We start from the raw sequence: 288,358 nt of genomic DNA, 5'->3' as shown, positions 1-288,358 counted from the left end.
GTTTAAGTAAAGTCAATGCTACAAGGCATTGACTTTACCTGCCCACCCACCAATGAAGGGCCAATAAGCCTTGAAACGGTGCCAGCTGGATGTTGGTGCCCCTCACTGAGAATAAGTAACAATAGTCTTCTCTTTTAGTGAAGCGTTACTTATTTGAGGTAGTGCAATACATGGCAACTTGTGAAGGATGAGCACAATATGAGATATAGATAAAATGATGCCCTTTCACACTACAAACGTAGTTTTTTTGTTTAAGAGTTTTTTATGGTGTATTTACACCAATATTACGTAAATGAAGAATGAATACTACTGCTAAGATTGAAAAGATAACACTTCACTGTATGGGATGTAAGGAAGAATACATTTTATTAAAACAGCTAGTTTAACTGCTTTGAGAAGCTTACCACATTACATATGACAATTTTAAATTTTAGTATAAAAAAAAATAATAAAAAAAAAAACTGAAAAAATTTAACAAGTGACCATATGTGGCTGTGGCAGTCCATTTTTCTGAGCCTTCCTCTCATGGATTAAATGAAGGAAACAAAAATTAAAGTTCATACATAACCTGTTTTATCCTCTATGGGTGCACTATTTGGGTGTATTCCATTTGATGGCCTAAGAAAGACTAAAATACATCCTGCACAGTGAGTCTAATAATTTATATCTGTCTAATAATTTATACCTGTGTGTGTGTGTGTGTGTGTGTGTGTGTGTGTGTGTGTGTGTGTGTGTGTGTGTGTGTGTGTGTGTGTGTGTGTGTGTACTAGTTGGGGAAGGTACAGAATTTATTTTATTTACAAAATATGGCATTTGTTATTATTTAGATATTTAAAATTAATAAAGCATGGATGACACTGATGAATATATATACCTGTCAGGACAATCTTTCCTTTTTGGCTTCTCTTCTTCGTTTTTGTAATTATCTCTTGAATTATAAGAGCTGCTATAGATTTGCTGGAAGTCAAATTCATCATCACTAACATCAGAAGTTCTACAAAACAACAAAATTATTAATATAATAGACATCTGATATATTAAGTTAAAAATTATTAATTAAAGCAAATCAGAAGTGTTTATCCATATTATCAATGTTGTTGTTGTTTGGTTTTTAGGAGCATTAGCAACTAAGGCCATATTGCTCCGGGAATATGCGGTGGTCATTCCCTGACCTTTCCGCATCGTCCGTATTTGGTGGTGACGGGCTCGAACCCCGGTCTAATCAAGAAGCGTGTGCTACACACTGCTGCTCCTTCCCACCTGGCTACGGAGGTGCCTATATTATCAATGTGAACATCAAAATGAAAACATTGGATAAACTTGCTTAAGGGTTCACAGGTTTTTCAGATAATAATAAATGAGAGCATGAGTGCATGCACATTGCATATAGTAACAATAGAATGTTTATTTTCAAAATGTGATAAGTAAATTAACAAAATTAAAAATAAGTAAGGCAATTAATTTGAAGGAGATGGAGAGGGCTGTCTCCATCTCCAAATGTTTCAAAGGCCATTTTGATTTCTGGGCTGGATTACCTGATAACAGGCATACAGAACACAATCTGACTGACCTATATGAGGTTTAAAACCTAAAAATATTTCTCTCATAATAAAAATTTCTTTAAAATGTATATCATTCCATGTCTAGAATATGCACATGACCAGAATTCTCATCAAAAATCTCTCAATAAATTGACCAAAAATGTAAAAAAATCTTCATTAAGAACCCAGATTTTTCAGATAATTGAATTCAGATAATTATAAGTGAAAGCAGTGAATTCAAGCTCCAAGAAATATGTTTTTTAAAAACTTTTGCCATTTTATTTACTTAATTGTCATATTATATCATACTTTTTAAGTAGTTTTATAGTCCTAGTTATGCTTATTTTTAATTTGATTGAGATTTTGTAGGTTACTACTTAATATAAATAAAACCTTTGTTTTGTTTGAATCTTGAGAGAATTCAAATTTTTTAATTGTGGTAAATAGGTAGCTTTAATGCAAAATTAGATAGCATAATATGTAGCACTGTACTAGTCTGAATCTGTTAGCTTAGTATAGTACTGTTAATTAATCAATTAAATTTAAAAATCTTATTAATTTTTATCGCTAATTAAATTATATTTAAATGGAAATCATGCCCCAGACTAGAACATTAAAGTAATGTGGAAAAAGCAGGAGTGCTGTGGCTTGGGGGAGAACCAAAGGGGGCAGTTCTCCAATGCATTACAGTCTAAAAAAATGTGCAAAATGTGAAATGGAACAGGACATAGTTTAGCCATGGAGGTTGTCTTTGTGTGTGCTAGGTTCAAAGTGCCAAGAAATTAGGTGCCAACTGAGCATTCTGATGGGTGTCAGAGAGATGGGTAATATATAGTGTAAAAAAGTATAGGTGGAATAGGGCCAGGGGTAAAAGTTGATGATGTTGTAGAGCAGATATCATCTTTTAAGGGCACAAAGGGTGATAATTTTGTACATGTTGGCACTAATAACATTAAGAGTGGGAGAGCTGCAGATTTGCTTAACAAGAACAGGTCAATGTTGAAACACATCATGAGTTAGGGCTAAATTTGAAAGTGTCTGCAGTTCTGACCAGACACGATAGGAGGAAGTATATGATGAGAGCTTTGTCAATCAATTCGGTGATGGAGAGATTGTGCAAGGCTCATGGGATAGAATTTTTCATGGCGCGGTCTGTGCTTGTTTGTTTGTTTTGGAGAGATTGTTTCTACAGGGATGGAATACACTTAAATAGAAGAGGTGCAAGAGTGTTTGCTGGTGTGATGCTATCAAGGTAGTGTTAGGCGAGTCAGAAAACTGTTAGCTTGAGAGGATTCACAGACTAAAAAATTAACAGTAGCTACAGGCAGAGGTGAAATTGATTATTGCACTGAAACAGTGCATATTAGAATGAGCAGTGGCCTGGAGGGTGGGGGGCTGGAGATTTCAGGGACTGTTGGCAGTCATCATGGAACAAATAAATACATGGGCTGTGTTAGGTAACTAAGAGTAAGAACAAGTGCATGTGTATTTGCATGCATACCAATGCTAGGAGTATAGTAAATAAATTTGATGAATTTGAAGTGCTGGTCAAGACATCAAAGGTAGATATTGTTGGAATATCAGAGATGTGATGTCACACAGATATAAGCAGTGCAAATTGGAATTTGGGGAGTACAATGTGTACAGAAAAGATAGATAGGAAGCGAGGAAGGATTATGCTGTTGGTTAAGAAAAACAAAATCTAAGGAAGTGTATCCAGTTGACATAGATGGGCAGTGCAATGTTGAGTCAGTTTGGTGTGACATAAGCACTGGGAAAACAACAATGAGAGTAGGAATGTGTTATAGGCCTAATGAGACTATTGAGTTCAATGAACAATTGTACAGAGAAATAGAGTGGGCCAGTAAATCAGAGTGTCTAATAATGGGGGATTTTAACTTCCCCGATATTGACTGGACTTTTGTGGATTTATTGGACGACTGTTTTCTGCAGCAGCATGTTCAAGAGGCAACCAGAGAGAGTAAATACTCTTGATCTGGTTATAAGCAGAGATTATTCATGCATTAAGAATTTGCAGATAAAAGAACCACTGGGTAGCAGTGATCACAGCAGTCAGAGGTGTATTGCTAAAAAAATAGTACAGGAACGCTCGTTCTCCAGAAGACTATATGATAAAGCCACATCGACTGTACAATAACTGAATCAGACTTCAGACTCACGGTTCACAGAAAAACCAGTTCTAGCATTCGGTTCATGGCATATCAAAATGCAGCATTCGCACACATCACAGTATATCTCATTCGTTGGGTCCCTTAATCAAACACATTGTACTTTAGTAAGAAATGTTCAAGTTTCATTGCAAAATTTATATTTTTGTTTTTAAATAAATTTTTAAAGAAATCTATTAATTTTAAAGATTACTATTAATATATATTTTTAGTAGCAATAGGTAAAATAGATATTTCTCCCTCCCCTTTGATTATGTCATTGTTTCATAATATTAGGTGTATAAATCTAATGATTTTCTATTATGACATTTAGAAAAAATGTACCAGAACATTGTTCTGGTGCATTCCGGCAAGGATACACCACTGATCACAGTGTACTGATGTGGGATTTACTTAAAGATATTACTACCACCAAGGGTAAAGTGAAGGTAAAGTTTTTGCTTCTGTAAAGGTGACTACAGTGGTCCCAGACAATTTTTAAATTCTATTCAATGGGACCAACTGATGATGTTACCAACAGCAAATTCTAAATGTGAAGCATTCAAGGAATTAATCGTGGAAGCTAATAGGCTTTCCATACCAATTAAGAAATACTGTTCAATGTTTAGGCCTAAATGGATGTAGTAGTAGTAATGGAGGCGAGGCATGTGATGCAAGAAAGTAAGCACATGAGCTTATGTAGCAGCAACCAAAAATTAAAAATAAAAACCCAATTTCATACATCCATTCCCACTAAAGGTTTGCCCAGTTCCTCCGTGAATTTATTTAAGCATTCAACTTCCACAAAGACAGATCAAAATTTCTTCCAGCAATTAACCACCGCTGGCTAAAGGCAAATTTATGTAATCTATTCTGTTACTGTTTTTCCTCAATTTGAATTTATGCAATTATTATTTGCAAAATTTAAGCCTTCCTTGGTAACAGGACCCCTTTCTTCTTCTCACCAATCTTGTTGCCCTTCTCTGTACTCATTCTAACAAATCTACGTGCTTCCTAAAATGAGGCCTCCAGACCTGTATGTAGTACTCAAGGTGTGGCCTGACCATTGCCTTATGCAAGGGGATAATCACCTCCTTGTCTCTGCTAGCAAAATTAATATATATCCATTACCTGCTCAGAGAACTAAATTTCTGACTGCACAATTACCCCACTCTCTTTTTCACTCTCCAATTCCCCGAGTGTAGTACCATGTAGCTGGTACGTTTCTCTTGGGTTACTGCTACCCATATGCAGTACTTTGCATTTGTTAATGTTAAACTTCAGCTACCACTTCTCAGCTCATTTACCCAACTTATCTAGATCCAGTTGCAGTAGCATCTCTAAACTTGGACATTAAGCCTGATATACCCTCATCAATATCATTGATGAATACACAAAAAAACAATGCACCCAGCATCGAACCCAAGAGAACTCCACCAATAACATTAGTCCACAAAGAGCCGTGTCCATTGATTAACACTCTCTGTCGTCTCCCACTCAACCATCCCTTTATCCATTGTAGCAACTTGCTCTTAATGCCATACTGCTCCAATTTATACAGCAGTCTTCCATGAGCAACATTATCAACATCTTTTCTGAAATCCAAGTATATAATATCAAAATTATTTTTTTTGCATCCATTCCTTTGTGACCACATCATAGTATCCAATCAAATTGGTCAGATAAGACTTCCCCTTAACAAACCCTTGCTGTGTCTTAACTACTACTGCTGTCTTGTCTAGATGATCATGCAATGCTTCTTTAATTTTCCCAGAACACAAGTTAAACTAACGTGTTTACAGTTACTTGTGTCACTTTTTGAAACCCCCTTTTTGAATTTGGGATACATTTGAACACCTCCAGACCACGGGACCTCCCATGAGTCTAAAGTTCCCTTCTCTGTACATGCTCAAGCAACTCTAGATCCTTCCTAAAATGAGGCCTCCAAACCTGTACACAATACTCAAGACGTGACCTGACCATTGCCTTATACAAAGGAATAATCATCTTTTCCCTACTAGAAAAATTTCTGTATATCATTGACAATATCCCATGACCTGCTCTGGCAGCCTGTCTGCATTGCTTAGAAAACTTTATATCTGACTGCACAATTTCTCCGAGATCTTTTTCATTTTCTACCAGCCTAAGTGTAGTACCACACAGCTGGTACGTTTCTCTGGGGTTACTTCTACCCATATGCAGTACTTTGCATTTGTCAAGGTTAAACTTCAGTTGCCACTTCTTAGCCCATCTGCCCAAATTATCTAGATCCTGTTGCAGTAGCACACTGCCATTACTGTCATTAACAACCCTGCCAACCTTTGTATCATCTGCAAACTTCGACATTAAGCCTGATATACCTTCATCAATATCACTGATAAATATACAAAACAACAGTGGACCTAACACTGAACCCTGTGGGACTCCACTAATAATATTAGTCCACGAAGAGTAGCACTCATTGATTACCACCCTCTGTCTTCTCCCACTTAACCATCCTTTTATCCATTGTAGCAACTTACCCTTAATACCATTCTGCTCCAATTTGTACAATAGTCTTCCATGCGCAACAGTGTCAAAAGCTTTCCTGAAATCCAAATACTTTGATTTGTCAATGTTAAACTTCAGTTGCCACTTCTCAGCCCATCTGCCAAAATTTTCTACATCTTTTTATAGCAGTACACTGCCATTACTGTCATTAACAACCCTGCCAACGTTTGTATCGTCTGCAAACTTCAACATTAAGCCTGATATATCTTCATCAATATTATTGATAAATAGATAAAACAATAGTGGGCCCAACACCGAACCATGGGGGACTCCACTAATAACATTAGTCCACAAAGAGCAGTGTCCATTGATTACCACTCTCTATCTTCTCTCACTCAACAACCCTTTTATCCATTGTAGCAGCTTACCCTTACCCTTAATACCAACACTGCTCCAATTTGTACAGTAGCCTTCCATGCGCAACAATGTCAAAAGCTTTCCTGAAATCCAAGTATATGATATCAAAATTATTTTTTGCATTCAGTTCCTTTGTAACCACATCATAGTATCCAATCAAATTTGTCAGACAAGAGTTTCCCTTAACAAACCCATGCTGTGTCTGAATTATTACTGCAGTCTTGTCTAGGTGATCTTGCAATGCACCTTTAACAAGTGGCTCCATTATTTTCCCCAGAACAGAAGTTAAACTAACTGGTCTGTAATTACTCATGTCACCCATAGATCCCCCTTTGTGAACTGTGGATACATTTGCATATCTCCAGTTCATGGGGACTTCCTATGAGCCCAAGGATGCTCTCATAATTATGGTTAAGGGTTTGCTTACTTCCTTTACCACCTCCTTTAATATAACTGGATAGATCCCATCCACCCCAGATAACTTTCTTATGTTTAACTTCAACAATTTCTGCTCCACTTTGCTCTCAGTTATTACAAAATCATTAAACACCCTGTTACAGTCTGATAAACTTCTGGCATTTTCCTCCCTTAATAACTCCTCATGTGAATGTAGATGCAAAATACACAGTTGGATTATCACCTATCTCAGCAGAATCATCAACAGTCGAACCATCAATATCAAGTGGACCAATCTGATTCATACCCTTCCTTGTAGAGTTTATATAAGTAAAAATGTACTTTCTGTTTTTCTTAGCATCCTTTGCAAAAATTTCTCACAATCTGCCTTCACTTACCTAACCTCCTTTGTGACTTGATTTCAGACTAGCTTATATCTTCTGTAGGCTTCTGTGTCACCTGATAATTTATATGCATCCCATGCATTTTTCTTCTCTGCCACAAGTCTCATTAGTTCATCTGACATCCATTTAAGCCTAAACCTTGAACAATATTTCTTAATGGAAGCTACTAGGCTTTCTTAATGGAAAGCCTAGTAGCTTCCATGATTAAGTCCTTTGCAGATGTCAGATGAACTAATGAGCCTCGTGGCAGAGAAGAAAAATACACGGGATGCATATAAATTATCAGTTGACACAGAATCCTGTGGTGGATATAAGCTAGTCTGTAATCAAGTCACAAAGGAGGTTTGGCAAGTGAAGACAGATTATGAGAAATCTTTGGCAAAGGATGCAAAGAAAAACAGCAAGGACTTCTTTACTTATATAAACTCTAGAAGAAATTGATGAATAAGATTGGTCCACTTGATATCAATGGTTCAGCTGTAAATGATCTTGCTCATATAGCTGACAAACTGAATGAGTATTCTGCATCTACATTCACACATGAGGAATTCTGTAGGAAAGTGGAGGACAGAAGCTTATTACACTCTAACAGGGAGCTTAATGATTTTATAATAAATGAGAGCAAAGTGGAGGAGAAATTGTTGAAGTTAAACATAAGAAGGGGACCTGGGTTCGATGGAATCTACCCAGTTATATTAAAGGAGGCGGCAAAGGAAGTAAGAAAACCATTAGCCATAATTATGAGAGTATCCTTGGACTCAGGGGAAGTTTCCATGGACTGGAGATGTGCAAATGTATCACTAATTCACAAAGGAGGGATCAAAGGGTGACATGAGTAATTACAGACCTGTTAGTTTAACTTTTGTTCCACGGAAAATAATGGAGTTACTGGTTAAAGAAGTATTGCAGGATCATCTAGACAAGACTGTAGAAATAATTCAGACACAGCATGGGTTTGTTAAGGGAAAGTCATGCCCGGAAAAATTTGATTGGATACTATGACGTGGTTGCAAAGGAACTGGATGCAAAAAATAATTCTGATATCATATACAGTAAACCCCTGCTATTCGCGGTATCTGTATTCGCGGTCGTTGATTTAATATAAAATGAAACCTAAAAAAAATGTGAATTTTAAAGCGCCGTGAATTATCCGCCATAAAAAACACGGGCGTGACTAAAATTATCTTTCCCGGTCAAAACAGCGCTCAGTGGGTGGGGGAGAGGGGTGACAAAATCGCGAGCGTGGATGTTTTTTGCTAATCCTTGTTCAGTATGTGCTATGCACTTGTCATGGAAGGTTTCGTCATTTGCTTTTAATTTATATATATGCCTATAAATTGAATAAATTTATCAATTTATAAATTGATATGCTTACAAAAGTGTAAAATCTACCGTTCTGCAGTGTGTTAGTGTAAAACAGACTTTTTCGAGTGTGTTAATGGACAAAAGTGACTTTATTGTGGACAAGTTCTTTCTAACCCGTACAAAAATATGGCTACGAATAACAAGAGAAATGTGAAAATATCAAAGAAGGTAAGGACATGACATTAGTGAATAAAATTGAGTTATTAGACAAAATTTCTAATGGTGAAAGTGTCTCCTCAGTGGCAAAACATTATAAAATCAATGAGTCAACGGTACGATCAATCAAAAAATCGGAAGAAAAAATCCGCCGTAGTGTCCGTGAAAACGCGCTAATTGCTTCAAAAATTTGCTCTGTAACTCATGATGTTAAATAAGAAAAAATGGAAAACGCTTTAAATCTGTGGATAGAAGACTGAACTCAAAATAAAATTCCGTTAAGTTCACTCATCATTCGGGAACAGGCAAAACTCCTTTATCAACACTTTAGCGAAACTGGTGATAACACTGGCGGGATAAGTTTTTTTTGCTAGCAAAGGCGCTGGTTTGAAAGATTTGTTTGAAATTTCTAATAAATATTACATTTAATATTAAATTGTTTCTTATTTTCATTTCAATGCCATATGCTTGCATTTCACTATGTACTGTCTATGTATATAGTCATATTATGAAGGCACATATAATACATACATAGACTAGTTTTTCTTATATATTTCATACTTTGGAACGGAACCCCATTATTACTATGGGAGCCATAACTCAGTATTCGCATTTTCGGTATTCGCAACATTTCTCAGGAACGTAACCCCCGCGAATAGCGGGGGTTTACTGTACTTGGATTTCAGGAAAGCTTTTGATACTGTTGTGCATGGAAGACTACTGTACAAATTGGAGCAGTATGATATTAAGGGCAAGCTGCTACAATGGATAAAAGTGCAGTTGAGTGGGAGAAGACAGAGAGTGGTAATCAATAGACGCTACTCTTCGTGGACTAATGTTATTAGTGGAGTTCCCACAGTTCGGTGTTGGGCCCACTGTTGTTTTGTATATTTATCAATGATACTGATGAAGGTATATCAGGCTTAATATCCAAGTTTGCAGATGATACTAAGATTGGCAGGGTTGTTAATGACAGTAATGGCAGTGTGCTACTGCAACAGGATCTAGAAAATTTGGGCAGATGGGGCTGAGAAGTGGCAACTGAAGTTTAACATTGACAAATGCAAAGTACTGCATATGGGTAGAAATAACCCCAGAGAAACGTACCAACTGTGTGGTACTACACTTAGGGTGGTAGAAAATGAAAAATACCTGGGAGTAATTGTGCAGTCAGATATGAAATTTTCTGAGCAGTGCAGACAGGCGGCCAGAGGATATCATGGGGCATTGTCAATGATATACAGGAATTTTGCTAGTAGGGAAAAGGAGGTGATTATCCCTTTGCATAGGGAAATGGTCAGGCTACGCTTTGAGTACTGCCTACAGGTCTGGAGGCCTCATTTTAGGAAGGACGTAGAGTAGCTTGAATGAGTACAGAGAAGGGTAATAAGATTGGTGAGGGGAACAAAGGGGCACTCTTACTAAAGCTTAATATTTATTTATTTATTTATTTTATTATATTTTAACTTTTGTCATTATTTTAATATATATATATATATATATTTAAATTATTACTGATGATATTTATATTATTACTGATGATATTTATATTATTACTGATATATATATATCAGTAATAAAAAAAAAAAAAAAAAAAAAGAAAGAAAGTTAATAGTTATAAAGACTGTAACTAATATTTATGGGTCAATGCAGTTGCAGAGCAATCACGCATTACAACCATAATGTGTATAAAATATTAAAGATAATAGAAAATAATAGAAAAAGTAAATCAATCAAATAACACCATTCAGGGATTTAAGAAAACCAAATTTGGTTTATATTTTGGTTTAGATTTAAATTACTTAGCATATATTGATCATTACAGAAACAGAGAACTTCTTGTCATTTTTTACCTTCAGTCTGGGTGGTTGGCCCCAGTTGAAGTCATCTGGATTGTGGGTAAAAAGCAATAAATTTTTTTTTTTTTTTTGTGTTTTCTTAAATCCCTGAATGGTATTATTTAATTGATTTACTTTTTCTATTATCTTTAATATTTTATATATATATATAAAGTTTTAAATGTACAGAGTGTTTCAAAAGTGCACAAACGAAATGTAGGAGCATATTCTACAGCTAAAATTAAGAAAACAAAGTTCCTATAAATGGGTCTCAAGTGTTTATTTTCAAGATATTAAACAGTCATCATAAATTAAACACTGTAAATCAGCAAAAGATTTTTATGTTCAAATTTATGTTGCAAAAATGTGACAGTACAAAACATACATATTAATACCGATATGAATATTTTGTTTTACTGTAAGCATCATACCAATTATCCCGATATGAGTAACCAGTGTGGCAATGTACATATTTGCAGTGTCAATGTGTCTGTTACTTGAGTTTTAGGTTCCATAACAATTGCCTTGTTGTTTTGCACATTAACAAAACTGATATTAGGAGACACTACAAATCTATTTCCTTTTCCCAAATTAACTAATATAATTTTAATTTATGGTGAAGTTTAAGAATTATGTAGCTGCTGTTCACAGAAACACTAAAAAAATTTCCAACTTGAGTAAGCTCTAGTAGAGGGAGATTTCAACAAACTGAAAATGTTGAAGAGAAAATACTTTGTGCCGTATAGATATCTCCTACCACAAGTATCAGGAGGTTGCCAGGTCACAAATGTTTCTTCTGCAAGCAGATGGAGGACATTATACAAACAGCAACTGAATCTATTTTACAATATGTCTGTACAAGAATTATTAGCACAAGATATGAATAAATACAGATACTTTTGTCAGTGGCTCATTTTGCAATACACACATGATCCTCAGTTTCTTGACAATGTTCTGGTTACAGATGAACCATGTTTTACGGGAAATGGAATTCTCAACTCTCTAAATACTTGAATCAAAAAACCGATGTATGGTCGTAGGCACTCACATCATCAACATACCTTTTCTTTTTCTTTAATGTTTAGTGTAGTGCTGGGGAAAATCTTACTACTCATTTTTTTGCTAGCAAAGATTTCAATAATGGCACCTACATTTTCTGCAGAACAGTTTGGGGTAACTAGTGGAAGAAGCAGTCCCAGAAAATCAGCAGAGGATGTGGTTTATGCATGATAAAGCACAAGCACCAGGCCACAAACCCTGCTGATTTTCTGTTCCATAACAATGAAATATAACTGGTTAGAAGAATGGCTTCATACAACAGACACCAAGGTCACCCAAACCCACCCTTAGATTATTTTACCATGAAATCCATGGTTTATTCTTCACATACCATCATGCAAGAAGAATTGAGAAATCACATTTTGGAAGCTGATGAAATCATTAAGAATAGTCCTGAAATGGTAAGAGATGTGCCGTGGAATCATGAAGTCATTGTGTTAACTGCTACACTAAACAAAATAGAGATAACTTTGAACAGCTGCTTTAAATGTTTTCCTTTAACAGGTTGTATTGCAGTTTCTATTTATGTTTTGTAATTTAGAATTAATGTTTAATGTCTAAATTACATTTTGCTATGCAAGTAAACCTGAGCAGTCTGAAATTTCTGATATTGAAATAAAAATAGCTGTTTATTAAAATAAAGGCAAGTAAGGTTCCTGAAGTCAATGGCATACACCAGTAATTTTGAGGAGGCAAGTGAGAGCGGACTAAATCATTAAGGGTAATTATGAAGGTGACACTGGAACTTGGGAGATATTCCTTTGGATTTGAGAAGTGTCAACACATCCCAGCTACATATAGGCAATTCTAAGAGCAAAGTAGGTATTAATATTAGTAATGAAAAATTATAGAAAAAGAAAAGGTTATATATCGGCAAAGAAAAAAATAATAAAAAATTACATCAGGTCTATCCCCTCTACTAATTTTTTTTCTAGCCTATCTTTGAATTTATTTAAATGATTCACTTACTCTATGGCTGAAAGCACATTTTTGCACACCTATCCTGTAACCATTCCTTTTCAATTTAAATTTATATTTCCTTATGAGCATCACTTGAACAAGAGATGGGATACTGGACTTTTCTGTTAGTGCATCTAAGGTCCTGAGCTGGATATCATCATTCTTCTCTTTCTTGGTGATTTCCTTCTACTACTACTACTACTACTACTCTCTCTCTCTCTCTCTCTCTCTCTCTCTCTCTCTCTCTCTCTCTCTCTCTCTCTCTCTCTCTCTCTCTCTCTCTCTCTCTCTCTCTCTCTCTCTCTCAGGGTGGTTCAGAAATTTTTTTTTGGCTGGTGCAGCATAAGCCTCAGGTTTCCTTGCACCATATAGCTGCTAATAATAATAATAATAATAATAAACGGGTAGTAAACTCTATCTTATTGCATTTGCGATAATACTGATAAATGCAATTGTGTGGGTTTTTACGCTATTATGGTAAAATGTGTTCCCCTTCACTGAAATCTTCAATCATATAAAAAAACATAAATAAAATTTCAAAATCTTTTCTTCATTCCTATTTACTTATTACAATGGTGAAGGGAAAGGGACCAACGGAAAGTGCAAGTGCTGGCAGTGCTAGGAAACCAAACAAAATTGATTTAGAAATGAAGATGAAAATGAAGGACAAAGTCTGTCATCTATTGCAAGGGAATTAGGTCTCACTGCTTCAACAGTGAATACTATTTTAAAGGACAGTGTGCATATAAAAGCACATGTCAAAGGATCAATGTACTTAAGATCAACAGTAATCACAAAACAGCGTTCAGGTGCTATATCGAAGATGGAATAGCTGTTAATAATATGGATGGAAAATCAGATTCAGAAGCGAGTGTCCCTGAGTCTAATGACCATTCAAGCAAAAGCAAGAAGTATTTATAAAGATATTAATGATAAGTACAGCGAATCCCAACACAAGTTTGTGACAAGCAATGGGTGGTTTAATAGGTTCAAGCATTAGCATTTAGCATTAGTAGAGGCATTTGATGCAAGAAAGCAAGCTTATGCAGCATCAGCCAAAAAAAAAAAAAAAAAACACTTCCACTTCACCCCTCTGTTCGTTCAAAATACCTGTCCAGCTGAGCCTTAAACTTATTTAGGCTATCAACCTCCACTACAAGGGATGTAAGTCTGTTCCACCAACCAACCACTCGCTGGCTAAAGGCAAATTTCCGCACGTCTATCCTACATCTGTCTTTCCTCAATTTGAATTTATGCCCTCTCAGGTGATTATTCTGAGCTAGAGGAAGAATCCCATCAGCATTGAGCATGCTCAAACCATTCAAGGCTTTATACACCTCTATCAGATCACCTCGCTGGTGCCTAGTCTCCAGACACTGTAATTTGCAAAACTTAAGCCTTTCTTCGTAAGAGCACCCCTTTGTTCCATTCACTAATCTTGTTGCCCTTCTCTGTACTCGTTCCAGCAGCTCTACATCCTTCTTGAAATGACGCCTCCAGACCTGTATACAGTACTCTAGGTGTGGCCTGACCATTGCCTTATACAAGGGAATAATCACCTCCTTATCCCTGCTGGAAAAATTCCTGTATATCATTGACAATACTCCATGAGCTACTCTTGCAGCCCGTCTGCACTGCTCAGAGAACTTCATATCTGCCTGCACAACCACCCCCAAGTCCCTTTCATTCTCTACCACTGTCAGTGTAGTACCACAGAGTTGATACGTTGCTCTGGGGTTGCTGTTTCCCATGTGTAGTACTTTACATTTGTCAATGTTAAACTTCATTTGCCACCTCTCAGCCCATCTGCTCAACCTTTCCAGATCCTGTTGCAGCAGCATAGTGTCAGTAGTGTCCTTGACAACCCTGCCAACCTTTGTATCGTCTGCAAACTTGGACATTAAGCTTGATATACCATCATCAATATCATTTATAAATACAGAAAACAATAATGGACTCAACACTGAGCCCTGAGGGACTCCACTAATAACATTAGTCCACGATGAGCAGTGTCCATTGATTACCACTCTCTGTCTTCTCCCCCTCAACCACCCCTTTATCCATAGCAGCAATTTGCCTCCAATGTCACACTGCTCCAATTTGTGTAGCAGTCTTCCATGTGCGCACAGTATCAAAAGCCTTTCTAAGATCCAAGTATATAATATCAAAGCTATTCCCTGCATCCAGTTCTTTTGTGACTGCATCATAGTATCCAATCAAATTGGTCAGGCAAGATTTCCCCTTAACAAAACCATGCTGTGTCCGAGCTATAACTGAAGTCTTGTCTAAATGATCCTGCAGTGCTTCTTTAACCAGTGCCTCCATTAATTTTCCTGGAACAGAAGTTAAGCTCATAGGTCTATAATTACTTGTGTCAGCCTTTGATCCTCCTTTGTGAATTGGGGTCACATTTGCACATTTCCAGTCTATGTTAAATCTATATCTCCCCTGAGTCCAAGGAAGCTCTCATAATTATGGCTAAGGGTTTGCTTACTTCCTTTGCTGTCAACTTTAATATAACTGGATAGATCCCATCCACCCCGGGTGCCTTTCTTGTGTTTATCTTCAACAGTTTCTCCTCCACTTTACTCCCAGTTATTTCAAGATTCTGTAGCTTACTGCTAGAGTTGAATACACCTCTGGCATTCCCCTCGCTGAATAACTCCTCATGTGTGAATGTCGATGCAAAATATTCATTTAGTTTGTTAGCTACCTGAGCAGGGTCATCAACAGTTGACCCATCAATATCAAGTGGACCAATCTGATTCATCCCCTTCCTTCTAGAGTTTACATAAGTAAAGAACTCTTTGCTGTTTTTCTTTGCATCCCTTGCCAAGGATTTCTCGTAATCTGCCTTCGCCTGCCTAACCTCCTTTGTAACTTGGTTGCATATCAACTTGTATCTATCATAGGCTTCTGTATCATGTGTTAATTTGTAAGTATCCCATGCATTTTTCTTCTCTGCGATATGCCTCATTAGTTCATCTGACATCCATTTTGGCCTAAACCTTGAACAATATTTCTTAGTTGGTGTGTAAAGCCTAGTAGCTTCCAAGATTAATTCTTTGAATGCTTCCCATTTTGAATTTGCTGTTGGTAACATCATCAGTTGGTCCCACAGTATAGAATTTAAATACTGTCTCAGTCCATCGTAGTCGCCTTTACGGAAGCAATAACCCTTCCCTTTACTCCTAATGGTAGTTACGTCTTTGAGTAAATCCCACTTCAGCACACTGTGATCACTGCCACCTAGTGGTTCATTTATCTGCAGATTCTTAATGCATGAAGAATCACTGCTGATAATCAAATCAAGAGTATTACTCCCTCTAGTTGCCTCCCGAACTTGCTGATGTAGAAAACAATCATCCAATAAATCCACAAAAGCCCTGCTAGTGTGTGAGTGACCAGCCCCCAAATTCCAGTCAATATCTGGGAAATTAAAATCTCCCATTATAAGACTCTCTGATTTACTGGCGCACTCTATTTCACTGTACAGTTTCTTATTATACTCATTAGAGTCATTAGGCCTATAGCACACTCCTACTCTCAATTTTGATCTCCCAATGCTTATGTCACACCAAACTGACTCAACACTGCACTGTCCAGCGATGTCGACTGGCTTCACTTCCTTGGTTTTTATGTGTTTCTTAACTAATAGCATAACCCCTCCCCCCTTCCTATCCTGTCTATCCTTTCTGTAGACGTTGTACTGCCCAAATTCCAGTTCTGCATCCCTTATATCTGTGTGACACCACGTCTCTGATATCCCAACAATATCTGCCTTTGATGTTTTGAGCAATACCTCAAATTCATCAAATTTATTTACTAAACTCCTAGCATTGGTGTACACGCAAGTATACCTGCACTTGTTTCTATTCTTAGCTACCCTAACACAACCCATGTGTTTACTTGTACCGCAATGGCTCCCAGCAGTCTCTGAAATATCATGCATCTTGTTTTTCAGGCTAGAAAAACAAGATGTTTTTCTAGAAGATAGAAGCAGTGCAAGAATCTCTTTCACCTCTGCCAGTGGCTACTGTCAATCTATTGGTCTTTGTCTCCCCCCAAGCTAGCAGTTTTCCGACCCACCTAACACTGCCTCGATAGCATCAGCAAATATTCTTGCACCCTTTCTATTTAAGTGTATCCCATCCCTGTAGAAGCAATCTCTCCTGTTAACAAGTACAGTCCAGGCTGAAAAAAATTCTACCCCTTGAGCCTTGCACAATCTTTCCAGGGCCGAATTGATCGACAAGGCTCTCATCATATACTCCCTACTATCGTGTCTGGGCAGAATTGCAGACACTTTCAAATTCAACCCTAATTCTCGGCTTTTGTTCAACAGTGACCTGTACTTGTTAAGTAATTCTGCCGGTCTCCTACTCGCGATGGTTTCCACAACAATGTTAAAGTATGCGGTGAAGAAGCCAGTGCAGATTCTGCAGCTGCAGAGAAATTTTGTGATGTGTTAAAAAAAATTATTGATGAAGGCGGCTATTCAACGCAGCAAATTTTGGACGTTGAAGAGATTGCTCTGTATTGGAAAAAAATGCCAGATTGAACATACATTGCCAAAGAGGAAAATACAATGCCAGGTTTCAAGGTGTCAAAAGATAGGGCCACACTCTTGCTTGGGATTAATGCAGTGGGAGATTACATATTAAAACCACTGCTTGTGTACCATTCTGGAAATCCTTGAGCATTTAAGGGCATCAATAAAGTCACCCTACCTGTGCATTTCCGATCGAACCAGAGAGCTTGGATAACAATATCTCTCTTTGAGGATTGGTTTAAATGCCCCTTCATTCCCGAGGTTGAAAAATATTGTAAAGACAACGACATTCCTTTCAAGATTTCCATAGAAGTCTCTTAACGTAAAATGTTTCTCATCGTCTACTGCAGACAATGCCTGAGCAAACGTGCATAAATAGTATGCTTTTAAATTTGAAATAACACCCAACCTATGCATTAGGGTGTTATTTCAAATTTAAAAGCATACTATTTATGCACGTTTGCTCAGGCATTGTCTGCAGTAGACGATGAGAAAAATTTTACGTTAAGAGACTTTTGGAAATCTTATGATATTTACAATGCCATCTTAAACATTAATAAAGCCTAGGCTGAAATTACTAAAAGTTGCTTAAATGGCGCATGGAAGAAAATATGCACATGGCACATAAAAGGCTTCGAAGGATTTGAAAAAGACAAATCATATGAAGAGGTTACAGATAAGATTGTAAAGGACTTATTGACTTGCAGGTAGCGATATTGAAAGAAGAAAATGCTGATGAAACTCAAGATGAACCAAATGAGGAGCCAAGATGCTTCATCACCAGAGAGATGGCAATGACATTTCGTGAAATTGCATCGGCAATGGCGAAGTTTAAGAAGATAGATCCTGATAGCGAATGATTCTTAAAAGTTAACAGAGGGGTGAACAATATGCTTGCTTACTAGAAAGAAATCTATGATGAAAAGAAAAAAGCCACCGTCCAGTCATCCATTAACATGTTCTTTCGTAAGGTTGAGCAGCTGACCCCATCTAAATCTACACAGCCCTCATCCTCCACAGCGCTGTACCTATCAGCTGAAGACGTCGATTCTGGCAATGATGCTTGTGAGGTAAAACCGTTATGCCTGTCTCCTCTCTTTTTTTGTAATTTTATAATTTTTAAATTTTTTTTAAATTGCACGCTTTTGTAATTTTTCCTGTGCATGAGATAAAAAACTGAATAAATACAATAAATAATTCTATTTACATGTTCGTTGAACATTTATTTTTTGATCCAATCAATTCAGCAAGCGAGCACAGTTGCAAGTGCTGCACAAGCATGGGGGAAATTCCGACTTATGTAGCATTCCACGGAACGTAATCCTTACGTAAGTCAGGGAGTTCCTGTAATGATTTCTTCATTTTAGGGAACAGGAAGAAGTGCAAATGTGAGAAGTCTGGAGAACAAAATGAGTGCTGCAGATTTTCAAAGCTACATCTAATTGCAAAGTCCACTGTGAGAACAGTCTTGTATGCAGGAGCATTGTTCACTAGGAGGTGAACACCTTTGAATAGCTTCCTGCACCTGTTCAACTTGAGAGCATCTCTCTTAACTTTCCAAAGGTTTCTGTAGTACGCACCAGAGATGCCACTGCCTTTTAGGATGTAATCTGTAAAGATGGCACCTTTAGATTCCTAGAAGACTCCAACATGACCTCGCTGGCAGACAATTGAACCTTGGCATTTGGGGGAGGGTGAAGACTTTCCATCGATTGCTCATTTGTTTTGTTTCTGGATCACAGTGATGTATCCAGCATTTATCCATCATCACAATTCAGTAAAAAAAAAAAAAAAAAAAAAAAAAATCGACATTCTCTCTACAAAGCTCCAACAATTGCATGGCACACTCTTTCCTGTGAAGCTTTTGGAAAGATATCAACAACCTCTGGGTCCATCGGAGATGCCACTTTAGATGCATGCAAAACTTGTGAATTATGGTACAAACAAGCCCATGGCTAATGTTCACTTTGTTTGATATAAAATTTATAGTCACATGTCCACCTTTAAGTAATAGCTGTTCCACTTTAGACACAATAACAGGGTCCATGGCCAAGATGAGTCTTACTTCTATTGGGCCATCATGCACACTACTTTTCCCATACCTGAAACTGTTTTTTCCAATTTTTCACAGCCTCATGTGATGTGCAATCCTCCCCATATACAGCTTTTATCTCCTTGGGGATCTGTTTTGCTTCTTTGCCTTGCAAAATGAAGACATTTTATAAAGGATCACACCACCTCTTACTTATCCATGGCTCTAGTTTAGTAACTGATGGATTTAGAAAAACAAATAAATATACATTAACTTATAAAACTTCATAGTGTACAAACACACACAATATCAAATCCTTAACTCAAATATTTCTAGATTATGGTAAATACTTAGTGATCATCCCCTCATACAAATTATTAAAACATCCAAACTGAATTCTGCAAAGGCAAGGATAGGAACTTGCTTCTTATCTAAATGGTAGTTCAGTCTTCTGGTCTTTGACCAAAACTATTGACTGTAACTTCTGTTCACCCATAATTCTATCTGTGTAACATCCTGATGGTTGCATTTTATCCTCAATTAAAGATAAAACTCACTTATTAACATCTTACTTTTTCTCTGATCCTTGCAACAATGCTCTTGCAAAATCTCTTCCTACCATACCAGATGCATTTCATTTAACGTCCACTTTGGTCTTCCAACAGGTGATTAAAAGAATCATGACTAGCCTTGATGCCAAAATGGTATTTCTCATATTGTTCTTAAATGCTCCAGAGTTAACTCCTGCTTTATGTCACCTTTTCACACTCTTGTTCCACTATTTTAACTTTTGCACAGAAACTGCCAATCCAGCCAATTTCTTATAAAAAAAAAAGTGAGATATCTTTCCCTTTCCTTCCAATTATCATCCCACTGTACTTAACTCTTTGCAAAATAATGGAGAAATACATCAACTATTACCTCTTAAACTACCGTGAAATCTTCCACTTGATCAACAATTATCAATATGAATTCAATCAGTGTTTATCCACTAGTGATATCGGATTATATTAGTCATCTTTGGACAAACTCCATGAAAAGTTGAGAGAAACTCAGCATTTCCAAAGCATTTATTCAACTGTTTGGCATAAAGTCCTCAAAACTTATAGTCTGCCTCTGTGTTTTGCAATTGGGTAGCTGTTTGTTTGTTTGGTATTTGATTTTTAGGAGCATTAGCAACTAAGGCCATATTGCTCCGTCACCACCATCCTCCGTATTTGGTGGTGACGGGCTCGAACCCCGGTCTAATCAAGAAGCGTGTGCTACGTACTGCTGCTCCTTCCCACCTGGCTACGGAGGCACCCTATAAACTGGGTAGCAAGTTTTCTTTCTAGCTGCTCACTGCACCTGATGGTACAGGGCAGAGTTCCATCTAAGCTGTGAGCCAGCATGGCAATGCAGTGGTTTTGAAAGTGCCACACAATATATTCTGGAATGCAGCTGAACATGGCTGCACCTGGGTCTCAGCTTGCTAGGGACTCCTCGTGAAGGTTCTCATATTGCTATTATTGGAATATGAACTATGCTTTATATCTGTAAGGAACCATATGTGCAAGAAAAGTTGAAAGAACCACAGCACAAACAATTCAAAGAAATTATTTTTTGGGGAAATGTATCTCCTAAACCCTCAGTGATAAGGGATATAGGGCATATAAGGATTATTTTCTGAGTGTTTACTCTATAGTTTTATAAAATTTGCTAAACTGTCATGAATAGTTTCATTAAGCTAATTTTTATATTTGTAAAATATATTTAATCTAATAGTTACAGTTATTAGTTACTGTTTAATTACAGTTAATATTTACTAATATTAACTGATATTTACTATAACTGATATAACTAATATTTACTAATGTTAATACAGTAAACCCTTGATTTAACAGATTAATAGGGGAGAAGGGGTGTCCATTAATGCCGAAAGTCCATTAAATTGAATGTAACCTGGGGGGGGGGCATTTTTTATTGTTCTTAATGTAAAAAAAAGCTTTAATACAATATACAGTACTGTACAATATAAAATTATGTTGCAATTTGGCTTTTGATTTAAGGATATCAGAAACTGTTTTTTTATGCCGTAATCACAAACACGTGCTACTAAGACGCCTTGTACTAATTTCTGTGCCACATTTAAGTTCACACGCTTTCTTTTAACTTCTCTATCACTTGATGCCATTTTAAATTGTAAGGATTGGAAAATTATTTAATAAATAAAGTCACAATTCAGAAATCACAGAAACACTCTGTATACAACCCGACTGCGCGATAGCTTGAGGTAGACTGAGACCGAAACAAAGCAAGTCGGTAGACCTGCAGTTTAGTGTCCTGAGTCACGTTCAGCTCGCAAGTCACCGCCTGCTCTTATCTGTTATCTGAGAAAACAGCTATTTGAACACGTTTTCAGAAAAAATAAAAAACAATTTCCTGAATTTGATTATAAAAATAAAAGTAGGTAATTATCAAAACAATAATGGAAATAGGTAATTATTATTAATTTTTAATTAATAATAATTCAGTGTTATTATTAATTAAAAATTAATAATAACGCTGAAGTTTTGTATAACCTAAAAAAATATGGTTGAGACTAATATGTACATTATTGTATTATTATTTGTCCAGTCCGTTAAATCCGAAATCTGTTATATCGGGGTCCGTCAAATCGAGGATTTACTGTATTTACATAATTACAGTTAATAGTTACTGTTATCAAATTATTTATTTCCCAATTCACATGTAAAAATCATACATACTTATCATTATTATTAATGATACAAAACAATACTCATTCCACACAGTGAGGAAAACAAATAGCAGGGGAGGGGACTATGTTAGAGGGCTCTCTCTCTCTCTCTCTCTCTCTCTCTCTCTCTCTCTCTCTCTCTCTCTCTCTCTCTCTCTTCTAACTTCTCAACTAATACTAGAGTTTCCCCAGATTCTGTTCTATCTTCCACTCTTTTCCTCCTGTATTATCAATGATCTTCTTTCACCAACTGGAAATCCTGTCCATAGTTTTGCTGATGACAGTATACTATATTTTATTTTCCAGTTCAAAAATGTCTGCTTAGCAAATAGCTACAAATTCTCAAAATAATTTCCACTAGAGAATTATCCTTGGATTAGCAAAAAAACTTAGTTAACTTAGTTAGCTATCTTTCTAAAACCCAGGTCTGCCTTATTTCTCACAAATAAAAAAAAAAATAAAAAAAAGTTTGTTACTCCCACGTTCATCTCCAACCACACTCACATTTCTAGACAGAATCATATCTTTACTACTGATAACTGACTTCTTACCCTTCCTGGTATAAGCAGATCATAAATATTTCTTTACCTCTGTATTGAAAAAAAAAAACTAGGATCTCTTTCACTCTCAATCTAAATGCCTACCGACTCCATACAAACCACATATCCATGTTACCAGAGAATAACATTCCTACATATGAGGTGGTACACCAAAATTTCTTTTAAATTCCCAGACTCTATTTAAAAAAGGGCAATCGTGTTAATTAATGATCCATCTCTTATAAATCCACTCTTCTATCTATAATGTAGACATTCAGTTTTTGCTACACACAGACAGTCCCAGGATTCTTTTAGGATGGAGGGCCTAAAGCACTGTTTCAGGGAATCATTAAGCTTAATCATCATGCAGTAATAAAAAATTCACAATATTTTGATCATTAAAAAGGGGAGCTGGGCTGTGGCTTCTTTAGCCCTTACCTGGGACTCCCAGCCACACTATTACAGCCTGTTTTACAGATATTAGCACTGTTCTTTTGAATTACCACCTATAATTTAGACTAGTTTGAATGATCTCAACATCATCCACTCACTATTCAACTCCAGACTCACAGTACTACCTTTTCCTCTTCCTCAATTATTATTTATATTTCTCATCTCTGGAATAACTCTCCTTCATATTTCTTACCAAATTCAAGTCAACCAATAATTTCTGTCTTCTCAGATTTCAATCTATACAGGGTACTGGAGTATTATAGGTTCTAATACCTGTGGCTGCAGTCATCATAAAAAAAAAAAAAAAAAAACTTATTTATTTGGAGTTACTTAAAAAATATATTTCACAATTCTTTTCATACCTATGAAAGTGTAACAAAAAAATTATTTCTTATAAAATAATAAAAAGAATTATATTAAATTAAGAAGGATTATGCTTTTCTAGATATTCAACATATTTTAATCAAATATTTATGAATTAATATGAAGACAGTTATTCTTCAATGAAAAATTACTGATTTTATGCGAAGCAAAATTAATGATTTTGTGCAATATGTGAAGAGGAGATAAAAAAATTTTTATCCAAATAAGCATACCTTGAGGAGCTTTTCTTTTTATTTCTGTTTTCCCGTTTTTCTTTTCCATTATCCCTTTCTTTGTGAGACTTAAAATGGGAGTTAGCCTCATCATCGCTATTTCTGAAAAATAGTTTAAAAAAGCAGTATATTTTACTATTGTCCTGTTCATTACCAGTTCATGCAGTATAATACTAATGTAAATAACCCTTGAAAACAAGAAATGTAAATAAGTACCAAAATTACCTTTTATGTTTTTTTCTATTCTGTTTTTCTTGTCTATCTTGATAATCCCGTCTTTCCTTTTGAAACTTGTTTCGAACTTGATAGGAACTGTTTTCTTCATCACTGTCACTCATTTTCTAGAAAAAAGTTATAAGATAGTCTATGAGTTTCTTTTTACCATAATTATATAATGAATATTTTAATGTAATGCATAACTTGCATAGTTGAAAAGGCACTCCAGATTACTTTAAGATAAACTTTATCGTTATTTAAAAATTTAAACAACTATGCCACTGCACCCCAGTAAATCTGACTTTGGTGACTGGTTGGCATTGCATTCTGTTATAAACTGCTGTTGTTTTGACTAATCAGCATTCTAAAATAAAACTGTTTTAAGAGATATGAAGCCAACTGGGCTAGCCAGGTGGGTAAAGTGCCTGCCTGGCAACCAAAAGGTTGTGGGTTTGAATCCTGCCTTGGGCTTGGATCAGAGTAGAAAATGCAAAAACCTTGGGAGGTGCAATATAGCCACAGAAGCCGATGTGCCAACAACTAACAAAAAAAAAAAAAGGTGAAAATAACTTGAGTATAGGAAATTTAAAGCAACCATACTGATGTCGATATCAATCATCTGGTTGATTTAAAGTTTGCCCTCAGTGGTGAGTTTCACTCCCAACTGTTTGAATTAATAAGGAGCTGACTGAAATCTTCACAAATAAAACACTTGCATTTACTTACCCATTCCATCTGCATACAGAAGTTCTCATCACACTCTTCGGTCAGTCTTCTGATCTGCAGCACCCCCTCCTTCCTTCAACACAGAGAGAGGGGGAGAGAGAGAGAGATATGAAGTTTTCTGAGCAATGCAGACAGGCTGCCAGAGTAGGTGATGGGGTATTGTTAATGATATACAGGAATTTTGCTAGTAGGGAAAAGGAGGTGATTATCCCTTTGTATAAGGCAATGGTCAGGCCATGCCTTGAGTACTGCGTACACATGTGGAAGCCTCATTTTAGGAAGGATGTCGAGTTGCTTGAGCGTGTACAGAGAAGGGCAACAAGACTGGTGAGAGGAACAAAGGGGTCCTCTTACTAAGAAAGGCTTAAGTTCTGCAAGTGGTGGCAGCTGTAGACTAGGCACCTGCGAGGTGATCTGATTGAGGTGTATAAGGCCCCGAATGGGTTGAACACGCTGAATTCTGATGGGATTCTTCCGCTTGCTCAGTTTACAAACCTGAGGGGGCATAAATTCAAATTGAGGAAAGTTGTAGAATAGATGTGCAGAAATGATGTGCCTAATTGCTGGAACAAACTTCTATCTGTCATTGTGGAAGTTGATAGCTTAATTGAATTCAAGGGGGAACTGAACAAACTTTTAAAAGGGAATGGATGTATGAAATTGGGTTTTTTTTTTACTGATACACACACACACACACACACACACACACACACACACACACACACACACACACACACACACACACACACACACACAATTTGCATCCTGCTAACTCACATCAAATCAACACTGTTAGTGTATACTACTCAAAACCGTTTTTCTTATAATCCAAATGCTTTCCCTCTTAAAAACCAGCAGTGATCTCGTGGTAGGAGATCACTGGTGGTTTTTAAGAGGGAAAGCATCTGGATTATAAGAAAAACGTTTTTGGGTGGTATACACTTCTAAAGAAATAGAATGTATGTACTATATTACATGTTTGATTACAATATTTTAAAATTAATGATTGATTTTTAAGATAGCATATGCATTATTGTGTGATATTTGGAATTGGTCATTCATTAACTTACTAAAATTTTATTATATCTTTCAATGGAAATGTGATGGAGACATAACTTTATTGTTTTTAGAATTAACAGGTCAGTTTCCTTTAGAATCTTCAACATTTTAGTAGTATCCATGCAACCTTAGTACCACTTTTCCATCCTGAAAATGTCCTGATGGAAGCATTCCCCTTTGCTCATCACTTACATTTAAATTTTGAGCTAAAAAAACTGATAGGAATGAAAAAATTTTAATTTTCAAAGACATTCAGCAGCCCATATCTTTATAACATTTCAGTAAATGTTTACACCAGAGATTTATAATAAACAGTCATCTGTAATTTCGAAAACACTAATTTCATATGGCTCAGCCTCTTTTCAGCATGAAGGGCCTTTCATCAGGACTTACTCCAGGATAACTTTCCTAACAGTGAGGCAATTTTCCTTGGAGATTTAATGTTCACAACTCTAGCTAGCTTCAGTTTACTGGTCATAGGGACCGAGCTAGTCACAATGCTGAGACTTTTGCAATTACTGACAACCTCATACAGATTGTACATTTAGCTACCAGACAATCCTAACCACAAAGCCACACTCAGACTTTTTTCTCACTAACAACCTTTCCAACATAGCCAACAACACAATCAATTACACAATTGACACAATTCTCCAGTAGGGCAAAGATAACTTAGTTAATTTTAATCCTTCTAAAACTAAGTCCTGTCTTCCATCTTGTAGAAAGGATTCTTCTGCTCCTATACTTATCTTCACTGACACTGAAACTTCTAGACAAAATTACATATCTCTATTAGGATTACCCTTCTCTCTCTTGGCATAAGCACATTACAAATATTGCTCCTTCTGCATCTAACAAACTTAGTTTTCTCTTTTGCTATTGGTGTTACTTTTTTTCTGAACAACTACCCAATCTGTACAAATCGCAAATCAGCCCTACCATGGAATATTGTTCCTACATCTGGGGCAGTACACATCTATAACCTTTCTGAGGCTTCTAGACTCCATTCAAAAGATGGCACTTAGGTTAATTAATAACCCATCTCTTATAAATTCTCTCCACACTCTGTCTCATAAATGTTCTATTTCTAATGTATGCCTTTCCAGCTAATTCTATGGGCACTGTTTGTCTGAATTGGATTTTATAATTCCCCCCCCTCTCTCTCTCTTCCAAACCAGTTCACACATGTGCCACGACCAGTCAACATCCACTTATCATCTAACTTCAAACTCACAGAACCAACTTTTCTTCTTCCTCATTTATCCCTTTGACTTCCGTTTTCTAGAACAACCTCCCTTCACACACATTTCCTGAAAATTACAATCTACAGAATCTCAAGTCTAATGTTAACAAGTATCTTCTTTCATCTTTTCAACTCCCACATGGTTCTAAGTACAGTCAGTAACTTCAAACTCACAGAACCAACTTTTCTTCTTCCTCATTTATCCCTTTGACTTCCGTTTTCTAGAACAACCTCCCTTCACACACATTTCCTGAAAATTACAATCTACAGAATCTCAAGTCTAATGTTAACAAGTATCTTCTTTCATCTTTTCAACTCCCACATGGTTCTAAGTACAGTCAGTTCTGCTATAACGTGGTACATGTGTTCCTAAAAATCTCCTCGTTATGGCATTTCACACATTAAAAACAACAGGATTTATGAGAAAAATGGGGATAGGGGCAGAGCACTCAAAAAAAAAAAAAAAAAAATAGCAGAAAAAATTATGTACCAGGTACATAACGAGTTGTGCCGCTCTACTCTGAGACTGATAGTGTCACTGATAATGTCACAGTGGCATCCATTAAAAATGTCTTTACTGCAGGAACTCATTATGAAACTGGTACAGTAAAATAAAACATTATGAAACTGGTACAGAAAAATAAATAGAAAAAGTATTGCTACATTATTTTTATTGAAAAAATAATTTCAGTATAATGAATTGAATTTTTCACTGTACTTGTGTACAATGAAATAATTTGTATAAAATATATTATAATAACACTAAAATTATTGGTCTATGGTAACTGAAATAAGATATATAATTTTGACACTCAAATGATTTCAATTCCCAAGTGAATACTCCATCGATGGTCATCATTCCATTACGTGCAGTATTTACTAAAGTATTTGACTTAATATCTAAATTGAAGACATCTTTCATAAATTTACAAAACTTCTTTCCAGCCTCAGAATTTAATTCTAGCTCACAGTGAGAACTATAGGTATGTGATCCAGTGGCTCTTCCAATAATTTTGCACCTTCAATGGAACACGGCATCAAATTATTGTTTATGAATTTTTGAATTATATCTAATGACATCCCTGGAATGATATATATGGCAACGATGAAAATAGATTCACTATCCACAAATGTCTCCAATTTCATTTGATACCACTGTTGCATTGTTGCTATTATGTTGTGCAAAGATATGTGGTGTATTGATGATAGCTGAACCTTCACGTTGATATATTGCAACACCACCACTATGAACATCCAACCTTTTAAATTGAGCCACACATTGGAAGGGTTTAAGTAATATATGTTCATCATTATCCAACCACATTTCACTTAATATCAATATTTTTGATTGCTGTAAGATTGTGTCCATTTCGATATCTTGAACATGGGCCTGTAAACTTTGTACGTTCATTGACGATATAGCTACACCACTGTATGAAATCTCGCAGTTCATCCTGTAGAGACGGCAGCTTATTATTTTTAAAGTGATCTAGTTCAGCACAAAGTTCTATATTACTAGTAGTTTTGCCGTGATGAAATGTGAAATTGTCATGGGGATTTGTAATATATAAACCTTGCAATGAGGTCACTCGAGATAACACCACGTATACAGGTTGCTGTTGATGATCTTTCTCACAATTATACAAAACTTTGTTGAAGGTCTCTCCTTGAGATTTATGTATAGTCAAAGCACATACTAAAGGAAATTGTGTACGTCTACATGTTAATTTCCTATTGTTCTTGAATGGAATCGTAGTTGACCTTTTTATAATAGGTACGGATTGACTAGGTAAATGTTTATCTTTTGCATATTGTTTATAACGATATTGAAGGTTATGTCCTATTTTTTGACTCAGGAAATTTCATCCATAAGTTTCGTTGTCCTCAAATTCAAAATATACTAAAGTACCGATTGCACCATTTACCAATCCATCGACCACATCTATATTTGTAATAATCGTGTACGGTTTTCCTTTCAATAATGGTAGAATGTATGGAAGTCCTGCAGTTTCAGTCACTGACATTTTATAAATTTTATTTCACATACTTGCTAATTGTTCTTCAGAATGATATCTGTGGTATAAATCTTGTTCAACCACTTCATGGGTTTCATTTGCAACTAAAGTATTTTTAGATTTAAATGCAATTTGCAAATTTTCTGCAGTATACATTCACATTATTTTCATTGCCATGTATAGCAAATGCTGGGGAGTTACTCCACAATGATCAGATCTATGAATTTCACTCGATGCCATCATAAAGGGAGTAATGTTCAATCCATTTTTAAATTTTTGCACATGTCCCAAATATATAGCTGGAAAAGAAAGTTCTTCTGCATGTATATCAAATATGAAACTTGTTGGAGATGATTTCTGACCCAGTGCTATTCATAAATATATCTTCAGACTATAATAATGTTTGTTGTTGAATTAACAATAGTTCATCATCATTGTTGACAGGTTCCACAATTTCATCTGAATGTTCCTGTTCACTATCATCATTTGTCCCCAAAAAATCGTCACTCACTTTTATGCCATAGAATTTATACAAAGGTGAATTTATCAAATACCATAACCATATTTTCACTATTTTCTTCTGCACACATCCTTGTAGATATGATGATTTATGTACGAGTCTTCGTTTTATATGTACATTAATGGCATAATCATCATCTAATTCTCTAGGTCAGGGGTCGGCAACCTTTTTGAGTGAAGAGCCATTTTTGATCTAATAAAAAAAAAAAAAGAGAGAGAATCCGAAGAGCCGCACTTCAGCTCAAGCTGGGGGGTAGGGTGGGGGAGATTTTTAAGAAACGGAATAGAGTGGAAACGTGTTTTATTAAAAAATATATATTTTTTGAAATATTATTTATTAATAATATTTCTAATTAATGTGACTTTTGCTGCTGAACTTCTTGAGTGAGTCTCTCAACATCAGGGACGTATGTCACAATTTTCATCTTTAAGCATGATGAGAGACTCCCGTTGTTCGGACGGTTTCTTGATTTATTTTTAATAAAGTTCATGTTGAAAATATTTGCTCGCAGAAATTCGTCAAAACAAAAACTGAGAGAAGTCCAAATGCAAATATTTTCAAATTTATGTGTCTGGTGAGCTACACCATGCACTGAACACAATTTGGTCTTGCTTTTTCAACTCATCTATCGGCATCCATTTATGTAGAATTGCAAGGGCAGCCTTTTCCCTCTCCAAATTCTCAATTTCAGTTTTAAGGCATTTTAGCCTTGCACTCCACATGTCCTTGATTTTTAAGTCCTCAACTCCATTTCAAACTTTGCTTCATGTGGGCTAAAAGTTAAAGGGCCACAGTTACATGTTCAAAGAGCCGTATGCAGTTGAGGAGGCGCAGGTTACTGACCCCTGCTCTAGGTAATTGATGAACCATCGTATTTACGCTAACTGGTACATTTATTACTTGTCCAATGATCCCATACTGTCCATGTTCATAATGTAAATGACGAATTTGCATAAAGGGTAATCATGGTGATATCAAACGCTCAGTTACAACATCCAGTGGAGGCAAATGAGTAGGATATGTTGGATATATAAATCCATTTGACGTGGATATAATTGGTATCCATCCCTCTTTTAATGAAGTATGACAAGTCATGAAAGTACTCCCTTCTTGTAAATGAAATTCATTTTGAAGTAATTCATATGAAGTTGTTGGAAATGGTTTCAAATCTAATTGAAACCAAAAATGAATGATCACAAACATTACAACTAAATCCAAATGGGTTTTTGTACACTAGTTTTTTAAACTTACTGTCAGCTTGTGTAGACACTATAGGGATGTAATCGGGAATCTCATTATTAGCCATTTCTAATTTCATTTTTTTCCGTGCACAATATTCCTTCATTTGTTCTGCTGGAGTTTTAGATTCCTGATAAGGTTGAATTTCATTACGATTCGAAATAGTTTGAATTTCTAATTTCCTTTTCTTCCATTCACAATATTCCTTTATTATTTCAACTCTAGTTTTTTTGGGTGCAGTTTGAGAACTCCCAGGCATAACGAAACACTCTTGTTGAATTTCATCTGGATTCACATTTCTGTCCAACTTCCCTTTCTTTCTTTCACAATATTCCTTCGAACGCTGGGCTGTAGATTTTGGCACAGTCACTTGTGTATTAATCCAGGGGCTCACATCTGGTGAGTATGGGCTTGGCAAACCCAGGGTCCTGAGTTGGATATCATCATTCTTCTCTTTCTTGGTGATTCCTTTCTACTTCTGACACACACACACACACACTCTCTCTCTCTCTCTCTCTCTCTCTCTCTCTCTCTCTCTCTCTCTCTCTCAGGGTAAGTCGGGGAATTTTTTTTTTTTTGGTTGGTGCAGCATAAGCCTCAGGCTTCCTTGCACCATATGGCAAATAATAATAATCATTATGCTGATATAACGGTATAACGTAGTGTGTCACTGCTCAATTGTACTTGTTGCATACAATTGAGTTTTCTTGGGTGCATGCGTTGTACTTGTTGTGTGCAGTGACGCAACAAGTACAACGCATACATATCGGGTTTTGTGATGATTTCTATGGTAGTGACCTCCACGTTTTTCCAAATAATGCCGGTAAAAGCATTTTTAACGTATAAAAAAAAAAAAAGTTCAGTATTGTAAGTAAAACACTAAAAAAAGTTAGAAACCCAATAAAATTGCTAACACGGGTTTAAACATATTAAATTTCTAATATTACAGTAAATATAGCACTGTAACATATACATACTGATTGATTTCTGTTGTCACTGACTTTTTTTTTTTTTGATTGTAAAATTTAAAACAGTAAAAAAGATAAGCAATCAATAATGATGAACACAGCAAGCACACTGCACAAGTGAGATACGCAGTAACAATTTCAAGCATTAAAAATAGGAATGGAGAGAAGATTCTAAAAATTTATTTATTTTTTTTATATGATTAAGATTTCATGGAAGGGGAAACACATTTCACCATATAACATAAAAACCTACAGAATTCCAGCTATCGGTATTATCACAAATGCAGTAAGATTGAGTTTACTACCCATTTATAATTATATTGCACTAACAGAAAAGCCCAGTAAACCGGGAACTGCAAATTGTTTTTATTGTTTTATGGTAGTGACCTCCAGGAATGTATCCTCTGCTCATGCCTCACGAAATTTCTATTTGAATTGAAAAATGTGAGCTCCTAAAAACATGAGTCGACCTACAATATCTTGTGAATACAGTGAATGACAACAGTGTGTCTCCAACCAACAACAACTACAGTAAATGGGAAATATAGCTCACACACAGTTAACATTTTTTAAGCTTCGTAAACTTGTATGTATTGCTGTGCAGGTCGCTACTTTCCACTTGGTGCTGAGTTTTGCGTTCACCTGATGTTACTTGAAGGCGAAATCGCGCATGAGCCAACGTGAAAATTGCATTATATCCACATTTTTCCTTAATACAGTCGATTCCGGTTAATTGGGACACATCGGGACAGATCACTTTGGCCCAATTAAGCGGCTGCCCCAATTAAGCGAAATTTTAATGAGCTGAAAAGCACATTCTAACGGAGGCAAAAAAAAGTATGAATAAAATAAAGGGAATGTGGTATTTAAAGAAAGCACACTGTATTTAAGTTATATTGGTACAAACAGTTATTTAAAAATAACTAAAGCTAAAAGCAAACAAAATGTACGTATGTACATGTGTAAAATGAAGATACAGTACAGAATAATGTCCGTGTCAGGCAAAGGTTACACATTACTTAAGGGTTCTTACTTTGAAAAAATTATGAAGTGTACCCTGACGTGTCCTCTTTATGGACTGCAATTGAACAAAGTCGGCGCAGGTATCTAATGCTGATAAAGGACTGCCTTCATTGCCTTCCTGCATGAAATAACATCTCAATTTAGCGATACATTTCCTGGCATCCTGGTTAGTCACTCGCTTAGGTATATCATCGTCATCATTTTCTGTCTTTTGGTGTCTCTGAGTGTTTTGCCGCAATTTGTTCAATAATCGTTTCCTCATAATCTTCATTTTCATCGTGGCATTGAAGGTTATCGTCAATCGTTAAAAATTCTTCACAATTTTGGACTGTTGCAGTTCCAAAGCCAGTTCATTTTCTGTACAGCTTATCGCGTCTGAATCACAATTAGTTGCGAAACCACATTTAGCAAAACAATTCCGAATTGTTTTACTGGTTATTACTCGCCAACTATCGGCGATAAATTGTACAGCTTTTAACATCGAAACTTTTGCACTAACCTCTATTGATTTCGAAGATGATGTCAGCAGATTTTCCTCAATTGCTTCAAGGATGTGATTAACCAGCTTTCCGCGATAATAGGTCTTCAAATTTTTTATAATTCCCGCGTCCATAGGCTGTATCAGGGATGTGGTGTTAGGGGGTAAAAATTCCAGTTCAATATTTTTTAAACCAGCTACATTAGAGTGTGCGGTGCAGTTGTCCAATATCAACAGAATTTTTCTGGACTTCCATTGCAGTTCCGCGTCCCAGTTCATTAGCCATTGCGTAAAAATATATGTGGTCATCCACGCCTTCTTATTGGCATAATACGAAACTGGCAAACTGCTTATTGTAAGCCCCTTGAAACAACGAGGTTTGGCACTTTTACCAATAACCAAAAGTTTGAGTTTATCATTTCCTGACATGTTTGAGCAGCACAACACTGTTACACGATCCATTGCTTTCTTTGAACCAGACAGTGTTGTGTTGATAGCTGAGGGAACCATCCGGCGTAGCACGATAATACAGACCTGTTTCATCGGCATTGTAAATGTCATCCGCACTAAATTTTTTAAGCAACTCTGGCAGTTTTTCACATTTCCATTGCTCAGCACTCATAGCATCAGCACTGTCCTTCTCGCCATGTGCTTTTTTGTAACTAATGTCATGTCTACACTTCCATCGAGACAACCAACCATCCGTCGCTTTGAAATTTACGTAACCTAGCTTTTTGGCCAACTCTTCTGACTTGTGTTTTAGCATAGGGCCGCTTACACGCACTCCTCGTTTAGATACAGTGGAAAACCATTGATTCAAAGCATCTTCGACGTCTGGATCCTTGCCTTCCCTCTTTTGCTTATGAGATGTTTTCTTTAAATCCACGCGCAATGTCCACACCTCTCTAAGTTTTTCTTGTTGCTGTAGCAGTCGTGAAATCGTAGATTTTGGCACCTTTATTATCTCCGCTAGCTGACGATGACTGATGTTAGGAGGTTGACTTTTTATCTTGTCAAGAATAGCGATTTTTTCTGAAAGTGACAAATCTTTACGTGGCATCTTGACAGGGGTCTTAAATGTACTGAAAAAAAGGGGAGGGGGAAACCAAAATCAGTGCACTGTTTGGTACAGTTTTTAATCTATTCTTCAGCAAAATTTCTTCAGAATCCGATTACCACAACACAGAACAAACGCAAAACAACCACTGTACAGCAATACTTCGCAGTAACTGATTCCGCTGCTGCCCACATGATCTCTTTGTTATGAACCATCTAAATTAGTTTATTGTTCAATAAAAAAATTCTGTTTATACTCCGGCACGACAACCAAGTCAGTAGAGTTTACAATAAATCGCCAATTATCGTATTTAGTAGTCACGGGATTGAACCTCGGTCCACTCAAAGAACGCGTGCGATGCACTCTCGCTCCTGACCACTGGGCTACATCAGGCCTAATAAACTATATTTAGATGTTTGTGCGCGCCATCTAAATATAGTTTATTGTTCAATCAAGACCTTCATTGCCCCAATTAAGCGGTGAGTTGGCCCAACTAAGCGGAACAAATTCAGACTAAATATTTGTTTTGTTTCTGTTCTTCATAATTTGCCCCAAATAAGCGGCTGCCCCGATTAACCGGTGGCCCAATTAACCGGAATGCACTGTATATCAGTCGCGATGGAGCAAATTTGCGTTGCCAAAATGCACGTTACAGCAGAACTGATTGTACTACAGGTTCTAATACCTTTCATGTTTGTGGTTTCCATAAAAAAAAATCCATGCAAAACTTCTTTAAATGATCACCAAGCCAGTTCAGTATACTATAACTTTGTTTCAAATACATCATCTTTGAGTTTATTTGTTTGAGGCCCAATGAAAATTCCTTCTTTTAGTTTTGCATCTGTTAAACTGAGAAAGACTTTCCTTAAGTAGTAGAATCCACTTCCTTCTTTATTCAGTCTTAACAAAATTTTTCAAATCAAAGCTTTATATGCAAAGGTGGGAGGACCTTTTTTGGTTCAACCAGTTAAACACATATTACTAAAAAAAAAAGTGCAGCCATTATCAACCCACTGCAGGATGGAAGCCTCCTCAACAATTCATGCTGAGGGAAAATGGACCATAATCTGCCACGCTGGTCCAGTGCGGGTTGGCAGATCGACCGTATTCAGCAGTCAGGGTCTTGAACCCCAGTCTACTCAAAGAGCGTGTGCTACTGCACTCCCACTCCTGACCACTTGGCTACGGAGGCCCACATAATACTACTCCCCGGTAAAAATTCCTCCTTCTTTTTCCACTGCTGCACAACAATGTTTTTCTACTGCATGGCTATCCCTCAAACATTGAAATGCTTTTCAACCATAGAAACAGAAATAATTTTCCTGTTTCAGAAAATATGTGAGGTGACTGTAAGGTAATTGGATTGCTCACTGCTCTCCAATTACCTTAAGATCACCAGAGACATTCCAAGAAAAGGCCATAGTACTTTCATGGTACAAGAAAGAAACATTGAAAATAATTTCAACATTTCTTTCAAGCTAACAGCATGAAGTATAGGAACTGATGGGAATACATGTGCAGAAGTTTGCCTTCAGCCTTTGTTGTGGAAGTGGATGGTTTGAATAAATTCAAGTAAGAACTAGACAAATTCTTAGATCATAAAGATGGGAGAAGTGTATAGGGGCCCTTTTTTTTTTAGCTGATGCTATATAAGTTTGCTTTCTTGCATCATTTGTCACTACTACTACAACTACATTTCCACTGTACAGAATCTGCTTTTAAACTTAATTTTAGGTATCAATAAATATACACCATTCATTAGGATTGTGTTCAATGCCCAATCATTCAGAAGACCACTACTATCTTTGGAGAAACACATGCAGTCTTCATAAAATATTTTGTGATGTTTTCGATATACTGTAATTTTAGTTTCTGATTCAAGAGGCCTGAGCTGGATATCATCATTCTTCTTTTTGGTGATTCCCTTCTACTTCTCTCTCTCGGAAATTTTTTTTAGCTGGTGCAGCATAAGCCTCAGGCTTCCTTGCACTATATGGCTAGTAATAAGAATAATAAATTCTGCTTTTTAACCTAGAGCCAAGGAACCCGGAGTGTCCGATGACACATGTCGACGATGCCACCTGGCCTCAGAAACGATCCAACACATCACTGTGGAATGTAAGGTGATCATCCAGACTGAGTACACTCATAGACACGATCAGGTAGCCAGTATAATACATCAGAAGCTAGCAAGGAAATACCAACTGATCGAAGAAAGTGTACTGTACTACAAGTACAAACCCAGGCAGTACTAGAGACCCCAACTCACAAGCTGTACTGGGACCGTGCCTTAATAATGGATAGGACAACCCCGCACAACAGACCGGACATAGCGCTTGTGGACAAGAAGGAAAAGGCTACCTATCTGATTGACATAGTGGTACCAAACACTGGCAACCTGCAGAAAACCCATGGGGAAAAAAATCAGGAAGTACACGAACCTAAGACAGGAGATAAAAGAGATGTGGCATATGCAACAAGTAACGACCATCCTAATCATCGTGTTAACCAAAGGTATGGTGCCAAAGACCCTACATAACAGCCTAGCAGCAATAGGTCTTCCAGCAAACACGTACAAGGAACTCCAGAAAGTCACAATCCTGAACACCTGTAGGATAGTCAGAGTTCCTCGACCAACAGTAACACCACAACAACCATCCTGTGTACTTAGTAGCAATACCCGTCACGAGGTGGAATCCCCAGTCAGGGAGAAATAATATAAGAGCAAGTTCTGCTTTGTAACCTAGGGCCAAGGATTTCCGCTTACTCTTTAGATAAGTTAGATCGTAGATATAGCTTAGCTTAATAGACTCCTTAAAATATCATCAGTCTTTAGATAAGTTTAAATCAGAAACTAAGTCATTCAACTCTTCTTGCTTAGTTATGTGTGGTGCATCATAATTTTCTGGTTAGTAGTCCAAATCTGTTAAAGTGGATGGTCCACCAAAGTTTACAACATAAGAATTCTTGCGATATTCATTGCTGCTTTTTTTTTTTATCCCATGATTTCGGGGGATTTGATATCTGCAAGTCGTCATTATATCGAACAGGCCTTATTGCAGATGATACATTAAGATATTTGATGCTGTGCTTGCTTTTCCTTAGATAACCCTGATATTTTTGTAATTCGGAAACAGCAATTGTCAATGTGATTGCACAGTTCTTGCCACACCACAAAAACTGAAAAAGGCATACTTTTAATTTTCCCAGTTAGCCACATACTCAGATTTGTGATGCAGTTAATACAACACATATGTGAAACCAATAAAGTTTTTTCCTGATCACCAACCTTGCAACCAACTACAAAAAATATGTACGAGGGGGTATCAAAAAGTTTGTACCCTTACCTAGAAATAATAGCCCTAAAAAGGTGAAACTTCACAGGAACTTTAATCCTTTTCTATATATTCTCCATGTATAGTAACACATTTCTCCCATCTATGGATCAGTTGTTGCCTTGATCATAGAAGTCCGCACTTTTTGCCTAAAACCACGATTCCACTTTATTGATGACTTCCTGAGACGAATCAAAGCGCTTCCATGCAATGGTTTCTTCATTTCTCGAAACAAGAAATCTGACAGTGCTGGGTCAGGAGAATAAAGGGTGGGTGCTGCAGTAGTTTGAAGCCACACTGAGCAACAAAGTTGGTGGTGGCAACGGCCGTGTGAGCTGATGCATTGTCTGACAGAGGATAGACACCTTTGGTTAACATTCCACGCCTTTTCACCTTCAAATCATCACGTAACTTTTTCAAAAGATTTCTGTAGTCTTCTCCTGTAAGCGTGGAACCACGAGGTAGGTAATCTATTAGGATAACCCCCTTTTCTGTCCCAAAACATGGACAACATCACCTTCTTTGCAGATAGAGTGGTCTTTGACTTTTTTTTTGGGAGGTGGGGAGGAGGTGTGCTTCCACTGCTTTGACATGTCTTTAGTCTCCGAATCATACTGGTACATCCAGCAATTGTCAATTGTCACCAACCTATCAAAAAAGTTCTTAACATCAGCATTATACAAATCCAACAGTTGGCGAGAACATTGCATTTGACACTGCTCCTGCAAAGGCATTAGCAACCTTGGAACCCATCATGTGGAAACCTTAGACATGTGCAGATGGTCATGTAAAATGCTGTGGGCAGATCCATAACTATTTCCCACTGCACCTGTGATGAAATGAATTGTCACATGTCTGTCACTCAGCACCAGCTGCTCAATCTTTGCAACTGTCCCACTGTCTGTGGATGTTGATGGCCTTCCTTCTCTTGGCTCATCAGAGACACTGGTATGACCGCACTGGAACTTCCATTTTCACTTTTTTACAGTGTAATAGGATAGAAAATTCTGCCCATACACAGCTTTCATTTCTTTGTCAATTTCCTGAGCTTTCGTGACCTGCAAATGCAGGAACTTGATCTTTGCTCAATACTCCACTTTGTCAATCATAACATCCTTCTTCAGATTCCGGGCTCCGCTTCTGGAGTACGATCACTTACAGGAATGAAATTTCACATTAGTTATTGAATATGTAGATAACATATTAAAAACGGTATCTTCCTACTGATGTTTTATCTAGGTCATGGTAATTCCTCCTAGGTCTACTTTGTTCTTCACTACAGTGAAGAACAAAATAGACCTAGGAGGAACAAAATAGACTGATAGTGTTCTTCACTACACTGTAGTGAAGAACACTATCACTCACTTAACTAATAAGTTATTCTGGAATTACTGCTACTACTCATATTGAGTACCTTGCATTTATCATTGTTAAACTTTAATTGCAACATCTCAGACAATGTGCCTATTTTTCTAGGTCTTGTTGTATTAACATACCCTGATTCCTATCAGGCACACCTACTTTAGTCTTCTAATAGATTAACAGTAGCCACTGGCAGAGGTGAAAGTGATTCTTGCACTGCTTCTATTGGAAAGGGCAGAAGCCTGAAAAACAAGATGCAGTATATTTCAGAGATTGCTGTACAAGTAAACACATAGGTTGTGTTAGAGTAGCTAAGAATAGAAACAGGTGGATGTATACTTGCATGTACACCAATGCTAGGAGTTTGGTAAATAAATTTGATAAATTTGAGGTATGGCTCAAAGCATCAAAGGCAGATATTGATGGGATATCAGAGACGTGGTGTCACACAGATATAAGGAATGCAGAACTGGAATTTGCGGAGTACAACGTCAGAAAGGATAGACAGGATAGGAAGGGAGGAGGGGTTATGCTATTAGTTAAGAAACACATAAAAACCAAGGAAGTGAAGCCAGTCGACATCACTGGACAGTGCAGTGTTGAGTCAGTTTGGTGTGACATAAGCATTGGGAGATCAAAATTGAGAGTAGGAGTGTGCTATAGGCCTAATGACTCTGATGAGTATAATAAGAAACTGTACAGGGAAATAGAGTGGGCCAGTAAATCCGAGAGTCTTATAATAATAGGGAATTTTAATTTCCCAGATATTGACTGGAATTTGTGAGTTGGTCACTCACACACTAGCAAGGCTTTTGTGGATTTATTGGATGATTGTTTTCTACATCAGCGTGTTCGGGAGGCAACTAGAGGGAGTAATACTCTTGATTTGATTATCAGTAGTGATTCTTCATGCATTAAGAATCTGCAGATAAAGGAACCACTAGGTGACAGTGATCACAGTGTGCTGAAGTGGGATTTACTCAAAGAGGTAACTACCATCAGGGGTAAAGGGAAGGGTTACTGCTTTCGTAAAGGCGACTACGATGGTCTGAGACAGTATTTAAATTCTATACAGTGGGACCAACTGATGATGTTACTAACAGCAAATTCAAAATGGGAAGCATTCAAAGAACTTATCTTGGAAGATACTAGGCTTTACATACCAACTAAGAAATATTGTTCACGGTTTAAGCCTAAATGGATGTCAGATGAACTAATGAGACATATGGCAGAGACGAAAAATGCGTGGGATACATATAAATTAACACGTGACACAGAAGCCTATGATAGATACAAGTTGATCTGTAAGCAAGTTACAAAGGAGGTTAGGCAGGCAAAGGCAGATTATGAGAAATCTTTGGCAAGGGATGCAAAAAAACAGCAAAGAGTTCTTTACTTATGTAAACTCTAGAAGGAAGAGGATGAATCAGATTGGTCCACTTGATATGGATGGGTCAACTGTTGATGATCCTGCTCAGGTAGCTAACAAAAAAATGAATATTTTGCATTGACATTCACACATGAGGAGTTATTCAGCGAGGGGAATGCCAAAGGTGTATTCAACTCTGGCAGTAAGCTAGAGAATCTTGTAATAACTGAGAGTAAAGTGGAGGAGAAATTGTTGAAGATAAATACAAGAAAGGCACCTGGGGTGGATGGGATCTATCCAGTTATATTAAAGGAGGCAGCAAAGGAAGTAAGCAAACCCTTAGCAATAATTATGAGAGCTTCCTTAGACTCGGGGGAGGTACCCAGAGACTGGAGATGTGCAAATGCGACCCCAATTCACAAAGGAGGATCAAAGGCTGACACAAGTAATTATAGACCTGTGAGTTTAACTTCTGTTCCAGGAAAATTAATGGAGGCACTGGTTAAAGAAGCACTGCAAGATCATCTAGACAAGACTTCAGTTATAGCTCAGACACAGCATGGTTTTGTTAAGGGGAAGTCTTGCCTGACCAATTTGATTGGATACTATGATGCAGTCACAAAAGAACTGGATGCAGGGAATAACTTTGATATTATATATTTGGATCTTAAAAAGGCTTTTGATACTGTTGCACATTATGGAAGACTGCTGCACAAATTGGAGCAGTGTGGCACTGGAGGCAAATTGTTGCTATGGGTAAAGGGGTGGTTGAGGGGGAGAAGACAGAGTGGTAATCAATGGACACTGCTCATAGTGAACTAATGTTATTAGTGGAGTCCCTCAGGGTTCAGTGTTAGGTCCATTATTGTTTTCTGTATTTATAAATGATATTGATGATAGTATATCAAGCTTAATATCCAAGTTTGCAGATGATACAAAGGTTGGCAGGGTTGTCAAGGACCCTACTGACACTATTCTGCTGCAACAGGATCTGGAAAGGTTGAGCAGATGGGCTGAGAGGTGGCAAATGAAGTTTAACATTGACAAATGTAAAGTACTACATATGGGAAACAGCAACCCCCAGAGCAACGTATCAACTCTGTGGTACTACACTGACAGCGGTAGAGAATGAAAAGGACCTGGGGGTAATTGTGCAGGCAGATATGGAGTTCTCTGAGCAGTGCAGACGGGCTGCAAGAGTAGCTCATGGTGTCTTGTCAATGATATACAGGAATTTTTCTAGCAGGGATAAGGAGGTGATTATTCCCTTGTATAAGGCAATGGTCAGGCCACACCTAGAGTACTGTATACAGGTCTGGAGGTCTCATTTCAAGAATGATGTAGAGCTGCTGGAACAAGTACAGAGAAGGGCAACAAGATTAGTGAATGGAACAAAGGTGTGCTCTTACGAAGAAAGGCTTAAGTTTTGCAAATTACAGTGTCTGGAGACTAGGCACCAGCGAGGTGATCTGATAGAGGTGTATAAAGCCTTGAATGGTTTGAGCATGCTCAATGCTGATGGGATTCTTCCTCTTGCTCAGAATAATCTTCTGATAGGGCATAAACTCAAATTGAGGAAAGACAGATATAGGATAGATGTGCAGAAATTTGCCTTTAACCAGCGGGTAGTTGATTGTTGGAACAGACTTCCATCCCTTGTCGTGGAAGTTGATAGCCTAAATAAATTTAAGGCTCAGCTGGACAGGTATTTCGAACGAACGGAAGGGTGAAGTGGAAGTGTTTTTTTTTTTTTTTTGGCTGATGCTGCATAAGCTTGCTTTCTTGCATCATATGCCTCTACTAATGCTAATGTAGCTGACAATCCATGTGATTAGTTGTAATGGCAGCAAACCTTGGTCATGCAGAATTAAATTATTGTTTGTGGGCATCAAGTCATTGTTTATGGAAGAGATTAACTGTAGATTTAATCAAGTATACTATTGTTTCAGGACTAGATATTTTCTATGCTCTTTGCTGTTCTAAAGTGACATCAAACTGGTCACCAACTCAGGCAAGAACTGTATTGATGAGGTATGTGCGATCGTTATGACCAGCCATATAACCATAATTTGTAAAAGCAGTTTCTGCTATGTTGCAAAGTTTAATGAATAAACAGCACTAAAGGATAAAAATTAAGTTATAATATACCTAGAGTTATGTTTCTGAAAAATTACAAGAAGCCTGCTGGATTGTCTTGTCCTTTCATCTGTTTTGTGGCTAGTAGGCCTTATACTACATAGATAATGCAATGGGTTGTTCTGATATTGCACCACTTTCAAACAGATGGCATTTGTCTAAAAGTTCAGACTGCAAACTAGTCACTCATCGTAGACTTCGAATATGATGGTTGCAGAGCTTGGAAACTAGGTATCTTAGAGGGGACTTGATTGAGGTGTTTCAGGCTCTGAGAGGCATAAGCAAAATGAATAAGGACCAAATTTTTACGCTTATAAATGATTCTAGAACTAGGGGCCATAATTTCAAGTTACGGGGGGAGTTGTTTAGACTGGATTGCAGGAATTTTTATTTTAGCCAGCGAGTTATAAATTACTGGAATAAGTTACCTACATGGGTGGTAGAGGCTGACAGTCTGGGGAAATTCAAAGTTCAGCTGGATAATTACCTAAGAGAGGAGGGACATGCATAGGTTGTCCATATCTTTTCTCTTATTAATTTTTATTTTTTTATTTTATTCTTATTATTATTATTATTAATAATTTTTTTTATTCTTATTATTTTATTTTATGTATTTTTTGTTATTTTATTTTATTATTATTTATTTATTTATTTTTTTTTTTTTGGCTGGTGCAGCATAAGCCATAGGCTTCCTTGCACCATGTGGCCATTACTAATACTAATATTAAGTGATTTCTAGTTACAAAACAGATAGCTTAGCTATGTTACAACTTTAAAACTTACTGCTTTAAAACTAATTTTTTTTTTTTTTTTTTTTTGTATAACCTGATATGCCAGAATTTAAAGAATTTTGTGAATCAAAAGAACCACATTTTAAAGAACAAGTGCAAAACTGAGGATGAGAATTTAAAAAATGTACACAAAATCACTGAAAAGAGCAAAGACAACAATGCTGTATCTTGTGGAAGACCCACTTGAGGAGGCACTCGTCTCAAGAGATCCATTATGTAATAGAAAAAGAAACACTGATTACTAAAAAACAGATGTAGCAAATTAATACTACAACTAGAATTATACTTGACAGGGTGCTATTTTGCTATCTGAGTACCAAGATCCCCCAATATGCAAAAAAATAAAAATTGTAACAGTAAGAACAATTCACCCTCAGCAGTGCAAATGCATGAGTCCTGACCAAGGAGCTGACACTTAGAATACTTGGCACATTTGGAATACTGTGTCCAAGTATGGTGACTGCACCTAATAAAAGACACTGAGCACCTTGAGAGTGTCCACAGATAGGTTGGGGAGATTTATAAAATAGCATCCATATGAGGAAAGACTTTGAATATATGGGCTATAGAGTTTAGCAACTAGGGATCCTTACAGACCTTACTGAGGTCTACTAGATGCTGAGAATGGATAATAAAATAAATTAAAGTGAAAGTTTCACTCAAATTTTTAATAAATTATATTAATTTTTAATATTATAAATGATTCCAGAGCCAGAGGCCATTAATTTAAATTACAGGGAAGGAGATTTAGACCAGGCTGCAAAGTCGTCTTCTTTTAGCCAGCAAGTTGTTAATTATTGGAATAAGTTACCTCCATGGATAGTTGAGGCTGACAGCTTTGGAAAATTCAAAAGTCACATATGTGAGAAGGGAAACACATGGAGTGTGTGTGTTTTCTTTTTCTTTTTATGTTTTATTATTTATTTAATTATATATTTTATATATTTATTTATTTAATTTTGTTTAATCAGTGCAGCACTTAGAATACTTGGCCATTCCTATGCACTATATGGCTAACAGTAATACTCTAGCACCCACAAAAGTATAAGTGCTACTTATAAAATAAATGCAATTAAATAAAGACAGGGAACTTGCAAATTTCAAGTCTATTGAACTCCAAAGAAGACTGTATTTCAATTGTTGACTGCTAAGTAACCAAAAATTAATAGATGTCTCAATATGATCTGAACACAAAAGAAAATAATGAACTAAACTAATAATGAACTAAAAGTGAATGACACAACCACATTTGTCTTTATAGTAATATTATGGAATAACCAACAGATCAATAATTCCTGGCCCCTTGACAGTTCAAACAGCAATATTCAATTCACCAATGCCAGAAACACTGCTGCAATAATAAATGCTGACATAAAGGCAGCCTTTGATAGTCTGAATGTATATGCCCTTCTACATTGGTTATATTTAGAAGTATGCCTTCTAAATAAAAGGTAACATGCTTAATTTTTCTACAGTTACAACTGAATTGTAGCCCTACGCAATCAGATTTTCTGATGCACAGTCCATACAAGAGTCCCACGGGGTGGGGTGGGGTGGGGTGGGGGCAGCCTTGTCTGGACTCCTGTTTACCCCCATGCTGATTCCATTTTAGGCCTGACGTAGCCGAGTGGTCATGAGAAAGAGTGCATAGCACGCGTTCCTTAAGTGGACCGTATTTATCGTATTTAGTAGTCAAGCCCGTGACTACTAAATACAATAAAGATCAGTAGAGTTTACAGGATTTGTTGTAAACTCTACTGACTTGGTTGTCGTGCCGGAGTATAAACAGAATTTAATTTAAAATTTAAAGGATAGGGATGATGCATGCATTTACACACATATTAAGATACTAACACCCATCCAACCATTACTGTCCAAGAGTACACTGTGTGAGCAAATAAATAATAAGCTTATGAAATTGTATACCAAGAGCAATTTGGCTTTACCTTAAATCCACAGAAGACCATAATTACGATGTATATCTTGATAAACTCATATACAGTTCTACAACCAAAAGTAAATGGCATACCTAATTCCAATCATCAAAACACGTAGGAGAGACCTGGGAATAACATTTGTCAACACCAAACTCATTTTTACATCACACGCTGACATTAGCATTACTACTGGCAATATGAAACAAAGCTTATACAGCAACAGCAAAAAAAAAAAAAAGTTTTATTTTTCCATTCCTTCCAATAATTTGTCCAAATCATCCTTAAATTTATTAAACTATCCACCTCCACATCATTAAGTGGAATTTTGTTCCAACAAGTGATTACTCTTTGAATACAAATTTCCAGATATCTGTTCTGCAACCATCCTTCTCAATTTAAATTTAGCTCCCCCCCCCTCTTGTGTGTGCCATTTAAGAAAATGGTAAAAATGCCACCAGCATTTAGTCTGCTTAACCCTTTTAAAGTCTTATGTATACTTCAATTAGGTCACCATGCATATACAATTTTTCTAAGGGCCTCAGTTTACAGAACTCTGTCTTTCCTAGTAAGAATATTCCATTTGTTACCAAACTAATCTTTCTGCTCTTCTTTGCATCTTTTCCAACAGATCTATGTTTTACCTAAAATGAGGTTACCAAACCTGTATGCAGTATTCCAGATGTAGCCTAACCATTTCCTTAGACAATGTCCCAAGGGCTGTTCTTGTAGCTTGCTTGCACTGCTCAGAGAATTTCATATTGAACTGTACAATTACCCCTAGATCTTTCTATATTTCACTATCCTGAGTTTGTTACCATAAATGGTATGTTATTCTGGGATTACTGCGACCCAAATGCTGTACTTTGTGATTGTCACTTCATTGTTAAACCTCAACTGCCATTTTCTAGCCAGCCCATCTGATGAGTTTATCTAGATATCCTCATGACGTAGCATTCTCCGATTACTGTCATTAACCAATATGCACACCTTTGTAACCTGAGTAAGATATATTAAACCCAAAACATCAATATCGTTAAAGTATTAACAAGTAAGTTAATTTACAAAGTGTATTACATTTCAAGAACATTAACACATAATTAGTGAATGGGTTAGTGCCATTGCACATGTTTTGTTCATAGTGAATTGCCGAAGTAAATAATTGGCATCGTTTTAATTGTATTTCATATTGTGAATACCTTCACAAGTTGCCATGGTATTGCACTACCTCGAATAAGTAATGCTTCACCAATGGAGAAGACTAATGTTACTTATTCTTTGATGTTTATATTAACATCATACTTCAGATACCACCACTCAAACGGCACTGTTTCAAGGCTTGTTGGCCTTTCCTTGGTGGGCAGGTAGGTCCCCTTGTGTGTGATCGTGACAATCGGGTTATGAAGTTTAACTCCACAATATGAGAGATGCCTGATGGTGTGCAATAGTATAAACTAAGATGATTATTTTGCATAAAGCATGACTATGTGTAAGATTCACTGGTGAACAGATTAGTGCCATTGCACCATGTTTTGTTTCTAGTGAACTGCCAAAGTAGATAATTGGCATCATTTTAATTGCATCTCATATTGTGAATACCTTCATAACGAGTTGCCATTGTATTGCACTACCTCGAATAAGTAATGCTTCACCAATGGAGAAGACTAATGTTACTTATTCTTGGCAGATACCACCAAGAACAAGTAACAGATATAATTAAAACGATGCCAATTATCTCCTTTGGCAGTTCACTACGAACAAAACATAGTGCAATGGTACTAACCCATTCACTAGGGAATATTACACATAGTCTCATGCTCTATACAGAATAATCATTTTAGATTAACAAATAATGAGGTGCAAGCCAAAAGCTTCCAGACATGGGCAATAAAATTAAAGTAGACTTACATTAATTACACACTGGCATTGTCACACTCAAAGTAGTCCCCTCCAGAGTTTATACATTGATCCCTGCAGAAATTTCTCTTCTATTTTACTTTGTGTTATTATAAAGTCACTTTACTGCAATCAGTATTAGATAGACTGCTAATCCCATCTCTAAAAATTTCTTCTTGTGTGAATGTAGATGGAAAATATTTATAAATTCTTGTAAAAAGAATAATTACTTATGCTGGACAACCAAATGCATGAGCATATTTGCTTGTCCAATGTAAATGTGGTTTGTTTCATGTACAAGAACACGTGAAGCCACAACTAAAAGATATATAAGAACAGCAGGTATTCAGCTACTGCACAGAAGAACTGTGGCCATCAGGAATGCCTTAAAAAGCCTATATATTATGCAATTTTAGCTATTAAATGGGGAAATAATACTAATTTCCCACAAGTTAAGGACTATGCAGCTCACAGAACAATTTCATCTATAGCATTTACCAAATATAATTGCCTGGAAATGACTGATAACAGTAAAGATGAATGGTGCAATATTAACATCATACTTCAGGAAGCTGTGGTATATCCCACCAATGGTCTTAAAAGGCAGAAGGTTCTAAGAATGAAAACCAACAGAATGAGGATGGCAGACAGGTTTATACCAGCCAGGGAACTTAAGCCAATTCTAAGCTTACTGAATACTGGAATTGATTTTGAAAGGCTGACAGCTGACACACAATACAGGAAGTATAAACCACAGTGTGTTTTACTGAGCCTATAGTTGCCTAACTGATGCTCTAATATATATGCCAACATCTACACATTATGATGCTAAAATCTGTGAAACATCTCAAATCACAGAGTGCAGAGATATGTAATGTCAGTCATATGGATTCTACATATACAATTCTGTATAAACATTTGAACTCGTTGTAAATTCAAGTTTAACCAAGCAGTGGCAACTCCCCAATGTCACAAAAACAGTAGCAAGTCTCCTGACAGTACCCAACTTTCTTATTTTGGATTTTGAGACAGTTTTTCAGAAAAACTCAAATATATGTTGAGTTTTTTGAATTCTGCATAAGCAATACAGAATGGTGCAAGATTATTTTTTGATGCTATCGAGGCAGTGTTAGATGGATAAAGGGAGATACGCAGACTGACAAATTAACAGCAGCTGTAGGCAAAGGTGCAAGTGATTCTTTCACTGCTTCTATTAGAACATGCAGCAGCCTTGAAAATTAGGTGCTGGGGATTTCAATACCTGCTAGGAGTCCTCATGGAACAAAAAATACATAGGCTGTGTTAGGGTTATTAAGAATAAAAACAGGTGCATGTATATACTTGCATGTACACTAATGCTAGGAGCATGGTAAATAAATTTGTGAATCTGAAGTAATGGTCAAGTCATCAAATGAAAACTCTGTGGGGATAACAGAGACATATCACTCAGATAAAGGGAGGCAGAATTTGAATATGGGAAGTACAATGTGTACAGAAAGAAGTCGGGAAATTATGCTCTTAGTTAAGAGCACATAAAATGTAATGCAGTAGTGCATCCAGTTGAAATGGGTGGCCAGTGCACTTGAGTCAGTTTGGTGTAACCTAAGCAGTGGGAAAATAAATATGAAAGTAGAAGTGTGTTATGGGACTGATGAGTATAATGAAAAAATATACAGACTATTAGAGTGGACCAGTATATTAGAATGTCTTATATTGGATGACTGTTTTCCATAGCAGCTGTTAGAGAGGCAACAAGAGTAGGTCTGATCTGATTATTAGCAGTGGCTCTTCATGCATTAGGAATCTGCAGAAAAAATACTCTCAGTGGCAGTGATCACAGTGTATTGATGTGGGATTTACTTAAAGATGTAACTACTATTGAGGGCAAAAGGAAAGGGCTATTGCTATTGTAAAGGTGACTACAGTGATCTCAGACATTTCAAAAACTCTATGCAGTGGGATCAACTGGTGAAATTAACAACAGCAAATTCTAAGTGGGAAGCATTCAGGGATATAATTGTAGAAGCTATTAGGCTTTTATATCAACTAAGAGATATTGTTCAAGGCTTAGACCTAAATGAATGTCAGATGTACTGATGAAATGTATAGCAGAAAAGAAAAATGCAAGGGATGCACAAATTATATAGAAGCCTACAGCAGATATAAACCAGTCTTCAATCAAGTGATAAAGGAGGTTAGGCATGCTAAGGCAGCCTATGAGAAGTCTCTGACAAAGACGAGCAGTAAAGGCTTTTTTTGTAAACACTTGAAGGAAGAGGTTGAATCATATTGATCCATTAGATATGAATGGTTTAAGTGTTGATGACCCTACTTAGGTTGTTGACAAATTGAAAAGGTATCTTACATCTACATTCACAAAAGAGGAATTTTTTTGGGATGGATATGCCAGAAGCGTATCAAATTCTAACATGGAGCAGAAGGATTTTGTGATAATCGAGTAGAAAGTGGAAGAGAAATTGAAGCTAAATATGAAAAAAGGACTGCAATGGAGGGGATTTATCCAATTATATTAAGGGAGGCAGCAAAAGAGGTAAGAAAACTATCAGCCATGATTATGAGAGCATCAATGGATCTAGGAGAGGTACCTATGGACTGGAGATGTGAAAATGTATCCCTAATTTATAAAGGGGAATCAAATGTTGTTGTTGTTATTTGGTTTTTAGGAGCATTAGCAACTAAGGCCATATTGCTCCAGGATATGCGGTGGTCATTCCCTGACTTTTCCGCATCCTCCGTATTTGGTGGTGACGGGTTCGAACCCCGGTCTAATCAAGAAGGGTGTGCTAGGCACTGCTGCTCCTTCCCACCTGGCTACGGAGGCGCCAGGGGGATCAAAGATGTTGTTGTTGTTATTTGGTTTTTAGGAGCATTAGCAACTAAGGCCATATTGCTCTGGGGATATGCGGTGGTCATTCCCTGACCTTTCCGCATCCTCCGTATTTGGCGGCTCACGGGCTCGAACCCCGGTCTAATCAAGAAGTGTATGCTACGCACTGCTGCTCCTGCCCACCTGGCAGGAGCAGCAGTGTCAGCTACGGAAGCGCCTGGGAATCAAAGAGCGACATGAGTAATTACAGACTTCCAGGGAAAATGATGGAGTCAGTGGTTAAGGAAGTGTTGCAGAACCAAGAGAGGAATGCAGTTATACGGCAATCATAGCATAGATTTGTTAAGGAGCAATCTTGTTGACCAATCTGACTGAGACTATGATGCAGTAACAAAGGAACTGGATGCAAAAAATAATATTGACATCATAATACTTATATTTCAGAAAACCTTTTGATACCATTGGACATAAATGACTGCTATACAAATTGAAGCAGTGTGGCATTAAGGGAAAATTACTGCTATGGATGAGTGGGAGAAGACAGAGTGGCTATCAATGGGCACTGCTCTTATTGGACTAATGTTCTTAGTGGAGTCCCCAGGATTCAGTGCTGGGCCCATTGTTGCTTTTAATATTTATTAATGACACTGATTGTGGCATATCAGGCTTAATGTCTAAGTTTACAGATGACATGAAGGTTGACAGGATGGTTAATGACAGTAATCTGGGAATGCTACTGCGACAAGATCTAGAAAAATAAGGAGAAGGGCTGAGAAATGGCAAGTGAAGTTTGACACTGACCAATGTAAAGTGCTGTGCTTAATTCAATAGAATTAATCTCAGATTAATGTACCAAATGTATGGTACTACACTCATCTACATTCTCCTCAGATAGTGGAGAATGAAGACTTGGGGATAACTGTGCAGTCAGATATGAAGTTCTCTGAGCAGTGCAGGCAGGCTGCCAGGACAACTCATGGGTTTCTGTCACTGATATACAAGAATTTTGTCAATAAAGAGATGACCATCCCATTGTACAAGGCAATGGTTAAGCCATATCTTGAGTACTTCATACAGGTCTGGAAGCCTTATATAAAAAAGGATATGCATCTGTTGGAACAAGTGCAGAGAAGAGTGATAAGAAGTGCAGAATGAAAACGGCATTCTTACCAGGAAGGATTCAGTTCTGCAAATTGATGACCAGAAGACCAGTTGCCTGCAAGGAAATCTGACTGAGGTAGATTGAATGGGCTCAATGCTGATGGAATATTTCCTCTTGCTCAGCTACACACGAGGAATCATATCAAAGTGAGGATGGTTGTAGGAAAAGTTGTGTGAAGGCTTTGTAGACAGGACAGTGGAAGAGAATATGGGTGGGGTCTTCATATACTCCACAGAGATCCAAAGTTCAGTTGTAAAGAGGTTGAAGAAGTATAGCTTGGAGTTAAGTAATCTAAGACTAGTCAACATAAAACAAGTATGCAGAAAACGTGTCAGTATTTATGTTGCAGCAACCACCTCCAAGAGGAGTCTTAGTTTACCTCTCACTTTCATTCAACTACTTTTTTGGATAAGAATTAAGACCTCCCAGGATCAGCTTGATCTCCTTTTTCCATTAAGATCATCTATACCCTTCTAGGACCACGGCATCAAAATTAGGGGTAAGCCACTTAAAAGTAACCTTGCAGAATGAAGTAGTAGTTGAGAAGAATCAGAACGTTGTTCTGCCATTCAATGCCTTAACACCTCAGTTGGATTTCATTGCAGGTACCTGGTCTTCAGGAGCTACAATTTGCAGAATTTGCAGAAAAAAATTCTGAAACCTTCCTAGTAAGAATACCGTTTTTCTCCCCCTCACTAATCTTATTGCTCTTCTCTGCATTTGTAGAAGATTTCCATTGAGCTTGGTATCATTCAGTCAGATTTGCAGACATCGTTTTCTCCTGTTTTGGAGGGGTGTCTGGATCAATGGATATGCCATCAAATTCCGTGATGCAACCTTTTCTGACATTATAGTCCAGTCCTCTATATATTAAGAATAAGTCCAGAGATAAGACAGCCAGCAATAATTTGAAAGACAGGAGTGGAGACTGTGCGAGATGACCAGTAAGAAGGATCTCTGGATGGAGTACAGCTTGTCCTGGATAGTGCAAGGCCTGGCACAGTAAAACCAGGCCGCAGCCCCACAGGTGGCAATAGGTAATATAACAGTTTTATACATCAATCTGAGGGTTTTGGAACCAAGTCCCCACTCCTGAAGGAAATTTAAATAAACACGTTCGAAAATTTGTTGATTTTGTCTGCTAGACATGAGATGTGTGGGAGGAAGAAAGTTTATTATCCAGCATAAGTCCAAGATACTTTGCAGCGGCAACAACAGCAATTGAGCAGTTACACAGCTTTATAGTAGGATGCCTAGAGGAGCATAGGTGCCCCTTGAAGACCAAAGCAGTTTACATATGTAAGTTTTGGCTGGTGAGATTTTAAGTTATTTGTTATTATTAGTCATATGGTGCAAGGAAGTCTGAGGCTTATGCTGCACCAGCCAAACAAAAAAAAAAAAAAAAAAATTATGAATTACCCCCGAGAAAGAGAGATAAGTAGAAGGGAATCACCAAGAAAGAGAAGAATGATGACATCCAGCTCGGGACCCTGGGTGTGCCAAGCCCATACTCACCAGTTGTGAGCCCCTGGGGAAATTTGTTGGAGAGTGCTCAGTTTTGGAGTTTATTAAGAACAGTATTAGCATTATTGTCAAGTTGAGAATGGGAATTTCCATTGAAAAATAATGCCAGGTCATCTGAAAATGCAAGGGAGAGGCAATTATCGAAATTTATGATGAGCCACTGACTGATAATCATGTTCCATAGTAGAAGTCCTAAGGCAGATCCTTTGGGGACAGCCATGATAAACTTGCCAAGTAACAGAATTGGAATTCAAGGCCACAGTGACATACCTGTTGCAGAAGTTGTCTTTAATGGTGTTGAAATGTTTCCAGGGACATCTAAGGTGTCTGAGATGTTCTAGGATACCTGCCCATGCTTTATGGCATAAAAATAAAAGGTGCAACTTTTTCATTCTAGACCATATCATCAGCCTTGGAGGCATGCAACCTTCTGATATGGGCACAGAAGCTGCTAAGAATAAATTCATAAGAAATTCGACTACTACAATAAATTCATTGAAGAAATTTTCCAGCTTTCAGAACTTTTGTGGATGGGAAGTGCAAGAAACAGAATTTTCAAGAATTAAAAACAATATAGTTATTGCAGTTACTGGGTACTTCTATTTTTGTTTATAGTTTATTATAAACATAATGGGAACTTTTTTTTTCTTATTTTTAACTACAGTGCATGGTTCTACATTTGTTCCGTGCAATTTTGAAACACCCTGTATAACATTTATTCATTAGCAGACTGACAATAAAAAAGTGAAATTTTAATCAAATGAACAATAACAGTTCTGATCAAATTTGGCCAAATGAAGAATTCACAAAAGACCTAATCAAAATACTTGAATGTGTACAGAGAAGGGCAACAAGATTGGTGAGGGGAATGAAGGGATCCTCTTACCAAGAGAGGCTTAAGTTCTGCAAATTGCAGTGGCTGGAGACTAGGCACCTGCGCGATGATCTGATTGAGGTATATAAGGCCTTGAATGGGTTGAGCACGCTAAATTCTGATGGGATCCTTCCACTTATTCAGATTACGAACCTAAGGGGGCATAAATTCAAATTAAGAAAAGACAGAGGTAGAATAGATGTGCGGAATGCCTTTAGCCAGCGGGTGGTTAATTGCTGGAACAAACTTCCATTTGTCATTGTGAAAGTTGATAGATTAAATAAATTTAAGGAGGAACTGGACAGGCATTTGGAGGGAATGGTGTGATTTTTTTTTTTTTGGCTGATGCTGCATAAGCTCATACACTTGCTTTCTTGCATCACATGCCACTACTACTACTACAATTCTGAATAAATTTCCATGATAGCCGCGAATAACATAATGCTACTTCGTTAACTCTAAGATACCAACACATAACAATGTACAGCAAAATTAACGCCTGTAACAACAGCAGCCTGATTTTCACCCTGAAAACCAATTTGTTGGAATGGATTACAGTAGATAACATTACATACAAATATTATTATTAAATCAAAGACAATATAAAAGTTAACGTTCGTTTTGTTAATTTTAAATGATACAAAGATATTTCTATGAAGATATTTCTATTCACAAAGGAGGTTCGAAGGGTGACACGAATAATTACAGACCAGTTAGTTTAATTTCTGTTCCGGGTAAAATAATGGAGTCACTGGTTAAAGATGCATTGCAGGATCATCTAGACAAGACTGCAGCAATAATTCAGACACAGCATGGGTTTGTTAAGGGAAAGTCTTGTCTGACAAATTTGATTGGTTATTATGATGTGGTCACAAAGGAACTGGATGCAAAAAATAATTTTGATATCATATACTTGGATTTCAGGAAAGCTTTTGACACTGTTGCGCATGGAAGACTACTGTACAAATTGGAGCAGAATGGTATTAAGGGTAAGTTGCTACAATGGATAAAAGGATGGTTAAGTGGGAGAAGACAGAGGGTGGTAATCAATGGGTGCTGCTCTTCGTGGACTAATGTTATTAGTGGAGTCCCACAGGGTTCGGTGTTGGGTCCACTGTTGTTTTGTATATTTATCAATGATATTGATGAAGGTATATCAGGCTTAATGTCGAAGTTTGCAGATGACACGAAGGTTGGCAGGGTTGTTAATGACAGTAATGGCAGTGTGCTACTGCAACAGGATCTAGATAATTTGGGCAGATGGGCTGAGAAGTGGCAACTGAAGTTTAACCTTGACAAGTGCAAAGTACTGCATATGGGTAGAAGTAACCCCAGAGAAACGTACCAACTGTGTGGTGCTACACTTAAGGTGGTAGAAAATGAAAAAGACCTGGGAGTAATTGTGCAGTCAGATATGAAGTTTTCTGAGCAATGTAGACAGGCTGCTAGGGCAGGTCATGGGGTTTTGTCAATGATATATAGGAATTTTGCTAGCAGGGAAAAGGAGGTGATTGTCCCTCTGTATAAGGCAATGGTCAGGCCACGCCTTGAGTACTGCGTACAGGTCTGGAGGCCTCATTTTAGGAAGGATGTAGATTTGCTTGAGCGTGTACAGAGAAGAGCAACACAATTGGTGAGGGGAATGAAGGGATCCTCTTACCAAGAGAGGCTTAAGTTCTGCAAATTGCAGTGGCTGGAGACTAGGCACCTGCGCGGTGATCTGATTGAGGTCTATAAGGCCTTGAATGGGTTGAGCACGCTGAATTCTGATGGGATCCTCCCACTTGTTCAGAATACGAACCTACGGGGACATAAGTTCAAATTAAGAAAGGATAGATGTAGAATAGATGTGCGGAAATTTGCCTTTAGCCAGCGGGTGGTTAATTGCTGGAACAAACTTCCATCTGTCGTTGTGGAAGTTGATAGGTTAAATAAATTTAAGGAGGAACTGGACAGGCAATTGGAGGGTATGGTGTGATTTTTTTTTTTTTTTTTTTTTTGGCTGATGCTGCATAAGCTCCTACACTTGCTTTCTTGCATCAAGTGCCACTACTACTACTACTAAGATAGAAAATTGTGTAATTTGAATAAAACATAATAGCAAACGTGTACACCGATGCTGTATTTTGAATTACTATAAACAAAGTTTTTACTTCAAGGACGGTAAAATAAAAAATCTTTGAAGTTTATTATTCATCACATCGGCCATAAAATTTAAAGTTTTTTTTCCTAATTAGATTTTCAGTTTTAAGGAGGTGCAATACAACGGTAATTCTTCAAGAGCGTGGTATTCATTCCAACAACAACGGAACCACATCTCAACGCTGAAGAACAACAACAAAAAAAAAAAAAAAAAAAAAAAGGAGAATTGGTTTTTACAGCCTATCGCATTTACCGGTGTCCAGATGATCTTCCGTAAAACACGGACCTGCCATTTAAAATAACACTAAATGATCAAGAGTAACAATTTTGACAACAAATGACAACAACAGTCACACCACAAACACAAAAACAAAAAAAAAATGACTAAAGAAATTAACAATCGTTTGCATTATCCAATTATAATCAAAATAGCACTTGAAGGATAACAAGTCTATTGTGAAATTTAAATCTTTTCAGAAATCAATACTCCAATATCATCAGCATCAAAACAGTAAAATATACATAAACAGTTTATTAATTTACGGCACGCAAATTAATACTAAAATTATCCTAAAAAATGGACCTAAACCGAAAACTCTTAAATATATAGAATGAAAATTAGTAACATGACAAGCCAAAACAATCAAATCAAAAAGATAAACTTACAACCACGTTCGATAAACACTTCACACACTTATGCAATAATGAACGTGCCAATTACTGCTGGGTTTATAATTAATAACTCAGTTATTGTAATCACCAGGTGGATATCGCACAAATAAAATATAATTGCCCAAAATATTAACAACCGAAAAGTTATTTATTCACGTGTTGAAACATCAAAACGGCACCATTACTTCACAAAAACGTGGCTATTCGTTCAATAATACGTCACGTGACGTAACTGCTCGTTATTAATGTGGTTAAAAATTTAAATGAGCAAAAATTACAACGCCACACTTAAAAAAAAAAAAATACATATACACTGTATATACAGTCGTGTACGTTTACAACCAAAACTATTTACGAATTTACTAAATTCTAATTTATCATATTTAAAGTAACTGCATTGGTTTCGATAAACTCCTAACCGATAAAACGCCTAATCAAATTAGGGCTGTTGTAGTAATGCCTCATTTTAATTCCGAGCAATTAAAAAGGTTCTCTATATTCAGAAAGACACTGGCCACAATAATGGTGGAAGTACGGAAAGTGGAACCTCAGACCGCAGTGCCGCACTGTTATAATCCACATGACTGGCATAATCAGGCCAGTCCTTGGCGTTGGTGGATTCTTAGACATCCTCAGCTTCGAAGGACAGCTCGGATTTCAGTACTCTCTTTGGAATGTCCCCAGTCTTTAGAAAGTGTCGCCAGCAAAGTTTCTCATAAGAAATGGACATCATCACGCACGTAAGACTAAATTTTTTCAAATCAGTATTAAGCAAATCAAATAATTGATACTCAGCTATGTCTAAATAGTCACCAATGACATATGTCGCATAATACTACTATGGCCCTGATACTCATTTGCTGAGGCCGACCAAAAGTAAAATAAAGTTTGAAAAAGTCAATCAAGACACTGTCTCTGTCTATGTTGACTTAAGGGGTGACTCTAGTGCTGTACCTAGGTATGGGTGCATTGGGCGATCGCCCGCAGCCCGGATTGTAGGGGTCCGAATTCCGATGATATTTTAATTTTTTACATAGAGAAAAATCGTTATTTCTTAATATAATACAGTACTTTAATTATACAAAAAAAATCGATATTCGCTTATTAATATTACAGTAAATTTATTTGATAATCAGACGTTAAAAGAAATTAATTTTTATTATTTAAATCTAGTTTTAATGCAACAAAAAACCCACAATAATGCAGCCTCTCATGGGCCGTAGAATCGCCAACCTCCCCACACCTGGTGGAAAATACCCGAGTGCGAGTCCCGTCGATGACGTGAGGAATTCTTATGGGCTTTTTCACAACGGGGGTGAGTTAGTTGATCTCAAGCGAGGGTAGAATGGTTTTTTCTCCGGGAAACTTGGGTTTTTCGTTGAGCAAACAGAAAATCGACCTCAGAACACGGGAAATTTACAGACAGTGTACACGGAGCAGCATGATCTTAGTCGCTAATGCCCCTGAAATCCTACAACAACAAAAATGCAAATTCACATTTAAACTTTTTCGCTTTGCTCTGAATGTGATGTCATATCGCCTAAAATGAGATGGAAGATACATACTCGCTAATGCAGTACATTACAAGATGCAACCTGTACTGTGCTCTAGTTTGTCCGCCACTAAAAACTAAAAAAAAAACATTATTATAATTAGGCCACCCAAATAATTAAATTCATCAGCCGTGCTGTGTGTCTTATTTCTATTAATTGCGTGTGTTCTATGGTCGATTTGTCTGTTTTGCTGGACGAAAAACTCCAGTTTCTGGTGAAAAACCTTGCTATCTACGTCTGAGACCGACTACCTCAGTCACGTAGTGAAAAAAGCCCATTAAAGTACCTCGGGTCATCGACGGGATTCGAACCCGGGCCTTTTCCACCTGGTGTGAGTTTGTCCGTCACTGAAAAACCAAACTATTATATTTAGGCCACCAGAATAATTAAATTCATCTGCCGTGCTGTGTCTTATGTCTGTTAATTGCATGTTTTATATGGTCGATTTGTCTGTTTACTGAACAAAAAACTCCAGTTTCTGGGGGGAAAACCTTGCTATCTGCGCCTTAGACCGACTAACTCAGACGCGGAGTGAAAAAAAGCACATTAAAATTCTGGCGTCATCGATGGGATTCGAACCTGGGCCTTTTCCACCCGGTGCGAGTTTGTCCGCCACTTTAGAAATAAATCTACTTATGACCGTCATTTATTCCACGAAGTGGCTGCATATTTCAGTGCTCCGAATTAATGATCAAGAGCTGCAGACTATCGAGTTTCCAGATAGCACCAAGATGTGTATTTGATATAGAATTATTTGAAGTACATGTAAGTAAAATTTCAAGTGTTTATCTCATGGAGAAGGCTGGAAATTCCTAGATCGAATCTAACGTTGTTCCTGTGGTAGTGACAAATGGTCAGCCATAGGATTGACATTAGAGAGGGTGTATCGTCACTCTCGATCATCTGCCGCTTTCAATTTCCTGATTTATTTTCTGGGCTGTGGACTCTCCTTGACTAAAAAGAGTGTGAACTTTATCTTGAGACCATTTTCACAAATTATTTTGACAGAATTTCTTGAGACATACCCCTGACGATGTACCTGCCTTTGTTCTCCACAAAATTTTGGATAGTGTTGCGATATCGTAACTTCCAAGACCAATAACTTTGTTGTGACCCCATCAAGATAAATCATCATTGAACACCAGTGAAACCAACATCATCAGAAATCGCTTCTCTCAATCGGAATCATCAGTATTCCCAAAAAATTCTGTAAATGCTAAGTCTATGGAGGTTAGTAGTCAACTTCAAACTCCCATAACAAACTAACAACTTAACGGATATCAACAAGAAACACCTAAAAACACTCGTCAGGACTTCCCTTGAGATAAAAGCATCCTTATTTGTACCAATCTGCCTTACTATAAAAATTCTACCATGGATAACACCTGCCTAATCACAATCCTGGGAAAAGGGCTTTCCACGTATTAATTGAACTATAGCTTTCCACCAGGATCTGTTGGAAAAGAAATAACCATCCCAACAGGATCAGCAGCATATACGTATACCCTCCCAGTGCCTTATATGCACCCAAGAGACTTTTCATTGAATTTCCTGTCAAAAAGATTTGTCACACCAAACACGCACATCACTCTCATGTGGATGAGTGTCATCTACAACAGGGTGATTCTCTGTAACCGCACCACCCACAGACTTAGGACAAGTCTCAAAAGAATCAGCAAGCATCATTTGTTACCTCAGCTAGGAACCAATTTTCCTTTGAAACAAATTTATTTACAAAAATTGGAGACAAAATGTGTCAGTATTTATATTGCAGCAACCACCTCCAAGAGGAGTCTTAGTTTACCTCTCACTTTCATCCAACTACTTTTCTGGATAAGAATTAAGACCTCCCAGGATCAGCTTGATCTCCTTTTCCCATTAAGATCATCTATACCCTTCTAGGACCACGCCATCAATATTGATAATAAAAAAGACTTGTCCCTGACACCGCATCAGTTTTCATCCCATTTTGAGGACTCACAAATAACATAAAACAATAACCAAACACCCAGCCTTAAAAATAAGCCATGGGTCCAATCATTATCCAACTCTCTTCTGGAAACCACACCTAAAAAAAACAAAATGGAACACCCAAAGTTCAGGGCCCCTGGCAATAGGCCCACAGACAGTGCAACGTCAGATAAGGGAAGACTGGTGGTGCAGGTTGACAGGTTAGACCATTAGGAATTCCCAGAACTAGAAGAATTGAGGGAAATTATTAATCAAGAAAGAGAGGCAAACCATCCCCCACCAGCAAATGAAACACATGAATGCTCCCAACTGTCAGAACAGCATCTATGTGCTGTCGATGACTCCAGCCAGGTACACACCTGCAGTAGCAAAGCAGAAGATACAATAACGAAAAATAACAATTACATTAATAAAGAGAATATAACTGACTCTCTAACGTCTATAAATGAAGCCACATCACAGATTAAACGTGACATGGTGGCCTATATCACCCATGAGGCAAATAACATAACAATGTCTGCCATAAACATTATTACGGATAAATTGGACTGAAATGGAAGCCATAACAACTCTCATCATAGAAAATGAGAAATTAAAAGTAAGAGCAGAAGAACTCAGAAAACACGTTCTCTACCAAGAATGCCATTTTCAAGTCCTATCGGGCTCCTCTAAGAAGACATATGCCACCACATTGCAACAGGGATTGAACACTGTGAAGTGCAAAAGTTACTCTAACTCTGTTGCTTCACCACAACTTGCAGGAGACAACTATATTCTAAGACAACCTAGATCAAATGAACAGCATCAAACTTCCCAGACAACTCCAAAACAAAATGTATTGATCATACTTGGCATATATAATTGCAAAATGGAAACGAGTAATGAAATCAAAAACACAGTTGCAAAAACACTGAGAGAAGAGTACAGAAATGTTAAAATTAGATCTTTGCGCACAATTAAGAACAAAAGCATTGTTCTGGAAACCACTAGCTCTGATGATCTAGACAAGATTGCATCTTCTAAGACAATTATCAAACAAGGACTCTCTATAGCCAAGCCGAAGATGAATGATCCCACAATACTTTTGTATGATGTTCCCAAAGAATTATCAAAAGATGAAATCATATTTGACATATACCATAAGAACCTACACAGTTTTGGCTTCAAATTTCATGAAGTCAAATAATCCATCAATTTCAGGTTTAATACAGGATTTAAAGCTAACTCAACAAATTGGGTCATTGGCCTCCCTGAAAAATTTCTAAAATGTCTTTTTTAACAGGACAGACTTTATCTTGTTTATTAAGCCCATAAGTACCGTCGGTTTACAATAGCGAACAAATGCTTTAGACGTTTGGCTTTTGGTCATTCATCCTACAACTGTAATCAAAAAGTAGTCGTGTGTTCATTGCGCCAGGGGAGGACATGTATACACAGACTGTCCTCAAAAAGAGGATACACCAAAATGCATCAACTGCAAGAGGCGTCATAAGGATTATGATTACTCTGTAAAGGACACTTCATGTCCAGAATACATTAGAGCACTGGAACAGGCTAAAACAAGAACCATTAATGAGTAACATCAACCAGACCTCTACCCTTAATGCAACTTTCCCTAACCATCAGGATATTACCATACTGCAAATGAATGCTCATCGCTCCAGGAATGTCAGAGATGAAGTTCCGAGTTGCTATCACTGAGAATTCCTATGATTTGCTCTGCGTACAAGAACCCGATTTTTCCAGAAGACTCCATGGACACAACTCAAAATTAATGGGTTCCCAATCTCTGCCCGAATCATACATGCTGATGCAGAACATCCGAAATCTCCAATAGTGGCATTTAATACCTCACTTGATATAACAGCTATTTCTTCCCTGTGTAGACCAAATGCTACATGTGTACAAATATCGTCACTTTCTCATACTTTCTATTTGGTATCACTTTACTGTCCTCCATCTAAAGATATCCAAATCTCCCTGAACTATCTAGATTCTGTCGTTGAAAAACCATGCTCATCACCAATCATTATAGCTACAGACTCCAATGCCAAGTCTCCATTATGGTTTAGTACCTCCACTGACGACAGAGGAAGACAACTGGAGAACTTCATACTTGCACTTAGCCTGCACATCCTAAATAAATCCAATCAACCCAGTACCTTCTTCACAATAAATGGTGAGTCTAACATCGACCTGACTCTCACAACTGCAAACATTGGTAACAAAATATCAAATCAGGCTGTGATTGAGGATCTAACATGTAGTAACCACCGTGCAATTTCATTTACACTAACCACAAATTTACAAAATCGGAGATTACCTCCTCAAGACATGAGAAGATTTGCTTTAAAGCATATAAAATGGCCACTGTTTTCGGAATCAGTTAAACATGACTTCCATGATGAAATGTTAGATTCATTTAATCAGCTTAATGCCGAAGAACAAGCCATCTATATCCAAACTGCCTTACTACTAGCAACTGAATGCTCGACTAAAATAATAGCTCCGAAGAAGTCATCTGTTCCATGGTGGAATCCCCAGCTAACGGTTTTAAGAAGACGTGTTCACAGGGCAAGGAAACTGTATGAAACACGACGCTCGTGACTTCCCAATGAAGCACAAAGACTCAGAAATGAACACAGAACCATAAAACATCAGTATAATCTCGAAATCTCAAAGTAAAAAATCGCTACCTGGCAGTCTTTCGTCTCCACTGTGGGCAACTCGATCCCGTGGGGACTACTCTATAAACTTAGCAGAGATAAAGTGCCAACCAATGATATTTACAAATCCATAGTGACTAACGATTCTGAAACCACGATCTGGCATGTTACTGTCACAATGATTCTGGATAAACTTTTACCTCAGGATGATCAGTCAACAGACTCACCCAGTCAATCCATAACAAGAACCTTCAATCTTCAATACTCCTCCACTGTGGAATACTGACCTGTTTACTCAATAAGAGCTTCAAACAGCTTTAAATAAAATCAATCTCCAAAAATGTTCTGGATCTGACTTGTTGGACAAAACTGACATTAAGAAGTTCGGAGAAACTTATCCTACCATCCTGTTAAATCTCTTCAACTAATGTCTTCTCTGTGGTACTTGCCCCCGTCTCTGGAAGAATGCACTAGTCAAATTACTAAGAAAACCCAACGATCGTTGAGGTTGTCACAGACATTCTCTCAGATATGCCAGACATGCTGTACTTGCTACATGGGAGTCTAAAACACTGATGGAACTGATATTAGGGTGACATTCAAGCCAAGTAGACACAATTTCGGTGAAGTCCGGACGATCTGTGACAGCAAAATCCTCTGCTTGAACCTTCACGATGGTGGAACTGTTAGTAATCCTGGGTATAACCTCCATGCACAAGCACACTGGATGACCACCCAGGTATGAATATGAACCAAAGTAAGCAAGGGTTGGGGTATGGAGCCCACACCACATGGAGGAATGCCGCTCCTCTATGTAACCAGACAATATTAAGTGGTAGATGATTCTCATCAACCTGTGCAATACCATCACTGTGCAATTTGCTTATTGGAGGCTTGAAGTGGTGGAACCCATTTTTAGTCTACAGAGCTAAGTTCTGGTCAACCCTGCCCCATCTCTTCCATCATGCAGTATGACTGAGGACTTTTGAGGTTATGATGAACTTCATGGTGAGATCCAATCTTCCTTACATTTCGAGGGTACAGCTCTAAAACGGTGTTCGCAGGCCGGCCACTAGTTAGTACACCGGACCGAACCTATTGGTAACTCTTTAGGAGGCATCCGTATCAGCTGTATCAGTGTATAATCTTGCTACCTCTACTCTGCCTCTACTCTACTTTGACTGGAGGGAGTTCGACTAGAGTGTATGCCGGGGGGGGGCATTGTCGAATCCAAGTTATGTCAAGGATCTGGGTATATTCTTACCATGTGTACGCCATATCCAAAAATGTTATTACTTTATACAGCATGTCCTCCCACTTTTCCTTACAATTCAATACACCATGAATTTCAAACTAATAGAGTAAGCTTATCTGCGAAAAGATCTAAACTACCTGCTACAGAAATTGAAGCAGTGTGGCATTGGAGGCAAATTGCAGCTATGGCTAAAGCGATGGTTGAGGGGGAGAACACAGAGAGTAGTAATCAATGGACATTGCTCATTGTGGACTAATGTTATTCGTGGAATCCCTCAGGGGTCAGTGTTGGGTCCATTATTGTTTCTGTATTTAAAAATGATATTGATGATGATATATCAAGCTTATTGTCCAGGTTTGCAGACGATACAAAGGTTGGCAGGGTTGTAAGGACACTGCTGACGCTATGCTGCTGCAACAGGATCTAGAAAGATTGAGCAGATGGGCTCTGAGGTGACAAATGAAGTTTAACATTGACAAATGTAAAGTACTACATATGGGAAACAGGAACCCCAGAGCTACGTATCAACTCTGTAGTACTACACTGACAGTGATAGAGGATGAAAAGGACCTGGGAGTAATTGTGCAGGCAGATATGAAGTTCTCTGAGCAGTGCAGACGGGCTGCAAGAGAAGCTCATGGTGTCTTGTCAATGATATACAGGACTTTTTCTAGTAGGAATAAGGAGGTGATTATTCCTTTATATAAGGCAATGGTCAGGCCACACCTTGAGTACTGTATACAAGTCTGGATACCTCATTTCAAGAAGGATGTAGAGCTGTTTGAACATGTACAGAGAAGGGCAACTAGATTAGTGAATGGAAGAAAGTGTTGTTCTTACGATGAAAGGCTTAAGTTTTGCAAATTACAGTGTCTGGAGACTAGGCACCGGCGAGGTGATCTGATAGAAGTGTATAAAGCCTTGAATGGTTTGAGTATGCTTAAAGCCGATGGGATTCTTCCTCTTGCTCAGAATAATCACCTGAGAGGGCATAAATTCAAAATCAGGAAAGACAGATGTAGGATAGATGAGCAGAAATTTGCCTTTAGCCAGCGGGTAGTTGGTTTTTGGAACAGACTTCCATCACTTGTTGTGGAAGTTGATAGCCTAACAAATTTAAGGCTCAGCTGGACAGGTATTTCGAACGAACGGAGGGGGGGGGGGTGAAAAAGGAGTGTTTCTTTTTTTTTTTTGGCTGATGATACTTAAGCTTGCTTTCTTGCATCGTATGCCTCTACTAATGCTAATGCTAACACTTCTTAGCTCATTTCACAAATATACGTGGTCGCAATTCTATTCTCAACGATGTTCATTTTCACTTGCAGTCTGCCAAACCCCATGTACTTTTTCTGAGAGAATCTCAGTTACCAGTTGACTCAACTACTGCTCATCTCAATTTTCCCAATTATTTGCTTACTTTCGCTTCAAAGGTGGTACTTCTGCATATGTCCGTTCCGAAATTCCCTGTCAGAGACTTGGTAATTTGGAATCTCCTCTTTTCGATCTTCTCTGGTTTAAAATCTCTCTACCTCATTGTATGAAATTCATCTGTTGTCTCTATCGTTCTCCCAAATCCACTAATCACTTGGAGCTTTTTGACTTCCTGTCTTTGCAACTTGACTTTCTCCAGTCCAACTTTTCTAACAGTGAGGTAATTTTCCTTGGTGATTTTAATGTTCACAGCTCCAACTGGCTCCCGTTTTCTAGTCACACCGACTCAGCTGATTGAGATGCTGAGGCTTTTACAATTTCTAGTGACCTTGCACAGATTGTTCATTTAACAACAAGAATACCGGACAGTCCCAACAATACAGCAAACACGCTTGATCTTTTTATCACAAACAACCCTTCTAAATACACGGTCAAAGTGAGTGGTCCTTTAGGTAACTCAGATCACAACTTGGTGATTGTCTGTTCTCCAATGGAGTCTTCATCTCATGGCTATTCCCAGCTTTGCATTGTTTGGCATTACAAGAATGCGAAATGCAAAATGGGATGACCTGCGAGATTTCTTTTCTTCTTTTCCTTGGTCGGATTACTTTTCAAAACTTCTGAGGTCGACGTTTGCTCAGATCGTGTCAGTGAAATTATTCATGTAGGAATGGAATCCTTTATTCCAGGCTCCACTTTAAAATCTCGTCCTTTATCTGAACCTTGGTTTTCCAATAAATGTGCTAAGGCTGTTCAAGAGAAGAATGTTGAATATCGTAATTGGCTTGTTTCCAATTCTTCAGTTTCATTTTCTGCCTACACCAAAGCTCACAACAATTGTTAAGTGGTTATTGATCAGTCCAAACCAGATTTTGAACAGGCTAAGAGTAGAAAACTTGCTTCTTGCTCTAATGGTAGCCGAGCATTTTGGTCTCTTGCCAAAGCTATTGGCCGCAACTTTTGCCCATTTCTGCTCCCACCTCTGTCAAAACCAGTTGGTTCTGTTGTGACTTCAGCCAAAGATAAAGCGGACCTGCTAGCATCCATTGTTCTTCCAATTCATGTATTAATGACCTTGGTAAAACACCTCCCACCATTCCCAACACGCTTCTTTCAATGCTTCCTGTTGTCTTCCGTCAAAAGGATGTGAGTAAGATTTTGACGAATCTCGATGCTAAGAAAGCTCCAGGTCCTGATGGTATTTCTCTACTTGTTCTCAAAACTGGCGCTCCCGAACTTACTCCTGTCCTTTGTCACCTTTTTTCACTTTCTTATTCCAAAGGTGTTTTTCCTTCTGCTTGGAAATTTTCTCATAATCAGCCAGTTCCTAAAAAGGGTGACAAGTCGCTCCCATCGTCCTATTGCAATTACTTCTACTCTTTCTAAAGTAATGAAGAAATCAATTAACCACCAACTCTTAAACTACCTAGACACCTTCCGTCTGATTTACGATCGCCAGTATGGATTCCGTCAGTCTCGATCCACTGGTGATGTTCTAGCTTATGTTACCCATTTATGGAAAAAATTCAATGGAAAGGTTTGGTGAAACACAAGCAGTTGCTCTAGACATCTCAAAGGCTTTCGATCGTGTTTGGCATAAAGGTCTTCTAACCAAGGTTCCATCTTATGGTTTGCCAACTGTTTTGTGTAATTAGTTATCTAGTTTTCTCTCTGTTCGCTCACAGGGGATGATGGTATATGGCTCTCGGTCTTCTAACCAAGGTTCCATCTTATGGTTTGCTAACTGTTTTGTGTAATTAGTTATCTAGTTTTCTCTCTGTTCGCTCACTGGGGATGATGGTAAATGGCTTTCTGTCTTCTAACTTCTCCACTAATGCTGGTGTCCCCCAAGTTTCAGTTCTTTCGCCCCACTCTTTTCCTCTTGTATATTAATGACCTTCTTCCATTGACTGGAAATCCTATCCATTGTTTTGCTGATGATAGCATATTGCATTCCACTTTCCATTTTGAAAAACCTTGTCCTGCTCAATCAGCTTCAACTTCTCGAATATCCGCTACCAATTTCTTTAATGCCGATCTCCAGGTAATTCTCCAGTGGGGCAAAAACAATTTAGTTGATTTCAATCCTTCTAAAACTTAGTCTTGTTTTATATCTCGCAAATACGATTCTTCTTCTCCTTTGCTTATCTTTGGTGACACTCCAATTTCTAGGCAAAATGGTATACCTCTTTTGGGGATTACCCTGGCTCTTAATCTCTCATGGCACAAACACATTACAAATATTGCTTCCTCTGCATCTAAAAAATTTGGTTTTCTCCTTTGCTCTCGGCGTTACTTTTCTTCCAAACAGTTCCGCCAAAATCTGCCCTACCATGGAATATTGTTCCCACATCTGGGGCGGTGCCCTCAAAACCTCTCTCAGGCTTCTAGATTCCATTCAGAAGAGGACAGTATGGTTAATTAATAACTCCTCTCAACAAAGTCTCTCCACTCTCTGTCTCATAGACGTACTGTTTCTGCTGCCTGCTTTTTCTACATTTACTTCCATGGGCACTGTTCTTCTGAATTGGCTTCTATAATTCCCGCTCTCTCTTTCAAAACAGTTCGAACACGTGCTGCCTCCAGCCAACATCAATTTACTGTCCAACTTCAAACTCACAGAACCAACTTTTCATCTTCCTCGTTTATGCTTTCAAATGCCGTTTTCTGGAACAACCTTCCTTCACACGTATTTCCTGAAAATTACAGTCTATAGAAGTTCAAGTGTAATGTCAACAAGTATCTTCTTTTGTCTTCTCAACCTCCAAGCCAAGCACGTTGCTAAATACTATAGGTTCTAATACCTCTGGCGTTTGGGGTTTTCATAAAAAAAAAAAAAAAAAGCCATCAGACCACAGAGCTTTCTGTCCCATTTCTCTCCTACCGAATTTGGGAAAACTCTACGAACGACTGTTCGCCTCAATAATCTATGATCTTTTACAAGCTCAAGACATCTTTTCCCATCACAAGTATGGATTCGTTAAAGGCAAGTCTTGTGAAGATGCACTTCTTGTGTTAAAAAATTACATCCAGAATTCCACATCAAAATATGAAATGGCCATCTTCATTGACATGTCGTTTCTTATTTGATTTTTAGGAGCATTAGCAACTAAGACCATACTGCTCCGGGGATATGCGGAAGTCATTCCCTGACCTTTCCACATCCTCCGTATTTGGTGGTCACAGGCTAGAATCCGGTCTAATCAAGAAACGTGTGCTATGCACTACTGCTCCTGCCCACCTGGCTTCAGAGGCGCCTCATAGACTTTGAAGGTGTGTTTGACTCTCTCTGGCGGGAGAGTGCCCTCACAAGCCTTCGAAACATCTCATTGTTCTCTCAGTTGTACCAAGCTATCTGAGCTTACTTTGATCACAGATCTATACAGGTTACTTCAAAAACCTGCAGCATAACACGAGCTGTCAATAGAGGATGTCCACAGGGCTCTGTTCTGGAGCCGCTCTTCTGGAACATTCCACTAAATACGTGGCTAACCAGACATTTTGATTTTTCTACGCCATTTGCATATTCTGATGACCTTGTCATTGTCTTCTGAGGCACCTCCAGGCAACAAATTCGAGAAAGAGCTTCTCCGGTCTTAAATGATCTCATTAAATGGACAACTCTCAACAAATTTAAAATATCTCCATCCAAAACCCGGCTCATGATCTTTAAAAGTCAACTAAATATCCATCATCCTCCTATCTTGAAAATAGCTAACCAGCAAATACCGTATGTCAAGTACTTAAAACATCTTGGTCTGATCATTGATGATAGCCTCAATTTTACTCTCTCCATAAACCACCTAATAGATAAAATCAAGAAATTTTCTATGGCTATTGTTCGGATTACAAGAACCGACTCGGGGCTTGGATGCAGAGTTCTTCTCTTGTATTACAAGGCAGTATTCATACCTATTGCAACCTATGATGCTCCGGTTTGGTATGACAGCATTAAGAACGTCAAACTGAAATCAAAACTACTCTCCTTGCAAAGATCCGTGATTCTTACAATGCGTCGTGCCTGCAGAACTGTCTCAACTGATGCCCTGCAGGTCATAGCTGGAGACTATGACCTGCAGGGCATTACCTCTGGACTTGCACATTTTACATCATGCCAGATCGTTCGAATACAACCCCTAAAGGTAGAATTACATAAAAATTTATACCAGACGTCTCCTTTACAGCCAACAAGAAAAATTCCCTATGGGTCTCTCTAAACCACTACACATGAATTTGTGTAGTGGTTTTTGAATTTGAGGTATTGCTCAAAACATCGAAGGCAGATATTGTTGGGATATCAGAGACGTGGTGTCACACAGATATAAGGGATGCAGAACTGCAATTTGGGGAGTACAACGTCTACAGAAAGGATAGACAGGATAGGAAGGGAGGAGGGGTTATGCTATTAGTTAAGAAACACATAAAAACCAAGGAAGTGAAGCCAGTCGACATCGCTGGACAGTGCAGTGTGGAGTCAGTTTGGTGTGACATAAACATTGGAAGATCAAAATTGAGAGTAGGAGTGTGCTATAGGCCAAATGACTCTGATGAGTATAATAAGGAACTGTACAGGGAAATAGAGTGGGCCAGTAAATCAGAGTGTCTTATAATGGGAGATTTTAATTTCCCAGATATTGACTGGAATTTGGGGGCTGGTTACTCACACACTAGCAGGACTTTTGTGGATTTATTGGATGATTGTTTTCTACATCAGCATGTTCGGGAGGCAACTAGAGGGAGTAATACTCTTGATTTGATTATCAGCAGTGATTCTTCATGCATTAAGAATCTGCAGATAAATGAACCACTAGGTGGCAGTGATCACAGTGTGCTGCAGTGGGATTTACTCAAAGAGGTAACTACCATTAGGGGTAAAGGGAAGGGTTATTGCTTCCGTAAAGGCGACTACGATGGACTGAGACAGTATTTAAATTCTATACAGTGGGACCAACTGATGATGTTACCAACAGCAAATTCAAAATGGGAAGCATTCAAAGAACTAATCTTGGAAGCTACTAGGCTTTACATACCAACTAAGAAATATTGTTCAAGGTTTAGGCCAAAATGGATGTCAGATGAACTAATGAGGCATATGGCAGAGAAGAAAAATGCATGGGATACATACAAATTAACACATGACACAGAAGCCTATGATAGATACAAGTTGATATGCAACCAAGTTACAAAGGAGGTTAGGCAGGCGAAGGCAGATTACGAGAAATCCTTGGCAAGGGATGCAAAGAAAAACAACAAAGAGTTCTTTACTTATGTAAACTCTAGAATGAAGGGGATGAATCAGATTGGTCCACTTGATATTGATGGGTCAAGTGTTGATGATCCTGCTCAGGTAGCTAACAAACTAAATGAATATTTTGCATCGACATTCACACATGAGGAGTTATTCAGCGAGGGGAATGCCAGAGGTGTATTCAACTCTAGCAGTAAGCTACAGAATCTTGAAATAACTGGGAGTAAAGTGGAGGTGAAATTGTTGAAGATAAACACAAGAAAGGCACCCGGGGTGGATGGGATCTATCCAGTTATATTAAAGGAGGCAGCAAAGGAAGTAAGCAAACCCTTAGCAATAATTATGAGAGCTTCCTTGGACTCAGGGGAGGTACCCATAGACTGGAAATGTGCAAATGTGACCCCAATTCACAAAGGAGGATCAAAGGCTGACACAAGTAATTATAGACCTGTGAGCTTAACTTCTGTTCCAGGAAAATTAATGGAGGCACTGGTTAAAGAAGCACTGCAGGATCATTTAGACAAGACTTCAGTTATAGCTCAGACACAGCATGGTTTTGTTAAGGGGAGGTCTTGCCTGACCAACTTGATTGGATACTATGATGCAGTCACAAAAGAACTGGATGCAGGGAATAACTTTGATATTATATACTTGGATCTTAGAAAGGCTTTTGATACTGTTGCACATGGAAGACTGCTACACAAATTGGAGCAGTGTGACATTGGAGGCAAATTGCTGCTATGGATAAAGGGGTGGTTGAGGGGGAGAAGACAGAGAGTGGTAATCAATGGACACTGCTCATCGTGGACTGATGTTATTAGTGGAGTCCCTCAGGGCTCAGTGTTGGGTCCATTATTGTTTTCTGTATTTATAAATGAAATTGATGATGGTATATCGGGCTTAATGTCCAAGTTTGCAGACGATACAAAGGTTGGCAGGGTTGTCAAGGACACTACTGACACTATGCTGCTGCAACAGGATCTGGAAAGGTTGAGCAGATGGGCTGAGAGGTGGCAAATGAAGTTAAACATTGACAAATGTAAAGTACTACACATGGGAAACAGCAACCCCAGAGCAACGTATCAACTCTGTGGTACTACACTGACAGTGGTAGAGAATGAAAGGGACTTGGGGGTGGTTGTGCAGGCAGATATGAAGTTCTCTGAGCAGTGCAGACGGGCTGCAAGAGTAGCTCATGGAGTATTGTCAATGATATACAGGAATTTTTCCAGCAGGGATAAGGAGGTGATTATTCCATTGTATAAGGCGATGGTCAGGCCACACCTAGAGTACTGTATACAGGTCTGGAGGCCTCATTTCAAGAAGGATGTAGAGCTGCTGGAACGAGTACAGAGAAGGGCAACAAGATTAGTGAATGGAACAAAGGGGTGCTCTTATGAAGAAAGGCTTAAGTTTTGCAAATTACAGTGTCTGGAGACTAGGCACCAGCGAGGTGATCTGATAGAGGTGTATAAAGCCTTGAATGGTTTAAGCATGCTCAATGCTGATGGGATTCTTCCTCTAGCTCAGAAAATTCACCTTAGAGGGCATAAATTCAAATTGAGGAAAGACAGATGTAGGATAGACGTGCAGAAATTTGCCTTTAGCCAGCGGGTGGTTGGTTGGTGGAACAGACTTCCATCCCTTGTGGTGGAGGTTGATAGCCTAAATAAGTTTAAGGCTCAGCTGGACAGGTATTTTGAACAAACAGAGGGGTGAAGTGGAAGTGGGTTTTTTTTTTTTTTTTTTTTTTTGGCTGATGCTGCATAAGCTTGCTTTCTTGCATCAAATGCCTGTACTAATGCTAATGCTAACATCATTTATCATAACTGGACATGGCTCTTTCAACTCCAAACTATTTCAGTTCATAATAAGCAATACCGATTCTTGCCTTTGTTTCCAACTGGAACCACCTGTGCTATCACAGCCTTCTTTATGCTGACCTACAGAAATCCCTTCAAGACTGTATAAACACCTTCTCACCTGGCAACGAAAAACTTCTAGTAGAATCTGCCTCACGCCTTGGAATGCTACAAAAATTTGCTTCTGATTTATTTGCTAGAAGAAAACTTCTGTTGAGCAATTCTGCTTCAGCTCCACCGCCTACGGTGCCTCCAGCACCTTCAATAATGTCAGCCTCAACAGTGAGCGGTGTCTTGTAAAGATAAAATATTGTCACCCTGAATAGCTCTTAGAAGATCACATAGATCCAGTTTTTTTTTTTTTTTTTACTTTAATCCCCTCAGGCCTGGGCAACACGAGGATTGCTGGCACCCACTGGTATTGCACTGCCTCCAGTGGGTGGGGGATTTGTCCAATCTTAGACAATTCACTTTTATTTTTTTTATCTAATTTTTTTTTCTTTTAAATTTATTTATATATGTATTTTTTATCTTTTCTTTTTATTCTATTTTATTTTATTTATTTATTTTTTAATATATTTTATTTATTTATTTACTTTTGTGTCATTTTTTCCCTTCTATTTTGTTTAGCTGTAATGGCTAGAGAAAATAGGTTTGAGCAACTGGTTTTTTTTAATTTTTTTTTATTTATCTTATTTTATTTTATATAATTTTACTTCACCTTCATTTTTTTGTTTATTTTATTAGCAATTTCCTTTTTTTTTTACTTTGTATCTATATATATATTCTTATTTTATTTTACTTCTTTTTCCTTTTTTTTAATACTGTTTTATTTTATTTTTATTTTTTCTACTACTCATCTATAAATTTTTATTTTAGTTTATTTTATTTTACTTTTTTTTTCTTTTTTTTAACTAACTTTTATTTATTTATTTTTTTTGTTTTATTTATTTTTTTTTAAATTATGATTTTATTTATTAATTTTTTCTCTATGCTAGTACCCTAAGTTTGGGTAGCTGTGGGTATCGGATTTGCTGGCACCCACTGGTATAGCATTATCTCCAGTGGGTGCAGGACTTCGCCCTTTTCAGGGCAGACAAAAATTGTAATGGTCTATCTCCACTTGACTAAGGTCATATCTAGTTGTGGCCTACCTCCTCGTGGTGTAGACAGGCACCGGGCACGCTTTCCAGGAGATCACCTGCCTGGTGGCAAAGAGGCCAGAAACAACTAAACAACACATAATATACACAAACGTAACACTACACGTTTCTGGCCGCTCTACAAAGTTTTGTATCATCACAGAGTAACAGGGTGGAGATGAACTTATGTTCCTGGAGCCGCATTACAGAAGATACTATACATGTCTACATTTATTCCACGTGACTTACGTCCGAGGTACAATCTAAAATAATTGAATGTTCCCGTTGCCAACAGACACGTGGAATAAATGACAGACAAGTCGGTCATAAGTAGATTTATTTCTATAGCGGCAGACAAAAAACCTGCATCACCTTAAAAAAAAGCAACATTTATAGTGAAACGTATAAGATATTGTTTGATCACAGTCATTTTATTAGTCTCAAAGCAAAGGTATTGTGTCAGATAACACTTCTATAGCATCAGACAGTAATTGCAAGGTATTGCATCAGCCGTTTCTATAAATACGGCGTTGGAAGGGTACACACGCTCATTAGTATCCTGTTTTGCGGAAGTGTAGCATGGCTCCATATGTTCAACTGAACATATGGACCATGCTTACCAAGAAAAAAAAGTGTAGCTGTTGCTCTGTCCCAAGAAGGGCTTTCTATGCGTGCTAACACTGATAAAAATAGGCTGCCACCAGTCAACATTATTTTTGGTGTTGATATTAAAGCGTGAAACCGATGATGTGAAGAGGAAGACCTGGATCAGGCCGTAAGAGAGTGACTACACCTTCAAGATCTGCAATTATCTCGAAATACTGTGATGCGACGCATCGAAAAAAATGATTAACAATGTGAGCCAACATTGCGTGCTCACATTGCTAATTGTGTACCTTTTTTTTTTACAACTGGATGAATCTAAAGACGTCAGTGATAATACAGCCCAATTGCTCGTTTTTGGTCATATGGTTTTCCATGATTCTGCCACTAGAGAAGAACTTGTAGGTATAGTTTCGTTAAATGAAAGAAGTAGAGGTCCAGATGGAGCTAAAGCAATGATGGAGCATCTTACCGGATTCATCGCATTGTGCCAAAAGGATGATGAATTTTCAAGTTTTTTGAGTTACCACTGTATCATCCTCCCTCCGTAGCCGAGTGGTCAGGAGCGGGAGTGCAGTAGCACACGCTCTTTGAGTAGACTGGGGTTCAAGCCCCTGACTGCTGAATACGGTCAATCTGCCAACCCGCACTGGACCAGGTGGCAGATTATGGTCCATTTTCCTCAGCATGAATTGTTGAGGAGGCTTCCATCCTGCAGTGGGTTGATAATGGCTGCACTTTACATCCACCAACAAGTGTTAACCAGCAAAAGATTAAATCCTAAAGGTGTTATGGACATAGCTTTCAAAATCATGAATTCCATCAGAGGACAATCTTCAAAGGAGACTTTTCAAAATGCAACTCAATGAAAATGAACTAGGTCTGATTTTATTCACGGATGTGAGGTGGCTGAGCCGGAGAACTCTCTACAGATATTTCAAAATTTGCTGAATGAAATTAAAAAAAATTATTGATCAAACTTTTTTGGGGAGATGATTATCAGCAGCTACAAGATACAGAGTGGTTGTGTGATCTGGCTTTTTTGGCAGATTTTACCAGTAAATTAAGTAATCTGAATTTGGAATTACAAGGATAAAATAAAAATGTGAGTGACACAATTAGTAGTATTTCTGCATATATATTTTAGTATTAGTATTAGTAACGGCCGCATGGTGCAAGAAAGCCTATGGCTTATGCTGCGCCAGCCAAAAAAAAAAAAAAAAAAAAAATAATAAAAATAAAAAAAAATATAAATCCGAACAAAACAATGATAAAAACAAAAAAAAAAAAAAAAATAAATAAATAAATAACTAAATAATAATAATTAATAAAATAAAAAATAAATAAAAAGGAAATTAAACCTATCATCCTATGTGCTTCCCTTACCCGAAAGTACTATCCAGATGTCCTTTGAATTGCCCCAAACTGTCGGCCTCTACCACCCATGAAGGCAACTTATTCCAGTAATTTATAACTCGCTGGCTAAAATAGAACTTCCTGCAATCCAATCTAAACATTTCCCCCCGTAACTTGAATTTATGTCCCCTAGTTCTAGCATCATTTGTAATCTTGAAAATTTTGTCCTCATTCATTTTACTGATGCCTCTCAGAGCCTTAAACACCTCAATCAAATCTCCTCTAAGGTGTCTAGTTTCCAAACTCTGCAACCCACATATTCGAAGTCTTTCTTCATAAGGACGCCCTTTTGCTGATCTCACCAGGCGAGTTACCCTTCTTTGCACCCTTTCAAGAAGCTCGATGTGTTTCTTCAGGTGCGGTCTCCATACTTGAACACAGTATTCCAAGTGTGGTCTAACATAAGCCTTATATAATGGGATTATCACGTCCCTATCTCTACTTGCAAAAGTTCGATAGATCATTGATAGGACACCATGGGCCTTCCTTGCAACCTGTTTACAATGCTCAGAGAATTTCATGTCTGACCGTATCGTAACACCCAAGTCCCTTTCCTCCAGTACTGGCTTTAGTTGAACTCCACCAAGTGAATAAGTTTTTTTGGGATTACTGTTTCCCAGGTGTAATACCTTACACTTTGTTGGATTAAAGCACAGCTGCCATTTTTCTGACCATTCCTGAAGTCTATCTAGGTCTCTCTGAAGAAGCTCAGCTTGACAGTGATCATTAACTACTCTACCAATTTTAACATCATCTGCAAATTTAGACATCAAGCCCTCTATCCCTTCATCAATGTCGTTTATGAAAATTAAAAACAACAGTGGTCCTAATACTGATCCTTGGAGAACCCCACTTCTTACATCAACCCAATCTGAGGAATAGCCATTTATCACAACCCTCTGCCTCCTGCCCTGAAGCCATCCTTCTATCCATCTAAGGATTTTCCCAGTGATTCCAACCTGTTCCAGCTTATAAAGCAACCGCTCATGTGGGACTGAGTCAAAAGCTTTGCTGAAATCTAAATAAACAATGTCGAAATTATTCCCTAAATCCAGCTCGTGAGTGACCCTTTCGAAATAGCGAACCAGATTTGTTAAACATGATTTTCCCTTTACGAAACCATGCTGAGTATCCTTGAGAATTTCAATTCGATCCAAATGATCCTGAATTCCACCCTTGATCATTGCCTCCATGATTTTCCCTACTACTGAAGTCAGACTGACAGGTCGATAATTTCCAACTTCATTTTTAGAGCCACCCTTATGTATGGGAGATACATTTGCACTTTTCCAATCCAAGGGAATCTCCCCAGAGTCTAATGATGCTCGCATAATTAGCCTCAATGGTTCAATGCACTCGCTTGCCGCCTCTCTTAAGATTATAGGGTATATTCCATCAACTCCAGGAGCCTTACTGGTCTGTATTTAACCCCAGGGGCTCACATCTGGTGAGTATGGGCTTGGCACACCCAGGGTCCTGAGCTGGGTATCATCATTCTTCTATTTTTTGGTGATTCCCCTCCTTCTCTCTCTCTCTCTCTCTCTCTCTCTTTCTTTCTTTCTTTCTCTCTCTCTCTCTCTCTCTCTCTCTCTCTCTATCTCTCAGGGTACTCAAATTTTTTTTTGGCTGGTGCAACATAAGCCTCAGGCTTCCTTGCACCATATGGCTAATAATAATAATAATAATAATAACAATACAATACAATACAATTTTGTTTATCAAGAGAATTCGTTTACAATAAATGAACTTGTTAAGAAAAGTAAATTTCTTGACAACAAGTTGTAATTCTTCCTTTACAAGTTTTGTACAAATTTGTTATCTTACAGAAAAGACTATGTAGTCACTACACATAGTATATTCCACACTGTAAACAGAGGTAGTTTATCTGCATATCAATTCTAATCTACTGTGTCATTGAGTATCAAGAATTTTCTTATTAGGAATTTTAATTTGGAGATGGGATAACTTCTCCTGAGCCTGAAATCAATGCTAGCCAACAAGTTGTTTATTACATTCATTGTGTGCCTATCTCAAATCTATTTAGTATCCTAGGGTGAGGCAAAGTAATTGCTTTTGGGTTCCTTAAATTATGTGAGACATTTCTTTGCAGATTCGACTCTTCAAAAATAGTGTTAAGATTTTTTAAGAATAGATTTAACTTCAGTTTTTGAACTGGATACAATATTTAATGTTTCAACAAAAATTGCCTTCTCTTATTCAGGTCATTCCAAGAGTTTGTCCCCATTAAAAGTTTCAGAATCCTATTCATTAAGTTGTCTATTGCCCTTATTTCTGTTTTATTTGCTCGTGCCCATATATTTACTAAATAATTGAGTTGGGAATCCACTAATGCATAATATAAGGTTACTTTTGTTCTAAGATTTAACTTATTCTTAATGTAGTTGAAAAAGTACACATAAAATCTCATTTTTTTGTACAAGTTTGTTATATGCATTATCCAACTTAGACTGTAGTCGATCCATAACCCAAGGTAACAATGATTTGGGACTTCTTCCACAGTTAGACATTTGCAATTCTGGAAATTCTGTTCATGTAGGCAATCATGTTTGTGCAATTTGATAGAGGGTTGAATGTCCAAGGTTTGATGAGGAGGCCTTATTACCAAAAATTTAGTTTTTTCAAAGCTGAGTGCTAATTTATTATCGTGCAGCCAAGATTGTAAATGTATTGCATCCTGTTGTAAATCATTCGCCATTTTTGTTAGGTCCTTTCCTATTGTATATAAGATTATATCATCTGCATAAATTTTTATAAAGGAGTTCTTAATTACTTCGAATATGTCATTTATATAGATGTTGAACATGATTGGCCCAGCATGAGTGCCCTGAGGTACTCCTCTCTTTACATTATAAGATTTCCCCTTTGTATTTTCTACTTCTACTGTTATTTTTCTCTTGGTTAAATAATTTGCTAGTAGTTGATTGAGTCTTCCCCTTATACCATATTTCAGTAATTTCTGTTGCAATATTGGGATATCAATTAGGTCATATGCTTCGGTCAAATCTATAAATAAAATCAATATGAAGTTATTGTTGTTTAAATGTAAGTTTAGAGAGTCTATTAAGTTCTCTAATAATGTCTGTGTGCTCTTGCCCTTCTGATATGAGAATAGAGTTGTTTAACAGTCCATATTGATGTAAATATTTGCTTATATGGGAAAATATATAATTTTCTATTATCTTATTTAAAACTGACTGTATTGTTATTGGTCTGTAGTTGCAAAAGTCATCTGGTGGTCCCTTTTTATATATAGGAATTATCTTAAATGACAGTAAGTTTGTAGGATAGCTTCCCGACTCTAACATCCGTGCTATTAGCTCTACCAAGAGAACAGAGAACAGAGAACTGTTCTTTGTTTCTCTTTACCTCGGTTACTGTAATACAGTCCAGTCCGTAAGATTTCTTGTTCTTTAATTGTTCTATAATTTTAAGAATCTCAGTATAATGTGGAGCTAAGACTACACATGAGTTCATTATCCGAGGAAGCCTATCTTGTTGAGTAAAGGAATTTTGGCAATAATATATTAAATATCTGTTGAGATCTAATACAGCTTTGGCAAACCTATTTGCAGCCTCATATTGTTTGTTTGCACCAGAAATCTGTTCTACTAGTGTTTTAATTTGGTTTCCCCTTGACTTTTTCTTCCTTGTACTTAACATGTTATTTATAATGCTCCAATAATCCTTTTGTGTTATCTGCTTATCCATGAAAAGATGATTGTAATAAGTGTAATAAAAATAATAATAATAATAAATATAAATTTTTGGCAATGGCTAAAGATCTCGAAAAAAAATTCGATCATTTTGCAAATATGCAAGATCATCTGCAAAAATATCCTGTTTTTGAATTTAATAGTGAAAAAATATATATATTCCTGAAATTAAGAAATTTGTGGATGATTTTGAAACAAGATTCAGTAATTTTAAAACAGTTGAAGACATTGTTCAATATTATTATTATTGTTATTATTATTACTAGTCATATAATGCAAGGAAGCCTGAGGCTTATGATGCACCAGCTAAAAAAATTTCCGAGAGAGTGAGAGAGAGAGAGAGTGTGTCAGAAGCAGAAGGGAATCACCAAGAAGGAGAAGAATGATGATATCCAGCTCAGGACCCTGGTTGTGCCAAGCCCATACTCACCAGAGGTGAGCCCCTGGGATTATTTCTTGTCCATTTACGTCGACTTAAATACGAAACAAATTGCAGAAAAAATCGCTGAAATTTTTCACATTGACAAAAAAAATATATTATTTGAAATTGAAATTAATTACATTGCGAAACGTTATCTCCTTAAAAGCCAGATCATCAGAAAAAGACTTTTGGAAATATGTTTGCCGAAAAAAGTACTCAAATGTAAAAAAATGCAGTGAACTTTTAAATTCCTGTTTTGGTTCCACCTATCTATGTGAATAGACCTGTTCGTATTTGAAACAAACAAAGACGAAGAATCGCTCTACTTCTTATTGACTTGCATACAAAAGATTCTTTACAGTTAGCCTTATCAGAGAATATCCCCGATTTTGAAAGATTGGCAGATGACATGAACACACAAAATTCGCATAAATTAAAATTTCGAATACGTATGAATTTAAAATAAGAATTCTTTGAATTGTATTTAATTTTGAAATCTATAAACAACATTTTTCAATATGTGTTGATTAACTTTTTTAACTATGTGCAATGAAATTCTTGAGATGGTAGATCGGGGCACATTTTGAAGAAAAAAAGTAGATCGCATCACAAATTATGTTGGCTACCCCTGGCCTAAAAGATTAAGTCCCTGAAGGCTTCCCATTTAGAATTCACCAGTAGTAACATCATCAGTTTATCCCGCTGTATAGAATTTAAAAACTGTCTGAGACCACTGTAGTCACCTTTACGAAAGCAAAAGCCATTACCTTTACCCTTTATAGTAGTTACATATTTAAGTAAATCCCACAACAGTACAATATGATTGCTGTCACCTAGTGGTTCCTTTGTCTGAAAATTCTTAGTGCATGAATAATCACTGCCGATAATCAGATCAAGAGTATTACTCCCTCTGGTTGCCTCTCGAACGTGTTGCTGTAGAAAACAGTAATCCAATAAATCCAGAATAGTGTTGCTAGTGTGCGAGAGAGAAATCCACAAGTTGCAGTCAATATCTGTAAAGTTAAAATCCCCCAGAATAAGACATTCTGATTTACTGGCCCACACTTGCACAATTGCTGATTGTACTCATCAAGCCTAGAACACACACCTACTTTCATTTTCCCTTTCCCAGTGCTTATGCCATATAACACTGACTCAACATTTCATTGTCCACCAATCTCAATTGGATGCACTTCCTTAGATTTTATGCGTTTCTTAGCTAACAGTATAACCCTTCCCTCCCTTCCTGTCCTGTCTACGCTTTCTGTACACATCTAACTCCCCAATTTACAATTCTGCACTGCTTATATCTGTGACACCACGTCTCTGATATCCCAACAATATCCACCTATGATGTCTTGACCAGCACTTCAAACCCATGAATTAATTAACTATACTTCTAGCATTGGTGTACATGCACTTGTTCCTACGCTTAGTTACCCGAACACAGCCGAAGTATTTTATTGTTTCACTATGCCTCCCAGGAGCCCTGGAAATCCCCAGCAACTTGCTTTCAAGACTGCTGCTCATTCCAATTAAAGCAGTGCAAGAATCAGTTTCGCCTCTGCCTACAGCCACTTTTAATCTTTTATCTTTTAAATAGCTTTTATATTTAGCCTATTATCCACCCAAGCTAGCAGTTTTCCGACCTACTTAACACTGCCGTGATAGCATCAGAAAATATTTTTGCACTCTTTATATTTAAGTGTACCCCATTCCTCTACAAGCAGTCTTTCCATTTAACAACCGGAGAGACTGCTTCTTTGTCTTCGAATATTCTTTGTTTTGCTGAGAATACTCATATCAGGTGGCATAAATTCTGATTGAGGAAGGATGGTTGTAGAACAGATGTACGGAAGCCTGCTTTCAGCCAGCGGAACAAACTTGCATCAGTTGTGAAGGTCGGTAGAATTATATCTAATAAAATCTAATTCCTGGAAGAATTAGACAAATTCTTGGAGCGGATAAATGGGCGAGGCGGGTAGTTTTTTTTTTGTTTTCGCTGATCAAGCTGTAAAGGCTTGATTGCTTGCATCTTTGCCACTACTAATATTAATACGAATAGTAATGTTAATACTAATTATATTAAGAACCTGCCACCAGTGCCATATCATCTGAGAATCTTAATACTTTGTCTCATCTTTCCCACATTCAACTTTTTTGTCCATATTTCCTTATAAAATGCCTCATTAACCATTTTCTCTAGCAGAACCTCAGAAATCTTATAATTTTTTGAATATTTTTCAGGAAATAGCTAAATTTGAAAGATCATAGGCTGGCTGGGAGGACTAAAACAAAAGTACTGCAAGTACCACATTTATGAAACTTTCCTTAAATAATTTTCAAACAAATATTTTAAAGAATACGTCGGTGAAAAGACGTATCTGAAAAATGTAAAATCACTCATTTTGCAAGACATTCAATACAAGTTCAGAGAAATGGCACTTACTAGGAATGCTAGTATTTATTGTTTTTAACATTAGTATTAGCATTAGTAGAGGTTTACGATGCAAGAAAGCAAGCATATGCAACATCATACAAAAAAAGAAAAAAAAAACACCTTCCCACTTCACTCCTCCATTCGTTACAAATCCCTGTCCAGCTCACCCTTAAATTTATTTAGACAAAAGGCAAATTTCCACACATACATTCTACAACTGCTTTTCCTCAATGTGAATCTGTGCACCTTCAGATTCTTAATCTGAGCAAGAGGAAGAATCCCATCAGCATTAAGCTTACTCAACCCATTCAAGGGCTTATACACCTCAAATTATTATTATTATTATTATTAGCCATATGGTGCAAGGAAGCCTGAGGCTTATGCTGCACCGGCCAAAAAAAATTCCCTATTACCCTGAGAGAGAGAGAGAGAGAGAGAGAGAGAGAGAGAGAGAGAAAGAGAGAGAGAGAGAGAGAGAGAGAGAGAGAAGTAGAAAGGAATCACCAAGAAAGGGAAGAATGATGATATCCAGCTCAGGACCCTGGGTGTGCCAAGCCCATACTCACCAGATATGAGCCCCTGGGGATAATAGGATCACCTTGCAAGTACCTACTCTCCAGGCACTGCAAATGCATAACTTAATCCTTTCTTGGTAAAGGCTTAAGTTATGCAAACTTAAGCATTTATCCTGTAGTACCCTTTGTTCCCCTCACCAATCTTGTTGCCTTTCTTTGAACTCGTTCTACCAACTCTACATCCTTCTTAAAATGAGCCTTCCAGACCTGTACATGATACTCTAGGTGTGGCCTGACCACGCATTGTATAACGGGATAATCACCTCCCTGTCCCTGCTAGCAAAATTCCTATATATCATTGACAAGACTCCATCCATGACCTGCCTTGGCAGCCCGTCTATACTTCTCAGCAAACTTCATATTTGACCGTACAATTACCCACATGTCTTTTTCACTTTCCACTTCCCTGAGTATAGTACCACACAGTTGGTACGTTTTTCTTGGGTTATTGCTACCCATATGCAGAATTTTGCATTTGTCAATGTTAAACTTCAGGTGCCAGTTCTCAGCCCATTTGCCCAACTTATCTAGATCCAGTTGGAGTAGCATACTGTCTTTACTGTCGTTAACAACTATATATATATATATAACGACTTAGAGTACAAACGTAACAAATAATTAATACATACTTGATACGGAAGTTATATAAAGGGAACTCGTAGATAACACTAGATACTGAAAAATAAATATAGCGTTATAACTGTGTTAGGATACAAGTTTAAGGTTTTAATTTTGTTCTGAAATTGTAATTTTATTGATATTTAAATCGAAATCATGACTCTGACCAGAGCAGCAAAGCAAAAGGCTCAAGCTAATGGAGTGCTGTGACTCAGGGGAGAACTGAGGGGGGAAGTTGCCCTCTGAATCACAGCCTTTTAAGATGCACTGTTTGCTTGATGTTTGCGGATCAATCGGGTACGGGACATGATACTGCCATGGGGGATGTCTTTGTGTGTGCACGATGCAAGGAGTGCAAGGAAATTAGGCGACAACTCGGCGTTGTTATGGGCCTATATGAGACCTTGAAGGACAGGGTGGATGCCCTCGAAGTAAATAAATTGAGGGGCCCATCAAGCTCTCAGCTGCCCACATCAACGCCAGAGCTTGCATTTGGTCATCTTGCAACACAGAGGCAGCCCCCAAGGCAGAATGCGCTGGTCCCACAGGAACTAGTAGTTGTTGGTGACTCTATTGTCAGGGTTACGGGGAACATGCTTTGTAAAAAGGATAGGTGGAACAGGACCAGGGTATGTCTGCCAGGGGCAAAGGTTGATGACGTTGTAGAGCAGATATCATCTTTTAAGGGCACAAAAGGTGATATAGTTGTACACGTTGGCACTAATGATATTAAGAGTAGGAGACCAGCGGAATTACTTAACAAGTACAGGTCACTGTTGAAAAAAAGCCGTGAACTAGGGTTGAATTTGAAAGTGTCTGCAATTCTGCCCAGACACGATAGGAGGGAGTATATGATGACAGCCTTGTCGATCAATTCGGCCCTGGAAAGATTGTGCAAGGCTCAAGGGGTAGAATTTTTTTCAGCCTGGAATGTACTTGTTAACAGGAGAGATTGCTTCTACAGGGATGGGATACACTTAAATAGAAAGGGTGCAAGAATATTTGCTGATGCTATCGAGGCAGTCTTAGGTGGGTCGGTAAACTGCTAGCTTGGGGGAGACAAAGACTAATGGATTAACAGTAGCCACTGGCAGAGGTGAAAGAGATTCTTGCACTGCTTCTATTGGAATGAGCAGAAGCCTGAAAAATAAGATGCAGGATATTTCAGAGACTGCTGGAAGTCATTGCGGTACAAGTAAACACATGGGTTGTGTTAGGGTAGCTAAGAATAGAAACAGGTGCATGTATACTTGCGTGTACACCAATGCTAGGAGTTTAGTAAATAAATTTGATGAATTTGAGGTATTGCTCAAAACATCAAAGGCAGATATTGTTGGGATATCAGAGACGTGGTGTCACACAGATATAAGGAATGCAGAACTGGAATTTGGGGAGTACAATGTGTATAGAAAGGATAGACAGGACAGGAGGGGAGGAGGGGTTATGCTATTAGTTAAAAAACACATAAAATCCAAGGAAGTGAAGCCAGTCGACATTGATGGACAGGGCAGTGTCGAGTCAGTTTGGTGTGACATAAGCATAGGTAAATCAAAATTGAGAGTAGGAGTGTGCTATAGGCCTAATGACTCTGATGAGTATAATAAGATACTGTACAGGGAAATTGAATGGGCCAGTAAATCAAAGAGTCTTATAATGGGGGATTTTAATTTCCCAGATATTGACTGGAATTTGTGGATTGGTCATTCACACACTAGCTTTATTTATTGGATGATTGTTTTCTACACCAGCATGTTTGGGAGGCAACTAGAGGGAGTAATACTCTTGATCTGATTATCAGTAGTGATTCTTCATGCATTAGGAATCTGCAGATAAAGGAACCACTGGGTAGCAGTGATCACAGTGTGCTGAAGTGGGATTTACTCAAGGAGGTAACTACCATCAGAGGTAAAGGGAAGGGTGATTGCTTTCGTAAAGGCGACTATGATGGTCTGAGAGAGTATTTGAATTCTATACAGTGGGACCAACTGATGATGTTACCAACAGCAAATTCAAAATGGGAAGCATTCAAGGAACTAATCTTGAAAGCTACCAGGCTTTACATACCAACCAAGAAATATTGTTCAAGGTTCAGGCCTAAATGGTTGTCAGATTAACTAATGAGACATATGGCAGAGAAGAACAATGCATGGGATACATACAAATTAATGGGTGACATGGAAGCCTATGATAGATATAAGTTGGTCTGTAACCAAGTCACAAAGGAGATTAGGCAGGCAAAGGCAGATTATGAGAAATCCTTGGCAAAGGATGCAAAGAAAAACAGAAAAGAGTTCTTTACCTATTTAAACTCAAGAAGGAAAGGGATGAATCAGATTGGTCCACTGGATGTTGATGGTTCAACAGTTGAGGATCCAGCTCAGGTGGCTAACAATCTAAACGAGTATTTTGCATCTACATTCACACATGAGGAGTTATTCAGGAAGGGGAATGTTGTAGGTGAAGTAAACATTGGCAGTGAGCAAGATGATTTTCTAATAACTGAGAGGAAAGTGGAGGAGAAATTGTTGAGGATAAACATAAAAAAGGCACCCGGGGTTGATGGGTTCTATCCAGTTATATTAAAGGAGGCAGCAAAGGAAGTAAGCAAACGCATAGCCATAATTATGAGAGCTTCTTTGGACTCAGGGGAGGTACCCATGGACTGGAGATGTGCAAATGTAACCCCAATTCACAAAGGAGGATCAAAGGCTGACACAAGTAATTATAGACCTGTTAGTTTAACTTCGGTTCCAGGAAAATTAATGGAGGCACTGGTTAAAGAAGTACTGCAGGATCATCTGGACAAGAATTCAGTAATAGCTCAGACACAGCATGGTTTTGTTAAGGGCAGGTCTTGTCTTACTAATTTGATTGGATACGATGATGTAGTCACAAAAGAACTGGATGCAGGGAATAATTTTGATATTATATATTTGGATCTTAGAAAGGCTTTTGATACTGTTGCGCATGGAAGACTGCTGCACAAATTGAAGAAGTGTGGCATTGGAAGCAAATTGCTGCTATGGATAAAGGGATGGTTGAGTGGCAGAAGACAGAGAGTGGTAATCAATGGACACTGCTCAACGTGGACTAATGTTATTAGTGGAGTTCCTCAGGGTTCAGTGTTGGGTCCATTGTTGTTTTCTGTATTTATAAATGATATTGATGATGGTTTATCAGGTTTAATGTCCAAGTTTGCAGACGATACCAAGGTTGGCAGGGTTGTTAAGGACACTACTGACGCTTTGCTGCTGCAACAGGATCTGGAAAGGTTGAACAGATGGGCTGAGAGGTGGCAAATGAAGTTTAACATTGATAAATGTAAAGTACTACACATGGGAAACAGCAACCCCAGAGCAACGTATCAACTCTGCGGTACTACACTGACAGTGGTGGAGAATGAAAAGGACCTGGGGGTAATTGTTCAGGCAGATAAGAAGTTCTCTGAGCAGTGCAGACGAGCTGCAAGAGTAGCTCATGGAGTATTGTCAATGATATACAGGAATTTTTCCAGCAGGGATAAGGAGGTGATTATTCCATTGTATAAGGCAATGGTCAGGCCACACCTTGAGTACTGTATACAGGTCTGGAGGCCTCATTTCAAGAAGGATGTAGAGCTGCTGGAACGAGTACAGAGAAGGGCAACAAGATTAGTGAATGGAACAAAGGGTTGCTCTTACGAAGAAAGGCTTAAGTTTTGCAAATTACAGAGCCTGGAGACTAGGCATCGGCGAGGTGATCTGATAGAGGTGTATAAGGTTTTGAATGGCTTGAGCATGCTCAATGCCGATGGGATTCTTCCTCTTGCTCAGAATAATCACCTGAGAGGGCATAAATTCAAATTGAGGAAGGACGGATGTCGGATAGATGTGCGGAAATTTGCCTTTAGCCAGCGGGCAGTTGGTTTGTGGAATAGACTCCCATCGCTTGTTGTTGAAGTTGATAGCCTAAACAAATTTAAGGCTCAGCTGGACAGGCATTTCGAACGAACGGAGGGGTGAAATGGGAGTAGTGGTTGTTTTTTTTTGGCTGATGCTGAATAAGCTTGCTCTCTTGCATCATATGCTACTAATGCTAATGCTAACAACCCTTGTATTGTCTGCAAACTTGAACCTCAATCCTGATATACCTTCAGCAATATTACTGATAAATATATAAAACAAGAATGGGCCCAACACCGAACCCTGGGGAACTCTAATAATGTTTGCCCACGAAGAGCAGTGTCCATTGTTTCGCACTCTCTGTCGTCTCCCACTCAACCATCCCTTTATCCATTGTAGCAACTTACCCTTAATACCATACCTCTACAATTCGTACAGCAGTTTTGCATGTGCAACAGTATCAAGTTTTCTTGAAATCCCAGTATATATCAAAATTATTTTTGACATTCAGTTCCTTTCTGACCACATCATAGTATCCAATCAAATTGTTCTGACAAGACCTCCCTTTAACAAACCCATGCTGTCTTAACTATTACTGCAGTCTTATACAGATGATCCTGCAATGCTTCTTTAACCAGTGATTCCATTATTTTCCCTGGAACACAAGTTAAACAGGTATATAGTTACATGTCACCTTTTGAATCCCCTTTCTGAATTGGTGATACATTTGCACACCTCGAGTTCATGGGGACCTCCCCTGAGTTCAAGGAAGCCCTCATAATTATGGCTAACGGTTTGCTTCCTTCCTTTGCTACCTCCTTTAATATAACTGGATAGATCCCATCTACCCCAGGTGCCTTTTTTTATGTTTAACTTCAACGATTTCTCCTCCATTCTGCTGTTATTAAAAAATCACTTAGCTCCCAGTTAGTTTGATAAAATTCTGGCACTCCCCTCATTTAATAATTCCTCATGTGTGAATGTAGATGCAAAATACTCATTCCGTCTATCAGCTACCTGTGCGTGATTATCAATAGTCAACCCATCTGTGTTAAGTGTTTCAATCTGATTCATCCCTTTCCTTCTAGAGTTTACATAATTTATTGAGTCTTTGCTGTTTTTCTTTGCATCCTTTGCGGATTTCTCATAATATGCCTTCGCCTGCCTAACTGACTTATTACAGACTAGTTTATATCTGCCATAGGCTTCTGTGTCACCTTATACTTTATATGCATCCCATACATTTTTCTTCTCTGCCACGAGCCTCTTTATCTCAACTGATATGGATGTCAGATGAGCTAAAGATCTAAACCTTGAACTGTATTTTCTTCTTGGAATGAAAAGCCTAGTAGCCTCCAATATTAAATCCCTGGAGGCTTCCCATTTAGAGTTCAATGTTGGTAGCATCATCATTTGAGGCCCCCCCCCCCCAGTCATCTTTACGAAAGCAAAAGCCCTTCCCTTTAGCTTTGATGGTAGTAACATCTTTAAATACTTCCCACATCAGTACATTATGATCACTGTCACCCAGTGGTTCCTTTATCTTCAAATTCTTAATGCATGAAAAATCACTGCTGATAATCGGATCAAGAGTATTACTCCCTGTTTGCCTCTCGAACATGTTGCTGTATTAAACAATCATCGAATATATCCACAAATGTCTTGCTACCGTGCGAGTTACCAATTCAAAAGTTCTGTAAATATCTAGTAAAGTTAAAATTCCCCATTATAAGACATTCTGATTTACTGGCCCACTCTATTTCTCTGCACAATTGCTCATTATACTCATCAGATTCATTAGGCCTATAACACACACCTACTCTCATTTTTCCTTGGCGCATTATAGCCTTAGTAGCTAATGCGCCAATAAAACCAAAACCAAATCATTTTTCCTTTCCCAGTGCTTATGTCACACCAAACAAACTCAACATTGCATTGTCCACCAACATCAGTTGGACACACTTCTTCAGATTTTTTGTTTAACTAACAGCATAACCCCTCCTCCCTTCCTGTCCTATCCTTTCTGTACATATTGTACTTCCCAAATTCCAATTGTGCACTGCTTGTCTGTGTGACACCACGCCTCTGATATCCTAACAATATCTACCGTTGATATCTTGACTAGCACTTCAAGCTCATCAAATGTAACTATACTCCTAGCATTGGTGAACATGCAAGTATACATGCACCTGTTTATACTCTTAATTACCCTAACACAGCCGATGTATTTATTTTTTCCACTATGACTCCCACAGTCCTGAAAATCTAGCAGCAGTGCAAGAACCACTTTTGCCTCTGCTGCGGCCACTGTTAACCTTTTAATCTGTGCATCCCCCCCCCAAGCTAGTAGTTTTCCGACCCACCTTACACTGCCTCAATAGTATCAGCAAATATTCTTGAACCCGTTCTATTTAAGTGTACCCCATCCCTCTAGAAGCAGTCTCTCCTGTCCACAAGCACATACCAGGCTGAAAAAAATTCTCACGTACTGCTTTGTCTCTAGTTAAAAATATTCATGGGTTTTAAAAGGTGAGCAACAATGTATATTTCTGTAAAAACAATGCATTGTATATTGGTATTAATTTGTTTCTCTAGTCCTAATTGCATACCTTCAAGCTTACGATTCCATACTTGGCATATGCTAGTTTTAAAATTTTAGATTTTATTTTTGTGCTTCAGAGGTTGACATATGAAGAATACATCAAGCTCCAGGATTTAGAGTATGTGCTGCCCATTTTGTCTGTTTATGGTGTTCACTGCATGTAAGCTGAATAAGCCTATGATGTGATGTCATTCAGGTTACTCTACTACATCCAGCTAAGTAGTTTTTCACGTAGTGACACACTGATTTTTGTCAATATGCATTTTTTCCCCTATCCAAAATCTTCTCAAAGTTCACCATTTACCTATTGTTTATGGGTAATTATCCCATAAAATAAATCAGCTAACCCCAGTGAATTTTCATGCAGTGAATGTCACAAAAACCTTGGAGAGGGAATATTTAATGTTACTATTTCTTACTATTTTCTATTTATAATATTCATCATATCCACAAGTAAAAATTAATACAAATTTATACATTTTTATTGAAATATTAATTTCAGTGTTTTTCATAAATATTATTTTATTAGCGGTGTTAAAGTATGCTGAAGTTTCATACAATGCCCTCCACAAACTTAAATTTGGTAGATTTTTTTCATGTTTATATTTTATTACCAAAAGTTTTCTGAAAATTGAAGTAAACTTTTTTTCCCAATTAAAACTAATGAGTATTTTACTGGTTAAAAATCTTTCAAAATTTTTGATTATTAAAAAAAAATAAAATTAATAAACATTGCAACTTGGTGGAATAGGTCACACATAAGTACACTGCAAGAATAATTTTCAAACATTAAACTCTGGGGCCTGGTTATACTAACCAATTCACTTTGTTTATCCATTTGATCATCCTGTCCAATTACAGCCTCTCCCTTAATTTTTCCTCCACATCCTTCATTGTTGTTCTTATTCTTTCCATGTTTCATCTTTCTTTGTGAAGATTTCTTTTTCTTTTTCCACTAATTCTTTTTAATTTAATTCCACATCCATTATTACAATATTATGATCAGAATCAGTCTGGTCATGGCCATGCACAAACTATTTGCTATTTCTGTATCTATTATGAAGATTTAATCCAGTTGAAATCTACTTCCATTCCTTGGCATTTTCCATATCTCCTTTTATGCTGTTTAAACCACATATCTGTTATCATTAGATCATTCTGTTCACAAAACTCCACCAATCTTTCACCCTTTCTGATTTGCCTAACCAGCCTATAACCCAACATATGTTTCTTATCCATTCACTACGTCCCACTCACCCATAATCACCAAAAATATGTCTGTTTGATGTTTCAAATTTAATGTCAATGGATAGTTGACAAACTAGTTTTGCATTAAACAAGAAGTTCATGTGATTTTTTATTACACTGTCAGCTTTTTCAAATATACTATGAAGTGCAATACAAAATTATTTTTCTTTTCAACTGCATGATACAAAAATTAATACTGCCAATATATATAACTGTGCAGATCAACAGTGAAAATGGAAGACCTACAACAAGCTACATTGTATGATTTTTTCTTACTTTAGTTTTTACATGTTGTAATCAATGTGTACCTTAGATTTGCAACTAACAATACAAAATGTTTGAAACTCACTTAAATAATCTCAAAAGAAGCCATTTAACCATTTTACAATAGTAACGAATTTTTTTTCAATAAGCTAAAGTGACTGCTTAATGTATACAATATACTAATCTCAAACAGGCCACATGGTTTTCTTACATATATATTGATAAACAAAATGCTTAATACATCAGTTTCACATTATAAATATTCAAAAGCAAGAATGATGTAGACTAGTCATAAAAAGAAATTCTGCACATAAAAAAGTTGAATAAAAATTATACAGTAAATCAGTGATATCACATGACAAAATATATGGAAAAAGGAAAAAAACATTCGATCAGAATGCAGATACATAAAAGGCACTATACATTTTGATAATACAGAGAAAGGCACTGGAAATGTGTAATGGTCCATTACATTTCTGGAATAAGCAATGGCACTATGATGCTAGCAGTAGACTCATATGGGCCTTTTAGTGACCTAAAAGTGACCATCCTGATTACAATAAAATAATTTTTCATGCTGAATAAATTCATTTTCACACAGAATGATAAATGTGGGTACACTGGAACAATTTATCCATAATTAGATATGATTATCATAATTCCAATTAATATCTTTAAAAGATATTTGAAATTAGATGTATAATTTTTAACCAATAAAATTTAGTCTGAAATTGTTTGGATTAAAATAAACTGAAAATACAAAATATTAGGTTAAAAAAATAATTTGCAATTTAAAAAATCATTAAACACTGCATTCCCAAGTCATACCTTGCCTTACACAACCCTATTTTATAAGGATATGTTAGAATGTAAGTACAGCTGATTCATAAGGATATGTTAGAATGCAAATACAGTTAAATGCTGTCTGTAATCAGCTGAATCAAGCTAAGCAACCAGAACTTGTCACAGACCATTGTTTTCAGTCACTGAACACATTACACTATCTTGTGTTTCTGTTTACAAGCCATTACTAGCTGTTCTATCTTGGTAAATTTCTATTCAACTATTTTTAGTTGATATTTAGTATCTGTTATTTGCTTAATTTTTTTTTTTCATGTTAACAATGCTTTATGTTAATATTTCACTTTACTTTGCTCATTATCTATCTTCAATTACAATCTATGATCTGTACAAAACTATCAAGGACCTATCTATCATGTAAAGTGAGGTATGACTATATGTGCAAAAATACTTTTGGAAAATTGAACCAGAGTATTATTTAATCAAATGTTCAAAAAGTATAGTCAGTTTCTATAAAATAGTTGACACAAATTGAGACAGTCTATATATGATTAGTAACTGTGAATCTATCTTCTAAAATACTTTTTTGTATTTTGAACTCTTTCTCAATAGCATTTAAAGCAGTGATTCTGACACTGTGAGGATGCTTTGCCCTGGGAGTAATATAAGGAATTCTAAGGAGAGATTCCTAAAGGTGAGGAGCCATGAGAAAAAAACATTTCAGAACTACTGATTTAAAGGAACATGCTACCCTCAGAGCTGTCCTTCACAAAAAAGTATGCTTTACCACTTTACAATGGAAAAATATAATGGGGGGTTTACTAGAAATGAAGGGAAAGTCACCCTTACATTGCATAAAATACATGCAATAGTTCAATAAATATACTATGATTTCCTACAGTACAATATTATCCAATAGAGTGAGTGTTTCTGGTTCCATACTAAAATTTGTTGCCAGCTAATAATCTGCTGCATTAACTAACACAAGAAATTCAATAAACAATTTAATTATATCAGAGTTCCATGGGAGATTTCAGAGCTGCAAAAGAGTTCTGTGGTCAAAAAAAGAAATGTTTTAAAAACTTTGGTTTACAAAATAGGTACCAAAGTAGCTAAAGTCCTGTGGTGTTGGCACATCATATGTAAACTACATGTATTCTATGTTTTACAGGATTAAAAAAATTGAGTTTCTAAAATAAAAACCATGCAGCTCTTGTCCAAGACTGACTAATTCTGCCTGTGTTTGGAGGGGGGGTAATCAAAATCTCTCCATCCAGAGACATCAAAAACCCAGACCACAACAGCTTCAAAGAGCAATGGTCATAATTGCTGTGCTGGATGCAAGGATCTGGAAAAATTAAGAAAAAATGATTATGTACCTTTAGATTTCAAACAGATTTAACAGTTCATGAAATTATGCTCAGCAAAACTTTTGGAATTTTACCAGCTGCATATCTGAAAGTCAGGAACCACTGGAGTAAACTGCAGCACTGTATTAATTACTACTAATTAATGGAAGTATGTGCAACTTTTTTCTGTTTAGTAGCAACCTGAATGAATTTTATATAACACTTAAGCAGCAGTAACTTTTGTTTTGTATAATCTAATTAATGGTTCATGACTAGTGAGCTGCTATCCCCTAGGGAGGGCTGAAGAATATGGTTAGAAGTCACAGCATACTATCATGAATTAAAAATACCAAGGCCTAAACTGCTAAGAGGACCACCAGAAGCAGAATGTTGATAAATACTAATCTACGAGGTGATAATTTTAAATGAGAACTCATAAAAATGCATATAACTATGAGTAAAAGAGTGCCAGAGACATGAACTTTAGAAATTAATACTTTATTCTGTCATAGCATCATCTGTCAAGCATAGAGGATCAAGTGTTCATGGAAACATCACCTCAAAAACCAGTTGTTTAAAAGATAAATGAGATTTTTGTAGGCCATTTCGATGTTGTAAGGCACCATAAAAATTTGGAATACGGAAGCTCGACAATGTTTAAGGAGCATTTTAACTTTTTTTTTGCAACAAATTAAGTAATGCCAGAGAATGAAGAATTTAATACTCTTAAAAATAACTGAAGACAAATTATAAAAATTCCAAAGTTGTATGCACTAATTACAAATAATATAGTGAAAATTCCCGTAGATATGCTAAATGTTCCAACTGCTCCAAATGTTTTGATTAATTTCACAACACTGCCAATTAATATTCAGTTCTTTGCTGGATTATCTGATAATGCTTATATGTAGTATACATTATAAATGATGTGTTAAAACAAGCTCTGCAGATACAAAGAAGAGAGTTTGCATTTTTATGAAAAACAGGTATTTGTTTTTGCATTAAAATCTGCATTTTAAATATTATTTGGTAAGTGGATATGTGAAGTAATCATAAGAATGATAGATAAGAAAAAAAAAATGCTAAAGGTAGTTATTAACTCATATCATGAAGCACAAAGCATGTGAATACTTTCTATGGGCCATTAAAAAAATTTAACAAGCAAGAAAATTATTCATATTAAGCATATAAAAAAATACAATGCTTCCACCTTAAGGAAATGGAATACTAAAATTTTTGCATCATACAAGCTGATTATTTAATTACTGAAATGACAGTGCCACTGTACAACCACTAAAGTTTTTGGAAACTGCTGTTGTATGGCAGGAGAGTTATATCCAAAAATACATTAACACAGTTGCAAATTCTGACAGATTTTCTGGTAGTTGCAAAGTAGTCTTAAGTTATGTGTTGTGTGAACCGATTTGTGTTTCATAATGTAAGATTTGAAGAATGAGCAACATTTTGTTATTCACTATTGTGTTTAACGTGATATTAGGACTAAAAAGGCTGTGAGAGAAATATCAGTGGGTTACAGAAACAAATGTTTGAAGAAAACTGAAATTTTCAAGTGGCACAGGTACATTAAAGAAAGAAGAGAATTTGTGGCCATGGCAACCAATCTCAACGGCTTATTAAGAAATGGTTTCTGGGAGTGAATCTGCATGTCGGTTCATCAGTGGCTTAAAAGTGTATATACTTTGAAGGAGACTATTTCAAAAAAGGAGTGGGTCCTAACAGACCTCAGTAAAGAAGATTAAAATGATAGGTCCATTCTGTGAATTAAAATGATCAACCTGTGTATATCAATTTCAACAGAAACAGGAAAAATTAAAATAAGTGAAGCATCTAACCCTATGTAGGTACAGAACCTGTTTATAATAAATAGATTCTACATTTGCACAGGCTCAAATACTTATTTTTGTCCTACTTAAATTATCCCACATGTACCGTTGTTCAAGATTTATATTCGCAATGGATAAATATTTAGCTAAAATAGGATTAAAAATAAAATTGCAACTCATTCACTAAGAGGAATATGATGCCACTGAAAAATGGTAAGAACTTTTTGCTTCATGCTATCCCCAAAAGCTTTGTACTTTTAAGAAGCACTGCATTTTGCTGAAATTCTTTTCATACTGAAATCCATTACTGCCTGAAAAATGCTTTTATGGTTCTCACATTTGTGACCAAATACTTTTTTTTTTATGAACAGTTTCCTTCCATATATTGATAGACTTTTACTATCCTGTCATACCATTGCTTTCCTAACAGACAAAAATTAAAATGGAATGTTCTGATCTTCAAGCAAATACATTAGCTATAAGAAAAAGAAGGCTAATTAATTTCAATAATGACTTTAAATGAGGGAAAATTTCTTTGTATAATGGACATTACAGTATTCAATAGAAATATTATCAAAATGGTATTTAAAGAAAATGACATTTTACTAGCAAACAGGCCTTGGGCAACAGAAACCACACCACTATAATCAAATTCTGTTTGGGTAGTTGTAACAAGATTTGATTATAGACATATATCTTTAATCTACTGTGTAAAATAATATCAAACTACAATGATATATCTATCAAAGCATCATCAAATCAAAATTCTAATAAACATGTAGCATGATGACATCAGTTGCATTACCTAACTAATAACTAAGTGCTACAACTATTGATAAACATCTTAAATGCCAAAGGATAAAGGGATAATATGCTTCCTGAGATAAAGAGGCCTGATGTGGCTCATATACAGAGTGCTCTAAATGGCAAAAATCTTGGTTGAGGTCATATAACAATCAACAATCGCAAGTAAATATATGGATATAAATAACTCAGGCAACAGAAATCACAACTGTGATAATGGACAGAAGTGAAAGAAGATAAATACTGAATGACAAAATTTAAAATGCACAACCCTTTTTTATTAGTGTTGCTAAAGAATGTATTTACAAAATCTTTAAAGTAATATTAAATAGGAAGAGGCATTTCACTAATAAAAAAAAAATAATTATAATATGAACTGGAATGATTTAATGATTACAGATGCATGCATGCATTTATTAAATAACATTACTGTTATGAGATCCTTTTAGAAGTTAATGAAAACAGCTAAATTTATTTTCAGATATAATTATCACAATCATCTAATCTTGTATGTTAACTCTCAAAATGCTTTTTATTACTTTTTTTTTTTTTTTTTGCTTCTAACCTGCTCATTTAACATATAATAAATAAAATTATAGAAAACTACTTTCTTTTAGTACATTAGTTATTTAACTTTAAAGTACTATATCTATTGCCATATCAAGCTTTGTTACACAATTTATAAAAGTGACTTTTAATAGAATAAGAACTTTTAAAGATGAAAAATTGTATGCTGAGCTGTGCAGAAGGCTTTAAGCCAATAAAGTTTATCAAATATTTATGATTGCTTAATTTATTTGGCAGTGGTAATATCTGATAATATCTATTGGGGACACACACACAGTTGAACCACCAGAATATAGAAATCTGCTATCTGGTACTACACATTTTCTGGCTGGCTTTATGGACGAATCCAGCAAACCACCTGGCAAATTTATTTCTTCGGACAGTTTAACGTGCTCTAACCATATACGGAAAGGACCACTATTGGACTGTCTGCTGTTATTTGTGATTCCAAATAATTGGTAGTGATTACTCAGTTTCTAGATCTCGAGATTCATATATGATGTATTATGCTGCCATTAGCATTCATCAACCAACTTTTAAATTGTAAACACTACTGACACAGCAACTTTAACCATTTGTATTTGCCAATATTTCACTTTGCAGTGGTCCAAAACATAAACGGGACATTATCTATTGTGGAAAAGGTTGCACTGTTAAAGAAACAACAGTGGGACTTCAGCAAAGAAACCATGTGAAATTTCATGCTTTGTTACATCAACTGTATGTATATGGTATATTTTGAATTTTATATATAGGAATGGGAAAGGATTTTATATAAGTGAAAGCACTTGCACTATCTTGTCCACTTGCAGAGCCATGCCGAGGGTGAGGAAAATGATGCTCTTGCCTCAAATTAAAAGCTGAAAGGGGCACCAAAAGAAAGTAAATAATTGCCAAAATTGCCATGATTAACAGTAGGTAGCAATTTTTCATTCTTGCCTCAGGTACTAAAATGGCTCAACATGGCCCTGTCCACTTGTACTTTTTTTTTGCCAATTGTTTTAAATTTCAGTACACTGGCATATTGCAAAGACCCTGGTACTCAAAATGGAGCAAACTCCTATACCACAAGCTGCATAGGTATTGCACTATTTGGAAACAATGACATTACCAAAAGGCTAGGCTATCATTTATCTGAAAGACAAGGCAGTGTTACGATAGCCTGTTTCAGGACTTAATGGTCCTTCAAATAAATGGTAGACTAGCCTTTTGCTCATGTCTTTTGTTTGAAACCAGTGCAATACTTAGACAACTTGTGGTACAGGAGTTTCACTTTGTTTAAAACATGCTTATCAAAAAAAAAAGCACATAACTGGACTATTCTATACAATATAATTTTCATTTTATGATGCTTTTCTCTTAATGTTGGACACACTTATATAATAGTATGTACAATAATTTTCAGTACAAAAATGCAGTATTTATTTATTTTATATTTTTTTTGAACCATCTGAAATCCAGAGAAATCCAAAATCAGGTCAGAAGGTTGCCTGCCAGATTTAGAAGGTTCAACTGTATATATGTCATGCTATGATATGGCAAATTTCAATCATGAAATAAAATATTTATGTTGACATCACATATATTATTGCTGAATTAAAAACATCAAAATCTCTGACAAATAATTACACAATGCCAGTTTGTATATCAAATAAAACTGAAAACTACTTTTACTGCAAAATATGTTAAGTATTTTTCACATTGTAACAAATATTTAGAAAAGTAATGAACTTTCTACTATTCCTGTGTTCTATAAAATAAGCAGTAAATTAAGAAAATTTAAGAGGTAAAAAAGGAAGACAAGACACACTAAGTATAAAAATGTCAAATGAACAATTACTATTACAGAGGAATAATGAAAAAAAAAAATACTGTTAAAATTAAAATGGGCATAAATGCAAATAGCATAATTCTAGTATAACAAAAAGAGAACCGACTTGAAATAAATGATGCAAGAAACCTCTGCCATCAATGTAAAAGAAAGAATATAAAATAAGTGATTTACAGCATAACAAACTTTTAAGTCAAGGAATCTCTTGAACCCAATGATATGCTTGCTGAATTGTCAGCGTGGTTTGGAAATGTCATTTTTATTTACAACAAAATTTACTGAGATGTTTATCCCCATTAGGATCACTAACTTTTAAAAGTAATAAAAAATGAAATTTTACAATTTATTTACAAACAAAACACACTTGTCTGTTGTTGAGATTATTTCTAAATGTGACCATATATGTTGGCATTTGCTTCTTATAAAAATAAGTCTTAAAATACATTTCATTTTAAGACTATATAACAAAAATATGGACAAAAAAACATTACAGTGAAGACAAATTTCACACTTTCACAATCACATATGTATATACAGAATACCTTGTGACTAGGAGATAACTTGGAACTATATTAAAAACACTACCATTGTTCTATTTAAAATTACAAGCACGGTAAATAGTATTTAAATAAATACTATTTTTACTTGTCTAGAAACAATCCACATAAAAAAAACATTGAAAATGGGATTCTGTATATGCATTTATCATATGTTTCTCCCTTCATATTTAGTGCAGGATGACTAACAAATGCACTAATGTCAACTTTGATTTAAACAAATAAAAAAAAAAAAAAAAAATTTAAATACAAAATATATACATACATAAAATGCAAAAAAAAAATTATGGCATGATATTACAGCAATACAAAATATTATATAACAGTATCAGAATCATTCATATAAATTGGACTTGGTCTTCCATTTAAAAATAATATGGACCCGGGTCGCGAACCAACTTGAGAACTGGTTCTAGAAGTGTACATTGGGTTAGTCTGTCCTGCACACATTTCAGCAGAATGACAACTTTCTACACTTGACGCATTTATTAATTTTGTTACAGGGTTTTGATAATATCTTCTTCTCGAACCCCGTTTTGAACGAGTCGATCTTTGCTTTACTTTCCTTGGAGTCATAGGCCTTTGATACATGGTGTTTGTTTCTGGAGGTGGTTGAGTGCGATACTCAATACTATAGGGAAGGGTCTTGGGGGATGGCCTTGGTATAGCTATTTAAAAGACAAGTTTTCCATCATATATAGTTTCTATATGTTTAAAGAGAATTCAGTTAAATCAATATTTTTATTACTGGTATAAAATTAATTTCAAAATATATTATATATTCATAATTAAAAATGAATATTTTTTCATTTAAGATTCTTTAACCCTTTACAAAGTATGTATGCAAATTTAAGTTTTCCAAGGTAATTTCATATACAATTCCAATATGTGCTGTCATTTGTGTCTCTGATAATAGACAGTATTAATAGGTGGCAGCATGAAAATAGCTTTGAAAATCAATGGTGGAGGAGATTGTAATTATTGGCCACTGTTGTCCAAATGGCTCAAAAAAAAAAAGTCAGAATTCTCTAAAATTCATATCTAGAAATTGAATTGAAATAAATAAAATAGGAAGGATATTACTGCATTAAAAAAACAAAAATTATTTTTTTGGATTTCTTTTAAGATTTCTGATTTGATTTTTAGCAATAATTTCACTAACATTTTACAATTTTTAAAAAAATTCCACAAGAAAATTCACTCCATAGAATTAGCTAGTACTGTAGTAGAAATCTCATTCCCATTCACATATTTGGTGAACTCACTAAGAAAAGGATTAAAGAATATTACTTCAATTATTATTATTATTATTCCAACATACTTTAATGAATAAAATTTTTCAAAATAAATCTGTCATAATTGGCCTAAGTCACTGAGTGTAACTTATCTTAATTCAGTGTTCAGACTTTGTAGCACCTAGTCTTTATACATTACTAGGTGCTACATCAACTGTTTAGACCAGAGGTTCCTAAATATTTCTAATTATGTCTCCGTAATTTTTTCACGGTGCCCCTAGGCAAAAAAAAAAAAAAAAAAAACAACCTAACAGTTCATTAAGGAGATAGGTCCAAACAACTTAATAAGTATTTAAGTCTAACTTAGTAGCCGTTTGAAAAAAATTCCCTGAAAAATTTTAAATTAAATATCTGCGGCACCCCTGTGAATTCACTGCGGTGCAGTTTTGGAACCACTGGTTTAGACTGTTAGTTTTATGTGCTGTAATTTTATATGGTAGAGTTACCTGAATTTTGACTAGCTCAACACTGAGAAGTATCCTCCCCTCCCATGTAATGGTTAAAATATTAGGAAGGCCATGATTAACTGATGGTGCAGATGGACCGCATTCACAGTTTCTCAATTTTTGACCAGAGTAATGTGGAAAAGAATTAAAATTCATATATCTTTTTGGTTTTTTACAATGTCCACATCATGCAGGCAGCAACAACTATAAGCAGAGGAAGTTGCAAGGGTGCTCTTGTGATGAATTGAAAGTAGTTGGCTAACTGGGCTCTGATGAAACTGTGACAGGCCTAGCAAACTGACAGTGGATAACAAGGTGCTTTTAAAACCAAGGAAAGCAGGAAAACCAGATGGAATTCTATGGTTAATGACATTGACAAAACAGAAAAAGTGCACGAGACTGGGAACCCTAACTTTAAACAGGAAGGAGGAAGAGTTAGTAGATGTAATGGTGATGAGAAGACAGGATGTGTTAGGATTGAATGAAATGAAGTGGAGGGACAAAAGACCCAGGAAAATGTTAAGTTTTGGTGGTTAGGAAATAAAGAGAGGGAAAAATGGATGAGTATAGTATTAAGCCCAAAACGGAGGGAGAAAACTGTGGAGGTTAATCAAATAAATGACAGGATGGTAGAGATCAAGATGATGGTAAGGCAGAAAGGGATCAACATTCTGCAGGTGTATACACTACAAACAGGATGTGAAAGTAAGGAAAAGGTTATGTGTGAGAAAGGGATGGAAGAGTATTTAAAGGAAGAAGATCAAATTATTATGGGGATTTTAATAAGCATAGACAGAGGAAGATATGAAAAAGTTTTAGGCAACTTAGGAAAAGAAGAAATGAGAAGGACGAAAGATGTTGGATCAATGTGTGAGGAATGGACTAAGAATTGGGAATAGGCAGTTCCAGAAGCAATAGTCGCAGTCATATGAGGTATAGTTGGGACGGGAAGCTGTAGTCAATAAATGACTACATGTTGATTAGCAGCAACTTATGGCTGAGAGAGAAGGATATTGATACACTATCAGGAGTAGTGATTGACAGTCATAATAGACTACTTATAGGGGTGCTAGCATCAATGAAAGAGAGAAATAAAAGAAGACAAAAGAAGAGGATTAAGATACAGAGGCTGAAAAATGAGGATACAGGAAAAATGTATAGAGAAAAGACAGAAACTGAGGCCTGAGAATGACAAACAAGGAGCAGAGGAGGACAGTGGTAGCAAAGAGGCTAATCTAAGGAAGAATAGGGCCTATAGAAAGATGTAAAAACCCAATGGGCAAGCCAGAGGAAGAATATAAAGAAGCAAAAAGGGATGCAAAGAGAATAAAGAAGAGAAGAAATGGTTGGAGAGTTGGTTGCAAGATCTGTGGGATGTTAATAATGGGAAAAAGATATGAATTAATGAAGAATTGGAGGAGAGATAGGGAGCAATGATATTACCTATAATAAGATGGGAAGAATAATTAGAGATGAAGAAGAAATAAGTAGGAGGTGGAAAGACTATTTTAGGAGGTTACTGAACATCAGAGAAAAAAGGAGATACAATGGAAGAGGCAGGGGAAAGAGAGGAGGGGTGGGTGGGAGAAAGATATCAAGTGGAGACAGCAATAAAAAAGATGAAAGGAGATAAATCATCAGGTTGTGATGAAGTGACTATAGAAATGGTAAGATCTGCTGGATTTGTGTTACTCTTTCACAGAATAATGAAAATAGTATGGAAGGAGAAAAGGATACTAAGAAATGGGAAAAGAGGATTTATTGTGCCTATATATAAAAAAGGGGATAGGAAAAAGTGTGAAAATTATAGAGGGATCACTCTGACTAGTCACATAGGAAAACTGTGGAGAGGAAAGGAAAGTATGAGAAAAAGGTTGAATGTAGGATGAGGAAAGAGCAGAGTGGCTTTAGAAAAGGTAGACTAACTGTGGATCTAATTTTTGTTGTGAGACAAGTGATGGAAAAGATCTGAGCATGGCTTTTTTTTTTTTTTGTATTGAAAAGGCATAGAAAGAAGAAAGGGTTAAGGAAACTTAAAAACCACAGCAAACTATCTTCATCAATATTCATGGTTGCTTAAGCATAGACAATATTTTTCATAAGCCCCCATACTAAAAAAAAAAAACCTGTTGAAGTATGTCAATCTAGATATGGTATTAGACATACTTCAACTTCCTTGGTGGGGAGCATATTCTTTACAGCATTTCATTTCATATTAGAGGTTGATTTTTGGACTTGCCCTCTCAGTTTTTGGGTAATCAGGTTTTTGCCATTCCACTAACATGAAATGTTGTCTCAACTGTGAATAAACAGCTGTTCAGAAAGTTCAAACTTCAAACTCTATTCACTCACACATGATGCATGCAAATGTGATCAATGATTTCAAGTAAAAAAAAGTAAAGTGCAGCCATTATCAACCCACTGCAGGATGGAAGCCTCCTCAACAATTCATGCTGAGGGAAATGGACCATAATCTGCCACGCTGGTCCAGTGCGGGTTGGCAGATCGACCGTATTCAGCAGTCAGGAGCTTGAACCCCGGTCTACTCAAAGAGCGTGTGTTACTGCACTCCCGCTCCTGTCCACTCGGCTACGGAGGCCGTGGTTCAAGTACCATCATATAATGGGCTGGCATGTCACATGTCTAGGAATTTACATGATCCATTGTTACTAACACAATAGTAAATGATGCAGACCTGAATGATTATTCCAATTATTTAAGGCAGATAGAGGTATATTACAAATCTAACCTTGTAACATTCAAAATGAAAGTTAGTCTTTATGCTGTTAATGCCTATAATAACAACAGCAGTTTGGTCTCAAGTCAATACATGTCAACTAGTATGTGATGTTATCAATTACTTGAAACATGTGATGCCACTTAAAGTTGTACTTGTAACATTTTGGACATAGCCAACATGCTGAAGTTCATGCTGCACTGCTGTTGCTCCCTCAAACTTCCCAAATCACAAAGCAAACCTAAACTACATTCTTTAGTGTTATGCATTTGTCACTGTCTTTGAATCATATGCTGCATACGTAAAATGACTACTGCATAATAAACTTGGGTTTCATGAACATGCAGGGCTGTCTTTTCCATTAGATACTTTACACACTGTGCCTAGGGCTTATGAAAAAAACAGGGGCCTAAAAAAAAAAAATTTAAACAGAATTCAACAATTTTATTCCAATAATAAAATTCTACAAACTAATTTTTAAATACAGATTTCTAAGACAAATTCTTCCTTTGGCTTTTCTGTTAGCAAAATCATTAACATTATCAATGTGCACGTTGTGAATAAGTCAGTGCTTTATAATGTGTCGTACAGTATATATGACTTCAATACCAAATTTGTAGAAATGCCACTGAATTTCTTTTAAAAACAAAAAATATTTAATGAAGGGGTATTTTAATACATTGGATATAATGTAGGAAGGCCTTGGGATGAGGAATACCTAGGATCTACGAACACCACTAGGACCCTGTAGACATGAATGACCTAAGTATGGTAACATTTATTGCATTTTCACGCTGTCTTATTTTTATCCACACCCAAATGGATTATACTATACTTTTCTCAGAAACAAAGCATATGGTTGGTACTATACAAAAATCTCATATTTCTTATGCCATCTGGGCAGGAAATTTGTATGCCATGCAGTTGAAGGAAGCAATGATCACAGATTGTTTAGCAAACATTTTTTATACTACCCACAAATTTCAACCATCTGAGTAAAAAGCTTCATTTGACTTAAAAAAAAAAAAAAAAAAAAAAAACACCATCAGAACAAAAAATCTCAGATTTTTATGCATGAAGAAAAAAGTCTTGGATCTACACTACAAAAGTAGAATAAACTTTATGGGGGTAAGAACTGTCACTGCATTGCCCTTCCCCTACAAAGGGCAATACTTTCCCCTTTGTAGGGGAATTTCTTCTTCCCTACCACACAGTTCACTTAATTTGTTACAGAGAACTGCCACTATTACAGCAATATGCTGCAACAGCCAAATTTAAGGTTAAAAATTATATAAATATTGAAAATAGACAACAATATGAGACAACTTTGTTTCAATTAATTGAAACAAAGAACTTCAAGTATTTCATTGATTTTGTTATATTTTATTATTATTATTATTTTTTTTTAAATTTATGTTGTATTAATATGAAACACAGGATCTCTCTCTCGAACGTTCCTGATTTTAAAACTTGGTTAAAATTCATGTATTGTACATATAGCAATGCAGTGGGCACCAGTATAGGAGGATATTCAGGTCAAGTGTATTCAACAAAGGTGCACCTGAACCAAAGTCTATATGGAGATGGTACAGGACATTTTTATGCAGAAGCAACATGGAAGAGGTTGTCAAAGCATCTCAGAAAAACTAGTTGAAGAGGTATGTGCTGCCTTTGTGACCAGCAGAAATCAATCAGGCATTCATCAAGGGAATTGAACACGCCCTTGTGCAACTATGCACAGGATCGAACACAAACAGATGCATTTTTACACCTATAACTTTCAAATGGTTCAAGAAATCAGGCTGAGTGACAAATCCAAGCAACAAAACTTTGCTATCGATACTCTAGAAATCTGAGAAAAATATTCTGAGAAATTACACACTGGTCCACTGGATATTAATGGTAAAAACTTTTGATGATCCTGCACAGATAGCTGATAAACTGAATAAATATTTTGCATTTATATTCGCAAATGAATGTTTATAGAAATGGGGTTAGCACAAGTCTATATAATCTGACTGAGAGTTAAATAATCTTTTAATAATGGAAAACAAAATGGAAGAGAAATTGCTGTGGCTAAGAAAAAGCCTGAGCTGATGGAATCAATCCAATATAAACGAAGCTGAAAAAGATGCATTTGTCCATCAGAGATGGACAAATGCATCTCTTAATCAAAAGGGTGAAGTAGATAGTTACAGACTAATAAGTTTAACCTCTGTGACAGGAAAAGTAATGGAATAAATAAAGAAATAATGCAAGATCATCTTGATAGGAGTAGAGCCATAAAGCAATCGCAGCATGGATTTGTTAGAGGGGGGGTTCATATTTCACCAATCTGATTAGCTACTATAAGGTTTACAGAGGAACTAGACGCAAAGAATAATTTTGACATTATATACTTAAATTTCCTGTACCACATATGATTATTACAGTGGAATCTTGTTAATACAAAATTCAAGGGACCTAAATTTTCATTTTGTAATAATGAGGTTTGTAGTAACGAGGTCCTCCAAAAGTGTCAAATTTTTTTTTTTTTCTTTTTATGGTACATGCTGTATATCTAATAATAATAATAATAAATAAAATAAAATAATAAAAATAAAATGAAATAAAAAGAAACCTTGTCTAACAATACAGTAATAGGAATAACATATTTTTGAAAGATTTTATTTTATTTGTAAGATAAACTAAGAGAAAAGCAATATTAACGGAAATGAAAATATTGTACAATATATATTTTGATATATACAATATTTTAGTATCACAGTAAAAAGAAGAACAATCTTAATATAAAAGGAGACATACAAACCATAAACTTTTTAATAAATAATCTAATTTAAAGAATCCAATGTTGTTTGCACAGTTTTTGTCCTATATGCATTTTTAACTACAGCACAGACATTATCAAATGCAATAGTTGTTTCGTTATCAACATTACTGCAGGCCAAGACATTCTCTATTATGTTCAATGCATTTTGGGCATCTTTTTTATATGGCAGTGTGTGCACTTCTTCACTTTCGCTGTTGCTGGTAACAACTTCAAATTCCTCACTGTTGCTATCACATTCGGCTGCTGGACCATGTTTTTCGATGATGTTCTCTCCAAAGCCACTCTTTCTGAAGCAGTTGATTATTACACTTGATGTAATACTTTCCCAAGCAATAACAAGATTACGAATAGCATCCAAGACATTCCACAATTTGGCTGCAAATTGTTCCCCCCTTCTATGTTGTGGATCAAGTACTTTATCAGACAGGCTCTATGCTCTCTTGAGGTTATAAATAATGCCTTGATCCAGTGGTTGCATTAAACTGGTGGTATTGGGGGATAGCTGGCCGTAGCCGAGTGGGCAGGAGCGGGAGTACAGTAGCACATGCTCTTTGAGTAGACCGGGGTTCAAGCCCCTGACTGCTGAATAAGGTCGATCTGCCAACCCGCACTGGACCAGCGTGGTAGATTATGGTCCATTTCCCTCAACATGAATTGTTGAGGAGGCTTCCATCCTGCAGTGGGTTGATAATGGCTGCACTTTATTTATTTATTTTTTTTATTGGGGGATAAAAACAACAGCTGTATATTTGTCAACTTAAGTGTCTCGGCAGAATGTGATGTACAATGGTCTAGAATCATAAAATGTTCCTTTTTTCTGAAGCCATTCTTCTATCCAATTTTGATAACTAAGACTGGAAAAATTTTGACTGTAAGCCAAGCACTTCTATTGGCCTCAATCACAGGGAAGTTGGTTAACTGCTTTAAATCATCTTGGCTTGGAAAACTTACCAATCACAAGTGGGCATAGTTTTGTACTGCCACCTGAATTGCAGCATAACAGAACAGTGAGTCTTTGTTTACTTAATTTTCCACCATGACAAAACTCTCCTTGAACAGCAAATGTTTTGTTTGGCAGCAAATTATAAACTAAATCTGTCTCGTCAAGATTAAAAATATCCTTTTCCTCATATTTTTCAAGGATGGGCCGTACAGAACACAACCAGTCTGCAGCCTTTTCTTTGTCGACTAATCCAGCAGACTCAACGCAAACGTTTCACAAAACCAAGTTATTCCTCTCTTTAAATCTTTGGAGCCAGCCACTGCTGCATTTGAAGTCGCTAATCCCATGTTGCTGAGCTAGATAATTTGCCTCTTCTTGCAAAATCAGACCTGATATTGGCAAATTAGATGCACACATTTGTTGCTACCACTCGAAAAGTTTTGTTTCAAGCTCCTCATGTTTTGCACCATGAATTTGTTTCCTGTTTTTCATCGCTGCTCCAGTGTCATGCACTTCAAGTCTTTTTCGGTTTTTCAGTATTGTAGATAAAGTAGGTAAAGGGATGTTGTGTTCCTTTATAATGTCCATTTTGCTTCTTTCCATCCTGTCAGCTTCTTGTATAATTTTTAGTTTAATTTCCAGGCTTAATTCTGTCCATCTACGTTTTGTTGCCATAACACTGCTAGATAAGATTTAATATAAACAAATTTTAAATTAATTTAAAGACAAGTTCCAAAAAAGACATCAGCTCAGATAAAATGGCACAAAAAATAGATTGCTGTATACAATAGCAAAAGACTGAACTGGTGTAACAATTGCAATTGACCTTATTCCTGTGGAAAGTGAGGGAGTGCATGTAAACAACTTAGAAAAACTTTTTCTTTTGTTAATTTAACAACTCATCCTTCAGAAAGATGTTTTTCAGAGTGCACTTGACATTGTAGCTACCATAAACTGCTTTTGTTTACACAAAACTAATTTCTAACAAGTCAGTGTCATTCTTCGGTTAGTAGGGAGCCAGGGGGTCGGGGGCAATAATCGGATCGCTCTGCCAAGATTTTTATTAAACATACAAAATGACAATATTTATTTCTCCTGGGGTGAAAAAAACTTTGTAATACATATTAACCGAATTTTGTAAAAAACGAATATATTTACATAGAAAAGCCTATCCTTTCGCAGGGGAATGGTATGTATGTGCTTCATATAAATGAGTACTTTGTATAAACTGAGTTTGTATTAAAAAGATTTTATTGTATATGGACTGCAGCAATGTAGCATTAAGGGAACATTATTACAACGGATGGTTAGGAAACTCTTTAAAGTTTAGGAGTGTTAAGAGTGTTAGGAGACTTAAAAAGTGGTTATAAATGACCATTGCAATTCCTGCATTAATGTGATAAGTAGTATTCCACAGGAGTGAGTGTTTATAATATTTATTTATGATACTGATGTACGTATTTCAGTTTGATGATACAAACATGGGCACATTGTTTAATGATGGTAATTGGATATGCTACTTCAAGAGGACCTGGATAAATTCAGCAGACTGGTTGGAAAATGGCAGTTGAGATGTAATAGCGATAAATGCTACATTTGGGTAGCAGTAATCCCAGAATAATATACTATGTCAAGCTCAAGATAGTGAAGTATGAAAAAGATCTAGGATAATCGTAGTCCATAGGAAATTCTCTGAGCAGTGCAAACAAGGCAGAACCCCAGGAACTGCTAGAGCAGCCCATGGGATTCTGTCAGTGATACAGAGAAACTGCCACCAGGGACAAAGAGCTGTTTATTCCATTGTATAAGGTATTAGTTAGGACATGTCTGTAATGCTGCATACAAGTTTGGAAACTTCATTTTAGGAAGGATTTAGTTCCGGTGGAAAGAGCGTAGAGAAGAGCACAAGATTCGTTTGAGGTACAAAAGGATATTCTTACCAAGAAAAACTGGGGATCTGTAAATTGCAATTTCTAGAAAGTAGGCAGCTGTAAGATGGCCTAATTGAAGTTACAGTTAAAGTTAACTTTAAAAGGGTTAAGTAAACTAAATACTGACACCAATATATATATGTGCAGAAATTCATATTTAGACAAACAGTAATCAATTGTTACAATAAATTTCCATTTAATGTTGCAGAGGTAGATAGTTTGAATATGTTTAAAATAATAATTCTCCATTCCTTCCAAATTACTGGAAGGAATGGAGAATTATTATTTTTTTTTTTTTTGGGCTGGTGCTGTATAAGCTTTATTTCCTAGCATCTTGTTGCCAAATACTAATATTGCTTGACTTGGCAATGAATTTTATGGTTCTTTTCACCCCCTCCTCCACTACTGGAGTTTCCCTCATTTCTAACCAAGTTCTCTTGCAACAAAGTGTGCTGCTGAAAACTGTATTTTGAGATATTAAACTGTAGGAAAAAATCATTGTGCTTGCTTACTCTCTCTCTCTCTCTCTCTCTCTCACACACACACACACACACACACACACACACACACACACACACACACACACACACACACACACACACACACACACACAGTGTCCGTAAATGATGTTTCTGATTTTGATATTTTTTTTTTTATTCGGAATTACTTCAAATGTTTTAAGATCGGGAACCAATGGTCGCCGGTGCCATGATTTGGAGTAATAGGAGTTTATTTGTTTAATAGTATACCCTTAAGGTATAAACTTTGTCTTATACCAGCGTCATTACTACCACCCCTCTTTCCACTTCCCTACTTTCATGTTGCTTCATTGTGTCACACACCGCCCTGCTTGTTACTTCAAGAATTAGTATGAGGGAACGTTTCATGTATGTAGAGCTGGCTGATATGCACCCTGTTTATGGCAGAGCTGACTGCAATGGGAAATCTGCTAGATGACACTATGAAGTGAAATATCCATTGTGATGGCATCCTCATCACAGCACATTTTTGTAAGTAGACAGATGACTACGAGAGGCTGGATTGTTCCGTGTTCCTATGTACGATACTGGTCATGCTTGGCATGTTCGAACACCTCATTTGGAAGGAATGATTCTGCATACATTTACCGACATCCCCTCTACAAGTACTCACCATGTTGGACGTGCCTTAGACGTAAGTCAATCAACTGTTTTGAGGGTTGTACATGAGCAACAGTTGCACCCTTACCATCCTCAGAATGTGCAAGCACTCCTATCCGGAAGATTTTCCACACAGAATGGAGTTTGCAAACTGGTTTCTTCAGTGCTGTGCAGTAGACCCACAGTTTCCAGCTTATGTATTGCAAACAGACGAAGCAGTCTTCACAAGAGAGAGAATGTTCAATAGCCAAAGCAGCCACATCTGGGATGAGGGAAACCCACATGCAGTCCTGTGTCAGTCCTACCAGCATACATTTGCTGTTAACATCTGGGCAGGTATCGTACATGCTATGTGATAGGACCTTACATGCTTCCCTGCAGATCGACTAGTATTGTGTGCAGTTTTTCTGGAAGAAGTCCTTCCTGAGCTGCTCAAGTGTGTGCCTCAGGTGATCCGAAGGCATATGTGGTTTCAGCATGACAGAGCACCACCACACTTTGTCGTCGATGTGAGGAATCACCTCAACGGAAGGTTTGGGCACCAATGAATCAGTCGTGGTGGTTCTGTTGCATGGCCAGCAAGATCACCTGACCTAACACTGCTGGGTTTTTTTTTTTTATGGGGGCATATCAAAAGTTTGGTGTACGAGATTCCTGTTCAAACTGAGATGGACCTTGTTGCTCATATTATTGGAGCCTGTGAGGAGGTGTGCACAACCCCTGGGATGCTAGAGCAGCACTGCACACTTTGCCACGATCTTCATGGTTGATATTTTGAACAACCACTGTAAAGGATGTTTACTGTAATAATTAAATGCACCATAATGCAATTATCATGTCTTATTGACTTGTATATGATCCAGCATGTTTTGTCCGATTATGTAGTAAGGAGGTTTCACTGCCCATGGGATCCCTATCTCAAAACATTCAGATACTTCCTCCTTAAAGTTTGACAGTAGAGTTCGGAATCACCCTGTGTATATGCGTGCGTGTGTTATGAGATTCTTCATATAAATGCGAGTATTCTTATAAATAAAAGTATATCTACTGGCCCATCTTGTGACTTACTGCAAGGACAAAACTTGGCAGTATTATTTGTATATACTCATTTTGTGTACATGTTGTGATCGCAGACAATGGTACAGCAGTTTAGTTAACAGTAAGTGAGATTAGGTAAGGAATTAGGAAAGAAATAGACACTCCTGCCCTCTTATAAACTAATAGCCCAGAGCATTGAAAAAATTAGCTGGAGGAAAGTGAACAGTATACACGAATGAAGAATATAAAGTTAGTGCTCGGGTTATCCAGGAATGCAATTTCCTATCCATGCTAGTGATGGTCCATTGTAGACATGTGAATAAGTAAATGGTTGCATGTATGCCAATATATTTTTGTTGCTGGATTAATAAACCTAATAACTTAGATTATACTTAATGGATTATCTTGTAATTATCTTACAATTATGGGGAAATGGTTATATACAGGGTGTCTCAAAAATATTGGTACAAACGTTTAGGGGAGGTAGGTAACATCTAAAGGAATGTGAATCGCATAGGAACCCATAACTGGAAACGTCACCGTAAGTCAGTAAACGGCGCTGTTCATCAGTTCGCGAGAGGGAAAATTTCTGGTTAGTTATTCAAGCAGTATCACAGCCTGGAAATGGTCCATACTGTTTTAGAATACACAGCCAGATTTACCATTTGGTCTTACCGCTATATCCAAATGAGTCAAAGAAGCCAGGATATGGACAATTTTATATTTTCAATTCTGCTGAAGCAACAACAAAACAGCTTGAAAAACAATCAAACCAAGGATGTATGGCCGAAGTAATGCAAAAATTGAAAGAGATGCTGCGACAAGTTAAACCATTTGCTGAGTCATATAAACAAATGCATCAAATAACCCAGGCCAATCCAACAACGAATGTGTGCATGGTAGAAGACCCAGACTTGAATAAGAGACAATATAATGCATCTACATCTAAAATAGAGGTTGCTGTAATATTTGTTGGAGAAGATACGGAACCACCTGCAAATAGAGACATATGCATATATCCCACTGGTGACTGCTGTAGAATTATATCACTGCTAAACAAGAATGGAGACCCTATGGTGTATCCATTGCTATTCCTGTGCAGAGAGGGTGGTTGGCACGAAGAACTACAACATGCAGAAGAGAGAAGAACCGCAAAACATATTAGAGTAACACAGTTAAAATTCTTTGCTTATAGACTTGTGTTGAGACCTGGTTTAAGCTTAATTCATAGCAGTGGGAAATTATTTCAGCAATACATTGTAGATGCCTATGTGAAGACTGAAGGATCTAGATTAAACTATTTATTCCATAATCAGAAAGATCTACGAGTGAAAATGTACCGTGGACTATTGTATGCAGTAGAAGCAAGAGCTCAGAACCAAAACTTGAGAGCAGGGAAGATGATAATTCTGCCTTCGACTTTCCAAGGCAGCCCAAGGTACATGCAACAAAACTATCAAGATGCTATGGCAATTGTACGAAAGTTTGGGAGACCTGATCTATTCGTCACATTTACTTGCAATCCTGCCTGGCCTGTGATTGTGAATGCAATGGAAGGGAAGCAATGACATGAACACAGACCAGACAGATATAACTGTGCAAGTGTTCAAAATAAAACTTGCAGAACTGCTTGGCAACATTCTCAAGCGGAATCTTTTTGGTACTCTGATAGCCTTCATCTATGTGACAGAGTTCCAGAAACGTGGACTACCACATGCGCACATACTTCTCACTATGTCTACAGATTCTAAAATACGCACAAAGGATGACATTGACAGTCTTAAGTGCAGAGCTACCATACTTAAAAACAAATTCAAGGTTGTTTGAAACTGTCACAAAGTGCATGCTACATGGTCCCCTGCGATGCACTCAATGCCCAATCCCCGTGCATGAAAGGTGTATGCAGTAAGGGATTTCCGAAAGAGTTCATAGATACAACAGAAGAGAATGTTAATGGCTATCCGATATATAAGAGAAGAGAAGGACCTGCAGTTAAAGTAGGAAAGTATGATGTGGACAATAGGTGGATTGTACCTTATAATCCATGGTTGTCGAAGAAATTCAATGCCCACATTAACGTGGAAGTGTGTGCATCCGTGAAGAGTATAAAGTACCTCTTTAAATACGTTTATAAAGGTCATGATGTGGCATCTGTATGATTACAGAGGGAAGTGTGTGTGCAGAGGGAAGTGTTTAGCATTATGCCCATATCATCAAATAAACGTGGATCTATATTACCCTTCTCTCTTCTAACTAGTAGATTCCCCTCCGAAACCTTAAGGTATCCTCAATGATACTGGAAAAAAATCTTTGCACCACTTTTGTTCAAATGAATACCATCTCAAGAGAATAGATTCCCTCTACCTACAAGTGTAGGCCATGCTGATAAAAACTCCCCACATTCCCCAGAGTCTTGAGTTAATCCACACGGCTTTAGCATATAATCCTGCCTATCATGTCTGGGCAGAATTGCAGACATGTATACATTCTGACCTAACTCGTGGCATTTTTTTGGCATGGGCCTATATTTACCCAACAAATGGTCAGGTTGTGTTCGTTTATTATTGTTAGTTCCCACATGAATAATAATGCTCTCTTAACCCCCCCCCTTTAAAATCTGAGTCTGTTGGTAATATCATCAATTGTTTCTTCCAGCAAACACACCCTGGTTCTGATCCACCTATCTTTATTACAAAAAATATTACCCATTTCTCTGACAGTAGAGTCTCCCAATAAAATTAGATCGCCTTCAACCAGAGTGTTATGCACTTGTCTAGAGATTGGGAGTTCATCAATTGTTATGCACTTGTCCAGGATTGGGAGTTCATCAATTGACAGGTCATGAGATACTTGAGTCCCTGACAAGCTTACAGTTACATTTGTTTGTAGGACAAATGCTGATTACTTCAGTGACTTAAGTTCTTCTCATAATGGACCAAGTTCTAATTTTAGATTGGTACATTCCTTACATTGTGTGCAAAGACAAGAATCATCAGTTGAGCTAGGTTTGTCCTCTAGACCAATCTTAGAATATATGTCACAGGATATACAAATGAAGAACTCATGACACACCAGAAATGCTTGCAGGCATGTCCGTCTGGGTCACAATAATTCTGCACCATAACTAAAATCAACAAAATTATAACAGTAATATCACATACAAACAAATTATACTAAAAAAAAAAAAAAAATCTGGAGAGAATAGAAAAATTCTTTTATTTGTTAATAACTGCCCTGCTCATCCAAAAAACAATGAACACTTAATGTCCATCTGGAATTCTTCCCTGGGGATTCCAATCAATTATGCAACCAATGGATCAGGGGGTGATCAAAGTTTTAAAGATGCATTTTTCGTAAGTATCTTATATATAAATTGCTTACCCTTGTAAAACTGAAATTCAAAATTTCTGTTAGACGCAGTGCATTATTTAGAATGCATCATGGGATACACTGAGCAGCCCTACTGTTATAATTAATTCCTTTAAAAAGGCTGAGTTCTATAAAGATATAGAAGAAAATGTTGATGGTGTTGAAAGTGATGAACAGAAATGGATTCCTTTTGACAATGGGATTTCCTACAGAGTAGTTTGGGATTTACAGTAAATTTTTATGATTATGTTGATGTAGACAATGATGTTATCGCATGCGAATTACAAAGTATTGAAGATATTTGCAATGAAGATCAAAACATGACTGATAGTGAGTCTGAACTAGAAGATGAGTCTGCTGTACCATCATTCTGAGATGCAATAATTGGCTTCTCTTCACTGCAGCAATTCATTCAGAGTGTGCCCGATGTTCCTGAGTCAAGTGTTGAAATGTGTTAGGGAAATTTATTTATTCTGTATGAAGCAGTCTTCTCTGGATAGCTACTTGAAAAAAAATAACTAAAAAAAACATTTTTTAGTTATTTTTTTTTGTACTACTTGTAATTATTATAATTGATTTTTATCATTCACATTATCTTTCTTTTCATTGCATCCTTGTTATAATTTTGAAATCTTATTAAATCATGACTGATAAATATTGTTTTGCATTAAATGACAATTTTTATTTTTGATAGTTTTCCTACAGTACACATGATCATTCACGTGTATGTGTATCTTTCATTTTTATTTGTGTAGTTAATATTTCATATCCTTAAGTTATTTTCCCTTCTAAGAAGTTCTCCCTCGTAAGAAGTTCTAATTGATTTGATTTGGTAGTTGTTGGCGCATCGGCTTCTGTGGCCATATTGCACCTCCCAAGGTTTTTGCAGTACTTTGATCCAAGCCCGAGGCGGGAATCGAACCCGTAAGAAGTTCTAAACCTCTGGTCCCTTGGAAAACTTCTTATTCGGATTCTATTGTATATTAAATCCATCTAAAACATAATTTCTGATAGAAGTTAATGTAAGATTAGTTAATCATTCCTGTAGCATACTGGAACAAAGGCAATTTTTAATAATTTTAATTTTAATGAATTCCACTGGTGTTATTTCTGTATTAGATGTGTGAATCTTTAATGACTTTAATTCTTCACATAATTTTGTATCTTTATAACTGATTTTGATTCGTTTTGTTCTTCATCTGATAACTTTATTATTATCAGCCACATGGCACAAGTAAGCCTGAGGCTTATGCTGCACCAGCCAAAAAAAAACATACAATGGTTAATCAAATATCTTTCTTCAACATCTGAATGATTATATAAAAACCATATAAATTACAATGTGCTCTTTTAACAATGAGAAAGGTTCTTCAATTGACTGAAAATAATGACATAATAAAAGTTTATTTTTAAAATCTTGTTCAGGATCCTGTACTGGTTCATGCTTATTCAAGTAAATTGTTCCTTGCATAAGTTTACTGGAATTAATTTTGAATAAAATACCATGCCAAATTATTAGGGAACAAGCAAATTGAAATGTTTTAATTGTTAATCCTAGACTAATATATGTTTTGTGTTCGTATCTGTTACTGTGTCATTTACTAAATTTATCCATTTATTTCATTTACTAATTCCTGCAACTAGCCTTCAATTTAAATTTATGTCCCTGAGTGAGTGAGAGTGTGTGTGGGTATCATCTGATAAAGAGTAAAGATGCCATCAGCACTTATTTTACTTAACTGTTTTAAAGCCCCATAAACTTCAATCAAGTCACCACGTAGACGCCTAATTTCCAGATGCTACAATTTACAGAACCATTGTCTTTGTTGATGTTCTCTGTTCCCTTTCCAACAGATCTATGTACTTCCTAAAATAAGGTTTTCAAACCTGAATGCAGTATTTCAGATGTGGATTAACCATTGCTTTATAAAAGGGGATAATCATCTTTGTTCCTGCTGGCAAAGACCCTGTACATTATTGACAAAACCCCACAAGCTGTTCTAGCAGCCTGTTTGCAACTGCTCAGAAAACTTTATTTGACCAAAATTATCCCTATTTCTGTTTCCTTATCAAAACCTTGAGTTTGTTGCTGCCCAAATGCACTAGCTTGAATTTATCAATTTTAAATCTCAACTGCCATTTTTCAACCTAGTTTATCTAGATATCCTTGAAGTGACATTCTGGTTCATGCCATTAACCACCCTGTACACCTCTGTATCAATAGCAAACTTAAGACGTCAAACCTCAAATACCTACATCAATACTAACAATATTAAAAACAGTAAGAGGCCACACTGAACTTTGTAATACTCCATTAATCACATTAATCCACAAAAAGTAGTGACCATTTATAATTAGTCTTATCTCTTTATCCACATAGTATTGTTATTTTTTAATATTCTTAGAGAAAATACAAGGTTCGTGGTATTTTTTAATAGGTTTTTATGACTAAATAAATTCAAGGATTACCACATACTCATAACACACACCATGAGTATATATTCATATGGAATATTGTCATATACACATTTTACACCCTCTCTCATGTATTTAAATTCAACTCTGTAACAGGTATGTAAGTTATTCTATTTGCTTACTTTCATTATTCACGTAACTAGTATCAAAATTTTCCCTTCTAAATAGAAAACTGATAAGAGAACACAAATACGAATTAATATGCTAATATTAATGTTATAATATAATTATATTAATAACAATAGTTTAAAATATTTTATTTTGATATTACAGTGCAGGATAAATATTAATTCAAGTATCCTAAACAAGTAAAATTTTCTAAACTTAGGTAAAACGTAATGCAGTTTTCAATGTTAATTTATAAAGTACTTCACCTATGTTGCAAGTGTGATTATGATAACACTGTTCCAATTTCAGGTGATTACAAGATATTAATTACTTTGCCTAATGTCACTGTCTTCATTTATGATTAGATTAACTGAATTCTAATATTTCCAGTCTGCTCAAAAAAGAATAATAAATAAATAAATAATGATTAAATAAATAAATAAATGGGCAATAAAAAATTTATGATACCGGAGAAAAGTTAATTTATAATGTGGTACTTTAATTTTTAATATCATTTTCTAGGTTTCTATATGTAATTTTGCACAAAATGAAAGGTTTTATTTTGTGCAAAATTCTGAATCTGTTTAATTAATAATTAATTAATGTATTCCACTAATTATACTTAATATTAAAAACAGACTAATCAGCTGCTTTCATGAACTACACCCTAAGTTTACCAACTGGGACATTATTTTAAATTATTCTGCACACAATTTAAATGCTTACTTTAAATGCATATATATTTTTATAATGTTGATTAAATTATCAACATTAAAACTTAGTAAAATTTCTGAAATAAAACTTAATAAAAAGGTTACAATTTAAAGGCTGATTTTAGTATAAATGCATTCATTAGTATATAACTTAATTTATGATTAAATTTATAAAGCATATGGCAGAGAAATTAGTAAAATTTCATCTGAATGTTACTGTAAAAGGCAAGGAGAAAGCAGACAGATATTAACCAAAGGACTATGTCCCTACATTCCAATGTTATTTAGCAAGAAAATGAATACATACATCGGCTGCAGGTGCATGTGTGAAGCCTTTGCTGGAGTGTTATAGGTGGAGAAAGAATCAAAGCCACCAATGAAATCAACTGAAACAGAGAAAGGGTGCTGTTAGATAGGCTTTGCCAAATGCCAAAATTGTGCACAGATTAATGTTCATCAGATATAATCATATTGAAGTCTAAAATATTATGCTATGTAGTACAAAAGCAATGGTTGCAATAATGACTTGGTATCATTTTCTATTTAAAATCTCATTCTAAAATAATATCATATATAGGAGTTAGCAAAGAATAACAGAAAGTAATAATGGTTACTAAAATATCTGTTAGATATTATATTCAGTCATATCGGTCCATCAATGAATACAATTTTATAATTTATTAGATGAGAAATTCTTGGATAGCTCCTTCAATATACTTTCTATTAAAAATTAATTAAACATTACTCCAAAAATCACATTACAATTGAAAAGAATATTAGCATTTATATTCTTTCTTTGTATTGATAAAATAATGTCCTTTTATTTCAGCAATTAAAACAGTGGTTTTCAACCAGGGTGTCGCAACAACATTCTTGGGGTGCTGCGTAATTTCGGTTTAAGTTACTTAAAGTAATTATTTTTTTTTGAAATTTATACATTTATTTCATTATAAAAAGGTGTACGGTATCCATTGTACCGTATCTTTTTAATTTTGTGGTGATCTATAATTGATCTTTATTTAGTACCTCTATATAAAGAATAAAATTATTATATAGGTATATATTAAAAGGTCGAAAACCACTGTGGTAGGTATTTCTTTTGAACTAGGGGTGCCGTCAAAAAATTACTGGGACACTAAGTGCGCTGTGAACCAAGAAAGTTTGGGAACCTCTGAATTAAAAGAAAGCAAACGTACTCTCTCCCTCTTTTCTCCTTAATCAGCAAGCTTTACAAAATCCATTTTTGCCACTCATCAACTCCAACTTAAATGGTGTCTAGAGGGTTCTGATTAGCCTATTAACAGGTGCATTAATTTTTGTAACATAAGTCACTTGGGAATAGCAGTTCTCTCTCGCTCTACAAATCTATAAGTGCTTATAGTGAGCCATTTTTGAATATTTCTCGTTAACTCCACATGTACACAAAATGCTTACCAGTATTTTTTCAAAACTTTCCCACAAAAAGAAAGAAAGAAAGAAAAGTCAGCCAGCTGAAATCTTGTCTACTTTCAAATTAAATTATAATTTTTGTTTTGGTAATGATAAAATACATTTATTTGTCTCTCAAGGGAGGGGGAAAAAAAAAAGAAAAAAGTTCAAAATGTCTTAATCCTGGAAGTTATGAAAGATGCATTATTTCATAACTCCCAGTTTTTCAGAAGCCAATAACACAAGGAACAATGAAAAGCCTTGTATGAAAACTAGGTGTTTTTTTTTTTTTTTGATGACCCAAACTACTTTTGTAATAGTGACCGGTGTTGACATCATGTGGCACTAGGCGATTGTTTTCGGAAACTTGATATTTTTCATATTTTCTGGAACAGTAAAGAGTGCCAAATAAACTGTCTTTACATTTGTTTATTTTAGAATCTTGCTATTGGAAGGAATTTCATGAAAGAGCAAAGGATGAATTTTCTAAAAAATAGGAATATAATGGAGTTAATTTTTTTAAAAATTATAATAAATGAAGTTATGAACAGGATACTTATGACTGTGGTTGATAATAATCATTTACTGATCACTCAAACAACAACTATAATGGTCCTTTTTTAGAGGTCGGGAATAAATAAAATACAATAAATATTCTTATCAACACCAACCAGAGAGAAAATATAGCAGTAAAGTAGTAAAATAAAGTACACCATATAGAAGTAAAATAAAGCACACCATATAGAAGTAAAATAAAGCACACCATATAGAAGTAAAATAAAGCACACCATAAAGAAAGAAAATGCCAAAAACCAATGAAATGGTATGTTTCTTTACAGCTTTAGGTTTTCCAGAAATGAAAAACTAGAGTGAATGGATGAAAATTTTTCAGAAGTGCCAGAATGCAAATGAAATGATATGTCTCCTTGGTTGGCAATAGCTAAAATACAGTCCAACTGTAATAAAATTTAAAGTAAACTGAATAAAATAAAGGTCCCCTAATGAAGAATACAGGAAAATACCTGAAAAAGAATAAAAGAGGAATTCGGCTGCCAATGGCCCCATCTTTTCAAGGAGGGCAATTCAGCAGGTGAAGAATGAAGAATAAGATATTTGACATTTCAAAATTAAAATAGCAAAGGCTATCCCATAATTTAATAAAAGGTTCTTCATGGGGCTGAGATGCAGGCTCTGCACTGGCTAGTCCAACTTTTTGATGCTAAAGTCAGTCACAACATGTGCAGCATGACAAGTACACTGATCAAAAAAATTACAAAACAAAATATTCTTCACAAATATTTTAATGCAAACAGTGTCGTCAAAGGCAAATATTTGATATAACAGGCATCCTGGCATGCAAATTCCGAGTAACCAATAGAAATCTATCATCTTACAGAGCTGCACATTAATAATAGTTTATTTATCCTCATTTTATGTTACACTTGTTGAGAGATAACAGCAAAAAGGGAGGGAGAACACATAAGCCAAAGGCTTTTAGCATTAGTAGAGGCATATGATGCAAGAAAGCAAGCTTATGCAGCATCAGCCAAAAAAAAAAAAAAAAACCCACTCCCATTTCACCCCTCCGTTCGTTCGAAATACCTGTCCAGCTGAGCCTTAAATTTGTTTAGGCTATCAACTTCAACAACAAGCGATGGGAGTCTATTCCACAAACCAACTGCCCGCTGGCTAAAGGCAAATTTCCGCACATCTATCCGACATCCATCCTTCCTCAATTTGAATTTATGCCCTCTCAGGTGATTATTCTCAGCAAGAGGAAGAATCCCATCGGCATTGAGCATGCTCAAGCCATTCAAAGCCTTATACACCTCTATCAGATCACCTCGCCGATGCCTAGTCTCCAGGCTCTGTAATTTGCAAAACTTAAGCCTTTCTTCGTAAGAGCAACCCTTTGTTCCATTCACTAATCTTGTTGCCCTTCTCTGTACTCGTTCCAGCAGCTCTACATCCTTCTTGAAATGAGGCCTCCAGACCTGTATACAGTACTCAAGGTGTGGCCTGACCATTGCCTTACACAAGGGAATAATCACCTCCTTATCCCTGCTAGAAAAAAATTCCTGTATATCATTGACAAGACACCATGAGCTACTCTTGCAACCTGTCTGCACTGCTCAGAAAACTTCATATCTGCCTGCACAATTACCCCCAGGTCCCTTTCATCCTCTATCACTGTCAGTGTAGTACCACAGAGTTGATACGTTGCTCTGGGGTTGCTGTTTCCCATATGTAGTACTTTACATTTGTCAATGTTAAACTTCATTTGCCACCTCTCAGCCCATCTGCTCAACCTTTCCAGATCCTGTTGCAGCAGAATAGTGTCAGTAGGGTCCTTGACAACCCTGCCAACCTTTGTATCGTCTGCAAACTTGGACATTAAGCTTGATATACTATCATCAATATTATTTATAAATACAGAAAACAATAATGGACCTAACACTGAACCCTGAGGGACTCCACTAATAACATTAGTCCACGATGAGCAGTGTCCATTGATTACCACTCTCTGTCTTCTCCCTCTCAACCATCCCTTTATCCATAGCAATTTGCCTCCAATGCCACACTGCTCCAATTTGTGCAGCAGTCTTCCATGTGCAACAGTATCAAAAGCCTTTCTAAGATCCAAATATATAATATCAAAGTTATTCTTTGCATCCATTTCTTTTGTGACTACATCATAGTATCCAATCAAATTAGTAAGACAAGACTTCCCCTTAACAAACCCATGCTGTGTCCGAGCTATAACTGAAGTATTGTCTAGATGATCCTGCAATGCTTCTTTAACCAGTGCCTCCATTCATTTCCCTGGAACAGAAGTTAAAACTCACAGGTCTATAATTACTTGTGTCAGCCTCTGTTGTTGTTTGTTATTTCGAGCATTAGCAACTAAGGCTATATCGCTTCGGGGATATGCAGTGGTCATTCCCTGACCTTTCCGCATCCTCCGTATTTGGTGGTCATAGGCTTGAACCATGGTCTAATCAAGAAGCGTGTGCTATGCACTGCTGCTTCTGCCCACCCGGCTATGGAGGCGCCGTCAGCCTTTGATCCTCCTTTGTCAATTGGGGTCACATTTGCACATCTCCAGTCTATGGGTACCTCCCCTGAGTCCAAAGAAGCTCTCATAATTATGGCTAGGGGTTTGCTTACTTCCTTTAATATAACTGGATAGATCCCATCCACCCCGGGTGCCTTTTTTATGTTTATGCTCAACAATTTCTCCTCCACTTTCCTCTCAGTTATTACAAAATCATCTAGCTCACTGCCAGAGTTTACTTCACCTCTGGCATTCCCCTTCCTGAATAACTCCTCATGTGTGAATGTAGATGCAAAATACTCATTTAGTTTGTTAGCCACCTGAGCAGGATCCTCAACTGTTGAACCATCAATATTCAATGGACCAATTTGATTCATCCTTTTTAGGAGGTGTTTCCTTAGAAAAAAAATGTACATAACAAATAAAACATACAGTTCTGTAGTTGAACAGGTACTATTCAACAGATAAATCATACACTGCGAACATTTTTACAGTTAGAATTATGAAAGGAAAAAAAAAAAAAAACAAAAAAAAAAAATGATGAAATGTTTGCATAAATATTACAAACATTTTTGAAGACTGTTCCCCTAAACATATTTACATTATATATGGGTAATGCATTTCCTCTATGTTTTTGAAGTCCAGGGGTTGAGTGAAAGGTAAGTTGAATCAGACATCACTAGTGATGTGTTTTATCAGTAGTTTCTTGAATTTTTGATATTTGCAGGAAGATTACTCCAGGTTTTAGCTCCTCTGTATTTTATATTTTTCTGTCTTATGGCTTTTCTAAAAAGCAGAAACCTCAGGTTTGCTTCATTTCTTAAATTGTTGTTGTTATAAAAAAGATCTGAAGAGAGGAGGAAAGTCTGGCATCTTCAAAGCATTGTAAACAAAGACCACCTCCACTTTCAAGTAGCAGAGGATAGATGCCTAGGAGTCTCACTTCTTTGTATCTTCAACTGACCGATGCATTCCAGAGAAGGCCTAAAATTGAACATATGCTCGACTGAGAATGGAGTTGATTCTTACAAGATTTTCTTCGTAGCCAAGGTGAGATGATTCCATAGATGAGGTGGGATCGGATTAAAGAAAGGAATACTAGTCTAAGAATGGAAGGTGACACCCAGGGCAGAGATTCATATGAGTATTCCCACTAGTGACGAAGTCTTCTTTCGTAAGGTGATCATTTGTTTATCCCAACTTGGCTTATCACCAAGCCAGATTCACAAAAACTTGGTTTCATTCATCCTTTCGAGTTGTTTTTCTTTGCACGTTATTTCAAAATCAATATTTAGTGGTTTGTTTTTTGTTCTAAACACCATATATTTGGATTGAAATTTGGATTTAGTATAAGGTTCTGGTTCTGTTAAGGTATTGTTCTGGATTTAGTATAAGTTGATTCTTTTGAAGTCAACTATGCATTACAGAGAGCAAGACAGATTTTGAGTTGAAGCTGGTTAGGGTCCTTATCTGTGTTCAGAATGGAAATATCATCCGCATACGTAACTAGCTGAAAGAAGAGAGAGAAATTCATTGATATAAAGAACAAAGAGGATAGGTCCAGGAAGTGGGCCTTGAGATACTCCCCTAGAAAAATAACAAATGTCTGAATAAGACATTTGTTTTTATGACAAATGGCTGATCAGTAAGGTAATCTTTAAGGAGATGGTTAATTCTCCCTCTCAAGCCAAAACTGAGTTTAAGCAAAATCTTATGATTTATACAATCAAAAGCTTTGGATAGGTCTAGGAACAGTGCTATTGCATAATGACCCTTTTCCAGACTATCCGTGATCCCAGACCAAAAGTCAACAATTGCCAGGTCAGTAGATCTTTTTGAATGTTAAGCATACTGTTGTTGATGGATGAGCTGATTAACTTCAAGAAGCACACGAGTCTGCTGTGAAGAATTTTTTTGAATAAGTTTGCAAAACTGAGAGTAGAGCTATTGAACAAAAGTTGCTGATAGTATTGCAATGTTCTCCCTTTGGAACAGGGACAATGACTGCTTTCTTAACTTGAGGAGGGAATTTACCAGGTTTAAAGGAGATTGAATATATACTTAAATGGTATAAGAATTGAGATAAGAAAATTTTTCAGTAGAGAGGGAGATATTTCATCAAAGCCAATGTCTCCCTTTTCTTTCAATTGATGTCCTGCTTCTACTTGATCTGAGACCGGAGTGATAATAATAAAAAAAAAAAAAAGTTTCTGATTGAGTACTTGGCAGATTCTCTTGTTTGATTGTCTCTGGAGTCAAGTTCATCTTGAAAAATGTTATTCACACTTGAGATAAAATGGTTACAAAAGGTTGAGGATTTTTTCTGGTCATCTGAAACGAGTACAGGCTTACCTCAATCAACGCGATTAATTGTCCCGCGAGCGCACTGTGCAAAATGGAAACACGTTAACCGAATATAATAATCAATAGGAAAAATTATAATTGGTCCTTGACCTTCAGAAATGTCAATAAAAAAAAATTTAAAAATACCTTTTAAATAACTTTTTAACTGTATACCATGTAAAAGATAATGAAAATAATTATGGAATTAAATGTTTATTGCATAAAACAGCGGTTCCCAAACTGTGCGCCACGGAATATTTTAAATTTTCGAGGGAAACACAGCGATACTCAACATTTGTCGGACACCATGCAAACTACTAGCTCGAGATAGTTAACAGTTTCAACATTTCTTATTAAGTTGTTTGGACCTAACTACTTAATAAACGGAACTGTTAGGTATTTCTTTTGGTCTAGGTGCGCTGTGAAAAAATTACTGAGACACTAAGGGTGCCACGAACTGAGAAAGTTTGGGAACCTATGACATAAAATACACAATGAAGAAACAATTTGTTATGGAAATATTTGAACAGAGTCGTCTGAACAGTGTTGACTTTCTCTTTTCATCAATCAACATTTAAATGTAGACTTGCATTTAAAAATTAGAATTTTTAAATGCAAGTCTACATTGACTTTATTAGTGGGAGACAAAAAACAACATGGGTTCTTCCGATGGTTGATGGAACACACCAAGGCGGGCAGCAGGCAAACGTTTGTTTATTGCCCATCCGACGCAATTCAAATCTTTTTCAATATCACATAAAAAATAAAATAAAAAAAAAAAGATCGCGTTAACTGGAAATTTGCATTGTGTAAAGTGAAAAGTGGTATAATTTTTTTCAAATAGTGGTAATTGAAAAACGCATTAATTTAACTCACGTTATGCACGGCCTGGCTGTACCTCATTTCAACTACATTTCCAATGTGGCTCTGTGATTTCAGTTTTAATTTTCATAAAACGATATCGATGAAGGGATAGAGGGCATGATGTCTAAATTTGCAGATGTTAAAACTGGTAGAGTAGTAAACGATCACTGTCAAGCTAAGCTTCTTCAGAGAGACCTAGGTAGACTTCGGGAATGGTCTGAAAAATGGCAGCTATGCTTTAATCCAACAAAGTGTAAGGTATTACACCTGGTAAACAGTAATCCCAAAATAACTTATTCTTATTCACTTGGTGGAGTTCAACTAAACCCAGTACTAGAGGAAAGGGACTTGGGTGTTACGATACGGTCAGACATGAAATTCTCTTAGCATTGTAAACAGGTCGCAAGGAAAGGAAGGTCCATGGTGTCCTATCGATGATCTATCGAACTTTTGCAAGTAGAGATAGGGATGTGATAATCCCATTATATAAGGCTTTTGTTAGACCACACTTGGAATACTGTGTTCAAGTATGGAGACCACACCTAAAGAAAGACAGAGCTCCTTAAAAGGGTGCAAAGACGGGTAACTCGCCTGGTGAGATCGGCAAAAGGGCGTCCTTAAGAAGAGAGACTTCGAATATTTGGGTTACAGAGTTTGGAAACTAGACACCTTAGAGGAGATTTGATTGAGGTGTTTAAGGCTCAGAGAGGCATCAGTAAAATGAATGAGGATGAAATTTTCAAGATTATAAATGATGCTAGAACTAGGGGACATAAATTCAAATTACGGGGGGAAATGTTTAGATTGGACTGCAGGAAGTTTTATTTTAGCCAGCGAGTTATAAATTACTGGAATAAGCTGCCTACATGGGTGGTAGAAGCTGACAGTTTGGGGAAATTCAAAGGTCATCTGGATAGTACCGTCGGGTGAGGGAGATGATAGGTTTAATTTCCTTTTCTTTTATTAATTATTATTATTATTTTTTATATCATTGTTTTATTCGGTTTTCGGGTTTTTTTTTTTTTGGCTGGTGCAGCATAAGCCATAGGCTTTCTTGCGCCATGCGGCCATTACTAATAGCTTGTCCAAAATTGTCCATTTTTCCTTACTTCTTATGATGCTTGCAAGTTTGGGAACTACAGTATTTTCTTTTCTCTGACTGATGCAGTCAGTGACTTATGTTGTGAATTTATTTTGATCTGCCTCGATTCGTGTTGCTCTAGCAATTCTTGCAAGTTTGTTCCTCTTCTTTAACGTATTACGAATTTTGTTTGAGATGAACAGGCATATTTTCCCTGTTGGCCTGGTGGTCTTTTTATTCTTTTGGCTCCTGATATACGACAGGCACTTTAAGAAGGAGTTAGTTGCAATTTCAAGATCATCAGTAGCAAGCACCCCGTCCCATGAAGACCACGGTAAGTCATGCCAAAGCTTATTGAGAGAATCTGGAGTGACAGATCTGAAATAGTTGCATCAAGTATTGTGCAGGTGAGAGGGCAGTCCCAAATTGCAAAGTCAAGAAGGGAATTGTGGGACTCTCCCATTCTAGTGAGTTAGGTCTGTGCTGGTGGAAGAATGGGATTTGTTGCCACAGAATCTAATAGATACCCTTATATTGAGCATTCACTACTGTAGGCCTGTTTAGCCGTTGGAAGGGATAATATGTTGTACCAATGTCATGTGACCATATTTTTGAGCATTTTGTATTGACTTCTGCAATGTGACCTTTTTGGTAATTCTTATACAACACCTATAAATGTCCCTTATATCTGTGAAGTTTCTTACTGTCTCCTCATTTCGTTGTTATTCTATGGTACACCATCATAAATTTTGTCCTGCTTTATCACAAGCTGCACAAGTTACATGTTTTCTGTGTGTTCTGTTAATTTTGTCGAGCAGTGTAGAATTGTCCTTATGATACGGATATGGGCCTTCTTCATCATGCTGCCAGAATGTAAGTAATGCAATGTATGCATTATTGTCCTGAACATCTAGATAGGCCTCAGCATTCGTGATTTTTCTAAAACAATCAATGGTTCGAGGCCAAACCATGAAGAACAGCCTTAGACCCTCACACTGCTTTTGCCAAACTTCAGTGTTGGTAATGTACAATATGGCAGTTAGCCATACTGTATATACTCCGAGCATCTGCCACACTTGCACAACCATCAGACTGGTAGACCATGTACTGTGATCTTCACTCCAAAGCAGTTTTCTACTGGTCTATTGTTCAAGTACAATGGACCTTACACCAAGCTAGACGGAGTCTCACATTAGCCAGGGTGATTAGTGGCATGTGGACAGCTGCATGATTGTAGTAAGCCATATTATGCAAAGTCCTGTGTGTACTGCAACAATCTTTACCTGCATTCAATTTTTGCAGACAATTTTTTGCAGGATTCTCCTCTCATGTTCTTTCAGCTTCAGACATTTTCCCAGGTTTATTTGTGATGGTTTCAGCCAGTTTACTTCGATTTACAGATTACATCAGCAATCATTGACTTAGGAATTATCAGTGCCATTGAAATATCATGTAGAGACCAACCGATAAGATTCTTCCTCTTGCTGGGAGGGCATAAATTCAAATTGAGGAAAGATAGTTGTAGGATAGATATGTGGAAGTTTGCCTTTAGCCAGCAGGTGGTTGATTGCTGGGACAAACTTCCATCTGTTGTTGCAGAAGTTGATAGCTTAAACAGATACAAGGCAGAACTAGACAAACATTTGGAGCAAGTGGATGGGTGAAATGAGAAGGGTGTGTGTGTGTTTTTTTTTTTTTTTTTTTTGGCTGATGCTATAATGCTATATAAGCTTGCTTTCTTGCATCATGTGCCCTTGCCAATGCTAACTGCTTATGTGGCACCCTATTATCATTCTACAATGGAAGTCTGTGCCGATCATGGTATCTTGCATTCACAAGGAGAGAAAAAAAAAAAAAAAAAAGAGAAGAAACCAAAGATATTCATAAATGGCTTCATTATAAGCATTCAAATTTTGGGGATTTAACTATCCTTATGCACCACACTTATGATACAAAAAACCATGCAAGCTGACAGGCTAATTTTTTCCCTAAGAAAATATGTTATGCTAAATCCAAGAATAAAATCTCATATTCATAACCAACTGAGATTCATCATTAGCCATTTTCAATCCACTGCAGGATATGAAAACCTCTCCAGCAACTTTCCAGTTCCTTCTGCTTTGTGCAATGGCCATCCACTTACTACCCACGGACTCTTGAATTTTATCTGTCCATCTCTGTTGTTGTCTTCCAGGTTTTCTTTTAGCTCCTCTTGGGTACCATTCTGTTATTTTCTTACTCCATCTGTCATGTCTTTGAGCAATGTGTCCTGCCTAAGTCCATTTCAGTTCTTTAGTTTTGATAAGAATGTCCTTTTACTTGTTTGCTGCCTGATCCATGTGTTTCTCTTTTTATCCAACAACCTGATTCCTAATACAATTCATTCCAATTCTTCACTGTGTAGTTTTCAGCACTTCTCCTTTCTTTTGGTGAGTGCCCAAGTTTTACTTCCATAAGTCATGGTGAGGAGTATACATTGGTTCATTATTTTACGTTTCAGACATGGGATAAAAAAAAATAAATAAAGTGCAGCCATTATCAACCCACTGCAGGATGGAAGCCTCCTCAACAATTCATGCTGAGGGAAATGGATCATAATCTGCCACGCTGGTCCAGTGTGGGTTGGCAGAGCGACCGTATTCAGCAGTCAGGGGCTTGAACCCCAGTCTACTCAAAGAGCGTGTGCTACTGCACTCCCGCTCCTGCCCACTAGGCTACGGAGGCATATTGCTCCTCAATACATATCAAGAGTTTGATACACTTCTGGCCTCCACTTCACTACAGAATTCCTCATTTGTGAATGTAGATGCAAAATACTCATTCAGTTTGTCAGCCACCTGAGCAGAATCATCAACAATCAAACCATTGATAGCAAGTGTACCAATCTGATTCATCCCCATTCTTCCAGTGTTTACATAAGTAAAGAAGTCTTTACTGTTTTTCTTTGCATCGTTTGCCAAAGATTTCTCGTAATCTGGCTTTGCTTGCCTAACCTCTTTTGTGATTTGATTACAGACTATTTTATATCTACCATAAGCACCTATGTTTCCTGTTAATTTATATGTATCCCATGCATTTTCTTCTCTGCCACAAATCTCATTAGTTCAGCTGACATCCATTTAGGCCTAAACCTTGAACAGTATTTCTTGATTGGTATGAAAAGCCTAGTAGCTTCCAAGATTAATTCCTTACTTAAATGCTTCCCATTTAAAATTTGCTGTTGATAACATCATCAGTTGGTCCCACTGTACAGCATTTAAAAACTGTCTGAGACCATTGTAGTCACCTTTACAAAAGCAAAAACCCTTCCCTTTACCCTTGATGGTATTTACATCTTTAAGTAAATCCCACATCAGTAAACTGTGATCACTGCCACCTAGTGGTTCCTTTATCTGCAGATTCTTCATGCATGAATAATCAATGCTAATAATCAGATCAAGAGTGTTACTCCCTCTGGATGTCTCTCGAACATGCTGCTGTAGAAAACAATCATCCAATTAATTCACAAAAGTCTTGCTAGTGTGTGAGTGACCAATCCACAAGTTCCAGTCTGTATCTGGGAAGTTAAAATCTCCCATTATAAGACAATCTGATTTACTGGCCCACTTTCTCTGTACAATTGTTCATTGTACTCATCAGAGTCATTAGGCCTACAACATACTCCTACTCTCAATTTTGCTTTCCCAGTACATATGTCATACCAAACTGGCTCAACACTGCACTGTCCACCCATGTCAACTAGATGCACTTCCTTAGATTTTATGTGTTTCTTAACTAACAGCATGACCCTTCCTCCCTTTCTATTCTGTCTATTATTTCTGCACACATTGTACTCCCCAAATTCCACTTCTGCATTCCTTATATCTGTGCGACACCACGTCTCTATATCCCAAGAATATCTACCTTTGATGTCTTGACCAGCACCATTTACTCCTAGTATTGGTGTACATGCACCTATTCTTACTCTCAGTTACCTTAACACAGCCCATGTATTTACTTGTTTCATGATAACTCCAAGCAGTCCTTGAAATCTCGAGTACCTTGCTTTCCAGGCTGCTGTGCATTCCAGTAGAAGCAGTGCAAGAATTACTTTCACCTCTGCCTGCAGCTACTATTATTCTATTAGTCTGTGAATTCCCCCTAGCTAGTAGTTTTCCGACCCACCCAGCACTGTCTCTCGATAGCATCAGCAAATAATTTTGCACCCTTTCTATTTAAGTGTATTCCATCCTTGTAGAAACAATCTCTCCTGTTAACAAGCACAGACTAGGCTGAGAAAAACATCAGCATTGTACCATGACCTCTACCCGATGAGCCTTGCAAAATCTCTCCAGGGCTGAATTGATTGATAAGGCTCTCATAGTATACTCCCTCCTATCGTGTATGGACAGAATTGCAGACACTTTCAAATTTAACCTCAACGTGCAACTGTTTTCAACATTGACCTGTTGAAATTCTCCTACTCTGTCATTACTGCCAACATGTACAACAATATCTCCCTTTGTGCCCTTAAAAAAATATCTGCTCTACAAAGTCATCAACTTCTTTTGTCACTGGCAGACACACCCTGGTCCTATTCTAGCTATTCTTTTTGCATATATATTTCCCTTCTCCCTGACAATAGAATTATCAAGAATAACTAGTTTCTGTGGGACCAGCATATTCTGCCCTGCACTGAAGATTGTCGCTGTGTTGGCTGATGCACAAGTGAGCTCTGGCATTGAATAGGGCAGCTGAAAGCTTGATGGGTCCCCATCTTAATACCTTCGAGGGCATCTACCTGACTTTTCAAACTCTCATAAATGCCCATCAGAATGCTGAGTTGGCACCTAATTTCTTGACATTGCACCTAGAGTTCACAAAGAAGACATCCTCCCTGGTCAGATCATGTCCTGTTCCAGAAAGTCTGCAAACATTTTACAAGTTGCACAATTTTTTAGGCTGTGAAGTGTTGGAAAATCACTCCCTTCAGTTCTCCTCGAGTCAAAGCACTCCCGTTACTTTGTGCACGTTGCTTTGCTGCTCTAGTCTGGGGCATGATTTCCGTTTAAATACAATTTAATTATTTAACAATGAAAATTAATAAGTTTTATAAATTTAACTGATTAATTGACTATACTATTCTATACTTGACTATATAATACTATACTAAGCTAATAGAGTGATACGTATTACGCTATCTAGTTTTACGTTATACCTTACGCTATCTAGTTCGAGATATGCACTATCAAGCTACTCTATACCGTAATGATCAGTTTAGTTATATCCTTAGCTAAACACAAAAGATAAACACCCAAAAAGTGATTAAAAACCTTCAAACTACTTATTTATTACAATTAAAACCCTACTATATGATAAATATATGTATTTATCATATATGTATGATAAATAAATATTATCAAATATATGATAAATTTTCTAACAAAACTTTGTTTGCAGGATCTCAAGAAGTCAACATCTTCAGGTCAAACCAACACATATGACATATCGAGTATGTTGTAGGGGCTGCAGATTTGTGATCCATCTTCCCCACTGCTAGTATCATTCCCTTGCTCCTTATAGCTATTTGAATTATGCCTACTCTGCTATCACCATCACTATTCTTCATATTCATCTGTGTTTCTGTATTACTGCTTATTTAAGGCAGTCTGTGTCTTCCCTTAATGCTTATTCTACTTTCCTTGTGTTAAATCTTTGTCCTCTCTGAGTCTCTTTCTAATGGCTCTGCATAACTCAGTACACAGGTAGTTCCCACCTTATGAGTTTTCACTTTACGAGTTGTTTTTTTTTTTTTTTTTTTTTTTCCAAGTCAGGTATCAACAAAATTGAAAATATGAACATTAATTGCAAAAAAATTATTGTTAAACATTCATAAATACTGCATTTCAAACCGTGCACATAGCTATGCAATACAGTGTACCTCGCTTTACAATATTAATCTGTTACAGAGACACCATCGTATCATGAAAATATCGTAATATGAACCCAATAACACATTGTTTTTTGGTAATTCATTCCACAACCTCAGAAGTTGAAATTTCCACTATATAAACTCTCTAAAAGGTCGTTTTTATAGTTTAAATTGTATTAGTTACTAATTCAAATCATTAAAATGCACTACACTTTCATCATTATCATATGTTCTGTTATACGAACCAATTTTGAACACATTTGTGATATTTTTCTAAAACACATTTCTGGAGGTTGCTACCATAAAACAATAAAAACAATTTGCACTTTCTGGTTCATTGGCCTTTTCTTTTCTGTTAGTGCATCTAATTGTAAACAGGTAGTGTGTGTTATGGAGGTTTAATGGCACATAAGCTTCTGCAGATATAGTGCACCTATAAATAAAGGGTAGTAAACTCGATCTTATTGCATTTGCGATAATACCAATAACTGGAATTGTGTGGGCTTTTACGTTATTATGGTGAAATGTGTTTCCCCTTCACTGAAATCTTCAATCGTATAAAAAACAAATTTTCAAAATCTTCAATTCATTCTTTTTTTAAAGCTTTGTAAACTTGTTAATCCGCGCAAATTGTGTTAGTTGCAATTTGTGCGTTCTGTTAAAAAATGCTTATGCATGTTATTGAAATTTATAAAGAAAAGAGAAGATTATCTTGGAAACAAGTGCCTCTTGAAGCATTTCTGAAAACTGAGTTCTTGTGCAACAAACCAACGAGTGCAGAGCCAATAATGAGTGATCAACCAGTGTGCATTTAGTCGATGATGATGATGAAGAATAAAAATTCTTTGTAACATTTGTAAGTCATAAATAATTTCTTTATTATTATAATTTGCTTGATTTTACAGGCTACGTTTTCATTTCTTTGGACAAATCAATCATTGTTTAAACAAACTAATTAGCTAACTAATTTCATTGTTGAGAACGTAACCCCTATATAACGTCTTTTTTTTTTTTTTTTTTGTAGTTGTTGGCGCATAGGCTTCTGTGGCCATAATGCACCTCCCAAGGTTTTTGTAGCAGGAATCGAACCCGCGACCTTTGGGTTGTCAGGCAGGCACTTTACCCACCTGGCTAGCCTAGTCAGCCCCTATATAATGTAATTCCCGCTTTACGAGCGCACGCTAGGAACAAATTAACTCTTAAAGTCGGAACTACCTGTACTCGATTTTGTTCCTTGTCAGTGTTTATCTTGCTCTTCATTTGTCGTCTTTGGTTCATCACGACAAGTGTTTCTTGACAACTGAGATTACAATTACTTAAATAAAAAATAAAACACTATTAGTCTCAGTGGTCATGGTGGCTAATAATATTATATCCCAATAATTTAGAAGCCTACAGCATGACTGTAAAAGATATTTCACAGTAAAATTTGTTTTGAAATTTTCCAATATTATTATTGAGGAGTCAAACTAATGTTCCAGAGCCACCTATCTAAAACACAAGCACTATTGACATGTGTTTTCTTTTAACTGGTGAAATAAAAGGACATGATTTTCAGCAATACCAACAAAGATTGCAAAAAGAAAGTGCATTCATAAATCGCAATCACAATAATTATTTTCTTAAAAAAAAATCTGCTTTCGAAACTCAAGGGTTGCATGGTATATATTAAACACCGAACATTTAAAAAATTATAATACAGCAAAACACAATTCTAATTAACTTTTTTTCTCATAATCAAATATTACCACCAGTCACAAATATAAAATATAAACCTAATTGCAAAACTTTTTTTAAACCCTTTTGAGAGTACATATATAGATCTGTTTTTCTTGTGGGTTCTGAGGGAGTATGTACGTAAGTCAATGTTTTGAAGATTACTTCAAACAGTGTGCATATTAATGTACAAAATTCATTAAATTTTTTTATTTTTTGGTTCATTATTTTACATTTCAAACAAATTGTAATATTGCTCCTCAGTATGCGACTACATTTCCTGAATGCTATCCATTCGAAATTTATTCTTCTCTTGACTTCCAGCCATTTATCATTGTTACAGCTAATGACTTATCCAAGATAAGTATATGAATCAACCTTTTCAATTTTTATTCCTTCAACGATTATATTCCTTTCTGTGGCATACTTTTTCATCATTACTCTTGTTTTAGCCATATTCACGTTTAGTTCAAAATTCTTACTAACTCTGCATAACTGATTAAGGTTTTCCTCTAATTCCTCAGGATCATGGCTTATGATCACAATGTCATCTGCAAATCATAAATGGTTTAGGTACTCTTCATTCACATTGACTCCTTTCTGCAACCTGTCCAAGCTTCCTCAAAGGCAGCAGTAAACAACTTCAGAGATATTGTATCTCCTTGTTGAACTCCTTTCTCAATTTTAAATTTGCTACTGTTTTTTAGTCTAATAAAATAGATAGCATTCTCATAATATATTTTCTTCAAAATCATAATGAATGAGATGTCTATGCCTTGTCTTTCCAGTGCTTGAAACATTGCCTTATGCTGAATGGAGTCAAATGCCTTTTCATAATCTACAAATGCCAAGCATAATGACATTTTATATTCATTTACTTTCCCCATTAGCTGTGATATTACGTGAAGGTGATCCATAGTTGAGAATCTTGTCCTAAAGCAAGCTTGCTCTTTCAGTTGATTCTCAACACGTATTCTTTCTAATCTGTTAGTGATGACCCTTGTGAACAACTTGGAGATGTGGGACAACAAGCTAATTGGTCTAAAATTTCCAATTTCTGATTTGTCTCCTTTATTATGAAGCAAAGTTATGATGGCATTATTCCACTCCTTAGCGGTCACACCTTTCCTAATGTATTTTGTGAAGAGTCTTGCCAGTTTCTGTGTCATGTCTCTTCCTTCCAATTTTAACAACTCTTCAGTAACTTCATCTGACCTTGGGCTTTTTGATTCTTCACTTTCTTCAATGCATGTTCTATCTCATCAGGAAGGATATGTATACGACATACTCAGTATGTCGTATACATTGCTAATTTGTGATCCATCTTCCCCACTGCTTGCATCATTCCCCTGCTTCTTATATAACTCTTTATAGCAGTCTTCTGCTATATGAATTATGCTTTCTCTGCTATTTATAAGTACACCATCACTATTCTTCAGATTCAGTGTCATTTGTCTTTCTGCATTACTGCTGATTTAACTACTTTGTTTTCCCTTAATGCTTGTTCTACTTTTGTGTTAAATCTTATGTCCTCTCTGAGTCTCTTTCTAAAGGCCTTGCATAACTCGGTATACTGAATTTTGTCATTGTTGATGTTTATCTTGCTCTTCATTTGTCGTCTTCGGTTCATCATGAGAAGTGTTTCTTAACTAAATTTTTCTTCTTTGGATTTCTTTTTACCTATCGGTTTCTCAGGCTTCATCACTTTCAGAAAGTTGTTGTTTTCCTCATCGATATCTTGGTCCTGAAAGGTCTGCAGAAGCTGAAACTTGTTCTTAAGTTCCAGTACATACTGCTTTTTCTCCTTTTCTGTTATCTTTTAGATAACAGAAGAGGAAAAAGACCTTTGTATTATTTACTAGAGTCAGTTTTTTCCCTTACTTTTCTTACATCTATATCAAGTGTGCATCTTGCCATTCTATGATCACTTCCAACATTTACCTTGCTCAGGACAGTAACATCATTCACAACATATCTTCTGTTAGTGAGGATGAAGTCAATTTCATTAGTCGTTAATCCATTTGGGCTTTTCAATGTCCACTTTCTGTTCATCCTTTTCTTGAAAAAGTGTTCATTACTGACAATCCTCGAGTTTCTGCAAATTCCACAGGTCTTTCACCTCTTTCATTTCTTTCACCAATTCCAAAATTTTCTATAGTTTCCCTTCCTGTGCTGTTTTGTCTCTTTCCAAACCTTAGCATTGAAGTCCCCATATAATAAGCGAGTTGGCCTGCCTCCCTAAAATCCACTCATGCACACCTTGTTATGTCACTTTGGTGGCAACATACGTGTAGAGTGGTTCTCTTCAAGACACCCTTGGCAGTGGTGGGATTCAGCCGGTTCGGCGAACTGGTTGTTAAAATGGCACTTATGATCAGGGTTCTCTCTAAGGTGGGTGCCTGGGCAGCCACCCAATGTGGAAATCATAAATTTACATTCCTTACTCTTTTTTAATGTTCATCTACGCAAATCATCTAGCGTATTCCAAGTGCCCGTAGTAATGTTCATTCCGTCCATAGGTGAAAAAAATTAGACGGAACTATGCTTGTAATATTTATTTATTCATTTCATAAAACTCATTATACCTTTGATGAAATACTACATTTTTATTCCCTAGCGTTTTTTACTTAAGTAAACAAACATAACGTAAAGAGAAAAAGTGCCAAACAACCAGGGGGGTGACACACTGTCATTTGTTTCAGCTTTGTGTTATGCCCTAAATTCACACGAGATATGAGTGCGTTGCTGTTCCCCGATCAATAAAAACAATAGGAAGCTAGGACACAACGAACAAATACAGATTTCAAGGGTTATCTTATCACCCATTTCGGAAGCTGTGGAAGAATGTTCTTTCTTGTTGGAATCCTTATGCCAGTGGGCATAAGGATTCCAACATTTTTATCACAACTTTCCCGTGACAAACAGGTTTGTCGTACACATTATTCTATCGTATTTAATCTGCATAGCCTATGCCATTTATTAATTCAGCAAGAAATTTTCATTTAGTATCAATAATATGAAGAAAATGTATGTTCTGACTGATGTTTATCAATGGTATAAGCACAGTGCTTTGTTTATAAAAGTTTATATGACCACACGTGGACAGAACCAGTAAAAATATTCAAATATATAGGCACATATTCGCTCCTGCTCTATAATATATTAAAATAAAACATTTTTTTTAATTTTTTGCAGTAGCCATTAAAAGGATGAAAAGGCAACAGAGCTTGACAGATTTTTTTCAATAAGAAACCAAAATCAGAATTGGCCTTGGATGGTACAAAATAGACACAAGCACAACCACTCCAACTTAAAGAAAGCAGCACGTCAATTATTAAAATAAAAAACGATAACTCCAAAATTGAAAATAATCTTCCTGAATGCTGGACAGCGCAATAATATAACAATTTTAAAGAAAAATATGACGGACTGGTAATTTTTAACAAAAAGTTAGGTTGTGAGTATTGCCAAAATATGACTTTATAAAAGAGAAAAGTGTTCATGTGTCAAAAGAATGGAAATGTTTTCAGATTGAGGCATCAGGGAAAAATAAAGAGGTACAACAAGCTTCTCTAAGGGAAAAAATGAAAGAACATTTTTCATCAAAAGCTCATAACATTTGTAAAGAGAACTTAAAACAATGTGAGCAGGATTCAATAACAAAAGTAATAGATACAATGAATGAAAAATATTTAAGTGCTACTTATAGAGTATTTAATACAGTTTACAGCCTGGCAAAAAGATGTAAACCATTTTCAGACATAGAAGATGAGATAGAAGTGCAAATTAAAAATGGATTAGATATGAGAATAGGATTACATTCTCGTAAAACTGTTGTGAAAGTAGTTGATTTCAATGAAAGGAAATTAAAAAAGAAATATTTAATAAAATTATTGAAAATAATCTGAAAATATGTTTGATTATTGACGAAGCTTCAATGATATCCTGCAAACCAGTTATTATACTTTTCTTAAAAGTTGAGGATTCAGTTACATCACCAACAATTTTCGTTGAACTAGTTGAATTGGAAAAACAAGATGTACAGACAATATGTTCTTCAGTTATGGAAAGTTTAAATAATGTTGGGCTTACTAAGAACTACCTAGAAAAAAATTTAATAGGATTTTGCTCCGATGGTGCCAGCGTTATTCTTGGGAGAAAATCTGGAGTAAGCACTCAGATTACAAAAGAGTTTCCAAACATAATAATATGGCACTGTTTAAATCATCACCTCCATCTTGTTTTAGATGATTCGATAAAGGAAATAAAGCAAGTAAATCATTTTAAAATATTTATTGATAAGATATATACTATTTTTCATCAATCCAATAAGAACCAAATTGAACTTTCCAAAATATCCGAACAACTTGGAATTGAAATTATAAAGATTGGTAGAGTTTTGGGCCCGCGATGGGCTACCTGTAGTTTAAGTTCAGCCCTAGCTGTGTGACGTGCTTATCCAGCACTACATCACTATTTTTATTCAAATAAAATAGTACTTAGGTATGGCTGCCAGTCTTGAAAATATATATTTTATAACTGATTTGGCATTGATGATTGATATTTTAAAAGAAATTTCTCTTCTTTCAAATGCACTGCAAGCAAGAAATATAGACATAATAAAGGCTGAAAAACTCGTGATAAGATCTATTAAAGCATTTCAAATGCTTGGAAAGGAAAAGGGTCCATACGAAAAAAAAGTTGATGAATTAATTACTTCAGAAACCTTCAAAAATATAAAATTTGTAGAAAATCATCGATTTGTCGGGCTTCCTCGGGAAAGACTTTTAGAAAACATCATAATGCATTTGAAAAAAAGACTAATGGATTGTGAACATTTAAAAGCAAGTTGTAGCCAATTTCAAGATAGGAATAAATTAATTTCTCAATTTTTTGGAGCCAGGTTACTGGAATATTGAAGAAGTGCTAGTTCCATGGAAAGCAGCTGAAGAACAATTGCTCGTATTTAATGACATTTTTAATTACCAAATTGATATTAATGATTATCAAGATTTCGTGGAAAACGTTTTAAAAAATTCCCAGAATTATGCAATTCCTGAAAGTGTTCAAAGACCTAAAAATATTGTCAGAACAATTGCTGTAAGTTCAGCAGAAGTGGAAAGGGGTTTTTCAAAGATCAACATAATATGTTCAGAGAAGAAAAGTCGCCTAACTGTTTCTAATATATCAAACACAATGACTATTAGTCTAATCAGCCTACCTCTAAAGGAATGGGATCCTGCTCCTACAGTGAAAAGATCGTTAAGGATAAATCACTCAGCCGATGATGCTCGGATAAAAGCAAAGAAAATTGCAAGTGAGGATGCCAATCAAGAAGCAATATGGAAATATCTTAAATAACAGTTTTATTGTGTTTTGTCAGGTATTTAATATTTTTTCATTAATATTTAAAAAAATTAATTCTTATAACGTAATCTAGTTTTGTGGACCTCTTTTATTGTTCTTATTTAAGTATTAACTGCATGAAATAATAAACTACCTTTCGGTATATAGTTTTTTTATACCTAGAACGGTCATTAGGGCAGCGAACCGGCTGTTGAATTATTTGAATCCCACCACTGACCCTTGGTCAGTGTGAAAAGACCAAACCCTCCAACTCCACTACAATTAAAAATTCACTGCATGGAAGTCAACCACAAGGGAGTTAATATCTGAGGTGGTTGAGCAGAATTAACATACTTCCCACATTTATAAATTTTTAACATGGTGAATAACAGAGAATCCTGAAACAGAGAATTTTTTTAAAAAGGCATCAATTTCTTATTTAGTATAGTGGTTTGGGCTGTAAGCTTAAACTATATTATTAATTTCATGTCGTATAAGAGTGGTTATTAAATATAGTAATTAATCTTCATGAAAAACACGACATAACATCCTTCTCCAACTAAATTAAATATAGTACAGGAACTCCCCGACTTAAGTAATACTTGACTTACAGAAATTCGACACTACGTAAGTTTTTGCCGGCTGGTGCAAACTTAAAAAAAAATCGTGGAAACTTATTTTGCATCCCGTAGGAATAAACGGAGGTATCACGAAAATATCGTAATGTGAACCCAATAACACTGATTTTTTTTTTTTTTTTTGTAATTCGTTCCAAGTCCTTGGAAGTTGAAAACATCGCTATATTACTAAGCTATTTATCTCTCTAAAAGGTCATATTTATAATGGAAATTGTACTACCCTTTCATCGTTATCATATGTTCCCATTATAAGAATCAATTTTGAACGCCTTTGTGATATTCTTCTAAAGCACGTTTCTGGAAGTCACAACCAAAAAACAACAAAAACAATTTGCACTTTCTGGTTTATTGGGCTTTTCTGTTAGTGCATCTAATTATAAGCGCGTAGTAAACTCGATCTTATTGCATATGCAATAATACCGATAACTGCAATTGTGTGGGTTTTTACGCTATTATGGTGAAATGTGTTCCGCTTCACTGAAATCTTCAATCATATAAAAAAAAGTATCCAAATTTTCAGAAACTTCTCTTCATTCCTATTTACGTATTACAATGATGAAGGGAAAGCGACCAACGAAAAGTGCAAGTGGTGGTAGTGCCAGGAAACAATACAAAATTGATTTAGTATGAAGCAGGACAAGGTTTGTCAGCTATTGCAAGGGAATTAGGTCTCGCTGCTTCAACAGTGAATACTATTTTAAAGGACAGTGCGCATATAAAGGAACATGTCAAAGAATCAATACACTTAAGATCAACAGTGGTCACAAAACAGAGTTCAGGTGCAATATCGAAGATGGAACAGCTGTTAATAATATGGATGAAAAATTAGATTCAGAAGTGAGTACCCCTGAGTCTAATGACCATTCAAGCAAAAGCAAGAAGTATTTATGAAGATATTAAGGGTAAGTACGGCGAGACCCAACTCAAGTTCGTGGCAAGTAACAGGTGATTTAATATGTTCAAGTATCTAAAACATTAAAGTATGCGGCGAAGTTGCCAGTGCTGATTCTGCAGCTGCAGAGAAATTTTGTGATGTGTTGGAAAAAATTATTGATGAAGGCAGCTATTCAACACAGCAAATTTTTAATGTTGATGGGACTGCTCTGTATTGGAAAAAAATGCCGGATCGAACATACATTGCCAAAGAGGAAAAGACAATGTCAGGTTTCAAGACTTCAAAACATAGGGCCACACTCTTGCTTGGAGCTAATTCAGTGGGAGATTACAGATTAATACCACTGCTTGTGTACAATTCTGAATATCCTTGTGCATTTAAGGGCATCAATAAAGCCACCCTGCCCGTGCATTTCCAGTAGAACCAGATAGCATGGATAACAATATCTCTCTGAGGATTGGTTTAAATGCTGCTTCATTCCAGAGGTTGAAAAATATTGTAAAGAAAACAACGTTCCTTTCAAGATTTTGCTTCTATTAGATAATGCTCCTGGACATCCTATGCATTTAGATGATTTCAAGTTGAACGTGAGAGCCATATTTCTACCGCCAAACACGACTTCATCATCCAACTATGGATCAGGGTGTTAATTCGAATTTAAAAGCATACTATTTACGCAGAATATTTACTCAGGCATTGTCTGCAGTAGACGATGATAAAAATTTTATGTTGAGACTTTTGGAAATCTTACAATATTTACCATGCCATCAGAAACATTAATAAGGCCGGGGCAGAAATTACTAAGTTGTTTAAATGGCACATGGAAGAAAATATGGCCGTGGCACATAAAAGGGTTCGAAGGGTTTAAAAAAGACAAATCATATAAAGAGGTTACAGATAAGATTGTAAAGGTTGCAGAACTACTTCAGTTGGAGGTTGATGCAAAAGATGTGGAGGAGTTAATAGAGGAAGAAGAGAAGGAATTAGCTAATGAAGAACTTATTGACTTGCAGGTAGCAATAGTGAAAGAAGAAAATGCTGAAGAAGCTCAAGATGAACCAGGAGCTGTGACACTTCATCACCAGAGAGATGGCAATGGCGAGGTTTGAGAAGATGGATCCTGACAGCGAACGATTCTTAAAAGTTAACAGAGGTGTGAATGATATGCTTGCTTGCTACAAAGAAATCTACGATACAAAGAAAAGAGCCACCGTCCAGTCATCCATTAATATGTTCTTTTGTAAGGTTGAGCGGCCAACCCCTTCTAAATCTCCACAGCGGCGTACTTATCAGCTGAAGACGTTGATTCTGGCAATGATGCTCGGGAGGTAAAACTTATTGATGTTATGCCTTTCTCCTCCCTTTTTTTGTAATTTTTTTAAATTGCAAGCTTTTGTAATTTTTCCTGCACAGGGGATAACAAAAATGGAATAGATACAATAAATAATTCTATTTGCATGTTCGTCAAACATTTCTTTTTTGAGTCAATCAATTCATTGAGCACAGTTGCGAGCTTTGCACAAGCATAGGGGAAATTCTGACTTACGTAGAATCAGACTTACATAGTGTTCCGCAGAAAGCAAACCTTACGCAAGTCGGGGAGTTCCTGTAATTAATTCCTTATTTCTTTCAAGTTTTAAAAAATTTTCTGTTAAATGTACTAAAAGAAACAACATTAATTCACCACTTAATTATAAGCCTAAAAAAAAGTTTCACTATACACTTTATAATGCATCCACGTACGACTATTTCTTTTTTCTCAGGACTATCATTATTGCCAAATGTCCAGTCAATCAAAAGTTTTTTTTTTTTCAAACCATTTTTACCCCACATAATTGACAACTCAGTCACTCTGTATGTACACTTAGTGTTCACTGAATTGTGACTACCTTCCTAATTTGGTGTTGGGGCACCATTCACATGGATAACCGCCACTAATTGGCTAGGCAGAGACTCCACTGAATGTCTGAAGACGTCCATAGGAATCAGCAGGCATGCTGCCTGCAAGGCTTTCCACAGTGTCTGAACAGATGACAGTTGTTCAACTGGATTGAGGTCAATCAAGATGGGTGATATCTTCACTGTGTTCCTCAAACCACTCATGCACAGTGTGGGTTTGATGACATGGTGCATTATCATCTTGGAAGATTCCATTTCTGTCCAGGATAAAATGTAACATGGCATAGTGTATGTGGTCTCCTGCTGAGAGACTTCACCAGTGAAATGTTGATCCATACACACCAGTAGGTTTAGTTCTTGCCAGCAAAATATGCCCCATATTAAGTACCCACAGCCACCTGCTTGCAATCTGTGCAGCATAGTCCACTAAGAATGGTGTGGTCACAATTCAGTGATTACTCTGTGTACATGTGTGTGTGGGTGGATGTTAGAAACACTGAAATAAAAGTTAAATAATAAAAAACTAGCTTTTATTTACCTTGAATTTACTGACTGATATATACAGTCTAAGCTCTTTATAGAAACCTCCCCATGGGAATGAGCAAAAAAAAAAAAAAATAAAAAAAATGGGTGTTATACAAAAGGATGTTATTTTCATAGTTCATACAATCAGCAAAACAATAAAGAGCTTGAACATTTAACGTAATTTCACCAATACAATCTAGTATAATCAAATTCAAAATATGTACTACAGCAGGGGTCCTCAAACGTTTTGAAGGGAATGCTACATTCCCTTCAAAAGGCTAGGATTATTCAGAGTAGGCAAGTCAGATCCAAAAATGTCTCATTTTATAATATCTATTTTATTAAGAATTCAACTATATAAACATATATTACACATAAACAACGTGAATAAATTTCAATAATAATTACTACTGCTGCTATTATTACAACACAATCATTCAAGCTTTTCTTAACAGCAGAAATAGATATCCATGATTTTCTTACAACTTACAAGTATTAATGAGTACACGTTCTTGTTACATATTCTTCATTTACTTGTTTGATATTTGCTGTTAAACTTTAAATGCTAATTTTTTAAAAATCTTCCAAATGTGTGTCTGTAGTCTTCCACAATTTTTTGATTTTATGTTTTTTATCATTTAAAATGAGTGTTCACAAATGTCATGTACATTCAAAATAGAAATAATTTTTCTAGCAAAATTCTTTGTTACTATAATTGGTTTAGGTAAGAGAGTAAAAATTTAATCCTCCCCCTTTTTACAAGATCTCAAAGAGAAGAGTTTATAGTGAATGTCATGCTTTTAACGAATAGTGAACAATTATTTTTTAATATAATATAAAAACAAATGAAGGAAAAAATAATTGACTGCCCACTATTCATTACATACATAGCATTCACTGTCCATTCTTCTCTTCTTTGACATCTTTAAAAAAAAAAAAAATGATATTTTATTTACTATAAAACATTACTGGAACATAGAACAACAGATCAATATCCTCTGATGCATGGAACTAAACTGAATTGGTTTGAATCTAATAACAACTGATTACATCAGCTCTTTTGCAGTGGCGGCAAAATATGCACAATAAGACAAGTTGAGGGGATTCAACATATCGCTGACCAATATAAACATTCAGGAAGTTACCTTTATGCATACTAGGTCATTCCTATCCAAATAAAATTGAACACACAAATATTACAAAGAGGTCAATGATTTCTGGTGGCCTGCAAAAACCATATTTATCAGTTCAAGTAGTTTAATTTCAAAATATTTTCCTAAGTATTTGATGAGCTCTATTAATTTCATCGTCGCCTGGACATTTTTGGTTTTTACTATTTTTAAGTAGTTTTCAGTTCTTCATTAGTGAATGCTTCTATTATATTACTGTTAGATGTTGTTTTAGCCAGGGGAGGATCAACTGTGGACCATAGGTTTTTAGAATAGTTGAGTCAATCATCTAATAGCATTGTGTTAGTTTTGACCGTTTTCTTGAGGTTATTGTTCATTTGTCTTATCACTTTGTATACTCTAGTATGTGGCTTATTAATTTCTTTTTCTGGTGACAAAATTGTTCCATTGATCTGTGTCTTTTTTGTGTTTCTCTTTTGGTTATGGCTCTTTTATGTTTATATTCCACTTCATCTTCTAGTTATTTTGTGGTGGTCTATTTTTTTTTTATTTTTTTATATGCATTTCTTTTTTCCTGAATGATAGTGCTGATTTCTGCATCCTGCTGTCGCAACCCTTTTTCCTCTGCCATTGCTTTTTGCAAAAATACCTAAAAGGAGGAGGGGTGGAGTTTTACATAATTAGCATTAGCAGAGGCATATGATGCAAGAAAGCAAGCTTATGCAGCATCAGCCAAAAAAAAAAAAAAAAAGCTTCCATTCCACCCCTCCATTCGTCCCAAATACCTGTCCAGCTCAGCCTTAAATTTATTTAGGCTATCAACTTCCACAACAAAGGATGGAAGTCTGTTCCACCAACCAACTACTTGCTGGCTAAAGGCAAACTTTCGCACATCTATCCTACATCCGTCTTTCCTCAATTTGAATTTATGCCCTCTCAGGTGATTATTCTGAGCAAGAGGAAGCATCCCATCAGCACTGAGCACGCTCAAACCATTCAAGGCTTTATACACCTCAATCAGATCACCTTGCAGGTGCCTAGTCTCCAGACACTGTAATTTGCAGTGTCTGGATTACCAAATCCTCTGTGGGGTGTCAAATTATTTTTGGCACATGTGTAGCATCTCAACATTACAAAATGTTTGGAAAGTATTGCCAGTTTAAATTCCACTTTCATTACCAGAAATCATGATCCAGGTTTCTGCACGAGGGAACCTGATTTGCTGGCTCTATTTACTGCTTTTCAGTTTTAATTTTGTGTAGATGAATGGGGCAATGGTGAGCTTCTCACGACATCATTCTAGTGAAGACACATTTATTCATTAATCTATATTAAATTTATTTTCTACATGCATTTTTTGTATTATCATTACAAGCACTTAGTCTAAAATTCCTTTACATGGTTAATAAAATCATTTGATGGAGCCAGACACTGAGCCAGAAGGGGGGCTGATTTTGGCAGCTTCTGGATCCATCCCTGGGTGGCCCACAACACATTTTCAACATAATGTGGCATGCTGCAGGAATAGGCTAGCCATCCCCTGCACACAGTTTTTCTAGCTCTCAAATTTTCAGAAGCATGCAAAAAGAAAAAAAAAAAAAAACTTAGCATCAAATTCAAGACTATAATACCACATACCAATATAGCTATTAAGTTTGTACTTGGCAAGGCAAATATTGTTGCTTCTGTATAAAGTTACCTTAACAGTTAAAATAATAATCTACTTCTTTGTCTTCACCTTTTCCCACATTATATGGGGTCGGCATTCAGTTCCCAATTCACACTTTACATCCTTATGTAAAGTGTGAATTGGGAATTCACATTCGGATTAACTTCTTAACCGAAACACATCTATTGGTTTTGGCATAGTTTTTACGACTGGATGCCCTTCCTGACGTCAACTCTCACCATTTATCCGGGCTTGGGATTTAAGCTGCCGATCTACTAAACCTGCCGCAGCCATATAAATGGAGTAGCTCTTATTCAGTGATGAAGCTTCCTCGTGATGTCACAATTTAATAATTTTATGCAATTTATGCCGAATTTCTAGTCACCACTGAACAATCAGGTGGCACTGCTGTAGTTCTTTTATCTCCTGGAAACATCCAAATGGCTGACTCGGTAGAATTACTGTGACCTTGAAAATACCAATAATGTATAACTCAGGAACACGTGAGTATTTTTAAATACAATTTGGTATCCTGAAAACTTCTACATCAAAGCTATCAGGTAGCACAACTATTCTACTCAGAATTCCCAGTGACTGATTATAGTTCCCTAAAAATTTAATGACCTTGAAATTTCCTATGTTTTCCTATGTCCGAACATAATAATGATAGCCATTTTAAAAATGTTCACAGTCTGAAAAGTAAAACCACCTTTAGGTCCCAAATCTTAACCTATCACTCACCCACAGTTAAAATAATAATAATAATAATAATAATAATAATAAAAGAATAAAAAAATCAGAAGTAAATTAAAGAAACAAACTAACTGTGAATATTTACACCCACCTCTAGCAGTGCAAATGTATGATTCCTGGTCCAAAGAGATACACACCCTCACTCTTACCAAAATGAGGAATACCAATACCCATAATAAATGAAATTAATATATTACAAGGACAGACAACAAATGAAATAAAGTTAGGAACCCAAAAATTCATTTCCTCAGGGGAATCAGTCCTTGTGAGTTCCAAAGGTTTATTTCGGTTGTCGATAGCTATCCCAGTAAACTGTAAATTGATATCCTTATACAATCCAGGTCTAAGACAGAAAGTAACAAAAAACTTAACTGAAAAGTATAAAATGTGTCATGGGCATCACCCACTACAGTTGAAATGAACAAACAAAAATAAAACGCAAATTTCTATATTATATCCAACCAAATTAAAGTCTCAATTAAATGCAAATATGCAAAATAGCTGAAAAACACATCTGCATTTACTTTAGACCTGTAAACTGGTTGGATTTCAAGCTTACTGCCCAAGTCTGTAGTTGATACAAAGGTTGGCAGAATAGTTAATAGTAGGAATCAAAGCATAATACTGCAATGAGACCCAGAAAAACTGAACAGATGGGATGGGAAGCAGCAACTGAGGTTTAATATTGATAAATGCAAGGTACTGATGGTCATTGAGGCTCGTTATAGGCATTCGTTCAGGTATGATAGGCTAGGGCTTGCTATTTGAGTCTAAAATGCTGCTGTAACTGATATTCAGGTTAATAAATATTGGTGACATCTGGTCATTCTGTGACAACCAAATCCTCTGCTTGCACTCTCACTATGATGGGACTGCTAGTAAAAGGTGTGAAGCACTGCACCTGTATACTGGAGGTGACCACCCAGATGTGAACCAAAATGTTAGTATTAGTAACGGCCGCATGGTGCAAGAAAGCCTATGGCATATGCTGCACCAGCCAAAAAAAAAAAAAAAAAATCCGAACAAAACAATGATAAAAACAAAAAAAAAATTAAATAAAATAAATAACTAAATAATAATAATTAATAATAAAAAAAAAAAAAAAAAAATTAAACCTATCATCCTATGCGCTTCCCTTACCTGAAAGTACTATCCAGATGACCTTTGAATTTCCCCAAACTGTCGGCCTCTACCACCCACAAAGGCAACTTATTCCAGTAATTTATAACTCGCTGGCTAAAATAAAACTTCCTGCAGTCCAATCTAAACATTTCCCCCCCGTAACTTGAATTTATGTCCCCTAGTTCTAGCATCATTTATAATCTTGAAAATTTTGTCCTCATTCATTTTACTGATGCCTTTCAGAGCCTTAAACACCTCAATCAAATCTCCTCTAAGGTGTCTAGTTTCCAAACTCTGCATGCAACCCACATATTCAAAGTCTTTCTTCATAAGGATGCCCTTTTGCCGATCTCGCCAGGCGAGTTACCCTTCTTTGCACCCTTTCAAGAAGCTCGATGTCTTTCTTTAGGTGCGGTCTCCATACTTGAACACAGTATTCCAAGTGTGGTCTAACATAAGCCTTATATAAAATGTTCTTGTTTATACACCAGCACGACCACCAGGTCAGTGGAGTTTACAATAAATCATCGATACAAATGTTAATTGTATTTAGCAGTCACAGGTTTGAACCTCTGTTAACTCAAAGAGCACGTGCTACTGCCCTCACACTCCTGACCACTCAGCTATGTTGCAGGGGATTAAGGTGTGGTGTCCACATCACATAGAGGAATGCCACCCCTTTGTATCGCCGGAGGCGGTAGACTCTTCATCAAGTACAACAACACACTTTGCTTACTGGACACAGCCTGAAGGGTGGAAACCCACGTTCAGTATCCAGAACAAAGCTCCAGCAACCTCTCTCTCTTCCAATCATGCAGTATGGGTGAAGTTTTGTAAGGTTATCATGGGAATTATGGCAAAACACAATATATTCGTTAAAATTGGGAGTACATCTCTAAATGGTGTTCACAGGCCAGCAGCTAGATAGCCCACAAGACAAATCTGTTGATAATTCTGTAGGAGGCATCCACCTGTTTTTACAACAATACATACAATGTTGTGAATAATTGTAATATTGTTATTTTTTATGGTAATCCAAACATAAAAAGTTATTACATCACACATGGGCTAAGAGTACAACATACTTTGCTTACCGGACACAGCCTGAAGTGTGGAAACCGATGTTTAGTATCCAGAACAAAGCTACAGCAACCTCCATTTCTTCCAATCATGCAGTATGGATGAAGTATGGGAGGCAAGCAGACATGCCTATTAGAGCTCTTCATAGATACAGTAAAGTATAGATAAGAGGGGATTACAGAAGTAGAAGGATTTCAAAAGTTATTTAGTGTATTGTAAAGTTTATTTTAATATATTATAATAGTTTGATTTTTTAATAATTAGTAAATTTCATAATGGTTATTAGAAGATCCGCCTTGAACACTTCGTCAGAGGGTAACATGACTCATATGGAAATAGCCGATGGCGATTCCTGGGTGAGTCATGATTTTATCCCTTGCAGAACCTGTGGCATGTATTCCAAGGTCGACCTAGTAGATAATCCTAGCTCACTTGGAGATTCTTTTCTTTGTCACTGTTGTAAGGAGTGCACAGATCTTAAATTACAATTTGGTGCATTGCTAGAAACGGGTGCTGCCCCTTGAGAATAATGTAACTGGGAGCTCGTCAGGGACTCAAGACTCTAGCAACATACCAAGTGAGGCACTCCCAATTCGGGCCCAAGAACAGAATAACCAGGTGCAAACTACTCTGGTTCAAAAGGACTTAGTTCTATTAGGAGACTCCATTGTCGGGGAAACAGGAAATATTTTTTGTAATAAGGATAGGTAGACTAAAACCAGGGTATGTCTGCTGCCGGGAACAACTATTAATAATGTCACCAACAGATTGTCGGATTTTAAGGGTGGGGGGGGTAAAGAGAATATTATTATTCATGTGGGGACTAATGACATTAAGCATACATGATCTGATGATTTGTTAGGCAAATATAGGACCATGCTAAAGAAATTTAACCCCAGGGGCTGACATCTGGTGAGTATGGGTTTGGCACACCCAGGATCCTGAGCTGGATATCATCGTTTGTTCGTTCGTTCTCTCTCTCTCTCTCTCTCTCTCTCTCTCTCTCTCAGGGTAACTCAGGAATTTTTTTTGGCTGGTGCAGCATAAGCCTCAGGCTTCCTTGCACCATATAGCTAATAATAATAAATAATAAATGCCACGAGTTAGGTCACAATGTATATGTGTCTGCAATTCTACCCAGGCACGATAGGAGGGATTATATGGTAAAAGCCTTGTGGATTAACTCAAGACTTGGACTCTGTAAGGCTTTTGGGGGGGAAATTTCTATCAGCTTAGTCCGCACTTGTAGGGAGAAGGAATCTGTTTTGTAGAGACGGGATACATTTAAACAAAGGTGGTGCAAGAGTTTTTGCCAGTATTACTGAAAATACATTAAAGGTTCAGGGAAACTGCTAGTTTGGGGGTAAAAGGGTAATATAGATATGCGTTTATCTCATAATATTGGTCAAATTAATGCTTGCACATGCCTCAAGAGTTCTTGTTTGTTACCCCAACAGAACATATTAGCAAGATGTTCTGAGGGTAGAAACGTTTCAAATGAGCGGGCAGCTAATACCAGGGAAGTGAGCTTAAATAACTTTAAGGGGTGTGTCAGGGTAGTTAACTATACAAGAACACTAAGTCTTAATTGTTTATACAGTAATGTCAGAAGTGTCGTCAATAAAATGAATAAATTCGAACTGCTCGTTATGACAAGTAATGCTGACATGACAGGGCTTATGGAAACATGGTACCACCTGGAGATAGGGGATGATGAGTTTCAGTATGGTATGTACAATGTATTTGAGAAGGATAGGGAAGATAGACGGGGTGATGGGGTCATGCTTATCAAAAGCAGCCTGAGTGCGATGAAAGCTTTCCGGATTCAGATGTTTCGCATGCTAGTATAGAATCTGTATGGCGTGAAATAGTTGGAAGCAAAGGTATAATGAGAGTGGGAGTAATCTACAGACCAGGTGATTGTGAAGATTATGATGAGAGCCTCTACATGCAAATGGAATGAGCAAGTAAGCACGAATGTCTTTATTATGGATGATTTTAATTTGCCTCTGATTGGAGCAAATGGGAGGGAAACTCCACATGGGCAACAAAATTTTTAAATCAACTAGATGACTGCTATTTGTATCAACATGTCAGGGAAAGTACTAGGGAAAAGAATACTCTAGACCTCATCATCACCCATAAATTAGATGATATAATAGGGCTGACAGTACAGGAACCAGTAGCAGGAAGTGATCACGGAGTTCTGTGGTGACGATGAAGAGAGAGGTAGCAGTAGTTAAAGGAATGGGTTATAATTTCAGGAAAGGAAATTACGATGCCTTAAGGTGCTACATGGCTTCTACTCTACAGCCTCTTGAAGTACTTAAATTTTCACTTTTCTCAAAGGTGAGTTCTTCGTATAAAAAGGACAGTAAAGAAATGATTAGGTGTTTAATAAAACTTTTGAGGTCATCTAAATTTTTTTTTCATATAATTTTTAACCCCTTTCAGCAAAAATAAAGCCATATACAAGGCAAATTTCTTCATTTGTTTTGGCCAACCTTTAGGCCATCATACACGAATGCCAAAAGAATTAAGGAATTACTAATAAATAGAGGTACTGATTTCATTACTATATTATATTTATATTACTAGAAGAATTTGTTTTTTTTTTTTTTTTATGTTGAATGAAAAAAATTGAAATACAGTTTTATGTTCATGCATGTTTGTGAAAACAATGATAGTACAGTAAACCCTCGATTTAATGGACTAACAGAGGAGAAGGGGTGCCCGTTTATGCCGAAAGTCCATTAAATTGAATGTAATCTGGGGGGGGGGGGGGCATTTTTTATTGTTCTTAATGTAAAAAAAAAAAGCTTTAATACAGTATACAGTACAATATAAAATTACATTGCAATTTGGCCTTTGATTTACGGATATCAGAAACTATTTTTTATGCCGCAAATTTCACAAACACTTGCTACTGAGACGCCTTGTTCTAATTTCTGTGGTACATTTATGTTCACATGCTTTCTTTTAACTTCTCTATTACTTGATGCCATTTTAAATTGTAAGGATTGCAAAATTATTTAATAAATAAAGTCACAATTCATAAATCACAGAAACACTGTATACAACCTGACCGCATGATAGCTTGAGGCAGACTGAGACCGAAACAAAGCGAGTCGGTAGACCTGCAGTTTAGTGTCCCGAATCACATTCAACTCGCAAGTCACCGCCTGCTCTTATCTGTTATCTGGGAAAACAGTTATTTGAACACATTTTCAGAAAGAATAAAAAACAAATTCCTGACTACAATTTCCTGAATTTGATTATAAAAATAAAAGTAAGTAATTATCAAAATAATGGAATAGATAATTATTAATTTTTAATTAATAATAACACTGAAGTTTTGTATAACCTAAAAAAAAATATGGTCGAGATTAATATGTACATTACTGTATTATTATTTGTCCAGTCCGTTAAATCCGAAATCCGTTGTATCGGGGTCCATTAAATCGAGGGTTTACTGTAATTTGCAATTATTTGTGGCCGTCTAACCAGCAGGTTAAATATATAACTGGGTAAAAAAAATTCCCCCAAAATCCCTTCATCAGAAACATAAGTATAACCAATTGCCTTAATTCCCAAATAAATTTCAAATGAACTGTGTTTGAATGCTTCAAAAAAGATGCTGACAAAAACCAAACCTTGCCCTATTTAGAAAAGTTGAATTAAAAAGTTTTGTTCATAACAATGGCTTGTTGCCTAGATAGTTAGTTGTCAGGAGCATTTCGAAATGCTTCACCAAAAAGAGAAGATCTGAACCCAGATTGTTTTTCTAAATTGGCTGAATATTCTCTCATGCTCCACATTGCTATATGAATTGTTAATGCCAAGCATGATGTGGGATAATTTTATATTTTAAGCTTCCTTGTGCACCTATTAGTACCCCATTCAGGGATGACTGCACATCAATTCTTTCATGATAGCATCTGACAGGTTCTCACACTGTGGGGGGGGGGAGTGACTTCTGCCACACGCCATCCCTTTATCCATAGCAGTACGTTGCTATGGATAAATGGATGGCGTGTGGCACCACATTGCTCCAATTTATTCAGCATCTTCCATGTGGAAGATTAGCATCAAAAGCTACTGAAATCTAACAAGTACATGATGTCAAAATTATTTTTTTGCATCTAGCTCCTTTGTTATTATATCACAGACAGTACAGACTAAAGAGGTTTTTAGGACTATAAGCCTCAAACTACACAAAATTCACTAATCAAACAAGTTAGAGCATAGCACCAGCCTTGAAACAGCTGTATGGGTGGTCATTAGTCTTTTTCACTATTTCGGTGATTTACAGGTAAATTCCCAACTTTATGAGTTAATTTTTTCCTAGCGCGCGCTCGTAAAGAGAAAACTTGTAAAGTGGGAATTTATTTCCCATACACGTAATGTTAAAAACAGGGGTTACGTTCTCAACAATGAAATTAGTTAGCTAATTAGTTTACACTTAAACAATGATTGATTTATCAAAAGAAATAAAGACAGCTTGTAAAATCAAGCAAATTATAATAATAAAGAAATTATTTATGCCTTACAAATGGTAAAAAATGTTTACTCTTCATCATCATCGACTAAATGCACACTTGCCGATCACTCATCGTTGGCTCGGCACTCGCTGTTGGTTTGTTGGAAGCCATCTTCTTCAGAAATGTGTCAAGAGGCATTTGTTTCCAAGATAGTACTTTTTTTTTTATAAATTACACGATAGCATGCATAAGCATTTTAAGTATACAGATGCTTAAGCATAAGCATCTGTAGCAACTTTCCTAGTACGCTCCAAATTTGAATCTTGTGACTCGAAAATCTCAATTGCTTATTCTATGTGTTGAAAAGTTTCATCTAGCCCCTTGAGAGTGAAGGAAAGAACAGGAGTTTCAGCTGTTAAATCTTCTTCCTCAGCTTCACATTTTGCTATTTCAAAGAGGTCTTCATTTGTGAGCTCTCCATTGTGTGCTTGAAGCAGATCAGTGACATCAGTTGAAGAAACATCAAGCTGCAATTGTTTAGCAATAGTAGAGAGAGCTTCTATTTCATTTTGTTCAATCTCTGCTGGTTCTTGAAATCCATCAAAATTATCAATAAACTGAGGACACAGTTTATTCCAAGCAGTGCTAGCTCTAGGGGTCCTGGCACTCAGATGCAATTTTAAGTTGAGTGCCCATTTTTTTTTTTTTAAATGTAGTTAAAATTTAAAGGTTAAAAATTCATAACACTTTTTTTGTAAAATTGTTTTAATTTTGAAAGTTTACTTTTCTTGATTTTATGGAAGCAAATTCATCAAAAATTTCACTTGTTTCTAGTTTCTTGCAGATATCACCTCCTATTGCAATCATTGACAGTCCAATCAGTCTTTCCTGTGAAATACTAGATCTTAGATATGTTTTAATTAGTTTCAGTCTTGAAAATGATCGTTTGCCACTTGCTACTGAAAGTGTCAAAAATATTCGAAGAGAAATTGTTAAATTAATAAAGACGCTTTCTAAATCATTTGCGTATATATATATATATATATATATATATATATATATATATATATATATATTGCAATATTTTTAGTGGGTCTAAGCTGTCACTATCCTGTATGATGTCCTTTAGAATTTGTATTTCATTATATAATTCGGTGGCACAAATATCCTTTTCTTCACCATCAGTCAGCGCAACTTGTAAATCATCAGTGTTTTCTTAAAGTGTCCTCACCCATATTAAAAATTTCCTTGAAACTGGATAACAACTGAAATATGTTAAAGTGACTTGTCAAGAGATCAAACCTTTCAGCCAAAGAATTAATAAGTGTCCATAATTGGAATAAAAAATATGAAACTTTAAAGTTATATTGCGGGTCAACTGGCGCTTTGTCCGAACATTCATAAAAGAACAATCTTTTCTTATGTCTGCGTAATGTACTGCTTTGGAACTCAGGAGGAATTTCTAAATCTAATGCTAACTGTTTTGCCAATTCAACTATAACATTAAAATTTTCATCCGATCTAAATTCTTTAGTAAAGTCGATTACATTATTTAATGTGTTTATAGATTCACTTAAATTTGTGTCTGGATTTTGAAGCATTTTACTCGCTACATTGATCTTGCACAAAATTTCATATCAGATTATAGGTGAACACAAAAATCCATAATCTTTAATTTTCAAAGCTAATGTTTTTGCTTCATATTTTGTATTATTGTCAATTTGAATATTATCATAAATTTCCACAAAATAATCTGAAACTTCTCCAATAAAACTCTCCAAATGTCTCCCAAAGATAATGCTTGAAATAATGCTCTGTTCCATTGGCTGCAAAAGTGGTGTCGTATTTGGGGCAAAAAAATTATTTTAACATTAGGGTGGTGATGTTGCAGAAATGGTAGGTGGCCAGGTGCATTATCTAAAATCAGAATCACCCAAAAAGGAATATTTTTATCTTCACAATATTGTTTTACTTCAGGCACAAAGTGATGCAAAAACCAATCTTGGAATAAGGAATGAAGAGAAAATTCTGAAATTTTATTTATGTTTTTTATATGATTAAAGATTTCAATTAAGGGAAAACACATTTAACCATAATAACCACCCAATTCCAGCTATCGGTATTTTACCAAATGCCATAACATTGAGTTTACTACCTGTTTATAAATGATTGGACTAACAGAGAAGCCCAATAAACCGGAAAGTGCAAATTGTTTTTATTGTTTTATGGTAGTGAACTCCAGAAATGTGCTTTAGAAAAATATCACAAAGATGTTCAAAATTAATTCTTATAACATAACATATGATAACAATGAAAAGTGTAGTGCATTTTAATGATTTGAATTGGTAACTAATACAATTTTCATTATAAAAATTACCTTTTAGAGAGATAAACAGCTTAGTTATACAGCAGGCCCTCGTTATAACGCGGTTCGCTATAATGCTGTTTTTGTATTATAACCCGTATCTGACTATAATGCTGTCACAAATCACTATAATGCTCTTTTACAGATTGCATTTTTGGCATATTTAACGAAATTGTTTCATTTGATGGAGTCAATAGCTTGAAATGAATAGCAAAACAGCATTAAAATGTTTCCCACACAGACTTGAGAAATTTTTCCACACTCAGTGAAATTTTCTTTCACACTAATTTAATTGTAGTACTGTGACTTGTAACGCATTCCGAGATCAACATTTTAAAAAAATGATCAAGTATATTGCTGGTAATATTTGCGTTATATGCATTTATCCGAAGTCTAGTCATCACTCAGTACAGTATTAGACATCGTGCGTAATGGACAGTTTACTCAAACATTGTATCATAATTAATGCAACCAACGCAATTACATTTTTGAGGAGTTAATAACGGCGGATAAGAATGAAAAGCAACAACGTCTGGGCGCAGTACGAAGACCACAAATGTAAGAAAAAGACTGAATTTGAAAATTAAATGAGACGTTTTGAAGCGAATCAATTCCGATCAACGACAAGCGGATGTGTGCCATAATTTAGGACTGGCAAGTTTTAACTGCAAGAACAATTATAAAAAATAAAGAATTAATTTTAGCAGCAGGAAAGACAGCTGTTCCACTGCAAGCAACTAGGGCTAGGCTGGCTATTAGGATTGAAATGGAGAGACTTTAACTAATTTTATTGAAGATAATATCCAATGCAGAATTCAGTTAAGTTAAATATTATAAAAAAAAAAAAAACAACAGAGACAGAGAGAGAGAGAGAGAGAGAGAGAGAGAGATTAGCCTATATGATGATCTGAAGAAAACTCACCTAAAAAAAGAAAGAAAAAAGTGGAACATTTAAAACTAGTAAGGGCTGGTTGAATAGATTTAAAATCCACGGAAAAGCCGCAAGTGCAGATCAAGGAGCCTAAACTTTAAAAAAAACTTGTTAAAATTATTGAAGGGGGTATTATGTGTTATACTTCTCAATAAGTTTTTAACATAGATGAAGGACTTTTTTGGAAATGAATGCCTAAAAGAAATTTCATATTAAAAAGAATGAAAAAAAAAAAAAAAAAAAAAAATATGCAAGGTTTCAAAGCGGCCAAGGATCGATTGACTTTATTGTTGGGTGGTAGCGCTGCGGGGGATTTAAAATTAAAACCCCTTTTAGTTTAGCAGGAAGAGGGCTAAAGTACAACCCAAAATCGACACATTTTTCATGATTAAATTAAATAAATCAAAATCAATTTAGATCAATTAAATTCATGATTTTAATTGGAATTAAGTTTAATTTTGATACGTAAGTAATTACCACATAATTATATACACATGTAATGTAGAATATTTTATATGTACAAATATTTGAATGTTAAATATTTTTACTCACATTTGTGCATCTTTTCACTACTGTTTATTATTGATTAGGAAATATCCTATGGCACCGACCGCAACTTACAAATACATATGTTACCTTATGGGAATGCAGCGCTCGCTTAGCGTGGATTCACATAGCGCTGTTTTTCCGGAACAAATTATCAGCGTTAAGCGGGGGTCACCTGTATAGCGAAAATTTCAACTTCTGAGGTCTTGGAACGAATAACCAAAAAACAATGTGTTATTAGGTTCACATTATGATATTTTCATGATACGATGGTGCCTCTGAAACGGATTAATATTGTAAAGGGGGGGGGGTACACTGTACTGTATAGCTACGAGTGTGATTTGAAATGCGGTATTTATGAATGTTTAACATTCATTTTTTGCAATTAACGTTCATATTTTCGATTTTGTTGATACTTGATAAAAAAAAAAATTTGTAAACCCAGAACTCAAAGCGGGAACTGTCTGTACTAAGAACTAACACGATGCTATGCACTAACTTGTTTGATATATCACAGTAGATAACTGACTCGTCAGACAAGATTTCCCCTTAATAAATCTGTACCGTGACTGCTGTATAACTGCATTCCTTTCAAGATGATCCTGCATCACTCTTTAACCACTGACTCCATTATTTTCCCTGGAACAAGAAGTCAAGCTAAAAGGTGTACAATTATTCACCATCACCCTTTAATCTCTCTTGTGAAATGGGAATACATCTGCACATCTGCTGTCCATATGGACCCTGAATCCAAGGATGCTCTCATAATTATGATTAAACTTACCTCTTTTGCTGCTTCTCTGAATATAATTGAATAGATTCCATCAGCCCTAGGTGCCTTATTTATGTTAAGCCTCGACAATTCCTCTTCCACTTCCCTCTCAGTTATTACAAAATCATGTAGCTCTCAGTTATAAGTTAGTATACTCATCTTTAAACACTTCTTCACCCGTGAAAATGTAGATGAAAAATATTAATTTTTTGGAAACTTGAGCAGGATCATCAATAGTTATGCCATTCATATCTAGTAGACCAAAAGTAGTTCATGTATTTTCCTTCTAATGTAAGCAAAGATCCTAACAAAAAACTTTTAATCTGCCTTAGCCATCCTAACCCCCTTATAGACTTGAATGCAGACTACTTTCTATTTACTGTAGTTTTTTGTGTCCCCTGATAATTTATAATCATCCCATGCATATTTCAATTCCTTCAAGGGCATTAATGTTGTTCTTCAATGCCTCATAAATAGCCATCAGAATTCTGTGTATGCACTTAATCGCCTCATGCACTTTGCACACAAGGGCATCCCCCTTTGGTTGTACATGTCCCACTCCAGATTGGCCAAATGTGAAACAAGTAGCACACTTTATAAAGTTGCAATTTGTAGAACTACCTTCAGCAGTTAGTAATAGTATTTGCCATACAGCTAAAGGAATCCATCAACTTTTGCTGCACAGACAAAAAAAGAAAAGAAAAGTAGATAAGAAAATGCAAACTACGGGAATTCCCCGACTTACGGAAATTATACTTTACGTAAGTTTTTGCCTGCCGGTGCAAACTTAAAAAAAATCGTGGAAACGTATTTTGCATCCCATAGGAATAAATGGAGGTATCGTGAAAATATAATGTGAATCCAATAACGCATTTTTTTTTTGTAATTCGTTCCAAGTCCTTGGAAGTTGAAAATTTCGCTATACAGTAATACCCCGACTTACGCGAACTCGGAGTTACGCGGTTCTTGATTTTTTCGTTTGGCAACGCTGCCGCCCACTATCTTCAAGGTCGTTTTTCATATGTTATCGATATACGGTGCAACGGCGTAGAATGAGAGCGAAAGTTGAACAAAATTCAACTTTGCTGCTTTTGTTTTTTATATCAGTGAAGGGAAAAACACATTTCACCATAATAACGTAAAAACCAACACAATTCCAGCTATCGGTATAATCGCAAATGCAATTAGATCGAGTTTACTACCAGTTTATAACAGATTTCACTAGCAGAAACGCAACTGGATTTTTATTGTTTTATGGGAGTAACCCCTAGAAATGTGTGGTGTTAATAGTGTATCTCTGCCTTTATGGTGTTGTTTATTCAGTTGCTACATGCGGGCAGCTTTGTTTATGTGTATCAAGCATGCCTCCTCGTTTTGTAATTGCGCTTTATTCCCTAAAAATGAATAAAATACTTAATTAAAAGGTGTGAAAAGGAAGCGTCCTGGTGAAGACACTACAGATTCAGAGAGAAAAAGAAAAGCAATTATCGATAAACAGAGGCGGACTGGGTCAAAAATTCTTACCCGGGAAAATTTATAGTGGCCTCATACTATGGTTTATGGCCAAAATCACACTGGCCCACCGGGGTTACACTGGCCCCGGTAAGGCTTATGGCCAGTCCGCCTCTGTCGATAGAGAAAAAATATGAAATTGTGAAACGCTTTGAGCGAAATGAAAGACCATGTGATATTGCACGTGCTACAGACCTAAATGAAGCAACGGCGAAAAGCACATGACAATTGCAAACTTGACAGGTTGAAAATTGAAAAGGGCTCAATTGAAAAGGGCTTAAAAATTTTAGAAAACATAGACTCCAACGAAGAACGCGTTATAGCTACAAAGCAAGGAATAAAAAAATTATTAGCTTGCTGCGAAGAAATTCTGCGTGAAAAAAAGAAGGCGCGTCAGACGAATTTGTTAGATTTTATGAAGCCATCGACATCGAAATAACTTTTTAACGTAAGTCATTTGTTTTTTTAATACATATTTTGTATTAAACTGTATAAAGAACTGCAATTTTATTAATATTTTTCTTCTAAACTAGTGTTTTTGTTAGTCCCTGGTCCCAATTAAGCAAAATTTATACGTATTTATATGCAAAGTTGTACCCCGACTTACGCGAATTCGACTTACACGATTTTCGTCGGACCCACCTATCGCGTAACTTCGGGGTATTACTGTATTACGAAGCTATTTATCTCTCTAAAAGGTCATATTTATAATGGAAATTGCACTACCCTTTCATCGTTATCATACATTCCCATTATAAGAATCAATCTTGAATGATTTTGTGATATTTTTCTAAAGCACGTTTCTGGAGGCCACGACCAAAAAACAATAAAAACAATTTGCACTTTCTGGTTTATTGGGCTTTTCTGTTAGTGCATCTAATTATAAATGGGTAGTAAACTCGATCTTATTGCATATGAGATAATACCAATAACTGCAATTGTGTGGGATTTTACGCTATTAGGGTAAAATGCATTTCCCCATATAAAAAAATTTTCAGAAACTTCTCTTCTCTTCATTCCTTCTTCATTGTAATATTTATATATATTACAATGATGAAGGGAAAGCGACCAATGAAAAGTGCAAGTGGTGGTAGTAACAGGAAACTAAACAAAATTGATTTTGAAATGAAGATGATTAATTAAGAAGCAGGACAAAGTTTGTCATCTATTTCAAGATGAATTGGGTATCACTGCTTCAACAGTGAATAATATTTTAAAGGACAGTGTGCTATACACGCCCTGTGAAAGGATCAACAGTGATCACAAAACAGTGTTCAGGTACTATATCGAAGCTGGAACAGCTGTTAATATGGATGGAAAATCAGAAGCGAGTGCCCCTGAGTTTAATGACCATTCAAACAAAAGCAACAAGTATTGATAAAGATATTAAGGATAAGTACGGAAAACAATGGGTGGTTCAATAGGTTCAAGCATCGCACTGGTGGTTTCCACAATGTTAAAGTATGCAGTGAAGTTGCCAGTGTCGATTCTGCAACTGCAGGGAAATTTTGTGATCTCTTGGAAAAAAAATTATTCATGATGGCAGCTATTCAACACAGCAAACTTTTAACATTGACAAGGTTGCTCAGTATTGGAAAAAAATGCTGGATCAAACATACACTGCCAAAGAGGAAAATACAATGCCACGGTTCAAGGCATTAAAAGATAGGGCCGTGCTCTTGCTTGGGGCTAATGCAACGGGAGATTACAGATTAAAACCACTGCTTGTGTACAATTCTGGAAATCCTTGTGCATTTAAGGGCATCAATAAAGCCACCCTGCCCTTGCATTTCCAATCGAAACAGAAAGCATGGATAACAATATCTCTCTTTGAGGATTGGTTTAAATGCTGCTTCATTCCAGAGGTTGAAAAATATTGTAAAGACAACGACGTTCCTTTCAAGATTTTGCTTCTATTAGATAATGCTCCTGGACATCCTACGTATCCAGATGATCTCAATTCGAACGTGAGAGCCATATTTCTATTGCCAAACACGACTTCACTCATCCAACCTATGGATCAGGGTGTTATTTCAAATTTAAAAGCATACTATTTATGCACAACATTTGCTCAGGCATTGTCTGCAATAGATGATGATAAAAATTTTATGTTGAGACTTTTGGAAATCTTACAATATTTACCACACCATCAGAAACATTAATAAGGCCTGGGTGGAAATTACTAAAAGTTGTTTAAATGGCACATGGAAGAAAATATGCCCAAGGCACGTAAAAGGCTTCAAAGGATTTGAAAAAGACAAATCATATGAGGAGATTAAAAGATAAGATTGTAACGGTTGCAGAGCTACTTCAGTTGAGGTTTTGCCAAAGATGTGGAACAGTTAATAGAGGAAGAAGAGAAGGAATTATCTAAAGAAGAAAATGCTGACGAAGCTCAAGATGAAATAAATGAGGAGCCTAGACGCTTCATCACCAGAGAGATGGCAATGGCATTTCGTGAAATTGCATCGGTAATGGAGAGGTTTGGGAAGATGAATCCTGACAGTGAACGATTCTTAAAAGTTAACAGAGGGGGCGAATGATATGCTTGCTTACTAGAAAGAAATCTACGATGAAAAGAAAAAAGCTACCGTCCAGTCATCCAATAATATGTTCTTTCGTAAGATTAAGTAGCCGACCCCTTCTAAATCTCCACAGCCCTCAACCTCTGCAGCAGGGTACTTATCAGCTGAAGATGTCGATTCTGGCAATGATGCTCGAGAGGTAAAACTTACTGATGTTATGCCTGTCTCCTCTTTTTTTGTAATTTTATAATTTTGAAATTTTTTAAATTGCACGCTTTTTAATTTTCCCTGTACATGAGATAAAAAATTGAATGAATACAATAAATAATTCAATTTACATGTTCATCAAACATTTCTTTTTTGATTCAATCAATTCAGCGAGCACAGTTGCAAGTGCTGCACAAGCATGGGGGAAATTCCAACTTACGTAAAATCCAACTTGCGTAGCGTTCCACAAAGCACAACCCTCACGTAAGTCGGGAAGTTCCTGTATGTGCTTCCCTTTTCACATAGGTAACTATCCAGTTGACCTTTGAGTTTATTCAAACTGTCAGCCTCAACTACCCATGAAGGCAATTTCTTCCAGCATTCAATGACTCACTGGCTAAAAGAAAACCACCTACAATCTAGTCTAAACCTCTTCCCCTGTAACTTGATTTATGACCACAAGTTCTAGAATTCTTTATAACACTGAAAATTCCACTTTTGTTCATTTTACTAATCTTTCTCAGAACCTTATAAACCTCGATCAGGTCACCTCTGAGATGCCTGGTTGCCAAGCTCTGTAGACCACATAATTGGAGCCTTTCCGTGTACGATCACTCTTTTGCTGATCTCGAAATGTGAGTTGCCTATCTTTGGACCCTTTCAAGAAGCTCAATGTCTTTTTTTTTTCAAATGAGGTTTCTATACCACAATATTCCAAATGTGGTCTTACAATTGGCTTAAAAACAGGGCAATTGCCTTACAATTGCCATGAGTGGGAACTGAATTGTCCCCAGAGTCAAAGTAGCATTCCTGCTACTTTAAGCTCCTTTGCTTCTGTTGTAGTCTGAGGCATGATTTTAGCTGAAATTTAAATTAAAAATACCATGCTAAACTAGGAGATAAGCAAGTACAGCAACAATGATGCACTATTCAAGTGTTATGCAACAACACTACATATTATACTATAAATGTTACATTATGTATTACATGTAGGTTAGTGCAAATGCATCAACATATGTATTCCATGTAGGTTAGTGCAAATGCATCAACATATGTATTCCATGTAGGTTAGTGCAAATGCATCAACATATGTATTCCACGTAGGTTAGTGCAAATGCATCAACATATGTATTCCACGTAGGTTAGTGCAAATGCATCAACATATGTATTCCACGTAGGTTAGTGCAAATGCATCATTTTAACATAGCTATCTACCAAAGTAGTTGAATTAATTAATTAAATTGGCATCGTTTTGGTTATATCTCATATTGTAACTGCCTTCACATAACGAGTTGCCATGGTATTGTACTACCTCGAATAAATAACACTTCACCAGTAGAGAAGACTATTGTTATTTATTCTCGGCAGATACCACCACCCAGACAGCACCGTTTCAAGGCTTGTTGGCTTCTCTTTGGTGGGTGAGCAGGTACCCTGCCTGAGTTGTCACTATTGCATATTTTGCAATATTGCATATTTTTGGCAGGGCAGGGCAGGTACCCTGCCAACCCACCCACCAAATATGCAATAGTGACAACTCAGTTATGAAGTATAACTTCACAATATGAGAGATGCCTGATGGTGTGTAGTGATATAGACTATAAAGTATTTAGGAGCAAAGGCCTCGTGCTACGAGGTAGAATGACTAACATGTAGGTTAGTGCAAATGCATCATTTTAACATAGCTATCTACCAAAGTAGTTGAATTAATTAATTAAATTGGCATCTTTTTGGTTATATCTCATATTGTGACTGCCTTCACAACGAGTTGCCATGGTATTGTACAGTGCTTTTTTTTGTAAAAAAAATAGGTGCCGGCACTCATTCTTTGCTATCAGGAAAAATTGAAAATTAAAAGGATATGAAAAGTACTCTAATCCCCCCCCCCACAACGATATTGTTACTTTAGTAGTAATTTTTTTTTTAGAATGAGAAGAAGAAATTAAGTATATTAACACAGTTTATTAAGCATAAATTTATTATTCAAGTATATAAAAAAATAAGTAAAATAAGTAAGAACAATTTCATAATAAAGTTTTTGTAGAATATTCCAAATTTTTATTGAGTTCTCATCCGACACCCTGTGCTGACTTCTTTTCCTGTTCTTTGTATCGGTTGCTGAATGATGTTTCCGAAGCAGCCATGAATCAACATATTTTGCTGGATCGCAGCAGGTCAGCGGACGGCCCACAATTTTAAGAAACAGCAGTGAAGAAACTGTTTTTGTCATTAACGAAGTGCTGGTTGGCGATCAGATGTATTTCTGAAAATCCTCGTTCATATTCACTCAATGAAATTGGTATCGTACTTAGAGCGTTCATCAAATGCTTCAGTTCTTCGGAAACCTTCTTATCAATTAGGTATCCACAAATTGCATTTAACTCTAATTGACAATTTTCTAACTTAATTTTCACCAAATGCCAACAATTAATGTTTAGAATGTTTAATACCTTCGTTGTCCTTGTTTTCCTTCTCTCGTCATCGGTATAGTCACTAGTTCTTAAATTTAAATTTTTTTATTTTCTTTTTTTCTTATTTTTTTTTTTTTTGAAACTATCCGAAATATCAGTATCATTCGGATATTCAGGTAAAGTAAAGCATAAACAAAGATAGGGAAAATTTTCGGAAAAATGTAGATAACGCACTTCCACAAAATAACAGATGATTATTTATGGGGTAAAAGAAAATCACTTTTCTAATTCTTGAACGGGGCGCTTTCAGTTGATTCACAGAGGAGTCCAACCTACGACCCGCAAGGAAAGTGAATTAAATAGCATTTTAAATTTTATTATCAAAAAAATTTTCTCATTAAATGTTTGTTCAGTAAATGTATTTGTGTATTGTACTTAATTAAATTTTTGAATGTTTTCAATTTTACTTTTACATGCAAAAAGATATTGAAAATGTAATGCACTAAAGAAACTCTGAATTTTTTTGAATATGGCCCGGTACTGGAAAAGGTTGGACACCACTGCAGTAGAAGGTGGGCCAGAGCCCATTGGGAATACCCCCTTGATCTGCTCACTCTTGACCAGCGCGACTTCTCCATATGTGGGACAGATGGTCGGATAGGTTTTACCAGGTACCGCTAAGTTATACAATACTAATCACTTTAGCTCTCTTAATTCGCGCAGCAGCACTAATTGCCTGAAGGTCAGAAATGCAAACAAGCCATACCAAGTTAATTCTCTCCTAATGAGTTCGCTATATGAAAATTTTCTTCTCTCAACCAAAACTATTTTAAATGCAACTTCCAAGGGAAATTCAAAATAATTAAACAGAGGGCCGACTGAGTAATTTAGAATTATAAAAATGGTTATACAGTTTTACATAGAAAATATCTTAACAATAGACAGTAAAAAATGCAAATTTAGTTAAATCATTTTAAGCTTATTTGAATAGTAGGTAAACATGTGAAAAAATTTACGGAATATTATAAATTTCGAAGTGCACTGCATCCAAATGGCACACGTCACTGTTAATAAGGGTGCTGGTATGCCGTACTGTTGCGTACCGTCACAAAAAAGCACTGGTATTGTATTACCTCGATTGGATTGTCACTATTACGATACCAGGGTACCTGCCCACCCACTGAAGAGAAGCCAACAAGCTTTGAAACGGTGCAGTTTGGGTGGTGGTATCTGCGGAGAATAAATAACAGTAGTCTTCTCCATTGGTGAAGTGTTATTTATTCGAGGTAGTACAATACCATGGCAACTCGTTGTGAAGGCAGGCACAATATGAGATATAACCAAAATGATGCCAATTTAATTAATTAATTAAAATTAATTTGGTAGATAGCTATGTTAAAATGATGCATTTGCACTAACCTACATGTTAGTCATTCTACCTCGTAGCATGAGGCCTTTGCCCCTAAATACTTTATATTATGTATTACATTATACGATTATGTTACAAAATTACAACTGTATTGCTATAAGTTTAGTTAGGCTTACTCAAAACTTCTAATATTGTTGTTGTTGTTATTTGGTTTTTAGGAGCATTAGCAACTAAGGCCATATTGCTCCGGAGATATGCGGTGGTCATTCCCTGACCTTTCCGTATCCTCCGTATTTGGTGGTTCACAGGCTCGAACCCCGGTCTAATCAAGAAGCATATGCTACGCTCTGCTGCTCCTGCCCACCTGGCTACGGAGGCACCACTTCTAATATTAATTACATTTATATCATTCTTATACTGATTCAATTAACAATGAACAACGGTTGAAGAATTCTGTCTGACTCTCATTTTTGAGCAATTTCCAGCATCACCTATTTTATCAGATAAACACAAATAGTGACTGTACTATTAATTTTAAACAAAAAAAAAAAAAAAAAAAAAATCAGGAAATGCTTGATTCTTTGGAATTGAGTGGGAAAAAGTTGAAAAGTATAACATGGTGGGGGGAAAAAAGTGATTCTAAGACTGGTGCAGTAGGACAAATTTGACTCTAAAACTCCACTGGTATTTCACTGCATAATTAGGTGCCTCTGTAGCCAGGTGGGCAGGAGCAGCAGTGCACAGCACATGCTTCTTGATTAGATTGGGGTTCAAGCCCGTGACCATCAAATACGGAGGATGTGGAAAGGTCAGGGAATAACCACCGCATATCCCTGGAGCAATATGGCCTTAGTTGCTAATGCTCCTAAAAACCAAACAAACAACTGCGTAATTAATCAAGAGGCACTATGCTTGCACCTCTTTCCTTCTTTCAGCTAATCTAGAATTATCAACTGGCTTGACAGTTATATACATGCCAGGGGTTTTATAAGTATACAGGGGAATGTCCACAGTCATTCCTGACCAAACCATGATATCATGTGACAAAGCATTTGATACCAACTTTGTAGTAGTAGTAGCAAATATTAAAGTACATATTAAACTTAAATATTATTACAGCAAATAATTAACAAAATATCAGAAAATTTGGATAATTATGCAGATTACAGAACTATGTAAAGGGACTCTGTCAGTACCAACGTGAAAGTGCTTCATTTCATACAAGACTGGTTTATGGAGGACACTGATATTCAGCCGGCCAGTAGGCACGGGGTCTGGCCTTCAACCCCAATGATCCTTGTGGGAAATTTTTTCCTTCTTCAAAACCATCTCTGGCAGCTGCATTGCAGGAAGAACTGCAGAGGAGGTGAATTCCAGCTGACAATTTAAAAATTTCTGAAAATTTTTCAAGCCATGTAGTGCAAGGAAGCCATAAGCTTTCGCTGCACCAGACAAAAAAAAAATAATAAAATAAATAACTTGCCTATGTGCTTACCTCCTTGTAGGTATCTATCCAGCTAAACTTCAAATTTTCCCAAGCTGTCACCAACCTCAACTTATTCCAGTAATTAGCTGTTGGCTAATTAATGTGATAAGTTACAAGTAATTAACAACTTTCTGACCAAAAGGAAAACTTTCTACAGCCATCTAAACTCCCTCATAATTTGAATTTACTTGTCCCTAGATTTGCAATCATTTACATGAGTGAAATTTCACTTTCATTCATTTTACTATTCCCTCTCAGAGCCTTATGGACCTCAAACAGATCCCCTCTAAGGTGCCTAGTAACCAAGCTCTGTAGCTCATATAGGTATGAAGTCTTTCCTCATACGGCATCCTTTTTGTAGATCTTGATATGAAGGTTGCTATCATCGATGTTTTTTTTTTTTTTTTTTTTTTTAGGTGCAATGTCCATACTTGGACATGGTATTCAAAACAAGTCTCACAATTACCTTATACATTGACATTATGAACTCTCTATCTCAACAAGCAAACAGTCAATAGGCCACTATGGAGCCTCCTTGCCACCTGTCTTCACTGCAAAAAAGAACTTCATGTCCACCAATATTGTAAACCCCGGATCCTTTTCATCTAGAGCTTTTAACTCAGTTCCATCAAGCTGGCAGAAAGCATTCTCGGGAGAGTTGAGATTGTCATATAGGCCAAAGGTGCTTACTATGTATTAAGTTTTTTTAATTAAAAACAATTTTTATAACTACCTGTGCATTTGTATATTTTAGTCACAGTGCCCGTTACATTTTTTATGTCATATTGAGGTCACAGAAAAATGATAATTTGAAGAGTCATAAATAAGGCTACTTGTACAAAATATAGATATAAGTAAAGAAATTTAACAACTCTAGAATGACTATGAGTGGCAATATTTCAAAAAATGTATTAATAAATTTAAATAAAAAACAAACTACACGAAAACAACACACTTACATGAGTCATCATCCTTTCTCAACATGAAGAAAAGGTATAAGGCAGCTCCAAGACCAATAACCTATGTAGTTAAATAAATATGATTACTTCTTCAGTGTTAATGTAAATACAGTGCAATCTGAATATGACTTGGTTATCAGGGGACAACTTTAACACCCATTTTACAAACAGTTTAAATTACTCATGTACTTCAATGGAACATAATATTTATCCAATTTTTTTTTTTTATATATGAATATAAAATTACTAAAAAGACAAACTGCTAGCATTTTTATATAATGCAAATTTCATTACATTTTTTTTAAAGCTTTACTATTTTGATGCCAGTTTAAGTAATAGGTAAATGTTTTAAATAGCAAATGAAAAATTACTGTAGTTATAAATGGGAACAATGGACCAGCGTAACTACATAATCAAAGTCTCACAAATGTATATATATATAACATCAATCAGAATGATGTCACATATCCTGGTTCTACAGATGTCTACTAGTTTCTGTTATTAGTATTAGTAATGGCCGCATGGTGCAAGAAACCTATGGCTTATGCTGCACCAGCCATAAAAAAAAAAAAAAAAAACCCGAACAAAACAATGATAAAAACAAAAAAATAATAATAAATAATAATAATTAATAAAAAAAAAAAGGAAATTAAACCTATCATCCTATGTGCTTCCCTTATCCGAAAATACTATCCAGATGACCTTTGAATTTCCCCAAACTGTCGGCCTCTACCACCCATGAAGGTAACTTATTCCAGTAATTTATAACTCACTGGCTAAAATAAAACTTCCTGCAGTCCAATCTAAACATTTCCCCCCGTAACTTGAATTTATGTCCCCTGGTTCTAGCATCATTTATAATCTTGAAAATTTCATCCTCATTCATTTTACTGATGCCTCTCAAAGCCTTAAACATCTCCTCTAAGGTGTCTAGTTTCCAAACTCTGCAACCCACATATTCAAAGTCTTTCTTCATAAGGACGCCCTTTTGCCGATTTCACCAGATGAATTACCCGTCTTTGCACCCTTTCAAGAAGCTCGATGTCTTTCTTTAGGTGCAGTCTCCATACTTGAACACAGTATTCCAAGTGTGGTCTAACATAAGCCTTATATAAAATGTTCTTGTTTATACTCCAGCACGACCACCAGGTCAGTGGAGTTTACAATAAATTATCGATACAAATGTTAATCATATTTAGCAGTCACAGGCTTGAACCTCTGTCAACTCAAAGAGCACGTGCTACTGCCCTCACACTCCTGACCACTCTGCTATGTTGTAACTGCATTACATTTACCACTTTTTTTTTTTTTTTTTTTTTAACAGTTTAGTATTCAGTGTTCTTTAGAGCAGTGGTTCTCAACAGTTTTTTGCTTGTGGCACACTTCTGAGTTTCATTCACCTCTGTGGCCCCACCCCCCCCTCACATTATTTAATTATAATAAATGTATTATTTATAATAAAAATGTACTTTATGAACTACACTTTTTATTTATAACATGTGTTATTTGTTTATAATATAAGGAATATTAATAATAAAAAAGGGGTTTATTAAATACAATCTTTATTTATAATAGAATTTTTACTCATATAATATTTTGTTTATTCACAATATACAATTATGCTCCTAACAAAAAATATTACAATAATATTATTGTCACTTAGTTTAGTGAGATCCTTGCAGATGTCAATTTCTTTTTTAGTGTTCTTCCCAACTGTGGAATGACTAGAGTGGCAAGATTTCAAAAAATGTATTAATAAATTTAAATAAAAAACAAACTACACAAAAATATAACTCTTGATTTTTTAAGGAGTCCTTATGTGCTGTAATGTAATAACTAGATCGTATGTATAGCTTAGGTGAGTATGTATAGCTTAGAGAGGTGAGTGCTGAAAATTAAGCTAAGCTATACATACGACAAAAATATAATTTAAAATGAAATCAAATGGGTGCACCACCCGGTGAATTTAACTGACTGCCCGACTAAAATTTAAGCAATTCTCGCGGTACCGCTCACTGATGGTGATCAATATTAATTCGAATATACTATGCGAAGTATTACACTTCCCAACCTGGCTACTTCATAATGCCACCCAGCTGGAAAAATTTTCTGAGGAGAACAATGTTTTATATTAGTAATAATTTTATTTTATAAGTGAACTTTTTGTGGCCCACTTAAGTTTCCATGGCCACCAATTTTACGACTTTTGCCTGTTTTTGGCATCCAACAACATGACAATTGCAGGTGGTGCTGAACACTATGATGAATGACTTTCAGGATGCATTCAAATCATGGGAGAAGCGCTGGGATCAGTGTTTGTGCTCTCAAGTTTATGCTTTGAAGTAATCAAAGGAATACTCCAAAGGTGATGGTGACGAACAAGACCCAGGGTGAGTATAATTTATTTTATAAATACATTTCGGGAACTTTTGGGTAGCACCTCGTAGAAGCCAATTCAGAAGAACAGTGACCATGTAAGTATCTATAGAAAAGGCATGCAGCAGAAACAGAATGTCTATGAGAGAGAGAGATTCTGTTAGAGATAGATCACTAATTAACCTAACTGTCCTGTCCTCATTTGAATGGAATCTAGAAGCCTGAGAGAGGTTTTGGTGGTACCACCCCAGATGCAGGAACAATATTCCATGGTAAGGCAAATTTGTGATTTGTACAGAGCGAACAGCTGTTGGAAGAAAAGTAACACCAACAGTGAAAAAGAAAACTCAGTTTTTTGGATGCAGAGGAAGCAATATTTGTAATGTGCTTGTGTGAAGAGAGATTAGAGGTCAGACTAATAACCAATAGACATATATGATCTTGCCTAGAAATCAGCTTTGTCTGCAAAGATAAGCATAGGAGCTGTTGTTTTTGTTATTATTTGGTTTTTAGGAGCATTAGCAACTAAGGCCATATTGCTCCAGGGATATGCAGTGGTCATTCCCTGACCTTTCCGCATCCTCCATATTTGGTGGCTCACGGGCTTAGCATGTGCTATGCACTGCTGCTCCTGCCCACCTGGCTACGGAGGTGCCAAGCATAGGAGCAGAAGAATCCTTCTTGGAAGAGATGTAAGGCAGGACCGAGTTTTAGAAGGATTGGAATCAACTAAGCTATCTTTGCCTCACTGGAGAATTATCTGGAGATCAGCATTTAAGGAATTGATAGTGGATATTTGAGAAGTTGAGGCTGTTTGTGCAGAGCAAGGTTTCTCAAACTGGAAGGTGAAATGCAATGTGCTATCATCAGCAAAACCATGGTTAGAATTTCCGGTCAATTGAAGGCCATTAATATACAAGAAGAAAAGAGTGGCTTATTTAGAAGACCTTTATGCCAAGCACGATCAAAAGCATTTGAAATGTTAAGAGCAACTGCTTGAGTTGCACCAAACTTTTCCACTGAATTTGTCTATTGATGGGTAACATAAGCCAAAATACCACCAGTGGATTGACACAGAGTGCATCCATACTGGTGATTGTTGATCAGATGGAAGGTTTCTAGATAGTTTAAGAGTTGGCTGTTAATTGATTTCTCCATTACTTTAGAAAGAGTAGAAGTAATTGCAATGGGATGATAATTTGATGGAAGGGATTTGTCACCCTTTTCAGGAACTCGCTGGATATGAGCAAATTTCCAAACAAAAGGAAAAACACCTTTGGAATAAGAAAGTGAAAAAAGTGACACAGAATAGGAGTAAGTTTAGGGGCACAGGTTTTGAAAACAAATTAAGAAATACTATCAGGCCTGGAGCTTTCTTAGCATTAAAACTATTCAAAATCCTTCTGACATCCTTTTAAAGGAAGACCACAGGCGGTATTGAATGGAGCATACTGGGAATGGTGGGAGGTGGTTTACCAAGTTCATCAACACAGGAGTTAGAAAAAAAAATCGATGTTGGCTCCATGGAGCTGAAGGTGGATCCGTGAATAACGTCATGTGAAATGAAAAAATACAATTTAAGCTTAATAAAATCAGTTTTATTTTATTCGGTATTTTCATTTACAATCAACAATAAAGGTTTGTGGTAACCTTTATTGTTGCATGTTTGCACTGTTCTATTTGATGTTGATGGCCGGACATCTGCCTCTGATTGATCTTACTCACGTTTATGCTTACGACTCTCTCTCTCTCTCTCTCTCTCATTCCACCGCTGACTTTGGTGCTTGCTTTTCAACGTTAGATTTGTGATTTTGCTGAAATCTTTGAACATGTTTAGTTGATGTAACTTTCGGCATCTTCATAACTAATTAAATGAAACAACTGCACTGCTCGACAAATGCGAAGTAACTGAACAAAGTAGTTACTTTAACGAGTTGTTCAACTCTCAAAGTAAAAATCCGACTTGAAATCTAGTTATATCCTTGTAGAGCTCTCAAAGGGCAACAATTTTGTTGCTCAATTGTATGCAACTTGTTGCATCACTGCATGCAACAAGTACAACACAGGCCAAAATCTACAGCCCAGCATTTGAAGTTATATTGTGAAAGAAAGGGAAACTGGACAGAAATGTGAATCTAGATGACTCTCTCTCTTGCGTTCTGCCACTGACTGGCACTTTCTTTTCAACGTTAGATTTGTGATTTTGTCGAAATCTTTGAACACGTTTAGTTGATGTAACTTTCGGCATCATCACCAACTTAACTAAATGAAACACAACCGCACTGCTCGACAAATGTGAAATAACTGAACAAAGTAGTTACTTTAACGAGTTGTTCAACTCTCGAAAATTAAAAATCCGATTTGAAATCTAGTTACAGTAAACCCCTGCTATTCGCGGGGGTTACATTCCTGAGAAATGTTGCGAATACCGAAAACACGAATACTGAGTTATGGCTCCCATAGTAATAAAGGGGTTCCGTTCCAAAGTATGAAATATATAAGAAAAACTAGTCTAAAATTTTGTCTATGTATGTATTATATGTACCTTCATAATATGACCATGTACCCAGACAGTACATAGTGAAAAATCAAAATGAAAATAAGAAATAATTTAATATTAAATGTAATATTTATTAGAAATTTCAAACAAATCTTTCAAACCAGCGCCTTTGCTAGCTAAAAAACTTATCCCGCCAGTGCTATCACCAAGTTTCGCTAAAGTGTTGATAAAGGAGTTTTGCCTTTTCACGAATGATGAGTGAACTTAACGGAATTTTATTTTGAGTTCGGTCTTCTATCCACAGATTTAAAGCCTTTTCCGTTTTTTCTAATTTAACATCACGAGTTACAGAGCAAATTTTTGAAGCAATTAGCGCGTTTTCACGGACAGTATGGCGGATTTTTTCTCCGATTTTTTGATTGATCCGTTGACTCATTGATTTTATGTTTTGCCACTTTCACCATTAGAAATTTTGTCTAATAACTCAATTTTATTCGCTAATGTCATCACCTTCTTTGATCTTCTCACATTTCCCTTGTTATTCATAGCCATATTTTTGTACGGGTTAGAAAGAACTTGTCCAAAATAAATGGGGGCTTAGAGGGGAACAGGTATCCTGTGTGTTATCAGACACTCAGCCTAAAACACTGATGGATCCAATATCTCTCTATTACAGAAGATTTAGAAGTCCGGTTGGCCTGCCTCCCTAAAATCCACTCATGCACACCTTCTCGATGGTAAGCCCTGTTACGTCACTTAGGTGGCAACGAACGTGTAGAGTGGTTCTCTTCAAGACGCCTGGTCAGCGTGAAGAGGAAAAGACCAAACCCTCCAGCAATGAGAGCACAACAATACAAATGGCCCTCAGTCCCCAGCAGCTTTCACTCTCCCTCTTACGGCAGCGAGAGGATCAGAGTGGAAGCAGAGGGTGCTAAGAATCTCTGGGTACGACCAGGCTGCCATGCACGGAAATTGAACTTGGCCTGTTATAACGTACGATCACTCATCGGTGAAGACAGGATATTAGAGCTGGAAAAGGAATTAGAAAATGTGAATTGGAATATCATCGGTTTGGCTGAAACAAGAAGAAGAAATGAATCACTTATAAGTTTATCAAGTGGAAATCTGCTGTACACCAATGGAAACAGTGAAAGGAGTGAAGGTGGAGTTGGGTTTCTGGTCCATAAAGATTTTAAAAACAACATTTTGGAATTCAAAAGTACATCACCAAGGGTGTCAAGGCTAATACTCAAGATTTCTAAAAGGTACAAGCTAAAGATTATAATGATTTATGCACCAACATCGAGCCATGATGATGAAGAGGTTGAAGAAATGTACACCGAAATTGAGAGTCTTCTAGATGAGCAGAAAACCCACTACACTATTATTATGGGGGACTTCAATGTTAAGGTTGGAAAAAGGCAAAACAGCGCAGAAAGAGGAACTATAGGAAATTTTGGAATTGGTGAAAGAAATAAAAGAGGTGAAAGACTTGTGGAATTTGCAGAATCTCAAGGACTGTCAGTAATGAACACTTTTTTCAAGAAAAGGGTGAACAGAAAGTGGACATGGAAGAGTCCAAATGGATTAACAACTAATGAAATCGACTTCATCCTCACTAACAGAAGATATATTGTGAATGATGTTACCGTCCTGAATAAGGTAAATGTTGGAAGTGATCACAGAATGGTAAGATGTACACTTGATATAGATGTAGGAAAGGAAAGGAAAAAACTGACTCGAGTAAATAATACAAAGGTCTTTGAAATAACAGAGGAGGAGAAAAAGCAGCTGGAACTTAAGAACATGTTTGAGCTTCTGCAGACTGCTCAGGACCAAGATATCGACGAGGAATATTACAACTTTCTGAAAGTGATAAAGCCCAAGAAACCTATAAGGAAACAGAAATCCAAAGAAGAAAAAATTAGTCAAGAAACACTTGTCATGATGAACCAAAGACGACAAATGAAGAGCAAGAAAAACACTGACAGGGAGAAAATTGAGTATACTGAGTTATGCAAAGCCATTAGAAAGAGACTCAGAGAGGACATAAGAAGATTTAACACAAGAAAAGTAGAACAAGCATTAAGGGAAAACAAAGGATTTAAATCAGCAGCCATGAGCAGTAATACAGAAAGACAAATGATACTGAAACTGAAGAATAGCGATGGTGTACTTATAAACAGCAGAGAAGGCATAATTCAAATAGCAGAAGACTACTATAGAGAATTATACAAGGAGCGAGGGAATGACACCAGCAGTGGGGAAGATGGATTGCAAAGTAGCAACACATACGACATACCCGATATTCTTCCTGATGAGGTAGAACATGCATTGAAGAAAATGAAGAATCGGAAAGCCCCAGGGGAAGATGAAGTTACTGTAGAGTTGTTAAAATTGGGAGGAAGAGACATAACACAAAAACTGGCAAGGCTCTTCACAAAGTGCATTAGAAAAGGTGTGATGCCTAAGCAGTGGAATAATGCAATCATAGTTTTGCTGCATAAGAAAGGAGATAAATCAGAAATTGGAAATTATAGACCAATTAGCTTGTTATCCCACATCTACAAGTTGTTCACAAGGGTCATTACTAACAGATTAGAAAGAATACTTGATGAGAATCAACCGAAAGAGCAAGCTGGCTTTAGGACAGGATTCTCAACTATGGATCACCTTCACGTAATATCACAGCTAATGGAGAAAGCAAATGAATATAAAACACCATTATGCCTGGCGTTTGTGGACTATGAAAAGGCATTTGACTCCATACAGCATAAGGCAATGTTCCGGGCACTGGAAAGACAAGGCATAGATACTCCATATATTATGATTTTGAAGAAAATATATGAGAGTGCTACATCCTTTATTAGACTAGACAAAGACAGTAGCAAATTTAAAATCGAGAAAGGAGTTCGACAAGGAGACACAATATCTCCGAAGCTGTTTACTGCTGCCCTTGAGGAAGCTTTCAGAAGATTAGACTGGTCGCAGAAAGGAGTCAATGTGAACGGAGAGTACCTAAACCATTTACGATTTGCAGATGGCATTGTGGTCATAAGCCACGATCCCAAAGAATTAGAGGAAAATCTTAATCAGTTATGCACAGTTAGTAAGGATTTTGGACTAAAGATGAATATGACTAAAACAAAAGTAATGATGAACAAGTATGCCACGGAAAGGGAAATAATGATTGAAGGAGCAGTAATTGAAAAGGTGGAGTCATATACTTATCTGGGACAAGTTATTAGCTGTAATAATGATAAATGGCTGGAAGTCAAGAGAAGAATAAATTTTGGATGGATGGCATTCAGGAAATATAGTCACATACTGAAGAGCAATATCCCAGTTTGTCTGAAACGTAAAATAATGAATCAATGTATACTCCCCACCATGACTTATGGAAGTGAAACTTGGGCACTCACCAAAAGAATGGAAGAGAAGCTAAGAACTACACAGCGAAGAATGGAACAAATTATATTGGGAATCAGACTGTTAGATAAGAAGAGAAACACATGGATTAGGCAGCAAACTCAAGTAAAGGACATTCTTATCAAAACTAAAGAACTAAAATGGTCTTGGGCAGGACACATAGCTCGAAGACATGATGACAGATGGACTAAGAAAATAACAGAATGGTACCCAAGAGGAGCTAGGAGAAAACCTGAAAGACAAAGGCGGAGATGGATAGATGAAATTCATGAGTTTTTGAGTAGTAAATGGATGGCCAGTGCTCAAAACAGAAGGAACTGGAAAGTTGCTGGAGAGGCCTTCATCCTGCAGTGGATTGAAAATGGCTGATGATGATGATGATGTCCAAAATAAAGTCACTTTCTTCCGTTAACACACTCGAAGAAGTCTGTTTTACACTGCAAAACGGTAGATTTATCACTTTTGTAAGCATATCAATTTATAAATTGATAAATTTATTCAATTTATAAGCATATAAATTAAAAGCAAACGACGAAACCTTCCATGACAAGCGCATAACACATACTGAACAAGGATTAGTGAGAAACATCCATGCTCGCGATTTTGTCACCCCTCTCCCCCCACCCACTGAGCGCTGTTTGACCGGGAAAGATAATTTTAGCCATGCCCATGTTTTTTTATGGCAGAAAATATTCACGGTGCTTTAAAATTCACATTTTTTTAGGTTTCATTTTATATTAAATCAGTGATCGCGAATACATGAAACCACGAATACAGATACCGTGAATAGCGGGGGTTTACTGTATATATCCTTGTAGAGCTCTCAAAGGGCAACAATTTTGTTGCTTACTGTTTTTGTCTAACATTTATAGTTTTCAAGGTATTGCGAAAACAAACTTGAAAATGTTCGAATTTTTCAACTCTCTCAACTTTGCATCGCTATTACTTGGGAACCATAAGGGCTAAAACCAAAACTATTTATAGAAGTAAAAACTACGTTTCCTACTGAAAAATTGTCCCTTACTGTTTATGTCTATCTATCACAGTTTAGAAGTTATTGAGAGTGAAAGTAACCAAGGCGCAATGGCAAATAACCAAAATGTGAATTTTTAGTTTTTTCGAAAAAAATTATATTAAATACGAAACTTTCTAATTTTTTTTTTTTTTTTTTGCATATTTGTCGATAGCATTATATACCCACCAAAATAAGTATAAATTGTTTATACTATTGTCTATTAGTTTCGGAGATATAACAGCGGTTAGACGTTTCACTTTTCGTGACAGCCTGAGCACCGTAGGGTACCCCTAGTATAGATGTTATTCACATCAAAATAGGATGCTAGCAGGTCAGCTTCATCTTTGGCTGAAGTAGCGATAGAACCATTTGGTCAAAACCAAATGGTTCTATTCTTCTAAATACAGGGAACAGAGATGGAGAAAAGTTGCAGCCAACAGCTTTGGCAAGAGACCAGAATATCGGGCTACCATTTGGACTCATTAATAACTGCTTTACAATTGTTGTGAGCTTTGCTGTAGGCAGAAAATGAAGCTGGAGATTTGGAAAGAAGCCAATTACAAAATTCTTCTCTTGAACAGCCTTATCACATTTATTGGTTTAGATAAAGGACGATATTTTAAGGTGGAGTATGGAATAAAGGATTCCATCCTTACAAGAATAATTTCATTGACATGATCTGAACAAACATTGACATAAGATTTGAAACAGTAATCAGATCAAGGAAAAGAAATTAAGCAGATCATCTAATTTTTCATTTTTAAAATTCAAAACACAACAAGGTTAAGAATGGCCACGAAAGAAAGGCTCCATTGGAGAAGAGACCATCACCAAGTTGTGATCTGAGGTGCCTAGAAGACCACTCACCTTAAACATGTACTTAGAAGGGTTGTTTGTGAGAAAAAAAATCAGCCGTGTTAGCTGGGTGGTTAGGATTATCTGGTATTCAGGTAGGTAAATGAACAATCTGTGCAAGGTCATTAGTAATTGCAAAAGACTAAGCATCTCGACCAGCTGGGTTCGTGACTAGAAAACGGAAACCAGCTGGAGTTGTGAACATTAAAATCACCAAGGAAAATTACCTCACGGTTAAGAATGTTGGACTGGAGAAAGTCAAAAATTTCCATGTGATTAGTGGAGTTGGGAGAACAATAGAGGCAACAGATGAATTTGACAGAATGTGGTAGAGAGGAAGATTTTAAGATTGTGGGGGAGAGAGAGAGAGAGAGAGATTTTAAGCCAGAGAAGATCGAAAAGAGGATTCCAAATTACTGTCTCTGACAGGAATATCAGAACAGACATATGCTGTTCTGAACCGTCTTTGAAGCAAAAGGAATCATACAGCGAATAATTTGGACAACTGAGATGAGCAGTGGTTGAATCAACCGATAACTGAGATTCTGTCAGAAAAAGTACAAGGGCTTTGTCAGACTGTAAGTGGTAATGGACATCAGTGAGATTAGAATCGAGACCACAGGGATGAATAAGAAAGTGTTTGGGGGATTGGATCTTTTCGCAGATAAGTTTGTTCTATTATTTTGACAATTCATGGTATATTCAGAAGTAAGAAAAGGTGACAAGGACATGCTGTATGAACTAATTAAATTTTTGGATATAGTGTACACATGGTAAGAATATACCCAGCTCCTTGACATAATATGGCCTCGACAATAACCCCCTCCCCCCAAATACCCACTACTTGGACTCCCCAGAGTAGAGGCAGTGAGATTATACACTGGCTGATCAGGAAGCCTCCTAGAGTTACTAATAGGTTCAGTCCGGCAGGTTATTTAGTGGCCAGCCTGTGAACATCGTTTTAGAACTGTATCCTCAAAATGTAAGGAAGATTGGATCTCACCATGATGTCCATCATAACCTCAAAATACATCCATCATACTGCATGATGGAAGAGATGGGGGTTGCCGGAGCTTTGCTGTGGAGTTTAAACATGGGTTCAACATTGCAAGCCTCCAATAAGTAAACTGGTGGTATTGCACTGGTTGATGAGAGTCATCTACCAACTAGTATTGCCTGGCAACACACACGGGGGAGAAATTCCTCTATATGGTGTAGGCACCACACCATACCCCTGCTTATGTTAGTTCACCTCCAGCATGTTGGGTGCTTTATTTTAGGACTTGTACATGGGGGGGTTATACCTAGGGTTACTAATAGTCCCACCATTGTGAAGGTGCAAGCAGAGGATTTGGCTGTCACAGACTAACTTGACCAGACTTTGCCTAAATTAGGCCACTTGACTTGAGTGTCACCCAAATATCAGTTCCATCAGCATTTTAGATTCCAGGTAGCAAGTGCAGCTTGGCATACCTAAGAGAATGTCTATAACAGCTTCAGGACCAAAGACCATTCTAAAGAAAATTCCATTAAAAGGTTTTAGAATATTCAGAAAATTTTGCTAACTTTGTCATTGTACTATTTTGAAAACTTACTATTGGCCTAAGAGTGTCGATCAGTGTAATTTAATTATTCCAAAAATATATAGGGATCTAGTTAAATGGCTCAACAACTCAGTGTCATTGCCAATATTTCCTTTGTGTTTTAAATCTTTTTAATTCATTCTCAATCCATGCTATAATTTTTGGTACTGGATTCTTATCTAATGGAATATGAGTGTTTGTGTATCAAACTGGCTAGCTTAAGATCATATTTATACATTATTACAACTGAACCGCCTTTATCAGCTTTTGGATGACCAAAGTCTATTTCGTGCTAAAAGTTTTATACATTTAACTTCATCTCTAGAATATGTTTAAATTTTTTTTTTTTTTTTTTTTTTTGCTTTGATGGCTATATAATTTAAAGTCAGAAGAAAACCAGCAGTGGTAAAGGTTATTCACTAGCTGCTCCACATCACATGCATGCAATAATATTGTTGTCATCAACAAACTGTTGGGTTAAGTACAAAAAACACATTTTCAGCAGCTAGTAGCACAAATTATGTGGAGGGCTATTCATGGAATGATAGAGAAGACATTTAACCACCTGTACATTTTCTCCTGACTATAGTCTGTGTTGGAATGATGAATTCATTATATGGAAGTTTTTCTGTTGCTGCACTAAATCTTTATTAGTAAATTAATAAGAGGAGTTTACCTCAATATAGTACGTGGAACACTTCCGTATGATACCCTCCAGAAATTAAAACGGAAAAAACGAAAAAATCGACAACTTACCGGTACATTAAAGTAAAATATAAATAATTAAATAATCAATTTAACATAATTCAAAATCAATTCAAAACAATTAAAATTCAAATTAACACAATTAAAAGAATCTAACAAAAATATTCAAAACGATTTTCCTTCCTGAAGCTGACAATGCTTTTCGACCGACTGTCGTGATCACAGGAATGAAAATTACCGAATCAGGCTAAACCTGCAACTTAAATAGTGATTATGTGTCTTCGCGCATGCGCGTAAAGGTCCACGCATCGGAGATCAAATATGGCCGCCGAACATTAACAGAATTCTCGTGTAATTTAATTTCAACGGTTTCTGCAATTAATAGTCGCGTATAATTACGTTGAACGTTAAGTATTTTGGCCTCGTTAAATAAAAAAGTATGTTTTTCGTTAATGGCATGAAAGGCTAATTCTGACGCTGCTGAACGAGAAGCACGAACTGAGGCTTCGTGTTGATTTACACGGATATTAAGAGAAAACCGCGTCGAACCCTGATAAGACGAGTCGCAATCACCGCAAGAAATGTTGTATACTAGATCATTAATTTGTGTTGCGAACGCCGAAAGAACCGAGCGATTGTTCAGTATAGTGTGTAACTTCCGTATAGGCCTAGCTATAATTTTAAATTCGGTATCTTTAAAGAATCTGTTAAGCTGTTTGTGCCACTGGTCAACATATGGGACAGAAATAAAGTATTTTTTGATATTACTATTGTTGATTGGTGCAGTATTTTGTATCCTATCCTTAGCTTGTACCCTAATTCGATTTATTGTGTTAATGGGATAACCCCTGTTCAAGAATCTGCTAGTTAATATTTGTGAGTCTAAAGCAGAATCCGTCGTTGAATATTTATAGGCATTTAGAAATTGATTAAAGATAATCGATCTTTTGTAGGTGAACGGGTGGTAGCTATTATAATGTAGAAGCATACCGGTGTTTGTGGGTTTTCGATAGATGCTAAATTGTATTTTGTTCGAGTCCCGGGTAAGGTTGAAATTTAGAAAGTTTAATGACTTAGTATCCGTATCTTCCCTTTCCAATGTAAATTTGAGTCTAGAATGAATATTATTAAACGAATGTAAAATGTCTTGGATAGTACTACTATCGGTAATAACTAGAACATCGTCTAAATACCTCCCATAGTATGTGATACGGGGACGAAAAGGTGTCAAATGTATCTGCTCAATCGTTGAGAGATAGATCTCTGACATTAAGCCACTCAGGCTCAAACCCATTGGTAATCCAAAAATTTGTTTGTACACCTTGTCTCGAAAGGTGATGTAGTTAGCCTCGACTAATAGTTTAATTAAGTGAAAAATCTCCTTTATAAGCAGCTTCGTATAATTAATCGGTGTCGAGTTTTTATTTAACATATCCCAAATAATATCTAATGTGTATTCAACGTTTACATTCGTATATAATGAGGTAACATCTAATGAGAATAAATTGTCATTGTCGCCGAGTCTACAGTCTTTAAGATTATTAAATAATGTATCGTAATTCTTAATCCCAAATTGTATAACCTGTCTAAAAGGTTTTATAATGTTATATACATGTGTGGCTAAGGCTGAAAATGCCGAGTTCCTGTAGGAAACAATAGGTCGAATCGGAAATCCAGGCTTGTGTAATTTTACCTGACCAAAAAGTGCAGGAATATTGTATGTTCTGGACTTCAATTCCTTCAACTGAACCATAGTAATGTAGTCGTTTTTACGATATGTGGTTAACGTTTTATTGTATTGATTTACCAAATTGGTAAACAGTGTCGGGTCCACTTCACAATAAGTGGAGGTATCAGATACAACTGAATCTAACTTATTAATATAATCATGTTTATCTAGTATTACCACTGTATCTCCTTTATCTGCCCTCTGTATAATAATGTCCTTATTTTCTCGAAGTTCTCGTAAAGCTGAACTGTCATGTGTATTCAATTTAGGAAGTCGCGTTTCTTTTATGTTATTCACTACTTGGTTAACTTGTTGAATAAATACATCTTTTTGTGGAACACTACGAAGTCCAAATTCAATATCAATTACGCATTGTTTTTTTGGCAGCTTTCGAGGTGGTAAATTATAATTTAATCCTTTGGATAAAAGTGAAATCTGGTCCTGCGATAGTGTACACGAGGAAAGATTTGTAACCTGTTGATATGTCGGTTCGTTGGATACTGGGTGAGGGGGTGTTCGTGAACTAGCCGACATATTCTGTGGTAGTGCGTTATGTGTCTGTGGGGGGGATGTCACCCAACTCGTGTGAACTTGGTCGCAAGCTCGCGACAATGTGTTAGAATTCGCATGAACGTGTCTTGAACTATTCGATAATGTTTGCAACTTATTAACGTGTCTGTTTTTTATTTCTGAGGCTTGTGCTTCCCGTCGCAAATCTATGGAGGTCTTCAATACAGACCAATCGTTCGGATGTAGATAATTTTTTAATTTATCGCGAAGCTTCCTAACCTGGGAAAGGTATTTTTGTTTATCCGAATATCGAGATTTTAAGGCAAGCTTAACAATATTACGTGATGTCGCCAGTGATAGTTGTTTTATGCCTGAAATTTTTCGATTTAAATTCACCCTGGCAAACTTCGGAACGATGTTGTTTTGAAGGCAATATTTTAGGAAAGAAATATGGTAACTTTGGGCCGAGTACCTTAGTGTAGATTTAATGTAATTTTGTACCAAGCCATTCAAAAAATCTCCCATAATTGTGTGTATCGATTGTATACTACTGGAGAGACAGGAAGTGAATGAAATAGTCAATAAGAGTTTGAAAATTAATTAGATAGTATGAATCAGAGCTGTAATACTCAATTGAATATTTTTGTTAGATTCTTTTAATTGCGTTAATTTGAATTTTAATTGTTTTGAATTGATTTTGAATTATGTTAAATTGATTATTTAATTATTTATATTTTACTTTAATGTACCGGTAAGTTGTCGATTATTTCGTTTTTTCCGTTTTAATTTCTGGAGGGTATCATACGGAAGTGTTCCACGTACTATATTGAGGTAAACTCCTCTTATTAATTTACTAATATTATTATCAACGTAGAACATATTGAGTATTACAGCTCTGATTCATACTATCTAACTAAATCTTTATAAAGGAATTCACAATCTTAAGTCATATCGTAATTGGGAAAAGTTCACAATAATTTCACTATTAAATGAGTTTTGCTAAATTTCATGGACTGAATTACTAATCCTTTAAAAAAAGCCATTTCTTACCTTCTAAATACAGTAAACCCCTGCTATTCACAGGGGGTTATGTTCCTGAGAAATGCCTCAAATACGGAAAATGCGAATACTGAGTTATGAAGCCCATAGTAATAAAAAGGGTTCCTTTCCAAAGTATGAAATATATAAGAAAAACTAGTCTAAAATTTTGTCTATGTATGTATTATATGTACATACATAATGACTATGTACATAGACAGCACATAGTGAAATACAAGCATAAGGCATCAAAATGAAAATAAGAAACAATTTAATATTAAATGTAATATTTATTAGAAATTTCAAACAAATCTTTCGAAAACATATCAAGAATATGGGTTGCTGGGCGAAAAATAACTCTTAATCGAAGTTTGTTTCTTTCTTCATTGAGCTCCTTTTGAATTTCCCTTTAAGGCAAGAGTAATTGTTCTAGGCCTCGTTTAAACTTAATGCTTCTTTCCAACTTGGGATCCATTTCTACCACCTTTTCTGAAAGTTGCATGGAGAGGCTAAAGATGTCCTTTAATGATTCGCTATTTAATTCTGGTCTAATGTCTTCCTCCTCGGGATCATTTTGGTTCTCATTTCACCTTGTTACTAATTCATCCAACTCTTCTATTGTAAGTTCATCATGTAAGACATTCAGGAACTTATTGAGACTCATGCAGTGAGTCTCAGTAAGTTCCTGAATGTCTGTTGCATCGATGATTTCAAAGCCCCTGCCTTCTATTCCCTGTGTGATTGCTACAATATCAGCAACCAGTTCGTTGACATTAGGGATTGTTTTAGCAATAACCACTTCTGGACACAATTTTCACCAACATGCATTAATTATAGTGCTCTTATCTCATCGACTGATGCCTTGATGTTGATCAGGAAATCTGCGATGTTATAATTTTCCAACTTTGACTTGCAGTTAAGTCTGACTCCCTTTCCGTTTTTTCAATTAAGCCAGTAAAAGTTCTCCTAACATAGGACTTAAACACAGCAATCACACCTTGGTCTATTGGTTGTAAAAGCGATGTGGTGTTGGGTGGCAAAAACACAGTTCAATGTTTAGGTAGTCAAATTCTAGACTGCTTGGATGTCCTGACGTGTTATCAATAAGAAGCAGAACTTTGAAAGGCAAAGATTTTGAAACTAAGTAACTGTCCACCTGTCACACAACACTATCATTAAACCACTCTCTAAAAAGTGTAGTTGTTACCTAGACTCTTTTATAGGATTTCCAATAAACTGGAAGATGATCTTTGTTCTTTTCCTTCAAAGCATGTGGATTCTGCAATTTATACACAAGCATCGATTTGATCATGTGTCCACTAGCATTTGCACAAAACAAAAGAGTAAGCCTATCTTTGGAAGCCTTGAATCCAGGAGCAGATTTTTCATTTTGTGTTAAGTATCTTCTGGCTGGCATTCTCTTCCAAAACAATCCAGTTTCGTCTGCATTGAACACCTGTTCGGGAATATATCCTTTGTCTGTAATTAATTTTTTTTTAATTCAGTCGAGAAACTTTCTGCAGCCACAAAATCCACTGATGCAGACTTGCCTACAAGTTTCATATTATAAAGGCCATATCGATTTTTAAATCTTTCAAACTAGCCTTTGCTAGCTAAAAAACTTATCCGGCCAGTGCTATCACCAGTTTTGCTAAAGTGTTGATAAAGGTGTTTTGCCTTTTCATGAATGATGAGTGAACTTAACAGAATCTTATTTTGAGTTCAGTCTTCTATCCGCAGATTTAAAGCCTTTTCCATTTTTTCTAATTTAACATCACGAGTTACAGAGCAAATTTTTGAGGCAATTAGAGCGTTTTCACAGAAACTATGGTGGATTTTTTCTTCCTATTTCTTGATTGATCGTACCGTTGACTCGTTGATTTTATAATGTTTTGCCACTGATGAGACATTTTCGCCATTAGAAATTCTGTCTAATAATCTAATTTTACTCACTAATGTCATTACCTTCTTTGATCTTCTCACAATTTCCTTGTTATTCATAGCCATATTTTTTGTAGGGGTTAGAAAAGAATGTGTCCACAATAAAGTCACTTTCTTTTAATCGATAACACACTCAAAAAGTCTGTTTACACTAGCACACTGCAAAACGATAGATTTTTCACTTTTGTAAGCATATCAATTAAAAGCAAATGACGAAACCTTCCATGACAAGTGCATAACACATACTAAACAAGGATTAGCGGGGAAACATCCACGCTCGCGATTTTGTCACCCCTCTCCCTCCCACTGAACACTGATTTGACCGGGCAGGATGATTTTAGCCACACCCATGTTTTTTATGGCAGAAAATGTTCATGCTGCTTTAAAATTCACATTTTCTTAGGTTTCATTTTATATTAAATCAGCAACTGCGAATAGAGGGGATTTACTGTATATTAGTACAGAAACATGCTTTCTTGCAGGTGTTGGTAAGAACTTCAATAAGTTTTCATAAATGATTTTTTTTTAAATCATTTATGAAATTTGTTGTTTAATGATACATTTCATAATATAGCAGCATTCTTAAACTTTCTTTTAAAACTCCTTAAATTACTTGGTATTTCTACTGTGCAAACAGGAATGTTTTGTGCTAAAACATATTTTCAAAGAAATGTTAATGTATTTTTGAAAATGCAGTAAACTCTGTAAAATCTAGCACTTTACAACCTAGAACTCTTCAAAATTCAGCATATATTGCATTTAAAAAAAAAAAATGCAAAAAAAAAACGGCATTTTACAATCAAGAAGTTTTAAGCGATTTGGACACACACATCAATGATCACATTTGTCTTTAAGAAACCGTGCAAAAAAATGGATATTTTTTCCTTTCTTTATAAGATGCTTGCAGGCTTATTTTTGTGGAAAGAAAGATTTAAACTGCATAGATAGTAGTAATGGGCATAATCGAACGATTAGCAATAGAGATTTTAATAATTGAATGATTAGCAGTTAATGATTACTAATCATTCACATGATATCACTTGAATGAAATAATTTAATGATATATCGAAATAATCAAATTATTTGCTATAATTGAAATAACTGATTACAACCTTTCGATATGTCCATCATCAATAGATAGTGCAATGGTCTTAATTATCACAGCAGAACAAACTTACCTTTGAAATGAGTTTCTCCAGTATTGCACTACTTTCAAACAATGGCCTCTCCTAAAAGTTAATTAGCCAATGCAAATTGAAAATAATTATAATATAAAAAATTGTAATAAAACAAACTGCCATCATATTCAATTCTCATTCTTCCTTATCTTCCTCCAATCTTACTGGGTGGAAGATAGACAGGAATGACAATAGCTGAAATGTCAACTTTTATGGCAAAGTTGAATGAAGCTTCTTAAAGTTGTGGTGTAGAAACTGTTCTATGCAAAAATTTTTTTTAAATTAAAAAGATACTGAATACCAATTGTCATATGGTATGTATTTAAAATAAGGTGTGATATTTATTTCTTGTGTTGTCATAGCTTAACATAATCACTTAACTTTTGGAAAATGTATGTTTACCAGAGAGTTACAAGATTTTCTGACAGAGAAATGGTTTTAACCTAAATTGTATGCCACTAGCAATTTGTGTTCACCTGTAAGTTCAAGGATATAGCAGAAAATATTAATTAATTTTAAAAACTGAATTATCAAATGCATTGAAAAAAAAAACTTACAGCCAAAAAACACTGCATCCCAGCCTGAATACATTCAACATAATAGTATTCAACAAGACAACCTTCTACTGATGATGGTGTAGGAAAATAAAGAGAATTTTGTCCTGTGAAGTTATATACTGGGTGGCAACCACTTCCATTTACTTCCCACCAACTTCTACTACCTGTTCCCATATTAAGAATACTCGAATTCTGAAAGAATGAAAATAAGCAGTATTAAGAGATTCTTTTTTTATTGTTGTTAACAGAATAATCATTAGTTTTATGAAATAAGCAAAACAAAGCTGAAAATTACAATTACTGTACCTAAAAAATCATGATAATCAACTTTAATAACACAATAACAAATGCCCCCCCATGACAGCAGTTTTCACATTTTGTGATACTGCAAAATGCCCCTAAATAGAACAAAACTAATGATTTCATTTGGATTAGAGCTGGGCAAGAAATAAATAGCACTTACTTTTAAAAATTACATTTTAATCTATACAGGGTGTTTCAGTTAACCGTTTCAGAACTTCTAAGAGGGGTAGGGTACATCCTGATAACTCGAAATCATATAGCAATATGGGGTCGGAAATGCTTTCCTGAAGCGGTGTTGTACACAGAAGCACCATAAAGAAAAGAGACCGTATGTGAGAAATCGTTTTAATAATACATGAAAAGAAGCAAAAGGTACATGGATTAAAGTAAGTGTTCGAAGTTTCTTCCACGGGCTACAATGCACGCCTCACATCTCCGACGCATGGACATCCGAACATTCTGGAATACTCCAGGCGAATTTCGAATTTCTTGAACAAGAACGCCAAGTTAGTAGGATGGATGATTACACGAACGCAGAGTTAGCCGATATGCATTTGGCGTACGGGGCTGCAAATTGTAGTGGGCCAGCCGCACAGCGTTTGTACGCGGAACGATATCCGACGAGGCGTATTCCCAGTCATAATTTCTTTGCAAGACTGCACCAGAGGTTAGCTGAGAGAGGTTCATTTGAAAGAGCTGACAGGGACAGGGTAAGAACAGCACGGACTCCAGCCGTCGAACAGAATGTGCTGCAGCATGTACAGGGGAATCCAAGAACGAGTACACGAAGTCTAGCAAACGCAGTCGGGGATTCCCATTGCAGCGTCTGGAGGATTCTCCGAGAACAAGACATGCATCCGTTTCACGTGCAGCATGTCCAGACACAGCAACCGGAGGATTATGCACCTCGTATTGCTTTCGCACAGTGGTACCTTGGAAAATGTGCTACAAATCCCCTTTTTCCTGCTGAAGTGTTGTTTTCCGATGAGGCATCCTTTACAAGGGAAGGAATTTTCAATACGCATAACGACCATATCTGGGCGGTCGAGAACCCGCATGCAATGTGACGTCGTGCAGCACAGATTCGATTTTCGGTCAATGTATGGGCCGGTATTATGGGAGATCACCTCATCGGACCTTACCTGTTACCGTGTCGTCTAACCGGACCTATCTACTTGATCTTTCTGCAGCAAGTATTGCCACAACTTTTGAGAGATGAACAGATTTCTGCATCGACGCAACAGACAATGTGGTTCCAACACGATGGAGCCCCTGCCCATTATAGCGGAGATGTTCGTAACTACCTGGATGTCACATTTGGTCAACAGTGGATCGGACGTGGTGGTCCCGTGCGTTGGCCTGCTCGGTCACCCGACCTATCATGTCTTGATTTTTATTTCTGGGGTCATATGAAATCTAGTTTATGGCACCCCTGTTGACAATGCTGAGGAGCTGGTTGCAAGAATCGCAGTAGCTGCCGAAGAAATTCGAAATTCGCCTGGAGTATTCCAGAATGTTCGGATGTCCATGTGTCGGAGATGTGAGGCGCGCATTGTAGCCCGTGGAAGAAACTTTGAACACTTACTTTAATCCATGTATTATTAAAACGATTTCTCACTTACGGTCTCTTTTCTTTATGGTGCTTCTGTGTACAACACCGCTTCAGGAAAGCATTTCCGACCCCACATTGCTATATGATTTCGAGTTGTCAGGATGTACCCTACCCCTCTTAGAAGTTCTGAAACGTTTAACTGAAACACCCTGTATATCAAAAAAGAATTACAAAATCTAAAACTATTTCCAGCGAAATAAAAAAAATCATCTAATGCAAAATTTAAAAAAAAATTTTTTGTGACTACCTTTAGTTGATTCCCCTTCCAAGGGGCAAGGAGGTCCAACTCACAATCTGTGAATCCCTGCCCTACACAACATTTTCTTTTTACTAAAATGTAGGAGTAATTACCTTATGCTATATATTAATCCTGATAAAGTAGTAATTTAAGGCAAATCACAATTAAGAAAGTTTGATCTACCTAGAGAAGGCTATTGTGACACTTTTTTTTTTTTTATTCATGGCAGTTGAAATCCTACTGGCAAAAAAATATAGAGAACATATCAGCCTTCACTTCACTGACAAAACCTCTTGCTCATTAACAATTCATTTACCAGTATCTTCGATATAAACATTGTATAGCACTTCTGTTGTATGTACTTCCACTGACTTGTTAAAACAGGCTTCACACAAGTTCATATCTGCCAACTTCTGACTTTCAAAAAAGCTGGAGCTAAGCCATTTTTTAAGGAAAAAAAAAAAAAACAGGATTTTTGGGCCAAAACAAGTGAAAAACAGGAAGGGTTTTTTTTTTGCAAAAAAAAGCAGGAGTCATTGCAAAAAAACCAAGGAGACTTTGGAAAAAGCAAGTTTCTGAAAAGTGCACTTTGCACTAGAAATTAAATTTCACTGACTACATACACATAGGACTGATTACTGATTACCAGTAAAATATATTTTTAAACAGTGGCTTACCTACAATTTTTCTGTCTATGGATTTCTATATGGATATTTTATTAGACATTAGACTGCCAAGGCCAGTGCAGACAAAGAATTTTGAGCTCTTGGAAACATAAGTTTTAAGGAAATTTTTGCCATTATTTTTGACTTTACATATTAAATTGTGTTCAAAAAATAATCTAATTCCTATTCATGTTTCATTAGCTTATTTTTAAATTTAGCTAGGGACTTTGTAAGTTACAACTTAATATTTGTAGAGCTTTTGCATTGGTGATTTGGCACGAATATCATATCAAATAACTAGAGCAGTGTAGAGCAGTGTTTCACAGCACATTAGTGTGCCGCGAACTTTGCCAAAGCTGTATACCTATAAATAATACTATACGTATTATGATTAGAAATTGACAATTGAGAACATTTAACTATTGTAAGAAATTAACTGTATCTTATTTACTCCCAATTATAGTTTTTATATATGTTTGTAATGCTACTCAGTGTTATATTTCACAATACACCATCCATTTTTACCGAAACACAACATTGTACGTGTGGAACAGTAAATTATTTTTCACGTGAATATCCAACACTTGCTTTCTAAAGTTATTTGCGTGTTTGCCCTTCCAATATTTCTCATTTTGTCACTGAGCTAACTGAAATAAGATGCCACTTGTTAAAGTTAGATACATACGTGCTGTTCCTTAAAATTGTAAAGTTTAACGAAACATCCCTCATCTTTTATAATTCCTATTGGTTTGTTTTGATATTTATCCCTGTTTGTCCGTGCTATTTGAACTGTATTACTTTGTTCCTGTGCCGATCCATCCACCTTTTCTTATAAGACTATATTTTAAAGTGATAGATGTGCCCGCTCCTCTGTTCGAAGGGTATTTGGTCCTGCGTCTATTACTTTCAGTCATAGACGGCTGTGAGAGCTGTGCTCTGAAATAGTCAGAAATCTGTGATCACGAGACATAACATTGTTGATTTTACCATTTTTTTTTTAACAATGGACAAGTTCCTCTTAAGGAGTATCCTATCCAAGAGTGCAAGTACTGAAAGTGACAAGCCCGAAAAAAGTGATAATCATTTGTCTTTTTCTGGTGTGGTAATAAAACATGCCCAATCCCCGAGTGTCTCATGTGCAGAGGAAAACTCAGCAATGCTGCTATGGTTCCCAGTAAACTGAAATGGCATTTCTCAACAAAATATTATTCTCTGGCATGCAAAGATATCAATTGTTTTGAATGGTTGTTGCAACAAAACAAAAAACAGGCAACGTTCATGATTTTGTCGGTTTTTCAGAAAAAGTACAGGAAGCTGGCTATAAAGTAGCTGAACTTATCATAAAGGTCAAAAAGCCACACACAACAGCTGTTAATGCCAGCTTATAAAGAGATAGTGAAAACAGTCCTGGGCCCAGAAGCTGCTAATGAAATTTCAGTCATCGAGTCAGTGATGCGTCCAGTGACATTGAAGACATTATGAAGGAGAAAATCAACAGCAGTCAGAAGTTCTCACTTCAGATTGACGAGTCCACAGATGTTAGTAGTCACGCTCAACTTGTTGCCAACATTCGGTTTATCGATGGAGATGTAACTGCAACAAATTTCTTTTTTGCAAAGTACTACCTGAGCAAGACACCAGTGAAGAAATATTTTGTGTTACCAATGAATATACGCTCCAAAATGAATTAAATTGGAAGTATTGTGTTAGTGTTTGCACAGATGGAGCAGCTTCCATGACAGGTCGAGTTAAAGGCTTTGTATCTAAAGTGTGTGAAATGAATCCTGACATACGATGTGACCATTGTCTTATTCACCGTGAAGCTATTGTTGCCAATCTGCTCTGAAAGTTGTGCTGGACGAAGTAGTAAAAGTCATTATCTTCATCAAATCGCTGCTCCTCAATTCACGGCTTTTTCCATTTTGTGTCAGGAAATGGGATCTGAACACACCACACTCCTGGTACATATAGAAGTATGGTGATTGTCATGTGGTAAAGTGTTAACATGCCTTTTTGAACTTAAGGAGGAGGTCCAGACATTTTTAAAGTTAAGGGGCAAGAGTATGCAGACGATGAATCGGTGACTAAATTGACATATCTTTCCGATATTTTCGTTCACTCGAAGGACCAAACCGAGAAATGCAAGGCAAGAATGAAAATCTTTTTACGAGTATGGATAAGATTCAAGGCTTTCAGAATAAGGTGGATTTGTGGGTACAACGCATTGCAAATGGATTGTTTGAGGTGTTCCCAACTGTATGGTCGCTTGTTGGTGGTAATAAAGTGGTGATGGACTTCATTAAAGAACATTTAGATAACTTGCAGCAGAAGTTCAAGGATTATTTTGGAGAGAGTGTTGAAGATTGACTGGGTTCATGATCCATTTGTTGCAGATGCAAAATCTCTTCTGATGAATGTACAAGGGGAACTAACAGATGTAAAGGCGGACAGAACATTGCAATTAAAACACCGTGAAGTGCAGTTGGACATATTTTGTTTGTCAATAAGGAAATAATACCTGGCTAGCTCCAAAATGGCAATTAATGTGTTATTACCATTTCTGACTACATATTTGTGTGAAATGGACTTTTTGGCCTTGACTGAAATTAAAACATCAAATAGGGAGAGACTCAGATCCGGTGATTAAGAAATGAGGCTTGCATTGTCAACGATTCCGCCACGCATCAGTCATCTGTGTTCAGCAAAGCAGGCACAAGTATCACATTGAAGGTATGTGTAGTTATTTGATTTAATACTAATATATATATATATATTTTTTTTTTTTTTGGCTTGGCTTGGCTTTGCTTTGCTTTTGTACAGTGATTTAGGGTTCATAATATGTTAATATATGCATGAGCCAATTTCCATTGGACTGCTGGAACAATAATAACTGATTCTATTGTAACTTTTACCATATTTATATTAACATTGACAAACTGTTTTTTAGAGGATTAACCTTTTGATGTGCCGTGTTGTGTCATAGATAACTTATGGTGTACCGCGAAGAGAAAATGGTTGCAGAACACTGGTGTAGAGCACAGTAGTGGAATTGTTGGGTTTTAATTCTGGTAAATAAGTAGCTCAAAAGGTTCTAATCATATAGGCTGGCATATATTTTATTGTTTTAGCTAAGAAATTTTATTTCTAGTAAGACTACAACTAATTAAAACTAATGGTATAGCATAATACATATAATGCAAATTTGACGGTACAATGTGTATTACTGCATTTAGGTATCAATAAGTTTAATGTAGTATTCTCAAGTTAAACTGAAATTAAAATTATCCCCAGACTAGAGCAGCAAAGCAACAGGCTCAAAGTAGCAGAAGTGAACTGAAGAGGTAGTTCTCCTATGAATCATAGCCTTACAAGTGTGCCACTTGTGCGATGTTTGGGGATCAATCTGGAAGAGGACATGCACCGCCAAGGGGATGTTGCTGTGCGTGTTCAGTGCAAAGAGTACGAGAAAATTATGTGCAAGCTCAGCATTCTGATGGGCATTTATGAGAGCTCGAAGAACAGGGTGGATGCCCTTGAAGGAATTAAAATGAGGGACATTAAATGTTCTCCACTGCCCAACTCGGTGCCAGAGCCCCTCACTTGTGCATCAGGCAATGCAGCGGCAATCCCTGAGGCAGAACATGCTGATCCCACAGGAGGTAGTTATTGTTGGTGACTCTGTCAGGGAAATGGAAAATATATTGTGTAAAAAAGATAGGTGGAATATTCAAAAGTAGATGATGTTGCAGAAAGATATCTTTCAAGGGCACAAAAGACGATATTGTTGTACATGTTGGCACTAATGTATTAAGAGTGGAGATTAAGGTCTTAACAAGAACAAAGCAATATTGGAGAAAGTTGTGAGTTAGAATTAAATTTGAAAGTGTCTGCAATCCTTCCCCGACACAATAGGAAGGAGTACATGTTGAGAGCATTGTTGATACCAATTCAGCCGTGGAGAGACTGTGCAATGCTCATAGGGTAGAATTTTGTTTAGCACGGTCTGTGATTGTTAAGAGGGGGAAACTTTTTAAAGGGATGCAAGTATATTTGCTGATGCTACTGAGACAGTATTAGATTTGTCAGAAAATTGATAGATTGGTGGGATACACAGACTAATACATTAACTAGAACTGCAGGCAGAGGTGAAAGTGATTCTTGCACTGCTTCTACTGGAACATGCAGCAGCCTGGAAAGCAAGGTGTCAGGGATTTCAAGCCCTGCTGTGAGTCATTATGGAACAAGTAAATATATGGGCTGCGTTAGTGTAACTAAGAGTAAGAAGAATTTCATGCATACTTGCATGTATGCTAATACTAGGAGCACAGTAAATAAATCTGATGAATTTGGAAGTATCGATTAAGTCATCAAATGCAGACAATGTGGCGATATCAAAGACATGGTGTCACTCAGACATATAAGGGATGCAGAAATTGAATATGGGGAATAAGAGTAAAGAAAGGACAGACAGGAGGGGATAGGGGTTATGCTCTTAGTTAAAAAGCATATTAAATTTAAGGCTGTGCATATATCAACACAAGTGGCCAGTGCAATATGTTGATTCAGTCTGGTGTGCATAAGCACAAGGAAAATAGAAATGACAGAAGTGTGTTATAGGCCTAATTGACTGTGATCAGAATAACAAACAACTATACAGAGAAATAGAGGAGACCAGTAAATCAGAATGCCTTATATAACAGGGAATTTAACTTTCCAGATATTGACTGGAACTTGTGGGTTGATCACTAACACACTAGCAAGATTTTTGTGTATTTATTGGATGACTGTTTTCTATAGCAGCAGGTTAGAGGGGCAAAAAGAAAGAGCAACGCTCTTGATCTGAATTTCAGCAGTGATTCTTCATGCATTAAGAATCTGCAGATAAAAACTACTAGGCAGCAATGACCATAGTATTGACATGGGATTTTCTTAAAGATGTAGCTTTAACCACCAAGACTAAAGGGAAGGGTTTTTGCTTTAGTAAAGCAGACGACAGTGGTCTCAGACAGTTTTTAAATTTTATACACTGGGAACAACTAATAATGTTGCTACAAAAAATAGGAAGCATTCAGAGAAGTGATCGTAGAAGCTACAAGGCTTTTCATTCCAACTAAGAAATACCATTCCAGGCTTAGACCTAAATGGATGTCAGATGACCTGATGACGCATTAGCATTAGTAGAGGCATTTGATGCAAGAAAGCAAGCTTATGCAGCATCAGCCAAAAAAAAAAAAAAAAGTAAAATAAATAAATAAAAAATAACCACTTCCACTTCACCCCTCTGTTCGTTCGAAATACCTGTCCAGCTGAGCCTTAAACTTATTTAGGCTATCAACTTCCATGACAAGGGATGGAAGTCTGTTCCACCTACCAACCAACCGCTGGCTAAAGACAAATTTCCGCACATCTATCCTACATCTGTCTTTCCTCAATTTGAACTTATGCCCTCTCAGGTGATTATTCTGAGCAAGAGGAAGAATCCCATCAGCATTGAGCATGCTCAAACCATTCAAGGCTTTGTACACCTCTATCAGATCACCTCGCTGGTGCCTAGTCTCCAGATTGTAATTCACAAAACTTAAGCCTTTCTTCGTAAGAGCACTCCTTTGTTCCATTCACTAATCTTGTTGCCCTTCTCTGTACTCGTTCCAGCAGCTCTACATCCTTCTTGAAATGAGGCCTCCAGGCCTGTATACAGTACTCTAGGTGTGGCCTGACCATTGCCTTATACAAGGGAATAATCACCTCCTTATCCCTGCTAGAAAAATTCCTATATATCATTGACAATACACCATGAGCTACTCTTGCAGCCCATCTGCACTGCTCAGAGAACTTCATATCTGCCTGCACAACCACCCCCAGGTCCCTTTCATTCTCTACCACTGTCAGTGTAGTACCACAGAGTTGATACGTTTCTCTGGGGTTGCTGTTTCCCATATGTAGTACTTTACATTTGTCAATGTTAAACTTCATTTGCCACCTCTCAGCCCATCTGCTCAACCTTTCCAGATCCTGTTGCAGCAGCATAGTGTCAGTAGTGTCCTTGACAACCCTGCCAAACTTCGCATCGTCTGCAAACTTGGACATTAAGCTTGATATACCATCATCAATATCATTTAGAAATACAGAGAACAATAAAGGACCCAATACTGAACCCTGAGGGACTCCACTAATAACATTAGTCCACGATGAGCAGTGTCCATTAATTACCACTCTCTGTCTTCTCCCCCTCAACCACCCCTTTATCCATAGCAGCAATTTGCCTCCAATGCCACACTGCTCCAATTTGTGCAGCAGTCTTCCATGTGCAATAGTATCAAAAGCCTTTCTAAGATCCAAGTATATAATATCAAAGTTATTCCCTGCATCCAGTTCTTTTGTGACTGCATCATAGTATCCAATCAAATTGGTCAGGCAAGACTTCCCCTTAACAAAACCATGCTGTGTCCGAGCTATAACTGAAGTCTTGTCTAGATGATCCTGCAGTGCTTCTTTAACCAGTACCTCCATTAATTTTCCGGGAACAGAAGTTAAACTCACAGATCTATAATTACTTGTGTCAGCCTTTGATCCTCCCTTCTGAATTGGGGTCACATTTGGACATCACCAGTCCATGGGTACCTCCCATGAGTCCAAGGAAGCTCTCATAATTATGGCTAAGGGTTTGCTTACTTCCTTTGCTGCCTCCTTTAATATAACTGGATAGATCCCATCCACCCCAGGTGCCTTTCTTGTGTTTATCTTCAACAATTTCTCCTCCACTTTACTCTCAGTTATTACAAGATTCTCTAGCTTACTGCTAGAGTTGAATACACCTCTGGCATTCCCCTCGCTGAATACCTCCTCATGTGTGAATGTCGATGCAAAATATTCATTTAGTTTGTTAGCTACCTGAGCAGGGTCATCAACAGTTGACCCATTGATATCAAGTGGACCAATCTGATTCATCCCATTCCTTCTAGAGTTTACATAAGTAAAGAACTCTTTGCTGTTTTTCTTCGCATCCCTTGCCAAGGATCTCTCGTAATCTGCCTTCGCCTGCCTAACCTCCTTTGTAACTTGGTTACAGATCAACTTATATCTATCATAGGCTTCTGTGTCACGTGTTAATTTGTATGTATCCCATGCATTTTTCTTCTCTGCCATATGCCTCATTAGTTCATCTGACATCAATTTAGGCCTAAACCTTGAACAATATTTCTTAGTTGGTATGTAAAGCCTCGTAGCTTGCAAGATAAGTTCTTTGAATGCTTCCCATTTTGAATTTGCTGTTGGTAACATCATCAGTTGATTCCACTGTATAGAATTTAAATACTGTCTCAGTCCATCATAGTCGCCTTTACGAAAGCAATACCCCTTCCCTTTACCGCTAATGGTAGTTACTTCTTTGAGTAACTCCCACTTCAGAACACTGTGATCACTGCCACCTAGTGGTTCATTTATCTGCAGATTCTTAATGCATGAAGAATCACTACTGATAATCAAATCAAGAGTATTACTCCCTCTAGTTGCCTCCCAAACACGCTGATGTAGAAAACAATCATCCAATAAATCCACAAAAGCCTTGCTAGTGTGTGAGTGACGAGCCCCCCAAATTCCAGTCAATATCTGGGAAATTAAAATCCCCCATCATAAGACTCTCTGATTTACTGGCCCACTCTATTTCTCTGTACAGTTTCTTATTATACTCATCAGAGTCATTAGGCCTATAGCACACTCCTACTCTCAATTTTGATCTCCCAATGCTTATGTCACACCAAACTGACTCGACACTGCACTGTCCAGCGATGTCGACTGGCTTCACTTCCTTGGATTTTATGTGTTTCTTAACTAATAGCATAACCCTTCCTCCCTTCCTATCCTGTCTATCCTTTCTGTAGACATTGTACTCCCCAAATTCCAGTTCTGCATTCTTTATATCTGTGTGACACCACGTCTCTGAAATCCCAACAATATCTGCCTTTGATGTTTTGAGCAAATAACTCAAATTCATCAAATTTATTTACTAAACTTCTAGCATTGGTGTACACGCAAGTATACATGCACCTGCTCTTCCTCTTAGCCACCCTAACACAACCCATGTGTTTACTTGTACCCCCATGATTCCCAGCAGTCTCTGAAATATCCTGCATCTTATTTTCCAGGCTGCTGCTCATTCCAATAGAAGCAGTGCAAGAATCACTTTCTCCTCTGCCAGTGGCTACTGTTAATCTATAAGTCCTTGTATCCCCCCAATCTAGCAGTTTTCCGACCCACCTAACACTGCCTCGATAGCATCAGCAAACATTCTTGCACCCTTTCTATTTAAGTGTATCCCATCCCTGTAGAAGCAGTCTCTCCTGTTAACAAGTACAGACCAGGCTGAAAAAAATTCTACCCCTTGAATTTTATCAGGTGGTATTATCAGGTGGTACAGAAGCCTATGGTAGATATAAATTAGTCTGTAATCAAATCACAAAGGAGGTTAGACAAGCTATGGCAGATTACAAGAAGTCTCTGGCAAAGAATGTCAAGAAAAGCAGCAAAGACTTTTTCACTTATATTAACAGTAGCAGAAAGGGACTGAATCACACCGCTCACTTGATGTTGATGATCCTACTCAGGTTATAACAAACTGAACAAGCATTCTGCATCTACATTCTTGCACGAGGAGTTCTTTAGGGAGAGGGAATGCCAGACATTCATTAAAATCTAATAGGGTGCTAAATGATTTTGTAACAACTGGCAGGAAAGTGGAAGAGAAATTGTTAAAGCTTAACAAAAAAAAAGCACCTGGGATGGATAGGATCTATCCATATATATTAAGGGAGGCAGCAAAGGAGGTAAGCAAACTCTTATTCATAATTATGAAAGCATCTTTGAATTCAGGCGAGGTCTTTATGGACTGCATATGTGCAAATGTATCCCAATTCACAAAGGGGGATGAAAAGGTGACATGAGTACTTACAGACATGCTAGCTTAACTTCTGTTCCAAGGAAAATAACAGAATCTTGGGTAAAAGAAGTAAATGCAGGAATTTTTAGAGAGGAATGCAATTTTTCTGCAGTCACATCATAGATTTGTTAATGTGCAGTCTTCTCTCATAGAACACTATGATGCAGTAACAAAGAAACTGAATGCAAAAAATAATTTTCATATCATATACTTGGATTTCAGGAAAGCTTTTTATACTGTTGAATATAAAAGACTGCTGGACATATTGGAGCAGTGTGACATTAAGGGCAAGTTACCACTCTGGATAAAGGGACGGTTGAGTGGGAGAAGACAGAGTGGTTATTAATGGACACTGATATAATCCCAAAGTTCAATGCTGAGCCCACTGTTGTTTCCTATATATATATATATATTAATGATACTGATGAAGGTATATCAGGCTTAATGTGTAAGTTGCAGATGACACAATGGTTGGCAGGGTGGTTGCATTAACAAGATTTAGAAAAATTAGGCAGATGGGCTGAGAAATGGCAGCTGAAGTTTGCCATTTCTCAGCATTAACATTTACAAATGCAAGGTACTGCATATAGGTAGCAGTAATCCCTGAGTAATTACCGTGTGGTATTACATTCCATTCAGGGTGGTAGAAAATTAGACTTGGTAGTAATTGTGCAGTCAGATATGAAGTTGTCCGAGTAATGCTGACAGGCTGAATGCCGATAGTGCAATGTACATATCTCGGACTGATAGCATAAGGTATAACGTAAAACTAGATAACGTAATACGAAGCACTGTATTAGGAATCTGTTAGCTTAGTATAGTATTATCAATTAATCAAAAATATTCATTAATCTTATTAAATTCTATTGTTAATTAAACTGTATTTAAACAGAAATCATGACCCACACTAGAGCTGAAAAGCAAAGATCACAGACTAGCAAGACTACTGTAACTCGGGGAAGAAACGAAGGGGGCGATTCTCCAATGCATCACAGTCTCAAAAAATGTACGAAATGTGAAATGTTTGCTGAAATTTCTAAAATGGGACATGATCTAGCCAAGGAGGATGCCTAGAGTGTTAAGAAATTAGGTGCCAACTCAGCGTTCTGATGGGCATCTATGAGAAGCTTGACGTGTAGGGTAAATGCCCTCGAAAAAATTACTATGAGGGGCCCAGCAAGCGCTCAGCTGCCCAGCTCAATGGCAAAGATGGCTCCTGTGCAGCAGGAAACAGAGGCAATCTCGAAGGTAGAATGTGCTGGTACCAAAGGAACTAGTTATTGTTGGTGACTCTATTGTCAGGGAGATGGAGAATATACTATGCAAGAAGGATAGGTGGAAGAGGACCAGAGTATGTCTGCCAGGTGCAAAAGTTGATGACGTTGTAGAGCAGATATAATCTTTTAAAGGCACAAAAGGTGATATTGTTGTATATGGAAGAAATCTGCAGATTTACTCAACAAGTACAGGTCAATGTTGAAAAAAAGTTGCAAGTCAGGGTTGAATTTGAAAGTGTCTGCAATTGTGTGCAGACATGATAGGAGGGAGTATATGATGAGAGCCTTGTCAATCAATTCAGCCCTGGAGAGATCGTGCAAGGCTCAAGGAGTAGATTTTTTTTAGCCTGGTCTGTGCTTGTGGACAGGAGAGACTGCTTCTACAGGGATGGGGTATACTTAAATAGGAAGGGTACAAGAATATTTGCTGATGCTATTGAGGCAGCGTTAAGTGGGTCGGAAAACTGCTAGTTTGGGGGGTACATAGACTAAAAGGTTAACAGTGGCTGCAGGCAGAGGCAAAAGTGATTCTTGCACTGCTTCTACTGGAATGAGCAGCAGCATGGAAAGCAAGGCAATGGAGATTTCCAGGACTGTTGGGAGTCAGAGTGGAACAAATAAATACATAGGTTGCATTAGGGTAACTAAGAGTAGAAACAGGTGCATGTATACTTGCATGTACACCAATGCTAGGAGTATAGTTAATAAATTTGATGAGCTTGAAGTGCTAGTCAAGACATCAAAGGCAGATATTGTTGGGATATCAGAGGCGTGGTGTCACACAGATATAAGCAGCGCAGAATTGGAATTTGGGGAGTACAATGTGTACAGAAAGGATAGACAGGACAGAAAGGGTAATGCTGTTAGTTGAGAAATACAAAATCTAAGGTTTTTTTGTTTTTTTTTTTTTGATTTGGTAATTGTTGGCGCATCAGCTTCTGTGGCCATATTGCACCTCCCAAGGTTTTTGCAGTACTTTGATCCAAGCCCGAGGCGGGAATCGAACCCGCGACCTTTGGGTTGCCGGACAGGTACTTTACCCACTCGGCTAGCCCAGTCGGCACAAAATCTAAGGAAGTGTATCCAATTGATGTTGGTGGACAATGCAATGTTGAGTCTGTTTGGTGTGACATAAGCACTGGGAAAGGAAAAATGAGAGTAGGTGTGTGTTACAGGCCTAATGAATCTGATGAGTATAGTGAGCAGAGAAATAGAGTGGACCAGTAAATCAGAATGGCTTATGATGGGGGAATTTTAACTTTCCACATATTGACTGGAACTTGGGGTTGGTCACTCACACACTAGCATGACTTTTTTGGATTTATTGGATGACTATTTTCTACAGCAGCATGTTCGAGAGGCAACCAGAGGGAGTAATACTTAAGATCTGATTATCATCAGTGATTTTTCATGCATTAAGAATTTGCAGATAAAGGAACCACTGGGTGACTGTGATCACAATGTACTGATATGTTGAAGAACAAACACGCTCAACAATATTCGGTCTTCTTCTTTTGCAACTAATTATCAATGGTTGCAAAAGAAGATTGAATACTGATGAGTCAGTTCGTCTGAGACCCCTGTAGTCTCAGATGAGTCTGAGACTACAGGGTCTCAGACAGTTTAAATTCTGTACAGTGGGATCAACTGATGATGTAACCAATGTTGACTTCTAAATGGGAAGCCTTCAGGGACTTAATCTTGGAGGCTACTAGGCTTTTCATTCCAACTAAGAAATACTGTTCAAGGTTCATCTAAATGGATGTCAGATGAATTAGTGAGGCTCATGGCAAAGAAGAAAAATGTATGGGATGCATATAAATTATTAGGTGACATAGAAGCCTATGGCAGATATAAGTTTTTCTGTAATCAAGTCACAAACACAGGCGAAGGCAGATTACGAGAAATCTTTGGCAAAGGATGCAAAAAAAAAAAAAAAACAGCAAAGAGCTCTTTACTTATGTAAACTCTAGAAGGAAAGGGATTAATCAGATTGGACCACTTAACATAGATGGGTTGACTATTGATGACCACATTTGGTTCTTCTCAACAAAAAACTCTTCAGTTCATATTAGTTGTCCTCTAGTTACCTCATTTCATTACAGTACATATTAGTTGTCCTCTAGGTACCTCATATCACTACTTGGTAGTGATTGCCTCCCTAATGGAGCAACCACTACCAACAAGCAAAAAATGGGACGATCTGTGCAATTTCTATTCTAATTTCTTTAATTGGATTATTGTTTTAAATATTCTGATTCTAATAATTGCTCAGATCATGTCAATGAAACTATTCTTATATGAATGAAGTCTTTTATTCCTCAATCCTCCCTTATTTTTTTTTTGTCTTTATATAAATCATGATTTTCCAAATAAAATGTACCCAGGATGCTTAGGATAAGAATATAGTATAAGTCTCTGGCTTCATTTTCTGCCTACACTACAGTTTGCAACAGTTGTACACAAGTTATTAATAAAACCATACCCAATTCTGAAGAGGCTAAGAGTAGTTGTTGTTGTTGGTATGTTGTTTAACGGCACAAAGGCTGCTACGGCCATATTGTGCTTGCTAAGAGTAGGAAACTTGCTTCTTGTCCAAACAGTAATTGACAGAATATCAGTAGAGTGAGGACTGATCTGTCCAATAGCTACAACTTCTGTCCATCAATGTTTCAATTTATGTTACATCCTGATGGTTCTATTGTATCCTCATCAAAAGAGACAGAACTGTGTTATTAGCATCTTACTTTTTATCTAACTCTTGCATTAGTGATAATGGTAAATTTCTCTTGCCATACTGAACACATTGCATTCAATGACTGCCTTGGTCTTCTGATAGAACGGCAATAGAATTCTGAACAATACTGATGTTAAAAATTCTCTGGGTCCCGATGGAATTTCTCCACTCATACTCAAGAGCTTAAAAAAAAAAAAAAAAAACTCATTTAACATTGGTTTCATTAAAATCATTTAAAATATAAGTTGCAATAATTGAAAAACAGGAGTCACTTATCAGACACCCTATATAATGTTCAAGATGTGGCCTATCCACAGCTCTCTATCAAGGGCAGACAACCCATAGCACATTAGCAGAGGCATATGATGCAAGAAAGCAAGCCTATAACAGCATCAGCCAAAAAAAAAAAAAAAAAACCACTACATTTCACCCATCTATTTACTCCAAACATTTGTCCACTTCTTCCTTGAATCTATTTAAGCTATCAACTTCCACAACGACAGATGGAAGTTTGTTCCAGCAATCAACTACCCACTGGCTAAAGCCAAATTTCCGCACATCTATTCTATAACTGTCTTTCCTCAATTTCAGTTTATGGCCCCTCAGGTTTGCAATTTGAGCAAGAAGAATCTCATCAGCATTGATGCCTGCTCAATCCATTCAAAGCCTTATACAACTCAAACAAATCACCTCTCAGGTGCCTAGTCTCTAGATGCTGCAATTTGCAGAACTTAAGAAGCCTTTCTTCATAAGAGCACTGCACCCCTTTGTTCCCCTCATCAGTCTTGTTGCCCTTCTCTGTACTTGTTCTAGCAACTCAACATGCTTCCTAAAATGAGGCTTCCACACCTCTACGCAGTACTCAAGGTGTGGCCTGACCATTTACTTATACAGAGGAATAAAAAAAAACCTCTTCCTTTTCCCTACTAGCAAAATTCCTGTATATCACTGACAATGCCCCATGACCTGCTCTGGCAGCCCAGCTGCACTGCTCAGAAAACTTCGTATCTGACTGCACAATTATGTCCAAGTCTCTTTCATTCTCCACTAAGCTGAGTGTAACACCACCCATTTGGTGCATTTCTCTATGGTTACTACTACCACCAATACACAGTACTTTGCATTTCTCAATGTCAAACTTCAGTTGCCACTTCTCAGCCCATCTGCCCAACTTTTCTAAATCCTGTTGCAGCAGCACACTGACATTACTGTTATTAACAACTCTGCCAAACTTTATATCATTTGCAAACTTTGACATTAAGCATGATATACCTTCATCAATATCATTGATAAATATACCAAAACAACAATGGGCCCACCGAACCCTGGGGAACACAACTAATAACATTAGTCCACGAAGAGCAGTGTCCATTGATTACCACTCCGTCTTTTCCCACTCAACCAACCTTTTATCCATTGTAGCATCATGCCCTTAATGGCATACTGCTCTAATTTGTACAGTAGTCTTCTATATGCAACAGTATAAAAAGATTTCCTGAAATCCAAGTATTAGATATCGAAATTTTTTGCATCCAGTTCCTTTGTGACCACATCGTAGTATACAATCAAATTGGTCAGACAAGACTTACTCTCAACAAACCCATGCTGTGTCTAAATTATTACCGCAGTCTTGTCTAGATGATCCTGCAATGCTGCTTTAACCAGTGACTCCATTATTTTCCCCTAGAACTAACAGGTCTCTAATTACTTGTGTCACCCTTTGATCCCCCCTTTGTGAATTGGAGCTACATTTGTACATCTCTAGTTCATGGGAACTGCCCCCGAGTCCAGGATGCTCTCATAATTATGGCTAAGGGTTTGCTTACATCCTTTGCCACCTCCTTTAATATAACTGGATAGATACCATCTACCCCAGGTGCCTTTATGTTTAACTTCAACAATTTCTCCTCCACTTTGCTCTCAGTTATTACAAAAACATTTAACTCGCTGTTAGAGTTTGATAAACACCTGGCCTTCTCCTCCTTGAATAATCCTCATGTGTGAATGTAGACACAAAATACTCATTTAGTTTGGCAGCTCTCTGAGAATGATCATCTACAGTCAACCCATTGATATCAAGTGGACCAATCTGATTCATCCCCTTCCTTTTAGAGATTATAGAAGTCTTTACTTTTTTCTTTGCATCCTGTGCCAAAGATTTCTCATAATCAGCATTCGCTTGCCTAACCTCCTTTGTGACTTGATTACAGACTAGCTTATATCTACCACAGACTTCTGTGTCATGAGTCTCATTAGGTTCACCTGACATCCATTTGGCCCCAAGTCTAGAACAGTATGTCTTAGTTGGAACAAAAATCCTAGTAGCTTCCAAGGTTACTTCCCTGAATGCTTCCCATTTTGAATTTGCTGTTGGTAACATCATCAGTTGTTCCCACTGTATAGAATTTAAAAAATCTCTGAGACCACTGCAGTCACCTTTACGAAAGCATAACCCCTTCCCTTTACCCCTCATGGTAGTTACATCTTTAAGTAAATCCCACATCAGTACACTATAATCACTGCCACCTAGTTTTTCCTTTATCTGTAAATTCTTAATGCATGAATAGTCACTGCTGATAATCAGATCAAGAGTGTTACTCTCTCTGGTTGCCTTTCTAACATGCTGCTGTAGAAAACAATCATCAAATAAATCCACAAACGCTTTGCTAGTGTGAGTGACCAACCTACAAGTTCCAATCAATATTTGGGAAGTTAAAATCCCCCATTATAAGACACTAATTTACTGGCCCACTCTATTTCTCTGTATAACTGTTCATTGTACTCATCAGTCATTCGGCCTATAACTCCTAGACTAATTTTTGCTCTCCCAGTGCCTATGTCACACCAAACTGACTCAACATTGAACTATAAATCTGTGTCAACTGGATGCACTTCTTTAGATTTTATGTATTTCTTAACTAACAGCATAATCCCTCCTCCCTTCCTATCCTGTCTATCTTTTCTATACACATTGTACTTCCCAAATTCCAATTCTGCATTCCTTATATCTGTGTGACACCATATCTCTGATATTCCAACAATATCTGCCTTTGATGTCTTGACTAGCACTTCAAGCTCATCAAATTTATTAACTATACTCCTAGCATTGGTGTACATGCAAGTATACATATACCTGTTTCTACTCTTAGTTACCCTAATGCAACCCATGTATTTATTTGTTCCACTCTGATTCCCAACAGTCCTCAGGCAGAAATTTTTGCCTGTCCCACCAGCCTTCAGTCTCCCCCCCCCACTAACTAAACCGACTGAGTACGCCCCAAACTTAACACTAACTAAACCGACTGAGTACGCCCCAAACTTAATGTTTATTTTTTTGGCTTTGGCTAATTTGGCCAAATTAGCCAAAGCCAAAAAATTTAATCTCACCTTCGCTTAAATTCCATTTCGGCCTTTTCTGACTTCCAAAATTCAGCCCCATTTTTTTTTTTTTAAAGCCCTTGCCACTGAAATATTTAGAAACTAGGTGGCAGGGCCTGCCAAAGTACCAAATATTTACTGGGTGTACCTGACCTGCCCCCTCGTAGCTAAGTCTCTAGTGGCCCCCAACGGCTAAATGGTCAGAGAAACAACAGAACATAACACTACGACATAACCATATCCCACACACTTTTAAATCTTTTGCCTCCAGAGAGTACGGTGCTTCACAAACAGAATACACAACGCTGTTGTTGTTATTTGGTTTTTAGGAGCATTAGCAACTTAGGCCATATTGCTCCGGGGATATGCGGTGGCCATTCCCTGACCTTTCTGCATCCTCCGTATTTGGTGGTCACGGGCTCGAACCCAATACACAATGCAGAGGTGAGGGAATCCTGCGGTGCCGTTAGACAGCTAACAGACTTCACCCTCAAAACCTCTCTCAGGTTTCTAGGTTCCCTTCAAAAGAGGGCAGTTAGGTTAATTAATGTCTCATCTCTAACAGAGTCACTCCACTCTGTCTCAGACTTTCTGTTCCTGCTGCACACCTTTTCTATGGATACTTGCATGGACACTGTTCTTCTGAATTGGCTTCTATAATTTCCACTCTCTCTTTCAAAGCAGTCCGAACACGTGCCACAACCAGTCAACATCTTTTTACTGTCCAAGTTCAAACTCACAGAACCAACTTTCCTTCTTCCTCACACATTCATTCAACTTCTGTTTTTTGGAACAACCTTCCTTCATATGTATTTCCTGAAAATTACAATCTACAGAAGTTCAAGTCTAATGTCAACAAGTATCTTCTTTCATCTTTTCATCCTTCAACCCATACTATAGGTTCTAAAAAAAAAAAACAAAAAACCTATACACAACAATGGTCCTTGTGAATGAAAAAAAAAAAAAAAAAATCAGTATGAAAAACATTTATTTAACATGATATACTATAAGATAGTAAACTAATTATAAGGAATTATGGGAGATGTGGTTTCTTTCTTTCACAATTCTTTACTTTTTATTTAATTTTATTTTACTTTATTGTTTATTATTAGTTATATTTTTTTAGTTTCAATAATATACTTATGTAAATCTAAGCAGACGCCATTACAGATTTTTTAATGTGAACCCATGGGGGTTCGCGAACCACCGGTTGGGAACCGCTGATGTAGAGAAACAAATGAAAATACATTTATAAATTGCTGCTAACAAGTTGATCAATGATAATATACCAACATTTTCCTATTTTGTTCACATTAATTTGCACAAGACTGTAGATCTTTGTTATAACTAAAAGTCCAAATATGGCTGCCTTGGGGAAATTCTTTGGAGAGGGATGACTTTCTATCAGCACGATATGCTCCATGTCACTAAGCACAATCAATACAACAGCAGTTTGAGGAGATTAATGTGCTGGACCTAGCAATTAAAGCTGGAGCAAGGTCTGCATCCAAACTGAATGCCTCTGGAACAAGTGAGAACCAAAGCAAGACATTCTAGTTCAAGCAAAGAACTAGACTCAGCCTTACACAAGAAGAATGAAGAATGATTCCATTCTTCACATAACAAAATTTGTACAAACTGTCACTCAACAGGGTTGCTGATGTCATTAAAGTTCATAAGGGAGAATTATATTTAATATTAAAAATTTATTTTTAATAAAAGACTAAAACATAAATGACATTAGCAAGATTTTTCTAGGCAGTTCATGGAAGGCAAATCTGGTGGGACTGTATTTTCACCACTGAAAAATTGTCACTGCAGGCAGAACAGCAAACCATTGAAATTCCTGGATGTCTTTTTCAAAGTTTATTTTGTATTCATCCTTGAAAGTCAACCTGTTCTAATTCAAAAAACTACTGGCTAAGATATCTATTAGTATCAGTAAACTGATGCAAGGAAGTAAGCTTTATAAAACAACGGCAAAAAGGAAATCACTTCATTTGTCCAAACAACCTAATCTTCCTTTGAATAAATTTAAACTACCTACTTCCACACACCAGAACCAGTTTATATCAAGGGCATATTACAAATAACACTCTCTGGCTGAAGGCAAATTCAGATGCATTTATTTCGCAACCATCAATTTTTCAATTTAAATTTATTCCTTCGAACGTGCGTGCGGTCTGAGAAAGGAAAAATTCCATCAGGATTACATTTATTTGTCCCCTTTTAAAGCATTAAACATTAGGTCTCTATACAGATGCCTAATTTCTAGCTTCTGCAATTCACAGAGCGTGTTTTTCTTGGTAATAAAGATAAGTTCAATAAACTGCAACTAATCTTGTTGCTCTTATTGCACCCTTTCCAACAGATCAACGTCTTTCCATGTTGAAGTTTCAAAACTTTACAGAATATTCAAAATGCATTCTAATACAATCTGCTTTATACAATGGAATAACACCGGTCAGCATCAATTTCCTCCATGAAATAATTTTGTGAGAGTCTCATAGAAAATATGTTCAAAAACTCCGATAAGTGTTTAAAAAGTTCTTGTTATCTTGTTTTCAAATATTGCAGGTTAATGACAGAAAACCAAGACTTGTTGGTAGTTTAATCATCTTTTCCATCTATTTTACCTTTATTACTTTTTTTTTCTAGAATATTTGGGAGATTTCCAGAGCATTCAAAAGCTTTCTACAACATTTGAGAAAGTTCCAGAATATTGTTACAAGCAGAAGAAAGGTCAGGATGTTTCTGAAAGGTTCTAGAACTTTTGACAATTCCCTAGAAACATTGAGCCTTCTATAAACTTTTCTACCAGTATATATACATATATTTTTTTATAAGTGGGTTTCCACACCAAGCAAGCATTTTCATATTTCAAAAAGTGTATGTAAACAAGTGTTTTAGTGAATTAGTGTATGTAAACAAGTGTTGTTTGCATTAGTGTAAATCATGAACTGTGTTTAAATTAGAAATAAAAATCTACAATTTCTTAATCGTGTTCTTACGTGCATGTACCTCAACTGTACGAGAAATATGTTGTGTTCTTGCTGAAATTAGCCTGATAGCTTTTGCCACATTTTCAGAGAAGTGGTATCAAAATCGCAGCAGAAGCCACTGCTACAACTTGTGAGAAAAGCCTATGAACTCTATTTTGGATGTAAGGTCGGAGATCAAGATAAAAGTATGGGGTACAAAGATTTCCTATAGCTCATGTTCAAGGACACAGGCTGGCTTAGAGGTTTTTTTCCTTTTCTTTTTTTTAATGATACACTAACAATTTTGTACCACAGGGATAACTGGTTTGTGGGGCCAAGTGTTCATAGCAGCATCGCTTTTTGATTCTTTGATGTCTGCTCTTCCTATCACTGCAAAGCAGAATTGATATGGCAAGAACCTTGAGACCATATAAACAACTGTAACTTTTGCGTGACCAATATTTGTGGGTTCTTTTTGGGGAAATCCAAGCATAAAATAGAGTATCCCAACATACTTTCTCCTCTAAGGCAAGTTCCTCACAATGATACAATGCCAGTGCCAAAGCCACCAGAAATTTATGGTCTTGACTCTGATTCAGGATCGGAAAAGGAGTCTCAAGAAGATGCAGAATCCAGAATGAGTACAGTTCCAGACTTTTCAACTCTTGATACTGCAAAGCCACATCTAATCACTCAGGTAGAATTGAACGACTTGGTCAAATAGATTTGGACCTCTGCAAAACCAAGGCTCAATTACTAGGATCTTTTTTTTTTTGGTAGTTATTGGCGCATCGGCTTCTGTGGCCATAATGCACCTCCCAAGGTTTTTGCAGTACTTTGATCCAAGCCCGAGGCGGGATTCGAACCCACGACCTTTGGGTTGCCAGGCAGGCACTTTACCCACCCGGCTAGCCCGGTCGGCTACTAGGATCATGGCTTCAGCAGAGGAATCTTCTTTAAAATGGTATCAAGGCGTCTTTTTATAGGAAGAGGCAATCTAACATAATGACCTATTGCTCCATGGATGGTGCTTTGGTTTATTGTAACAATGTCCAGGAATTAATGAACAAGTTACATCTAGAGCATGTCTCCGAGCAGTGGAGGCTTTTCACTGATTCGTCCAAGGTCAGTTTGAAAGTAGTTTTACTCCATAATGGAAATAAGTATCTATACCACTGGCCCATGCAGTTCACATGAATAAAACGTACAAGAACCTACAGTTCTTTTGCAAAAAAATATGTTATCAAGGATACAAATGGAATATCTATGCCGACCTAAAAGTGGTAACTTTGCTGACTGGGTTGCAAGGTGGATACGCTAAATGCTGCTACTTTTTATGTGGGCGTGGCAGCCGAGCGAAGGATTGCCACTACAGAATAAAAAAGAAATGGCCAGACCATTCAGAAACCACACTAGGCCAGAAAATGCAGCACATTCTCCTTTGGTAGATAAGTCAAAAATCTATTTAGCTCCATTGCACATCAAGCTAGGTTTGATAAAAGTAATTGTGAAATTACTTTTATCATGTGTTAATTGTCTGACACAGGAAACACCAATAGATGATTATAAAAGGCAAAAAACAACAAAATAAGTGTTTTATCAGATAAACATTTTTGTAAATAGAATAAGGTTAATAGATCCACTGTACAATATTCAGTACTGTATGTAAAATTTTCTTAAAATATAGTAGAACCTGAATAAGAAATTCCCACACAAGAAGTTTTCCTCTTTAGTAGGTTTGGTTTCTCAATTCCCAATTTCAATTCCACATATTGTAATGTATTATTTTCCTGCGTAAGAAGTTTCCTGGGTAAAAAAAAAAGTACATGATAAAGAATACACGGTGTATTATTATAATGAAGTTTTCCCACTTAATACGTTTTTTTAAATATATAAATTCTTTATTTTTATATTAAAAAAAATATATAAAACAATATAAACATTTTGGTAATTGAACAGGTTAGTGCATAGCATCATTTTTTACATCTCACATTGTGAATGGCTTCATAACAAGTTGCTCTGATATTGCACCACCTCCAATAAGCAAGCTTTGCCACTGGAGAAGACTAATGTTACTTATTCTCAGCAGAGTGGTGGTATCCGCTGAGAATTCACTGGTAAAGCGTTGCCTATTCAAGAATCCACTGTTGAAGGTAGTTCAATATCAGGGTAACTCGTTGTGAAAGCATTCACAATATGAGATATAACAAAAACGATGCCATTTCACCCACTTCAGTGATATACTATGAACTAAAATGATACTATGCACTAACTTGTTCGATTAGTGAATTTTCCACAGTCAGACTTTCAGCGGTAAAACCTTTTTAGTATAAACATTTTGATATAATGGAAGTGACACATTGCAATTGTTTTCATTGATATCTGTAATTGGATACATCAACCACGTTAACTCTTCATGTTAACCCCTTCATGGATTATCCCAAGATATATCTCTTTTTTGGTTTTAAAAGTTATTTGGAACTACACAAAATATCTCTGGATACAATAATACCCGAAGCAAACAATAATACCTCCAAATTTAGGGCTGAAAAGTATTTTCTCAGGCATTTATCTGGCTAATGCAAAATTAGCCAGATAAATCCTGAGATTTCTTGGGATTTTCTTACATCTGGCAGCAGATGACTGGCTTTCATTTTACTTATATTTACTTATTCTACATCAATGTCAGAACAGTAGCGGCATTCCTATGTGTTGCCAGTAAGCAAAATAAAATTTGTTGTCCTAAATGCTGAATACTGATAAGTGTTAACCAATTAGAAAATTATATTGAAAAATATTTCTGCTTCCTTTTTAACTGCCACCAATAAGCGACGCTTACCTCACCTACCCACTTGCAGTGGTCGCGTGTCAGAATGTAGTTAGTTCACAATTATTGCTTGTGGTGGGAGGTTACTGCTTGTGCATTCCACTTGATATTTTAAATGTATTTATATAATGAGTAGTGAAGAGTGTTTTTCTGTTCCTTTCTTTTAGCTCAAGCACTAATTTATTAAAAAAAATCTGCATAATTTGCAAACTTTTTGGGATACACAAGATAACTCGGGATAGCCCAAATGGGTTAATTACTCCCGCGTATTTTCTACTAAAAAATTTATAAAAAACTATAATATGAGTATTTGCATGATGCATACTTTTAATCTGTAAAATAAAAAAAGTTGATCTGTTATGGCACATTTTCAGGAAAGGGTTAACGTTAAGTTCCAATGGTTGTGAACAGTTCTGAATTACTTAGTGAACTATTGCTCTGTCTTATTGTAATTGTGACCTTTTCAGGTATGTTGAAACTCCAAAGGAGCTCATTCTTCTAATTTGATAATGAGTTTAATGAATAGAATGTTAAGCAATTAGAAATCCTCAGTTTAAAAAATGTTTCTCATAGGCAGAGTAAAATATTTAGAAATTCTGAAATAGTACTTAAAAATAATCTTTAACTTATGTATCTTTTCATTTTTATTTGTGCAGTTAATATATTTCATACCCTTGGGTCATTTTCCCATCTAAGAAGTTTTCTTATCTGGGTTCTACTATATATATAGGAAATCTTTTTTACTAGAAACTTAGTTTTTGACTTTAATCCCTTCTTTAAACTTGGTGAGTATTAAAGCAATATGGTTGCATATTTGCATTCAGCAACATCAAATCTACAAGTAACACCCGGAATTTTAACAGTGGGGAAAAAAATGGGAGGTTTTTGCTGACCAGCATAATCACCCATTTTGTCCCTGCTGGGAAAAAAAATCCTGTACATCACTGAAATACAGTAATACATTCCAGTATATCACTGACAGAACTACTGAATTGTTCTGGCAGTTTGCACTGCTCAGAGAACTTCATGTCACATTGCACAATTAACCCTAAGTCTTTTCTGGAATACTATCTACCACAAATGAATGAAGATAAATACTGCATGAAATTTATATTGATCAAATAACATATGTTAAAAACTTTATTGCAAAGTTCACAATTAGTATCAATTTAATCTGATGTATTAAGTAAAACAACTTATATGTAAAAATAAAATACTTACTCTACTGAGATTTCCAACTTCCATGTAAAAACATATCACAAAAATATTCCACCCAATCCACAGCAACATCCAAATGGAATACTACAAAACAAACCAGTATATATTACAAATTTGCATATTAGTTGTTAATGATTATTCATTAAATTAGTGAAAGTCAAGCTATATATAAAATATGCTTCATTCCAATATCAAATTTTTGCTTCATATACTTTTTATTATTTTGATTTATGTCAAATATAAAGCAAAATAAAGTCATACCTGAAAACTCTGAAATGCTAATAGTAAAGCATCTCATGCCCTTAAAAGAAAGCATACAAACCATGGGTTTAATGTGAAATTAGGAGTTATTTGTCATAAAAAAAAAAAAAGTGAATGAGGAAGTGAAGTCAGACATCTCCTCAAAATGCCAGAAAAAAACCATTCGTAACATATTTAAGAATGCACCAGATTGGTTTGGAAAACAGCTACAGCAATGGTAAGACGCTGTGATGTTAAATTGGCATGTAGGAGTGATGTAATGGAGATTGTGGAAAGATGATTGGTAATATGAACAAATGACCTTTATCAGCAACATACACCCTTACACTTGATTCTCATTTAAGAGAGAAAGCTTTGTACTTACAGGTAAACTTTTTAAGTACAAAGAAAACTTTGTACTTAAGTTTGAAGGAATTGGATGCTTTTACATCTGCTAACACAGATGTAAAAGCAACCAAATCATATCCTACTGAATTTAAAAAATATACAGAGGAAGACAGATACAGCCTAAAACAAATTTTCAGCGTTGATGGAACTGGCCTATATTGGAAGCAAATGCCATCAAGAATGTACACATCAAGGAAAGAAAATGGTAGAAAAAGTGCCTAGTTCCAAGTCATTAAAAGAATGACTCACTTTGTGTTGCTGTTAATACAAATGGTGACAAAAACTTGAAGTCACTGCTATTCTTAAAATATTGAATTCATCTTTACAATATTTCTATATTATTATTATTAGTCATATGGTGCAAGGAAGTCTGAGGCTTTTGCTGCACCAGCCAAAAAAAATAAAATTTCTAAGTTACCCTGAGAGAGAGAGAGAGAGAGAGAGAGAGAGAGAGAGAGAGAGAGAGAGAGAGAGAGAGAGAGAGAAGTACTCGTAGTAGGGAATCACCAAGGAAGAGAAGAATGATAATATCTAGCTCAGAACCCTGGGTGTGCCAAGCCCATACTCACCAGACGTGAGCCTCTGGGGTAGTTGTGAAGATGAAATTCTGGATTTCAAGATTATTTTATAAAATGCCACTGCATGTGTTCTCAACTCTGACAGTTTGTGTCCTAACATTAAGGTAGTTTTTGAAGGAATATTATTTATGCTCTACTTTTTAGGAAATTAATTACCAAAAGTGACACAACCAACAAAAACAATGTATGAAATGTTTGGAGCATAAACTTGAAAGGAACTTCCTATTCAGTTATGAATAATTACTGGAAAAACATGTATCCTGATGTTGTTTATGTCTTTAAAGAATTTGATGGTTATCAGATGTAAACTGAAGTTTCAAATCTTGCAAAAAGATTCAGGATTCCACGAATTTGCATACTTACTCTTTCCAAATGTTGGTAGAATCGTCACCCATGTTTTCTCATTCCAGTTCTTTGTTCAATTTTCTATTACGCTGTCACTCGATAGGTCACACAGTAGGTATATAAGTTACAACAACTGAACTCTCGGACATCGGTTGACAAAGCAAAATACCAAGCAGCCTCTTGACTAGTAATTTTAACTGAGTGGAGCATGTCAATGCTTAATTTTCTTGTAATTTCAATTTGTTCATAATTTCAATAATTTTATGTTGTAAATTGGTAATCACATGATTGGTCTTATTTACGTATTCGATGACATAAGCAGCACAAGAATATTCTTCCGTGATGAATTGAATGTCCATGTTAGACTTTAAAATGCTAAACACCAAAGGATTGAAGGGGTTATGCCATTTTTGATGAGGTTCTCATTTCAGAAAGACTTTTGGCCGAGTAATACCAGCTTGAAGTAAATCGATATAATATGATTCTGATTTTCTTTAAAGTGATCGATGCTAGTATGTTCACTATCCTCTAGATTCTCCCACGATTTCTTGTATTCGGCATTATATTTAGCTCGTCAAGTGTCTGCTTTTGGCATGAGAATTAAAATTATTGTAGATCGTGATGGCATAAATGGAGCTTCAAAACTCCAAACTCATAAACAAGTAAAAGTATGTTTATGAGTTTGGAGTAATAGTTGACGACGTAGTATTGTCGAAATGGATCATGTTCCATGTCTTCATCGAAGAATGCTTCCTCAATCTCAATATCATGCAGACGATACAAGTAAGTAGATACTTTCACCTAAACCTTACATCTCGTTTACAAACCAAGTCCTTTAAATTACTCGATTTGTGAATTTTTTCTTAAGTTTGAAATGAACGTTAACGCAATAATGGTCATTATTCTCTGAGGCAAATAATCGATCATTGAATTAACATTTACAGGAACAGTTATAATTTGGCCCAAAATTCCATATGGGCTGAAACCACATCTTAAGTCTTCTAATTTGCACGAAGGGTATACGAGGAGAAATGAGCCCCTCTGTCACTAAATCCAATTGGGACAGATGAGGTGGAATAGCAGGATAAATGAAACTGTTGCTCTTCTAAAATGTTGGAATAAAATCATTTTTGAGAGATGCTCGAAAAGTATTACAAGCCTTCATAGTCGTTACGTCTGCATTTGGAAATTCTAGATGTACCAGGCTCCAAATGTATTTTTCAGAGTTATGATATGAAATCTGATAGAAGCAGATTTTATTAAACTTTGCATTTTTTTTCATTCTCTATATGTTTTTGAACTCTTTCTTTTTTCAACATGGGAGGCTTCTTTGGTGCCTTTGAAGCTTATATTCTTGCATACTTCTCTTGATTTCGCTCAGCTGGAATTTTTTAACCATCTTTGAAATACTCTTATAGATTGTTAACTGAAATGAGATTTGGTATTTTCACAATTTAATAGTTAGCAAAATTCATCTGTAGACTAGTATGACATCATGACCAAAAACTACTGCAAGGAGTGATTGTTGTTTGTTCAAGTGATTGTTTTACTGTTGCATTCTTGAATCAAAACTTTTAAATTTTTAAATGGCTTATTCGAAACTTACTTACGCTACTTAGAAGGTTGATGTTGATCAAAATCTCGAGAAGCAGATTTTATTAAAGACTGCACTTTTTTGTTTTCTATGTTTTTGAACTCATTACTTTTTGACATGAGAGGCTTCTTCAGAGGCTTCGAAGCTTTTATTCTTGCATAATATTACTACCCGCTGTCTACTCTACCGAATCAACATTAGTGACCGAGTCAGCATCATTTAGGAAGGGAAGTCATTTCCGTATTTTAGTATGAATGATGCAAGGTTTTATTCTCATGCCTGCTACTTACTCTACCGAATCAACATTAGTGACTGAGTTAGCATCGTTAGCACCATTTAGGAAGTGATGTCATTTGCGTAATTTAAAATCTAACAGCCACCTAGTAGGAAGTGATGTCATTTCCGTAAGAAGAAAATTTCGTTAGCAATTGAATTGCGTCATTTTTGTAAGAAAATTTCGTTACTGGTTTTACTCCAGTGCCACCACAGATGTTTTCACACAAAAAATACAAAAGGATGGCAAAACAAACATCAATGGCTGCAAAGCATATCCAACCACATGTTGCCAAAATATGAAGCAAATTGAAATATGCAAATGAAGAATAAGTTAAAAGAATGATATGCAAAGTAAGAAGAAAATAAAGTAAACCAGTACTACAATTATAGCAATAAGATAGAAGGTAATGGGTTCAGGGCTAAATCAAGAATAAGGGTGTTGTAGAAGGAATACCCTCCAAAAATAATATATAAGAAAAGCTAAATAACTTTTGTGACATTCCCTTAATGGCACCAAGCCAAATTGTGCCATGAAATATCACTATAAATGGGATGAAAAACCTATCAGAACAATGTGACCACAGTGTGTACCAAATATAAACTGAAAGACTATGCCTGTTGCATAGTAGTGCTAATGCACGTTGCACTATGCTCTTCGTCAGTGGTTTAGCACCGTTCTATAGGTGCACCTCGCTACTATACAGCAGGCCCTCATTATAATGCAGTTTGCTATAACGCTGTTCTTATATTATAACCCATATCTGACTGTAACACTGTCACAAATCGCTATAACACTCTTTTACCAGTGTACAGATTGCATTTTTGGCGTATTTAACGAAAATATTTCATCTGATGGAGTTGATAGCTTGAAAATGAATAGCAAAACAGCATTAAAACGTTTCCCACGCAGACTTGAGAAATTTTCCCACACTAATTTAATTGCAGTACAGTGACTTGTTACATAGTTCCGAGATCAACATTTTTTTTTTTTTCAAACAAAACAAAATTTACTAAAATTTTAACTATAAAATAAAAATGGCAATTTAACAATATTTTTTTAGGTTTTATCAGATTTTAATAACAGCCTCTTCCGAAGAAATTTCTTTCACAAATGTTTAGTTGCATTTTGATGCTCATCAACTTCTTCCCAAATTAGTAATTGATCTTCCTCAGGTATCACATTACGATATTCACGCATCAAGTCATACTTCATTTTAAAAAATGATCAAGTATATTGCTTGTAATATTTGTGTTATATGCATTTATCCGAAGTCTAGTCATCACTCAGTACAGTATTAGACATCGTTAGTAACGGACAGTTTACTCAAACACTGTATATAATTAATGCAACCAACGCAGTTACCTTTTCGGAGAGTTAATAATGGCGGATAAGAATGAAAAAGCAAAAATGTCCGGACGCAGTACGAAGACTATAAATATAAGAAAAAGACTGAATTTGAAAATTAAATTAGTCGTTTTGAAGCAAATCGATTCCAGTCAACGACAAACAGATGTGTGCCATAATTTATGACTGACAAGAACAATTATAAAAAATAAAGAATTAATTTTAGCAGCAGGAAAGACAGCTGTTCCACTGCAGGCAACTAGGGCTAGATAATATCCAATGCAGAATTCAGTTAAGTTAAATATTATAAAAAAAAAAAAAAAAAAACAGAGAGAGAGATTAGCCTATATGATGATCTGAAGAAAACTCATCTAAAAAAAAAAAAAAGTGGAACCATTTAAAACTAGTAAGGGCTGGTTGAATAGATTTAAAATCCAGGGAGAAGCGGCAAGTGCAGATCAAGGAGCCGAAACTTTCAAAAAAAGAACTTGTTAAAATTATTGAAGAGGGGTATTATGTGTTATACTTCTTAACGAGTTTTTAACATAGATGAAGCAGGACTTTTTTGGAAACGAATGCCTAAAAAGAAGTTTCATATTGAAAGAAGCAAAAAACATGCCAGGTTCAAAGTGGCGAAGGATCAGTTGACTCTATTGTTGGTAACACCGCAGGGGATTTTAAATTTTTTTTATTTTATTTTTTTTTTGATTTGGTAGTTGTTGGCGCATCGGCTTCTGTGGCCATATTGCACCTCCCAAGGTTTTTTTGCAGTACTTTGATCCAAGCCCGAGGCGGGAATCGAACCCGCGACCTTTGGGTTGCCGGGCAGGTACTTTACCCACTCGGCTAGCCCGGTCGGCTGGATTTTAAATTAAAACCCCTTTTAGTTTACCAGGAAAAGGGCCAAAGTACAACCCAAAATTGACACATTTTTCATGATTAAATTCATCAATTAAATTAAATTCATGATTTTAATTGTAATTTTAAGTTAAATTTTGATACGTAAGTAGTTACCACATAATTATATACGTATGTAATGCAGAATATCTTATATGTACAAATATTTGAATATTAAATATTTTGACCGACATTTGTGCATCTTTTTACTACCATTTATTATTGATTAGGAAATATTCTATGGCACCGATTGCAACTCACAAATACATATGTTAAGTTATGGGAATGTGACGGTCGCTTAGCGCAGATTCACTTAGCGCTCTGTTTTTCCGGAACGAATTATCAGCATTAAGCGGGGATCACCTGTATTTAACTTTTCATGGAAACCACTGCTATTCAAATATAGTACAATGATGTACTGATCAACTTACAAACTGATGATGCACTAATTTGTTTAACATTTAAAATGCAATGATTCCATAGCCAACATTGACTTGTGGCCTTCCAGTGAGATGGGGTTTAATGGCAAGTGTTTTAATTTGTTAACTGGATTTTTTTTAAATTATGGAACATATTACTCCTACAACACTGTTATTCTTGATTTAGTTCCTCCCCCTCTTTTTCTCTTGTTGCTACAGTTATAAAATAAATAAATAAATTATCTTTATTTCTGCTAATATGATACAAGTAATACAATAATACTTATCACAGCGACATGGTCAGGAGTTTTACATTAAGTATTAGAATTGTACATAATGTAACTTGTGGTAGAAACAGTATCAAAACAATATCTCATTTAGTGAAAGAGGAAACAGAACAAACTGCAAATCTTAGTAGAATATTAAAGAATATGACATCTTTAAGTGATCTCACATAGGGTTGCTGGTATAATACATTATCGGCAGTCATCATCATCATCAGCCATTTTCAATCCACTGCAGGATGAAGGCCTCTCCAGCAACTTTCCAGTTCCTTCTGTTTTGAGCACTGGCCATCCATTTACTACCCGAAAACTCATGAATTTCATCTATCCATCTCCGCCTTTGTATTCCAGGTTTTCTTCTAGCTCCTCTTGGGTACCATTCTGTTATTTTCTTAGTCCATCTGTCATCATGTCTTCAAGCTATGTGTCCTGCCCAAGACCATTTTAGTTCTTTAGTTTTGATAAGAATGTCCTTTACTTGAGTTTACTGCCTAATCCATGTGTTTCTCTTCTTATCTAACAGTCTGATTCCCAATATAATTCGTTCCATTCTTCGCTGAATAGTTCTCAGCTTCTCTTCCATTCTTTTGGTGAGTGCCCAAGTTCCATAAGTCATGGTGGGGGAGTATACATTGGTTCATTATTTTACGTTTCAGACAAACTGGGATATTGCTCTTCAGTATGTGACTATATTTTCTGAATGCTATCCATCCAAAATTTATTCTTCTCTTGACTTCCAGCCATTTATCATTATTACAGCTAATAACTTGTCCCAGATAAGTATATGACTCCACCTTTTCAATTACTGCTCCTTCAATCATTATTTCCCTTTCCGTGGCATACTTGTTCATCATTACTTTTGTTTTAGCCATATTCATCTTTAGTCCAAAATCCTTACTAACTGTGTATAACTGATTAAGATTTTCCTCTAATTCTTTGGGATCGTGGCTTATGACCACAATGTCATCTGCAAATCGTAAACGGTTTAGGTACTATCCGTTCACACTGACTCTTTCTGCGACCAGTCTAATCTTCTGAAAGCTTCCTCAAGGGCAGCAGTAAACAGCTTCGGAGATATTGTGTCTCCTTGTCGAACTCCTTTCTCGATTTTAAATTTGCTACTGTCTTTGTGTGTCTAGTCTAATAAAGGAGGTAGCACTCTCATATATTTTCTTCAAAATCATAATATATGGGGTATCTATGCCTTGTCTTTCCAGTGCCCAAAACATTGCCTTATGCTGTATGGAGTCAAATGCCTTTTCATAATCCACAAATGCCAAGCATAATGGTGTTTTATATTCATTTGCTTTCTCCATTAGCTGTGATATTACGTGAAGGTGATCCATAGTTGAGAATCCTGTCCTAAAGCCAGCTTGCTCTTTCAGTTGATTCTCATCAAGTATTCTTTCTAATCTGTTAGTAATGACCCTTGTGAACAACTTGTAGATGTGGGATAACAAGCTAATTGGTCTATAATTTCCAATTTCTGATTTATCTACTTTCTTATGCAGCAAAACTATGATTGCATTATTCCACTGCTTAGGCATCACACCTTTTCTAATGCACTTTGTGAAGAGCCTTGCCAGTTTTTGTGTTATGTCTCTTCCTCCCAATTTTAACAACTCTACAGTAACTTCATCTTCCCCTGGGGCTTTCCGATTCTTCATTTTCTTCAATGCATGTTCTACCTCATCAGGAAGAATATCGGGTATGTTGTATGTGTTGCTACTTTGCAATCCATCTTCCCCACTGCTGGTATCATTCCCTCGCTCCTTGTATAATTCTCTATAGTAGTCTTCTGCTATTTGAATTATGCCTTCTCTGCTGTTTATAAGTACACCATCGCTATTCTTCAGTTTCAGTATCATTAGCATTAGCATTAGTAGAGGCATTTGATGCAAGAAAGCAAGCTTATGCAGCATCAGCCAAAAAAAAAAAAAAAAAAAAAAAAGTAACATAAATAAATAAAAATAACCACTTCCACTTCACCCCTCTGTTCGTTCGAAATACCTGTCCAGCTGAGCCTTAAACTTATTTAGGCTATCAACTTCCACGACAAGGGATGGAAGTCTGTTCCACCCACCAACCACCCGCTGGCTAAAGGCAAATTTCCGCACATCTATCCTACATCTGTCTTTCCTCAATTTGAATTTATGCCCTCTCAGGTGATTTTTCTGAGCTAGAGAAAGAATCCCATCAGCATTGAGCATGCTCAAACCATTCAAGGCTTTGTACACCTCTATCAGATCACCCCGCTGGTGCCTAGTTTCCAGACACTGTAATTTGCAAAACTTAAGCCTTTCTTCGTAAGAGAACCCCTTTGTCCCATTCACCAATCTAGTTGCCCTTCTCTGTACTCGTTCCAGCAGCTCTACATCCTTCCTGAAATGAGGCCTCCAGGCCTGTATACAGTACTCTAGGTGTGGCCTGACCATTGCCTTATACAAGGGAATAATCACCTCCTTATCCCTGCTAGAAAAATTCCTATATATCATTGACAATACACCATGAGCTACTCTTGCAGCTCGTCTGCACTGCTCAGAGAACTTCATATCTGCCTGCACCACCACCCCCAGGTCCCTTTCATTCTCTACCACTGTCAGTGTAGTACCACAGAGTTGATACGTTGCTCTGGGGTTGCTGTTTCCCATATGTAGTACTTTACATTTGTCAATGTTAAACTTCATTTGCCACCTCGACGCCCATCTGCTCAACCTTTCCAAATCCTGTTGCAGCAGCATAGTGTCAGTAGTGTCCTTGACAACCCTGCCAACCTTCGTATCGTCTGCAAACTTGGACATTAAGCCTGATATACCATCATCAATATCATTTATAAATACAGAAAACAATAAAGGCCCCAATACTGAACCCTGAGGGACTCCACTAATAACATTAGTCCACGATGAGCAGTGTCCATTGATTACCACTCTCTGTCTTCTCCCCCTCAACCACCCCTTTATCCATAGCAGCAACTTGCCTCCAATGCCACACTGCTCCAATTTGTGCAGCAGTCTTCCATGTGCAACAGTATCAAAAGCCTTTCTAAGATCCAAGTATATAATATCAAAGTTATTCCCTGCATCCAGTTCTTTTGTGACTGCATCATAGTATCCAATCAAATTGGTCAGGCAAGACTTCCCCTTAACAAAACCATGCTGTGTCCTAGCTATAACTGAAGTCTTGTCTAGATGATCCTGCAGTGCTTCTTTCACCAGTGCCTCCATTAATTTTCCGGGAACGGAAGTTAAACTCACAGGTCTATAATTACTTGTGTCAGCCTTTGATCCCCCTTTGTGAATTGGGGTCACATTTGCACATCTCCAGTCAATGGGTACCTCCCCTGAGTCCAAGGAAGCTCTCATAATTATGGCTAAGGGTTTGCTTACCTCCTTTGCTGCCTCCTTTAATATAACTGGATAGATCCCATCCACCCCAGGTGCCTTTCTTGTGTTTATCTTCAACAATTTCTCCTCCACTTTGCTCTCAGTTATTACAAGATTCTCTAGCTTACTGCTAGAGTTGAATACACCTCTGGCATTCCCCTCGCTGAATAACTCCTCATGTGTGAATGTCGATGCAAAATATTCATTTAGTTTGTTAGCTACCCGAGCAGGGTCATCAACAGTTGACCCATCGATCTCAAGTGGACCAATCTGATTCATCCCCTTCCTTCTAGAGTTTACATAAGTAAAGAACTCTTTGCTGTTTTTCTTCGCATCCCTTGCCAAGGATCTCTCGTAATCTGCCTTCGCCTGCCTAACCTCCTTTGTAACTTGGTTACAGATCAACTTGTATCTATCATAGGCGTCCGTGTCACGTGTTAATTTGTATGTATCCCATGCATTTTTCTTCTCTGCCATATGCCTCATTAGTTCATCTGACAACCATTTAGGCCTAAACCTTGAACAATATTTCTTAGTTGGTATGTAAAGCCTAGTAGCTTCCACGATAAGTTCTTTGAATGCTTCCCATTTTGAATTTGCTGTTGGCAATATCATCAGTTGATCCCACTGTATAGAATTTAAATACTGTCTCAGTCCATTGTAGTCGCCTTTACGAAAGCAATACCCCTTCCCTTTACCCCTAATGGTAGTTACCTCTTTGAGTAACTCCCACTTCAGCACACTGTGATCACTGCCACCAAGTGGTTCATTTATCTGCAGATTCTTAATGCATGAAGAATCACTACTGATAATCAAATCAAGAGTATTACTCCCTCTAGTTGCCTCCCGAACATGCTGATGTAGAAAACAATCATCCAATAAATCCACAAATCATTTGTCTTTCTGTATTACTGCTCATGGCTGCTGATTTAAATCCTTTGTTTTCCCTTAATGCTTGTTCTACTTTTCTTGTGTTAAATCTTCTTATGTCCTCTCTGAGTCTCTTTCTAATGGCTTTGCATAACTCAGTATACTCAATTTTCTCCCTGTCAGTGTTTTTCTTGCTCTTCATTTGTCGTCTTTGGTTCATCATGATAAGTGTTTCTTGACTAATTTTTTCTTCTTTGGATTTCTGTTTCCCTATAGGTTTCTTGGGCTTTATCACTTTCAGAAAGTTGTAATATTTCTCGTCGATATCTTGGTCCTGAGCAGTCTGCAGAAGCTCAAACTTGTTCTTGAGTTCCAGTACATACTGCTTTTTCTTCTCCTCTGTTATCTCAAAGACCTTTATATTATTTACTCGAGTCAGTTTTTTCCTTTCCTTTCCTACATCTATATCAAGTGTACATCTTACCATTCTGTGAGACAGCTTACATCTTACGTTTGTACATCTTACCATCGGCAGTCAAACATATCAATTATATCAGCAACAGGTGAAAATGAGGCCAGGTAAGAAGTAAATCTTTGTATTCACTTCTTACAATGGCCATTCTGATTTCAATTCTTTCTATATTTCAATCTTCATTACACACACATACTTGTTAATGTACAGAGAGATAGAAGGAAGCCAATTTCAACATTTCCAAGTAAATATCATTACACTTTCAACAGCTGTAATTGAGTTGTACAAGGGCTGTTCTAAAAATATGCAGACTGGCAACACTTCTTTGTTGCTATGGAAACGAGTGATGAGTTTGCAGTCTAGGAATGTTCCTCCATGTTTTCTTAGTTAGTTTGTGCAAGCGCATCACATAGTATTCATTTTTGTGCTCGTTATAACAGTTTATAAGACTGTGTTTTATGATGGTGGATGAGAAAGATATTTCATTAATTATTAGACAAAGAATTGCGATTGCATTTTGTGTAAAGTTAGGCAAAAGTGGTCAGAATGCATTTGAGATGATTCAAGAAGCATAGTGTGAAGAAGCCTTGGGCAGACCGGCTGTATTTAAATGGTGGAAGCATTTTAAGAATGGAAAAAAAAGTGTATGAGATGAACAAAGAAGCAGGTGTCCGTCAATCTCAGTAAACAATGAAAACATTGAGGAAGCTGAAACGTTATTGAAAGAAAAGACATTTATCGATTCGTGATCTGGCAGTTCAGTTGAATGTTTGTGTAGCAAGATGTCACAAAATTGTAAAGATGAACCTTAACATGTCACATGTTTGCACAAGTAATTACCGCAGAACAAACAGAACACATTGAACTTTGTCAAGCCTTTATTGACAATGTTTCAGAACCCGACTTTTTGAATAAAATAATCATGTGTGAAGTCCTGGATTAAACATTTTGATCCAGAGTCCAAACATCAGTCAAGCATATGGAAACACCACGATTCACCACCTCCAAAAAAACGTTAGAGTTTTTGGTTCATCAAAAAAATTGATGTTGATTTTGTTTTTTGATGCCCGCGGAATAATACTGCAGCACTGGGTTCCTGAGAAACAAACTGTAAATGGAAAATATTATGCTAACACGTTATGAGTTCACCTCAAAGGAGCAATTCGCAAAAAAGACCAGAACTGCTTAATCAAGAATGGTTTCTTCTTCAAGATAACACTAGGCCACGTGTCACACAACCAGCAATGCAAGCTTTAGCAAAAATTAGTGGTCAACCAGTAGACCACCCTCCATACAGCACAGACCTTGCACCATACGATTTCTGGGGTTTCCCAAGTCCCAAAAAAAGAGTTGAGAGGGAAAAAATTTAACACAGATGAAGTTAAATCTGCCACATCTGCTATCCTGCAATGCTTTTCAGAAAACGGGCTGCAGCATGTGTTTCAGAAGCTAGTAAAAGGTGTATAGAATGTGAAGGATGCTATTTTGAAAAGGAGATCCATACCAACCTTCCAAGTGACTCAGAGCAATGATCTCAGTCTGCGTATTTTTGGAACAGCCCTCGTATATAGATATCATATAATGTAATAAGTTTGAAACACATTTTAATATGACAAAAATATAATTTTGTAGCAATGAACACATAATGAGGTCCACTGGGTGAAAGAGTCCAGCTGCATCAGAAGCAAATATAAATTAACAAAAGACAACATATGTTACATGGTAGTAGCAGGCTGAGATGCTAATGCACTGTCAACATTGCCACTGGCATAGAAGGGTTTAGTCTAGCAGTTACACTAATAGATGTGAAATATGGTAGGTTATAGGAAAGCAGGAAAACATTTCCCTAGAAAAACTAATCACTAGGCAGAGAGGAAGGGTTGGGGAAAAGAACAGCCGGGAACCAAAAGTGAAGGAGAAGAAAGCGTAAACCAAATACAGCTGTTTTTCCAGATTCATTATTCTCTCCAATAGTGTCTGTGTGTGGTGTCTGAAATATAATTTAATTTACCAAAACCTGGAGGAAACTAAACATTTAATTAATTAGATAAATCATCTAATTAGAATTTATATTAATGGACTCATGCATGCAATCATCAACTAAATACTGTAATTGCTTAGTTGTTTTCACGAAGCATGAAAGAATTCGGTGAGTGACCAGCTTGCTAACAGATAGTACAGGTAACCCTCGATTTACGTTGGAATTAGGTTCCTGGGGGGACAGGCGCAAATAGAATCAGCACAAAAACAGTAATCCCAGAGCAACGTATCAACTCTGCGGTACTACACTGACAGTGGTGGAGAATGAAAAGGACCTGGGGGTAATTGTGCAGGCAGATATGAAGTTCTCTGAGCAGTGCAGACGAGCTGCAAGAGTAGCTCATGGTGTCTTGTCAATGATATACAGGAATTTTTCTAGCAGGGATAAGGAGGTGATTATTCCCTTGTATAAGGCAATGGTTAGGCCACACTTGAGTACTGTATACAGGTCTGGAGGCCTCATTTCAAGAAGGATGTAGAACTGCTGGAACGGGTACAGAGAAGGGCAACAAGATTAGTGAATGGAACAAAGGGTTGCTCTTACGAAGAAAGGCTTAAGTTTTGCAAATTACAGAGTCTGGAGACTAGGCACCGGCGAGGTGATCTGATAGAGGTGTATAAGGCTTTGAATGGTTTGAGCATGCTCAATGCCAATGGGATTCTTCATCTTGCTCAGAATAATCACCTCAGAGGGCATAAATTCAAATTGAGGAAGGAGGATGTCGGATAGATGTGCGGAAATTTGCCTTTGGCCAGCGGGTGGTTGGTTGGTGGAACCGACTTCCATCACTTGTTGTAGAAGTTTATAGCCTAAACAAATTTAAAGCTCAACTGGACAGGTATTTCGAACGAACAGAGGAGTGAAATGGGAGTGGGGTTTTTTTGGCTGATGCTGAATAAGCTTGCTTTCTTGCATCATATGCCTCTACTAATGCTAATTGGAACCCTTTATATAATGGATTCAACCGGAAATCAGAGGGTTAGGTTCCGGGTACCAAAAATTTTACCTACCACTTTGCATCGATTGTTTTATTTTATTAGCATTCTTCATAGTTGTAGTAATAGTCGATGGTGGTATATTCATAGCCCTACACACATTAGGGCAGCTTTCACCAGATTCCATCCTCCAAATATTGCACTAGGATTCAATTAATTATTTTTATCAGACATGGCGTGTCTTTATTCTATTAAATTAAAAACTTTATAACACGATTGGAAAAAACTGCACATGGTTATCACTATCATTTAATTTATTAATAGCACAATTAATAAAAAAATTAGCATAATAAATTTCCAACACGTGTAAATAGAGTAAACAACAACCATCTGAATGGTTAAACAACCATCTGAAATAGCGTAAACAACAACCATCGTGGACCTTTACTACCCACATCCACGAATGGTTACTTTGAGGGTGGGAATCTTTCTAGTCTCTGATACGAATGCGCTAATTGCTGATTGGCTCAGATTGTCCTAAATCACGTGAACAGTGTACGATACACAGCACAGTATGATGCCGATAAATTTTGTATGACGATTTTAAGCTTTCAATTTTATAAAAAAATTGCAAAATAAATAAATAAATAAAAATAGCGTTGCGGTTAGTGATCGGCGCTATTGCGAATCGGCGCAAATTGGATCAGCACAAAATGAGTGCTACCTGTATAAAGCTCATAATGGGATTATGTATAAACTAAAATAACTCAATAAAAGCCACATGATTGGAGAAAAGAAGGGCAATTTTAAATATCCAAAAAATGCACTAAGTAGGGAAGCCTTAGCACAATGCAAGTAAGTTTAGTATAGGTCAACCGTCACTAATCCAGCAGCATTGGGACCTGTGGGGTGCCCAATCACTGGTGGTTATTTTAGCACATACAGTTTACCCAACAGCTAACCACCTCATCCTACCTTTAACATGTTGACTACCAAGCTAGTTCAAGAAAAAAATTCCTCCGGGGCCAAAAAATATTTAGCAAATAATTTGATGTAGTAATTCTAAAATAAAACATTGTAATGTTAGTGTTGTCGTTTTTATGCTTAAAATATCAAAAAAAAAAAGTCTTTTTTTTTTTTTTTTTATGTCATATATATGTGGCTGACGTGGCCCAGTAGGTTACTTTATTTCTTGAGAAGCAGTGTCAGCCATATACGTGTGACGCTATTACGGCATACATATGAAAGTTGTTTGCGATTAGTTTATTGCATGTGCAGTATCGCAATTAGTTTTATTGCAGTAAGTGCTGCAATAAAACTAACTGCGATAAAATAAACTCTCAAACGTCGCAATAAGTTTGTCAGTATTGTTAGAGATTTTGTGAAAAAAAACTTCGTTAGCACGCTGTATTATCCATCATATTTGTTGGGTTTTTCCACAAGTTTGTACACGTGTTGTAAAAAAAAAAAAAAAAAAAAAATCTAAAAGGAATGGCTAAAAGAAATTGCTGGAATTTACAATTAAGCAGAGTTAAACTTCTCACAGACACACTGCTGTCGAGTTTTTTTAAGAAATTCAACTTTACCTGTTATGGACAATGTATGGTGTTTGCGCTTTACACTATGACAGGCACTTCCTTTATGCATTTGGAACCATGGCTGGGCTAAATGTGAGCAGGTTATAATAATAAATGCAGAAAAAAAAGTAATAGCTTGCCAGTGTTTACGAGTTCGCTGATGCTGCAACCAACCCCACCAAAACAGTAGTGGCAGGTCGGTGCACCCACCCGGGAAATTTGAAATTACTTTCACAGAAATTATGTCCGAATTAGCAGTGGAACTGGATTAGTGATAGTCGACCTGTATATCAAAAATAACACAAAGAAATTGAAGGGATTCACAGGAGAGTACATTATTTAAACCGATCCTGATATCACTGCAAACATTACTAAAGCAGAAATTTATATATAAGGATTTAGATATATTTACATACAGGTGACCCCCGCTTAACGCTGATCATTCGTTCCGGAAAAACAGAGCGCTAAGTGAATCCGCGAAAAGCGAGCGCCGCTTTCCCATAAGGTAACATATGTATTTATGAGCTGCGGTCGGTGCCATAGTATATTTCCTAATCAATAATAAACAGTAATGAAAAGATGCACAAATGTCGGTCAAAATATTTAATATTCAAATATTTGCACATATAAAATATTCTGCATTACATACGTATAATTATGTGGTAACTACTTGCGTATCAAAAGTAAACTTAAAATTCCAATTAAAATAATGAATTTAATTGATTTAATTTAATGGATGAATTTAATCATGAAAAATGTGTGGATTTTGAGTTGAACTTTGGCCCTCTTCCAAATAAACTAAAAGGGGTATTAATTTTAAATGGCCCGCAGCATTACCACCCAACAATAAAGTCAACTGATCCTTCGCCGCTTTGAAACTTGGCATGTTTTTTGTTCTTTCAATATGAAACTTCTTTTAGGCATTCGTTTCCACAGAAGTCCCGCTTCATCTATGTTAAAAACTTGTTGAGAAGTATAACACATAATACCCCTCTTCAATAATTTTAACAAGTTCTTTTTTGAAAGTTTCGGCTCCTTGATCTGCACTAGGCTTCTCCCTGGATTTTAAATTTATTCTACCAGCCCTTACCAGACTTAAATGGTTCCACATTTTTTTTTTAGGTGAGTTTTCTTCAGATCAATCATATTGGCTAATCTTTTTCTCTCTCTCTCTATATATATATTTTTTTTTTAAATATTTAACTTAACTGAATTCTGCATTGGATATTATCTTCAATAAAATTAGTTAGTCTTTCCATTTCGATCCTAATAGCCAGCCTAGCCCTAGTTGCTTGCAGTGGAACAGCTATCTTTCCCGCCGGTAAAATTATTTCTTTATTTTTTTGTTTATAATTGTTCTTACAGTTAAACTTGCGAGTCATAAATTATGGCACACATCCGCTTGTCTTTGACCGGAATCGATTCGCTTCAAAACGTCTAATTTGATTTTCAAATTCAGTCTTTTTCTTACATTTATAGTCTTCGTACTGCGCCCAGACGTTGTTGCTTTTGCATTCCTATCGGTCATTATTAGCTCTTCGAAAATGTAACCTCGTTGGTTGAATTAATTATGATACAATGTTCAAGTAAACTTTCCGTTACGCATGATGTCTAATACTGTACTGAGTGATGAGTAGACTTCGGATAAATGCATATAACGCAAATATTACAAGCAATATACTTGATCATTTTTAAAAATGTTGATCTCGGAACTACGTAACAAGTCACTGTACTGTAATTAAATTAGCGTGCGAGAAAATTTCACTGAGCGTGGGAAAATTTCTCAAGTCGGCGTGGGAAACCAAACGTTTTAATGCTGTTTTGCTATTCATTTTCAAGCTATTGACTCCATCAAATGAAACGATTTCGTTAAATATGCCAAAAATGCAATCTGTAAAAGAGCGTTATAGTGATCTGTAACAGCGTTATAGTCAGATACAGGTTATAATATAAGAACAGCGTTATAGCGAATCCGCGTAAAGCGAACCGCGTTATAACGGGGGCCTGCTGTATATGGATTTAGATATATTTATATATACGGATTTAGATATATTTACATACTGATGATAAATTCAAAACGTGACAAATATTAGTACTAATTTTGGAAAATGATGTAAGTAAACAAGTTTACACAGCATTAGTCAAAAAAAAAAAAAAAAAAAAAAACACCTACCTTATCTGTACAATCTTTCTAATAATTTGCCAAATCCTTCCTTAAATTTATTCAAACTATACACTTCTACAACGCACACAATTTTTTGTTACAACAATCAATAACTCTCTGGCTGAAAGCAAATATTCACACACACCACAACCACCTTTTTCAATTTAAGTTTGTTTCCTTATGTTTGTTGTCAGAGAAAGAGTAAGAATGGCATCAGCATTTTGTTTACTCAACCTATTTAAAGCCTTAAACACTTTTTAGGTCTCCTCATAGGTGCCTAGTTTCTATGCACTACAATTTGCAGAACTGAAGTATTTCCTGATAACAGCACTGTTTTGTGTCCCTGATTAATCTTACTGTTCTTCTCTGCACATGTTCCAACAGATACACACACTTCCTAAAATGAGGATTCCAGATTTTGTATGTGGTACTCAAGATGCAACCAAATCACTGCTCTTATATAATGGATAATCAACTCCGTCTCTGCTGGCAAAATTCTTACATATTACTGACAGAACACCCTGAGTTGTCTTAGCAACCTATTTGCAGTGCTCAAAGAACTTCATGTCTGACTATACAATCACACCTAGATCTTTTCATTCTCCACCACCTTGAGTGTGTTACCATCCAAATTGCACATTATTATGAGCAATTGGGATGGTACCCAAATTGCTGTTACCCACATGTATTACTTTGCATTTATCAATTTTAAAATTCAATTGCCATTTCGCAGCCCATCTGTCTTAATTTTTCTAGGTCATGCTTCAATAGTATGACTTGAGTCCTGTCATTAACCACGCTATCAAACTTCGTATCATATGAAAATTTAGACTTTAAACTTGTGATTAGCTTATTGCATGTGCGGCAATAAATCAATATTGTTAATAAATATTGTTTGTTTGTTTGTTTGTTTATTTGGGGATTTCTTAGGTGCACTGGTAACTATGGCCATATTGAAATAAATATTGAAAAAGAAAAAATATATATATATTAAAAAAACTTATGGAGCCAAGCAACGAACCTTGAACCTTCGCCCAGCAGCAAACCCTAATAACATTATTCCAAGAAGAGCAGTGCCCATTAATAACTATCATCCGTCTTTTGCCACTCAACCATCCCTTTATCCACAGCAGGAACTTGACCCTAATGCTACATTGCTCCAATTTATAAATCTGTCTTTCATACAAAACAGCGAAAAAAGCTTTACTGAAATCAAATTATAAAATGGTAAAATTATGTTTTGCATCCAATTCCTTTGTTAATGATTCACAGTAGTTAATCAGACTGGTCAGATGTCATCTGTCCTTAACAAAGCCATGCTGCAATTGCTGTATAACTGCATTCTGTCAAGATGATCCTGCATAGCTTCCTTAACCAGACAGTTTTTAAATTCTGTAAAGTAGGACCAACTGATGATGTTACCAACAGCAAATTCTAAATGGAAAGCAGTCAAGGAATTAATTGTGGAAGCTACTAGGATTTTCTTACCGATTAAGAAATACTATTCAAGGTTTAGGCCTAAATGGAGGTCAGATAAACGAATGAGACTCATGGAAGAGAAGAAAAACGCATGACATGCATGTAAATTATCAGGCAACACAAAAGCCTATGGCAGTATAAGCTAGTTTGTGACCAAGTCACAAAGGAGATTAGGTAAGCAAAGGCAGATTATGAGAAACCTTTGGCAAAGGATGCTAAGAAAAACAGCAAGGACTTTTTTTTTTTTTTTTTATGTAAATCCCAAACACGAGAGGTATTCGAACCTATAGTACTTAGTACCGTGCTTGGGTTGGATATTGAGAAGACGAAAGAAGATATTTGTTGACATTGGACTTGAACTTCTGTAGACTGTAATTTTCAGAAAATACGCATGAAGGAAGGTTGTTTCTGAAAACGGCAGTTGAATGAATAAACGAGGAAGATGAAAAGTTGGTTTTGTGAGTTTGAAGTTGGACAGTAAATGGATGTTAGCTGGTGGCAGTACGTGTTCGGACTGTTTTGAAAGAGAGAGTGGGAATTATAGAAGCCAATTCAGAAGAACAGTGCCCATGGAAGTATTTGTAGAAGAGGCATGCAGCAGAAACGGAACGTCTATGAGACAGCGAGTGGAGAGACTCTGTTAGAGATGAATCATTAATTAACCTAACTGCCCTCTTCTGAATGGAATCAAGAAGCCTGAGAGAGGTTTTGGGGGCACCACCCCAGATGTGGGAACAATATTCCATGGCAGGGCGAATTTGCAATTTATACAGAGTGAGCAGCTGTTTGGAAGAAAAGTAACGCCGAGAGCGAAAGAGAAAACCAAGTCTTTTAGATGCAGAGGAAGCAATATTTGTAATGTGTTTGTGCCAAGAGAGATTAGAAGTCAGGGTAATCCCCAAAAGAGATATATCATTTTGCCTAGAAATCGGAGTGTCACTAAAGATAAGCATAGGAGCAGAAGAATCCTTTTTGCGAGATATAAGACAAGACTGAGTTTTGGAAGGGTTGAAATCAACTAAGTTGTCTTTGCCCCACTGGAGAATTACCTGAAGACCGGCATTTAAGGAATTGGTAGCAGATTTTCAAGAAGTTGAAGCTGACTGAGCAGGACAAGGTTTCTCAAAATGAAGTGAAATGCAATGTGCTATCATCGGCAAAACTATGGATAGGATTTCCAGTCAATGGAAGAAGGTCATTAATATACAAGAGGAAAAGAGTGGGGGAAAGAACTGAACCTTGGGGGACACCGGCATTAGTGGAGAAATTAGAAGACAGAGAGCCATCTACCATCACCCTCAGTGAGCGATCAGAGAGAAAACTGGATAACCAATTACTAAAAACAGTTGGCAAACCATAAGATGGAAGCTTGTTTAGAAGACTTTTATGCCAAACACGATCGAAAGCCTTTGAGATGTCAAGAGCAACTACTTGTGTTTCACCGAACCTTTCCATTGAATTAGTCCACAAATGGGTAACATAAGCCAGAATATCACCAGTGGATCGACACTGATGGAATCCATACTGGCGATTGTTGATCAGATGGAAGGTTTCTAGGTAGTTTAAGAGTTGGCAGTTAATTGATTTCTCCATTACTTTAGAAAGAGTAGAAGTAATTACAATGGGACGATAATCAGATGGGAGGGATTTGTCACCCTTTTTAGGAACTGGCTGGATATGAACAAATTTCCAAGCAGAAGGAAAAACACCTTTGGAATAAGAAAGTGAAAAAAGGTGGCAAAGAATAGGAGTAAGTTCAGGAGCACAGGTTTTGAGAACAAGTGGAGAAATACCATCGGGACCTGGAGCTTTCTTAGCATCAAGATTTGTCAAAATCCTTCTGACATCCTTTTGACAGAAGACCACAGGAGGCATTGAATAGAGCGTGTTGGGAATGGTGGGAGGTATTTTACCAAGATTATTAATACATGAGTTGGAAGAAAAATGGGATGCTAGCAGGTCAGCTTTATCCTTGGCTGAAATGACAACAAAACCATCTGGTTGGGACAGAGGTGGGAGCAGAGATGGCCAAAAGCTGCGGCCAATAGCTTTGGCAAGAGACCAGAATGCTCGGCTACCATTAGGGCAAGAAGCAAGTTTTCTACTCTTAGCCTGTTCAAACTCTAATTTGGACTGATTAATAACTGCTTTACAATTGTCGCAAGCTTTGGTGTAGGCAGAAAATGAAACTGAAGAATTAGAAACAAGCCAATTAAGATATGCAACATTCTTCTCTTAAACAGCCTTAGCACATTTATTGGAAAACCAAGGTTTAGATAAAGGACGAGATTTTAAAGTGGAGTGTGGAATAAAGGATTCCATTCCTGCAAGAATAATTTCACTGACACGATCTGAGAAAACGTTGACATCAGAAGTTATGAAACAGTAATCAGACCAAGGAAAAGGAGAAAAGAAGTCTCACAGGTCATCCCATTTTGCATTCTTGTAATGCCAAACAACACGAGGTTGGGAACAGCCATGAGATAAAGGCTCCATTGGAGAAGAGACAATAACCAAGTTGTGATCTGAAGTGCCTAAAGGACCTCTCACTTCGACCGTGTACTTAGAAGGGTTGTTTGTAAGAAAAAGATCAAGCGTGTTGGCTGTGTGGTTAGGACTGTCTGGTATTCTTGTAGGTAAATAAACAATCTGTGCACGGTCATTAGTAATTGCAAATGCCTCAGCATCTTGACCAGCTGGGTCGGTGTGACTAGAAAATGGAAGCCAGCTGGAGTTGTGAACATTAAAATCGCCAAGGAAAATTACCTCACTGTTAGGAAAGTTGGACTGGAGAAAGTCAAGTTGCAAAGACAGGAAGTCAAAGAGCTCCAAGCGATTAGTGAAGTTGAGAGAACGGTAGAGACAACAGATGAATTTGACACAATGAGGTAGAGAAATTTTAAACCAGAGAAGATCAAAGAGAGGAGATTCCAAATTGCCAAGTCTCTGACAAGGAATATCAGAACAAACATATGCACAAGTACCACCTTTGAGGCGAAACTAATCATACAGTGAATAATTTGGGCACCTGAGATGAGCAGTAGTTGAATTGAGACCACGTATATTTGTGAAATGAATTAGGAAGTGCTTGGGAGGTTTAGATCTTTTCGCAGATAAAGGCCTTCTTTACTTATATAAACTATAGAAGGAAAGAGATAAATCGGATTGGTCCACCTGATGTTAATAGTTCGACTGTTGATGATAATGCTCAGTCAGCTGACAAACTGACTGAGTATTTTGCATCTATGTTCCCATATGAGGAATTCTTCAGGGAAGTGAAGGACAGAAGCTTATTAAACTCTAACAGGGAGCTTAATGATTTTGTAATAACTGAGAGCAAAGTAGAGGAGAAATTGTTGAAGTTAAACATAAGGCACCTGGGGTGGTTGGGATCTATCCACTTATATTAAAGAAGGCAGCAAAGGAAGTAAGCAAATCCTTAGCCCTAATTATGAGAGCATCCTTGGACTCAGGAGAATTCCCCATGGACTGGAGATGGGAAAATGTATCTCCAATTTACAAGGGGGATCGAAAGATGACACAAACAATTACAGACCTGTTAGTTTGACTTCTGTTAAGGGGAAAATAATATGGAGTAGCTGGTTAAAGCAGCAATGCAGGATGGATGGTTGGTTGGTTGGTTATTTGGTTTTTAGGAGCATTAGCAACTAACGCCATATTGCTCTGGGAATATGCAGTGGTCATTCCCTGACCTTTCCGCATCCTCCGTATTTGGTGGTGATGGGCTCGAACCCCAGTCTAATCAAGAAGCGTGTGCTATGCATTGCTGCTCCTTCCCATCTGGCTATGGAAGCGCCAATGCAGGATCATTAGACAAGAATGCAGTAATAATTTAGACACAGCATGGGTTTGTTAAGGGAAAGCCTTGACTGACAAATATGATTGGATACTATGATGTGGTTACAAAGGAACTGGAAGAAAAAAATAATGTGCATGGAAGACTACTGTACAAAGTGGAGCAGTATGGGAATAAGAGCAACTTGTTACAGTGGATAAAAGGGTGGTTGAGTGGGAAACAACAGAATGGTAATCAATGGATGCTACTTTTCATGGACTAATGTTATTAGTAGAGTCCCACAGGGTTCGGTGTTGGGTCCACTGTTGTTATCATTGATAAATATATTGATGAAGATATATAATGTCTAAGTATGCAGATGATACAAAGGTTGGCAAGGTTGTTAATGACAGTGCTGGCAGTGTGCTACTACAACAGGATCTAGAAAAGTTAGGCAGATGGGCTGAGAAGTGGTAACTGGAGTTTAACATTGACAAATGCAAAGTACTGCATATGGGTAGAAGAATTCCCAGAGAAACATGCCAACTGTGTAGTACTACACTTAGAGTGGTAGAAAATGAAAAAGACCTGGGAGTGATTGTGCAGTCAGATATTAAGTTTTCTAAACAATGCAGACAGGCTGCCAGAGCAGGTCATAGGGTATTTTACTAGCAGAGAAAAGAAGATGATTATTCCTCTGTATAAGGCAATCGTCAGGCCTTGCCTTAAGTACTGTGTACAGGTCTGGAGGCCTCATTTTAGGGAGGATGTAGAGTTGCTTTGGCAAAGGATGCTAAGAAAAACAGCAAGGATTTCTTTACTTATATAAACTCTAAAAGGAAGATGAATCTGATTGGTCCACTTGATATCAATGGTTCACCTGTTGATGATCCTGCTCAGATAGCAAACAAACTGAATGAGTATTTTGCATTTACATTCACACAATAGGAGTTAAGATTTGAAAATGGCAGAAGGTTATCAAATTGTAGCAGGGTGCTTAATGATTTTGTAATAACTGAGAGCAAAGTGGAGGATAAATTGTTGAATTTAAACATAAGAAAGGCACCTGGGGTGGATGGGATCTATCCAGTTATATTAAAGGAGGCAGCAAAGCAACTAAGCAAACCATTAGCCATAATTACGAGAGCATCCTTGGACTCAGGGGAGGTCCCCGCAGACTGGAGATGTGCAAATGTATCCCCAATTCACAAAGGGGATCAAAGGGTGACATGAGTAATTACAGACCAGTTAGTTTAACGTCTGCTCCGGGTAAAATAATGGAGTCACTGGATAAAGATGCATTGCAGGATCATCTAGACAAGACTGCAGCAATAATTCAGACACAGCATGGGTTTGTTAAGGGAAAGTCTTGTCTGACAAATTTGATAGGATATTATGATATTGTTACAAAGGAACTGGATGCAAAAAATAATTTTGATATCATACAGTTGGATTTCAGGAAAGCTTTTGACACTGTTGCGCATGGAAGACTACTGTACAAATTGGAGCAGAATGGTATTAAGGGTAAGTTGCTACAAGGGATAAAAGGATGGTTGAGTGGGAGAAGACAGAGGGTGGTAATCAATGGGTGCTGCTCTTCGTGGACTAATGTTATTAGTAGAGTCCCACAGGGTTCGGTGTTGGGTCCACTGTTATTTTGTACATTTATCAGTGATATTGATGAAGGTATATCAGGCTTAGTGTTCAAGTTTGCAGATCATATGGGCTAAGAAGTGGCAACTGAAGTTTAACCTTGATAAATGCAAAGTACTGCATATGGGTAGAAGTAACCCCAGAGAAATGTACCAAATGTGTGGTATTACACTTAAGGTGGTAGAAAATGAAAAAGACCTGGGAGTAATTGTGCAGTCAGATATGAAGTTTTCTGAGCAATGTAGACAGGCTGCCAGGGCAGGTCATGGGGTTTTGTCAATGATATCTAGGAATTTTGCTAGCAGGGAAAAGGAGGTGATTGTCCCTCTGTATAAGGCAATGGTCGAGCCACGCCTTGAGTACTGCGTACAGGTCTGGAGGCCTCATTTTAGAAAGGATGTAGATTTGCTTGAGCGTGTACAGAGAAGGGCAACAAGATTGGTGAGGGGAATGAAGGGATCCTCTTACCAAGAGAGGCGTAAGTTCTGCAAATTGCACTGGCTGGAGACTAGGCACCTGCGCGGTGATCTGATTGAGGTGTATAAGGCCTTGAATGGGTTGAGCATGCTGAATTCTGATGGGATCCTTCCACTTGTTCAGACTGCAAACCTAAGGGGCTTAAATTCAAATTAAGAAAAGACATGTAGAGCAGATGTGTGGAAATTTGCCTTTAGCCAGCGGGTGGTTAATTGCTGGAACAAAACTTTCATCTGTCGTTTTGGAAGTTGATAGGTTAAATAAATTTAAGGAGGAACTGGACAGGCATTTCGAGGGAATGCCGTGATTTTTTTTTTTTTTTTTTGGCTGATGCTGCATAAGCTCATACACGTGCTTTCTTGCATCACATGTCACTGCTAATAGTACTACTACATACAGAGAAGGGCAACAAGATTAGTGAGGAGAATGAAGGGGTCCTCCTACCAAGAAAGGCTTCAGTTCTGCAAACTGCAGCGGCTGGAGGCTAGGCACCTGCAAGGTGATCTGATTGAGGTGTACAAGCCCTTAAATGGGTTGAGTACGCTGAATTATAATGGGATTCTTCCGCTTGCTCAGATTACAAACCTGAAGGGCATAAATTCAAATTGAGGAAAGACAATTATAGAACAGATGTGTGAAAATTTGCCTTTAGCCAGCACGTAGTTGAATGCCGAAACAAACTTCCATCTGTCGTGGAAGTTGATAACTTAAATAAATTCAAGGAGGAACTGAAAAAACTTTTAGAGGGAATGGATGGGTGAAATTATTGTTGGTTTTTTTTTGGCTGTTGCTACATAAGCTTGCTTTCTTGCATCACACACTTCTATTAGTGGTTAGTAACAGTACTATTACTACTAACCACTGTCTCCATTAACAGTGGGGCGCCTCCGTAGCCAGGTGGGAAGGAGCAGCAGTGCATAGCACACGCTTCTTGATTAGACCGGGGTTCGAGCCCGTCGCCACCAAATATGAAGGATGCGGAAAGGTCAGGGAATGACCACCGCATATCCCGGAGCAATATGGCCTTAGTTGCTAATGCTCCTAAAAACCAAACAACAAACAACAAACAAACATTAACAGTGGGGCCTCAAATTACAATGACATTGACATCCGATATTCTCAGGAACCGATATACCTTCCATACAATCATTTATTTTAAGGACCGATGATATTTGTAGGTACCGATAGCTTTCCAACATAGCTGGAACGATACATGGGTGGAAATTCTCAGACGTGTGCCGCACAGAACATCATTCATACGATTGTTCTCAACCAATTAACATCTTTTTTATTGTTCGACACGTGCAACATCACTCGTATGATTATTTCAGATTATGATGATCTGAAACTTAAAGCTCAATCAACCAGTGGCAACTGTGCCACTGGTTGATTGAGCTTTAAGATTTGAAGCCTTTAAAGGCTTCAAAGTGCTGTGCACTTTGAAGACTTTAGAGCCAGCAGAGGCGGATTTGAGCACTTCAAAAAAAAAAAGGGCGAATGTCAAAAGTGTTGAAAGGCATGGGGAGGCATCTAGTACTAATAAAAAAGCAGCTGAGACCTTTAAAATTGAATTCCAAGAGTTTGTTGATCAGGAGAATTATCTTACCCACCAGGTTTTTAACACTGACGAAACTGGCCTCTTCTGGAAGTGAATGCCCAGGAGAACGTACATCACTGAGGATGAGGCTAGTTTATTTGGAAGTAATCCTATGAAAGATAGGCTCACTCTCCTGTTGGGTGCCAATGCCTCTTGGATTTTATGCTGAAGCCTTTGCTCTAATACCCCCAGAGTATTTAATTAAACAACAAAAGGTTGACAAAGGCCTGGTTTTAGCGCAGTAACAAGAAGGCCTGGGTTACGGATTATGCTTCAATGAATAGGAGCTTGAAGTTTTCTGTCCTTCAGTGAAGAGTTATCTTGAGAAAAATAAGCTTCCTGTGAAGGCACTGCTCCTGCTGGATAATGCGCCAGGCTATGATTCTATCTCTTAAGATACAATTTGACTTTGTTCAAGTCAACTTTTTGCTACCCCAACACCACTCTTCTTCTTCTTCAACCAATGGACCAGCAAGTGATTGTAAACTTCAAGAAAACCCACCACCACGAAAATGTTTGCAAGTTGCTTTGCACTGACCTCTGGTGGAAATGCTGTCACCCTCAAAGATTTTTGGTGGTCAAAGTTCAACGTGCTGGATTGTGTGAGGCTGATTGTAAGTTCTTGCAACGATGTATCCACCAGGTGCTTAAATTCAGCCTTGAAAAACATCTGGCCTTTAATTATCCATAAAGTTGACAGATTTGAAGATGATGGTACTTTGACAAATGATATTGGCACTCTTGAAAAATCAATGGGTCTGGAAGTTGGCAAAGAGGATGTGGAGGACGTTATTGACGCTCATGGGCATGAGCTAACAAGAGAGGAACTACAAGAGTTGGAGAAAATTATAGTGACACTGGAGAGGAAGAAAAAGACACCCAAAAAGTGTAAGCCGAAGACTGTCATTTATTGTTGTGAGCATTTAAGAGAAGTGATAAAAACACCTCGACATTGAAAACACTGAACTCATGATGTGCAAAAAGGAGGACAGAGCCATTTCTTACTTCAGAAAGATACAAGAAAAGTCATAAAAAACAGACCACTTTGGACAGTTTCTTTACCAGTAGCAACAAAAGACTGAAAAGACACCTGATGCTTGATATAGAGTCCCACCACCATTACTCCACCATTGATTTCATCAGCTCTGCACTTCAAGTCAAAGGTAAATGCTAATTTATTGTTTGCTTTTTATTTTAAGATGTTTTATGACTATTTTTATCACTAGTTTTTAACACGTAAGAAATACCTATTTTATGTGTTGTTGGGGAACGAATTCCAGGAAATCAATGTATTATTAGTTTCAATTACAATATTTTCAACATACAATGGGTTTTGGGGAACGAACTGCCATCGGTGTTTGGGGCCCACTGTATTTTCATTGGAACGGACGTCAAGCTTATAGGCTTGTAATAAAAAGCCTATAACTGAATAATGTAATGTAATTGAATAGGAGAGATATCTGTACAGCCTGGCCTCGCATAACACGAGTTTGATTAACGTGTTTTTCATTTACCACGATTTGAAAAAATTATAATATTTCAGTGGTGCATTATCCTATAGGCAAAAAAGACATCTACCTAGGGCACCCATTCATAAGGGGGGGGGTCCCAAAATCACTGTTTCATAAACTCATTGTTCATCACTCAGTTGTCTGTCTGTCTGTCTCAGCATTGTACCTCTGGGACCACTCAACCTATTGACTTGAAATTTTTGCATGGGTTTGTACATCATGTGGACCAACATAATGCCATATTGATCGTTTTTGACAAAAATTTGTCTGAGAAATGGGGTGTTAAATGTTGTCAACAACCTATAGCTTATTATACGCCGTTGGAAAGAGCTCAACGAGTAGGTTTAAAATATAATTTTAAAATATTTTTAAAATTAAAAATGGCGGCACCAGACAGGAAAATATGAGTAATTTTCGTGTTCCCCCCCCTCCTCTATTTCCATCACTAATGGAGCTAAAAATTTTAAAATCACATTAGCTGTGTATTATTCGATGCTTATCAAGGGAAAACTATTCCAACTGAAATCTATCATTTACTTTGTGTTAAAATTAAACAACCAATTTTTTATTGTACTTTGATAGCGTGCTTCTTTATACTAAGTAACTCTCCTTTTGGTGACAAAAAAAAGTTGCTAATTAGTTAGTTAATAATTCTATAAAAGTAATTTATAAATTTTGCGATGAGAAGTATTTTTTAACAATTTTCAAAGCTGGAGTTGTCCCGGCAAGGAGGTACTCGGAGAGCCAGTGTTGAGGCGAAAAACACTAGCGGTGGTGAGGAGGCACCTGCGCAGTCTTACACGGCCCTCACCTGCCAGTCGCTTCTCCCCCAAGACTTTAATTACTTCTCCAAGAAGTCTGAGTCACTTCTCCCACCCTTGTCATTCACAACAACTGGAAAGACTCAAATAGAAATGTTTTCGTTAGTTTTAGGCCAAGCCAGGATACTAGAAACTTTTTTTCAGTTATCATAAAGCTCTCTATTTGAGATACTACACTAATGACCATTGGTGACTACGGAACCTTCATCCCGAGTGCCTGGCACTCAGTAGTTGACCAATTTATTTACTAATATTTTGAAGTGATTTTTATCGGAAACTGAACTTTACCTGAAGATTAATTTGAAAATTATGTTTTTTTCAAAAATGGTTTTACCGATTTTGTTGAAATTTTATATTTAGTTCTTAAGTCATATAATTTGTTTGTTTTGTTGTTACGATAAAATGAAATTTAAAATGTTCTTTATTAGTTTTTTCTTTAGATGGACCCCCAAATTCCATTTTGCCTTGGGCCACATGAAGGTATAACACGTCACTGCACTATTTACTTTACGCGATGCAAATTTTCAGTTAACGATCTTTTTTATGTGATAGTTGAAAAATAATCGAATCGCACGCTAAGCGTCTGACAATCTCAGTGTATTCCACAACAATCGGAAGTAGACGTGTTACTTGTTTGTCTCCTGCTAATAAAGTCACATGCAGAGGCATTTAAAAATTCTAATTTTCTACCTGTTAATTGTGGATAAAAGAAAAAGTGAAAAACAAAGTGATTGCAATAAAAAAATTGAAAAGTTATTATTTTAGCTGAAAAACTTGAAGTTATTAAAAAACATGAAAGTCGTGCAAACCATGTGAAAATTGTAAGAGATCGAGGATACAGTGAGTCTACCATATGAACTATCTTCAGCCATAAGGACAAATATAAAGAGAAAGGTAAAGTTTCATCAACTTCTTTTGTTTTACAAAATACCAGAAACCAAACTCCAATAATGATTGAAATGGAAAGTATTTTATCAATTTGGATAGAAGATTGCAATCGAAAAAGAATTCCATTATCTAAGGACAATATTCAGAGCAAAGCTATTAACATTTTTACTAAGCTCAAAAAAACAAAATATCAAGGGGAGATATGTTGCTAGTTCAGAGTGGTTTGAACGTTTCAAGAATCGAGCAGGACTGCATAATGTTAAAGTAACAGGGGAAGCTGCTAGTACTGATGAAGATGCTGCAGCCAAATTTCCTGCAGAATTGCAAAAAATCATTCAGGATGGTGAATACGACGATCGGCAAATATTTAACGTAGACAAAACGGGCCTATTTTGGAAACGGATGCCAATTAAAACTTATTTGGCTGTAAATGAAGCATCACAATATGGGTATAGTCTCAAAAGATCTACTAACGCTTTTATTATGAGGTAATGCTGAAGGTGAATTGAATTGAAGCCTATGCTTGTGTACCCTACACAAAATCCTAGGGCTATAAAAGGATACAGCCATCAAACTCTTCCAGTCATATTGCGTTCAAATAAAAAAGCATGGATGACCAAAGTCCTATTTGAAGACTGGTTTACATTTTATTTCTGTCCAATAGTTGAAGCCTATTGCAAGAAAAATAATCTTATTTTTAAAGCTCTGTTGCTTTTAGATAATGCACCTGGACAATCTTCTGCACTTGTTGACTTAAATGAAAATGTGAAAGTTGTTTTTTTACAGGCAAATACGACTTCGCTATTCCAACCCACGGATCAAGGGACGATTGCAACTTTCAAAGCTTACTCCGTAGACATTTGCACAGGCACTTGAAGCTACAACAGGAGAGACAATGCAATTTCTGTACCAGAATTTTGGAAAGAATATAACATACGAGTGGCCATTGAAAACATTCACACAGCATGGGAAGAAGTGACAGCCAGCAATACGAGAGCAGTTTGGAAGCATCTTTTACTCCATTGCACAAACAATTTTACTGGCTTCAAAGATGCAGTTCTAAAAGTTATTAAAAACATAACTAATATTGGTAATGACCTTGGTTTCAAAGGCTTGGATACGGCTAACGTTCGAGAATCACTGAATTCGCATTCAGAACAGCTAAGTGACAACGATCTCCTTCAAATAGAGGAACAGTGTGCGTACAAAGAAGCCGAAGAAAAAGAGCGTGAGCCAGATTAAAATGTTACCACAAAGGAGATAACAGTAAAAGAACTAGATGAAATCTTTCATATAGCAGAGAACCTTAAACAAAAGGTAATGGATGTTGATCCCAACATTGAAAGAAGCATATTATTTTGCCAGGGCTTAGAGAAGCTTGTTGTTGGCTATCGGAAATTGTATGATGAAAAAAAGAAAGCCAAAACTGTTCGAACGACTGTGTTTGAATATTTCCGTAGCAAATAGTTAGTTTCTTCATTATGTATTTTATGCAATAAACATTTAATTCTATAATTATTTTATTATCTTTTACATGGTATATAGTTAAAAAGTTATTTAAAAGGTATTTTTAAAATTCTTTATGGACATTCCTGAAGGTCATGGACCAATTAATTTTTCCTATTGATTATTATATTTGATTAACGAGTTTCTGTTTTGCGCGACGAATTAATCGTGGCCAGCCTGTATATCTCCAAACTGTAGAGACCTGCTCTGATTCCAAGGATGAGCTTATAATTATGATCAAAGGTTTGCTTATCTCTTTTGTTATGCCATTTATATTGAGTGGAGCAATGTGGTTCACCTCTTTCCTTCTAGTGTTAACATCAAACAGCAAAAAAATTTGCAACTTTTTTTGCACTTTTAGCCAAAGACTTCCTCATAATTTGCATCGACTTGACTAACCCTTAGTGACTTGACTGTGGACTAATTTATACTTACTGTAGGTCTCTATATCCCCTGATAATTTATAATCATACCATGCATTTCTCTTCTCTACCATTAGTTACATCGGTTCATTTATTTAGGTCTGAAACTTGAATAATATTCCCTTAGTTATAAAACACAGGGTTATTCAAAATGAAGTCCGAATAACCCTGTTATAATATCTCAAGTTTCGTTCCCATGCTCGCAATGTTCGGACTTCATTTTGAATAACCCTGTATTTAGCAGTGCTATAATTATTTCTCTGAACACTTTCCATTTAGAATTTGCAGTTACTAACATCATCAGGTGTTTCCAATGAAAAGAATTTTAAAACTTTCTAAGAGCACTGTTGTCACTTTTATGAAAGCAAAATCTCTTCTTTACCCTTAAGTCCTTTATTTATATATTTTATTAAATCCCATATCACTAGATTATGATCACTGCCACCTAGTGGTTTCTTTATTGGGAAATTCTTAAATGCATGAAGTGTCATTGCTGATAATAAAATCAAGAGTATAGCTTTCTCCTGTTTGCCTCTGTAACATGCTGGTATAGAAAACAACATCCAATAGATCCAGAAAAGCAACTATTTCAGTGACCTACAAAAGCTACTGTTTTCTGCTATATGAGTCACCAATCCACAAGTTCCAGTCAATATATCAGGAAAGTTAAAATTCCCATTTTATAAGAGTGGAGCAATATATATTCTGATCTACTGGCCCATTCCATTTGTCTGAACAGCTGTTCATTAAACTCATCAAAGTCACTTAGCCTACAATACTCCTACTCTCATTTTTGTTTTCCCAGTGCATGTCACACCAAACTAACTCAACAATACACTGATCACCCACATCAATTGGGTGCATTGCCTTAGACTACATGTGCTTCTTAACCAAACATAATTCTTCCTCCCCTCCTGTCCATATGGCAAATGGGGGAACTGTAGACACTGCAAACATCCTTTCTGTATATTTATTTCTCTAGAACTTTGTTACTCACTTCCTTCTAGTCACTTGTTTAGTTCATGTTACAACGGCTTTTCTGAACACACACACACACACACACACACACACACACACACACACACACACACACACACACACACACACGACAAGCTATATTATACACAAGAAATAACAAAAATAAAACATGCACTTTCTGCACACATTGTAATCAAAATTCCACATCTTATGAAATGGATATTGGAAAATATCATTGCAGGAATATTTTCCAACTGTATCTGATATCCTTACAATGTCCACATTTGATGACTTAATACATCAAATACATAAAATTTATTTACTAATTTTTTTACTATATTCCTCGTTTCCAATGAAAAGAATTTAAAAATGTTCTAAGAGCACTTTTATGAAAGCAAAATCTCTTCTTTACGCTTAAGTCCTTTATTTATATATTTTATAAATATTATATGTTTATAAAATATAAATATATACCAGTTTCCCTGGTATATTATATTTATATACCAGGGACCAAGATTTAACAAGGCACTACACAATTCTTGATTTAAATATTTTACATTAAACTTTTTCTTTTTTTTTTTACCTTCTAGAAGAATTTAAATAGTATACAAGAATCAAAAAAGAGAATATCTTAATTTGAATAAATGCCATAATCTATCACAAGTGGTTTTTTTAATGGTGTTTTCATTCCTTTAACTCTGTCAAAAAATGTATTATTATTCATGGAAGAAGAGAAGGAAGAGGAATTTCCTTAAAAGTAATGAACCTAACAGACATAATTCTGTTTTGTAATACAAAATCTGGGTGTTTGTGGTAACCATAATGAAGCTTATAATGCAGTTACACTTGAATATTTTCATTGCTGATTTAAGTATTAATATTTTTATAGACAATACTACTATTCTAAACAGTATAAGAACTCACCATATTATTTATAATATATTTTATTTTATTTATAAAATAAAAGTATATAAAGCAGCCATACACACCTTACATTCCTAATAAAAGGTTAAATAACATTCTACTTCCCAAAATTTCTGATTTTTTCCTTCCGATCAAGTACAAACAAGAGATCCTTTAACGATGGTTTCAAAAACTTTATAAAAGAATGATTTATTTCCTATTCACTAAAGCAGCACGAATAGCTGCACTACCATTAATAACCTGCTATTTATAACATGGGAGTCATTTTGACCTTTAAATTACTTGGGGACGTCCCCCAAGTAATTTAAATGTCTCACAAAGGTTGGTAATATATATATATATATATATATATATACAGTGCTTTTTTTGAGATGGTATGTAATGGTACGGCGTACCGGCACTTTATTAAAAGAGACGTCTGACATTTGGATGCAGTACACTTAAAAATTTGTAATATTCCAGAATTTTTTTTCACATGTTTACCTACTATTCAAATAAGCTTAAAGTTATTTAACTAAATTTGCATTTTTCACTTTCTACTGTTAAGATATTTTCTATATAAAACTCTATAACTATTTTTAGAATTCTAAATAACTCAGTCAGACCTCTGTTTAACGAACTCCTTTTACAGCAAATTTTTTTTTTGAATTCCCCTTGGAAATTACATTTCAAATAGTTTCTGTTAAGCGAAGAAAATTTTCATATAATGAACAGCTTAGGAGAGATTAACTGGGTACGCAATGTTTGCACTTCTGGCCTTCAGGCAACTTAGGAAATTAGTGCTGCTGCTAAGCAAGAATTGAGAGAGCTAGGGGGATTACCATTCTACAACTCAGTGGTACCTGGTAAAACCTATCCGACCACCTGTCCCACATACGGAGAAGTCGTGCTGGTCAACAGTGAGCAGTTCAAGGGGTATTTCCAATGGGTCCACCTTCTACTGGAGTGGCATCCAACCATTTCCCGTACAGGGGCCTATATTCAAAGTTAAATTTCCTTCGGGTGCCACACTTTAGTGATTCAAGAAAAAATAGTGCGTTACATTTTCCATATACTGTTACATGTAAAAGGAAGTTTCAGTTTTCATGTTACCCTTTTTTATTTTCGGGCTATATATAAAAAATGCAAATTCCCAACACTTTTATGTGTAACAAATCTATGTTACTAATTTATTTTTTAGATTTTATTTAAATTATAAAAAATATTACTTTCTTTTGTTTTTCAAAAAAATACCTTACTTTTGCCTTTAAATGCTCACTTTAAAAAATTTAACCTGAAAGGATCACTACTTAAGATGAATATAAACCTAATAAATAAAAATGATACACCTAAAATTGAAAATATTCAAACATTTTATTAAATACAATACACGATTTAAATTACTAAACAAAACAATTAATTAAAGAGAATTTTTTTATTATTAGCCTGTTTTAATTCGTTTTCTGTGCAGGCCATAGGTTGGACACCTCTGTGAATCAATTGTAAGTGCCCCATTCGAGAATTAGGAGGGAGTGATTTTCTTTTACCCCAACAAATAATCATCTGTTGTTTTGCGGAAGTGTGTTATCCACGTTTTATTGCAAATTTCCCCTATTTCTGTTTGGTCACAGTACCTGAATATCCGAATGACACCAACATTTTGAACAGTTTCAAAAAAAAATATATATATATATCTCCTATTTAAGAACTAGTGACAATATCGATGACGAGAGAAGGAACATGAGGACAATGAAGGTATTAAACCTTCTAAATATGAAATTTTGGCATTTGGTGAGAAAGGAGTTTAGAAAATTATCAATTAGGCTTCAGTTAAATGAAAGAGATATAATTTTCGCATTTCAGGAATACCTAATTGATAAAAGAGTTTCGGAAGAATTGAAGAGCATTTGTTGAATGCTCTGAGTACGATAGCAATTTCATCAAGTGAATGTGAAAGAGGATTTTCACAAATGAATCTGATCATCAGCCCAACCAGAGCTTCGTTGATGACAAAAACAATTTCTTCACTAATATTTCTTAAAATTGTAGGCCCACCAGTGACACTTCAATCCAGCAAATATATCGATTCATGGCTGCTTCAGAAGCGTCATTCATCAACAGACACAAACAGTAAGAAAAGAAGTCAGCATAGTGTGTTGGATGAGAACTCAATAAAAATTTGGAATATTCTATAAAAACTTTATTATGAAATTATTTTTACTTTACTTATTTTTTACACATTTTACTTATTTTTTTATATAATTGAATAATAAATTTATGCTTAATAAATGTATTAAGCTGTGTATTAATATAGTTAATTTGTTGTTCTTATTCCAAAAACATTACTACTGAAGTAACAATATCAGAAATAATTTTTTGGAATATTGTACTTTTCATGTCCTTTTAATTTTCAATTTTTCCTGATTGCAAAGAATGAGTACCAGCACCTAATTTTTTTTTTTTTTTTTTTTTTAACAAAAAAAGCACTGTGTATATATATATATATATATATATATTATATGATCTCGAAAAAAGTCAAACAGTTAAGATGACTAATTTTATACAGGAAGATATATGTAATCACTTCAAAAATATACCAAGCTCTACCTACTTTCTTAGATCATAATTTAATTAGAATAGAAAAAATAAAGGCTTTTAAAAAAACTTGAATAGCCATACGGGTGGAGGGTAACCAAATACTTTCCTTTACTCAAAAGTATACGATGGATTTTTGATTAGCTAACCAAACCTAGGTTAGCTTTTGAAACAAGCCACTTAAACCATGTGGACAATGCAAAATTAGTTTATTATATGCTTTGATCTAATTCCTAAACTTATTACAAAGGTGGTATTTCAGGATCCTTATTGGATCATATCATCAGATAAGGTTAACTTATTATAGTGACAGAGAAGAGAAATGCATGAGATATCTCTTCTCGTGGCAGAGAACAGTAATGCTGGAGTGCATATAAATTACCAGGCAACAGAGAAGCCTACGGCAGATATAAGCTAGTCTGTAATCGAGTTGCAAAGGAGTTTAGGCAGGTGAAGGCAGATTACGAGAAATCTTTGGCAAAGGATGCAAATAAATATAGCAAAGAGTTCTTTACTTATGTAAACTCCAGCAGGAAAGGGATGAATCAGATTAGTCCACTTAACATAGAGGGTTTGACTATTGATGATAATGCTCGGGTAACTGATAAACTGAATGAGTATTTTGCATCTACATTCACACATGGAGTTATTCAAGGAGGGGAATACCAGAAGTTATCAAACTCTAACAGGGAGCTAAGTGATTTTGTAATAACTGAGAACAAAGTGGAGGAGAAATTGAAGTTAAACATAAGGAAGGCACCTGGGGTGGATGGGATCTATCCAGTTATATTAAAGGAGGCAGCAAAGAAAGTAAGAAAACCCTTAGTCATAATTATGAAAGCTTCCTTGGACTTCAGGGAGGTCCCAATGGACAGGAGGTGTGCAAATGTGTCCCCAATTCACAAAGGGGGATCAACACGGGTAATTACAGACCTGTTAGTCTAACTTCTATTCCAGGAAAAATAATGGATTCACTGGTTAATGAAGCGATGCAGAATCATCTAGACAAGACTGCAGTTATAGTTCAGACACAGCATGGTTTGTTAAGGGAAAGTCTTGTCTGACAAATTCCATTGCATACCATGATTGGTCACAAAGGAACTAGATGCAAAGAATAATTTTGATATCATATACTTGGATTTTAGGAAAGCTTTCGATACTGTGGCACATGGAAGACTACTGTACAAATTCGAGCAGTATGGCATTAAGGGTAAGTTGCTACAATGGATAAAAGGATGGTTGAGTAGGAGAAGACAGAGTGGTAATCAATGTATGCTGCTCTTTGTGGACTAATGTTATTAGTGGAGTTCCCCCAGGTTATCAATGATATCGATGAGGGTATATCAGGCATAATGTATAAAGTTTGCAGATGGTACAAAGGTTGGCAGGGTTGTTAATGACAGTAATGGCAGTGCGCTACTGCAACAGGATCTAGAAAAGTTGGGCAGATGGGCTGAGAAGTGGCAACTGAAGTTTAATATTGACAAATGCAAAGTACTGCATATGGGTAGCAGTAATCCAGAGTAATGTATCAACTGTGTGGTATTACACTTAGGGTGGTAAAAAATGAAAGACTTGGGAGTAATTGTGCAGTCAGATATGAAGTTTTCTGAGCAATGCAGACAAATTGCTAGAGCAGGTAATGGGATATTGTCAATGATATACAAGAATTTTGCTAGCAGAGAAAAGGAGGTGATTATCCCTTTGTATAAGGCAATGGTCAGGTCACACCTTCAGTTCTGTGTACAGGTCTGGAAGTCTCATTTAGGGAAGGATGTAGAGTTGCTTGAGCGTGTACAGAGAAGAGCAACGAGATTGGTGAGTGGAAGAAAGGGTTGGTGTTACCAAGAAACACTTAAATTCTGCAAATTGCAGCTTCTGGATAATAGGAACCTGCAAGGTGATCTAATTGAGGTGTATAATGCCTTGAATGGATTGAGCAAGCTAAATGCTAATGGGATTCTTCCTCTTGCTCAGATTACTCACCTGAAGGGGCATAAATTCAAATTGCAGAAAGACAATTGTAGAATAGATGTGCAGAAATTCGCCTTTATCCAGTGGGCGGTTGATAGTTCGAACAGACTTCCATCTGTTGTAGTGGAGGTCAGCAGCTTTAATAATTTCAAGGCAGAACTAGACAAACATTTGGAGTAAATACATTGGTGAAATGTGAAGGGGTTTAAATGTAATTTTATTTATTTAATTTTTTTTTGGCTGATGCTATATAAGCTTGCTTTGTTGCATCATATGCCTCTACTAATGCTAATGATATTTCAGGAAATAAGTTTAGGGATTAGGTCAAAGAGCTTAATTAATAAGCTAATTTTGCACTATCCACATGCCCTAAGAGTGATTCATTTCAAAAATTAATCCATGGATGATCAACCAAGTAGCATCACTTCCAAATTATTAAAACCTGGGTTGTCACTGAAAGTCTCAACAAGACTGGCTGCACTTTATTTTGCTTGAAAGGATTTTATACTAATAGGGTGACACTCTCACTACAGGTAGCTAATGTAAGGTTAATTAACATACTGCTCTTCAAAAATAAGCAGAAATAAAAAGTACTTACTACAAGTATATATTTGGTTCTGTACTGGTAAGCTCCAAAAAATCCAAGTATCACAACAATTAACTGAAGGAAATTTGCAAATATTGGGGCCCACATATAGCCTAAGAAGTCAAATATTTGCCGCTGAACTGTAGCAATCTAAAAAATAATAATAAAATAATACTGCATATAAACAAAAAAAGCACTGAAATTAAGATATTAAAAGTTAAATCTTTATTATAAAAATAAAATATATACGCATACCTCTCCAAACATATTTTTATATGTAATGTGAAAAACTAGCTCATTATGCTATCAAGTGCAACATATGTTCCAAACAAAAAAAAAAAAGTGTGTAGTAGAGTATGCACTATAGCAGGTAAATTTTCATAACAGGCAGGGATAGTTTCATAAAGATAATATCAATACTTACTCAATTTTGGAAACTTAATTTTACAATAACATATTACACTATGATTGATAAATAACATACTCAAATTCAGAGGTTAAATAAAATTTTATTGGAATAAAATATACAAGAGCTATACTGTTTCATTTTAGATAATTTTTTCAATGAAAGGAAGGGGATCTTCTTGTAATGGGGTAGGTTTTTTTTTTTAAGAACAAACATATGGTCAGTTGCCTGGCTTGTCCCCCCACCTTCTAAAATGAATCTAACTACTCATCAGATCACCCAATTTTCTTTTGAATGTGCTATTCTTTTGATGTCCAGATCCATGTTGGAAACCATTTTTCACCAAAACTTTAAAACTTCAATCTATTTCAATATTTAATGCTTCCCATTTTTCTGAAACACTTTTTTTTTACTCATTGTGTGCTATGTATATACAGAAACTATATATAAATTTTTACAAAAAAAAAAAAAATATATATATATATATATATATATATATATATAACAAATCAAAATATTTAACACACATTCAAGGACAACAATAAACTGAAATTATGCTAGCAAGGAAGAGTGTAACATGGCAGCATATGAGTTCTTGTGTGTAACTTTGGATTTTTGTGCATGTATTGGCAGACAAGGTATCAAATAAATGTGCATAACTTGAAACATGCATTGTAAGATGGTGTATTATAGCATGATGAGCTGTATATGGACATAAACACATACAGCACATGTTCCCTATACCCAGGCTATAACAGTCTCCAAAGCATAAGAAATTTAGGCTAACACACACACACACACACACATACCCGACAATTTTTAGAAATTCAATTTCTAAAAATTTTTCATGCATAGAAAGATTTTTAAGAGAGGCACTGTCCAAATGGTATTTCACAGGCTTTTCTTTCTATAAAATAATTAATGCATTTTATATGACAAAGCAAGCAAATTATGAATGTCATCATGAAATGCAATACATTATTTTCAAGTTCTTAGCTTTGTTTATTTATATTATTTAATTTTTTCATTCTGTTCTAATATATAGTATGGACTAATGCAAAATCTTTGTTTCACAACTGGGTGCACCATGACAGTTCATGCGGATCAACTACTACAGTGCACTTACATCACTCAACAGAGCCACCTAACAATGGCTTTTAAGTGTATATCATTAATTGGTAGGATTAAAACTGAAGGAAAAAAATAACATCTGCATATATGAAAATTAACATAGACTTTGCTAAAAGTTGGAAGAAAACTAAGTTTATCAGAAACCAAGAAAATGCATCTGATTTCTGAAAAACTTCCAACTAAATCGGAAGAGTTGGAAGATAAGCTTAATATTTTCTTCTTGTATTGGGTCAGTTTTTTTAAGAACAAAACATATGGTCAGTGGGACCATATGTTTGTTCCTAAGGTGTTGGTGAGAGAGACTCTTGTAAGAAAATATATATAAAAAAAGATTAAAATGCAGTTTGATAAATTTTTTTACATGTATTACCTTTCATCTGTTTGTGTTTCAGGATACCTTGTATGTAAAGCAGTATTTCAAAATATAAAAGCAAAATATAAAGCAGTATTGAAATTTCCATTCACAGAGATAACCATTCAATCACTTATTTCTAGGGAACCAGAATTTGCCAAATAGTTTTTGAAAACCCTAGAACATGTGATTTTTCATTGTTCAAATAAGTACCAAACCCTAAAATTAAGTTTAAAAAGAGCATTAGCATTAGTAGAGGCATTTGATGCAAGAAAGCAAGCTTATGCAGCATCAGCCAAAAAAGAAAAAAATAATAAATAAATAAAAAAAAAAAAATCACTTCCACTTCACCCCTCTGTTCGTTCGAAATACCTGTCCAGCTGAGCCTTAAACTTATTTAGGCTATCAACTTCCACGACAAGGGATGGAAGTCTGTTCCACCAACAAACTACCCACTGGCTAAAGGCAAATTTCCTCACGTCTATCCTACATCCGTCTTTCCTCAATTTGAATTTATGCCCTCTCAGGTGATTATTCTGAGCAAGAGGAAGAATCCCATCAGCATTGAGCATGCTCAAACCATTCAAGGCTTTATACACCTCTATGAGATCACCTCGCTGGTGCCTAGTCTCCAGACACTGTAATTTGCAAAACTTAAGCCGTTCTTCGTAAGAGCATCCCTTTGTTCCATTCACTAATCTTGTTGCCCTTCTCTGTACTCGTTCCAGCATCTCTACATCCTCCAGACCTGTATACAGTACTCTAGGTGTGGCCTGACCATTGCCTTATACAAGGGAATAATCACCTCCTTATCCCTGCTAGAAAAATTCCAATATATCATCAACAATACACCATTAGCTACTCTTGTAGCCCGTCTGCACTGCTCAGAAAACTTCATATCTGCCTGCCCAATTACCCCCAGGTCCCTTTCATTCTCTACCACTGTCAGTGTAGTACCACAGAGTTGATACGTTGCTCTGGGGTTGCTGTTTCCCATATGTAGTACTTTACATTTGTCAATGTTAAACTTCATTTGCCACCCCTCAGCTCAACCTTTCCAGATCCTGTTGCAGTAGCATAGTGTCAGTAGTGTCCTTGACAACCCTGATAACCTTCGTATCGTCTGCAAACTTGGACATTAAACTTGATATACCATCATCAATATCATTTATAAATACAGAAAACAATAATGGACCCAATACTGAACCCTGAGGGACTCCACTAATAACATTAGTCCACGATGAGCAGTGTCTATTGATTACCACTCTCTGTCTTCTCCCCCTCAACCACCCCTTTATCCATAGCAGCAATTTGCCTCCAATACCACAATGCATCAATTTGTGCAGCAGTCTTCCATGTGCAACAGTATCAAAAGCCTTTCTAAGATCCAAGTATATAATATCAAAGTTATTCCCTGCATCCAGTTCTTTTGTGACTGCATCATAGTATCCAATCAAATTGGTCAGGCAAGACTTCCCCTTAACAAAACCATGCTGTGTCTGAGCTATAACTGAAGTCTTGTCTAGATGATCCTGCAGTGCTTCTTTAACCAGTGCCTCCATTAATTTTCCGGAAGAGAAGTTAAACTAACAGGTCTATAATTACTTGTGTCGCCCTTTGTGAATTGGGGGTCACATTTGCACATCTCCAGTCCCTGGGTACTTCCCCTAAGTCTAAGGAAGCTCTCATAATTAGGGCTAAGGGTTTGCTTACTTCCTTTGCTGCCTCCTTTAATATAACTGGATAGATCCCATCCACCCCAGGTGCCTTTCTTGTATTTATCTTCAACAATTTCTCCTCCACTTGACTCTCAGTTATTACAAGATTCTCTAGCTTACTGCCAGAGTTGAACACACCTCTGGCATTCCCCTCCCTGAATAACTCCTCATGTGTGAATGTCGATGCAAAATATTCATTTAGTTTGTTAGCTACCTGAGCAGGATCATCAACAGTTGACCCATCGATATCAAGTGGACCAATCTGATTCATCCCCTTCCTTCTAGAGTTTACATAAGTAAAGAACTCTTTGCTGTTTTTCTTTGCATCCCTTGCCAAAGATTTCTCGTAATCTGCCTTCGCCTGCCTAACCTCCTTTGTAACTTGGTTACAGATCAACTTGTATCTATCATAGGCTTCTGTGTCACGTGTTAATTTGTATGTATCCCATGCATTTTTCTTCTCTGCCATGTGTCTCATTAGTTCATCTGACATCCACTTAGGCCTAAACTTTGAACAATATTTCTTAGTTGGTATGTAAAGCCTAGTAGCTTCCAAGATTAATTCTTTGAATGCTTTCCATTTTGAATTTGCTGTTGGTAACATCATCAGTTGGTCCCACAGTATAGAATTTAAATACTGTCTCAGTACATCATAGTCGCCTTTACGAAAGCAATAAACCTTCCCTTTACCCCTAATGGTAGTTACCTCTTTGAGTAAATCCCACTTCAGCACACTGTGATCACTGCCACCTAGTGGTTCATTTACCTGCAGATTCTTAATGCATGAAGAATCACTACTGATAATCAAATCAAGAGTATTACTCCCTCTAGTTGCCTCCCGAACATGCTGATGTAGAAAACAATCATCCAATAAATCCATAAAAGCCTTGATAGTGTGTGAGTGACCAGCCCCCAAATTCCAGTCAATATCTGGGAAATTAAAATCCCCCATTATAAGACTCTCTGATTTACTGGCCCACTCTATTTCCCCGTACAGTTTCTTATTATACTCATCAGAGTCATTAGGCCTATAGCGCACTCCTACTCTCAATTTTGCTCTCCCAATGCTTATGTCACACCAAACTGACTCGACACTGCACTGTCCAGTAATGTCGACTGGCTTCACTTCCTTGGATTTTATGTATTTCTTAACTAATAGCATAACCCCCCCCCTCCCTTCCTATCCTATCTGTAGACATTGTACTCCCCAAATTCCAGTTCTGCATTCCTTATATCCGTGTGACACCACGTCTCTGAAATCCCCACAATATCTGCCTTTGATGTTTTGAGCAATACCTCAAATTCATCAAATTTATTTACTAAACTCCTAGCACTGGTGTACATGCAAGTATACATGCACCTGTTCTTTTTCTTAGCTACCCTAACACAACCCATGTGTTTACTTGTACCCCAATGATTTCCAGCAGTCTCTGAAATATCCTGCATCTTATTTTCCAGGCTGCGGTTCATTCCAATAGAAGCAGTGCAAGAATCACTTTCACCTCTGCCAGTGGCTACTGTTAATCTGTTAGTCCTTGTATCCCCCCAATCTAGCAGTTTTCCGACCCACCTAACACTGCCTCGATAGCATCAGCAAACATTCTTGCATTGTGTGCCCACTCCTATGCTGATTTTCCACAGAGCTTTAGTTTCAGCTTTGATTATTGTGCTCCATACTACTATGAGTCAGAAGTGAAGTAGTTCAGAAATAATAATTTTGTTCTTTAGATAATTCTGCTGTTATTAAAATATTTTTTATTAACCAAATATAATGTTTAAATAAAATATAAAATTATAAAGTTCTCCATGTTAAAATATTTCTTGCTTTTACCACCCCATCCCAAAAAATATGAGTGTATAAACTAAAGCATGTGCCTGCTCTTACATTTGCTTCTGGCATGCCCATTGCAAGATTAAACTATTATTAATGGATTTTGCTACTTATTAAATGTAATTTTTTATAATGAAAAATTCAAAAATTTTAAAACATAGATACCCATGGCAAATATTTTGCCAAAACTATTTCAGAGAAAAAGTAAAGATCAAAGTAATCACAAAAACCTCTCCCTCAGCTGCTAGCTAAGGTGTCAGTGGGAGAGACTATTGTAATAAAATACAGTCGATTCCGGTTATTTGGGACACATTGGGATTAGTGCATTTTGGCCCAATTAAGCGGCTGCCCCAATTATCCGAAGTTTCACGTAAATAGTTAAAAATACAAGGGACCGCCGCTTTACAATTGGTTCACTGTACAATCAAATCACATTACGATGGACTCACCTAGTGGCGTAGCTACCATGTAGGGAGGCAAGGCAATTGCCTCCGGGCCCTTTAGGGGCTGAGTGTCTTTGGATATCTCCTGTTTTTGCAATGTTCATTAATTAAGGGGCCTGAACATTTTCTTTGTCTCCGGGCCCGAAAAAGGGCAGCTATGCTACTGGACTCGCCACAGTAAAGTACCGTTGACTATACGATGTGTAGTAACTGCCGGTCATTGTGATGTGATCATGTTTGTGAATTGAATTTTAATTCTATTAAACAATGATTCTAATTAGCGAAAATAGGAGGAATATTATCCACAGGGTATATAAGTAAAGATATACAGTGAAACTTCCCTTTAACGGACAGCCATGGGGAACGAAAATGTGTCCGTTAGAGAGAAGTGTCCGCTAACAAGAAGTCTGAGGGAGAAAAAAAATAAATAAAAGAAAAATCGTTAAACGTTTAATGTAAAATTAAATATATATACAGATTTTGAACAATATTTTTGTAAATAATATACAATTACATACACAAGAGATAAAGAAAAATCGTTAAACGTTTAATGTAAAATTAAATTAAATTATATACAGATTTTGCACAATATTTTTGTAAATAATATACATACAGTAATCACTTATTTTCTTCTGCACCTTCTTCCGGCTGATAATTTTGTTTTCAGCATTTGTTTGGAGTGAAGAAACCATCAAAAGTCCTTCAGTATCTTGTTCAGTGGCAAAAAACATTTTTAAACGATTGATTTGTATGAGCGCTTCTTCTATTTTCATCGGTGGTTTGTCGTTAATATGTTCTTAGACAGAATGACCTCCTTCCATTTCTTCATCCTCATGAGGAACTTCTTGAAAAATATCGATGATAATGTTGTTTATCTATAGCACCATCTTCAGTAGTGAGGTTCGAGTCTATATCTTTGTAGCCAGGGTCACTTGTAGCTGAAGTGTCGTACATTATCAATAGATGTTGAAGTTCTTGTTCTTCTTGGTGCTCCACATTGCTGTTCACAACTTCAAGTTTTGTTTGAGAAGCCAGCCTTTACAAAACAGTTCACGACAGTTTGTTTTCTAATTGCATTTACTGAAGAGGAAATCCATTGAATCGCATCTAGGATGCTGATTTTCTTTGCAAGGTCATTCGCACATGTTACATCATTTATGTTTGCAATGAGATGTCTTAAAACACGTTTTCTGTAGTGAAGTTTAAAATTTTTTATTATCCCTTGATCCAAGGGCTGACACTCTGCAGATGTGTTTGGTGGCAGAAAAACGATTTGAATGTTGGACAATTCAATGTGCGGGTGAGATGCAGCATTATCCATGAAAAGAATAATTTTTCTGTTTTGACGAATCATGTTTTGGTTAAAGTGACTTATCCATTCGCTCATGATATCTCGTGTCATCCACGCTTTTTTATTAGACTTCCAGTCAACATTCAACTTTATGCCCTTGAAACAACGAGGATTTTGTGGTTTTCCTATAACAAGAGGTTGTTCAAAGTCTCCCAGCATATTTGTACAAATAGTACAGTCAAGCGTTCCTTAGAAATTTTTCCGCCCTGGCACTTTTCGTTTTTTAGACTCATTGTTTTTTCAGGAAGAGCTTTAAAAAACAACCCTGTTTCGTCACAGTTGTAAATATCCTTAGCTTCAAAGTCACAATATAAATCTTCCAATTTGACGGTCCACTCTGTTACAACCCCAGTATCAACAGATCCACCTTCACCACTTACGGTTTTCCAAGAAATTTTATGCCGAGTTTTGAACTTGTCTAGCCATCCCACAGAAGCTTTGAACTCATTTACTCCCATAGATTTCGCAACCTCCAAAGCCTTTTCCCTAATAATAGGCCCATTAATGGGAATTTTTTTAGCACGTTTGCGACAAAACTACTCATACATAACATTGTCAATTTGAAGTCCAACGGTTTTCGGGAATGATTTTTGAACCTGATCATTTCCGTGTTGCCAAAATTATTTGAGCAGTTCATTTTTTTTCTTTAGGATGTCGCTTACCTGCGTCTTCCCGATTTTGAATTTTGCAGTGAGATTGCGAACACTATTTTTTTTGCCGATCATACGCATTAATGAGTTAGACTTTATCTTTTAAAGTTAAATGGTTACGAGAAGACATCGTGCACTTCACACGACACTGAACAAAACTGAAACTCAAAAGACGAAAGGCCGACAAAATCCCCCCCCCCTGCACACACTGAATTCATCAGAAGTTTTACACGTGCCTTAAAATTCTTGAAAAAGGGTTTAGAACCGCGACGTAAACCTTGATAAAATTCAGAGAATCGGAAATAGAAAATAAACGCACGATTCAGGCAATACACGGAAGAAAAGTTCGTAGAAAAAGGGCCATGAGCTCTCCCGCAGTCCGTTATGGGGAGATCAAATTAAGTGCTAATCTAAACGAAACAGTGCAGATTGCCTGTCCGCGTCCGTTACAGAGAATGTCTGCTAGACGGAAGCTGCAAACACGTTAAAACCAATACAGGTGAGTTGGGGAATTTTAAAATGTCCGTTGTAGAGAGATGTCCGTTAGGAGAAGTTTCACTGTATTAAGCACAAATTTACCCTTTATTACCTTACCAATTAAAAAATTAAATGATACGTGAAAATTGGAAGAATATACGTGATAATCGAAATAATTAATACGTACATACTAACTAGTAGGCATTTCTGTTCACTGACATTTGTGGGTGGAGATTAAAATTTAAAACAGTAAAAAGATTAGCAATCAATAACAAAGAACACGGCGCACACAAATTGCAAGTAACACGATATGCGCAAGTGAGAACGGAGTAACACGTTATGAAGCTTTAAAAATAGGAATGAAGAGAAGATTATGAAAATTAATTTTTTTTATGATTGAAGATGTCATGTAAGTGTAAAAACATTTCGCCATAATTACCCACAGAATTCCAGCTGTGTGTATTATCACAAATTGTTTTTATTGTTTTATGGTTGTGACCTCCAGAAATCTGACCGAACCACGTAGTACGGTCGGAAACAATCGTAGGGTAATCTCCAGTGCTGCGGTCTCCTGCCCTGATTAAACGGCATGTTGTCGCACTTAAGTGAAGTAAACCCTGGTTATTTTCTCAATTGGGTTCTATTTTTTAAGAATTGTCCCAAATAAACGGCTGCCCCGATTAACCAGTGGCCCAAATAACCAGAATCCACTGTAGGCTAAGATTTAGTACTCGGTGCACCCTCTCTACACTCGCCGACACGGCAGTGATTGACGGGTGCTGACTCCGCCCAGTGTCACGTGTTCTCCTGAACATACGGAAACATCTGGCACGCGTGTCACGCCGTGCGTGTCACCCCTGTTATGAATTTCGCTGTTAGAAATGTCACGTGGTGTTAATACTTGATTAGCATATTATTTAATTTTATCGATGTGTAATTATAAAATAAAAAAAGAAAGGTTGTTTGGTTTTGGAAAAGGCTGAATAATACGTATATCGGGGGTCTATGGGGCAGAGCCCCCCAGAAAAAAAAAAAAAATCCCCCTATTTGCGTATTCGATTGTTAGTGACTTACTCTTTGGTTTCCCTTGGTTGAGACGGGTGTCTGTTGTATTGGGTGATTTTTTTTTTTTTTTCTTGCGAAATATTTGTTTGAAAATGTTGGGTTGTTTTGAAAATATAATTCGATTGATGAGGTGAGTGGTTTTCTGTCATTTTAGCATTTCTGTTGGGCATCAGCAATTTTCAGTGTTGCCCATGGTGTTAATTTTTTTTTTTTTAGATCAGTGATTATTAGATTGCTTGTGATTAATTTTTTGCTTTGCCTTCTTGCTCTTCAACTGATGATTTATTCCTGCAAAATATTAGTGCGAAAGTGTTGGATCGTTTAGAAAACATAATTCGAATGATAAGGTGCGTGATTTCTGTCCTTTTAGCATTTCTGTTGACGGGCATCAGCAATTTTCAGTGTTGCACGTGGTGTTAATTTTTGTTACAAATAATACTAATTACTTGTTTTTTCATGTTCGGGCAGAAAGGCAGGGGATCGGGATCCCCGTCTAGTAATGTACGGGCGAGAAGAATCAAGGATTGCACGTGGTGCGAATTTTTTTAAACAAACAAACAAAAAAAAAAAAAAAAAGAAAAGTTGTTTGGTGTTGGAAAAGGCTGAATAATACGTATATCGGGGGTGTGGGGGCAGAGCCCCCAGAAAAAAAAATGATCCCCCTATTTGCACTAAAAATAATAATCCCCCTATTTAAATTTCCTTAAAAATTACTGTTTTATTTTTTATTTTTTTTCCTTTTCAGCCAATCTCATTGTTAATGCTTGTAAAATATAGCTTAGAAAAACGTGCATTTTTGTTTGTTTTATTTTTAATAATTGTTCATTTGCCGTTCCTTTTCTTTCGTAAAAATTACCTTCGCCCTTTTTTTTTTTCTTTTCGGTTGTATCCGACTTATTCAAATGTCACGTGATATTTTGTGATCCACGAAAACCGTGTTTTTGTAACTTGAACTTTTGAAATTATTGGATTTATCCTGTTTTCAGCTGCCGTATTTGTTGCTGTGCCACCCGCGTGTCACCTAGTACCGTTTGCCGAGGAGAATAGCGGGAACGCAGTGAGTGGGCGGAGTCACAGTCCGTCAATCACTGCTTTCCCCCTCTTCTCCTCGCCGCCATTTTGAAGGGTGCACCATCAACTAAATCTTAACCCCACTGTATATTTAAAAAAAAAAAAAAAAATGCAATTTGATAATTTTTTTTTTCATATATAACTACATTGTCATTTTAAAAAAATTACAATTATTGCATAGACAAAATTACAATTATTCTAGTGTTCATGTGGTGAATATTTCACCAAAATTATTGCCCAATAGTTCTGTTATGGAACTGTTAAAAATAGCAGAAATTCTGAAAATTGGTCAGAAATTTTTTTGGAAATTTATTGCAAGTTGTTTTTCCCCCTCAATTTTACTGCTAAATAAAAACTAGTGAAAATGGAATCGGGTCAAAAGCAAAAGCTTGTTTAGTCTTGAGTTATTCATGTACCTGTGGCAACTATTTCACTGTTGAGCAACAGTAGAACTGTTAAAAAATAATAAAATAAAGATTAATATCGAAGTAATCAGACACCTCTCCCTCAGCTGCCTTCGCTGCTAGCTAAGGTGTCAGTAGGAGAGATTGTGATAATAAAATATATTTTTAAAAAAATGAATAAAACTACAAATTTTGAAAATCGGTTTAAAAAATTTTTGGAAATTCCTTCCCCCCCACAATTTTACTGCAAAAATAAAACCTATTAACAACAGGAATTATGCCAAAAGTTTTAGTCTGAGTTATTCAAGTTCAAAGAGCACTGTGGACAGAGAGACTAAGCAAATTATCATATAGATAGCATAATGTATTACATTATACCATAAATATACACTGTATATATTTTATTGTAGTGCCGTCCAACATTTTGTTGGCCAAGCACCTTTTGTATATTTTTAATAAAAAAAAATAAATAAATAAAATATATATATTCCTTACACTATATTCTTGCTTTTATATATCACTGTAATTAGTCATATACCAAAATATGTGCAATTTTCCACAAAAAAAAATGTAAACTTCCAAGAAAATTCATTAAATAAACTTCAATTGACCAATAAATTTAGCTTGTGGAAATTTTAAGACAGGTTTTTTTTTTTTTAAGTAGTTTGTTTTACTATTTTCAGTAATAGAATATTATATAAATAATGTAGAACGAGCAAGGGAAATAAGGGGAAATTTAAATGCTGAAAACAATTAATGTTATTTCAGAATGATTAATTTCTGACACTTACATCCTAGAATTTCCTCCAAACACTCAGAAAAGATGGCTGCCAGTTTGCAGGCATTACCACAAAGATCATAGGGGTTTACAACTAATTGCCATCATTCTGCTATTTTAATACTAACAATAATAAACTAGTGTTTTAAAAGGTGAGAAATAACATATAGTTATGTAAAAATATATGTAACAAACTGTAAATACAGTGACTGTCCAAAAAATTAGAAACCTTTATTTAATATCTAGTAGGGCCACCTTTTGCCTGAATTGCAGTGCATGCACAGATTCAAATGTCTGATGGATTTTAGCTTCAAATTTGACCATCTTCCATCAGGATATTTGTCAGCTGCCATATTATGGTCAGCAGAGAACTGCAAAGTTGAACTGCTCTTTTCAACATATCCCAGACATTCTCAACTGGATTTATATCTGGAGAATTAGGTTGCCAGGATCAATGTAGTAAATTTTGGGAATGTTCTTGGACCCATTCAGATACAATTTTTGCATGGTGGATAGTTTCACTGTCATTTTGAAAGAATCCATTACAATCTGGCTAAAAATTAAGCATTGAAGAGTGCAGTTGGTCCAAAAAAGTGTAAATCAAGACTAAGATTACATGACTTTTTTTTTTTACTAAAAGAAAGAAATTCAATTTAGGCAGAGAAAAATGAATTTTTCTTTGCCTAAATAAAATTTTTCAGTCATCTGCTGTACAATGGTCCATCTACACAATGCAAAAATTGGAAAAGAAGACTGATGTTGTGAGATAAGTGCCAGTGCTGCCATCTACTAGAAGTAAACATGAAACAAAAGAGTGATCGTTCCTTGAGCACCATAGTCAAGGTCAGTGGAAATGCTGAAATTTCAAAATGTGTGTGTTATGGGTGTTTAATGGCACATAAGCTACATTGGCTATAGTGCACCTTCAAAATGTAGTGCAAGCTGAACTACACATCTCTTTTGTGTCTGCGTTATGGAGGGACAATGGAACAAAGAGAAAACATCAAGTTTTGTGTTTGACTGGGAAAAATTGGCACAGAAACGTTTCAAATGATGAAGTAAGTGTATGAAGAGAATTGTCTGTCTCGTGAATGTGGTGGAGTGGCATAAATGTTTTGCCCATGGAAGAGAATAATTGGAAGACAAGGAACATCTTAGCCCAGCAAAATTTGTTTGAACACCAGAGTTGATTGAAAAGGTGTGAGAAATCATTACCAATGTGCAACACTCCAAATGATTTCAGAATATGTGTGTATTAATAAGGAAACCATTCAATAAATAATAAACCAGGATTTGAAGAAAACGAAGGTCTGTGCACAGTTTGTTCCACATTCTTTAACATGTCAATGACTGGTGTGAGTTGAACGCTGCAGAGAGCTCACTGAGGCTGTTGAAAGCAAATGAAGCTTCCTGAATTCGATTGTTACAAGTGACAAGACATGGTGTTTTCAGTACAACCCTGCAACGAAGCAACAAAATGCAGAGTGGAAGTCAGCAAACTCTCCCAAAGACAAAAAAAGTTCGTCGATAAAGGTCAAAAATCTAAACCACACTCATAACTTTCTACGACAGTAAAGGAATAACGCATAAAGAGTTCATGCCGAATGGCCAAAGTGTTACTGCTGCCTACTATCTGGACATTTTGAAATGTTCGTTGCAGAGAATCCATCGTGTGCACCCTCAGTATGGAGATGGCAGTTGATTCCTCTTGCATGACAATGCACCAAGCCACATGGCTCTTACTGTTCGGTTTTTGGCTAGCACAAAAAGACTGCATACTGTTGCGTCCACCATATTCACCAGAAAGCATTGTGCAACTTATTTTTGGTCCTGAAGGTGAATGTTGTTGTTATTTGGTTTTTAGGAGCATTAGCAACTAAGGCCATATTGCTCCGTGGATATGCAGTGGTCATTCCCTGACCTTTCCGCATCCTCCGTATTTGGTGGTCACGGGCTCGAACCCCAGTCTAATCAAGAAGCGTGTGCTACGAACTGCTGCTCCTGCCCACCTGGCTACGGAGGTGCCCCTGAAGGTGAAGGCACGACAGAAAGGCTGTTATTTTCATGATGTCGATGTCCTTCAAAGAGCTATGATAAAAATACTGAACAATATACCAATTACGGCCACTCATTCCACAATCATTGCATGCAGTGTGTGAACATGGAAGAAAGTTACTTTGAATAAACCATGGTTAGTTCACTCATACATGGGATCCATTTTTTTCTAGCATCAATCTCATTTTACAATTGTCTCACGTGCATTCTGATGCATAATTAGCTTTAAATTCCTGCAATCTTATTCTCGGAGTATCAACTTCCTGTCACATTTCTTCCTCTTAGAGCTACATTCTTCTTTCATCATCAACTCATTGTATACTTTTCAGATGGTTGCTGTAGACACACGTGATTTCCTTTGTTTCCTCAATTGCAGCTCCTGCTGAATGTGCTCCAACAATAACACCATTGTGAAAAAAATCTGAGTTACCATGTATTGCACTACCTCGAATAGTCACAATATGAGATACAATTAAATCGATGCCTTTTATACTACGATTGTAGTTCACTATTATGAGCAAAGAATTGCATCTTTTCACCGAAGTTCTATAGTGAATTTCAGTTCATAGTGTATTATGCCTTGTGCATTTATCTTTATTTAATATTTATTACTGTGTATACCTTTTGACATCTCATATTGTGGAGTTATACTTCATAACTGAGTTGGCATGATTGCAACACCAGGGTACCTGCCCACCCACCGACGATCGGCCAATAAGACTTGAAATAGTGCCGTCTGGGTGGTGGTACCTACTGAGAATAAGTAACAATAGACTTCTCCACTGATGAAGCGTTACTTATTTGAGGTAGTGCAATACATAGAAACTCGTTGTGAAGGTAGTCACAATATGAGATACAATTAATTGATGCCGTTTATACTATGGTTGTAGTTCACTATTATGAGCAAAGAATAGTGTCTTTTCACAGAAGTTCTATAGTTCCATAGATTTCAAACTACTGAACTATAGAACTTTCAAACTCTTAAAAATTTCAACTCTTAACTGTTTTCTGCACTGCAAAATGGAAGAGACTATTACTTTCATATTTATATTTTATGGCTATAACTTTTTTCCCCGCCTTCAGCAGAATTATTTATTATTATTTTTTAAGTAATGTATATAAAATAGGGCAGATTTGAGAGTGAAAAAGGAAACCTAGTTTTTTGATGCAGAGGAAGCAATGTTTGTTATATACTTCTGCCAAGGAAGGTTAGAAGTCAGGATTATTCCCAATAAATATAATAAGTACAAACTAGTGTATAACCAAATTACTCAAGAAGATAAGGCAGATTATGAAAGTCCTTCACTAAGAGTTTAAAATTAAAAAAAAGCAGTAAGGGGTTCGTTTCTCATATTAACACTAGCAGGAAAGGGATAAATCACTTTGGTCCACTAGATATGAATGATATGACTACAGATGATCCTTCACAGACAGCTGATAAACTGAATAAATATTTTACATATATTTTACAGTCACACATGAAGTTTTTATGAGGTTAGCAGGTCTCACTTTGAGTAGAATGATTTTATAACAGAAAGTAAGGTTGTAGAGAATTTTCTGTGGCTAAAAGTGAACAAAGCACTTGGAGTTGATGGAATCATATTCAATAATGCAAAGAGATGCTGAAAAAGAAGTTGCCCATAATAATGAGATTATCCTTAGATTCATGGGAAGTACCTGTATATTGGAGATGTGCTAATGTATCTCTTATTCACAAGGGTGGTTCAAAGGGTGAAGAGGGTATCTATAGACCTGTCAGGGATGGTTAAGTGGTAGGAGACAAAGGGTAGTTATAAGTGGCCATTGCTCATCATGAATTAATGTAGTAAGTGAAGTTCCAAGGGGTCAGTTTTGGGCTCATTGTTTTTAATGTTTATTAATGACATAGCTATTTCAGGTTTAATGGGTAAGTTTGCTGATGACATGTGGACACAGAGGTTAATGACAGTAATCAGAGCACTACTTCAAGATCTAGATAAATTAAGCAAATAGGCTGTAAAGGGGAAAATGAGTTTTAACAGTGACAAACAAGACACTGCATTTGAGTAGCAGTAATCCCAGAATAATATATTATATGGGTACTACCAAACTCAGAGCAGTGGGGTATTAGAATTTAGTTTTAGCATTAGTAGAGGCATATGATGCAAGAAAGCAAGCTTATATAGAATCAGCCAAAAAAGAGAAAAAAAAAACCCTCCCATTTCACCCATCCATTCACTCCACATGTTTGTCTAGTTTTGCCTTTAACTTATTTAAGTTGCTGACCTCCACTACAACAGACGGAAGTTTTTTCCAGCTATCAACCACCCGCTAGCTAACGGCAAATTTCCTCACATCTATTCTACAAATGTCTTTCCTCAATTTGAATTTATGCTCCCAGTGGTGAGTAATCTGAGCAAGAGGAAGAAACCCATCAGCACTGAGCTTGCTTAAACCATTCAAGACCTTATACACCTCAATTAGATCATCTTCAGGTGCCTAGTCCCCAGAAGCTGCAATTTGCAGAACTTAAGCCTTCCTTGGTAATACCAACCCTGTGTTCTACTCACCAATCTCCCTACCCTTCTCTGTACTTGTTCCAGCAGCTCTACATCTTTCCTAAAATGAGGCCTCCAGACTTGTATACAGCACTCAAGGTGTGACCTGACCATTGCCTTATACAAGGGGACAATCACCCCCTTATTCCTGCTAGCAAAATTCCTGTATATCATTGACAAGACACCATGAGCTACTCTTGCAGCCTTTTTGCACTGCTCAGAAAACTTCATATCTGACTGCACAATTAGACCGACCCAGGTCCTTTTCATTCTCCACTACCCTGAGTGTAGTACCACCCAGTTAAGTTACTATGGGGTTACTGCTACCCATATGCAGTACTTTACATTTGTAAATGTTAAACTACAGTTACCACCTCTCAGCCCATCTGCTCAACTTTTTCAGATGCTGTTGCAGTAGCATACTATCATTATTGTCATTAACAACCCTGACAACCTTCGCATCATCTGCAAACTTAGGCATTAACCCTGATACACCCTCATCAATATCATCGATAAATACCAAAAACAATAATGGGCCCAACATTGAACCCTGGAGGACTCCATTAATAACCTTAGTCCATGAAGGGCAGTGTCCATTGTTATCCACTCCACCTTCTCTCACTCAACCATCCTTTTATCCATTGTAGCAACTTGCCCTTAGTGCCACACTGCTCCAATTTGTACAGTAGTCTTCCATGTGCCACAGTATCAAAAGCTTTCCTAAAATCCAAATATATGATATCAAAATTATTCTTTGCATCCAGTTCTTTTGTGACCACATCATAGTATCCAATCTCAAACATGACTTCCTTTTAACCAACAAATGCTGTGTCTGAACTATAACTGCAGTCTTGTCTAGATGCTCCTCCATTGCTTCCTTAACCAGTGACTCCATTATTTTCCCTGGAACAGAAGTTAAACTAACAGGTCTGTAATTACCTGTGTCACACCTTTGATCCCCCTTTGTGAATTGGGGACACATTTGCACACTCCAGTCCATGGGGACCTCCCCCGAGTCCAAGGAAATTTCACAATTAAGGCTAACTGTTTGCTTGCTTCCTTTGCTGCCTCCTTTAATATACAGGGGGTCTCTGGTATCCGAGTATTCATTATCCGAGTCCCTGCAGTTATGCGAGGATTTCAAAATTAAAGAATTAAAGCTTTTTCCCTTGAGAAAATTGACCACATACTTGAATATTTTTTTGTGAGTACGCTCTTCTTCATGATCGTACAACAAATGTTAAGCACAAAGTTAAAGACATAACTAAATGCTACGACACAATTTTATCTGAAAAAATACGACAAAAAAAAAAAAAAAAAACAACTAGATTCATTCTTTATTCATACAACTGAAAAATAGTAACTTCAACAAACTTTACTTAACCTTACATTGTGTAACTTCTGGAGTTTACATAAGAAAAGATCTCTTTGCTGTTTTCAACTGATATAAGCTTCACTGCTTACATCAGCGGATCCCACTGTATAGAATTTAAAAACTCTCCGAGACCACTGTAGTCACCTTTACGAAAGCAAAAACCCTTCCCCTTACCCCTGATGGCAGTTACATCTTTAAGTAAATCCTACAGCAGTACACTGTGATCACTGCCACCTAGTGGTTCTTTTATCTGCAGATTCTTAATGCATGAAAAATCACTGCTGATAATCAGATCAAGAGTATTACTCCCTCTGGTTGCCTCTCGAACATATTTCTGTAGAAAAGTCTTCCAACAAATCCACAAAAGTCTTGCTAGAGTAAGAGTGACCAACCCACAAGTTCCAGTCAATATCTGGAAAGTTAAATCCCCCATTATAACACAATCTGATTTACTGGCCCACTATACAAAGGGTACTAGGAAAGTTTTGCAATACAGCTTTGTTTATTTAATTTTTTCAAAGTAATTTCCTCTACATTCAATACACCTCTCCATCCTCCGAAACCAATCTTTAAACCAGTTCTGCCAAGTTTCACTAGGGAGTAAAGCACACTCGTTGTCCCAAGCCCGTAGAAGGTCCTCATCACTGGAAAACCGCCTCCCTTTTAGCTTCATTTTCACATGCGGGAACAGTGCAAAGTTGCAGGGAGCAAGGTCTGGACTGTAGGGAGGGTGCTCGAGAAGTTTCAGTCCTGTCGTGGTCAAATATTCGGTGCAGGCTTTGGCGCAGTGAGCTGCAGCATTATCGTGATGGAGGTACCAGGTGTCCATTCTTGACTTTGGCCGCAGGTTCTGCATAGATCCAATGACTTTAGGCAGGCATTGTTCAGTATACCACTTAGCCGTGACTGTCTTCTGCGTGTCCAAAACGACACGTTCCACAATTCCACTCGATTTGAAAAATACAGCTATCATTTTCTTCTTTACAGATCGGGATTTTCTGACAATTACGGGTGTGTCGTCATCATCAAAGACCCAAACTTTGTTTTGAGCCTTGGTCGGCAGATCGTAATAGTACAGCCAAGTCTCGTCACCTGTCACGATGTTGTTCACATACCGAGATTGTCCCTTATCAAACTTTTTTAACATCTCCCGGCACCAAGTCACACGTCGTGTCATCTGCTCTTCAGTCAGTTGATGCGGCACCCAGAGAGAACAAAGTTTCTTCACGTGCAAATGATCTTGCAGAATCGAACGAATTGCTGGTGCATTTAGGCCCAAAGTATCCTCTATCTGTTGGTAGGTCACTCGCCTGTTTTCGTCAAGCATTTTCCTCACAGCAGTAACGTTTTCCTCCGTAACTGACGTTCGTGGCCTTCCCGGCCTCTCAGAATCCTCCAGAGTGAAATTTCCCCTTTGGAATTCTCTATACCACCTGAATATCGTTGTACGATGTGGACAATCATCATCTAGTGCAAGAGTCATTTCTTCTAAGCACTGGTCTATGGTTAAACGACGCACAAAATTATACCGCAAAACTGTCCTTATCTCATTTCGTGACCACGATGCCATCACATGCAAGCACTTTACACTCTCACTACTAATGAATAACTGAGCCCATTGACTTGGCGCGGCGGTACTATACACGTATGAACATGTCTCAACATGCAGCAACAAGCAGCTTCCTGTGATTCATTGTTGCGTCATATTGCAAAACTTTCCTAGTATCCTTTGTATCTCTGCATGCCTGCTCATTATACTAATCAGATTCATTAGGCCTATAACACACACCTCCTCTCATTTTCCTTTTCCTAATCAAACCACACTGACTCAACATTGCATTGTCCACCAATGTCAACTGCATGCACTTCCTTAGATTTTGTGTTTCTTAACTAAAAGGAAAACCCCCTCCTCCCTTCCTGTCCTGTCTATCCTTTCTGTACAAATCGTACTCCCCAAATTGAAATTCTGCACTGCTTATATCCGCATGGCACCACATCTCTGAAATCCCAACAATATCTGATTTTTATGTCTTGACCAGCACTTCAAATTTATTTAGTATACTCCTAGCATTAGTGTATATGCAACTGGTGTATATACATACAGCTATTGTTACTCTTAGTTACCCTAAGTACTCTTAGTTACTCTTACTATTCTTACTCTTAGTTACCCAGAATAGTGTTGGCATTTGAGGTGAGCGGACGCGCTTTGTCATGGCTCTCAGTTAAGTGGATTGGTTTACTGTTGATTATTGCTTTTAAATATTTGATTTATTTAGATATTGTGGATTATTTTGTTATAGGTTTTCCTGTAACAGTTTGATTTTTATAATATTATAGATATCATTTTTTAAAGTTAATTTTCATTGTTATTTAGCTAATTTTAACATTAGCAGAGGCATTTGATGCAAGAAAGCAAGCTTATGCAGCATCAGCCAAAAAAAAAAAAAAAAAACCCACTTCCACTTCACCCCTCTGTTCGTTCCAAATACCTGTCCAGCTGAGCCTTAAACTTATTTAGGCTATCAACCTCCACCACAAGGGATGGAAGTCTGTTCCACCAACCAACCACCCGCTGGCTAAAGGCAAATTTCCTCACGTCTATCCTACATCTGTCTTTCCTCAATTTGAATTTATGCCCTCTCAGGTGATTTTTCTGAGCTAGAGGAAGAATCCCATCAGCAATGAGCATGCTTAAACCATTCAAGGCTTTATACACCTCTATCAGATCACCTCGCTGGCGCCTAGTCTCCAGACACTAATTTGCAAAACTTAAGCCTTTCTTCGTAACAGCACCCCTTTGTTCCATTCACTAATCTTGTTGCCCTTCTCTGTACTCGTTCCAGCAGCTCTACATCCTTCTTGAAATGAGGCCTCCAGACCTGTATACAGTACTCTAGGTGTGGCCTGACCATTGCCTTATACAATGGAATAATCACCTCCTTATCCCTGCTGGAAAAATTCCTGTATATCATTGACAATACTCCATGAGATACTCTTGCAGCCCGTCTGCACTGCTCAGAGAACTTCATATCTGCCTGCACAACCACCCCCAAGTCCCTTTCATTCTCTACCACTGTCAGTGTAGTACCACAGAGTTGATACGTTGCTCTGGGGTTGCTGTTTCCCATGTGTAGTACTTTACATTTGTCAATGTTAAACTTCATTTGCCACCTCGAAGCCCATCTGCTCAACCTTTCCAGATCCTGTTGCAGCAGCATAGTGTCAGTAGTGTCCTTGACAACCCTGCCAACCTTTGTATCATCTGCAAACTTGGACATTAAGCTTGATATACCATCATCAATATCATTTATAAATACAGAAAACAATAATGGACCCAACACTAAGCCCTGAGGGACTCCACTAATAACATTAGTCCACGATGAGCAGTGTCCATTGATTATCACTCTCTGTCTTCTCCCCCTCAACCACGCCTTTATCTATAGCAGCAATTTGCCTCCAATGTCACACTGCTCCAATTTGTGTAGCAGTCTTCCATGTGCAACAGTATCAAAAGCCTTTCTAAGATCCAAGTATATAATATCAAAGTTATTCCCTGCATCCAGTTCTTTTGTGACTGCATCATAATATCCAATCAAGTTGGTCAGGCAAGACTTCCCCTTAACAAAACCATGCTGCGTCTGAGCTATAACTGAAGTCTTGTCTAAATGATCCTGCAGTGCTTCTTTAACCAGTGCCTCCATTAATTTTCCTGGAACAGAAGTTAAGCTCACAGGTCTATAATTACTTGTGTCAGCCTTTGATCCTCCTTTGTGAATTGGGGTCACATTTGCACATTTCCAGTCTATGGGTACTTCCCCTGAGTCCAAGGAAGCTCTCATAATTATGGCTAAGGGTTTGCTTACTTCTTTTGCTGCCTCCTTTAATATAACTGGATAGATCCCATCCACCCAGGGTGCCTTTCTTGTGTTTATCTTCAACAGTTTCTCCTCCACTTTACTCCCAGTTATTTCAAGATTCTGTAGCTTACTGCTAGAGTTGAATACACCTCTGGCATTCCCCTTGCTGAATAACTCCTCATGTGTGAATGTCGATGCAAAATATTCATTTAGTTTGTTAGCTACCTGAGCAGGATCATCAACAGTTGACCCATCAATATCAAGTGGACCAATCTGATTCATCCCCTTCCTTCTAGAGTTAACATAAGTAAAGAACTCTTTGCTGTTTTTCTTTGCATCCCTCGCCAAGGATTTCTCGTAATCTGCCTTCGCCTGCCTAACCTCCTTTGTAACTTGGTTACAGATCAACTTGTATCTATCATAGGCTTCTGTGTCACGTGTTAATTTGTATGTATCCCATGCATTTTTCTTCTCTGCCATATGCCTCATTAGTTCATCTGACATCCATTTTGGCCTAAACCTTGAACAATATTTCTTAGTTGGTATGTAAAGCCTAGTAGCTTCCAAGATAAGTTCTTTGAATGCTTCCCATTTTGAATTTGCTGTTGGTAACATCATCAGTTGGTCCCACTGTATAGAATTTAAATACTGTCTCAGTCCATCGTAGTCGCCTTTACGGAAGCAATAACCCTTCCCTTTACCCCTAATGGTAGTTACCTCTTTGAGTAAATCCCACTTCAGCACACTGTGATCACTGCCACCTAGTGGTTCGTTTATCTGCAGATTCTTAATGCATGAAGAATCACTGCTGATAATCAAATCAAGAGTATTATTCCCTCTAGTTGCCTCCCGAACTTGCTGATGTAGAAAACAATCATCCAATAAATCCACAAAAGCCCTGCTAGTGTGTGAGTAACCAGCCCCCAAATTCCAGTCAATATCTGGGAAATTAAAATCTCCCATTATAAGACTCTCTGATTTACTGGCCCACTATTTCCCTGTACAGTTCCTTATTATACTCATCAGAGTCATTAGGCCTATAGCACACTCCTACTCTCAATTTTGATCTCCCAATGTTTATGTCACACCAAACTGACTCAACACTGCACTGTACGGCGATGTCTACTGGCTTCACTTCCTTGGTTTTTATGTGTTTCTTAACTAATAGCATAACCCCTCCCCCCTTCCTATCCTGTCTATCCTTTCTGTAGACGTTGTACTCCCCAAATTGCAGTTCTGCATCCCTTATATCTGTGTGACACCACGTCTCTGATATCCCAACAATATCTGCCTTTGATGTTTTGAGCAATACCTCAAATTCATCAAATTTATTTACTAAACTCCTAGCATTGGTGTACACGCAAGTATACCTGCACCTGTTTCTATTCTTAGCTACCCTAACACAACCCATATGTTTACTTGTACCGCAATGGCTCCCAGCAGTCTCTGAAATACCATGCATCTTGTTTTCCAGGCTTCTGCTCATTCTAATAGAAGCAGTGCAAGAATCTCTTTCACCTCTGCCAGTGGCTACTGTCAATCTATTGGTCTTTGTCTCCTCCCAAGCTAGCAGTTTATAATGGTAATTACGAGATCTGCCTTAAACATGTCACAGGATATCATGAAGTGTTTAAGGGTATGTCTGCCGGGAGCAACTATTAATGATGTCACCAAGAGATTGTCAGATTTTAAGGGGGTTAAAGAGAATATTATTATTCATGTGGGGACTAATGACATTAAACATACACAATCTGACGATTTGTTGGAAAAATACAGGACCATGCTGAGGAAATGCCGCGAGCTAGGCCACAATGTCTATGTGTCTGCAATTCTTCCCAGACACGATAGGAGGGATTATATGTTAAAAGCCTTGTGGATTAACTCAAGACTTGAAGGACTCTGCAAGGCTTTAGGAGGGAAATTTCTATCAGCATGGCCCACACTTGTAGGCAGAAGGAATTTGTTTTGTACAGATGGGATACATTTAAAGGTGGTGCAAAAGTTTTTGCCAGTATTACTGAGGATACCGGTTCAGGGAAACTGCTAGTTAGGGAGGGATGTGGGTAATACTGACACGCGTTTATCTGATAATACTGGTCAAAGTAACTCTTGCACATACCTCAAGAGTTACTATCTGTTACCCCATCTGGACATATTATCTAGATGTTCTGGGGGCAGAAACGTTTCAAGTGAGCGGGTAGCTAATGCCAGGGAAGCAAGCCTAAAAAACTTCAAGGGTTGTGTTAGGGTTGTTAAACATAAGAACAGCAAGTCTTAATTGTTTATATAGTAATGTTAGAAGTGTCGTCAATAAAATGAGCGAATTCGAACTGCTGGTTAAAACAAGTAACGCAGACATAATAGGGCTTATGGAGACATGGTGCCACCCGGAAATTGGGGATGATGAGTTTCAGTATGGCTTGTATAATGTACTTAGGAAGGATAGGGTAGATAGACGGGGTGGTGGGGTAATGCTTCTTATCAGAAGCAGCCTGAGTGCAATGATAGCTTTCCTGGATTCAGACGTTTCACATGCTAGTATAGAATCTGTATGGTGTGAGATAGTTGGAAACAAAAGTATCATGCAAGGAGTAATCTACAGACCAGGTGATTGTGAAGATTATGATGAAAGCCTCTACATGCAAATGGAATGAGCAAGTAAGTGTCAATGTCTTATTATGGGCGATTTCAATTTGTCTCTAACTGATTGGAGTAAATAGGAAGGAAACTCGACATGGGAACAAAATTTTTAAATCAACTAGATGACAGAAAATATCCTAGACCTCATCACCACCCATGAATCAGATGACATAACAGGGCTGACAGTAGAGGAACCAATAGCAGGAAGTGATCACAGAGTTCTACGGTGGATGATGATGAAAGAGGTAGCAGTAAAAGGCAAAGGAATGGGTTTTAATTTCAGAAAAGGAAATTACGAGGCCTTAAGGTACTACATGGCCTCTATTAACTGGGTAGATATCGCACAGAGAATGAATACAATTGAACTGTGGTATGCTTTTAAAACATTAATCACAGATGCCTTGAATGCGTATTTACCATTAAAGAAATACTCCACGAGGAGGGTTCCAAGTTAGATGAATAGTGAAGTTGCCACATTACTTCAGCAGAAAAAGATGGCATGGAAAGGTTACAGAGCAATAAAAAGTACTGAAGCCTATAACAGCTACAAGATGATCTGTAATAGAGCCACAGAAAAGGTTCGACAGGCAAAGGCAGTTTATGAGAAATCACTAGCAAACAGAGCAAAGAGGGGGGATAAGGAATTCTTCACATATATAAATACCAAAAAGAGCAGGACAAACCAGATCGGACCTTTACGTAAGGGAAAGAGGATAGTATTAAATACACCAGCTGCTGTTGCAGATGAACTCAACAGTTATTTTGCATTGATATTTACAAATGAAAAACCTTTTGTGGTAATGGAAAATTGTGGAAGCGAAGTTGAAAAATATGTAATTAATGATATTGAAATTTCGCAAGATTATTTAATGAAAAAAAACTTTCGAGCCTACAGGCCAGTAAGGCTCCTGGAGTTGATGGAATATACCCTATAATCTTAAGGGAGGCGGCAAGTGAGTGCATTGAACTATTGAGGCTAATTATGCAAGCATCACTAGACTCTGGGGAGATTCCGTTGGATTGGAAAAGTGCCAATATATCTCCCATACATAAGGGTGGCTCTAAGAATGAAGTGGGAAATTATCAACCTGTCAGTCTGACTTCAGTGGTAGGGAAAATCATGGAGGCAGAGTAGTTAATGGTAAAATTGGTAGAGTAAAATTGGTAGAGTAGTTAATGATCACTGTCAAGCTGAGCTTCTTCAGAGAGACCTAGATAGACTTCAGGAATGGTCAGAAAAATGGCAGCTATGCTTTAATCCAACAAAGTGTAAGGTATTACACCTGGGAAACAGTAATCCCAAAATAACTTATTCACTTGGAGTTCAACTAAACCCAGTACTGGAGGAAAGGGACTTGGGTGTTACGATATGGTCAGACATGAAATTCTCTGAGCATTGTAAACAGGTTGCAAGGAAGGTCCATGGTGTCCTATTGAACTTTTGCAAGTAGAGATAGGGACGTGATAATCCCATTATATAAGGCTTTTGTTAGACCACACTTGGAATACTGTGTTCAAGTATAGAGACCGCACCTAAAGAAAGACATTGAGCTTCTTGAAAGGGTGCAAAGACAGGTAACTCGCCTGGTGAGATCGGCAAAAGGGCATCCTTATGTAGAAAGACTTCGAATATGTGGGTTTCAGAGTTTGGAAACAAGACACCTTAGAGGAGATTTGATTGAGGTGTTTAAGGCTCTGAGAGGCATCAGTAAAATGAATGAGGACGAAATTTTCAAGATTATAAATGATACTAGAAGTAGGGGACATAAATTTAAGTTACAGGGGAAATGTTTAGATTGGATTGCAGGAAGTTTTATTTTAGCCAGCGAGTTATAAATTATTGGAATAAGTTGCCTACATGGGTGGTAGAGGCTGACAGTTTGGGGAAATTCAAAGGTCATCTGGATAGTACCTTTGGGTGAGGGAAACGCATAGGATGATAAGTTTAATTTCCTTTTCTTTTATTATTATTTATTTTTTTTTTAATCACTGTTTTATTCGGGTTTTTTTTTTTTTTTTTTTGGCTGGTGCAGCATAAGCCATAGGCTTTCTTGCACCATGCAGCCATTACTAATACTAATACTACTAATACAACCCATGTATTTATTTGTTCCATGATGACTCCCAGCAGCCACTGAAATTCCCAGTACCTTGCTTTCCAGGCTGCTGCTAATTCTAATAGGAGCAGCGCAAGAATCACTTTCACCTCTGCCTGTGGCTACCGTTTATCTATTAGTCTGTGCATCCTCTCAAGCGAGAAGTTTTCCAACTCACCTAACACTGCCTCAATAGCATCAGCAAATATTCTTGCACCCTTTCTATTTAAGTGCATCTCATTCCTGTAGAAACAATCTCTCCTGTTAACACAAGCACAGACCCCACTGAGAAAAATTCTACCTCATGAGCCTTGCACAATCTCTCCAGGGCCGAATTGATTGACAAGGCTCTCATCATATACTCCCTCCTATCATGTCTGGGCAGAATTGCACACTTTCAAATTTAACCCTAACTCACGACTTTTTTTTTTTTTTTTTTTTTTCAACATTGACCTGTACTTGTTAATTAAGTCTGCAGATCTCCTATTATTAATGTCATTAGTGCCATAGTGTACAATATCACCCTTTGTGCCCTTAAAAGATGATAACTGCTCTACATCATCAACTTTTGCCCCTGGCAGACATACCCTGGTCCTATTCCATGAAAAAGATCATGAAAAGATCTAGGGGTAATTGTAAAATCTCAATTTTCTCCGGAGTGCAAACAAGCTGTTAGGCAAGCTGATGGGTTCTGCCAATGATATACATGGAAACTTTGTCAGCAGACACAGTGATTATCCCATTGTATGTGGCAATGTTTAGGCTACATCTGGAATACTGTGTACAGGTTTGTAAGTTTCATTTTAAGAAGCTGTCTGTTTCAAAGGGTGTAGAGATAAAGCAGCAAAATTAGTTGTGGGACACAAAGGGATATTCTTACCAAGAAAGACTGGGGTTCTGTAAAATGTAGTCTCTGTAAAGTAGAGATGTGTAGGTGACCTAATTGAATGTACAAAGCTTCAAAAGAGCTAAATCAACTGAACGTTGATGGCACTTTTACTCTTTCCAAGATGCATAAATTTATATTAGAAAAGGATGGCTGCAGAATAGATGTGCAGAAATTTGCATTAAGGCAAAGAGTAATCAATTTTTGGAATAAATTTCCACTTAGTGTTGTGGAGATGGGCAGTTTGAATAAATTTAAGGTTTGGGCAAATTACTGGAAAGAAGGGGCTTAGAGGGGAACAGACATTCTGTGCATTATCAGACACTCAGTCTAAAACACTGATTGATTCAATATCTTTCTCTTTTAGAAGATTTAGGAGAGGTCCGGTTGGCCTGCCTCCCTAAAATCTACTTGTGCACACCACGTAGGTAAGCCCTGTTACGTCACTTTGATGGCAATGAATGTGTAGAGTGGTTCTCTTCAAGACACCTGGTCAATGTGAAGAGGAAAAGACCAAACAGTTCAGCAATTTATTAAATATGACAACACAACGAAACAAATGGCCCTCAGTTCCCAGCAGCTTTCACTCTCCCTTCAGCGGCAGAGAGAGAGGATCGGAGTGGAAGCAGAGGATGCAAATAATCTCTGGGTACGACCAGGCTGCCATGCACGGAAACTGAACTTGGTCTGTTACAATGTAAGATCACTCATCAGTGAAGACAGGATATTGGAGCTGGAAAAGGAATTAGAAAATGTGAATTGGAATATTATCGGCTTGGCTGAAGGAAGAAGAAATGACTCGCACGTTTATCAAGTGGAAATCTGTTGTATAGCAATGAGAACAGCGAAAAGCGTGAACATGGAGTTGGCTTTCTGGTCCATAAAGATGTTAAAAACAACAGTTTGGAATTCAAAAATTCATCACCAAGGGTGTCAAGACTACTAATCAAGATTTCTAAGAGATACAAACTAAAGGTTATAATGATATATGCACCAACATTGAACCACAATGATGAAAAGATTGAAGAAATGTACACTGAAATTGAGACTTCTAGATGAACAGAAAACTCACTACACCATCAATATGGGGAATTTCAATGCTAAGGTTGGAAAGATACAAAACAGCACAGAAATGCAAACTATAGGAAATTTTGGAATTGGTTAAACACTTGTGGAATTTGCAGAATCTCGAGTAATGTCAATAATGAACACTTTTTTCAAGAAATGGGTGAACAGAAAATTGATATGGAAGAGCCCAAATGGATTAACAACTAATGAAATTAACTTCATCTTCACTATCAGAAGATAGTATTATGAACGACGCTACAGTCACGAAAAATAAATGTTGGATGTGATCACAGAATGGTAAGATGCATACTTGATATAGATGTAAGAAAAGAAAGGAAAGAAAAAATATTTACTTGAGTAAATAATACAAAGGTCTTTTAGATAACAGAAGAGAAAAAAAAAAAAGCAGTATATACTGCAACTTAGGAACAAATTTGAGCTTCTGCAGACCTTTCAGAACAAAGATATTGAGGAGGAATACAATTTTCTGAAAGTGATAAAGTGCAAGAAACCTATAGGTAAAAAGAAATCCAAAGAAATAATTAGTCAAGAAACACTTGTTATGATGAACCAAAGACAACAAATGAAGAGCAAGATAAACACCGACAAGGACAAAATTGAGTACATATTCTGAGTTATGCAAAGCCATTAGAAAAGAGACTCAGAGAGGGCTTAAGAAGATTTAACACAAGAGAAGTAGAACAAGCATTAAAGATGTGCAAAGGACTTAAATCAGCAATCGTGAGCAGTAATACAGAAACACAAAAGTAACCGAATCTGAAGACTAGTGGTGTAATTCAAAGGAATAATTCAAATAGCAGAAGACTATTATAAAGTATTATATAAGGAGCAAGGGAATGACGCCAGCAGTGGGGAAGATGGTTATGCAAATTAGCAACACGTGCGACATACCCAATATCTTTTCTGATGAGGTAGAACGTGGATTGAAGAAAATGAAGAATCAAAAAGGCCCAGATGAAGATGAGGTTACTGTAGAGTTGTTAAAATTGGGAGGAAGAGACATGGCACAGAAACTGAAAAGAATATTCACAAAATACATTAGGAAAGGTGTCATGCCTAAGATGTGGAATAATGCAATCATGATTTTGCTGCATAAGAAATGGGATAAATCAGGGCACATTATAGACCAATTAGCTTGTTGTCGGCACCTCCACAGCCAGGTGGGCAGGAGCAGCAGTGCATAGCACACGGCCTCTTGATTAGACTGGGGGTTAGAGTCCATGACCACCAAATACGGAGGATGCGGAAAGGTCAGGGAATGATCACCGCATATCCCCAGAGCAATATGGCCTTAGTTGCTAATGCTCCTAAAAAAACAAATAAACAAACAAACAGCTTGTTGTCCCATATCTACAAGTTGTTCACAGGAGTCATTACTAACAGATTAGAAAAAATACTTGATGAAAATCAACCAAAAGAGCAAGCTGGCTTTAGGACAGGATTCTCAACTATGGATCACTTTCATGTAATATCACAGCTAATGGAGAAAGCGAATGAATATAAAACACCATTATGTCTATCATTTGTGGATTATGAAAAGGCATTTGACTCCACAGAGCATAAGGCAATGTTTTGGACACTGGAAAGACAAGGCATAGACATCTCACATGTCTATGCCTCACATTATGATTTTGAAGAAAATATATAAGAACACTATTTTATTAGACTAAACAAAGACAGGAGTCAATGTGAATGGAGAGTACTTAAACCATTTATGATTTGCAGATGACATTGTGATCATAAGCCATGATCCTGAAGAATTAGAGGAAAATCTTAATCGGTTATGCAGAGTTATTAAGAATTTCGGATTAAAGATGAATACGGTTAAAACAAAAGTAATGATGAATAAGTATGCCACAGGAAAGGATATAATCAGTGAAGGAGCAGAAATTAAAAAGGTGGATTCACATACATACTTATCTTGGACAAGTCATTAGCTGTAATAACAATAAACGGCTGAAGTCAAGAGAAGAATAAAATCGGATGGATAGCATTCTGGAAATATAGTCACATACTGAGGAGCAATACCCCAATTTGTGTGAAACGTAAAATAATGAACCAATATATACTCCCCACCATGACTTATGGAAGGGTAACTTGGACACTCACCAAAAGAATGGAAGAGAAGTTAAAAACTGCACAGCGAAGAATGGAAGGAATTATATTAGGAATCAGACTGTTGGATAAGAAGAGAACCATGGATTAGGCAGCAAACTCAAGAACTGAAATGGACTTGGGCAGGACACAGCTCGAAGACATGATGACAGATGGACTAAGAAAATAACAGAATGGAACCCAAGAGGAGCTAAAAGAAAATCTGGAAGACAACAACTGAGATGGACAGATGAAATTCAAGAGTTTGTGTGCAGTAAATGGATGAGCATTGCACAAAACAGAAGGAACTGGAAAGTTGCTGGAGAGGCCTTCATTCTGCAGTGGATGATGACTGGAAAGAATAGGCAAATTAAGGGTTTGTTTTGGCTGGTGCTGTATAAGCCTTGTTTCTTTGTATCATATTATCAATACTAATAATATAACATAATATGAACATATGTGATCTTGTCTAGAAATCTGAGTGTTACCAAAGATGAACAAGTGAACAGCAGACTCTCTATACAGAGCACAGTCTCTTAAGATAAGCTTTGGGAACACCATTCCAGATGTACGCACAGTATTTCATAGTAGGACAGATTTAAGAGTGAAAAAGGATACCTAGGATGTTTTTTTTTAATGTAGAGAAAGCAATATATAGAATGGAATATGCTATCATCGGCAACTATGCACGGCAATTCTAGTCAGTGGAAAAAAGTCATTAATATACTAGAAGAAGTAGGAAATAAAACTGGATCATGAGGTACACCAGCATTAGCTGAGAACTACCTATCATTGCCAGCAATGAGGAGTCAGAAAGAAAACTCACTACTCAATTGCAAAAAAGAGAAGGTAACCTACAAGATGGAAGCTTTTTTTTTTGAAGAACTTTATGACAAATGTACCTTAGAAATTCAAGCAGAGCTGTCTTTTAAGTTTCACCAAAATTTCCAAAAAATACATTCAAAGATAAGCAACATAAGACAAGACATCACCAATTAACAATGATGGAATCCATACTGGTGATCACTGATCAGATGGAAAGTTGAGATAGTATAAGAGTTAAAAGTTGGATTTCTCCATTACTTTGGATTTGGTTGAGTTAAGTGCAATGGGACAATAATTGAAGGGGAGGGATTTATCACCCCTTTTTAGCAAATGGCTGAATATGAGTAACTTTCCAGGAAGAAAGAAAATCACCAAGGCAATAAGAGAGTGTAAAAAGGTAACATAAAACAGGGGTAAGCCCTGGACACAAGTTTTATGAAAAGGGTAATTTCAAATGTTCCAGAGGAAACAGTCAAAATTGTTGCTGACAATGACTATGATTTCGACACTTCCTTTGACAGAAGAATACATAAAAATTGATGACTTAATGACAGAAGAGAAATTAGATAAATTCATACAATTGCACAATAATTTATGCTATCAGCTAATAACGTAATTTAAGGGAAATTTAGACAAATTATTAGAGGATGGTTAGATGAAACAAGGAAGTTTTTTTTTTTTTTTTTTTTGGCTGATGCTAAGTTAAGCTTGCATCATTTCCCACACCTAATAAAAAATCTACGCACTCTCTGAAGTTATTAAAAAAAAAAAAAAAAAAAAAAAAAAACTATCAGATGTGAGGCAAATTAACACAAAAAAATTACAATTTTGATTTTATTTTGGATTGCACCCAGCTCTATTCAGTTTCCTTCATCAACTAGCTTGCGATTTGTTCATTTGAATTTTTCTTTTAATTTTATGCGAATTATTATACTATTGCTTAATATGCTTAAAAGCATCCCCGCCATCAAATGAATATTTGCATCCTCCCAATTAATGTTGCATACTTCTGTGAAAGCAAATAAAATTGTTTTCACTGAGCGATCGCCGTGCGCTGAACTGAACAATGCATATTAATATACAATTAGAACACTACTAACCAACTGCAAAATACATGTTGTAAGAAGAAGACATTTTCCAGAACAGCAAGACATCTTTTGGATTTAACACTTGTACTACCTCACCAAATTAGGATGCTTGATTCAAATTAGTTTCAATCCAAAACCGAGTAGTTTTTTCAATTTTCTTTTACTGGCACAATTAACCACAGATGTCCTCTAAAATAACACATATTAATATTTAGTGGGTGCATAACACAAGTCCACCATTTAAAATTAAGTGATTAACTAAATTTACTTAAGAAGTGCAAATTGGTGAACAATGCTATGTCCGGCTTTTCAACTCCATCAACAGACGTCTTGAGCAACAACACACGACGCAATTCAGGTTGCATGAAATCATATTAAACAGCATTTAAAATTCTAAACGGGCTTCACTTCCCCAATTCAGAAATTCAAATTACCTACTCAAGTAAAAATAGCAACATAAAAATCACTCAACGAACACAAGAAAAGTTTGGTTATCAACGTTGCTGCATCTCTTCGTTATCTAAACCGCACTAGCGTTTCACATGCTAAATAATCAGCTGATAGCCCAAAAGCGCCATTGTAATTCACTGGAAAAGAAGCAAATAATTGAAACTAATTACAAAAAAAGTATAACTTATTATTATTATTATTATTATTATTATTATTATTATTATTATTAGCCATATAGTGCAAGGAAGCCTAAGGCTTATGTTGCACCAGCCAAAAAAAATTCCCGAATTACCCCGAGAGAGAGAGAGAGGAATCACCATTAAAGAGAAGAATGATGATATCCAGCTCAGGACCCTGGGTTTGCCAAGCCCATACTCATCAAATATTTAGACTAAGTATTCTGATATTTTCACCGAACACACAAAGAAACGACATTCAGATCAAGTCTACATTATAAAATTAACTTCAAACAATTCCATTTGTTAGTCTATGGTAATAAAAAAAAAAAAAAGTTTAAGCATATTCAATTATTCATGCCGTCGAAACAGGGCACATTTAGATATGATCAACACCAAAGCCAACGCATATGAAGAGGCTCCAAAAAAGCAATTATACATTCTTATCCCGACAAGAGGAAACAGCAAAGTTCCAAGTTCTTATGTGCCTTATCTGAAATTTAGCACTGCGTTCAAATGGGCAAAGGAAAAGGTTTTTGCTTTTGTAAAGATGGTACATACAGTGGGCTCAAGTAATTTTTAAATTCTATACAGGGGAACCAACTGATGATATTACCAACAGAAAATTCTAAATAGGAAGCATTCAAGGAAATAATTCCTTGTTGAAGGCGTAGTCCTAAATAGATGTCAGGTGAACTGATGTGGCTAATGCGGAGAACAGAAATGTATGAGATCATTATAAATTCTCAGGTCGAACAGAAGCCTACAGTAGATATAAAATAGTCTTCAGTCAAGTAAAAAAGGAAATTAGGCAAGCTAAGGCAGATTACGAGAAGTGTCTGGAAAAGAATGCAAAGAAAAGCAGCAAAGACTTCCTTACTTAGGTAAACACTAGAAGGAAGAGGATAAATCACATTGGTCCAGTAGATATGAATGGGTTAACTGTTGATAATCCTACTGAGGTTGTTAACAAACTGAATAGGTATTTTGCATCTACATTCACACACATTATAAATTTTTATGGATGTAGATGCAATAGAAGTAAACAGTAAGGGACTTAAACGATTTTGAGATAACCAAGAAGAAAGTGGAAGAGAAACTTTTGAAGCTAAAGATAAAAAAAAAAACACCTGGGGCGGATGGAATCGATCCAATTATAATAACGGAGGCAGCATATGAGGTAAGCAAACCTTTAGTATAAGTATGAGTATGAGTGCATCCTTGGATAGAGAAGCGGTTTCTAATGGGTACAGCTTTGCGAATGTCACCCACTTCAAAAATAAAAAAAAAAAAAAAGATCAAAGGGAATGATGTAAATAATTATAGACCTATTAACTTGATTTCTGTTCCAAAGTAAACAATGAAGTCACTGGCTAAAGAAGTAATGCAATTAAACTGAATTTACAGAATGAATTTATTAAGGAGCAATCTTCTGTACGCAATCTCACTGGATACTATGACACAGAAATAAAGAATGTATGCAAAAAATAATTTTGTCGTCATATACTTAGATTTCATGAAATCTTTTGATATTGTTCCACATAAAAATCTGCCATACAAATTGGAGCATTGTGGAATTAAAGGAAAGTTACTCTTATGGATAAATGCATGGTTGCGTGGGAGAACACAGAGAGTGGTTATCAATGGGCACTGCACTGCTTAGACAAATGTTATAATAGGGTCCTTCAGGATTCAGTGCCGGGCCCATTGTTTATTTCTATATTTATTGTTGTTATACTGGTGTTCATAGAAAATGCATCACCCCTTATAATTGTAGTTGTCGTCCGAATAGCCGAAGTATATGGCAATATTTCTTACAGATTGCATCAGATAAGATTGACAGGCATAGGTGATGACGTAATATTGCATCAGCTGTTACTTTCAGCTATATAAG

General features: G+C 36.6%; 2 protein-coding genes across 6 annotated transcripts in view; both read right to left on the bottom strand.

The window, feature by feature from the left end:
- Positions 1 to 56,487, bottom strand: part of LOC150077059 (serrate RNA effector molecule homolog B-like) — a 218,337-nt gene extending 161,850 nt beyond the window's left edge. For 2 of the 3 annotated variants that reach the window (XM_090386175.1, XM_090386177.1), the window contains exons 1-4: positions 56,287 to 56,487; positions 23,929 to 24,044; positions 23,704 to 23,805; positions 875 to 994 (exon numbers count right to left, since the gene is read on the bottom strand). In XM_090386175.1, coding sequence (XP_090242301.1) covers positions 875 to 994; positions 23,704 to 23,805; positions 23,929 to 24,041 — 335 coding nt within the window. In that variant the 5' untranslated portion in view covers positions 24,042 to 24,044; positions 56,287 to 56,487. Of the gene's footprint in view, positions 1 to 874; positions 995 to 23,703; positions 23,806 to 23,928; positions 24,045 to 55,873; positions 55,927 to 56,286 lie in introns of those variants that run through there. The other variant, XM_090386176.1, reaches the window with a different exon arrangement.
- A 42,785-nt stretch (positions 56,488 to 99,272) lies between these two features.
- NKAIN (Sodium/potassium-transporting ATPase subunit beta-1-interacting protein) lies at positions 99,273 to 286,328 on the bottom strand. Of its 3 annotated transcripts, XM_090386281.1 has the most exons (7): positions 285,851 to 286,328; positions 253,632 to 253,769; positions 214,609 to 214,689; positions 188,435 to 188,626; positions 169,019 to 169,079; positions 118,307 to 118,385; positions 99,491 to 99,643 (listed from the first exon to the last, which is right to left on the bottom strand). In XM_090386281.1, exons 1-7 carry the CDS (start codon positions 285,902 to 285,904, stop codon positions 99,607 to 99,609), a joined length of 642 nt encoding a protein of 213 aa, XP_090242407.1. In that variant the 5' UTR covers positions 285,905 to 286,328; the 3' UTR covers positions 99,491 to 99,606. The 3 variants fall into 3 exon arrangements, with proteins under 3 accessions (XP_090242405.1, XP_090242407.1, XP_090242408.1); XM_090386279.1 differs by lacking the exon at positions 118,307 to 118,385 and having other exon boundaries at positions 99,273 to 99,643; XM_090386282.1 differs by lacking the exons at positions 99,491 to 99,643; positions 118,307 to 118,385 and adding an exon at positions 149,493 to 149,594.
- Between the last annotated feature and the right edge of the window lie 2,030 nt (positions 286,329 to 288,358).

This window comes from Mastigoproctus giganteus, chromosome 12, assembly GCF_048544385.1.
Source record: "Mastigoproctus giganteus isolate SK-2022 chromosome 12, ASM4854438v1, whole genome shotgun sequence".
NCBI classification, from domain to species: domain Eukaryota; kingdom Metazoa; phylum Arthropoda; class Arachnida; order Uropygi; family Thelyphonidae; genus Mastigoproctus; species Mastigoproctus giganteus.
The sequence above is the reverse complement of the archived record's forward strand: the minus strand, read 5'-3'. Positions and strand labels throughout refer to the sequence as shown.

Bases quoted from the DNA above. Each gene is read 5' to 3' on its own strand.
- NKAIN (XM_090386279.1), bottom strand. From the start codon at position 285,904: ATGTCTTGCTGTTCTGGAAAATGTCTTCTTCTTACAACATGTATTTTG. The intron at 214,690-253,631 runs GTAAGTACTTTT...TTTGTTTTGTAG, and splicing joins GAACCAAATATATACTTGTA to TATTCCATTTGGATGTTGCT. The intron at 188,627-214,608 runs GTAAGTATTTTA...TCATTCTTTCAG, and splicing joins AAGTTGGAAATCTCAGTAGA to AATTCGAGTATTCTTAATAT.